The sequence below is a fragment of the Perna viridis genome, chromosome 4 (genome assembly GCF_037379345.1).
Source record: "Perna viridis isolate PV_CMFRI_1.1 ecotype Kerala chromosome 4, ASM3737934v1, whole genome shotgun sequence".
In the NCBI taxonomy this organism is placed as follows: domain Eukaryota; kingdom Metazoa; phylum Mollusca; class Bivalvia; order Mytilida; family Mytilidae; genus Perna; species Perna viridis.
Window position 1 is genome coordinate 23,719,797 of NC_142448.1, and position 255,173 is coordinate 23,974,969.

Consider the following 255,173-nt stretch of genomic DNA (forward strand, 5'->3'; position numbering starts at 1 on the left):
ACAGTCAGCTTCCAAGTTGCACAATATTGTTCAAATACATCTAAAGCAGTTTGTAATTCCTCAGGTGTATCCGCAAAAATTACAGTGTCATCTGCATATAGAAGTATAAACAATTTAATATAAAATCCTATATTTTCTAAACTTTTTGTATCTAGATATTGTAAACTTGAAATAGAGTTTTCGGTAAAAAAACTCTTCCAGATCGTTTAGATACAAGGCAAACAGAAAAGAAGAGAGTTTTTCCCCTTGACGGACCCCTATTTCACATGGGAAATATTCTGTTTTAAGTTCTCCCATTTTAACACATGATTTAATATTAGTGTACATGTTCAAAATAACATTAAACACTTTCCCACTAATATTATTTTTTAATAATTTTTGAAATAATCCAACTCTCCAAACTGTGTCAAAAGCTTTCCTGAAATCAATGAAAGCACAGTACAATTTTTTACCTGATGAAAGATATAGAGAAATGAGGGAGTGAAGAATAAATATATTGTCCTGTGCACTATAACCTTTCCTGAAACCACCTTGAGAGTCAGATATAAGTCGAAATTCATCAGACATCTTATTGAGTCTAGTGTTTATCACAGAGGTAAACACTTTACCCAAGTTGGATGTAAGACAAATTGCTCTATAATTATCTAAATCATCCCGATCACCTTTGTTTTTGTATATGGGTTTAATAATTCCAGACAACCAAGTATCAGGTATCAAGCCCGTATCTAAAACAATATTGAACAATTTTACATATATTGGCAACATATTGGCAATAGAACTTTTTATAAATTCATTGACAATTTCATCGTCACCTGACGCTTTACCATTTTTTAAAGATTTAATTGCCAACTTGATTTCATCTTCAGTAATAGGACAATCCAAAATGGCAATCACATCTTCATCAACATTAAAACTATCAGGATCAAACTCCGTATCATCGTCATTTTTATTTAACGATTTAAAGTATTCGTACAATTGCTCAATAGTGATTTTATTATGAGCATTTGTTCCTCCTTTTCTTACTCGATTCAAAATTTTCCAAAGTTTTTTTGAATCTTTCTTGGAGGTTAGACGTAAATCTTGTTCGAATCTGTGCTGATAATTTTTGTAACTCGTATTCATTTGCGATTTGTACTGTTTACTCGCATTTTTAAGAGCCTCCCGGTTTTCTCTATTCTTAATAAAACTATACCGATTCCGTGCCTTATGAAATTTTGCACGTGATTCGGCACACTTTTTATCGAACCAAACTTTATGATTTTCTTTTTCGGTACTACGGCGCTTTGGTTTGCCAAATGAAGACAATGCCGATTTTTTAAACAAAGCAGCAATTTGACGGACAACTTCGTTTAAACTATCAACGGACACTTCACCTTGACCCTGTGACCGAATTTCTTCCAATTTTGTTTGTAACTCAGTTAGACATGTGACGTCATTATTAATCGATTCAATAAACCGGTTCTCCTTATAACTCACCCATCTAGGGACATGCGTAGGTGAGTTATAAGGTGGAGGCGTGGGATTTATAGTAACTGTGCTCACTGAAGCATTGAGACAAAACGTAATACAATTATGTACGTCAGAAAATAACGGATCAAAGTCATTCACATTAAAAAAACTAAACAATTCAAAACAATGCGAAGACAATAATACATAGTCAATTAATGAAACATTTTTACAAGTTTTAATACCGACTTGGTAGTCATTTCCTGGTAATCTACCATTACCTATATACAAATTATTTCTTTTACAAAACTCAATCAATTTATACCCAAAATTATTTGGAGCTGACTGATCTGTAGAATACCTTTGTAAAGGAATATTATTTTGTACTAACACCTGATAATCATATACATAAGACAATAGGTCATCATCATCTACAATTTCATCTAATATTTCAAAGAGAGAGTCTTCTGGTATAACCACATCATTCAGAAGCTTAGTTTTAGCATTAAAATCACCAACAAGACAGACATTACAATCTGTTTTACTGTTTAACACCAACATTTCATTTTCTATATCTGTAAATGCTTCATTAGAAGCATACTTAGTATTTTCAGGAGGTATATAAATTCCACCCAATAATAAATTTTTGTCAGTACTCAAAATTTCTGATTGGATTTCCACCCACTGAATAAAATCACAATTTGTAATATGAAATTTTAAAAAATCTTTTAGCCCTTCTCGATAAACAATTACAATTCCACCTGATTTCTTTACAAATTTCGACCTATATTTTGAAAAACATAAATAACCATTTGGCAAATTGCCTTCAATATCATCATAACTATCAGTTTTTGTTTCTACAAAAATTAAAATGTCATTTGTCTTTATTAAATTACAAAATTCTGGACACAACAATTTGGACTTGAGCCCACAGACATTTAAACACGATACGTGTATGTTTTTTAACACATCACTACCAACGTTCACAGTTCGACTCCTGTTAGCGAGTTCCTAGCTGCCCCCAGCGGGAGGGGGGATGCAAAAGTCACCACGTTGGTTTCCGGGCTGACCAAAGAATTGCGGAGGTGGTTCCCTGGACACTTGAGTTGGAGGAGGTATAGTAGGTTGTCTACCAGTAGATGGACGTTGATTGTCCATAGGAAATGCCTGTTCATTAAGGGGGTTGTTGACTAATTGGTTCCCAACGTACAGTTTATCCAATACTAGTCGTACATTACGATTACCCTGCTGCTTAAGCTCAATCATTTTCGGGATAAGTTCTTTTCTCCTGTTGCTTATTTCAGTGGGGTATTGTTGGAAAACTGCAACGCCCCTTCTCCCTTTGAGTTTATCGATGGCAGCTGACCTTACCCGTTCATGGTCACTATACTTAGAAAACTTGGCAATAATGTTCCTGGGCTTTCTGTCAACCCTTTGTCTAAGCCTATGAACATTACAGAATTCAATATTTTGAGCATTGTCAATACCAAGTTCAGTATGTATAAAGTTTTTAACAACCTCTTCTGCATTTTCATTTTCAGGATCTCGAGACTCCTCAATGCCATTAAAAATGAGGTTATATTTCATTGAGTGAGCCTGCATTTCAAGAAGTTTTTCCTGTAGCATACCATTTTCAAACACAAGTTTATCTCTTTCAGTTTCTAAGCCAGACACCCTGTTTTCAACTAAATTATAATGGAATTCCTCATTAGTTAATCTATCTGATTGCTGTTTTAAATCATGCCTTATATCTTTTATTTCACAGTTCATTTTGGTAAAATGTGATTCCATAGCTGACACTCTGGCAATAAGTTCATCTAGCTTATCAAGTTTATTCAACCTTGTATTCATGAAGTTTATGGTTTCTAGAATTGTTTGTAGTGTGGAACTATCACATGTAGATATGGGTTGCTGATGAGTAGGTTGTGGAACTTGAAGAGAGTTATGTATAGGCAAATTTGGTACACTTGGGCCTGGCAGATGTTGAGTCATGTTGAACATGGGTGTAGTAGAAAAATTGCTTATAGGTGTGCTATGTTGCTGTTGTTGAATGGAGGGATGAAACATGGTTGGATTGGTACTTCTAACATCGTAAATAGACTCATTTGCATTCGCAATGACTTGAGATAGCTCGGGTGAACTAATGTTTACATTCGGTATGGGCGCCGCCATATTGCTATCGGGTGGGGTCTGAGTACTTTTTGATTTCCTTTTTCTCTTACGTGCCATAGAATAAATCCACAAAAATGTCTCATTTGATATTCATATTGATAACAAAAGCACATGATGTTATAAGATAATAGATATCTAACCAAAAAAGTCTGATATATAAAACATATTGACGGAGATCTAACTCGTCCGTCCACTCACTTCGCCTCCATTTCTCCGGTTTTCACACCCTTATTACAATAGATAATTATGTATAGTCTTTTTCTGAATATTATCTAATTGTATTATGTAGTATCTAAAGATAAATTGTTCCTGAAGTATATTTATTGCTATAAAATATGTAACTTATTATAAAATAAAATAGATCTTTTCCAATCCTTTGTACTGATGCCTGGTAACAGAGGGAGATATTCCATGTGGATAGTTTGAATGCATTTTGAACTGTGCTTTTTGATGATGCTTTTTCCATATTAATATTTTTTCTCCTTGGGTGATAATTGAAACAACAATAATTTTTTCTAGTATTTATTAATTGATTTATGATATATTTCAATATTTATGAAAATAACAAGATTCACAAAAATTAACATAGAATGATAATAATGCACTATTACAGTATAAAACAAACAGTAAAATGTTCATACACTTCTACCCAAGGTGAATAAGCTGAGATGCTGCATCAGCATAATTGATAACTGTGATTTCCCCGTTGCGTAGTCTTTGTTTGAGTAGTTGCAGTCTGTTACTTCATTGGCTGACTGGATCTGCTTGAGATGAGTAATGAATGTGTAGATGTTCGGATGTGCCTGCTGTATTTGTTTCTTAATCTTGGAATGCCATCTCTCTAAGTGGTTAGTTGTTCTGGATTCATCATGGTCAAAGTGGTTCCAGATTTGCTGATCAGACTCTACCCACTGCGTTGTTACATAGTCTGTAAATGGTATTGTGTTGATGTTAATATTGGCATTTTCCAAGTCAGTCAAAGCATTAAACCACACATCTTCTACATTCTGCAGAGGAACTAAGGGTAGCACTGCTGCTCTGCGTACCAGTGTCTTGATGACTTCATTTTCTTTGTACTGTGTTTGTAGTCCTGATTGCTGTGTCTTCCTCCAAATACACTGCGTGAAATGAAAAATCACCCTCGAATTGCAATGTTAGGAAAGACAGTCTTCGCTGCATTGATTGTCGCAGTCTCGAAGTCCAGAACAAAAGTTGAAGACTGAAGTTGAAGTTGCTGGTTTGTGCAGTTGGTATGTACAATACTAAAAAAACCTTCTGTAAACGTCTTCACTCTTGCCAGGGAGTAGACCATAAGCAAGAGGATACATCTGACCATTTACTTTGCCATGAATTGTGTAGAGTTGAGTAAATACAGAAGGGCAGGTGAAGAATGTACCATCTCCAAAGATGGTGTCGTTATTGGCTAATAGTTGAAGATTCTGTTGCGTTGCGAAGACCAATATGCGTTGTCCATTGTTGTCATCTGCAAGAAGGAACTGTTCACCAGCTGATGTTTGGGTCCATTGACCTTGTAAATCAATGTCGTTGGTTTATGTTGGCAACTTTGGTAGTAGACGGGAACGTTGTCTATAAAGTATGCTTCTAGAAGACTGGAATGTTGGTAGTTTTTCAACCATATTTTGTACTTCTTCATTCCATTCAGGTGTTCTCAATTTTGCTACCTCTTCATCATAGAGTTTTGGTACAGCTGTTGCTTCTTCTCTACATCTTTTTTTGATTGTGTTTAACACCTTTGCTGCCTCTAACTTATATGGCTCTGCTCTGTGGTTGTGTTGAATGTTGTAACCTACTGGTATGTTGTTTAAGGTTCTTATAGTAGCTGGGCATGTTCTGACAGCACACCGCCAGTAAACCCTTTCTTCACGACGATTCTTTACCTGGAAACGGTAATTGTTGTGAACAAGACTTTGTCCACCTCTACTGTTCTCTATGAATTCTATGTTTAGCTGTGCATTAGCCATTTTGACTTTGATTCAAGTTGACATTTTTACTTTCTATATATACCTCTTTTGAGATGTGTTCACATTGATTTCAACAAGCTGAAGTGGCATGTTGCTCATAAGCAAGCCCACTTAGAAAGAAATTGATTAGCCAGTGGTCAGTTATTAAAAGTTATTATATGACTGCTGGTTTAATTAGTTAAAATAATTAACTTCACTTATTATTTTTATTATTATTATTATTTTTTTAATTCCAATCAAAAATATGTATCTACATGTATATGACTAGATGGTGATAGTGGAGTACTAGAAAAAGACTAAAACTTTGTCAAAACACTAATTAATTATTTGTTGTTATAAGAATGTTGGACAACTGGGAATATAGTTTTTTTTCAAATGTGGGACAAATGGGAATAAACCGTATAATCAAACCAATTTATAAAAACAAGGGAAACCCCCTTGACCCAAATAATTTTAGAGCGATAACTCTAATTAGCTGTCTCGGGAAGCTTTTCACTTGTATTCTGAATACCAGATTGAATTTGTTCTCGAATGAATTGAACATACTTTCTGAAAAGCAAGCCGGTTTCAGAAGGGGTTACTCAACACTTGACAACATTTTCGCTCTACATTCACTGATAGAATTATATTTTTCGTTTGGAAAAAAGCTTTTTTTGCACATTTGTTGATTTTAGAAAAGCATTTGATACTGTTTGGAGGGATGGGTTATGGTTAAAACTGAAAATTTCTGAAATTAAGGGAAAGTGCTTTAGGGTGATATATGTATAATGATATAAAATCTTGTGTCGAGTATAGTGGGAGTCGGTCAGACTTTTCTCCCTGCCTTACCGGGGTGAGGCAGGGAGAAAATCTATCACCTTTCTTGTTTGCGATTTTTCTAAATGATCTGGAAGACTATTTTAGTCAGCTCAACGGATTACCACTTGAAATTGTACAAAGAAAATTAGAAGAGGAGATCCACATTTTTTTTTATAAAATATTTGTTATTCTGTATGCTGATGATACTATTATTTTATCAGAAACAAAGGAAAGCATGCAAAATTCTTTGAACATTTTTAATTCTTATTGTGAATCTTGGAAGCTCCAAGTCAATACAAATAAAACTAAAGTTATGATTTTTAGCAAGAGAAAAGTTAGACAAAATATGGAGTTCTATTTAAGTGGCGAAAAATTGGAAATTGTTGATACTTATACCTATCTTGGTGTGATATTTAAATATAATGGTTGTTTTATTGAGACAAAAAAAAAAAAAAAAACAACAAAAAAAAAAAAAAACTCGTAGAACAGGCTAATAAAGCCCTTTATAGTATTTATGGGTTAGTTCAAAATGAACGTATACCAATCGATTTACAGCTAAAATTATTTGATTGTATGATTGAACCGATTCTACTTTATGGTTCAGAAGTATGGGGTTATGAGGACTTGTATTTAATTGAATTTAAAGTTTTGCAAGAGGATTTTGAGAGTACGAAATACTACGCCAAATTTCATGGTTTACGGGGAATTGGGAAGATTTCCATTAGAATTGCGTGTTAAACTTAGGATAGTTTCTTTTTGGATAAAATTATTACAATGTGAAGGTAAACTGAGTAATATTTTATATAGACTGATGTTTTTTCTTCAAGAAAACGGTGTCTATAATTTTCGATGGATACAATTTATTAAACAAATATTTAATGATATTGGTATGAGTGAGGTATACACGAACCAATTTTCATATGTAAGCATTAAGCATGCTCAAATTACCCTACAGGATCAATTTATTCAAAAATGGTTCAGTGATATTCAACTAGCTTCCCGTGGCGAATTTTACTCTCTAGTCAAGAACTCCTTTGGTATTGAACAATACCTGCCGAAATTATCGGATTCATACAGAGTGTGGATTACAAAGATGGGGACATCTAATTTACATCTTCCGATCGAAACTGGTAGATGGTCTGGTATCTCCAGACATGAACGTATCTGTAAATTATGTAACCAAACCGTTGGTGATGAGTTCCATATTCTTTTCTGTTGCACGAATGATAAAATTGTCAAAATAAGGGGAAAATATTTACCAAAATACTACTACATAAATCCGAATACTAAGAAAATGGAAGGTCTCCTATCATTTTGTAATATCCCTGTGTTGAGATCGTTATCAGTATTTATTAGAAATGTTTCTACTTTATTGTAACTGAAATGATTATATGTTCATTGTACTATTGTATGTATGTTTTATGCTCGTTTCGTTGTTGTTTGTAAAACTATTATATACTATTGACCTCATATAACGCATATTTATGTATGTGTCTGAGTGTATTCATTAAATCTGAATCTGAAATCTACTGATGACGCCGTTCACCTACTGAATTATCAAACTCCATTTAGAAATGATCGTGGACATGGTAAAAGTGGGGGATGCGTCATTATCTATGTAAGGGATAACTTGAGTGCACTAAGAAGGCATGACTTAGAGGAGGATGGTCTGGAGGGTATTTGGTTGCAGTTAAAACTTAATGGTAAGAAGGTCCTGTTCTCCACTTTTTATATTCCTCCAAATAACAACATCGATATCTTGGGAAAATTAGAAACATCCTTAGAAAAGGCATGTGAGGACAATAGTATTGATTATACTCTGGTCACGGGTGATTTTAACGACAATCAATTAGATCCTCAGAAACAAAAGGTAAAATCTATGCTCACTAAATTCAGTTTATCTCAACTAATCGATGAACCGACGCACTTTACGGAAAGTTCTTAATCTTTGTTAGACTTGATTATTACTAACAATATTCATAGTCTAGTCTACTCCGGGGTTGGCCCACCGCTTATTGACCAAATTCGATACCATTGTCCTGTAATTGGATTTATAAATTGCCCCAAAATACACTCGAAGTCATTTAAGCGTAAGGTCTGGATGTATGACCAAGGAAATTTTGAAGATTTCAATAATATTCTACGTCGAGTAGACTGGGACACTTTTTTGAAACGGAAGATATTGATTTTATAACCAATAAAATTACGAAGAGTATTATAGAAGCAGCCGACGCTGCTATTCCTAACAGAATTATTACGGTTCGCAAGGGTAGTCCGCGTTGGCTTACTAGCGATATACGGAAAAAACATTCGTAAAAAAAACAGAATTCATAGAAAGGCGAAAAAATATAATCGCGACTCTGATTGGGCAAAATTTCGAAGGATTCGTAATATTGTGAATAGTATGGTGCGATCAGCAAAAGACAGCCATAATAATGAATTGATTAGTAAACTTGTCAATGGAAACCCGTCTAATACCAATTGGTGGCATACTGTTAACCAAATATCTGGGATTAAAGGGGTGGAATCTAGTTTTCCACCGCTGATAAAGGGGGATAATGTTATATTTGACGATTTCGACAAGGCAAATGAGTTTAATAATTATTTTGCATCTCAAGCCATGGTCGATGACTCTAATAAGAATCTTCCAGATTTTCCGTGCAACGCCGAGAGTAAGTTTGATAGCATTATACTCAATGAAAATGAAATTGAGGATGTGCTGTCAGTTTTTTACTCGTCGAAGACTTCAGGTCCAGACCTTATCAGTCCAAGATTACTGAAAGAAGGTGCCACTGTTTTAAAGTATCCATTATGTAAACTTTTTAATATATCCCTACGTATTGGCATCTATCCTTCTGGTTGGAAAAAAGCGAATGTTACTCCCGTTTACAAAAGTAAGGCTCCAAACGAGGTAGAAAACTATCGCCCTATATCCCTGCTTAGTGCTGTCTCTAAGTACATGGAGCGTTGTGTATATAAACATGTCCATAATTATTTGCTTATTAATAGTTTATTGACAAAACACCAGTCTGGATTTTCTAAGGGGACTCGGCAATTAATCAACTTATAGATATTTCAAATAACTTTGGGAAAGCTTTGGATAGTGGAAAAGAAATTAGGGTAGTATTCTGTGATGTCAGTAAGGCCTTCGATAGGGTTTGGCACAAGGGTCTTCTCTTTAAACTTATGCATCTGGGAATTTCGGGTAAACTACTGGATTGGTTCAAAAACTATCTTTCAGGGAGGGTTCAAAAGGTTGTTTTAAACGGTTTACACTCAGAGTGGCAACCAGTAGAAGCTGAGGTTCCTTAGGGATCTATACTTGGCCCTTGTTATTTCTTATTTTCATTAATGATATTATTACAGAAATTAATTCTGTCATTAAGCTTTTTGCGGATGATACTACCTTATATATGGTGGTTGACAACCCAAAAGAATCCGCTACTATTCTGAATGGGGATACTGAGAAAATAAACAAATGGGCATCTACATGGTTGGTTACATTTAACCCACATAAAACAGAATCACTTGTTGTATCTAGAAAACTGAATAAACCTGATCATCCTCCACTCGTTATGGCTAATCAACAGATAAAAAATGTTTCTAGTCACAAACACCTCGGTGTCATTTTCTCCAGTGATGGTCTATGGCACAGTCATATAGATTATGTCGTTGCTAAAGCCTATAAGAGATTGAATATTTTGAAAAAAATAAAGTTTTTGCTTAATCGGTTTACACTGGAAAACAATTATATCTCTTTTATACGCCCCATCCTAGAGTATGCGGATGTAATCTGGGGTACAAAAAATTTAGGTCTGATAGATAAAGTTGAAAATATCGAACTCGAAGCAGCTAGGATAGTTACATGAGGGACCAAATTGACCTCACACCAAAATCTGTACACCAAAACTCATTGGGAAAAACTGACGGACAGACGAAAAAATCACAGACTGCTGTTATTCCACAAGATGTTAAGTGGGAAAACACCGCAATATCTGACAGATCTAATACCAGATACTGTTGGAGTTCTACACAACCACAACACGCGTCAGACAAACAATATCCAGGAAGTGAGAACAAGAACAAATTTTTATTCAGATTATTTTCTTCCGTTTACAGTAAAAGACTGGAATACTTTGCCTTCCGAGTTACGAAATTCTGAATCTGTTGCCTCCTTTAAACGTCAATTGTAAAATCAAAATAGAAAGATCCCATCTTACTATTACTCTGGTTGTAGACTTGGTCAGATCCTACATGCACGTCTCAGAATGCATTGCAGTTCCTTAAATGAGCATCTTTTCCTTAAACATCTATCTGACTCACCAAGATGTATTTGTGGGCAAATAGAAACAGTTGAACATTACACCTTACACTGTCAAAGATATGCTAATATAAGACAAGATATGTTTAATGCCATGACAGATTGTAATATCAATGTTAGGATTGATACGAGCTTATTTATTTTTGGATCTATGCAGCTATCTGATGAACAAAACTCTATGGTTTTTAAGCTTTTCCAGAAATTCATTCTGAAAAGTATAAGGTTTAACACATAACTTAATTGTTATTGATACTCATACATTTATACATTTATTTACTTAAAAAAAAATTATTAAATTTTTTTTTTATTCCTCTTCTCTTGGAAATTTAATGATTATTCTAATATATACATTTCTTTTTGTAATTGTTTTCCTTCACTTTATTTTTCAACTGAATTCTTTATAAGCTCTTATACTGTGCTATATTTTATTCAATGTATTTGTCATTTGAGCATGCAAAAAAATGTCAATAATATCATGCTGGTTCTTATGGAGACAGATTTATAAAAGCATAACTATGCTTGTTTCTGGATCCTATATCTATTATATTTGTATGTATGTTATCACATTTATGATTATATGAAATAAAATAAGTTTAAACTAACCAAAACCATACAAACAAAGTAACAAAAGCAAATAAGCAACTCGGACTCTACCAAAAACTGGGAGCATGGACCAGGTGCACCGGCAAGACAAGCGTCCTCCGCATTTCCAGAAACACCCGCCGAATTGCTCATAAAAAGTCAAGTCCGGGATAGGCAAACGAGGAAAGGAAAACCATGACCCGTTGAATAAATCAGTTTTCATGGTGCAGATGGATGCACCACAACGATCCACGAGTTCATGATGACGACCATTAAACTTCTGCAGAGATGACTTCAATCCCGTAGCAACATAACCCTGTTCCAGAAGCCCATCTGTCAGAGTTCTAGCAAGACACAATAAGTCTGCGTAGCTTCGGCAAGATCTGGCATAACGTATGAGTTGTGATATGAACACTCCATACGCAGGTGCTGAAGGGATGTTGCCACAATTGAAAGGAAAGTTGACAATTTTGAATGAAAAGTCATCACGTTTGTCGTAAAGTCTGGTCAATAGTTTTCCTTTACCATCGATTTCTATGTGTAGGTCAAGATATGAGGCTGACTTCATATTGTCTGTAGTATCCTTTATCTCAAGTTCTTTGGGGTAGATGAGAAGTATCAAATCCCCAAAATTAGGATTGTGTAAAGATAATACGTCATCTATATAGCGGAAACTGAGATCAAAAGATCTAGCCAAACGATATTCTTTCTTTCGGATCAGATCACCTATAAAGTCAGCCTCATAAGAGTGAAGGAATATGTCAGCAAGTAAAGGAGCACAATATTTCCCATTGGAATGCCGACCGTTTGTTGAAAAACACGTCCACCACACTGGACAAATATGTTGTCGATTAAAAATTCCAGCATGTTGTAAACATCTTCCCCTGTATATTTGGAAGATGATTTGGAATTATTTGTAACAAAGTATTAGGAATCTCCACCAAGAACTATATATTTGTATCTAGGTGTACAACCTCCCCTGGAAAAAACAACGATGTATCATGTCTTTAAGTCGGGACTCCAACCGAGCATGGGGAACAGAAATATACAGTATTGAAAAACCACAGGTTTTAATGCTATTATATTCAGATAATAGTCTTGAACCGATTGTCTCCAAAAGATCTCTCGAATCCCCCAGGATCCACAATGAATCAATACCACCACGGGAGCAACAAGTGTTGTGGCAGGACTACAGATTCTCTCAGACATCTGTGACTATAGAAGTTGAAAGTTTTGAAAGAGGTTTGGTGGTACATTTTGCAGATCCAGCCATAAAACGTTGTTTGTATGGATTCTTGTGGAGTTTAGGAATCCAGTAAATAGACGGTAAATCACAATCATCGTCCTTGGTATAAAGACCAAAAGAGGATAGCACAGATGTATGGTTTTCCACAATCTCTTCTTTGGAGAGTGTGGTAGCAGCATAGGTCTTATAACAGCTATTATTTTCTACGTCTACCTCTGATAATAAATATTGGATGTAAAACGTTTTGCAGACAAAAACAATGTTGTTGTGGGCTTTGTCTGCTGGTACGACAACATACATGTCATGTATAGTAGACAATGTTTTTTCTACATCGGGGTCTTAGAAAACCGATGTAGCCTTGGCACTCATTGACCTACTTAAAACTTTCATTCGTTTCAAAATTAAAGACCTCACGGCCTTTAACCACTCTGACAGAGAATCAATGTCTTCTTGTTCTTGGACTTGGAAGCACATCCTTCCAAGTCAGGGTTTGAGGGAGCGAAGGTGGACTCAAAACCCTGACTTGGGAGGACAGGCAACATGTTTTACTTGCGCAGTAGGGAGATTGCCGTACAAAAGTGTTTTAATAAGAAAATATAGTACATTTATAAAAAAAAAAAAAAACAAAACAAAAAACAAGCCCGGCTAACTTAAGACCTATTTTTCATCAGTAGCATCTATTAGTCAGGAAATAAAATTTGGATAATGCTATTTGGATATTGGTGTACATTTTTTACCCTACAGATTAAAAAACCCATTCATGTATACTGATTTCTAACAAAAACTTGAGCAAGTTATTCTTAAGTGAGCTTTGCTCTATCTATTTTTTTTCTGTTTGTAAAACACCATTTTTGCCTTAGGGCAATCACTCTATAAGGAATTATTATTTCGACCCGATGGAGACTTTTGAAAGTTTATAATATGTTTTTTTTTAAGACAATGGTTAAAAATGCAAAAAAAAACGTCAATTTCGTCTTTCAAGGGTAACACCTCTAATAAGGAGTTTCTTACAACTTAGACCCAAAAGAGACATTTTTTTCTATAATGGTTTTCACGATACAAGAAAATAGTTGTCAACAAAAACAAAAAAAAACCCAAACCAAATAACCCCTCCCCACTCCCCCCCCAAAGAAACATGGTTTTAGGTGATCTACCTACATGCAAAATATCAAAATTCAACATCGGAGTTACAGCCCGGAGAGAGTTGATAACGGACGGACGGATAGAGTAATCACTGTAAGGCGGCCGCCACTTTTCGTTGTGGGCTGAAAATAAGGAAACAATAATTCACACTAAAATTACCACAAATGAAAGGAAAATTGACAATACGTAATGAGTTATCGCGTTTGTCGAATAGTTTGGTCATGAGTGTTTCCTCTATAATAGTAGGTAAGGTAACGATGCTCACTTCATAGTGTCCATAGTGTCTTTTATCTGAAGTCCTTTGTGTAGATTCCTGAAACTTGGATTGTTTAAAGAGAAAAAGTCATCTTTGTAGCGAAAGTTGAGATCGAAGCAAAGTTTTGGTCGTTCCCTACGCGGGAGTCGAACTTGTACCGCAATGACATCTATGGCAGCACTGCTTGCACATAGTTCAGCACCCTAGACCACTTGGCCATATAAAATACCTTCGCTGGCCGGGGCATTCCTCCTCGTTGGATAAATCTAGGATTGCAACTTAGTACACAATGTATGGTAGTACTGGACAGCTTATCTAGTTGTTATGTAAGATAGAATATTTTACATACGTCTCAGAATGTGACGACTGTTCGTTACACTGCTCCATCAGATCAAATTGATACATGGGTTAATAACATACGCATAGAGGGGTCTGAAAAATTCCCAACAATGTTGGAACTGTCCAATTTGCGAAGCAAATTTTCGGTCGTTCCCTCCGCGACAACAATGGCGACACCGCCTGCACGAAGCCCAGGGCCATAGATCACTCGACCAGCTAATAGGCTCTTTCGCTGGCCGGGTCACTTCTCCTCGTAGGATAAATCTAGGGCTGTAATTTCGTATACGATGTATGGTAGTACTGAACAGCTCATCACATAAACAATATATTTATACAAACATTGTCATGTCTATATCACAGGCCCTTGGGACCAGGATTTTATTTTTCACAAAAAATATAATTAAATCATTTTGTTTCCACATTTGAGTTAATATGTGTGTTCTGATACAGGTCCGCTGTTTATACTATGCCCGGTTGTTTGTCTATCTCCTTCTCTGGACGAAAAACTGGACATAATATAAATAGCAAGCGCACCTTATGAGAACACACATAATAACTCAAATATGGAAACACAATAATCAATTCTTTGTGAAAATAAATCCTGGTCCCAAGGGCCAGTTATCTATATTTCATAAAAAAAAAAAAAAAAACAAAAATGAAAACACATATTTCAATGTAATTTACAGCTGTACAAGTATTCATATTACTGAATATTATGCAGGGTGAGTCGGCATTCACACTAGCAGTTAATCCCGTTAAATACCAGCATCAATGATCATAAAACATCAATGTATAAAGGACAAATTTCCCAAAACTCTGTTTTCTTATATTTAGATGAAGCTTAAACCAAAGTCAATAAACTAGTCACAATTTCATGGCAAGTGCTGGAATAATTTTTGAGTAAAGCTCTAAAAACGGAAATTATTCCATTTTTGTAAAAATAGTCCTATAACTATAAAATGCCTAATCCGAAAAATATAAAAAATAATCTATCTAGCTTACATCAACAGAAGTAAACATTTCATAAAAGTTTCATGAAAAATTAAAGGAAGCATTTCCAAGTTTTTTATGCAGATGCATATGAATTCCTTTCACTTTTATGAATGATATCCCATAATTTGATAAAATGATAAGCGGGGCGAAGCTAGATACGCCCGTAGAGGCTGAACATTTGAATAGATTGGACAAATATGGGCACAAAATTCAAACTCAATACAGGTCTGCATTTTAATTGTGATTCGATGCTTGACACAGGAGTAGATACTGACAAGAATGGAGCTGGTCAAATAACTTAAATACTTGCAATAAGACCTATAAACATACCAAAGATAGATATACAGTAAGACAGACAATATGATTTCTATGTATCCCAATTTTTGAATGATATGTCTATAATAGATAATTAGCCCCGTGCAGGTCCGGGTGTCAAAAGAATAGGCCTGCAGCAGCGCTAAGCTTGTCGTAAAAGGCGACTAAATAGTGCTCAGAACCCTAGCCGGGGGCTAGGGCGCTCTGCCCACAGAGCAACTGGGATGTGTGCCCCAGGTGGTGAAATGGGGTACCCCTGGCGTGTTACATGCTGGGGTTGTCAGGCTGTGGTACGGAAAGCCTGACCGCAAACCATAGTGGTGCACCGTGTTGGGAAAGATGCCACGTTCCTCGCACGTTAAAGAATCCTACTGTGGTATTCTCCCGGAGTAGGAACCACAGGGCTCCGCCACAAAAAGCTAAATTGCCCGACCCTACCCACCTCTCCCTATTTCTAGTGGCAATCAAAATTTGTCGACCTCATTGCCCCTGTGTCCCATCCCTTTTTCATTTCATCATTATTTCATGTTCATTTTATCATTAATTTCATGTTCATCGTCTGAATATAGCTGAAATATTGCTGCTCGGACGTTAAACCCAAACAAACAAACTAACAAAATAATAGATAATTATCGAAGCCTAAATGTCATGGCATTTGGTGGAAGTGATTTGGAGTTATGAATGAAGTCCGATAACTGGAACATGTTTAATCCGAAATATTTTAATTTGATGAGAAACCTGCCATTTGATTGGTTTGTTGACAAAATCAACAATGTTTCAATTGTATAAACTAACTTGCTATTTAGGCAATGCCCACCTTTTACGGAACTACATTTTGTTTGTCAACATCCGAAACAACGTTTTCAGTCACACTGTAACGTTGGAACGTTTTTGTGACAATAAATTATTAACTAACTTTCTGTCCGCCGAGTTCATGTCAAATTCCTGCTTTAATAAATGTGTCTTCAATTTTGGAAAATAACAGAACATTTTCCAGTGATGAAACGACTGCGTCTTGCCGCTGATTTTTAAAATGGCGGCCAACTTGTTGACTAGAATTACTACACGGGGGGGAAAATTAAAGTTGCTGTTTACTCAGTGTAAATAAAAGTGATGGATATATCATTTTTTTTTTAATTTTTAATTAAAATTTAATGAATGTATTCAATTTCTGATTAGTTTATACGCTATAACATAATTTGGGTCCGTTTACGCTGAAAAAATAATCCGCTTTAAAATTAAATTTAAGTAAAAAGTTCAGTGTTCAGAGTGCTTCCATGGATTACTTTATATCCCATTGCCACATAAACACTTAATGATCGAGTCAATGTGCTAGCATGCTTCTTAAATCCCTTGTAGACAGGGGCAATTTACGAAAAATAGCCTTGAAAAGGGCTTTTTTTCACCCTTTGACCTCGTTAAATAACACTATAACAATAAAGTTGAAAATGATAGCACTTTCCGTATATCCGTTATATCCTTCATTTCGTGCATTATAAAGCTAGAACACCGTTGCTTCTATGAGATAATTCAGGGGTAGATCAAGGATTTTAGATAAGGGAGGTGCACATAAAATTTTTTTTGTGGTTAAATTTTTGAAATATTCTTCTGGAGTGGGTGCAACGTTGATATCTATTGTGGTAAAATTAGCGATAAATTAAAGTTTCAACCTAAAACCGCCTAAATCTACCCCTGACATCCCATGCTTTGCAAATTTTAGGAGGGAGGGGGGCGCAGGCCCGCCACGCCTCCGTAATTCGTCTTTGTGGATATAAACCACTAAAATCCCCAAAAAATCTTTCGTAACACAGTGTTAGCCAATTATTTGCACGATATGAGTATTATACTTGGTTTAATTTTCTTTTTCGTGCTAATTAACACATATACTCAATACTGATAGACCCGGTTTGCACTCATATATGTGTAATACATGACGGACTGAGGTGTTTCTTAGCGTCCTTTGCTATCGTTCGGGTGTAAAGCATCAACGTATTTACAGTCCCCGGGCATAGTCAAACTCCTGAATATGGGTCATTGTGTATTCCGGGAAATTAGTTGTCATGTGACCACGTTCATTCGTTAAATTCATTAAATGCCTATTGTAACATGAGTCTTCTTTTTTCCTTTGATCTTTTTATGGAATAACATAGAGACGACAAGCATGTACCAAAATGTATGCTCTAAATTGAAGCAACCAATTAATATTGCATGAAAGGTCACATGGGCCTATATAATGCAATGAGGAAACAGCCATGAAATAACCAAAACACTAAAACCAATATTGCATGGGTAAGCTCCGCCTCTTTGGGAAAAGATTACGCCTACAAAAAAGCACACATACAAATGTCAATTTTATTAGGTTTCATACAATAAAATACAAATCTTTAAATCTCTGCAGGTTTTCTTTGCCAGACAGAGAACAAAAAATATGTCTACTCATTAATTTAAAGATAGAACCGAAAAAATACACATTTCTTTACTTTTGAAACATATTAGCAAAAAAAACAACCCCCAAGTTGAACATAATGTATCGAAATGAAATCCCTTTTTGCCACAAATTTTCTTCGTCTTGTAGACTGAGGGGATCGGCTCTTTTCACTTTTGTTCCGAACCCTTTCGATAACAGTTCTTTCATCCGAGAATCAAGGACGCGTCTGAAAGTAACAAATCTCAAGTCTTTTTCATCCAGAAAATTCTTATCATTCACGTTCATATCCTTGCAATAGCGCAATAATCCACATATGCTATAGAGTGATTTTGGGGGATATTCCTCGCCTTTCTTGTTACGCACTTCAATCACGAAACGTTGTAGCCAGTGGTTCATTTCGGCAGCTTCAAGCATGTGTATGTCAGCAATATTATCGCCATGTTTAGATCTTGCGATTCTCCATTCATTAAAAACACCAATAGACCACTTTGTGTTCTTTTTGGTGTTTGCGTTCGTTTGAGACGATATCAGCTTTTCTATATCCTCATCTGAAACGGGTGCGATGAAACGCTCCGGTTCGACATTCTCATCTTTGAAGTCGGTTAGTAAGAAATCTCCAAGCCCAAACGTGCCCAAGTGGTAATAATCCACAGCTTGCGAAACACTCATGTCATAAAATGGTTCAATATTTTGATGAATTTGCGACAATCTAATATTCTCCTCTATTGTTGCCGACGCATCTGCTAATGATATATCTTCCTCGACATCTTGAAGAACCTGCAAAACAGTAAACAATCGTTTTAAAAAAATGAAATATCTATATTACCATAAATTAAGGGCCAATATAGGGCATATAAATGACATCACATCGGAGAAAAATTTTACCGATTTCCGATCAAAAGCACAGGTATTTTGGGCATGGACCCCCCCCCCCTTTTTGGGTCCCAAGGTAAAACAATAAAATCTTTTCACTTGCGGATCGTGTGGATAGTAGAAAAGGTATTGTAATCGACTGGTTATGGAGTTTTGAGACTTGTTATATGCCTACATATTGTAGAAAATTGTAAATATGGAAAAATAAATAGATTTTTTTACATTTGGGCCAAAAAAGGGGGTCCATGCCCCGAATAGTTGTGTTTAAAAGCCTTCAAAAAGACAATTAGCGTAAATCAGTCTAATTCAATTAAAAAATACACACCTGAGAGAGAACCAAACCATCGCTTTCTACATTTTCAATGTCAAGCCAATCTGGTAGAGAGAATGCGTCTGCCATACTGCCTACTGTGCGGGTTATTAGATTTTCCCGCCTAACGTTATTTTTTTCTGCACGGACTGTCATGGGCGTGTCATTCATGTTACAAATCATTTATAGCAACGCCTTCCTCGTTAGCCAAATAAACTTCTCACGCTGCGCGTTCGAAAGTTTATGTCTAACTCAGAATACTATGCTATAAATATAACATCAAGTGATTTCATGTCGATCGGTGACCCAGCGATTCAATTTGTAATATGTACGCTATATACAGCGTTGTATAGCATACAGCAGCATCTGTTGAATCTTTGACCCAGCAAAATACTTTTAGGGATAAAAACCAACACTTTTCAGTGCATGTAAGACAGATATTGATGCCAGTCAATTGATGAGAAATTTCGGAGGCCGAAAAAAAAAATAATGTTATGTTTCCGAGCACTATTCAAAATTTTGTAGGGTCGGTAGGTAGGGAGTTTTATTTTCATTTAATATTTTTGAAATGAAATAAGTCATAAAGATACAATGAAAACCAAATATGCAGACTAAACATGTAATAGACTTAGTCCACAGCCTAATCCCTTCTGGGATTCGGCGCATGAGTATTTTTTTGTTTAGACGGAGGTGGCAAAAACAAAAAAAATATCTCAAGTGCCGAATTCCAAAAAGGGATTATCCACGACCAAGAGCACGCTCATGGCATGTGTGTTGTCAATTTTCTTCTTTTTTTTTCTGAAAGACAATCGGCAGAATTTTTACTTTATTTTTTTATTCAAAATTTCAAATAAAAACTTACGAGAAGAAGGTCTGAAGGAAGGTCAGAAGGGTGACCAAAAACATGTTTAGCACTAAACGGATGGTCTATTTATTATTCCAGTAGTGCTAGAGATTGTCTAGCAAGCTTTTGTCTGACTTGGGTTGGGGTATGAAAGAACGGAATTCCAAACTCTTACTTCAATTGTCTATATTTATACAAATATAGATTCTAAAGAAAAGTGAATGACAGTGTTGTGAAGTTCTGAATGTACATACACATTATGTTAGTTATGAAACCAAATGATACTGGCAGTGCCTCTTGATATATTTTATACAGCTGTAAAACAAGTATAGTTTTTGTCCAAAGAAACATTTTTAGGCTACAAATGTATTTGACTATTTAGAGTTAAATATAAAATTGTTTGAACAAGATTAGTTGAAATATTGATTTTGAATTGTTAATTGTGAGTCAGTACCGATGGATTTAGCCTTAAAGTCCTTTTATACCGGTATTGTATTTTTTTTCATAAGAATTTCGAATGAATTTCGTTGAACACATGACATTAAGTGAGAAATTTTTCCATTATGCAGTTGTATTCTCCTTTGCTAGAGAACTGTTTAGACAAAGACCTTATAGATGCGAATCATACACTACTCATTTGGTCCCAAGGAAGAGTACTTGACATATATAGAAAGGTCTTAAAAATTCCCAACGATGTTAGAACAGTCAAATTTACGAATTTATTTTTTTTTGTTGTTTATAGCCTCTACCATTTTAAAATTAGGCCCATCCATGCAACTGACAGATACCACACTGTTGGTTTCTGTTAATCTAAAAAAAAAAGACTGACAGCCCAGAATTTTACCAAGCTAACCTACATAAAGTGAAAAGTCTAATCCTTATGAACATGACATAGAAAATTCAACACATTTATTGATATCAGTAGATATTTAGTGACACATGTTAATATATATATTTATAAACATGTGCATAATTCAATTATTGATTTCAGTTAATGGATTTTTCTGGACGATGAAAATAGTTCACCCAACTGGTGCACCTGGGCCATGCTCCCTAGTCCCGAGTTTCTCATTTACTTTTGTTATTTTGTATGTATTATTTTAGTTACTTTATGTTGTTTGTTGTGTGTGTCTGTTTTCCATGTCTGATCTTTGACCCTAGATTGCATTCCTATGATTTCCGCTGGAATCTTGGTTTTATTGGCAAAACGTATGTATGTTCAAATTTACTCTTTGGGCAACATCAGTCTACGCCCATACTTGCCCCTCCGGCAATACCAGTCTGTGTCCACACTTGTTATTAAAAAAAAACAGTGAGAAATATTCAAATACTGCTTGGAAAATGCAGGTATAAATATCCTAAAGGAATCCAAAGAAAAATTCAAAATCAGACCAAAAAATTAAAAAGTTTAATTTTTTGGATGTGGCCTCTTTAACCCTTTATATCTCGAAAACTGTAAAAGGTATCAGAAATGTAATTCAAAAATGCAAGCAGGGATTTTTTACAAGGAATCTAATAAAAAATCCAATCTGCACCAAATATAGGGTGTGATCCCACTCCCCCCATAGAATGCTAAATCAGGGGCGGATCCAGGAGGCAAGGGGGAATGTGCCCCCGGCAGTTGTCACAAAAACATATGGCTAATTCTGTGATAAAAGTCCGTGTTTTTGGCAATGAATAAGACTTAAAACTATTATCAAGAATTGGCTATGATGAAAATTTTGTCTATTGCATATTATTTATTGCACATGGAAAATTTATGCTATTTTTCAATAAACTATTTCTTTTTCATAGCCAATTCTTATAAATTAATTTTAAAACATATTTTTATCTGTAAACATGAGAAAAGTAGCTCTGAATTTAACTGAATAGGGGCGTGTCAATATTTTTTATCCATTGAGATACAACACAATTATTTTAACCAATCAGATTACAGTATTTGTCTCAAATTAATTTATTAAAACATGTTACATGTACATAGTGAGAACTGTTTAAAATTGGTTTAATTAAGGTAGATGATTTACGTCATATATGTACATGTTCATTTAATAGAGCTCAATTGTTCTCAATAAAGACTGAAAGAGTAATCAAGGGAACCAAGGTTATAGCGGTAATCAAAAGAATGTAATCCAGGGACAAAGACCAGACATGGAAAACAGACATACACAACAAAGAACATAAAGTAACTAAAATCATACATACAAAGTAACAAAAGTAAATGAGCAACTCGGACTCCACTAAAAACTGGGAGCATGGACCAGGTGCACCGGTAGGGTAAGATCGAAAATAAAGTGTTTTTGGGGGAACAGTATCAAAGAAAAGGTTCGTGATTTTAACTATTAGACAGAGTGACTCTTAATCTCGTTAATTGTCAGCTATTAATTTTGACACATTTAAACTGATTACGACGGCCGTTTATATAGTATAGACTGCACTTTGTTTTACCAGATACCTCCTTCAGGTAAAAAATGAATCAAATTTTGTGAATGAAATCAAATATCAAATTTACGAATATGAAATACTACGCCTGTGACCAATCTTTATCTTTATAGGTCTACTGCTTTCTCCCATGCACATTCACCTGCAAAGCGCAAGATCAGACCGATGAAGAAGAAATTCCTAGATACCGTTTCGATATTGGACTATTCATTGCCAAAAAATCTTACCAACACCGAAAACTTTGATCTGCTAACATATGTATACCAACCCGATACTTAATTTACATGCCTTCTTCCAAATTTGGCGGTCACAACAGGTCCTTTCAGTATAACTGGCTTAGTTGTTACCCTGGATTCTGTTATTCTCCAAAACTAGATGCTGCTTTCTGTATCTATTTTATGCTCTTCACCTGACCCCGAAAAGCTGGGAAAACTTGTAAAGTCACCTTTTACCAAATGGAAAAAGGCCACAGACAAACATGTTCTGCGTAAAATGCATGAAACTTAACAATAAATATTTGTTGTATTTGGGTTTGTAAGTCTTGTTCTAGTTCGATCCAGTTTCCCTTTCGGAATTTCCGATGTAGAATGTATTGAAATCCGAAGACGGATCCGTATTTTATTGTTTATATCCGGGAAATCGAAACTCTGCATCACAATTTAAAATCTTCTATTTTATGCTTTCCTTAACATTTTTGTCATTCAAAACTGGGTATCTGTCATTTTTATCAGTATTTTTACAGAAAAGAATACTTTTTAAACCCAATGACATGTCAATGACGAGTCTCCATGCATTTGAATGATAGACGAGGACCAATTCTCATGAAACCACGGAGTCACGTGACGAGACTTACATACCCTTATTCTCAGGTAGCAAATAACATCATATCAATTTTTCAAGGTATCATCACATTTGGTTCACAATAACTAAAATTATTGCATGGGAACAAAAATGTTAACAATGCCACCTATCATGGCAACGATATCAGCATCATAACATAATACGACCGTATTTTTGCCTTTATACGAAAAGGTATCGGGTGGTTTCGCCCTAGTTACATGTTCGCCCTGATTGGTGAGTGGTTTCGCCCTTATCAATTAACAGGTAAATGATTGATGTTTTAATAAATAAAAGGTATTGTTATTCATGATAAATAATTAGTACTCTATCATGATTATCTGATGTATTTGCCTGATTTATGTTGTATAATACATATTGATAAATATATTTAATAAATAAATAAATCAAAGCTTTTGTTTTGTCATTTGTATGCAATTAATTACCAAGTACCAGTCCAACTGAAGACAGCAAGTATATATATATAATGCTGCTACACATTAAAAAAACTAGGAAAGACTTCAGCAACAGTTTATAAAAAAAAAAAAAAAAAAAAAAAAAAAAAAAAAAAAAAAAAACCAAAAGAAAAAAAAAATAAAATAAAAAATAATAATAATAATAAAAACAAACAAAAAAAAAAAAACAAGCAGGACATGCTTACATTTCTAGTCTTGCATTATTTGGTAGATTTTAATTGGTTGTGCAGTTTTACATTTGACTTAGTTTATTTACACACACATTGCATAGGCTTACATGCTTTTTCACAAGAGACATAGAATAATGATAGTGAATAAATCCAATAAAAAAAATACTGACATGCATTTTTTTTTCAATTAATAGAGCATCTGAGACCGCTAAATCCTTAAATTCACTATTTTATTTTGTTATACAAAAATCAGGGCGAACCGGAATTACATGGGGTACATGTATACCATAAAAGTCCTGTCTGGAAAAATGCATGCATAAAACTACAAAAAATGATCATGCTCCCAGTTTTAAGTGGCGTCCGAGTTGCTCATTAACTTTTGTTACTTGGTATGTATTATTTGATTTATTATATTTGTCTGTTTATCATGGTTACATTCTTTGGATTTCCGCTAAAATCTTGGTTCCCTTGATTACTCTCTACTCTTAGGACAATAACTCCAATATGGAGTTATCATACAACTTTGATCAAACGGAGTCGGAGATCTTCAAGCTAAAGAAATTTACCAATATCTTATAGTTTTTTTACAAACTTTTAAACTGATCCCTGTGGCCTAAAAAACCAATGATGCACTTGTTCTATATTGGATCTACCACAGGAACTTTCAGATCAGGATTTTTTTTTGTTTAGAAGAAAAAATACAAAATAATGTGTTACATGTAACAGGAAATATTTTCTGATATATGGTGGTAGACTGGTATATAGGTATATCATATCACACTGACCTCAAATTTTAAAAGGGTTGTAGATCTACTTAAGAATTAAGTGAATGTAAGGAGGTTGATTCTTGAGTGTGCAGTGTACTATCTTGCCCTTGAAAATAAATAGGGGTCCAGATTTCTATGATTAATGATATACTAAGTTTTGAAAAAATCAACAAAATTTTGCAAGTTATGTTGTGCTAAAAATACTATTTCTGCCGAACCTGGAGAAAGTGAGAAACTGGTGCAAGGCATCATGTAAAAGCAAAATTTACCAAATATCTAACCATTCCCTTCAATAGAGGCTGAGAAATCTGTCTAAAAAAATTCCAACTGCGCATCACTTAAAAAAATACTAAAGTCATTCAGTAAATAGGAAGTAGATGAACAATGATCCTGAAAATGGGAAATATGATACAAGTCATTATGCAAAAGCAATATACCTTACAATACATAAGTGTTAACTCCAATAGAAGCTGACATATTTACTACAGAAAAATGTAACTGACAGAGGACTGACAAGGTTACTACAATCTAGCCTCACTGTAATGAGTGGGGTATAATGATTATACTTAAGTATTCAGGAGGACCTTAAGGAAGAATGGACAAGTGGAAGGTGTATCCCTATCTTACAATGCTCCTTAGAATTCATAAACTGCTGGGGCCTAAGCCACCAATTAACCTTAATACCACACCATTTCATGAAAAAGGTAAATTGGAAGGCCATAACCTCCAGAAAATATCCAAGTGAACCCAACTTTGAATTTCATTTGTAGATTGATTGTAGATCTAACGTAATTAAGTCATCACTGCAACCTGATCAACTGAGTGCTGTAGCTCCACAGGATTAAATTAATTTTGAATATTTTTTTCACATTTTATTGTAAAATAATGACTATATACAGATGGAGACGACTTATATAATAAGCACTATGCACTATCTCTTTTTGAAACCGTATTTCTTTCTTTCATAAAACAAGTCTGTCTTTGCACTCCCAAGGTTCACAATTTTAGGGCATCCATCTCTCTGAAAATTAAAACAGAAATATCACATGTAGCTTCTCATAGCTTGATATGACTGTAGAGGTCAACCACTAAACAGTTGGGACAAGTGAAAGTATTATAGTTCGTGGAGTAACAATTTTCGTGTTTTTTGTGGGTTTGGTTAACCATGAAATTTGGATCCCAACGAAAGCAAATTTCAAATTCGTTGGTTTGATAGAGTTACAAATCCATGAATTCAAGAACCCATGATCTGATATTTTTTCCCTAAACCACAAAAATTGGTACCCAGGAATAAAAGTACCTTCACAGTACAATGCAAGCTTGCTAAAGCTATGAATTTCGATTTAGATTAAATATCTGAAACAGAATAAGAATTTGACAAGAATTTAAGTGGCCCTAATTCTTCAACAGTTCAAGTCACAACCTTCAAAACCTTTTGGTTGTATAACACCTTGTTTTACAAAATTCAAATAGATCCATTCACCTTTACTTAAATTATTGTCCTGACATCAAGGAAATGCATGTTTACGGATTTTTTTGGGCCCCTAATATCTACGTGATTCAAGTAAGAGCCCATAAGAAATGGCAACAGCATGATACCATTATACAATCAAGTTTTTTCAGCCATAAAAAATATTTAACTTGCATGTAATATCAGAAGAAACTACAATATGCAGCACTAAAACATGCACAAATGTCTTTCTGTGATAAATATATACAAATATTTCACCTTGACATTGTACATATGTACGTCAAAATCTTATAGTGGACAACTGGTTATACATGTACTTAATGTCAGAGGTCAATACCATAAAACCTTAAAAGTCTCAGCTCAATGGCAATTAAAATAGGCAAATCTGCAAATGACTGCAAAACAATGAAAATATTTTTTTTCAGTGCCTGACAAAATAAGTTTTAATTAGAGAAAAGACTGAGGGTAGGTAGGATAATTAATAAAGAATGTATCTTTCATTCATGATTAATTTTTACTTACAAAAAAAGTATTGTATACTTGTTGAATGTGAGGTTTATCTCAAAATCCTTCATGTTTGCTGATTTTGACAACTGGCAAAAGGAGTATTCAATGCATAATACATGTACACTCCTCTGAAAAACCTGATTTTGTTAACAATGGACTGGGAACTAGACATTTACTCTTTCTGTAATAAAGTCACTTACACTGTTTCACTAATTTTACCAAAGAAGACTGGGGGTGAAACAAAAGATTTCAGGTTTAGGGAATGTAATTATTATCAACTGCTCAGCAGAGCTAGACTAAAACAAGAGGCCAGAATTGCTCACCTGGTTGAATTTTGTCTTTCAATGGCAATAAATTTAACAAGAAGTTGTCTAACAATTTCAACTCAAGAAAACTTTGGTGTGACTTACCATAAGGACCATTACATATGTGGCTTCACAGATCAAAATGAAAATTTGACCACAGATAGATCTCATCATGCTGAACAATTTTACACTATGTCGGAATTTGGCTAAACCTAATGGTTTTGGAGATATATGTGAAAAACTGCAGTCTGACCCCTGTGTTCTGTTACACAGCAAGATACCCCAAAGAACATTCATACCAAGTTTGGTTCCAATTGGTCAAGTAGTGTCAGAAGAGATTATTTTTGAAAGAAATTACATTAAAAATAGCAAAAAACTTTAAAAAAAATAAAGGGCAATAACTCCTACATGGTTTGATAGATTAACATGAAAATTTGACCACAGATAGATCTCATCACGCTAAACACTTTTACCCTGACAGAATTTGGCGAAACCTAACAATTTTGGAGATATATGTGAAAAACTACAGTCTGACCCCTATGTTGTATTTTTAGTAACGGTGGCCATGTTTTTTCAAGGATCAAAAATCTAAAAATAACTTTTTTGCAAGATACCCTAAGGAACATATGTGCAAAGTTTTATATAATTCAAGTCAATGGTTTCAGAGTAAAAGATTTTTGAAAAATTGTTTACGTATGATGACGACGGACACCAAGTGATGGCAATAGCTCACCTGGCCTTTTATAAAGTATACCTTGTTTCCAATATACAATGTATGGAGAATCCTGCAACTTTTATTTACATATGGTCAGTCAACATCCAGAGTTGATGGCCAATACATTGTTTGATTTATTTAACCCAAAGATGATTTGTAATAAATAGTCTTACTCCCCATTGTGAATAGCAAATACATGTTAAACAAAAAGGATTCTAATCAGCCTTAAATGAATAACAATAGGTCTGGTGTACCTTTCCTAATTGAATGTCCTAAGTTACTTATCAACCAGTCATACATTGTATGTGAATTGAAATGCGTTTAATGTATAAACACTTACATCTTTTTCCATAATTGTACACTCTTTGCAATAGTAAGCATCTGAAACACCTGGTCCACCACAGATGACACATCGACCTTGATATGACCCATAGTTACACTCATCACATATTCTTACAAGCGTACATGGTCGAACATACGAGTCACATATAACACACTTCCCATCACCTGTTAATGATAAAGTAGTCTAGTGGATATACATTTTTCAATAAACCAGTCAGTGTGTGTTTGTAACATTGCCAAAAATACAAAGAATATTCATTATCTGAACACAATAGAAGATAAATCTGGATAATGGAAAATAAGGACAAATAAAAAAATATATGTTTCCTATTATCCTATCATCGACCATATCTTATTTAGCTTAAAATCATGTATCCTAAATATTTTTTGTTCATTTTTCAATAGCACTGTTAAAGACAGATTATGCTTCTCCCATAGACTTAATGTAAAACAAGTACTATCTTTTAAAAAGAAAGCAAACGTTAATTCTCACCTTGTTAATACCAAATCTTATTATAATTTCATTTGATGAACTGTGTGATCACTATAATATCTTTCGTATTTCAATTATTTTATTGGTTCAACAAATAAACTATTTCCAATTTTTCAATACATAAAAGTCATTGAAAGTATTCTGGACACCAACGCCCCCAATGGAGCCTTAAATTTCACGATTGCTATAACAGTTGCCCAATGAAATGCAAGGTTTTAAGCTACATCGGTTAGTTTGCCATGGTTAAGCATCATGGATGTCAAAGTGAACTCAATACTGACAGTGTCGAAAAAAATAAAATTTTTAAAAATTCCAACCTATCTATATGTACAAATGTACCTAGTACCTACCCAAATGTATCTACCTTGATTTGTAATAGGAAACACACATATTATTTATATGGCCTAAGAATTCTAGAGTCCTTGGAATTATTTCTTACTAATTGTTAAGATAATGTACATATATATATTCTACTATTACTAAAATCTTAACTGATTCAGTACGCAGTATTTTAATTTAAAAAAAAATAATGTGTGATGAGTATATAAGCTATACTGAGTAGAGTTCTGCATTAATAACCAGAGTTCCACAATACTCTGATGTACATGTATAACCTTGAGTCAAAATAATAAAATCTTACAATAATACATTATCACAGAAAATTTATACTTACACTTTTCACACAATCTTCCAATAGCTGAAATAAATGAACAAAAGTTGATGAACATTAGTATGATAAATATTATATAGAAGAAGAAGAACTGTTTATTCACAAATAAAGGGCCCATAAAGGGCATGATTACAATACATTTTTTTTACATACAACAGTTTTGATTGAACATATATAATAACATATAATATCAACAGTTAATTTACAAACTAAATAATTGTCACATTTCTTGAGCTTTTACTTGCATTATGAGTAATACATCATAGTAATCAGCACATAGTGTTTAGTTATTATACTGGCACACCTCAGTTTCATTTACAAAATTGAATTATGATAATGGAGATTATAATTATGATCATCAAATTATTATATGAATAAAGAATGTAAATGTATATTCACTTATTTCTTCATTATTACTGATATTTCCAGCTGAAAGTTGGTAGACATTTACAAAATGGCATGATGATTTTTAAAATATTTGTTGAAAAAATTGATTTTATACAATTCTGTTTTCAAACTCAATCACTACTTTTTTCAAACAATATCACATATTTCAAAATTTTATCCAAAGTCTTAAGCTGAAGTTTCAACCTCCTTAATAATTTTAGAAAAAAGTAAAAATTTGGACAGGACAGTGAGAAAAAGTCAATAAATAGTTGGGTACGGTAACTTCCAGATACACATTTTAGACCTTTTGACTTCAGAAAACTGATCAAACAAGAAGTATCAGAAAAATCTACATCATTTTCTTGATTAGAAATGAATTGAAACAGACCTATCCACAATTTTCAGTTCTTAACTTATCGTACGAATGCATATTTTAGCAAAACATTCATTGGGTATGGGGAAAAGTTGGTACGGTACAGGTTACACATTTTTTACCCTACACATATTGTAGAGGTACAAACTCTTTTCAAGCTGAAAAATGTTCCTTTGAAATGGAGTATGCTGTCCAATTATGAAACAAGAAGGCCAAAATAATGCTTTGCGTTTCCTCCCGAAGCATCAATTGAAATCAATTTACCTCCAGGATTAGCACTTTTCATATGCATTTTGTAACAGTCAAGGAGTTAAATATATATAACTCCTTGGTAACGATGTATAAAAAATTAAACATCGATTATCATAAGCTGAAGTGAAGAATGTTCATTCCATATCCTGTCTTAAACGTTTGTTACGAAAATCCAATTAAATTACTTGCAGTTGCTTGTAACCAAATCTTTGATAAATTTTCCAGATTTTTACATTTTTTTTCTCGATCAGGCACCATTTTTGTTATAATAGTTATCGCAAGACATGTTATAATAGTTATCGCAAGACAGATAACTCTGGTCAAAATACCACTAAAAGACGGTACACTCCTGATCTTGGTGAAGTCTGAAAATGAGTGGGCTACTTCACTTCACTTTTGGTGTCGTTTGAGGGAGAAGTGAGCAACCTCAGGGCGACTATTTCACCCAGTAGCATGAGCCCTGTAATTTCTTCCATAGCATAAGTTCTCGAGTTTGTAAAAAAATGATTCTTACAAATAGACGATGGGAAGATAAGACTGGGGACATTGTGTTGGCAGGAAATTCATAGAACACATCAAAATAGAAACAAACAATAAGATTGAAAAAAAAATAGGGAAATTTCAACATTTGCTTGTGTTGACCTAGTCCAAACAACTATGCTGTCTTGGTAGGCTAGTTTGTATTTTGTCTGGTTGCCTCCCTTTGGTCTCACTAATTAGCACAAACAACATCAAGAATTGACAAGAAGCGTCAAGAGGTCTAGAATGAGTGACAAGAAGATAAAGCTGTGACAAGAAGCAGAGAAATTGTATAAAGAAGGATTTTTAAATTAAAGGTAAATAAAAATGAAAGTAAATATATTCCAATAAAGTGTCAAGAAATATGAATTTAAGATTTTGACAATTCTTGTCACTAATTAGTGAGACCACTTCCCTGAGCATAAACGTCAGATTGAAAAAACTTGCCTCAGTGAACATCAGGATTACATTACCTAAATACTAGTGTTGACCCAGCAACTGTGTGCAACACATGCACCAATGCCACCTTTAGGCTTTTTGGAACATATGTCCCTGCAGTATTTCGATTAGACATGTCCTTCTGTGCCCTAAGGGTTATTCAATCGAACCTTTTGTTTGTTGGGGTTTAACGTCCGAGCAGCAATATTTCAGCTATATTCAGACGATCAATCAAAGCAAGGTCTAAACTAGAGTATAAAGGAGTATGAACTATGTCCATGATATCGTTTAATTATCTTCAACTCATTTTTTTTTTTCAAATAAAATCGAATATATCACTATTTACTGCTCAGCAAATTTGGTATCACTCTAGTGTAGGTTAAATACTTAGTCAGTTAGTGCCATATACTATAGACTATAGTGGGGCTGCATATTGTCGAGCAAGCCCCTTTGATTATCTCAAGGAAGTATGTTCATTAACATTTGGTATCCGTATTAACTTACAGGTCTATGGTATTAGCAAAGTACAGTATTTTTACATACCGACGCCAGGCTGTTTCCTACAGAAAATTAAGTCTGGGTGATGCTTTGCCATTCTGTCTTGTTCTGAAAGTGCCTGTGTGCGTACAAAATCGCTTTCAGAATACCTAACGAAACGAATGTAAAAAAGACTTATAATCAATATCTTTATGATATTATTCTATTTCATATTTACCCTATTTTTCGCCAAAATTTGATTTCTGTTTTTGCATTTGAACAATATAAAACAATGCATAATAATCTGAATTTTAATAACCATATAGCCGTTCCGTAAAATGAAATCTGAAATATGAAATATTTCTTAGTCTCTTTCGCGTTTGATAGAAACTGCTTTTTTAAAGTGCCTTATTTTCGAATTTAAGATAAATATTGACATTGAATATGGATTCTGAGCAAATTCTACAAGACAACGTGGGAGAAGACATCGAAGAAAGTCAAGAGACAGTGACTTTTAAGTCATTGGTGGGACTTAATTCTCATATTTTATATCCCAGTTTACATAATTATCAAATCGAAAAAGAAATGATAAGTTCATTGACATTATATACCGAACTTGTCCGAAGACGAAGTGAAGCATGTATTACCATTGTTTGAGACGGCGTCGGGTCGTTTCGCCCCTTTTCCCCTTCGCTCTCTCGTTGTTTCGCCCTTTATCCCGTTCGTCCGGGTTGTTTCGCCCTTACTGCAGGGTCGTTTCGCCCTCATTGGATAAACGTGTTTAATTGGCTTGTGTTGTGACAGGTAAGAATACATGTTTATTCTGTGAATAAAAACTTGAATGTTTGTATAGTAGGGGTTGATCTAATTGTTAAATTGATAGATACTTGTACTGGTATTCCTTTTTCTTTCCGATAAAGCCCATCAGTTTCTGATTCTGAGGCAATGTCACAAGAGATATTTATTGAGAAATGAGAAAATTGGAAGATATTGATAACCAATTATGTCATTATATATCTTTTTCGGCAGGGCCTCGAGAATAAATGTGATATATGGTGATGACAGAAGAGATTAATATAAGTTCTGAACATTTATTTAAATAATTCATGAGTATAAGAGCACAATTACTAGCACATTGTTACAACAAACTGTTTACATAGTAAATGGCAGGGTTAAAAATACAACATGATCATGGGAATTATAAAAGCACTAATTATAATAGTCACTACATCGTTCAAAAACACTGGATCACAATATCATCAGTCGCAAAATCGGTATATATGTCCAATCTTCTTGAGGAACGTTGTTGTTGTCATCTGAGTGGAAGGGTCCTGGTACATGGTCCACAGTTCCTTGAGTTTGTCGTCCAGTCGGTTGTAGCGGCGATTGGTCTCCCTCGCAAGGTCATCGGAAGCAACACTGATGGCGATGAGTTCAGCCTCCCTTCTCAACAGCGGGATCAGTCTGTATATTCCACGGCCGGAACTGGATTTCTGGTTGAGTCTGGTGTGCCATCCTAAAATGAAAAAAAAAACATGTTAAAATTGCAAGGAAAATGTATTTCAAAACCTGAAATGAAAGAGATTGTTATACATTTCTAGTATATTTAGTTATGTATCCTATCGTGGATTCAAAATTAATTTCTTTTATTAAATTGATATTTCTTTTCATTTTAGTTTAATTATGTAGGTGTTTGATATTAAATATAAACTCAATAAAAATATAGATACCTTCCACGTCGTTATTCGTACGTACGGACAGCTGAAAGACGCTCCACGATTCCACTGGAATAACTGAGTTCCGAAACCACTGCCTGTCGATGTAGGTGACGAGGGCTCACAAATTATCTGTGTTGGCCTTGGAGTGTAGGTTGCTGAACGTCTCTCTGATCTGGGCTGATGGAAGAAATGGTAGGGACATCAGTTGGCGAAGGTACCGGTGAAGTGAGTCATTCTCTCGGTAGGCGGTGGACAGTCCCTCCTCCTGGATACGTCTCCAAATGGCCTGGGTAAAGTGGAAAACACAGCCCTTGATGTCGATGCCTGGGTAGACGAGTCGTAGGGCCTGCCATAGTCCTGTCTCGAAGTCGGCCACAAATCCCTCCACGCTGACGTTACCTAGTAGTTGCTGCAGGTGAAGGAGGACCTGGAAAGATAAAAAAAATATTTGTAAGATAAAGGTATTGTTGGATCCAGTATTTACATGAAAACAAACAAAGCTCATATTTAGATGTATTTATAATGCTTTAGATAAATGATCAATTATAAAAAGATTGAAAATTAAAAAAAATACTTACTGCATGATAATCATCCTTCGTCCGGCGGGTCATAAGGACAAATATCAAGGGGAACTGCTTGACATTGTCGTCAACTTTGATGAAGGTGTTGATGGTGAATAACTGGCTGAAGGGCCCTGGCGCTACTTTGAATGTCCCATCCATAAACCATCGCTTGGCCCGTCTGAGTAGTTGAAGTTGGAACGTCGTCGCAAATATCAAGTGGCGTTGTCCATTGGGTTGGAGATCTCCGATGAGGAAGTCGTTGCATTGAAGAAAGTCAGTGTTGAGTTCGAAGTCCACAGTAGTTGGTTCTACGGGTCGGGTTTTGGAGCGTAGACGGTTGGTGGAACGTTTCATCAGTGACTTCTTTGGTAGTAGGAACCTCTGGGATGGGTCGACGTCTAATATGGTGTCTTCCACAATCTGCATGGCTGGTTGGAACGGGTTGCTCTCGGCTGTTGTCTTCACATAAAAAGGTTTAAACTATTATTGCAAGAAGAAAAATTATACTTTGCAGAAAATATCTGCTTTCATGGGTAGTTTGATGTCTACTGGGTGGTTGTGGCTTTGGGGTCCAGCATTGAACGAATCCCCGACCTGCGTCACTGTAGCATGACATTGAATCTTCTTCGATCTCACACTACAGACCCAACGTGTCCAGGATTTGTTTTCTGCCTTCACACCAAAGGAGTATCCATCGCTGGTGACTAGTAGTTTGCTGCCCCGTTTGCTGCCCTTCTCCAGTAGTGTGTAGGTGATTGGTTGGTCTGGTATGTGGCTATCGGGTAGGGTATCCTCTGCAACGAATGTCTCCTCAAGTGGCTCTGAGTTGTTGAATGCATTCTGGTGTGGAACATCGAAGGATTCGTCAAATTGGTCCCCTCGAGTGGTTGGTAAGGATAAGAAGTCATTGAGTGTCATTGGTGGTGGTGGTGGTGGTAAATGTAGGTCCACATCCATCAGGTCGTAGGAGCTCAAGTTGCTGAAATTGAGTGGCGATGGTGGTAGTGGCAAGTCGTCAAAGTTAGTAGGCGTGAGTGGTGGCGCATCAAAGGTTTGAGTAGGTGGCGGAGTTAATGGTGGTACATCATAGGATTGAGTTGGTGGTACATCAAAGGATTGAGTTGGTAGTGGAACATCAAAGGATTGAGTTTGTGGTGGTACATCATCAAAGGATTGAGTTTGTGGTGGCACATCAGAGGATTGAGTTGGTGGTTGGGAGTCATCTGGCCAGTTGGACGTCTCACATGGTCTACATACAAAGTGGATGTTTGCACCTGACTTAACGGCATTGCGGTATTGCAGTTGTGTAATACCCGTGTTACATATACGATGTTGCCATTTCTGACAAACATCGCATGTAATGGCATGCTGTCGGCCGGTTACTGGTCGGGAACACTCTATGCAGAGTTCAGTAGGCATACTGGAGTTGTTTGGGAATGCCGGATGATCCCATGGAACTTGTATTTAAGCACCTCGGTGAACGATGCCCAAGCTATTCGATCTTAAGATCAAACGATTACCGCAATCAATGCAATTACATACGGGTTAAAACATTATATACTATTACAAATTAATTAAGTTTAATACTGAAGCGGTGAATTCAATTATACAAAGGTATAGTGTAGATCAATTTAGAACTAATTATGTTAAATGCTGTGAATACAATTAAATATGGGTCAATAAATTACCTACTATTAAACATTAATTGATTTAATTGCTGAAGCTGTGAATTAGCAAAAATTTAATTGAAAAGAAAAGATAATGCATTCTATATTGTTTTTGACAAGCTGTCTATGCAGTTACGCAATATTCCGAGAGAGAGAGAGAGAGAGAGAGAGAGAGAGAGAGAGAGAGAGATTTTTTTTTTTCTCTAAATAAATAAATAAATAAATAAACAAATAAATAAATAAATAAATAAATAAATCGAGAACGAAGGCTAAAATAGTAGTAAATAATATTTATAAGGAGAAATTCCTTATTAATAAGGAAAGGGCGAAACGACCCACCATAAAGGGCGAAACAACTCGCATAAAGGGCGAAACGACTCAGGGCGAAAGAACCCAGGGCAAAGGGGAAAAAGGGCGAAACGACCCGGAACCGTTTGAGACTGGCCTCTGCTAATTTTTTTCAACAAAAAATTTCCCTTTTTATATGACTCATAGCTTGTTTTATTTTAGATTTTATAAGCTTAAATGTTTTAAAAGATAGCAGAACCAATATCATAAAATCAATTACCATTTGTCAGAGTTCAAAATCATCTGTGACAGCATCCCTTTAGGTACCAGTATCGTATTGCATATCCCTGAGTGGGTGTACGTCAAAACATGGATGCTATAAAAATATAGTGCATTTTCTTTTTGCCTCTCTACAAACTAATATTTTGTCAAAAGATATGAACAATGACTTATAAAATAGAGCAAACATCACACTGTAAGATGAAGAACTTTTTTAAAAGAAAATCTAACATAATATCATAAAAATGTTCCACTGAAAAGGTTGGTTTGGTGAGTGCAAAACGAAAGTGAAAGTAGGGAAAATGGCTATTTATAGTTCGAGACTACTTTTCTGTCCGATCTTCGTGGACTCACCCTATTTTCTTTGCGGGAAATTATTTTTTCACATGTCCTTAGAAATGCTACATAAGTGAAAGTTTTATTGAATCAATTTACATATTTTTTAAAAAATCCTAAAAATATGCACTTCACTATAGAAGTCTATGGGAAAATTAATACGATACTGAGACCTAGTAAGCCAGTTTTTCAAGTAAAGTTGGATATTCAGCAAGTGGTCTTTACCAGCTGAAAAAGTAGTACCCCAATGCAGGTAACACTTTTAAGGTGAATTAGCCAACTTTTGAACCTGATTTTTTATGGTAGCTCTGGTTTTTTGCATTTATGGTTAATCTTTACCAAATTTGGAAATGCATTTTGTTTTCATGAATTTGTAGGATATCAGTTCAATAAAATTATTATCTTGACTATTTATGATGAGCATATCTATATTCAGGTAACCTAAAGCAAGTAATACTCCTGCATAAAGGATAGTTTTCAAGTTACAACACATTTTAAGTATGTGGTTAGGACTTGAAAATAGTCATTTTCCATACATTGCCTCTTATATATGAAAAAATGAATATTTTTTTAATTTTTTGTTTTTCTTTCAAATAAATAGCTAAAATGAGTTGCCATATAACTGTGTGGTTGATTTAAACACAGAAATGTCACAAAAGTCATCAGCCAATTTTTTAGTGGACTTTTTTTAGTGGTTCAAATGGACAGATTCTAATGCGGCAAGAAAAATAATTGTATTTTTTCATATAAAAACTGAATTTTTTCAAAACGTATCTAAAGCAGACAATTGTTATTATAATATTCATACTAGTAAACTATATTTCTTGCATCATAGCTATCTGTTTTAAAGAAAATGTCCTTTTCCTGTCATATTTAGGTCCATTTGTATCTGCCTGGGGTACAAAAATGGCTTAAAATCTGTATTTTCTGCATATGAAAAGCTATATTTTTTTAAAACTATGATATTGGTATAATTTTTTCTGGATTCATTATAATTGAAATGACCATATCTATAGTTTAAAACAGTTGGTTGTACCGGTCATTATACTTTACTTTAAACAAGAGGCTCCCTTGAGTTAGACAAAAAAGGAGGTTCGGATATCAATATTTCCATATATGGAACTCACAAGTGGGGATTAAATAATGATTTGGAACTCATAGTACAGCTCATGTATCTACCATGTCAGAATAAACCACAAAGTTGCTTAGTTTGATTAATGCAGCAGCTTTTTATCAAAAGTAATATTTTCTGGCTAACATTGAGATATTAGTCTTATGCCTGGAAGAGGGTACCTATATAAGAATTGTAATAGAAAACTCATGTTTGTAGCAGGGCAATGATATTCTGAATTTTCAGTATGAAAATGAATGCTCTAGCAGAAAAACAACAACTTTTAGGATTATATTGAAATGTTTATTACTAATAGGTACCAGTATCGTATTGCATATCCCTGAGTGGGTGTACGTCAAAACATGGATGCTATAAAAATATAGTGCATTTTCTTTTTGCCTCTCTACAAACTAATATTTTGTCAAAAGATATGAACAATGACTTATAAAATAGAGCAAACATCACACTGTAAGATGAAGAACTTTTTTAAAAGAAAATCTAACATAATGTCATAAAAATGTTCCACTGAAAAGGTTGGTTTGGTGAGTGCAAAACGAAAGTGAAAGTAGGGAAAATGGCTATTTATAGTTCGAGACTACTTTTCTGTCCGATCTTCGTGGACTCACCCTATTTTCTTTGCGGGAAATTATTTTTTCACATGTCCTTAGAAATGCTACATAAGTGAAAGTTTTATTGAATCAATTTACATATTTTTTAAAAAATCCTAAAAATATGCACTTCACTATAGAAGTCTATGGGAAAATTAATACGATACTGAGACCTTCAGCACCTGTGTATGGAGTGTTCATATCACAACTCATATGTTGTGCCAAAGCTTGTTGAAACTAAGCAGACTCTTTGTATCGCGCTAGAATTCTAACAAATAGGCTTCTGGAACAGGGTTATGTTGCTACTAAATTGAAGTCATCACTACTGATGTTTAATGGTTGTCATCACGAACTCGTTGATCATTACGGTGTATCCATCTGCACCATGAAACCTGATTTATTCAACGTGTCATAGTTTTCCTTTCATCTTTTGTCTACTCTTGACTTGACTTTTATGAGCAACTCGGCGGGTGTTTCTAGGAAAGCAGAGAATACTTACCCTACCGGTGCACCTTGGCCATGCTCCCAGTTTTTAGTGTAGTCCGAGATGCTCATTCATGCTTTCATTACTTTGTATGTATGATTTTAGTAACTTTATGTTCTTTGTTGTGTATGTCTGTTTTCAGTGTCTGGTCTTTGTCCCTGGATTACATTCTTTCGATTACCGCTATTAACTTGGTTCCCTTGATTATTCTTTCTCTTACTCATTTTGTAATTACTGCTTTTCTCATTGCTTGTAAACATCAAAGATAACATAATATCCTGGCAGCAATAATACTGTACTGTTGAAAGGGAGGTAACTGACAAATTGATAAACAAACGTGTATCTCTATAATTGTTTGCACACTTCAACACAATTTAGACCTGTTAAGTTGACTCTAATTAATTGTGCAGTAGGAATTAATCATTGTTAAATGATTTGCTGTTCATAAAATTGTGATAAATCCTATCGGGATCCATTTTCTACTTGTCAATCATCAACTGGTTGCTTTTGAATGATTATATTTATTGTCATAAAAAATTTTCCCTTACCTGTTTATACAGCAATAGGATATGCAAGTCTCGTTCTAGTTTCATTTTCTTTACCGGAATTTATGACGTAGAAAACCAAAGATCGATCTGCATTTTATTGTTTACTTCCAGGTACTCGAATTGCTGTACAACACTGCAAAATCTTCTACATGTATTTTATGTTTTTTCTTAATACCTTTATCATGTAGAAATAGATATTCGTCATTTTTTATCAGTATTTGTTACACAAATAGATGTTTTGCCCTCAACACTGAACTAAACGCTCTCTTAATGACAAATCTCCTTGCTTTTGAATGGTAGACTAGGACCCATTCTCGTGAAATCACGGGGTCAAATGACGAGATTTACATACCCTATTAACATCTTTTGTCAGATTTATGGCTCTTCTTATTAAAGAAATGATATTGAATCATGAAAAGGCACATGGGCATTTTGGGTCAAGTTAAAAGGGCAGAAGGGCATGGCACCCTTCTAAATTGACCATTGACTTGTCATTTTATCAACAACAACAAAAAAATTTTATTTGCCACAAAGTTTTTTTATACTATACATAGCTAAGGTAAAATGTACATGTATATGTTCTCCAGGATATTTTGGTCATATGACAAAATTTCAAAAGAATAATGCATTTCCGTAATACATTCATTTTATTCAAATTTCTAAATTTTCACTGATATGTAAAACATTGTTAATTAAACTTTAATGCTGTATTTTGGTTAATGGGGTTGTGCGTTATGCATCAGTATATAAGAATTGGCCATGAAATGAAAGATTTTCGTATGAGAATAGGAATCAAGAAATGTAAACAAACAAACCGAAAGTGAAATGTTACTGAAAGAAAGTTAAAAAAATCATCAAATACATCTTTAAATATTGAATTTAACACGATATTTTCTTCAAATCATGTTGGAACGTCTTAATAATATGTTTCAGAAATACATGTAGGTTATACATTCTTTCTTATAAAACACAGAACTCAAAATGAAGCAACTAAAAAGGAAAAGTATCAAAGCCCTTTTTTTGTCAAACCCTCCTTACTAAATGCTTTTGCAGCTGATAATGAGTATTTTTAAACTTATTTTGATAATTTTTAACAATTTTCTTCCTTAAAAGTTTGTTTTAAAATAAAAAGCTATGAAATTTGAGTTGTAAACAATCAAAACTGGAAATGTGCAATCTTTATTACTTTTGATTTTGTTTTATGGCAATTTTATCATGCTTTAAAATTATCCAATTGATGTAGCTATTGATCTTTACTATCAATATAAGTCAATATAAGTCAATATAAGTCAATATAAGTTTCTTTTCTTTACATTTTTGTAGGAAATACTTCATCATGTTTTCTACTGCAATTTATGTCTAAAATATTTTTTTTCACTACGTACAATACATAAATGTGCATTATACACACCAAATTATGGTAGTGATAATGGGTATTCAAAGCCTACTGCTTTTAAAATTGAACTCTGTTAAAATTTCTTTTAAATGAAGAGTTGTTACTACATAAAATTGTTTTTAGATCTAAAAGTAATATTAAAGTTCATGTTTACGCTTTTGCGAAGTGACTATGTTTTCATCTTGCGATTTTTTTAAGTGTGGAAAATGTGCATTTTCTTGATGTAAAACAATTATACATTTTGGTTTCCTAAGAAATATCAGAAATAGCTCTTTCAAGTACAGCTACTGAGGTTTGGCTGTACTTTAAAGATAATTTCATTGTTACCTGTTTAGTGACTGTTTCAGTCTCAACAGATATATACAAACAAATATATTGTATTTGTTGGATGAGAAGAATGAGTGGTTGTTTCAGAGTAGGAATAATGTGTCCTGATTGGTTGACATACCTATATGTAAATATTGTCTGTAGCTTTGGAACTATGCTCTCACTTAATATTTGGCTAAGATTTTTCAGCCAGAACAACTGTACAAACCACTCCATATGGCATCTATATGTGTTGTACTTGTTTTTGTCATGCATTACATGTTTCAGATTGAATTAAATGTCTGATGATTAAATGCATGTTGTACTATAAAACATTAAATTACTTTACCTAAGGAAATGTCTTTAGATGTTGCTACCATTATGTTAATCTTTGTCTACTTATTTGTACAGGGCCTTGTTGATGTATTGTGTGAAGCATGTGAACAGTTAAAATGGAAAGCTCCTACCAAAATCCAGAGAGAAGCTATACCTGTGTCCTTACAAGGTTAGTTCATTAAACAGTAGTCTGCAGAAATATTTGTTTTCTATTTTAAATTTACTGTAGCTTACTTATCTACTTTGTACATGTATTAGTTCCGACCCCGAAAATTGTTCTTGATTGTCTTGATAAATTTCCAATACTGTGAAAGTACTATTGTTCGTGGGGTACCAATTTCCATGGATTTCGTGTGAAAGGTAAACCACGAAATTTTGTTCCCAACTGAAAGGATTATTTACTTTGAATTGTATGACAGGATCATCAAAACCACAAATCAAGAACCATGAACTTCTTCTTTTCCCCTAAACCATGAAAATTGATACCCATGAATATAAGTACTTTCACAGTATTTTGGTTTTGAGTTAGGATCTTTTTATTGTTGTACAAGAATGTAGTGATTTTCTGTCTTTCTGTCTGATTTTCTATAACTTTAAGTCTTATAAACCTGCTAAGCAATTTTAATGAAACTTTGTTAGATTGTATCTTTGTATTGATCAAAGTGCAATGTTACAGTTTAGAGTTTAGCCCTTTATTCATATAATAAGGGGTTATCAGACTATAACTCAATTGTAGTTTTATCTATTTTTTGGCACTTTGGTGAATTGTTTCTTTTAATTGTTGAGAGCTCCCTTTTAATTTTTAAAAATTCTGATTTTTCATTTTTGAGTTATTGGACTTTATTCATAAAAAGTGGGGATACCATATTTGACCAATAACCTGAAAATGTTTCAAGCAATTTTCTTAAAACTTTGTTGAATTATTATTTTTACCAGTGTAAGCTTTAAATTGATTTTTATATATTTTCAATTTTACATTTTTGAGTTGATGGACTTACAAAAAATGCATAATAATATAGGGCAATTTCCCAATTTTTTTACTTTAACTCCAAAATACTTATACGAAAGGCCAAGAAATTGTTAAGTGTTTGTTTCTTTCAATTTAGACTTCTGATTTTTTTTTATCAAACCCTACAGATACAGAAACAAAATTCAGGGATCTGTAGAAAGCACTTTAATGTGTCTATCAATTTCTGTTTGTTTGTTATCTTGTTGAAGTCTTATTGCATTATTAACATATTGAAGTTACTTGACCAGTTCCATTCTGGGTATAATATTATCCTGTATCATACATTCAATGGCAAATTTCAGAGCTATACAACACTTAAATTGTTTGTCTGTATTTTCCCTGTATATTCAGGGTTGGACTTCTATAGGCATATCTAGCTGCACTCCATGAAAGTCAATACACTGTTATTTTCTATATAATCTTTTTTTTTTGTAAATATAAATTTAAATCTACATTTATGTTTATGTCCAGTATTTTAGGAGAGCATCCATGATTTGATTTTTATGTGGCCTGAACATTTTATCATTTGAATTTCAGTCTACATGATAAGCTTGCTTCTAACTTCTATTGTGTATCCTGTATCTTTTTTTTTTGCCACAATTTGTCGTTAAGTTTCATACATGATCCTAGCATTCACCTGCCACAAATCTAAATAACCACTCTGTAAGTTGAAAAAGAACATACTGCTCATGAAAATTTTAAGACATGTGCCTTTGAAATATGTAGCTGGGGTTTTGTTTATCATTTACATGTATCTTCATTAATAAATATTAAAGCCACTTATATATTATAATTTTACTTCCATAGAATATTGAATAATGTGCAAGGAAGTTCTTGTACATCTTTTGGTGAACAAATTATATTCAGTGATATGTTTGTATCATATTCAATTTCACCAAAGCGTTTCAAGATTTTCTCTGAAACTGAATGAAATCAGTCCAAATCATTTTGATGCTTACATGAGATTGATGTAAAATGATGAATACGAACGTTCCCATCATTTCTAAGAGTTGTGTCCCTTACCCTAGGTCTACCTTTTTAAATGTTATTGATGTAACAAAACCTTATTTAAGTGAAGAAAATTGGTACAAGTACAATTGAATGCATTAGAAAGGTTGTCAGCATATTTGCTATGAAGGTAAAGGAAAGAAATGATTTAACTAAAATAATGTACAGTATTCAGTTATTTAATGTTGTTAAATTTTCACATCGTTACTTTTTCCCAAAAAGACTAATTCATATATAATTTTATTTTCAGTTTCCTCATTTCAACTAGGGGATAAATTTTGGCAGTGTGTTCTTTAATTTGTCAATAAATTTTCTGAACACATTACATAAATATGGACTTGTATAATTGTTTGCATTGATTCATTATTAACAAATCTTTTTTAAGGTAAAGACATCATAGGTTTAGCAGAGACTGGTTCAGGGAAGACAGGATCATTTGCTCTACCAATTTTACAGACACTTTTAGATAACCCACAGAGACTGTATGCTTTGGTGCTTACTCCAACCAGGGAATTAGCTTTCCAGATTTCAGAACAGTTTGAAGCATTAGGGTCAACGATAGGAATTAAATGTGGTAAGTAGTGCATTGGTAGTCAGAAAAGAAACTAGTGTCTGAAGGTTCCTAGATTTTCAAGGAGACTTAGTTATGTCCCCTACTTTGGTGGGGAGACTTATTTATTTCCCCTGTCTGTCAGTTACACTTCTGCACAATGCCTTGGAAACTACTGTATCAAATTTCATGAGACCTTGTAGGTAGTTAGGACATAATATGTACCGGTAGTTGTGCATATTACCAGAAATATGAAATATGATCCACTGCATTTTTTAATCTCTTTGAACTTGGGAATGGAGGGGGTAGAAATATGTTTTTGAATTTAAATTGTTGTATTTGAAAGCCCTTTAACACTTACTAACTGTAATTTGAATTAATCATAAAAGTCCCAGTATTCCTTGAAATTTATCTTGTATTTCTATCTAAATTAGGAGAACTGATGTCCCCTGGAAAATTTTATCTCTCTAGTGTTGTTTACAGAATCACAATCCAAATTCAGAGCTTTATCCAGTTTGAATGTTGTTGTCTTTTCAAGACTCAACCTTTGTATGTAGAACAAGTTATGCCTTGGTTAACAACTTATTGTTTTTTGTTATTCTTGTTTACTTAAAAGCTTAAGCTAAAATGGTTCATGTGACATAATATGGTTTGATTGTACATGGGAAACTTCATCTCTCTCTTTCTTCACTTTTAGCTGTAGTAGTAGGTGGAATAGATATGATGACCCAAGCACTGATGCTGGCCAAGAAACCACATGTAATAATAGGTATGATTATTATGTATTTTTGCTTGACTTTTCCTGTCTGTTTATGTTGTATTACTGAATACAGTCTTGATTTGCTGATTGTTTGATCCATTAGTGTTGAAGCTCCATGTTTGATGTGTGTAGTAGGTAATAGTTGAAGTATGATGTTTCAGCTGGGACAAAAATTGAAATTAGTTTCAAATGCAATTAAGTGTGTATTTTAATATATTATTTAATGTCATGACAGTCTCTACTTGAAGCCACAAGCTCCATGTTTGATGTGTGTAGTAGGTAATAGTTGAAGTATGATGTTTCAGCTGGGACAAAAATTGAAATTAGTTTCAAATGCAATTAAGTGTGTATTTTAATATATTATTTAATGTCATGACAGTCTCTACTTGAAGCCACAAGCTCCATGTTTGATGTATGTAGTAGGTAATAGTTGAAGTATGATGTTTCAGCTGGGACAAAAATTGAAATTAGTTTCAAATGCAATTAAGTGTGTATTTTAATATATTATTTAATGTCATGACTGTCTCTACTTGAAGCCACAAGCTTAATGTTTGAGACTAGTAAAGCAAATTCAGAGTACCGGTAATTTTATTTGAATATACATCAATTTTTAATTTACTGTTACGGCTTCAAAAATTTTGGAGAAATTTTATTTGAATAAATACATGTGTAATAAAAAGCTCTAGACCAGTAGCAGAAACTTATTTAATTCACTTCACTCTCATAACAAATCTTTGTACAATTCAATTTTTTTTATACATTCAATTACTGTTCTAATTTTTCCTTTAACATTACAGCAACTCCTGGAAGACTTGTAGATCATCTAGAGAATACCAAAGGATTCAGTTTACGGACCCTTAAGTATTTGGTTTGTATCAATGTTCAATGTTTTGTTTGAATTCCATCATAAACATGGATTGCCATTCTAAATAGAAACCTCCATAAATGTTGTATTTTGAATCACTATATTTAATATTATCATCGGCAAAATTACAGAATGTTATAGATTTGAGTAAACAGATCTGGTTAGTGGATTCAACCATTACTACAGTACCAGAAGTTATCTGTGCAACTATAATTGTGATTATTCATATATCACAAATGAGTTTCAGATCAGCCATCGATCCATTAAACTGGTGATTTCTTCTTTTTTACATCACTTGACTGATGATCTGTTTTATATATTTATTAACCTTTAAAAAGGTCTAGGACCTTCCACTCTTGATGAGAAATTTTAATCCTGATTACAAGTGATAATTTCTCAAAATGTTTCAACCGCTACCTGATTCATGCAAAATTGGCACTTCATTTTAGATAATACAATGTATTTTTTTCTTTCTGGAGGTGATGGATGAAGCAGACAGAATTTTGAACATGGACTTTGAACAAGAGGTATTGTAAGATTTTGAGAGAAATTGTCTATTCCATATTTAAGATTTGTTCAATTTAGACAGGTTACAAATATATTGAAACTTTAGATCATGTCATATAAATACAGGTTTCCAGCTTATTCAGGGTTTATATGGTTTTATAGACCTTTGAGCTGAAATAGAAGAGAACATATTGTTTTTGTCAAAACTAAGTTTGTATACAAGGTAGTTACTGCATTTAGCTACCACCTTAAACATAGGTATTAGATACATAATGTATGCAGGTGCTATAGAAAGACTCTTAAACTCGTACTGTCTTCAATCCCTACCAAAGTCTACACTTGAGTCAACCCAATCCTTTATCTCCTCTTACTTTTTACACAGTAGTTTATGATATTATCCAGTATATTTTCAAAACCCCAGCACTTTGAAGTTTGATTTTTTTTTGTGTTTTGTAAACTTAGGGATGGAGATTTCAGAATAGTTCTCTTGTCATCTTCAAGTTTATTTAGTCTTTAAAACAAATTTTAAAGTATTTATGAAAGAAGGTTCATGTAATAATATATTTCTTGTATTTATAAAGGTTGATAAGATTCTTAAAGTGATACCTCGAGAGAGAAGGACATATTTATATTCAGCTACAATGACAAAAAAGGTAAATAATTTACAAAATTCAATCTGGATTGAAATAATTGAAACTTAATATAAAGAAGGCACTGAGAGAGTACTGTTGATTGTGGAGTAACAATTATCGTTGATTTTGTGGGTAAAGTAAACCACGAAGTTTGATTCCCAATGAAAATTATTATTTACTTTGAATTGTATGACTGAATCAACAAAATCATGAATTCAGGAATCTATGAACTTGTGTTTTCCCCCTAAACCACAAAAATGGATACCCACAAACATAACAACTTCCACAGTAAATGCTTAATTCTTCAGTCTGGCTTGAAATAAATTAAACCTAACACAACATATTGTCATTCATCAGCAACTGTATCATTATTTTCTGTTATTCTTGTAGCCTGATATTTTCTATCTCAGGCTACTGCTGTGAAATTAAAAAGATATCAACAATTTCAAATGATAATGTTATGTGGCCAATAAACAGAATAACGTTAGTTTTGAACATCTCCACAGCACATCATATCTCACTCTGTTTGTCTTGACTTTAAAACCACCATCATTCTGTAAATAATAATCATTCAGAAATTCTTGTGTTCATCTGTGGGAGGGATAATATCATATTAGCTTTTGTAGTTTCTATTCGATAACTGTATCCTGCTTTGTAATGTAATTTGTTTTATAAATTATAAGTATGGAGTATGTGGTAGTTCATGAATATTCATATTTTTTTTTTAGGTTGCTAAGCTACAGAGAGCATCACTACAAGATCCTGTCAAAGTTGAAGTGTCATCAAAATATCAAACAGTTGACAAATTACAGCAACATTATCTGTTTATACCACTTAAACACAAAGTTAGTAAATATTAGGCCAAATAAAAATAATTTCCTGATTCTCATGCCCTGAAACATATTTTTTTCCTAGCAATGCATATTATGAAAGGCAATCATGTCACTTTGTAATGGGTAAAAATGTCTTCTTTATCATGGGCATTACTTACTTAAACATGTCAATAATGTCAACTTTAAATGACAAACCAATCAAATCACTGAGAGTCCAAAAATACTTAACATGTCATTTCTATTTTTCTATTTTTTACATTGACACATATATATAAGCAATGCATGTACCAATACATTGCCAGAAAAATCAAATTTATTAGTATGATCTTTAGAAACAGCATTGCAAGAGCCTCCTGAGCTATTCTGACTATGAATTTAAAAAAAACAGGGTCTACAAAACATCATGGTTTGGACTTAGTTACACTTTATATAAATGGCTTTGTGGTTTTTAAGTGTAAACTGTTGCTAACCAGGTTATTTTGTGTAACCTGTTTAAAAATTGAGAACATTTCTTAAGTACCCTAAATTAGGGTCATAAAGCAGTTCGATTAAAATCAGCTGTTATGATTCGCTACACTGCCTGACTTTCCCTTAGGGAGGGTAAGGTAGTGTAGCCTATCATAACAGCTGATATTAATAAAATTGGTCATAATGGAGCTTAAAATTCATCTTCTTTGTATATTCATAAAAAGCTAAAAAGCTGTCTTTGGAATAACTTTTTTGTGTACCTGTCCACCCACATATTGCACAATGAGTTGAGAACACTGAGGTGATTTGTTTAATTTTTGAAATAGTTTTTATTTATATATAAAGAAACCTTCCTTTTGTAATTCTTTGTTTTCTGATTTTTCATCTCAAAGTTAGAGGAATTAATCATAAAGTAGCTGTTTCATAATCTGAAGTTTTGGATTTGTAAAATAAAATAAAAAGTATTTAATTTCCATACATATTCATCCTTTTTCATAGAGTTTTCTTTTGTCTATCTACCAATTAAGACAAAGATCATGTAGATGTACATTTGTATCTTTCTACTGATGTTGCTTTTCCTATAGTATATTTTTCATTCTTTGTTTTTTAGGATGTGTATTTGGTTTATATACTTAATGAACTGGCAGGCAATAGTTTCATGGTGTTTTGTAGTACCTGTGCCAACACACAGAGGGTAGCATTAATGTTAAGAAACCTTGGTTTGACTGCTATACCTTTACATGGACAAATGAGCCAGGTAAAAACAGCTTGATATACAATTCCTTACAGTCATGACATGTTTTCTTATTACATTAAAACAATATATTTATCTTGAATTTCTATTTGTACATGTATAATCTTTTTTTACATTTTCTACTCAAAAATGGCATAAACGATCTGTGACAGTATCAGTCACATGATTGTTTTTAAAGGCACTTTATTGGCGGTAAAACTGAAAAGTTCTTACTGTTTAATAGTAAGCGAAAACAAAGATGGAGTGTATATACTTTTCACCTTCCTGTCTGCTTGTCCATTGGTCTGTCCATCTGAACTATTTTCTAAGCAGCTTACAGCATTGTTAAGGAAATTTGTGAGATGTAATGTAACCACATGGAGATGTTCATACTGTCAGGAATTCATGAAGACAAACGGTAGAAATGGAGGCTGTTGAAGGCTTTTTTTTTTATCAAAGCTTGGTCTCATGTATTGTTTGCAACTCCTCCTCAATGACTTGTAGCATTGTTATGAAACTTAATGGGGTGTTAAATTACCATACTTGGATAAATATTGTACAATTGATGACTGTTGGAACAAAGGCATTTTTTCAGCAAAACTTGGTCTGACTTAATGACTTGCAGGATTGTTATGGAACTCAACTGAGTATTAGATTACAATATGGAGATGTACAAGTTGTCAGAAATTAGTCATATTGTCTTATTGTTTTGTCAACAAAAAATTAGTATTGATTGATGCTTGGAGTAGGGTGTTTAGAAATGACAGCAAATTGTGTGTCAAAAGTGCTTTGTCTATCTACCATAAAGATTATGTCCACATTGGTCCACATATGTATAACGTTCAACAGGCTGTTAGGGTATTAGTCCCATAAGTGCCAATGTCTAGTTATTACCATTAATCATGTTAATGAAATCACATTTTTCTCAAGAATCCTTCAAGTGATAGTTCTTTTATTATAGTATATGTACTAGTATGCAGTTGTCTTTTCTTTCTGCCAGGCGAAGAGACTTGGAGCTTTGAATAAATTCAAAAGTAAAAACCGGTCCATATTGATAGCTACAGATGTTGCCAGCAGGTATGTACATTATATTCTGTAATTAACTTATCACTGAATTTCTGGTGAATCTATTTTCTCATATGTGATATTACAAACATGGTTTCTAATCTTAATTTGAAATCTAGTTTTTCAAATCCTGAATTTACAATTATATTTCATATTATACCCCCCACTTGCAAAATGGGGGTTATATTAGTAATAGGGGTATCTGTCCTTCCTTTCTTCTGTTACATGAGGGGAACCCATCTCTTACTCTTTACTCCTACACCACATAATGGAATTGAATGAAATGTTTACAGAATCTTTGTTACATGTTCCCTATTTTAGATTTTAATCTGAATCAAATTGGGGACTTTCACATAGGAAATCATGGACTTTGTCATTTATGGTTATAAGGACAGGGAGGCATCTCTTATCCATTACTTCTTCACATCACATAATAGAATTTAATGAAACCTTCACAGAATCTTTACTACATATTCCCATTGTGCACCTCCTATTTTTAGATTGAACCAAATGAATATGGTGGTCAAATGTGCTTGTTATCAAATAAGGGAGTAAGGTTTATGAAGAAAATTGCTCACAGTAAATATATACTTCTAATTTTGCCAATTTCTTATTTTTGTTGGCTTAGTAAAATCATGTCTTTAGTTGCACATTAAAGTATTGAATGAAATCCACAAAGTTGGACCAGTTATTTGATTAATATATCTGTCTATTATAAAAACATGAGCAAAGGTAACATCCTCACCAGTACACCTTGCACAATTAGGTTTGTTTTTCAGTTCAACTAATCAGAGATTTTAGTTCAGTTTTGTTATAAATTTTCGACTTAGATCACTCTCTTCTATAGGTTAATTTTTACTTTTTTTGTATCCTAGAGGTTTAGATATTCCACATGTTGATGTTGTGATAAATATGGACATACCAACTCATTCTAAAGACTACATACACAGAGTTGGAAGAACAGCTAGAGCTGGCAGATCTGGGAAAGCTATAACATTTGTTTCTCAGTAAGTGTTCATAAAGTAATTAACAAGACTTGTACCGGTAATTAATTAGTTTGTACAGTTTTTATTTTTAGAAGAAGGGATTTAGGTCATGTGACTTAAATAGACTACAGTACAAAAAGAGAGTATGAAACTGATGCCATCTTTTGTTGTCCTAATTAGCCTCAAACACCTTCAAGATCTAATATCATTAAGAGAGATAGGTGGACAGAAAACTAATATATATAAAATATGACTTTTTATCTCATTTCTAACTCTTTGTAATATGCACTGAAAACCACTTATTTTGCTATTAAATGTAAGATACATTTAGGTGTATATTGGCACATTTATCAACCAAATATTATGTCAAGGATGTTTGTAACCAATATGTTCAAGACTGTTCCATTAACACATGTAAGGTATTGGGGAAAACATATTTTTACCAAGAGACTGGCCCATAGATGCAGTTTTAAGCTATTATATATTCATCTACTTAATCTGTTCTCATATAAAATGAAAGAGGTGCTCCCTACTGTACTCTTTATGTTTTAGTGGAACTGTACTTAAATACACATAGTTATGGTTCTCTGTCAAAACTGTCACATTTTAAGGAAACTAATTCACAAATAACAGCTACACTTCACACTTATAATGGACCATCTTTGCAGTATGTCAAAACAGTAGTTATTCTTGTAGACCTCTGTACTTTTGCCGATACTATCTTAGACACAATTAAATATATCTTGATTTTGTAGATATGATGTAGAACTTTATCAGAGAATAGAACATTTAATTGGGAAGAAATTACCATTATACAAAACAGAGGAACAGGAAGTTATGATGTTAATGGAGAGGGTTACAGAAGCACAGAGATATGCAAAACTGGTAAGTTATTATTCTGAAATACTGTCAAGTGAAAAGGAAAAAAAATACATTGTGATGTAACAAGTGAATGTGTTTACATTACACTACTACCCATTTCATCACTATTCTGCTATGGATAGCAATGAACATAAAAAGGACAACCACTGGAGTACAGATTCCTGGCTTGGGACAGGCTTATAAAGTATGTGGCGGAATTAAATGTGTTCCTGAGTGCTCAACTCTCTTCTTAACACAGGACAGTGGTGGGAAAATACAATAAAATAATCTATAAAATCTGTTGAATTTCAATTTAACTTTTGATATTGATATAGAATACATGTTTTAACAAATAAGACAAATGCCCAAGTAAAACAAGGTCTGTGTGCAAATATCAAGATAAAAGCAATGATATTCATGTTGCACATTAACAAAATTATGTTTCGTGGGATTCGACCAGAATCAATAACTCTTGGGGATAAGTTTAAAACATTCCACTGGTATGATAATTTAGTGTACCTTGTTCATACTCCAAGTTTTCAGAGAAGTCTGGGTTGCTTATTTACTTCTCAGTGGACTCTTGGTTGCTCATTTACTTTTCAGTGGAGTCTGGGTTGCACTTTTACTTTTCAGTGGAGTCTGAGTTGCTCATTTACTTTTACTTTTCAGTGGAGTCAGGGTTGCTCATTTACTTTTACTTTTCAGTGGAGTCAGGGTTGCTCATTTACTTTTCAGTGGAGTCTGGGTTGCTCATTTACTTTTCAGTGGAGTCTGGGTTGCTCATTTACTTTTCAGTGGACTCTGGGTTGCTCATTTACGTTTGTTTCTTAGTGTTCTTCTTTGTTGTGTGTCTGTTTTCCTTGTCAAGTCTTTATCATTAGAATAAATTCTTTTGGTAAACACATAGATCTTGGTTCCCTTGATTATTCTTTTAGTCAGCATGGAGTATTCTATTTCAGATGACTAGATATGATCCCTTCTACATTAAAGAAATGTGGAGAAAGTTTGAATTGAGGTGTTAGGCAATGTTAATTGTACAATGATTAATGCAACTGCATCACATCTTGATGAAACTATTAGTTACACAAGATATTCTCAATTAGAATTGATGTCTTACTGGAATGACTACCCACTGAACTTTACACCTTCTATCAGAAATAATGTAGCTCCTTTGACACTAGTCAAAGTGGCTAGGTCATAGGATTCTCTACGATTCTACATTACAATTATTCATCCACTATTCTGAGAGTGTGTTGAAATTACCACTTTTTTCTTTATTAAAGTTTACATGTACATTTCTGGAGAGACAAGATTTTTTTTTATCCTCTACCAGAATTAGATGTGTTTGATATTGAACTTTTCTTATCATGTATTTTATTGATAATTTTAGGAAATGAATGAAACAATGGGAAAAGGTAAAAAAAGAAACAAGAAAGAAGAAGATGCTGAAGACACAGAGGAATCTCTTGGAGTACAGAAAAAATTCAAGAAGAAAAGAAAACATTAAAAATGTGGTTTTGTTATATTTGTGATAAATATATTAAAGACTGGATACAAATAGTTTATGTATATTTTCAATTTAACATTATAATTAAGGTCTACTAAGATTTCTGCTGATGTGTCGTTTTTATGCCAATATTTTCATTTATAGCATTACATATAAGTGTTGATTTTAATGGATAAACACATTTAGATTTTAACAAATTGCATTTTAAATCCTATGTCCTGAAATCCAAACTGAATTTAATTTCCGAAAGTGAATGCAAAAAAAAAAAAGAAAATAAAAAAAATAACAACTAAAAAATGCAAACTTGAAAAAGCTTGAGTTAAACAAGTTTAACATTCAAAGCAAGTATTAAACATGTCAAATGGTGTTGGATATAAGAGAACTAGAAATTTTTTAAACATCAATTTTGTATCAGAAAGCAAAGAACATGTCACCGGCTGAACTGAGTCCATTTGTATGCTCACCTGACCCAAACACCATGTGAATGCCATCTATCTATCAATGTTGTTAACAAATATTCAAAACTCTTCTCTGACACCACTAGACCAATTAGAACCAAATTTGCTATGATGTTCCTTTAATAGGGTATTCCATCTAGAATTGATGCTGGGATTTTTTATCTGTCAATAACCATTGCTGCTGTTTTTTAAATTAAAAAAAGTAATTTGGGGGTCAGTTTTTCCCACACAACTCTGAACCCATGAGGTTAAACCAAATTTTGATGGGAGGGGTCTGGGGGAAAGGGGGTTTAAAGTGTTCAACATGATTAATCTATTTGTGGTCAAATATTCATGTAAATCCAAAGAGCCCAAATTGTGTCATTACCTTTTTTAGTGTTTTTTTTTGTTATTTTGAATATTATTGCTTTAAAAAATATTCTCTTCTGACAATTAGAACCAGATTCAATTTGAATGTTCCTGAAGGTAATTGTCTAGAACTGATCTGGCAGGCATATTCTGACCTGGGGTGAAGTGTTCAGCAAGGTGAAATCTTAACTTTTGTCAGATTTTTGTAATAAATCTGTTTATCCATGTTGGAATTAAAAGCCCTTTTTTTTTTAGATTCTTTTGGCTATTTTTGATGCCAATCTTCTCCTGTGAAACTACTGGATAGAATTGAACAGATTGTCCCTTATTTATTTTCTGTTTCTTAGTACATGTTATTTTGGTTCTTTTATGATCAGACAGATCTTTGCATCTTTTTCCCAGTCAAGTCTTTATCCTTGGATTGTATACTTTAGATTTTATCTCAAATTTAGGTTCCCTTGATTCCTAGAAAAAACATTGCTGATTTTATACAAAAATTGCATTTATTTTCCTTTTAAGTGTCAGTAATTTGTGGTATAAATTATATGAAATGCATTGCAATATCATTGCTAAAAGGGAGATAACTCACTTTTCCCTATCATTCTATCTGAACTTTGAACTAGCTAAGAAAAGTAAACTGTCAATTTGTTTTCAATGTACCATTAACTAAGTGCTGACAATTTCATGTGTTATTTACTCAGCATGATTCAGTATATTTCAATTTGCCATATTGTCACAGATTCAAGCACTAGTAACCTCTAAGCTGAATTTTACCCCCAAAAAAATCAAGAAAATTAGGTTTGACAGAAATGAATGAGTGGGGGTATTGCATGCAACATCTTGTTGAAATTCCCTGAAACTTAAATGATACAAAGAATATAAACCTTTTTATGTTATTAAAAAAATATCATATTAAAGTGCCTTAATATACATGTATATAACATAAAGTATTGTGCAATATAAAATACATGAACTCCCTTATAAAAGTGTTAAGGTGACAATGATGCCCACCATGCACTACAGTTGAAAGTATGGAAATACATCTTTTTCTTGAAAAATTTACACCAGAACCATTACTGCGAGAAATTTCTAAAAGATTACATTTTTTCTGTAGAAATATTTCCAAAAGCTCTCTCATGTGACATCTGAAAATTTAACCATCTATGTCTAAATATAGAGTATAGGTGGAGAGAATAGAATTAAAGTAAATGAGCAAAATTTTTCAGTGGCAAAAATTATTCTGTCTTTGTTTAATATATCTTTGGTCTATGACAATATAATAGACTGACAGGGAATATAAGCCCCTTTCTCATGTGAAGATCCAGAATAACATATATAAGTAAGAATATACAATATGGTATCAACATCAAGAAAAGAAATTTACATGTATATGATTATATTTGGTAATAAAAAGAGTCATACTGAATTAAATAAATTTATACATGTATTAGCAAATTATTCTTCTATCTAGGTAATTTAAATATGCTAAATAAAATAAAAAAATACAGAAGAAATCAAGTGAACATAACATGTGAATAAGTGTATTATTGCATCAATGCTGTTGCTGCTTTATATTTAGCTCATTGCTATGCATTAGATTAATCAGATCTATCTACTTATTTTCCCTCTTCATTTGAATGCGGCAAACAAAATTGGTTGTTCAGTTTCTATTCAGAAGTGGCATGCCACTCATGCCAACCACGGGGAGAGGCTGAATAATATGAATTTGATTCGTATACCCTAGCTTGATTCTGTGTTATGTAGGGTTGGTATGGATTATGGCCAGGGTCCAATTCCTCTTCAAATTTTAATGCCTTTGTTGGATGAGGTCTCCCATAAGCATACGTGTACATTGGATTGAAGTAGTCAACAGTGTCAAAATTTTCTAACTGCTTGAATCTTTGTTCATCGGCACCATCCTTTTCACTGAAGAAAGAGGGAAAAAAATGATGTATACACACCAGAAAAAAAATTGCACATTTTAGTAATTGTTCTGTTTATCAAGCAATAGATGTTTTAATTATATGATGACATTATCATAGTGTAAGTACAAAGTGTTGTATGCTACACAGTAATGATGTGGTAATATATCTGTTAGCCTATGATGTTTGAGAACCTCAAAATTTTTTAAACCATATTTACATTGCTATCATTTTTCACAGAATTGGTAGTTATGAATTGTAAACAGGAAAGGCTTACTGTTTATTCCCCTTCAAACTTAACCTTGGCCATACAGGAATCAACTTGTATTATTTACCACATATATTGGGCATCATGCTTTTGCACAAATTTATTTCATGTGTGCTATTTTTCAAGTAATCATTCCATGAAGATAGATAGAAGTTTCAGATAAAGTCTTTATGATTTGTACGCTTAAAAAACTGTAAGCCTCTGTAGAACCAAGGACAATATAATACTAGAAATGTAAGGCCCCTAGTAGAACAGACCTGTAAAGTGATAGCTGGTTACAGTAACCAAACATGTGTAGGGCTTATATGATGACTACATAGACAGTTTTATGTGTTTCAACCATTTCAACACTAAATGACTTATCCTGCTCATAACTCAACCCACACACCACTTTTTGAGAGGAAAGATAACAGATACTGCTGGCGAATAGAAGAGGTACAAGTAAAATAGTGATATAAAAAGTATTACGTACTACATTATATCAAATTCAACTGTAATTGGCACAAATGAAATAATTTATTTTTGGCGCAAATGAAATTCTAATTGGCACCAAGGCAATGGGTCACATATAGTAAGGACAAAAATCCCTAAATGAATGACATAACAGTCAATAGTGCACAATAATTAATTCTGAATATAAATGTTAATTCATCCTTTTATTTGTTGTTACAAAAGACCAAGTTACTTCCCTTGGTTTATTTTTGAACCATGATATCTGTTCCTACCTATTTAAACCTATCCTCGCTACCCCCTTACCTTTAACTTCTATAGGATTACTCAAATATAAAGCCTTACCTTGGGTAGCACTTCCTACACACAAGCACTATAATAAAAATTGCCAGTAACAATACTGCTGAACCACCAATAGCACCACCTATTATGGAACGAGTTGAAGATGCTGGAAAAATAATATAAATATACACATGTTGTAAAACTTGATAATACTTAAGTCTTCAAAATAATGCAGTCTTAGTTCAGATCAGGGTCAAAACTCTTCTTAACACAAATTCTAACCACTCTTACAGTACAGCTTTAAGTTTTATTTTGGAGGATTTTTGAAGACTATCTCATGAAATGCTGTAGCTATCAATAATTGAACTAGAAGCATCTAGGAGAACAAATGAATGCATATGACATTCTGGACAACACCAAGACCCCATGTGAAGAGATGCACCTTTCAGTTAATTAGCAATATTTGGGCCATTATTACCTGTTTCACCAATGGTTAAAGCAGATCTAGTAGCCACAGCCTATTTGTCAGTTATTTATAGGGGTCTACCTAGTCTAACTCAAAAAGTATTGAACCAATGTTATCTAAATTTGCACAATATTTATATACACATTGAAGATGTGTACCTCTTTTTATGGACGAATTAGACAAATATCTAAGTTCCAATCCATGTAAAATTCAGATACTGCCAACAGTAGAGGTGATTCAGGGTGAGAAACCCCATCCAACATATATGAAGTATGGCTACATTTTTAGCCCTGGTATTTAAGAAATTTACCTCTAGATTCACAACGAGATCCCTCATATCCATCATTACAACTGCAATATGCTGAAATCTTATCATCCTGGCAAGTACCACGATTATTACAGTAGCCTGGATTCTTTTCACATGCAGCTAGTGTAAAATAAAAAGAACTGTAATATCTAATAGCAATTTATTAAGGATTGTTTTTGATTTTTGACAAGTTTATGCGAAATAACCAACTTTTGGGCAGTTTATGCTTCATGAACTGCCAAGCAGTCTATGAATAAGCATAAACTGCCTTGAAGTTCCACTAGAATACTGGTTCCCTTGATACAATTATGCACTCTTTCATAACCATGATGACCTGAATGTTTTCAATCAAAACAACTGATTACCTGTCACCAGATTAAACAACTGGCAATGGCTATATATAGATGTTGGGGTTCTGATAATGTATATGATCAATATAGACAATTGTAACAAGCCCCTGTGCTTGAATAGGAAACTGGGTAAGATTACATTAATTCAATGCTATCTAACTGATCATTTCATATATTTTATGTAAACTTTCCATTCTCATACAAGCAAAAAATACACATAAACATGTGTATGACATTTTTAAAAAGAGGTACATTTTAGCGATCTTTGGGTCAGTTATGATACTGACCAGGGAACTAGATTAAACAACTAGCAATGAATATTCATAGTTATAGGGGCCCTGCTAATGTATATGACCTATATAGTCTTGTAACAAGCCATAGTGCCTGAATCGGAAACTGAGTAATATTCAATGCTATCTATCATTTCATGTAAACTTTCCGTAGCTATAACTATGATGCAGAGGTAAACACCTCACAGATCTGCAGCATAACATGGAGTATAAATATATGGTTATGCAAATCATTTGCGAATATAAAGTACTGAAATTATGAGTGCAAGAAGTTGCTAACAATATTAGCAACTTAAAAACAGAATATAGAATAACATATCATTAAATGGAAACAACTCGGAACATTTTAATGTATTAGAAACTTTATGATTTCACTGCATGCTTATTTAGACTTTCTAAAACTTTCTGACAACTTGCTGGACTGAAAGACTTGAAAGTTTTGCCAGATGGGGAAAAATGTTGGTCAGTTATAGGGACACAATTCCTCTGGAACTTCAATGAACTTCAGTATTTTTGTTTTTTTTCTGTTAATTGTATACTAACTGTACTACACCCTTTAAATGAGAAATCAGTGAGCAATGGCTCACTAGTGATACCCCACTTTCAATCACATTATAAGACATATAAATAAAGTCCTTGGTAAATAGAAAATTGTTGTTGAATTTTTTTTGAAAATGGATCCCCACCATATAGCATACAGACAGAAAGAAAGTGTTAAAATTTCAAGCCACTGTGATGAGAAGTTGCTGAGAAAAGTGCAATGAAAAATATCTATTTTCAAAAATATAAAGTAAAAAAATAAACAGTCCTTGGTATACAGAAAATGATTTAAATTTTCTCAAAAAATGGTTCCCACCATATGGCATACCTAAAGGAAGAATGTGTTAAAATATTGAGTCACTGTGATGAGTAGTTGCTGAGAAAAATGTGATAGAAAAAGTGTTGTGGACACATAGAAGCATGGTCAAGGGTAAACAGTATACCCACACTTTTGAAGCAGAGGTATAATAAAGTACTATAATCACAGGCATTGTTGTAGTTCTGGACACTTACAAACACAAGATAATTCAGATGTTGATTTAGTTGCCAATGTATACTTCTTCACACCAGTACATTGTTTACAGTTGTTCTGACCCTCAGAATCTTGGTAATAATTCAAAGGACAGTCAACACATTCTGTGCCAGTTGAACTTTTCTTTGTTCCTTTAGGACATGGCTCTGAAAACATGATGACAATTTTGAATGTTGCCTTCTAAGATACAAAGTATGTAAAAATTCTATTTGCAGTTTGATTTCTTTGAACACCTAAATATCAAAGAAAGCACCAATTCAGAGTTAATTGAGAAAAAAAGGTGTAATAAGACTAGATAACATGAGATGGAAACCATCACTAAGCACCCTGCCGTAGCCTTAATATAGTGAATTATGAGCATTTTGGAGGATCAAAATTATACTGAAAAAATATGCCAAATACCAAATGCTTACATAACATGTATAGCAATTAGTAGCCATAAGTCCAACACCGCCGCAAAACAAAAAAGTGCAAAAGTCCTAATAACTCCTGTAAAATTTGTTGAATAAAAATTATGGTGCAATATGATCAACTACAAATGGTGACTAACAATCCTACAAAATTTGAAAAAAATCTGTCAAGCAGTTTATGCAGAGTTGTATCCACAAGTCAAAGTGACTGGACAGAGGTATTTGCCTGGACCTAAATTTGTATTGCAAAACCATAAACTTGACCATAAAAGTGTAAGTTGAAGGTCAAAGGTCATCAACAACGGTACACAACAAATTGAGCTGATCTATCCTCATGCCAAATAACAAAAGCCTACACCATAAGACAACCAAGTCACAGCCTCAACATGAATTCATATTGCTAATTCATTAATTTGACCATGAAGTCAAAGTTCATCAACCAAGGCACATGACACATCATCTTGGGCTGATCTACCCTCATGACAAATATCTAAGTCTAAACCAGAAAACAGCAATGTTACAGCCAGGGCAGGAATCTGTATTGTAAAATTTAAGGTCAAAATTCATCAACTATGGTGTGTGACACATTGTCTTGAGCTAATCTAACCTCATGCCAAATATCACAAGTCTAAACCAGAAAACAACAAAGTTAAAACCTGGACATCATTTGTTCTGAACAGACAGAGTGATTACTACAGGGCATCCACCTTTATGTGAGGGCCCTATTAAGTGATTACTACAGGGCATCCACCTTTATGTGAGGGCCCTATTAAGTGATTACTATCATATCAGTTTTTTCTCCTAGGTAGAATTTTTAAAGTAATAAAATGCTTTGCAGGAAACAGCCTGCAATGACTGCAGCTGCTGAACCCTGCACATTAAGGGCAAGTATGGACACAACATTCAAGCTTAATTCAGTTCCCAGTTCAGATTATGATTAAATGTTTGCCACAGAATAAGATTCTGACACAGAATGCAACTATTCAAAGAACTTAAAAAAATCAATTTAAACTATTTCTTATTTAGACCTAATATCCATAATTCTAAAATTGAATGTTCCAAAGAATACCCGTAGTTTCATTTAAGTAATACATGTACCACACAGGACAAACTTTGATATTATGATCATATCAGTAAACACATTAGAGTGTTAATAATACATTAAATCAACAAATTTATTGAATTATACATTTCCTTTCTAAGTATTTTTCAGGTTTTGACATAAAGTATTTAACACTCTGAAGTCTTTCAATTTCATAATTTGGGCCAATGCCTCCCTCCTCCCCTGGGTCCATCCATGGGAATATACCTAGTTATAAAAAAAAAGTGAATAACAAATGCAAGTCCCCCAAAAACTTGAACAGTGAACCTTTTTCATTATATACAGAGGAAGATGTTTACAAAATGCTGGAAGTTTAAATCAACAACACATTTGTCCAGTGTGGTGGATGCATTTTTCAACAAATGGTCGGCATTCCAATGGGAACAAATTGTGCTCCTCTACTTGCTGACCTATTCCTTCCCTCTTATGAGGTGACTTTACAGCTGATCTGATCCAAAAGAAAGAATATCATTTAGCTAGATCCTTTAATCTCAGCTTCCGCTATATAGATGACATATTATCTTTAAACAATCCTAAATTTGGGGATTTGACATATCGCATCTACCACGAAGAACTTGAGATAAAGGATACTACAGACACTGTGAAGTCAGCCTCAAATCTTGACCTACACTCAATAATCAATGGTAAAAGAAAACTATTGACCAAACTTTACGACAAACATAATGACTTTTCATTCAGAATTGTCAATTCATACATTATGCCAGAGCTTGCCGTAACTACACACTTTTTGTATCACGCTATAACTCTGGTTAATGAGCAGCCCTAAAAATAGAGTGCAATCACAACAAAATTTTTTTTTTACGTATCTCATGGACATATATTACAATATAATTAACACAGACTATTGATACAGATTTTAACACATGGTTCAATTCCAACAAGTATAGAAACACCATTCAAGCTTAATTAATACAGCTCTGAATCATGTTTGACACAATATAAGAATTTGATAAAAAATGATGTGGTCCCTTTTCGGCCTCTAATTCCTGAATAGTACAAGTCATATACCAAAACATCATCCTTAAATTGTCTAATTGTATGGCACCTTGAATTACAAAGAGATTTGTACACATTTACTTAAGTTATTGTCCAAACATCATGGAAATACTGCTTTCTGGCCTTTACATTTGTATTTATCACAGTTCAATTCACAACCCCAAAAATCAATCGCAGGCTTCCTTTTGAGGAAAGGCATGGCACCCTGTGGTATATTTCCATAAAGAATGATGTACTTATACTCTACTGAACAGACACGAAGTGTCTACGATGACGCCAACAGCATGATACCATGAAATGACCAAAATTTGTTTGTTGTTGAATAATAAAAAGTGCCAAATTTGACTAAATAAATATCCTAAAGTTTTGAGGATATAATTAAATAACACTATAACAAAATAGTTGAAAATGATAGCACTTTCCGTATATCCGTTACACCCTTCATTTCGTGCATTATATAGCTAAGATAATGTAGCTTCGAGGATATAATTTGACTGTCTTTGTGGTTATAAACCACAAAAATCCCCCAAAATCTTTCATCACACAGTGTTAACCAATCAAATGCACGATACGAATGATGCTGAAAATCAGCTGACTGTTCCTTTACTTGGTGTAATTGCCGTTTTCGTGCTAAGAATATATACTCAATACTTTGCACTTACATATGGTATTTGTGATATATGGTTATGACCGACAAAGGGACTTCTTTACGTCCTTGGCTATTGTTGTTCATGAAAATCATTTCTGTACTTTTGTATGTGAAATGCTTTTATATCATTAGCAACTTTTTAAACATGGATAAAATGCATCCCCCTTCTATTAAATGAAAAGTTGGGACCCCGCAGTACCCCTGTCCATCTCAATTGGAAGAGTTTAAAACAATTCTGCTGAGGGGCTATTTAATTTTGAACTCTGTGTAAACATCCTTTAAAAAGTTCAGTTTTAATGTTAATATATATATATATATATATATATATATATATATATATATATATATATATATATTTATTAGTATTTTATCTTCTAATATTTTGTGCAATGTACGATTTAAAAACAGATACTAGATTTGTTTTAAAGAAAGAAAAATGTGATCTAAAACTTGAATCATAATTTAAAATAACTACTCAATTAAAAAATTGCTTTCATTTTACATTTAAACTTAACATACTTGAGTGACATATTTTCCACAAGAAAAAACTGCATTTATTATTTTGTGGTGATTTTTACCTAAATTCTCCCTTATTCACTAAATCATTCCATAGAAATTTTATTTTAGCCTTAACTTTTTGCCTTCAATAATTCATACCAGTTATTTCCTCGGTTATCTACTTCTTTTGCAAGTAGTTCCATGTTAATTGTAATTTTTCTTTTGTTAAGAGTGCTAGTTCTATGGTGATTGTACATTATCAACAGACAAAAAGTAGAAATATTGCAGGATCAAACAGAAAGTTCATATCAAAAGGGCAACAGATGAGGAATAACACATTGTATCATGAAGATGGTTTCAACTTACGAGATATTTACCCTGATATTGGCATTTGTTATACAGACTTCCCACTTAGACTATTCATTTTGACTAATGCCTAGATGTTATAAGTTCAGTAATTTTGTTAATTTGTCCCATCATTGAACATGTACATATCAAATAAAAAAATTTGAATTTTACCACAATTCAGTTTGTTAGCAACCATTCCTTCTCCACATTCTACAATCTGTTGTACAGTAGCATTTTCTGGTTTAAAACTCCCAGGCTGTAAAACAAACCAAAACTAACATCTTGGTTCATGTTAAAGTATGGACAAAATTATCTAATTCATAAAATACAATTAACAAGCTTAGGAAACCACTAATCATTATAATAAATATCAATGAAGTGAATAATTCAATTTCAAGGAGTTTGAAAGTTAGTATCATTTGCTTTTTTTACTTTGTATGTATGATTTTAGTTACTCTATGTTCTTTGTTGTGTGTGTCTGTTTTCCATGTCTAGTCTTTGTCCCTGGATTACATTCTTTTGATTACCGCTAAAACCTTGGTTCCCTTGATTACTCCTAGTATTCAGGAAGGTGATATAACGTTATTTTGGAGGTAATGATAGGTATTATTATTTTTACATTACTTCGTGCATATTTAAATAATGATACCAAATCTTCATATAAAGCATCATCATTATCCACAGAACACTTGCATTCAAAAGGTGAATAGAAACAAAAGACAGACTGTCATTGTGATTCCTATATACCCTTCAAAACTTTTTTGAATAAGGTTATAACAATAAAAGTTTAAGTGGTATATCTGGTACATTTTGTGTGCCTCCATTTTCCATTATCTTGAGAATATGGCATTAAAGAAACTTTAAACAAAAACTAAATTATTTAAACGTGACAAAGCTCACAACTGCATATTGATAAGGTATATACAAAATAAACTAGAGGCCCTAGAGGGCCTGAAATGCTTATCTCGAACCCTGGAATCCTGCTCACCTTAATATTTAATGACAAAATATAAACATAAAATGCTGCACAGAGTGCAGATTGACATCATGAAAATGAAATGCAGGATTCTGGACCTTTTTGGCTGCTCTTATCTAAAATGGTCATACCGCCAAAAACATATACCAGTCTGACGAATGTGGTATAGAATACTGTGAAATAATATCATAAACATTCCTTTGCTTTTACTGGAGTTATATAGTTAAATTCTATGAAATTCTAGTTTTTTTGCTCCTTTTTTCCCCTTAACTCTAAAACAGGGCCATGATCCCCAAAATCCTTTGGACCAACTTCCTTTTGCGAGTCTATGAAACTTTATAAAATTTCATAAAGATCAATAAACTAATATCACATTATTACACAAAACCAAGTGCATACATGAATGCACATTTTTTGCCCCTTTTTGGCTCCTAATAATGAAATGGTTTGCATGGCCATAACTTCTAAAGTCAATACCAATCATCCATTTGTGGTTTTCAACTTTGTTAATAGATTTTATAGAGATCAACCAACTAATATTTAAGTTATCACAAGAAAACCATGCGTCTAAGGACGACGACGACAACATAGCCATACAAATATATGATTACAAATTCTTTGCAGTTGAATAAAAAGGGGAATTTCCAAATTCCTGTTTTTCTTCCATTTCACTTGTAAAAGCCATTTTTTTTTAAAATGCCATACCTCAAACAAGCTTTTGTGTATTCAAATACATTCATATGGTAACAGCTAATAAAAGATTTCATTAAATCTACATGAAAATACTTCAAACATAAAGCTAAAATTAGTACAGTTTGCAAGAGGCTTAGTGCTAAGGGACGTAAAAAAATAGGGTCTGACATAAAAGATTGTCGTACTGCCCAGGGCAGGTAAAATTGAGGCATTGTTATCCTTCAGAATAATTCAACATTTGTTGACTGTTCATTCAGGAAACAGTAAATTTATGACCTCTCAATACCAACTATTACCCTTGGCATTGCCTCTGGTAATAATAGATACCTTGGGATAATATAGCTACTGTTCCCCTCATGACAATTCAACAAATGTATAACACTTTTTTAGTGAAATAAATTCCATGATACTGTGATGATACATGAATATGTTTTTTTTTTTTTGGCATAAGCATTTAGATCAAAGATGCAATTTGTGAACTTTTAACACGTAAATATTCATGAATGTTGTAACAAATTGAAATATAATACCAAAGGATTGTATTCATCCAGATTATTAGTGACATCCTCCTGTAGTACACTGGCTATAGGTCTGACATTATTGGTGTTTGAATTATTTACTGTAGTCCTGTCAATACATTAACAAACTAGTTAGAGAAGAACATCTTATCAATCAAAGTGCTGTCAGCACTGGAAGTTTTTGATTCTTGTGAAAATTGTAGCATAAACAAAATTTTAATGATTACATGATGTAAAATAAAATTTTGATGACACATTTGCTTTTTTTCATATTTAATATCAAGAACTTTTTCCCTAATATGTATAAACTGAATTTTAATTCATACTTCTGATCCAACTTCAGACACAAATACAAATTTTGTTCCATTTCACCTTTTTCCTAAATTTTAAAAATGTCCAAAAGTCAACTCACATTAGCATTAAGAAGCAATAGCAACAGATTATTCATTATACTCAAATAAAACCAATTTCAGCTTAAGAAAACAATTTCCTTGATGAACATCAGATTTCTAAAAATTTGACACTTTCATCAATTTGAATTTTCCTGCCAATTTAATCGGTAAAAACTTCCCTTTTATTGATCATAAAATATTGATGATAGGATCTGATAAGTATATTAAATGGAACATGCTTAACACATTTAATGTTTCTTGACACATTACTGCAAGAGCTAAAGATCCTAACTGAATATTATCACTAAATATTTTTCAAGGCCAAAATGGAGTCCATCAAATCTTCAGTTGATTTAAAGAATAGATCTTGATTTTATTTTGCTGAGATAATAGAATATTATTGAGCTGAACAACTGCAAGAAACAAATTTACTGGTTATAAAAGAGGTATTGAATGATATAAAAGGAATTACATTTGGACTATATTTTTGCATAGTGTTCAGAAATAGCTGGGAAGTTCCAGTGATAGGCTGGTGACAAGTATTTTTATAAATCAAAAACCCAAAAAGGAAAAAGAAGGAAGATGCACAATTCCAGCAATTGAAATATTTCTCAATCTGCTATCAATTCTTAAAATACCAGGCCAAAATTTACAAATGGATATTTCTTTACTTTCAAGGGTAGTAACTACTAATAAAAGTCCGATCTTACAACACTGCTACACAAACTTAAGTTCATGATCTGCTGCATGAATTTAATAATACTTAGTGAGATGATTTCAATTTTCCAATTGTTAATTTTTCTTTCCTAGATGGTGATCTTCCTGAAGCACCCTCCTGTTACTTACATTTCACAATTTATTATTATTGTTTGTAATTGTAATAAAGTGTCTAATTTTAACAATAAAAAAAGATGCCTTACAGAAAAGCTTATGCAGCAAGAGTATCGATATCACAAACTTCTAATAAAAATGCTTCCCAGAGCGCAGCTAAATATAACCGTAGAGGTCAAACTGAATATTTAGGGCAAGTATGGACACACCATTCAAACTTATTTTAGTTATGAAATTTGATTATGATAGATATTTGACACAGGTAAGAATTTGACCAGAATTAAAGCAGTCACTTTTTGGCTCTTTATACCTAAATGATTGAAGTCAAAACTGCCAAAATCAATCCCAACCTTCCTTTGGGTATATCACACATCGTGTTTCAATTTCAAGGTGACTTATTCCCTTTTACTGAAGTTATTACCCAGAAATCAGAAAAAAAAGAAGCTACCAGGAGCCTGTATCACTCACCTAGTTAAGTTATTTTGCCTTTAAAGGGCAATAACTCTCATAAGAAGGTGTATGACAATTTTGACGACACTTACCCTTCCAGTGCACCTGGTCCTTGCTCCCATTTTTCAGTGGAGTCTGAGCTTACTCATTTACTTTAGTTACTTTGTATGTATCACTTTAGTTACTTTATGTTCTTTGTTGTTTTTGTCTATTTTCCATGTCAGATCTTTGTCCCTGTATTACATTCTTTTGATTTCCACTAGAATCTTGGTTCCCTTGATTACTCTTGAACTCAATGAAGATTTTGGAAGGACTTATCATAAGGATCATTGCATTAATTGCATTAATTCAATTTCAAAGTGACCTATACACTAGAAGTCAAGTTATTGTCTGGACAATAGGAAAATGAATATTTCTGGCCCCTAATTTCTAAAATGTTTGAGTTATTACCCTCAAAGTAGTATAGAACATTATGGAACAAATCACAGACATCCCTATGCTTTTAATGGAGCTAAATAGTTAAATTCTATGAAATGCTTGTTTTTGGCCCCTATTTCTAAAACAGTTGGGGACATAACCCTAAAAATCAATACCAACCTTCATTTTGGGGTATGGAATCTTGTCAAAAAAATTTATGTCTATAGATGACAATGACAGCACCATACCAATAAATGACCGCAAATTTTTTGCAGTCATATCAACATATTTTGCAGATACAAAACTTTGATAAAACAAGACACCTGCGAGTAATGGCTCATTAGTGATACCCCCATTCAATCATGATATAAGGAAAAAAACCAAGTCCTTAATTGGTAAATGGGAAGTTGTCAAATTAAAAAAAATGAATTCCACCATATGGCACACCTATAAGAAGAATGTGTATATATTAAAGGTGCTGTGATGTGTACTTGCTGAGAAAAGTGACAAAAATTTCAACTTTCAAAAATAAACAAGTCCTTAGTAACAGGAAGTTGTTGATTTTTTTCTGAAAATGGATCCTACCATATGGCATATCTATCTCAAGCTGCTGTGATGAGTAGTTGCTGATAAAACTGTGACAGAAAATATTGTTACTGACACAAGACTAGACAAAGGGATGCCCATTTTAACACAGCTACCGAATAATGTTTGGTTGTCAAAATTCATTTGTAAGAAGATTGTTGTGTCTGAGAGACACATTTGGTGCCCCCCACATGTATTTTCTGACATATATATAAAAGTCAATTTATACTTACAAGCTTTAATTCTTTAGAATAGCAATAATTTTATGATCAAAGAAAGAAGTTGAAAATGTACTGATTTGATAGCATTGGTCTACAGGAACAAACACTAAATCTAATGTTGATCCACTCTGTAGGATCTTCCACTTACTGTTCATAACCTTCATGATCATTTAAAATTATTTACTACCTATATTAAATACTAAAGAGGAAGATATCCGAAATAGACATGTACCCTATGACAAAATGACTAAGTCCAACTATCCATGAAAATGTCAAATATTGATAGAAATGAAAAAACTGATAAATTGCACATCTTCAATCCATATACAATCTTTCTGCAAAATACCAACATCGTACCTTAAATACTGTAGGAGGAGTTAAGTGGAATAACTATATACCGTAAATGGGACGGATGGATGGAATTACGGAGGGACAGACTGACAGGGGTAAAACAATATGCCTCCCAACTGAACGTTGCAGAGGCATAAAAACAAGGACAAGAGTAAGACAGAATACCCCTCTCCTTTGGACTTGCAGGTTTCTTAATCAATAGGACATTGCATAAAGTTTCATTCTATCTATTTCAGTATTATTGTTCATGCCGTAACAATTTTCGTGGTTTTAATTGGTTCCGTTAACCAATACATTTGGTTCCCAAGGAAAAGAAAATTTCCCATTTGTTTTTGTGATAGAGTTATCAAATCAATGGAATTCAAAAATCCGCAATCTGACCATTAATTATCCTTCAAACCATGAAAATTGGTATCGAAGAATAAAAGTACTTTCACAGTAATTCAGTAACATTGCTATTGGTAATTGCTTATCTTTAAAGATTATGGTTGAAAATGTCAAGTAATGTAAGAACAATATGAACATATGTTAAATATGGAATCTGCAACGATAATGAGTTGATTATTGAATTTTTCACATCGAGTGAAATTATTTTTATAGTTTTGATCACGAGGCTTGCCGAGCTATACAAACTATAAAATTTATTTCACGAGATGTGAGAAATTCAAAATCAACAAGCTTTGAGTGTAGATTCTGTTTCTCTAATGCCCTAAAAACGTCAAAAAATACCAAATATGAAAAGCATGTGAAACGTTATGATTCCGATTCGTAGGAAACATCACACAAACGCAAACATTCCAAACAAAAGAAACCAGACAATTCAAAGGTTTTTTCACTTCAAATCTTCCCAAGTCCCTTCATAATTCTTATTTAAGGTAAGAAAACACCTCATTATCTCATTTAACTGAAATATAACTACAATGGCAATCGAGGCGATTCAAGATGGAGTCCAAGACAATCGATTTCTAAGCCAATCGAACTCTGAGAACAAAAAAGTCACTAGTGATGAAAACATTTTTTTCCACACCGGTCAAGCGGTATGAAAATTGAAGCAAAATTAGAGAAAATTGTATATAAACAATTAAATGCTTCCAAGGCCACAGCTTGATATGACCAAAGAGGTTGAACCCTTAGCTTGAGTTACATAGTTAAATTCTATGAAATGCTCTTTTTTGCCCTTTATTCCAAAACTATGGAAGCTATAACCCCAGAATTCATTACCAGCCTTCCCTTTGTTGTATGGAATCTTGTTATGAAATTTTATAGAGATCAATTATTGTGATTAATGTATAAGTTATCACAAAAAAAAAAAAAAAGTGTCTACGGAAAATGACAATGACAACAACAGCACCATACCATTATACCACCCAAAATTTTTTTGTGGTTGCACAAAAATCAGTATTAGCTATCTTAATTTGCAATGTTCTCCCAAGAGGAATAAAGCCTTACTTACGAGACATTAGGTATTGTAACCTCAAAGCTTAAATCTTGTTCAATAACTGCTCTACGGTTTCTTTTCACTGCTATGACTGAACAAGAATTAGACTTCAATTTTATGTCAATCTGCATACTAACTTTACATCCATCTTCACTACATATTCCTTGATATGTGACTGCCAGGACATTTAATCTAGCAATTATTTTTTCTTTCATATGAAGAATGAAATTATCTCTGTTTTGAGCAAGATTCGAACATTCGAACCTAGCAGTATATCTATAGGTTATTTTCAGTGAGCTTTTTATTGGTGGAGAAGATGTTGCTGTGAAAAATAAAAATTATAAAGTATATTAATAAATAAATAACGATAACACAAAAGCACATGATAAGCCTATTGTCTTATTTTTCATAAGTTCAATAAATTTTAAACAGAACACAAAGTTGCACATATTGTTGTGCTAGCATACCCCCACTTACACAAAACAAACTTGGCATATTATAACCAGTCATTTAGGTGTTTAATAGTTAAGAATTGGAAAATTGTAAAAGTGTTTCCAAGTCATCTTTAGTTCACATTTTATTGTTAAGAATCATGTTTTAATACTGATTATAGATTAATGATTAAGTCCAAATTACTCATCTATTGTTCTCCGTGAAGAAAGGTACAAATCTTGGGTATATTGACATTTGTTATTAAAGATTAGGTCAAAAATGAATCTGTTAATTAGTAAAGGATTAAGGATTACTAAAGGTGTAAACAGACACTTAGTTTTAACAAGAATGCCAAAAATATATTACAGAATATTATGTAATAATACTTTAGGATAATACAGGGTTAAAAAGGACTTACTTAAAAAGTGGATTGCAAGGACAGTCTTGGTTAGGACAGATATGCTTTAGATCACTTTTGGACTGTTGATAATTTAGTTTTACGTTTTGACAAAAGTGAGGTACCACACCAATTGTCTCGGTTATAATACCCCCACTTACACAACACGAGCTTGGCATACCCCCATTTACACAACACGAGCTTGGCATACCCCCATTTACACAACACGAGCTAGGCATACCCCCATTTACACAACACGAGCTAGGCATACCCCCATTTACACAACACGAGCTTGGCATACCCCCATTTACAAAACACGAGCTAGGCATACCCCCATTTACACAACACGAGCTTGGCATACCCCCATTTACACAACACGAGCTAGGCATACCCCCACTTACACAACACGAGCTAGGCATACCCCCACTTTCATTAATTTGAAATCAAGGAGCAACCAAAATCACTTACAACATGTGTTACTTCTATATGAAGCAACACACCAAATTAAACATCAATTCATCCACTGGGAGCCAAGTTATTATTACCATTAATTCTAATGGACGGAATGAAGGACAGACAAGTTGATTCCAATATACCATCCACTTGTTGAGTTGGAGTATAAAAATAAAAAAACAGTGCTAAACCTAAGTGAGCTTCCTAAAATCTCGACAAACAACCCATTAAAATATCATACAACTTCTCAAGGCTTTAAAGAATAACTGTATAAAAATATTAAATAGTGCTATAAATAAACATAATAGTAAGAGACTACATTAGTTTTTTTATATGTTTAAAACACATTCCAAAATGAAAGAATGATTTCATCAAGACAATTTTAGTATCTGTTCGTACTTGAATCAGGAGTAAATTATAAGGGGTCAGAGGGCACTTTCTTTTTTGCGTTGACCCACTATTTATGTACTACATTTTAATTCAATGATGGTGAACTTAATATCTTAACAAATTTCTAAAACTTATCCAAACAGCCCTTAAAACATTTAAACATTGGTGACAAAATCCTTTATACCTTTGTTTTCCACACAAACATTTGCACCTCCATCCAATGTTGTTGTTCCAGGTGGACATTGGACACATTTCTCTGTTGTTGGTCTGACAGTATGAAAGCCAACGCTACAAGGTTCACAAGCCTTAGTTACAAGGTTGTACTCTTCTCCAGGATCACATTTTCCTGCATATAGAAAGAAAAAATTTACTATGGAACACAAACACCTAATATTACTGAACGTTGAACTCAGTTATCGCTATGAGGACCTTGACATATTTTCTATTTTACAAGATGGGAAATAATTAAATGCAATCAATTTTCCATTGTTTGTGTGTAATTAAATACTGTAAAAATACTACTTTTCATGGTGGATGGAAAACGTGAAAAACAATACCTGTGAAATAGATTTTTAACTCTTAATAATGCTAATAATTTTTTAAATCACAAAAATTGATATCCGTTAATATATGTACACTTTACAGAATCTGCGAAAATTAGCAACCAAGAAAGTTGATACATTTACGTACTTGGTAACCCATTTTGCCCAATTTTAGGTCAGTATATTTTTTTTGTATTAAGCAAAAGAATGTTTAAGGACTCTTTGTCATCCAGTCAAATACTCAAGTGCAGCTCACATTTTTAAAAAGACTAGACAGTAAACTGTTCAAAACACCCATCTCAAAACTGTCCTATGACTTTTCAGAAATACATAATCTTTGATAGATAAAAAATGTTGAACTTACAATTGTTAAAAAATAAACCACTCATCACTAATACAATGAGATACCTTCCATAAGCTGTAATTCAGGGAACTCATCAGAATCAATGTTCAACAGGTTACGCATAGCAAGGTTTGAAGCAATAGTATCTTACAAGAATTGTTAATGTAAAATTAATTAGCTCTTGATATGGAATACTGCTAAAAAGACACTATCCTACTAAGACAGGCTAGTTTTTAAGTAAATGCTGCAGTGACTCATTCTACATTCTTTAAAAAGACAAAAACTCTTGAGTAATGAGAAGGTAAGGTTTGTTGAAAATATTGTTGTGTTATCTCTAGATTAACAAGAATAGCATACACTGAGATGTTTATGCTGAGGTGTATTGCTTCATTATATGTATTTATATTGATTAGTTCAATAAGTAAAACACCTACTTCTTATGTGTCTTTTAAAGAACAAAAACTGGAACTCAATGCCTTCATGAGATGCATGCTACAGAGGGAAGTTCTGTATAGTACCCAACTTAATATATTTAATCTATTTAGCAATTGTTCCCCCCCCCCCACAAAAAAAAAAAAAAAAAACAGCATCCTGGCCTATAACATATTTTTGAATATCAGATTACACAATCAGGGTACAGTGCGTAACATTACATGATGAAAAATGGCTTAATTCAGCATGCCACCAATTGAGGAAAAAAACGAATTAAATTTGTCCATAACAGGAGGTAAGCATCTTCACTATGTATAAAAATACTGTGCAAAGTTTGTAAAATATTGCTCAATACTTTTTGAATTACAGATTATGCAGAGTAAGCACCCCCTAAACATGACATCCTGACATACAGGCAGGTTGGCTACTATACTTGCTTTCACCATTGTAAATGCAGGTTAAAAAAATTGTACAAACCAAAATGAACAAGCATTCTTATAGTATGGCCCTGCAACAATGCAAAGTTCAATCATGTATAATTTGTAAACAAGAAAGTGTGGAAAACTGAGTCTGCAACTGTTTTAATTTAAAAAAGATAAAGAAAAAAAAGGGGGCATAATACATTAAAAAAAATCAACATACTGGAACAAAATTCAAACAACTCCTCATGGTAAAGCAATATATTAAATACCAAATGTATATCTGCAAGCATGGCAAAAAAGTGTAGTTCAAGGGCACAAACTCAGCAAAAAATCAATATACCAGTACAAAATTCAAACTTGATCTGTACTTTAACATGGTAAAGCAAATATACAAATTATCAAATATAAATCTATAAGCATGACAAATCAAAGTGCTGTAAGCACTGAAGGTTTAGGATTCCAATGAAAACTGTAGCATGAACAAACTTTCAAAGATTACATGATGTAAAATAAAACTGTAATAATACATTTGTGTTTCCAATATGATTTTAGGCTAAGGCTATGATGAGCAGAACTCAAGGTCATATTCAAAGACAAAACAGTGCCTCCACATTATATATGTGTAATATGTAGAAACTGAATGTTAATCTACACTACTGATTTCTGAAGGATAAACTGTAATAATAAAACAGTATCCAACACAGACATTTACACATGTTGTTCCATTTCATCTCTTCCTCAAATTTTTAAATCTATCCAAAAATTTGTTTTTACATTCAAAAACTACTTTAACTGAGTATTTATCCTAAACTGTAATTATTATCAAATAAAACAAATTTCATCTCAAGAAAATAACTTCCTTGATGTTCATAAGATTTTCCAAAACAAGACACTTTTTGTCAATTTGAATTTTCCCACCAATTTTACTTGGTAAAAACTTTCTGTTTATCAATCAATCATAAACTATTGATTATAGGATGAAGATTCTGACATAAGTATGTTAAATGGAATATGCTTAACACATTTAATGTTTCTTGACACATTACTGCAAGAACTAAATTCCCTAACTGAATTATATTACTCAATATTTTTCAAGGGCAAAAAGGAGTCAATCAAATCTTCAGTTGATTTAAAGAATAGATCTTGATTTTATTTTGCAGAAATAATAGAACATTATTGAGCTGATTAATTGCCAGAAACATATGCCCTGGTTATAAAAGAGGTATTGAATGATATAAAAGGAATTACATTTGGACTATATTTTTGTGAAAAGTTCAGAAATGTTAGAGAAGTTGGAGGCATGGACTGGTGACATAAGGTACTTTGATACTAAATGATCAAAACCCCTCAAAAAGTATGGGAAAACTTATCTGACTGCAATGGCAAAAGTTGCTAGTAGGAGACTAATAAATTACTCATTTTACAAATAACAAACCTTTCCTGAAAAATTATGTTCTAAGTTGTTTATATATTGTTAAATAAGGAGAACCAAATACCTACCAATACATTCTTCCACTTTCTTTGACCCAGTATTTTCTGTTGTTCTATTTGCACCACAATTATGACAAGATGTTGAAGAGTTCTCATGTTGGTATGTTCCTTTTACACACAGTGTACAACCACCTAAATCTCGTTTACTACCAGCTTGGCAATCAGCTAAAAATTATCAATTATATAGTACAAACTGTGAACTGACTTCAGTTCCTTAAGTCTCACATAACTCTATCTTTTATGATTTGATTGAACACACATTTTTAAATATTCTATATTTTATATGACTGAAATATTTTATTGTAATTATATTAACCATGTAAATATGCATGTGGTGAAACAAAAGCTACTAATCCAATTTTATTTTTGAGGACTCGGAAAATGTATTTTTTGAGTCACCACAAAAACACTTTTTGTATGTTTTGGTGGCAATTAGAACAGTTGTTTCAGTGAAATTTATCTTTCATTAGGATTTAGAGGTAGGAAGAAAGACAAGAACAAAGTAAAAGCAAGAACTTTAATTAGCTTTAATTACCTCATTAGTACTTACAAATGTTACAATCAGCTTCTGATGTTGAGTTAACATTAGCAGTGGTATTACCACCAGGACATCCAAGGCATTGTTCATTATTTCCAACTGCTTCTTTATAGTATCCCAAAGGACAACCTTCACATAGCTTGGTCCTTGTATTGAATTGAAAGCCCTTAGGACATATTTCTACAACATGATAAATGGTTTCCACACAGTGAGCAAACCAACAAAAAGAATACTCACAGCTTCAAATGGGGTTAAATGTTAAACACACAAGATTCTCCTTTGCAGGCATCAGAGAATAATTCTATTCAAGAAATAATTCTTGGATGCCAGGCTTTATGCTTATTTTACCATGGGTAGGCACTATATTTGTCATTATTTTTTATCGAGCATTAGCAAATCGCAAAATTTGGCACCCCTATATGCTCCACAGAATAACTGTGTATAACTTGTAATTTCTTGTCATCCATAATTATATAAATAATTTTAACTTCAAATTTTAGGTTTTGTAATTTCACTTCTTTATTAAAGTTTTCCAATTAAAAGAAGAACATTGCAAACTATCCAAATATAAGATGCTAGATGGGGTAGTTCTGAAAAAAAAAGGCCAACAATATCACTGCATACATGTAGTCAATGGACTGGGAGGGTCCAATGTGCATCCCCCACCCAACTCATCAACTTCATGGTGATTTTTAGGTACCTTTATACCTTCAATTACCAAATTGATTTGTCCCCAAAGAATATTCTCGGATTGTTTTTCAGTATAACCCTACATTTGTACCCCACTGGGTAAAAAAGCCAAGATTTTTGTGACTCAATTGTTTGAGCGTCTTAGCCTTCCTGGGATATCATGTGTGAACAAACTAAACAAATTTAGACATTATCCTGTAATGCCCAATGTCTCAGCTTTACAATGGTACCAAGAAAGGTGTGGTAACACTTAGGGTTTGGTGGTAAAATGGGAAAAATGTACCCCTACCCTGCCAAAAAATCGCTTAAATTGACATATTTTTCAGTGTCAAAACCCCTAGAGTATCAATGCTTCAGTAAAAAATGGCTTATTTTGGAATTTTCTGTTTAGTATTATCACAATTTATACTTCTGGGGTTCTTTTGATGATTTTTTTTTGCGATTTTCGTAGTCAGAACTTATAAAAAAATGTGAAAAATTTTCACATTTTCGGACAAGTCACATAAATTCCACATTGTAGAACTCATATTTTAGCCATTCATTATTAGAATAATGATGTTCCAAACATATCTGATCAATTAAGGCACTTAGATTTTCCTTTTAGAGTGACAATGACTATAGAATCGGGAAAAAAGGAATTTTCAGAATTTCCTAATTTTCTTCTACATCACCCAATATTGTTTTTTTTTTTCCAGATTACTGTAGTTCAAAGAAGCTTTTGTGTGATACAGTTTATTAATATAGTGTCTTAGCTTTATAATGAGGCCAAGTAATAAATATCTGAACTTTTCCAGGTCAAGTTAGATGAACAATTGCCACCCCTACACATGAAAAAAATGCCTCAATATGAACAAAATGTTAATCGTGTACAATAGACATGTTGGGTACTATTGTTTTAATTATCAGTTTTCAACATACCTGCTCATTTCAGGTGCAAATTTTCAGTTTCAATATAACAATAATGAGTTTTTCATAAAAAGAGAAATTTTCGGATTTTCATATTTTCTTGGTTTCAATTGATCAAATAATGTCAGAGGAGAAGATTTTTGAAAGAAATAACATTAAAAATAGCAAAAATCGTTGAAAAAGGGCAATAACTCCAACATGGCTTCACGGATTAAAACCAAAATTTGACCACAGATAGATCTCATCATGCTGAACACTTTTATACAGTCAGAATTTAGCTAAACGTAATGATTTAGGAGATATTTGTGAAAAACCACATCAGTTCTATGCAGGACACCCCAAGGAACATTCATACCAAGTTTGGTTCTAATTAATCAAGTAGTTTCAGAGGAGAAGAATTTTGTATAATTGTTAATGATTTAGGAGATATTTGTGAAAAACCACATCAGTTCTATGCAGGACACCCCAAGGAACATTCATACCAAGTTTGGTTCTAATTAATCAAGTAGTTTCAGAGGAGAAGAATTTTGTATAATTATCAATGATTTAGGAGATATTTGTGAAAAACCACATCAGTTCTATGCAGGACACCCAAAGGAACATTCATACCAAGTTTGGTTCTAATTAATCAAGTAGTTTCAGAGGAGAAGAATTTTGTATAATTGTTAACGACAACAATGACGGACGCCAAATGATAGCAATAGCTCACATGGCCTTTGGCCAGGTGAGCTAAAAATGGAAATAATGGATGACGTAGAAGAAATTCTGAAAATTCCCCTTTTTACGATTTTATAGTTTTTGTAACCCCCAAAAGAGAATCTAAAGGCCTGAATTGATCAGATATATTTGGAACATCATTATCTTAATTATAAATGCCTAAAATATGAGTTTTACCGTGTCATTATGCTGTGAAAAAGAATTCTGTTTGATACTGAGAGCAGTTTTCTAGGGGTAGGGGAAATATTTTCAACATTTTTTGAAAATTAGTTTTTCATGGTTTATTTCTGTAGAAAATTCAATTATCTATCAAGTGATACCAAATTTGGGACATTTTAGTTGAGCTATAACTTGTAGAGTCGAATTTATGTGACTTTTGACCGAAAAAATCGAAAATCCCATTTTTCGCATATTTTGATAAATTCTGACTATCAAATTCGTCAAAAATCATCAAAAGAACCCCAAAAGTATAAATTGTGATAATACCAAACAGAAAATACCAAATAAGCCATTTTTTACTGAAGCATATATTCTCTAGGAGTTTTGACATTGTAAAATATGTCAATTTAAGCGATTTTTCAGCAGGATAGGGGTACATTTTTTTCATTTTACCACAAAATCCTAAGTGTTACCACAACTTTCTTGGTACCACTGTAAAGCTGAGACATTGGGCTACATGATGATACATACATATGTCTGTTTTCTTTGTTCTGTAGATATAAGAAGTTCAAAGAATCAAAAAACTTAAAATGCTTCAGTTTATTTTTTGGTGACAAAAATATTCTTGAAAGGGAGGTATAAGGGTACCTGAAAATCCAATTTGGTTGATGATGGGGGAGGGGGTGCATGGGGGGTTATCTCAGCCCACGTACTAATGTATAAAAACTCCTGATTACTCTTTTTTGTTGTCTTTTGAATTTTATTTCATTTTAATGAGATGCATTTAACAGCATTTATTCACTAATGTCATCCTAATAATGGTATGGTGTAAGCCTACCAACCTAACTTGTTTGGATGGTTCAATTTGATCTCATAAATGTATTTGTTCTTTGGTCAATGCAACAGAACTAAATTATTTATAACCAAAATTTCACATCAGTTAGACATTTGGTACTGATCATTTTTAGGACAATAGTATTTGACCTAACAAGAGACTCTCGAAAAGCCTGAATCACTCACCTGACAAACCATGCCCTATTAACTAAGTAAGTAAAGGTATCATGCTTTGTTACCATGTTTAACAAAAATATTCTGTACAAGAGCATTTGTTGATGAATGCTGCAAGTCAACTGAGTACCTAAGGCACTGTAAAATGTTGGAATTGTCTTCAAAGTGTTTTTAAAACCTCTGGAAATAATTTGGACAGGGGTCTTCCTATGCATGGTTTATCCAGAAAGTATGAGAGGTATTAGCCCAGTATACATCTGCAGATAAAGTACATTAAATGAAGCTAAATCATGGCTATACAATTTTCATCAACACCATACCATTCAAACTCAGGAGATCATGTTTTCCATAAAAAGCAAATATCACTGAAATCAAAGCAAGTATAAAAATTAGCAGGAAAATGGCTGCCCAGACCAAAATATCAGTATCACAAATTAACTTCAATTACCATGTTTCATGTGAAAACCAAAAATCATTGGAATCCAAGCAACTGGTAAAAATGGTCACAAAATGGCTGCCTAAAAACATTACAATACTGCCAGTCAACTCAGAATATCATGTTTATCTTATGAGTAGCCTTCTTCTTCATTATTCTTCCATAGTTCAGGGAAAAATAGCAAAAAAAAAAGCATTTTGACCCCTATGTTCTAGAGTTTTAGTAATGCCAACCATGTTTTTTTAATTGATGAAAAATTTTAAATAATCCTTTTTTGCAGGATACTCTAAGGAACAATCTTAACAAGTTTCATTTGATTCTGAATAGTTTTTCAAAGAAGAAGGTTTTTGAAATAACATAAAAATAAGGAAAAATATGCCAAAAAAGGCAATAACTCGAACATGGGTCAACAGATTTACAACAAAATTTGACCAGATAGATCTCATTATGCTGAACACTGATGGACACGAAGTGATGGCAATAACTCAGCTGGCCAGGTGAGCTAAAAACTGGTTTACAACACTATTATAAGGAAGTTATATTTCATTCACATTAGTTATGTAATATTTTACTATAATATGGATATGAATATTCAATTTTCTATAATACTGTACCTGTATGGAATAAACTTCCCATTTTATGGGATGTGGGGCAATGGGGAATGGGGGATGGAGGATGGGGGAATAGCGCAATGGGGCATGGGGAATGGGGGATGGGGCAATGGGGAATTATGGGGCAATGGGTAATGTGGCATTGAGAATGGGGTAAATGAATAGGAGAATGGGGCAAGGGAATAATTTTGATTGGTCAATCAACAAATTGTTCTGCCTTTTTTCGCAAGCAACCTACATATCACAATTCTATGACAGCAATTAAAATAATTATTAAACAAGATTGTTTTAGAGTAATTTTTAATTATTACAGGTGTTGCAATTCATTATTTATTGACATTTTTTTTTAAATATTAACCGGAAGTACATTTGCTATTGATTGAAAATGTTCGCGCTCATACGATTTCTAAACGTAAATTATTTTTTTCAAAATTTATACTGAAATAATTTTGTGTCAGGGACACTCGTATGATTATAATATTAACAAATTAAACACATTAAGCAATAATAACAAGACCATTTAAAAAAAATAATAAAATGTTTATTCCCTTAGCTTTCATTAGCAGAAATATGTCGTTCATCGCAACCTCGAAAAGGATAAAAATATTGCCATTTTAAATGTTTTATACAAGAATTTTAGACCGTTATTGCAACTGTTTGCATCCTAACAATACACAGAAATGTGTCAGTTTTAAGTAATTGAACTGAAATCAATATGTCACAGCCAAACATATGATGCCTATTGTGACAATTTTAATGTTTTAAACCATAATATAAGACCATAAAGGTACTGCATAAAGGTAATTTCAAGTATTCACACTCATTCAATTTGAAAAAAATATCTCATTTTCAGGAATTTGGTCTGAAATATATGTATCACAGCCATCAATATAATAATGATATAGACAATTTTAACATTTTTTACAATAATTATAGACTAATAGGTATATTCAAATTGTTCCCAGACATACACTTTGCAAAATATGTCATTTTTGAAGATTTTTGACTGAAATATGAGTGTTGCAACCACCAAACAGATACAAACATTGGGCGTTTTAATATTTTTAAAAATAATTTTGGACCATTATTGAAATTAAAATCTGCAGAAATATGCCCTTTTTTGGGAAAGTTGACTGAAATTGATGTGTCAAAGCATCACACATGATACTTTCTTTTACCATTTTAACATTTTAAACAATAATATAAGACCAGTAAGGATATATTAAGTGTTCGCATTCATTCAATTTGCAAAAAATATCTCATTTTCAAGAATTTGGTCTGAAAAATATGTATTACAGCCATCAACATAATAATGATATAGACAATTTTAACATTTTTTACATTAATTTTAGACTAATAGGTATATTAAAAGTGTTCGCACACATACACTTTGCAAAAATATGTCATTTTGAAGATTTTTGACTGAAATATGAGTGTCGCAACCACCAACCGGATACTAATATTGCCATTTTTAATATTTTTAACAATAATTTTGGACCATTATTGAAATTAAAATTATTTACACCCTTACAATCTCCAGAAATATGTCATATTTGAGAAATTTGATTGAAATTAATGTGTCATAGAATCACACATGATACTTTTTTTGACAATTTTAACATTTTAAACAATAATATATAACCATTAAGGATATTTTAAATGTTCGCACTTTTTTAATTTGCAAAAAATGTCTCATTTTCAAGAATTTGGTCTGAAATATCTGTATCATAGCCATCAACAGAATAATAATATAGACAATTTTAACATTTTTTACAATGATTTTAGACCTAATAGGTATATTAAAAGTGTTATCACACATACACTTTGCAAAAATATGTCATTTTGAAGATTTTCGACTGCAATGTGGATACTAATATTGCTAGTTTTAATATTTTAAACAATAATTTTGGACCATTATTGAAATTAAAATTGTTAGCATCCATACAATCTGCAGAAATATGCCATTTTTGGGAAAGTTGACTGAAATTGATGTTTCAAAGCATCACACATGATACTTTCTTTAACCATTTTAACATTTTAAACAATAATATAAGACCAGTAAGGATATGTTAAATGTTCGCATTCATTCAATTTGCAAAAAATATCTCATTTTCAAGAATTTGGTCTGAAAAATATGTATTACAGCCATCAACATAATAATGATATAGACAATTTTAACATTTTTACATTAATTTTAGACCTAATAGGTATATCAAAAGTGTTTGCACACATACCCTTTGCCAAAATATGTCATTCTGAAGATTTTTGACTGAAATGCGAGTGTTGCAAACCACCAACAAGATACTAATATTGCCATTTTTATTATTTTTAACAATAATTTTGGACCATTATTATAATTAAATTCATTCCCACCCTTATAATCTGCAGAAATATGTCATTTTTGAGATATTTGATTAAAATAAATGTATCACAGCCCATATATAATGCTTATTTTAACATTTTAAACAATTAGTTACGACCATTAAGGTAATTTTAAGTGTTGGCACACATTTAATTTTGAAAATATCTCATGTTCAAGAATTTAGTTTGAAATATATGTATAACAACAATCAACAAAAGCCTTATCTGGACAATTTTAACATTTTTAAAAATAATTTTAGAAATCAAATTCATTCACAATTTATACATAAATCTATATTTTTAAGAATATTGTGCACGATTATTTCTCATGCAGCTCGGAGTGTTGATAATACATGTAAACAATGCAAATACAGGGTGATTTCTGTAATTCTCGAACTCGCAGGTGAGATTCTAAAATCAATATTGATTGTACAAAACTTTTTGCATCCTCATCCATTATATGTGTTTGATAAAACATTTACTATACTTTTTCTTTTTGGAATGGGAAACGAGTCGATGCAATGGGGGATGGAGCAATGGGGAATATGGCTATAAGGGAATAAGGTAATGGGGCAATGGGGAATGGGGTATAGGGCAAGGGGGAATAGGGATGGGGCAATGGGAAATGGGGTATAGGGCAAGGGGGAATAGGGATGGAGCAATGGGGAATGGGATATAGGGCAAGGGGGAATAGGACATGGGGCAATGGAGAATGGGGTATAGGGCAAGGGGGAATAGGGATGGAGCAATGGGGAATGTGAGAAGTTTATCCAATACAGGGACTGTACAAACCATGGCATTCTGATTGATTCTTTGTTTTCATATCTGATGTTGTGTATCCAGCTTCACATGACTCACAGTCAGTTTTACCATAATCTTGTTGGTAATATCCAATTGGACAATCTTCACATAAACTTTTACTAGTTCGCTTTTGTCCTGGGCTGCAGTACACTGAAATGAATCAAGATTTGTAGAATCATTGGTGAAAAAACGTTGATATGTATTTTTGAAAAATTTCACAAACCTAAAGCAAACAATAAAATCTAGCCTACTTATTCACAAAAATACTACGGCTTTGTCCTGACTTAGTAACAATGTATCAAGATGCAGTAATTCTATTAAATATATATATATATTAAATATATATATATATATATGCCAAGGCATACAACTAGTTAAGAACTAACTTGTACTTCATAGTTTAGTAAATATCAAGGAATTAAAATTTTGTACATTTTTATCACTTTTGTATACATGGGATAAGAGTAACAAGTGTGAGCTCTGTGGTGAAGGTGTTTCCATGTCATATGAAAAGCAGAAAATACTGTGAGCAAGGTTGCAAAGAGAATACGTCCCTTCAAATTGACTAATAGAATAAATGATTGAAAAGAGTGAATATTCAAAAGGTATTAACATGTAAAACCCTAGAATTAGATTCATCAACTCTTTTTTGCAGGTATCAACAATAATTACCTTCCTTCATACAACTCTGAGTATGATACAATTTTGTTTGCAGGGGCAACCAAATCAGTGAGCCAAAATGTTGAAATATACTTTATCCATGTATCAAATCTCACATTTTGAAATATCAATTCTTGATCAGCAAAGGGCTTGTTTTTAAAAAAATTTCTGAATTTCGCATTTTTTCCTAAGTCTGAAGATTTTTTTGTGAAAGTTTGATTTTCAGCAGTCTAACAGGTTTAAGTTGAGGAAACCCTGAATAGAAAACAATTTGCAAAATACAGTCTAGTACAGTATTGTAATCTTCTAAAATTTCTTCTAGATATTTCTTTTGGACTATGTACTTGTGAACCATTAAAGTCAGTAATAAAAATAGTTCCTGGACAAATGGATGGACAACTCAATATGAAATAAAGAGCTTCTAATAGTGCAGCATGATATGACCACAGCATGTAAAACTCTGTCCACTTGGGGCAACACAAGATTAGTTTTTGATACATAGGGACTTACAGTTCATTACAGAAACAACAACTTATTTGTACACAATAAGGCAAACAAAATTGTAATACAATTACAAATCTTCAAAGATGACCCAAAAAAAAAAGAAAGCTGATTATTTTGGGCCTGCCCCAGTTTTGTACCCCTTTAACTCCAAATCGGTTAAAGATAAGGCTACCCATTAAAACACTTTTAAAACAGAATTTTGAAAGGAACAGATTCACAACTTAACAAAACAAAATCTGTTCGATGATAAGTTTTGCCTAAATGTAGTGATTAACACCCATTTTCCCTCTTTTAGCCCTTTATTTCTAAAGGGGATGGGGGTAAAAACCTAAAAAAAATCATGGTGCCCTCCCTCATGTCCGTATATTTAAGAACAATGTGCTAAAATTTTTCAAAATTTTGACTCAACTTGTAGTATATAAACTAAAGTTAACAGATGCCAACAACAATGATGCAAGGGTGACACCTTTATAAGACCCTGAAAAATTTTGCAGTTGTACAGAAAGCTTTGTTTTTTTTCAGTACTCATGACTTTCTAGAGATCTTAATATCCAAAAATTTCAAGTTAAGCACTATCTGTTTAGATATTGTTTTTATGTCCCTAAAACTTACCATAAACCAATTATAGCAGAGATATAAACTAACCTAATGAACAATCATCTTTGCTTGTTGATCCAGTCCCAGGTGTAGTTTTGTCATCATCACATTCTGTACAAGAACCATTAAACTGAGAATTGTATGTCTTCACAGGACAAGGTTCACATCTGTTACTTGTGTAATTTTGGAATTTACCAGGATCACAGTTCACTAAAAAAGCAGAAAAATAAAAAGAAACTGCAATATTTCATGTTGGACTAAACTTTTGCATTGGACAGACTCAGTATACCATATCACATAAATTTCATAAAGATAGATTGTATAAAATAATTAAAAGACCAATACACTAAATAAGCTATTCTTAATAAAATGCTTTGCAGATTGCAGCTTGATTTGACCACTAAAGTAAAACCCTCCTGTACAAAGCTGGGACATGCTAGGATGCATTATTAAAAGAAAATCGGCATTTAAACTGTGAATAAATGTTTGACACACTATAAGCTTCTAACTAGAATGAAAATATTCAAAGAACTTAATAAGTTGCAATAAGACAAAAGAAATTTTTACTAAGTTGACAAAAAATGAAATGCTTATTTCTGACCCCTTATTTATCCTTTTTACTCTTTTACTCAAATTATTGTTTGGAAACCAAGAAAGTTCTTGTTTCTGGCCCCCTTTTCAGCCCATACTTCTTTAGATGTTCAACTCCAAAATCAATCCCAGCCTTCCTTTTGTGATATGACAGTGGACTTTCCTATTAACCTCTGGAACAGTTCATGTTGAAGATTCTCCCCTAATGTCACTGTTTCATGTGGAACGTTTTTATGTAAAACCAAAGTTTTGGTGTAAAAATTCAATTGTTTAGTATTTTTCACAGAAAATAAAGTAATTTTAACCAAAAACCTCCCACAAATCTAACATTTGTATGAGGGAGATTCTAAGTTATTTTATTGATTTTGTGGGAGTCTCTCCCTCCTAATGGGAGAGAGATGTGATACGAATTGATTAAGATCCATATGCTAAGGGTAATCAAGGAAACCAAGGTTATAGCGGTAATCAAAAGAATGTAATCCAGGGACAAAGACCAGACATGGAAAACAGACATTCACAACAAAGAACATAAAGTAACTAAAATCATACATACAAAGTAACAAAAGTAAATGAGCAACTCGGACTCCACTAAAAACTGGGAGCATGGACCAGGTGCACCGGTAGGGTAAGCGTCCTCTGCTTTTCTAGAAACACCCGCCGAGTTGCTCATAAAAAGTCAAAGTTACTGTCACCAAACCACAAAAATCATGATTCTTGTCCCTTTTTGACCCCTTAATTCCTCAATAGTTCAATTACAACTCATAACCTCCAAAATCCATCCCAGCTGTCCTTTTGAGGTATGGCACATCGTAGTAAAACTCGATTGAGATCCATAAATTAATACTCAAGTTATTCTAAGAAAACTAAATTGTATACTGATGCTAACACTGCCAGTACCGATATCAATTTTTTGTGATAAAATGGAAGTGATGATTTTTTCAATGGAAGACAAAAAGATGAATAACTGAAATTTCAAATTAGGTGTGTGAAACGTCAGAAATTTTGTATGTGAAAATTATGCCGGTATTAGATATATAAATTTTGTTCTAAAAATGCAAAACTTAGCTATATACAACTTCTGTTATACACATACAGCAGGGAAAATCCATTTAAAATGGAATTATAAAAAAGAAGAAAAAAGAACTCATATAAGAAATGGTCCAGATAGTAACAAGCAAAATGTTTACAATACATGAAAACTAATACAACTGTACCAACAAATAGTAGTACCTCCACAGTATTAATGAACACTTACAAGGATAACAATCATCTTTACTGCCAGAGCCTACACCAGCTGTTGTATAGCCTTGACCACACTTTTCACAGGATTCTGCATTTCCTCTCTTATCCTTATATTCCCCAATGTCACATGGTACACACTCCCCATTCATGTTGTACAGCCCATAGACACAGAATACTAAATAAAACAAATTAACTCAATGTGATATGTCTCCTGTCGATGATTCGCAGCAGAAAGTAGTTACTCTATTAAAAGTATTTATACTATGTGATCATAAAATATGAAAACACACTACACTTAGAGGAAGTCGGAAGAGGAGTTGTCTCCACTTATTACCCATAGCAAACTTAGAGGAAGTGAGAGGAGGAGTTGTCTCCACTTATTACCCATAGCAAACTTAGAGAAAGTGAGATGAGGAGTTGTTTCCACTTATTACCCATAGCAAACTTAGAGGAAGTGAGGGGAGGAGTTGTCTCCACTTATTACCCATAGCAAACTTAGAGGAAGTAAGAGGAGGAGTTGTCTCCACTTATTACCCAAAGCAAACTTAGAGGAAGTGAGAGGAGGAGTTGTCTCCACTTACTACCCATAGCAAACTTAGAGGAAGTGAGAGGAGGAGTTGTGTCCTAACAATCAAAGTCACAGGTAGTCCAGCACCTAAAGGCAAAAAATCAGGGCTAATGTAGGGCCAAAATTAGGAATTTTAAGACATAAAAGAAACTAACAATAAGAAATATTTTCAATCTTTCTTACATGTCTTTTGTAAGACACCTGATTATCTGGGATGAAAAAAATATTTACAGACAATTAAGATGAACTCTCATATTTACAAAACAAGCAGTCATTGAAACTCCTTAGACAACAGTGAAATAAAATGAAACTTTAGGAATTCACATAAAAAATAAGATTTTTTTTTATAAATTCCCTTTGAATTTCAAGTTTCTTAAGGAATTTTAGCCAAACTGTAAAAAAAAAGGATTTTTTTAAATTTTAGGGCTGCTGAACAGCCTGAAGTCATTTTTTTGACAGAATTTTTTACAGATAAAAGCTATATTTTATTTTTTACCACTGGATTAATTGCAGACATTAACATTAAGAGGTACAAAATGTTAACTTACTAAAACCTATACATTAACTTACATGGAGACACACAAATCAATAGAAATTGAAAAATTGAAGAGTGCTCACTCCAACATTAATAACACTTACACATTTTTTTGAAAATATGGTTGGGCCTTGGATCCAAATCAAAAACTTACATTCTGAGCAGGCAGTCCTAGCATCATTGGAAGTTGTATTTCCTGTACACTCCTCACACTCAGCCATTCCTTCTGATGGTTTGATGGAGTTGATTTCACAAGGTTGACAAGTATCTGTACCATATTCTCCAGCTTTGCAGTAAACTATAAAGACATTATGAGAGGATGAAATTAAATACTTTGTCTAACTTTATCATGTTCACAAATATGTCACTGTGACATTTTCCAGTAGCATAAATCACCCACAACATCAGAAAATATAGTCAATCAATGTGAATAGGATATTCTAACTGAATCTAATCCTGTCTCCATTGCCTGTATTCAGTAGAAAACAGACTCTTGGGGAAAAAATCTTCAGGTGATTGAAATGCAAACAGCCATATCTCCAGCTTTTTAAATACATCCCAGTTCCTGTCATTCCTGCGACCCATAAAACAACTTAATTACAAAAATAAAAATATGTAGCTTTTTTGGGGTGTATCACATTTTTCAGATTTTGCATGATTCTTACAAAGACTGTTACTTAATGTGTTTTCCATCTAAAAATATGATAATGTGAGAATGTGATATCCTTTACTTACTCTGACAAGCAGATTGTTGTGTTGAGGCAATAGTAGTGGTGTTTTGATTTGGAGCACAGTCCCTACAGGACACAGCATGTCTATTTGGCTGATACTGGGCAAAACCACAAGCTATACAGTCATTTCCATCAATATAATATCCAGGATCACAGTCTCCTTAAAGGTAAAATATGACAAAGGTCATTCCAAATTAATGAAGTTTTAATATCATTTCCGGCAATAACATTTTTAAAGGACATTAGCCACTATTTTCATATTTTGTTGAAAAGTGTTATAAAAGTGGTTGTATGTATGAATATTCATCAATATCAACTGTTTGTATGGGCTATTTGTTGTAACAATAAAGTCCCCCCCCTTTAATAAGTCAATAAGCCATGACCCATTATATGCAATATTTGTAATTGAAAATGAGGCTTGGTCAGTTATATCAGGAGGGTGGGTATGCATGTGTGGGAAATGTTCATTTTCATTGCATTTCAATGAACTCCATGCACCAACATGATATGGAAAATATTGTCTTTGTTTCCTTGATTCTGATGGTGCATTAGTCAAATTACATTATCAAAATAATGGGCTTTGTCATACCATGTTTCATCCACTGCCTGATTCTTATAGAGACTGACACTTATTATATTATAAGTCTCAACAAAATAGATTAACTCCAACCCAAAAGATGGAGTGCCCAAAGAATGAAAATAATGTTTTACATGACCCTATTTAACGCAATCCAATGATTAAAGAAACCTACTGATTGTACACTGGTCACTTGATTCACTTCCGGCAGATTCTGTAGTGTTTCCATCAGAACAGTTAATACATGGCATCAAAATCTGGTCAGGCTCAGTACTACGATAACTTCCCTGGGGACATGGGCGACAAGATTTTTGCTTTGCTGGGTCAACTTCCTCCCCAGCTGGACAATAAACTGAAAAAAAAATTATTAGGATAATTATATTTACCGGAACACCACATTAGGATTTTTAATTTTTTAATATAATGATTTTAAGTACATTGGGCAATTAGAATTATGATCACTTCTGTTCTCACTCCTACTGTCGGTGTTTTCTTCAGAAATAAAACTGCACTTACAGTAACTAAATTTTAAAATATTACTTTTAATGTTCTAATAGTAGCAATGCCAGCTTTGTTTTGAGTGATATATGTGAAAAACTACTGCCTGATCACTGTGTTCTATTTGTAGTAACCATGGCCATGTTCTATGACAAATTAAAATCCCCATCAGTTCTATGCAGGATACCCCAAGGATAATTCATACCAAGTTTGGTTCCAATAGGTCAAGTAATGTCAGATGAGAAGATTTTTTAAAAGAAATAACAATAACAAGTGGCTCCCAGAAGCCTGAATCTCTAACCTGGTTATTTTTGTCTTTCAAAGGCAATAACAAGGAGAGGTTTGTCAATTTAGACTAAGGAATACTTTCGTTGACTTATAAGGATCATATCATAAATTGAAAGTACATTATATCTATTATAGTTTTCGAGATGTTGGCTGAAAACTGCTAAAAACATAATTTCTTTGCCTTTTAAGGGCAATAACTCTAACAAGTAGTTGTCCAACAAATTTGATCCCTGCAAGCTTTCATAAGTGGTATCATAAAGATCGCTCAAGCAATTGAAAGTTTCATTCTATCTAACATAGTTTTAAAGATATTGGCTGAAAACTGTAAAGAAAAAAATCATTTTTTATTTTTCAAGGGCAATAACTCTTACAAGGAGCTGTCTGACAACTTTGATCCTTGAAAACTTTTGCAGGCCTTATAATATGATCATTTCAGCAATAAAAAGGATTTGACTAACCTAACGGTTTTGGAAATATATATATATGCAAAAAACTACTGTCTGACCCCTATGTTCTATTTATAGTAATGTCAACCATGTTTTTCGATGAATCAAAAATCCCCATCAGTTCAATGCAGGATGGCCCAAAGGACCTCCATACCAAGTTTGGTTTTAGTTGGTCAAGTAGTGTCAGAGGGGAAGATTTTTTAAAGAAATGACATTAAATATAGCAAAAAAATGTCGAAAAAGGAAAATTACTCCGACATGACTAAACAGCTTAACACCAAAATTTGACCACAAATAGATCTGATCTCCCTGAAAACTGTAACCTATGACAAAAATTGACTAAACCTAACAATTTTTTAGATATATGCAATGGCGGCCATGGTTTTCGACAAATCAAAAATCCTTTCATCAGTTCTATGCAGGATACCCCAAGGAACAATCATACCAAGTTTGGTTCTAATTGGTCAATTAGTGTCAGAGGTGAAGAGTCTTAAAAATGGATTGCCCAAGGCATTCACTTCAAACATTATTCCAAGATTGGGGAAATTATTTATTATTAGTTATACTGAACAAAACAAACTACATGATAAATGTAAACACCTTGGAGTTTTGATTATAACCTATAGGTGTTCCCTGACAACAATTAAATTCCTGCATACACATCTATATATCATTCCCAACCTTCCTATCTTTCTTCAAAATCCCTTGAGTAGTTTAGAAGTTACACTTGTTAGGTTGTAATATGTATAATGCTGAAGTAGAGTTGAGTCCTCCAACAACAACAAATGCCTAACCTTTCTATAAAATTTCATCAATACCCCTTCAGCAGTTTAGGAGTTGTATACAAGGATTGAACATGTAAAACCCTTAAGTTGGATTATCTCCATACAACTGCATTATACTTGTGCCAATAATTACTTCATTAAAAGTATATTACAGTTAAATAACCCTCATTTTCAATATAGTTTATTTTATTTCTTAATTTTTTTTATGAACGTCAATATATGCCTGTTCTGTTCGCCAGTTATATACAGGCTTATATTATTGTTTTTTTTTCCATAATGTTGCCTCCTGCTCATCATTATTTGGGGGGGGATTGAAGTAGGATTTTGAACAGGATAAGTCAATTTCAACATTTAAAAATACTCCATTTACATCCACTGAGTCTGACTCTCTGAGCAGAGCACTAAAATTTCTTTATTAGCATAAAATATAAAATGTGAAAATTATATCGTGTTTAAATTTCCACCAGCAAGCATTGAATATAAACTTCTGCAAGACAATTTTTTTTTTTGGAATGAAAATAATTCAGGAATGTACCAACTAGCATATTTCAGATGTGTTGTGAAGGATATAGCATTTCCTCAAATAAAACATGGTGGTTGGTGGAAAAATAGCATATAAAAAACAAGCAAAAGGTGGTTGCATGGAGGAGAAGTTCATATGATGCTGGGGTCTTATCTTGGAAGGACTACTGAACTTACAGGTGCAATTATCTTTATGAGTTTTCCCTTCACCATCTGTTGTGTAAGAGTCGGAACATTTATCACAGTCATCCTTTAGATCTTCTGATTGATATTCTCCAACAGGACAAGGCACACATACATTAGAACCATTACGGAAGTTTCCAGCAGTACAAATTCCTGTCAAATCAAGTACAAAGTGTCATTGTAAATGTTCCAATGTACAATATATTACTTATTAACAGTTTTAAACTAAACCCTGGCAAAAGATGACAGACATTTTAAAAAGCTTGCTTCCAGTCCAGAAATAATATGATGATTTTACACATACAAGTCAAAGTTTAAAAATATTGATCAACATTTTTGTATCCCATACTTTAGTTTTAAAGTAGCAGTCTTTATAAAAATGGGACAAGGAGGTGATTCATGCATGTCAAAAACCCATCGAACTCACTTTTGTTCCTGATTCAGAATCAGTTACAGACAACATAACCAGTCATAGTTTTTCATTTGGGTGTTGCACTTCTGAGATAAAATTCATATAGATTGTATATGAAATTAGCACTTTGCAAGAGTTATGGTTCTTGATTTTGTTCGTTTGGTTGATTTTACAGGGAGATAAATGTATGATTTTCTCAAAAGTACAGATCTGAATATGGAAAGAAAAACTGTTACATAAAAATATAGCATATGTAGATTGAAAAAAAGCATTGTTTGTTCAGTGGGTTTTTCTTGACCATGAAATACTTGAATATGGACAGTGTCTTAATTTTACATGGACAATGTTGCATTCTTGATGTAGCAATATTTTTCTTGACCAAAAATTTACCAAAAGAGGTATAAAATTTCTAAAAATATTTTACATCATGATTACAAAACTGAAAAAAGAAAACTTGAATGTAATTTTCTTCACAGTAAAATAAAATTTATACAAAACATAATACACTATATAGTATACAAACTTACTAATGTTACAGTCGTCTAAAGATTTTGTTCCTTCTCCCTCCGTGGTGTATATGTCACCACAGGAGACACACTTATCATCATTCTGAGTTCTATAATACCCACGTGAACAGCTTTTACACTTGCCATCTGGCTGTAATTCTTTACCAGCCTCACAGTCAGCTGAATATTGGCAAATGTAACACAATGTAATTTCTGACTAATAAACTGATCAGCCTACCAGAGATAAGAGATTTATTTTTAAATATTACCAACTCTATGTCCACAGATTTCCTTAAGTTTGATGCTTTAATAGGTATTTCTAATTTTTCCCAAAATTTTGGTACTATAAAACTAAGAGAATAATAAATGGTATCACAACAAAGTCATATTATTGTTGTTCTTACATGACACAAATAGTAAAATAATTCATTTTTTGTGGATGTCAAGTGAATTAAAACTATGCTAAAGCTACAAAAACTTTAAGCAAACAGAAACTTGATGGGAAATTGAGTTGAAAAAACTTACACACTAGCAGAAGCTGCATATTTAATTTCAAAGTATTCCAAAGAACAGCACCCAATTTTAAAGTGATAAAATAATGAATCTATTTTAAAAAGCAACAAAAACTTAGCTGAAAAGTTTACACAAAGTACAATCCACCAAATTGAAGCTGTGTACCAAATTCTAAATTGATGAACTGCCAAGATTTATGCAGCAAATCTGTTCATTAATCTCTTTGTGGGATACAGAGGTCCCACCCTGTTAAGTTGGTTGTAGTATGGATACTACATTTAAACTTGATATGTCAGCTGTTAATTTGGATTGTGATTAAATGTTTGACAAGATTCTGACGAGATTGAAAGTGGTAATAGAAATTCAAAACTTACAGTTAGACATAAGGAAGATGTTATTTTTATACATTTTTTTTGCTGTTATTCCTTACAGATAGGGTCCATAACCTTTTAAAACCACCAGAACTTTCCTTTTGTGATATGAAACCTAGTGAGTGAGAGGAAGTTCAAAAAGTGAATACTGCCCTGATACTTAATCAAGTCGACTTAAATCATATAAAAGCCATTAACTTGAAATCACTTCTTGCAGTGACCTGATATCAATTAACATCCTCCATGCACTCCTACATATAATGGCTTATCTTCTTTTAAATTTTATCTAAATCTGTTGAGCAGTGTAAGAGGAGTTAAACTTTCAAGATTTTAAGTAAGAAAATCTCATTCTGCGATATTAGACAATCCCTTCATGGTAATCAACATTTGATGCCTAACCTTCCTTAAAAAGTTGCATAGAAATCCCTAGATCAGTTCAGAAGAAGTTGCATTTAGGGGGGAAAGGGGAGGATTACCATGTTAAGCCTGAAACTGAATAATCTCTATTTGCAGGTATCAGTCAACAATAATCTTCCGTCGTGCACATCTACATATAAATGCTAATCTTCCCAAAAAGTTTCACAAAATCCTGTCAAGTAACCACTTTTTTAGGTGGAGTTGTACTTAAAAGATATGTTGAAAGACAGACTTTGTATTCAACGGTAATAATTATTGCCTGAAAATCAGGATAATGTTTGCTGTTGACCCTTTTTAGTCCCTTGTTCTTTTATGGATAACTCTTGAAATCAATCCAAGCATGACAAATGGATCCTTTTGATACAATTTTTTAGGGATCCCTACAAATAATAAATATAATTAGTTCATTTAATGTAAAATGTTTACATCTTTTCTCTTTTTGACTCTATCCCTAACTAGTAAGGATTATTACCAAATTAATCAATGAAAATATTTATTTAGTTGTATCAAACCTACATTTAAAATTTCATAAAGATACGTACCCTTTTACAAACACTTTTGTTTTGAAATCAGAAAAAATGTGTGTAAAATTTTCAGCTCATTATTTCCTATAATCAATCCCTGTCTGTCACTTGTGAATTGTGGTGTACATCAAATTAAACGATTACCTAAATATTTATATGCTTATCTTTAGTTATATGGTTAAATTGTAAGACATTCTTGTTTTTTACCCCAACTCCAAAACCACAACCCCAAAATCAATACCAACCTTCCTTTTGAAGTTTGGAGTCAGATTTATCAAGTAATAACTTAATTTGATTCATTATAAACCTTTTGATTGGTATATCTTTTCATGGGAAGATAGGTTATTTTTTATATTTCATTGACTAACTTGGTACTACGACTTGGTCTGCAGTTTGGCAATTCAAATAATAAATAAGGCTTTGATGAAGGAACAAATCTTCAAAGCATTTCCATAAAGAGCTGCAGAATATTATGTGACAAAAAATAAAGGAGGCATACACATGTACGGACAGCAGAAACATGCCCTAAGAACAGGACAGAACATACTACATTGCACCAAAAACTATCAAGGTATTATTCTAACCATAACAAATTGTGGAGGAGTTGCTTCCCTTGCCACTAGTTTTAAATCCAAGTGGGCAGCGGTGACAGAACTCTTGTCCACTCATGTCCTGGTAATTGTCTTTGGGACAATCAGTACACCTTTTAGTGTTTGTATCATAGAATTTACCAGGTTGGCAATCATCTGCAATGGAAATAATTGACAACTTACAACAGACATACAGCTGAACTCTGATAAATGGTCTCCCTAATCAATTTCTGTGAAATCCCAAGATGAAATAGTTACAAACCATTCATCAAAGTTTGAAGAAAATTAATCAAGAAATAGAGGGCTATCCAGACAACATGTTGCTTCAGAGTTGTGCAAAGTGTAATAAGCCATACTGAGTTGCATGGCGTCTTCAATTTAATTACAACATTGTATATAATTACTTGCATAAGTATCATTCACAATTAATTATTTTTTACACATAATACACTCACACAAACCTAAATTCATTTCAACATATACAAACTTGTAGAAAAAGTCCAAAATTGTTTATTGTGGTACGACAGACACAGGTAAAAACTCATGGTCCAGCAAAGGATACATAAATAAACTCTTGATTTAAGCATTGCAAAAAAATCCAGAGTTCCAGCTTTTAATTTCTAATCACATTGATGCAAATTATCAACCTCAAAATAGTTGTTTAAGAAAAATAAGATTCACATGGTCAATCATGAAAATAGACACAATCATGTAGATTTCATTCCTAGCACTGAACTATTGTTTTTTATAGTGACTACTTGCAGGAATAAAATTTTGAACATAATTTGATGACAATTTTGAAATAAAAACCAGCAAATAATGTTTTTAATTGATTTTAAAGTAATTACAACTTATCAAACAACCAGCCTGAGTTAAACGTTATATACTTGGTCTAATAAAGAACTACAAAAAACAAAAACAAAAAACAAAAAAAGATTTTTTTTAAATGTAATTAGAAAAAAAGTCCACTTATTCACAATATTTTTAGTTTACATAGTTTATATTCATAGAAGAAAAACTTCTTAATGTTCCCTTTACTTTTCCTTTGAATAATTACTTAACAATTATCTTCCATGTGGCATAATTTTTCTAAAATATATAAGAAAAGACAATTATCTTTTTGATCAATCAGAACTTACCAACACAATCAGCTGACAAATATGATCCGTAGGTCAGAGTTGTCTTTCCTTCTATGCACGGTTGACATGTTGTCTGACCTGACAAGACTTGGTAAGTTCCAACAGGACAAAACTCACATGTCATTGTGGTGTCATTTCTGTATGTTCCTTTGCCACACTGAACTACAAACAATTAAGAAATAGCAGTATATTCTCATAGTAGTACAGATGTACTTGAATCAGAAATAACCTACGCAATATTTAAAATAGAATTTTCAAACACAAATCCCAAGATTAAATCTAAATGGCATAACAGGGGAAGGGATTTTCAAAGCTTTGTAAGAACCTTAATTAACATGTGTGCTAAATCCTACAAATATACCAGTTTACAATAAATTGTTCATTGAATATTTATCTAATTTTTTCAAAGGGTTTCATCATGGTGTTATTACTAAAGAATTTACAAGAACTTGCCACAAGTAAAACTTCAAAGTCTCATTTTCTTATCATATTTCACTTTGAATTATTTCTATGATTACAAACTTACCACATGTATCTCCAAGAACAACATATCCAGATGGACAAGAAGGACTAACAGTCACCATGACAGTGTTGTCAAGTAAATCGGCTTGTCCAACACCTTTAATGTCCTGGAAAATCATTAGTCAGATAAGCTAACTTAACAGTTTGAGAAACTGAAAAAGTGCAAATCAAAATGGAAATTTAAAAAAAAGGAATCTCAAAATAAGGATTGCGTGAAGCATAGAGTGGATCCTTCAATGTGAGCATGAAGTTGCAGTATTGTCGTGATAAGGAAAATACCCTCACTTGTACAGAAATAAGATATTGGACAGCAATCACAATTACTTATAACTTATGCGCTATCTACAGAAAGCCACATACCAAAGAGAAGAGGCAATAAAGGATCTCATTAGCCTAAAATACAACTGAAAATAAAGTTGATATTTTTAGGCAATATTTGGGCCTAATTCCCCATCACCTTTGAAATCATACCATAAATTGGGAGCCGAGAAAATTACAACAAAATTTGGATGAAGGGAAAAGTTGATTTCAATATACTACCAACTTGTAAGATGGGATATAACAAGAATATCAAATGAAAATACACAAGCTTTAACATAATTTCTCATTCATGTAGGATTAACTAGTCTCTAAAAAATATAACTTCAACTCATCTAAAACTCTTTGGGTGTAAAAACAACTTAAAATGGCCACGACTTTATAGTAATACAATCAATTAAACCGAAACTTCATCTTGATCTGTATTTTATGAAACTTAATAACCACACTTAGTTTAAAAAAGATCATTGATTATCTTCCAATGTTATCATCTGGAAATTGTCAGGAAATGGACAGACAACTTTTGTGGGTTTATCCCATAATTGTAACCTTGCCACTTTGTGTGACAGGGTATAAAAAAGAAATCTGGAGCCAGGTCAAATTGTTTGACAAAGCAGGAACAAAATTTACTTGGTATAGAAGCCATTCCTTTCAATATTCCCACCAAGTTTGCCAAATCTACTGTGTGCAAACTTCTCCTAGGTGATTTTTTTAACACAAGGCAACCTTACAGACATTATATATCATTCATGAATCACATTCATGTTATAACATTCTTGTAAATCTTTTTAACAAAACTAACCAAATGTTTGTCAAGTAATAATTATTTTATTTTCATCCTTGCACAACTCCACTGTTTTCCTCCCTTCAAATTTTTGTTTACCAGAATGGTCTATTAATAACGATTTCCTTACTTAAGTACCCAACAGTATTTGGCAATTTTTTTTTCAAGTATAACTCACAATAAGGAATTCTAATACCCTAGTGATTTTGCCCTATGTAAACTAAGACTGTAGATTTTTTATTAAATGTTTCAAATGGATTCATGAAGAAATATATCGTAAACTAGACAGGAAAATGTTTGAGATTATTTTTTTATTTGCAAAACAAGATTCCTTCAATCAAATATTCAGACTGAAAAATCTTCTATACAGTAAGGTTTACAGTCAGTATATATATGAACCAAATGTGATTCATATCAACTCATCATTTGTAGAGAACAATGAGGTCAAATTCCTCCAAGATTGGGACCTCTGGTTTCAGAAGAGCTGACCTTGAAAACAAGCTAATCAGAACCTTGGATAGTCTCTGGTAGCCATTTTGATTGATCTAGCAAATCTTAAAGTGGAACATTTTGTACAGGCTATTTTATACACCATTCCTGCCAAGTCTTAGACTGACCCAAGAGGAGATCCAGGCCTTCTCCTGCTAAAAATCTTGATTAATTTGATACTGAAAATCACTCATGCACTAGTCAGCCCCTTTTAAGAATTTCATGATCCTCCACTGCAAGTAAAATTAAAATTACTCAAGTGGTTTTTATTACCTTAAACTATGCATGATGCTGAAAATGGATAATATATCAAGATATTTCTAAATACTTAGTAAATATAAAGTTCGGTCATTACAATCCAGCATGTTGATTATGGAGGTTAGTGTCTGATGTAACATCATGTGATTGACATGAAAAACTTCTCTATTAACTTTTCAATACAGTACTTACGTCAGTTGAAAGTAAGTACTCTTGAAGTATAATAATCAACATAGCTTCTCTCATTGTATAAGTTTTTCCTTCTTTTGTAGTGGTTGGTCTGTCAAAGAAATAATAAAAAGTAAAACACAGATTATCCCTATTTTAAAATTTACTAATTAAGCATTGCAAATAAAAAAGCTTTGTACTGCACAGCATGATATGACCACAGCCAGTTGAACTTGAGGCAAGTGACGACACAATTTTAGTTTCTGTCACTGAACATAGGGACTTACAGTTCATTGTAGATGGACACACAATATTGAATAGTATTTTGAAATCCAATTTAAGTATAAAGGTCTGCTTCAGCGTGCATTCATGGATCACTTTGTTTTATTACCTCATTATCTCAAAAACAGTATATAAATAATACGATAAATTTGGTAAGCATACGTCTTAAAGGTCTTGTATTTAGGCTGGGGTTTTCATATGGAATACAATAAAAAAAAACATTTCAAAATCACACCAAAAATGAAAAGTCTATTTTTGGGGTGTGGTCCCCTTTGGTCCCTTATAACTTGAAAACCATAAGTGATATTTGAAATATGAAAGAAAAATGCAGGAGGAGATTTTCAGGAGGAACCTAATAAAAACAAATTTCAAAATCTAACCAAACATATAAAGGTGTGGTCCCTTTGGCCCCTTATTATTTGAAAAACTGTAAAAGATTTGTGAAATGCAGGCAAAGATCTAATACAAAACAAAAAAAATAAAAATCAGACCAGAAATAAACAAGCTATCGTCAAGAAATCAGACAAAAATAATTGTGTCTGGTCCCTTATTCTTACTTGGCTCAACTCACCTCACAACCCCAAAAATAAATAAATTGGAATTACAAAAGAAACTTACCTGCAGATACTTTTATTTCAGGAAAAATATGATTTGGCAATAAAACACATTTAAGATACATTTTACATTTAAGCAAACTAATTGACCAACACAATACAAATTTTCTTCAGGCTTCCCCATCTCACCATAAGTGTATAATAAATAACGATAGAATTAACTATTTTCTACTACAACAAGGGAGTATTTAAAATGGATTAGATGATATTTTCTACAGGAACCACATTTTAAGTACCTTAGTCCTGAGATTGTCAGTTCTGCATTGACTTCAGGTGAGGATCCCTCATTTATACAGCTTGTGGTGACTTCACAGGTTCCACTCATGCATGATATATCACTCCATGAATTTTTGACATTTTCCAATGCTACTACAAGTTCATTATTAAGCTCATCCTTCAGAATAGTCATACAATTAATTATAAATGTATACTTCATTGTTACAGTCAGTGCTATGTTTTGAGTGGTTTTACCTGAAAACAGAAAGGAAGAAGTGTCATTATTATTCTGATTCAATCATAGGTGAACTACTTAATTTTATTTAAAAGAGGAAAGCCATCTATAATGCAAAATATGTATTTGACACCTTTGGTGCTTTCAATTAAGGGGCTCGTTCTACTTGAACCACAAAATGGTATTCCATTATTGGTTATCATATGACTTACCAGACTAACCAAAAGTAAAATTCCTGACCGTCAGTTCATACAGGTAAATGGAAACCAATCAGTGTACATACAGTCTTGTATTTGAAATATATATATATACATGTATTGTTTCTGTTCAATTTGCTACTGCTCATTTCTGAACAAGAAAATAAAGGTGACTATTCACAAGTTAATTCTCTATTTAAATTAATTTTAACATAAAAATGAAACTTTGGACGGGAATCGATATCCAATATGAATTTACATGTACATTTGCAAAACATGAAGGGGTCAATAAGAGTTCTTATGATTTCAGCATAAAAGCTTTAAATAACAAAATCATGATCAGATTGGTAATCGGTTTCAGATCTGTCAGTGATCATTCAACCATTGGTCATCGATCTGTCAAATAGTTGCACAGAGTGGTTCAGGGACTGTAAAACTACAGACCACAAATGTCACCTCCAATAAGTTAGGCTCCAATGATAATTTCACCAAGTTCAATTTGCTATGGAGCTCCACCTTAAGTTTAAACTGAGGAAAACTATACAATGTATATCACCTAAAAACTGCATGCTTAGATCAATAACTCTGAAAATATCATGTAGGCTTTACTACCTTGCAGTATGAGTCCTAAAAGACAATGAGCTTAAAAAAATAGAATGGGAATTCCCCTCATATTTGTGTATGACTATTTTTGTGTATGCTCTAAAAGCTCATTCGTTGAATTAGTGGTATGGAACTTAAATAGATTTTTTCTCATATGTTGCATCGTAACTTGAGAACAAATATCCCTGTATTGCTACTTGAACATCACATTTATAAGAAGTCTAACATCTTACAAAAATCGCAAAATTGCGAGAGTATAAGCTTCAACATAACTTAACATATGTGGTATACATGTAAGACTCCACTACTTTCTGCCATCAGGGCCCTGCCACTATATTTAACAAATCATGTCAGGGCTGTTACTTTGCTATCTTTTGGTGTAACCTTTTGATATTTGGCATGAAGGTATATCAGCTCAAGATCTAGATGATGTGTTGCAAACTATAATTGATGATCTTTGACCTTGAACTTTAACCTTAATGATTTTAAAGTACAAATTCATGCCCAAGCTGTAAATTTGTTTTCTTTTGGTGTAGGCATATTGATATTGGTCATGGGGTACATGTTTACAAGGCTAAGAACATATGTGGCATTCAATCAAAGTTAGGCTTGAGGATAACATTGGAGGGGTTGATGACCATAAGCAAGAATGAATTAGAAAAATAAAAAAAACATTTTCCTGGTTTCCGCCATTCCCATGCCAGAAATAAGCATTTTCTTCATTTTTGAATGAAATGACAACTTTCATTCTGGTCATAATCATATATGGTTTGTCAAACATCTAATCACAACAGAGATGTGCTTTCATTGTTTGTGTTTTTTTCTTTATTCATCTTAAGTGTTCACCAATTTACAGGAAATAAAATTATGCAGCCTAACTTAATGAAGATTTATTTTGGGGGTTAATTTTGAATAATCTTTGCTTATTTATACAGGAATATGGTATGATGAACAGCAGGGAGGCAGATATACAGTAAAATAAAGAATCAAATGGCAAAACCTGAATTTGTAAAAGCAGAAATCCATGAATCAATGGGCAATGCATATTCCTGTTTATAAACTATTCCTCAAGAAGCACTTACAACAGCTAACATTGAATAAAAAGATACCATACAATGCTGCTGCACTTGAGAACCATGATACATGATCAACCATCATGTTAGTTTCACAATGTGGACATTTTGAACATATATAGTGCATGTACATGCACAATGTTTTTTGCATGGAATAATAATTGACTTCTGAGGACTGAAAATTTTACTATAAATAGCAGTACGTGTATTCCATTTTTTTTTATTTTCACAAAATGATGAAGTCAGCATATGCAAACAAAACCCAACTTATCTAGACAACACAATAACTTTCTGAAGGCTCAACAGTTTAGTTACTTATCAACTGATATACTATATAAAGATTCTAAACTTCTCTATAATTTTTATGTTGTTAATATAACACAATCACAAAACTGACCTCCGCATGTGGGAAGAACAAACTGTTTCCATGGATGTTGATAGTTAAACACACCAAGACGTCCACAAGTGTATGTATTCCTATGGTCTATAGACAGGCTGTTTCCACTAGCACAACTTAAACCACAAACGCTCTGGTTGTTTTTGCATCTATCAATAGATGCATCTGTATCAGGAGTTGGGCACTCATCAAAATCTGGTAGTGAGACAAAAATCGTTGTATAATAATTGGGTAAAAAGTAGAAAATTATGAAGTGAAAATAAAGATTTTTGTTTACTATTAAAACATTATTCTACCACATTATCAAGTTTTGGTGTTGTATGAGTTGTTAGATAAAATCATGAAAGTTGTAACTTCATAATTGAATTCTACCCTGGAAATTATAACTTTGTAGGATAGAAAAGAATTAAGTGCCTCTGTAAGAATCAGGCAGAGGGTGAAACATGGTAAAAAAAACCAACTATTTTAAGAAGTAATTTTGACTATTTGCACCATCAGAATCAAGAAAAAAATATAAGATTTTTTCATATCCTTTTTGGTAAATGGAGTTATAATTTCACTGAAATGCACTTAAAATGAACATTTCAAGGGCAGTTACTCTGTCCAAAATCTCATTTTTCTAACATTCTATTGAAAAAATTCTGAACAAATCCAGTGGTGCATAGTTCAAATAGTGGTCTTTTCAAATTAAGAAATTATTCTTGAGTAAAATTATATCGTCAGACCTGTGAGGTTGTGACACGCATGTTTCAATTTTTGTCCTATTTTGCCCGATACTTCAGAAACTGACACTTAAATATGACTTCCTGTTTAATAAGTCATGTCAATAAGGTAAATGTGAAAAGAAACCAAACATTATAAATTTTTCCCAACTGTGAAAATACAAACAAGTTATCATATCAATTACATGTTAAAAGACCATCTTAACAGTTTATTCTTGAGTTGTTTGCTGAATTGACATGATGTATATATGTATTGAGAGAATCAAATAAAAGACCATCTTAACAGTTTATTCTTGAGTTGTTTGCTGAATTGACATGATGTATATATGTATTGAGAGAATCAAATAAAAGACCATCTTAACAGTTTATTCTTGAGTTGTTTGCTGAATTGACATGATGTATATATGTATTGAGAGAATCATATAAAAGACCATCTTAACAGTTTATTCTTGAGTTGTTTGCTGAATTGACATGATGTATATATGTATTGAGAGAATCATATAAAAGACCATCTTAACAGTTTATTCTTGAGTTGTTTGCTGAATTGACATGATGTATATATGTATTGAGAGAATCAAATAAAAGACCATCTTAACAGTTTATTCTTGAGTTGTTTGCTGAATTGACATGATGTATATATGTATTGAGAGAATCAAATAAAAGACCATCTTAACTGTTTATTCTTGAGTTGTTTGCTGAATTGACATGATGTATATATGTATTGAGAGAATCAAATAAAAGACCATCTTAACAGTTTATTCTTGAGTTGTTTGCTGAATTGACATGATGTATATATGTATTGAGAGAATCAAATAAAAGACCATCTTAACAGTTTATTCTTGAGTTGTTTGCTGAATTGACATGTACATGTATATATGTATTGAGAGAATCAAATAAAAGACCATCTTAACAGTTTATTCTTGAGTTGTTTGCTGAATTGACATGATGTATATATGTATTGAGAGAATCAAATAAAAGACCATCTTAACAGTTTATTCTTGAGTTGTTTGCTGAATTGACATGTACATGTATATATGTATTGAGAGAATCAAATAAAAGACCATCTTAACAGTTTATTCTTGAGTTGTTTGCTGAATTGACATGTACATGTATATATGTATTGAGAGAATCAAATAAAAGACCATCTTAACAGTTTATTCTTGAGTTGTTTGCTGAATTGACATGATGTATATATGTATTGAGAGAATCAAATAAAAGACCATCTTAACAGTTTATTCTTGAGTTGTTTGCTGAATTGACATGTACATGTATATATGTATTGAGAGAATCAAATAAAAGACCATCTTAACTGTTTATTCTTGAGTTGTTTGCTGAATTGACATGATGTATATATATATTGAGAGAATCAAATAAAAGACCATCTTAACAGTTTATTCTTGAGTTGTTTGCTGAATTGACATGTACATGTATATATGTATTGAGAGAATCAAATAAAAGACCATCTTAACAGTTTATTCTTGAGTTGTTTGCTGAATTGACATGATGTATATATGTATTGAGAGAATCAAATAAAAGACCATCTTAACAGTTTATTCTTGAGTTGTTTGCTGAATTGACATGTACATGTATATATGTATTGAGAGAATCAAATAAAAGACCATCTTAACAGTTTATTCTTGAGTTGTTTGCTGAATTGACATGATGTATATATGTATTGAGAGAATCAAATAAAAGACCATCTTAACTGTTTATTCTTGAGTTGTTTGCTGAATTGACATGATGTATATATGTATTGAGAGAATCAAATAAAAGACCATCTTAACAGTTTATTCTTGAGTTGTTTGCTGAATTGACATGTACATGTATATATGTATTGAGAGAATCAAATAAAAGACCATCTTAACAGTTTATTCTTGAGTTGTTTGCTGAATTGACATGTACATGTATATATGTTTTGAGAGAATCAAATAAAAGACCATCTTAACAGTTTATTCTTGAGTTGTTTGCTGAATTGACATGATGTATATATGTATTGAGAGAATCAAATAAAAGACCATCTTAACAGTTTATTCTTGAGTTGTTTGCTGAATTGACATGATGTATATATGTATTGAGAGAATCAAATAAAAGACCAACTTAACTGTTTATTCTTGAGTTGTTTGCTGAATTGACATGTACATGTATATATGTATTGAGAGAATCAAATAAAAGACCATCTTAACTGTTTATTCTTGAGTTGTTTGCTGAATTGACATGATGTATATATGTATTGAGAGAATCAAATAAAAGACCATCTTAACTGTTTATTCTTGAGTTGTTTGCTGAATTGACATGTACATGTATATATGTATTGAGAGAATCAAATAAAAGACCATCTTAACAGTTTATTCTTGAGTTGTTTGCTGAATTGACATGATGTATATATGTATTGAGAGAATCAAATAAAAGACCATCTTAACAGTTTATTCTTGAGTTGTTTGCTGAATTGACATGTACATGTATATATGTATTGAGAGAATCATATATAACAACCTTCTAAATGTTAACTGAAATGTGAAATTAAAATTCTCAAAATTTGACCAAAAAATATGATAAAAGATGACAAATATACAGAGAATTCTTTCAACAAATGTACAATTTCTCTACAATTTCATAAATCTTTTATGGATACCTGGCTTCTTCGAATGGTATGCCTGTATTTAATTCAAGAAAATGTCCATGGCTACTTCTTGTCCTAATGAATAAACAGTGAATGACCAACTGCTGTTGTTGTATTAGGTAAACGTTTCTTCTTTAAGTAAAGTATATACAGTGCAGTATATACATTGGAAGAGAATATTAAATTTACTTCTACAACTTTAGAAACCATCATATTTCATGGTTTTCCAAGTAATTATGACTGTTCATATCAAAAATAAATTTGATATTTTGTGGGAAAGGTCATGTAATGTTTTAATCCAGGAGGTGAAACATATGAAATATTCACAAGAAATAAAGATATAAATCATAAATTTATATGCCATCTCTGGAACATGGAGGAATTAGAAAGCGTAGAATAGTATAATGCAAAGCCTAGAATAGTATAATAGAAAGCCTAGAATAATGTAATAAAAAGCCTAGAATAGTATAATGGAAAGTCTAGAATAGTGTGATAGAAAGCCTAGAATAGTATAATGGAAAGTCTAGAATAGTGTGATAGAAAGTCTAGAATAGTATAATAGATGCCTAGAATCTATAATTTTATGTGCCCATATCAATTTTACATTAAGCAGATTGGTCTAGAACACAAAAGGGTCTTTTTCAGTGACATAATGAAGCATACTTACATTTGATATAGATTTTAAATCTACAGATGGCATAATTCATAGCATCATCATAACCAACAACCACTTCATTTGTCCTACCAAAAGTGTACACTTCATCTAAAAAGAAATAATCATATCCAGAACTGATTCAGTAATCATATCCAGATCTCAACAAACTTAAAATATTCCTTTTAGAGAAGTGTCAGTATTAGCAAGAAATACTGTGTGGATGAACAAAGGGATGGACAGTGAAGTGTCTACTAGACCTGCTTTCACCATTGGTGATACAGGTAGTGAAATGAAACAAGGGCCGTAACTATTGAAAGTTGTCAATACACTAACAAACAAAGCATTATCTTTATGTTTAAGATAATTCAGTTGAGTATGGATTTGGTTACCATCTGGAAGCTAAAATAGTGAAAGACAGATGGACATTCATGAGGATAAAAAGCCCTATAGGATAATTTTCTATTCACATACCATCATTTATAGAACTGTTAACTTTAGTGACATCAGAGAAAGTGGCTAAAGACTTCAAACCTGCTAACACAGTGAGTTTAGTTTTTTCCCCAGTTTCAAACTTGTCATCAGGACAATTTGTAACTTTAGGCTTTGTCCTATCTGAAACAGAATATGAGATAATATGCATTTTTATTTAAAGGCAATTCAAACAAACAAAAATGAAATTTGTCAAAAATTTCAAACTGTTCCTATGAAGAGGTGGCAAAATTAATATGGCAAAGATTAAAGTGTGTGCAATGCTCACTAACTTGATACACCAACTCCCCCATTTGATAACATGCGCCTCTTGAGCTGCAAATTGGTTTGGATAAAAATCTTAAATAGGACATGCTAAAAATGGGCAGACACCCCTATAATTATATACCCCTACTTGCAGGATACAAAAAAAATACTGTGAAAGTACTATAGTTTGTGGGATACCAATTTTCATTGGTTTTTGTGGGTAGGCAAAACCACAAAATTTGGTTCCAAATGAAATTGAGATTCCCATATGTGCATATGGAAAACCTCAAAGCCACCAATTCAAGAATCCACAAACTTGTGTTTCTTTCATAATCCATGAAAACTGGTATCCACAAATTAAAGTACTTTCACAGTAACAATTTTGTTCTTGCAAACAGGAAGATGATGTGGTACTGAGCTGAAAAGCTTACACACAGTACACACAGTACTACAATGAAGATGAAGATGCATAGCATATTCTATATAATTCTTATGAAGAGATGATGAATTTTTCGTGACAAATCTTAATAGACTAGCATACCCCATGTACCAAAAGCAGTAAAAGCTCATTCCGAAAACTCTTTACGGTAGGGACATAACAATATGAGATATCTAACACTTTCAAAATAAATTTCTAATTTTCAATTTAGGTTGATCAACTTCTTGTACTTAAAAAGTAGAAAATAATTCCAATCATCATTACTATTGAGGTGAACAATTCATCAACATTTATTGTAGGATGAAAATAAAGGTAGAACTATCATGTTTTATACCTGCTGGGCATAAAGAGAATCCTTTATCACAGACATCCTCATGGACCTGGCTAGGGTACTTTGGGAAAGTGGACCTGGTAAATGCCAAATTAGCCCATATCTGCACCAGTTCATTCTTTTTAGACGCAAGATGATCCAGATTCTGCATAGATTTAGATATATCCACATCACTAAATACAGTTCTATAAATCATCAGCTTAGAAATTCTTCCATTTGTTTCACTAGAACCAAATATGACTTGGAGCCTGTCAATAAAAAAAATAAAAAAATTTTTAAATCATAGGATTTAGAAGACTTGGGGTCGTTTAACCCTGAATACACCTTAAAGTGGTTCATGTTGCAGCGTAAACCGACCCAAATTTGCATATATTCAATAATCAAAATAATAATTTTTAATTAAAAAACTCCAGAAAACAAAACTAAAATAACAAGAAACTGTTTTTTAATATGAAATAAATATTGTCTTAAAATGGATCAATAATGTCAAAGTCATCAATCAATAGCCAATTTGTATTCTACATGCATGTGTTTTTAAAATATATAGGGATACTTTTAAATAGTTTCATATTTAGGGGAATGGCAAAAATACCAAGTTAGGTTTTACCAAATTAACAATGTTGCTCGATAATGCTGAACTGTTCAGAATTTCATAGAAATTATAAAAAAAATATCAGGATAACACCATTTTGGTTACAGATACTGTTCACAACATAAAGCATCAATAAAGGCCAAAATGTAACTAGAAATACTGTGAGCAAGCTCAAAAAAGAATATATACCAATTCAAATGGACTTTTGTTGATCTCCCAACATTAATCATATTCCTTCACGTACATCTAAATATGATACCCAACCTTCCTATAAAACTACAAACTGGGCTTATGAAGTTTTAACAAGTAAAATCCTTAATTTGGATTATCTTCCTAAGGAGTCCTTCAACAGTGATTATATCCCTTTTACACACATCAATATATGATACTCAACCTTTCCATAAAATCTTATCAAAATCCGTTGAGCAGTTTAGAAGGAGTTGTCAGTACTATGTTTAGATCAAGACTACCTATAATAATTAGTGATGACTTAAGTATTACCTGTAATTAACTAAAATGACACTGACTAATGATAGAGTTTCAGTTTTTCACACCTATTATTATCCCAGCTGACAAAATGGCTGACGAGTTTGAGTTAGTGATGGTTATTCTCTAAGATTTACTACCGAACGGACCGACTAGTCAGTTCGAGTGTTCGAGAAAACGAAGTTCGAGAAATCCATGGTTATTTTTACTGATTATATAGGAGAAAATTTTGGTACTTTGAATTGTGTTCAAGAAATCCCGGGTGTTCGAGCCATTCGAGTGCGAGCGAGTGAAGTTCGATTGTAGGTCATTACCTTTCAAGGGTAATAACTCTTACAAGGAGTCTTCTGATAACTTTTATCCCTGGAGACTTTTGGCTAAACCTTACAGTTTTGGAGAGGTAATATGTAACCTACAGATGACCATTTAAGAAAACTTAAACCTTTCTTAATCAAAGATCGAGATTTCAATGTATATCTATAAACCCTACTGAGTCTAATATTTACATTTGAGGAAGCTGCTCTGCAGACACTGTCATTTTGTGAAAAACAGAAATAGAATCAATAAAGACTTTAGTATTTCCATTTCTCTCCCAAGACAGTACAAAGAAATGCCATATTCCATCAGCTTTATCTTGCCCATACGCTATTTCTTCAACAGCAGTGAAGTTGACTATCATCTTATTGGTCAGTATTTTCACTATTGATGTCTGGAACAATGGCCATGGGTAACTGATTCCACTGTAAAATAATAACTATAATTTGATTTGTGTCAAGACTTACAAATGTATTACAAAAATCGGAAAACAATCTGTAATTGAATTACAAAACATGATTTAAAATGATTTACCTACAACCATGACACTCTTTTGTTTTCAATCTGCTAAATAAACACCATATCCAGAATTTATTGATGTATGAAAGCAGACCATTTACTTTCAAAACAAACAAAAGCAGTGCTCCAGGTCCCCCTCCTTGCAACTAAAGTAAAATTTCAATAATTATCCCCCAGAAACCAAGTACGTGTTACCTTAACCTTTGACCTACTGATATCAAAATTTATAGGTGTTTTTCTCACCTCATAAGCCTTCAACTGTCCAAGTTTTGGTAATTTCTTTGAAGGCATTCAGATGTAACACTCTGGAAACAAATTATTAGCTCCAAAATTTTATTTTAATAAGTCTGTGTGACCTTGATCTTTGACCTACAGACCTCAAAATCAATAGATGTCTTCCTCACCTCATAAGCGTTCAACTGTCCAAGTTTGGGAATTTCTATGAATGTATTCAAAAAACACTCCAGAAACAAATTTTTGACTCAAATATTCTATTTTATTAAGTCTGTGTGACCTTGACTTTTGATACACTGACCTCAATATCAATATATGTCGTCCTTATCTCATAAGCTCTGAACTGTTCCAAGAGTAATCAAGGGAACCAAGGTTATAGCGGTAATCAAAAGAATGTAATCCAGGGACAAAGACCAGACATGGAAAACAGACATACACAACAAAGAACATAAACTAACTAAAATCATACATACAAAGTAACAAAAGTAAATGAGCAACTCGGACTCCACTAAAAACTGGGAGCATGGACCAGGTGCACCGGTAGGGTAAGCGTCCTCTGCTTTTCTAGAAACACCCGCCAAGTTGGACATAAAAAGTCAAGTCCGGGTAGACAAGCTCTGGCATAATGTATGAGTTGTGATATGAATATTCCATACGCAGGAGCCGAAGGGATGTTGCCATCATTTTGGATATTGGTTTCCACAGACTCTTTAAACCAGTTTGTGTGAAAAGTCAAGATGAAGAAAAACGATCATTTCTTCCACTACCGTTTGTCAACAAAGGTATAGATACAATTAATTTGGCTAACATCCTCCATCACAAAAACGTTACCAACAAAATTCCCCCATATTTCAAAGACAAATCCATACCAATTATTTCATATTCCTATACTTCACCCATCGCATCCAAAATTTTCAATTATAAAAGGCTATTGCAGAACCTCGAGATTGAGGACTTCAAGGCTAAACCACCTGACTGTTCTTGCAAAACTTCTCCATTCAAATATAGTCCTTCTGGTCACGTCGTTACCGGAGATTTAACCATTATCGAAAACGAATCTCTGCGTAATATCCTTTCTAAAGGTCCCAAGTACCATGAACCACGCTTCATAAATTGGAATTATAACTTTAAAGTTCTTATGGATGCCGTCGAGGACTATGCAAGAAAATGGATAAAACGAGAACAAGAAGACATTGATTCTCTGTCAGAGTGGTTGAAGGCCGTGAGGTCTTTAATTTTGAAACATATGAAAGTTTTAAGTAGGTCAATGAGTGGCAAGGCTACATCAGTTTTCAAAGACCCTGATGTAGCAAAAACATACATCACTACTATACATGACAAATATGTTGTCGTACCAGCAGACAAAGCCCAAAACAACATTGTTTTTGTCTGCAAATCGTTTTATATCCAATGTTTAATATCAGAAGTAGACTTAGAAAATAATAGCAGTGATAAGACCTACACTGCTACCACTCTTTCCAAAGAAGAGATTGTGGAAAACCATAAATCTGTGCTATCCTCTTTTGGTCTCTCTACCAAGTACGATGATTGTGATTTACCGTCTATGTACTGGATTCCTAAACTTCACAAGAATCCATACAAACAACGTTTCATAGCTGGATCTGCAAAATGTACCACCAAACCTCTTTCAAAACTTTTAACTTCTATACTCACAACTGTCAAAGAGGGTCTACAGTCCTACCACAACACTTGTTACTCCTGTAGTGGTATTAATTCAATGTGGATCCTGAAAAATTCAAAAGATCTTTTGGAGACAATCAGTTCAAGACTATTATCTGAATATAATAGCATTAAAACCTATGATTTTTCAACACTGTATACTTCTATTCCCCATACTCAGTTAAAATCCCTACTTAAAAACATTATACATCGTTGTTTTTCCAAAAAAGATGGTACACCTAGATACAAATATATAGTTCTTGGTAGAGATTCCTCATACTTTGTAAGAAATAATTCCAAATCATCTTCCAAATATACAGAGGAAGATGTTTACAAAATGCTGGAATTTTTAATCGAAAACATATTTGTCCAGTGTGGTGGACATGTTTTTCAACAAACGGTCGGCATTCCAATGGGAACAAATTGTGCTCCTTTACTAGCTGACCTATTCCTTCACTCTTATGAGGCTGACTTTATAGCTGATCTGATCAGAAAGAAAGAATATTGTTTGGCTAGATGCTTCAATCTCTGTTTCCGCCATATAGATGACGTGTTATCTTTAAACAATCCTAATTTCGGGGATTTGATACATCGCATCTACCCAAAAGAACTTGAGATAAAAGATACTACAAACACTATGAAGTCAGCCTCATATCTTGACCTACACTTAGAAATCGATGGTAAAGGAAAACTATTGACCAAACTTTACGACAAACGTGATGACTTTTCATTCAGAATTGTCAACTTTCCTTTCATTTGTGACAACATCCCTTCGGCTCCTGCGTATGGAGTGTTCATATCACAACTCACACGTTATGCCTGAGCTTGCCGAAACTACGCAGACTTTTTGTATCACCCTAGAACTCTAACAAATAGGCTTCTGGAACAAGGTTATGTTGCTACAAGATTGAAGTCATCACTACAAAAGTTTTATGGTCGTCATCATGAACTCGTGGATCGTTATGGTGTATCCATCAGCAACATGAAAACTGATTTATTCAATGAGTCATAGTTTTCCTTCCCTCGTTTGTCTACCCCGGACTTGACTTTTTATGACCAACTTGGCGAGTGTTTCTAGAAAAGCAGAGGACGCTTACCCTACCGGTGCACCGGGTCCATGCTCCCAGTTTTTAGTGGAGTCCGAGTTGCTCATTTACTTTTGTTACTTTGTATGTATGATTTTAGTTAGTTTATGTTCTTTGTTGTGTATGTCTGTTTTCCATGTCTGGTCTTTGTCCCTGGATTACATTCTTTCGATTACCGCTATAACCTTGGTTCCCTTGATTACTCTGCCACAGTTTTGTGAAATTCTATCCAGGTGATCAAAAGTTACACTATGGAAACCAATTTTAGACGGATGGAAGGACAGACAGAAAGCCTAATTCCATACTCCCCTGCATTCGTGATAGACACAATAAAAGTTCCAAAAGGCCAAAATTTCAACTTTCAAAATAAAAGGTTAAAAAAAATAAAGAAAAAAAAAAAAAACTTTGCTAAAAAGGGAAGTGGCATGTTGGTTTTTATAATAACTGTCTAAGAATCAAGAAATTACCTTTTAACAGCCTTAGCTGATTTATACACTATCTTTCCTTAGAAACTTTCATACATTTTCATAAAACTTACACCGGTTCCAGAGTGAGGAGAGTTGATCCATAACCTATAACTCTAAACCAGAACATAACAGTCATATCAGAGTTATTAGGCATTACCAATGGTGTCCTTAAAAATCCTGGTGAATCTGCTATTTCACTATCCATGTACAGGTCAAAATTGTCATCCATATCTTCAAAAAGATATACAGAATAGATCAATAATTAAGTTTAAGAGGTTACACTCTATATAGTGCTAAGGGTACCTCCACTCTCATAAAATGAACTTACTCTCGTTAAATGATAGTAATGTTCCTGTAGATGATAAAATTCAAAACACATTGCCAATATATAGCCAAAACTGTTCTTAGGGCTCTTTCTAACTTGGAAGTGATGTGACTTCTCAGTCTTATAATTATCTGATGTCGACCAAAAGGACATCCATTAAATAATCGCATTAAAAGTAGTTCCACCACGAACGACATCTTTAATATTAAAATGCATCAAACTGATTATTTTGTATACATTCACTGCACCTTTTGGACGCTTTCCATAATTAAAAATAAGTTATATAAAAGTTTGAACTATATTTTATCAATGTCTCTGATGTCCATTTGTTGATTCCACATGACTGACTACATTTAAACCTAAAAATAGGTTGTCAAGACTACTCGTTAAGAAACAATAGAAAAATAAAACAAAACAAATAATGAAACGAAACCAAAAAAATGGAAACAAAATTTAAATGAATAGATACCTCATGACGTCAAAGGTTCAGTGCCAACCCCATTTTGATTTCTATTCATTGTCAGTTACATTACTTCAATTAGAAGATAAGATCAGAAATTAACAGCAAAAAACACAATAGACTCCATCACATTATATTGTTAGAAAAATACAATAGATCTTAGCAGATTACTTAAAAGCTTTGAATTAAAGAAGTAGTACCTTGGCATCCACTATCAGTAAGATATCCACCATTTCGACAATAACATATATGTCTGTGTTTCTCAGAAATACATTTAGCACTGGAATGACAAGGATTACTGGAACATGGATCAGTGTAGGTATCACATGTTGTACCAGAAAAGCCTGAAAACATATATTACAAAACGAATATACCAAGAAAAAATCATTGGGGTCACTAGGATTACTGGAGCATGGATCTGTGTAAGTACCACATGTACCAGAAAAGCCTGAAAACATATATTACAAAAGGATTATACCAAGAAATAATCATTGGTATGACATGGATTACTGAAGCAAGGATCAGTGTAGGTATCACATGGTGTACCAGAATATGCTGTAAACTATCATGACAAGAGGATTATACCAAGAAATAATCATTGGGATGACATGGATTACTGGAGCATGGATAAGTGTAAGTATCACACGTTGTACCAGAATAACCTGATAAAAAAATTAAACAAGAGGCTCCAAGGAGCCTGAATCGCTAACCTGTTTAATTATGCCTTTCAACGACAATAAATTTAACAAGGAGTTGTCCAACAATTTTAACTAAAGAAGACTTCGGTAGGACTTATCATAAAGATTTTTTCAGCAATGAAGGTTTCTTTCTATCTATCATAGATTTCAAGATATTGGCTAAAAAAAACAAAAACAAAAACAAAAAAAACCCGTAATTTTTCACCTTTCAAGGGCAATAACTCTTACAAGGAGTCGTCTGACAACTTTGATCCCTTCAAAACTTGTGTAGGCATTATAATAAGAACCATATAAGCAATTGAAAGAATTTGGGCAACGGTTTCGGAGATATATGGGAAAAATTACTGTCTGACCCCTATGTTTAATATTTAGTAACAGTAGCCATGTTTTTCAACAAATCAAAAATTCCTACATCAGGTCTATACAGGATATCTCAAGAAACATTCATATTAAGTTTAATTCCAGTTGGTCAAGTATTGTCAGAGGAGAAGACTTCTGAAAAATTGTTAACAAAGACAATGGACAACGACAACAACAGAGGCCAAGTGATGGCACTATGGCCAGGTGAGCTAAAAAGGAGTATACCATTAGATAAGTCTTGGGACACATCTACACAACTTGAGCTGCATATCAATTTTCAATTACACAGGCCAAATGAAGCCAAGTACCTTCAGTCTTTAAGAAGATTGTCCACTCAATATTATGCTTAGTGTCAAAGAAATTTATTAAATTTGCTAAGTAGAATTTTTTCAGTCTGTTCAAATGTGTACGCAGGGTTTGACACTAACTTCATTTGTTTGGTGGTAAATAGGACTACTCTGGAGAGTGCCTAACAAATAGTACATGTATATTGAATATTAGAATCCAGATAAGTTCAGAGCTGAATACAAGTGTATTATTGTGTCTAGGGGGTTATGCCCATGAAGTCAGAAAGCACTTGGCTGCTGGAAATCTACATTTGAAACGTATACAAATGTATCCTTAAAGTTCAATGCCTATCACGTAATACTTACTATCTGGACAGACACATTGGAAGCCTTTATCTTTAGTAGAACATTTCCCATCATTTTTACAGGTGTCAGCATCTCCACACTGATAATTAATCAAATGACAACTGGAACCATCATAATCTGAAATTAGAGCAATACATGTACTAATATTTTTAATATTATCATATTAAGCAAAAGATTTATATAATACCATAAGCTTAAAATTTTAAACTTTTCAAAAACAAATTTTTGGAAGAAACTAGAGGCTCTAGAGAGCCTTAATTGCTCACCTGACTGATTTTTGTGGCCATGTTTTTTCTTGTAAAAAACTCCTAACACTCATACATAAGGAAGAATCATATCAACTTATATTGAATCCTGTAATGTAGTTTATGAGCAGAACATATTTTAAAGTAATCATATTTCATCATGCTGAATACTGTTACTCCCATGTCAGATTTTGAATAAACCTAACAGTTAAGGAGTTATGCAAAAAAAAAGCTGTCTGACACCTATATTCTATTTTTACTAAAGCAGTCATGTTTTTTGACAGCTTAAAATTCTGGGCAGAATACCCTAATAAAACATTCATACCAAGTTTGTTTCTAATTTAGTAGTGTCAGAGCAGAAGATTTTTTGAAGTACAATAATAACATAAAAATTTGCAAAAATAACGTCAAAAAGGGCAACTATTTCAAGATGGTTTAACAGATTTAAACACAAATTTGACCATAGAAATATCTCATTATGCTGAACACATTTATCCCACAACAGAATGTAAACTAATGGTTTAGGAGATATATACAAAAAGCTGCTATCTGACCACTGTGACCTATTTTTATAACAGCAGACATGTTTTCAAATGAATCAAAAATCCCCACATCAGTTTTAGACTAAATAACCTTAGTAACATTCATACGAAGTTTGATTTTAATTGGTCCAGAAGTGTCAGAGGAGAAGAGCTATGAAAAAATGATAACAACAATGACAGACGCCAAGTGATGGCAATAGCTCACATGGCACATCAAGCCAGTGGAGCTAAAAATGTTCTCATATCAAAAACAAAAAACATGTTAACAAAACAAACCAACAAAAACTTCTTTATTTTTGTAAAATGCTTATCATTAAGATGACACATATTATCAAAATAATAAAGAAGAAAAGTAGTCCATAGTGCACATTCAAAACCACGTTAGAACACATGTTCTACAGTCAGGAAAATGAAGCACATTGTGAATTAATATACTGAATAAGAGGCTCTAAAATCAGTAATTAAAACCTTTGCCAAAATCTTTCCCTTTTGTGTATCTGCTAAAATTCTTACAATAAGTCAAAAACTGCAAAAATAGGTCATTTTTTTATCTCCAAGAACATGATTGTCCTTATATTTGATGAAATATACTTAACTACCATTCAATCTTTCAAAACAAATTAACTCATAATAGGACATTTCCCTGACCATAACTTTTTACTTAAGTAGGGCTGATCTGCTGATCAAAAGAATCATGTCATCAATTAAAAACTCTATCTTTTATTATTTCTTTGGATATTGTTTGATAACTGCAAAACACATCATTGTTTTATAAAGTTAATGAGATATCTTATAATAAAACTGCTCATAAGATATCTTATAAAGTTAATGAGATATTTTATACATTATATAGGATATCTCTTAAACTTTAAAAATATTATAAGATATCTTAAAAAATACAAGAGATATCTTGAACATGGAATAAATATAAATAAGGCATGCCATATGAAGGGACCACAACTCGATCTAATAAATACTGGTAGTTATATAACAACTGTGGCCATTAAACTTTTGTAGGCCTTATCATATGGGCTGTTTTTATCAACTGAAACAAAATAATTCTCATTCAGAGCACATCAACATTATATGACTCTTATTTTAAGCACTGGTAACTAATATAATAATGTAACTGACATTTCTGATCAATTCAGGTATTTAAGATTTTTCTTCTTGGGTTACAATTATTATAAAGTCATAACAAGATTACTACACTTAGCAAAATGTCCCCACCACTGCAAAAGATGAAGTGCCAAAGTCCCATAACTCCTGTACAATTTAATGAATCACAATGGTAGTGTAATATGATCAACTACATATGGTAACTAACAATCCAACAAATTTGAACAAAATGTGTTTTTGAGGAGTTGTGTCCACAAAATTCAAGTGTGATGGACGGATAGAAGCCAGTATTTCTATGTCAAAACAATAGTGCCCATCATGTCTATTTTACATTGTTGATATGCTTGAAATAGTTAAAGGAGACATGACACAAAAAGATATTTTCAATTTTTGGTTTATCTGATTTATTACACCTAATATATATCATAGAAACGCCCCTTGTATTCACTTACGTCGTTTAATTGAAGATAAGTTGATTCAAAATCAACGATGACCCAAGCCATACAAATTTTAATTAGCCATGTGGTCACATGACCATGCTATATCATTGGTTCTGATTCATAGATTGAGTGGTTGAAATGCGTGGGGCTTCTGCACTTTTTACATGATTTCTACAACTGAGAGTGAAAATGTGGAGAGTTTTGATTTGTAAGCAAATATATACCTACAGTTGTATCAATTTAAACTACTTCAAGAAGAAAATGATAAACAATGACAGAAATATTTAACTTTTACATGTATAAAGACTAGAGTCAACAGAGAGATGACACCACCTCTTTTTGAAGATTACATAGAAATATTTCATTATGTTCTGTCATGTTAAATTGAACTTTTTACATAAAGTAAATTAAATTAACATTCTAAGATTTAAACTGTTCTGATCTCGAACTTCAATGAAAATATAGATTTTACCCTTTTTACGGAACGTTACTCCTGACAAGTGTACCAGTACCCCGCAAGTACAGCTATAGGATAATATGAACATGTCTATTTTTATTGGTTTTTTGATAATTTTATTTGAGAACCCATAAAGGTTTCGTGCTGAAGCTTCTTCGTGCTCTCAATTTTTTTTTCCAACCGACCTTAAAAAAAAATATTGTTCGTCCCTGTAAAAGCTCCCTTAAACTCACCTAGGGTCACCTATTATAAATTGTATATTGTGTCAAACTCTCAACGTAAATTGTTTTATTTCAAAATTCGTAAGACAAAAGAAACGCAAATCTATTTTAATTATTGAACTCATACACCTGCTTTGACACCTGTGTCACAAGGCGCCAAACCATGTGAAGATAAAAGAAGCAGCCCACGCATTCTCTTGGCCATAATTAAGTATACAGGGCTTGGTAATTGATATAACCCAGCAACAAAGAAAGAACGATACATAGAGTGACACTATTTCAGTTGTACATTTCTGTTCAAGTCCTAAAAACAGTGTGCAAATTTTCGCTATGTGGGGATGTATGCTAATGAAAATGGAAAGCTGACAGAAAACTAGAAGAAGTTTGACCTTCTTACTTTCATTATGTATTATACAGAATTATCTATCTAATGACATTAACAGACTGTCTGTTCCTAACAATGCGTATGTATAAACCATGTAAAATCTTTTATTTAGTTATACTACAGTAAGAGTAACCAAGGGAACCAAGGTTATAGTGGTAATCAAAGAGTAATCAAGGGAACCAAGGTTATAGCGGTAACCAAGGGAACCAAGGTTATAGCGGTAATCAAGGGAACCAAAGTTATAGCGGTAATCAAGGGAACCAAGGTTATAGTGGTAATCAAGGGAACCAAGGTTATAGCGGTAATCAAAGAGTAATCAAGGGAACCAAGGTTATAGCGGTAATCAAGGGAACCAAGGTTATAACGGTAATCAAAGAGTAATCAAGGGAACCAAGGTTATAGCGGTAATCAAGGGAACCAACGTTATAGCGGTAATCAAAGAGTAATTAAGGGAACCAAGGTTATAGCGGTAATCAAAAGAATATAATCCAGGGACAAAGACTAGACATGGAAAACAGACATACACAACAAAGAACATAAAGTAACTAAAATCATACATACAAAATAACAAAAGTAAATGAGCAACTCGGACTCCACTAAAAACTGGGAGCATGGACCAGGTGCACCGGTAGGGTAAGCGTCCTCTGCTTTTCTAGAAACACCCGCCGAGTTGCTCATAAAAAGTCAAGTCCGGGGTAGACAAACCACGAAACAGGTAATTTAAGGAAACAACAAAGCTGAACAGAGACAAAAAGCATCATTATGGTTCTTCAAGCCAATAAAAAGAATAATAAAATATCACAAAATGTGGACTGCCGGCAATATGGTCCAGAAAACTGGTTTTTCGTGGTGCATATCACTACCCTTGGGCAGTCCACATTTGTGATATTGACCTTAAAATCATTAACCATTATGTAAGTATTTTGCCAACCCATACATCTAATTAAAACAATGCCAATTTGTAGACTTTTTTAATTTTTTTTATTTCTTTTTGAATATAGTCAGGGTTTTACAACATCCCCCTACATCACTGCCTGACTAGAGTGTAATGGGGTTTTGTAAACATGTATATAATCCTCACTAAATTATATTAATTTGAAAGACTGCACTTATCATCCTTATTCACTCTTACTCTCACACTCTCATGCTCAAAAGACAATCGTTCTATGATACATACATTTCAATTTACAATTTGAAATAAAAAATGACGAAATATACTATCTTGTATTTATAATTTTAATAAACCCATTTTTAGTTATCAAATATCTGAAATATTTCTAAAAGGGGCCCATATCTTCTAAAATTTATGCAAAACATTATTTTTCTTTGCCATAAAATGTTCAATTAAATAGTAATGTCGAATTCATTGCTTTAAACCAACAATGTTAGGCAGTTTTTCTTCCAATTTGCATTTGAATATGTACTGTTTTCCAATAAATAATAAACAGCTGCACTAAGAGCGCAAGATACGCCTGTCCTTAAGGCAAGATACGCCCGTCCTTAAGGCAAGATACGCCCGTCCTTAAGGCAAGATATGCCCGTCCTTAAGAATAGCTGATGGTATAAATTTTAGAAAACAAAAACCTGATTTCTGATTACCAAAAAATTAGTCAGTGTATATAGTGAGCAAAGTTTTTTCTTCAGTTATTCAAAAAGTATAAATGATCTTACAACTGTTTGACATGATGAAAGTATACAATAGCATTTAAAATTGATTCTTTGTTTTTAAACTAGATAAAACTATAATAAACTATAGAATTGAAAACTGGACAAATAATTCATTATGTAATAATATTATTATGAGGTAAGATCTACAGTTAATAGTACAATTCCTTCTACTTCTACTATAAGGAAGTCCATATTGCCTTGTGGTCAGAATAATAAGTTTCTAGGGAACCACTCTGATAATTGTCAGTATTCATAAAAATCAAATCTATTGAAGAATTGAAGTCGTTTGTTGGTCCCAATATAATACAGCTTTTCAAAACTGTAAGTAAGCAGCAATCTTATGTTGTGGTAATTACATCAGATTTGGCAACAATATAGATTTTTTTAAGTGAATAAAGTTTCGTAACTCTGGAATGACAAATAAATAATTCTTCAAAATCAAAAGGGAGCATTCTTCCGTGAATATTAATACTGTGCTAAAATTTCATTTGAATCCGTAAAAGTGAATTTGAGTGATGGATGGCCCGACGGACAATGGTATACCATTATACAACCATAATCTAACATGTCTATAAAACTGTATGCAAAGTTTCAAGAAAAGTATCAGTACAGCTGAGTTATTACATCAGATTTGACAATAATATAAATTTTTAAGTGAATAAAGTTCCGTAACTCTGGAACGACAAATAAAAAATTCTTCAAAACCGAAAGGGAGCTTTCTTCCATTAATATTAATATTGTGCTAAAATTTCATTTGAATCTGTAAAAACAAATTTGAGTTATCGCGCAACGTGTGGATAGACGGACAGCGATGATGGACGGCACGACAACAGTATACTATAATACGTCCCGTCTATATAGACGGGCATATAACAAAAGATTTAATTTGATATCTGCCTCAGGAACACCAAAAAAGAAAGTGCTTTTTTTCATAACAAAATTAGAATATTATTTTCTAAGAAAAATCTGAAAATCATATAAGACATAAAGAAGTGACTAAACAGTCAAAAAACAAATGTTCTATAGTTTATATACTCTGGTTACAAAAAGAACACAAATCTGAATCTTTTATATGAATCTTGTACAAAAACATATTTGCAGGTACAACTCGATATAAAAACTTGTATTGGAAATTGGCAAGATAAGCATTACTACAACACTTTTTATTCAGAACAAAATATTTTTTCCGATCTGGAATTTCAGTATATAATTCACTTTCCCATTTCCAAAATTTTTCATGGGGAAGATAGCATTGTAATTTCACTAAATGACAATAAATAAATCTAATACATTTGTTATTAACAAGCAGTTTAAAAAATGAATCCTCAACGGTGTGTATCACTGTGTTGTCTACATTTTTTTTAATAAATTGTCTTAAATTAGTAGGAATACTTGATATTAAGGAAAAATATTTCACAAAGTTTTGTGTATGTACCTTGCATGTCAGTTCTGTAAAGGTGAGGAATTTTCCCCCACTATATCAAATACATCACTAAGATATTTGACATTTAAGTCTTTCCACTTAATAAAGAAAGAAAAATCTTGTAAAGGCACAAAATTTAAAATATCTAAACTTAAGCACTCATTAATATCTGTAAGTTTCTGTATTGGTTTAGATAACGATAAGGCATAAAGCACATCTTTCCAAAACAGATTTTTAATATTTTTGATACTTCTAATAACTTCTCTTTTGTAAAGGAAAGGCCCTTAACTCCCAAAGTCTTTTAATTCAATATTAAGCAAACTTTGCCACTCTTTTTGTAAAAAGAGCCTTCTCACCCACCAAATTTTCAAATACATAATAAAAGAATGTAGATGGACCATCTTTTATCCCCCATCTGCTATGTCAGCTATGAGTGTTTTATGCTTTATCTTTTCTATTTTTCCATCACATATAAAACTGTAAAACATTCTATCTAACTCATTAATCGACGATTGATTTATATTAGGCAATGCTGTAAATAAATGTATAAGCTTTGGAAGTGCTAGATTTTTTTCACAGCGATTTTACCCCGAAGCGTCAGCTTTCTATGCTGCCAGCTTTTCAATAAACCTTTTAATTCTTTTATTTTCCCTTTAAAATTCAATAATACCATTGACCTTAAATCTATGCCAAGATACCTAAAATTTGAAAATGACCAATCAAGTTAATGTGAGGGAATAGATCAAATTTGGAAACTTTTTACTACCTATCAATAGCACTTTTGTCTTTGAAGTATTCCTTCTTAGCCCAGATATCAAATAAAAATCATTAAAACATTTCAGTGATTCTCTTAATGATGAATCTCTACCAGCTAGTAATAAAAATGTATCATCTGCATATTGGCTTCCTGTGGGTTTATTGTCAGCCACGTGTACTCCTTTTATACCAGATATTAATTTAAGCTTCATAGCTAACAGTTCGACTCCAATTATAAACAAGTAAGGTGAGAGAGGGTCACCTTGACGACAACCTCTTTCTAGTTCAAAGAAATTTGATAAGTGTCCATTATTTATCACACAACTTTTTGCCCCTTAATATAAAATATCAACCCAGTTGCAAAGAGATTCACCAAAATTAAAACTTTGTAGTGCTTTTGTAATGAAATCCCATTCAACTGAATCAAAATCAGTAAGTAACAATAGAATTTCCTTATTATTTTCTTCTAAATAATGCATCAGAATGTAAAGTAATCTGGTATTCTCTCCAATCAATCTATTTTCCATAAACCCTTTTTGAGAATCACTAATAATGGAAGAAAGAACCTGTTTAATTTGAAAGGAAATGACAGCTGATGCTATTTTCATATCAGTGTCCATCAGACTAATTGGTCTCCAATTTTTTATGAATCTTCTATCCTTCCATTCCTTAGGATGCAGGTAATAATACTTTGGTATTGAAAATTTGAAAAAGCTCCTGAATTGTAGTCATATCTAAATTAGAAGGGTCCAATATCTTTCCAACAAAATTTATAAAAATTCACTGAAAAGCAGTCAAAGCTAGGACTTTTTCCATTTTGCATACTGCTCCACACTTTACTACACTTATCAAATGTCAGATTACCTTCACATGATTTTTTTTGCTCTTCATTCAGCTGATTGACATGATTAAAAAAATCTAAGTTGTCTATGGGTTTGTGGGAAGACAAATAATTTTTTTGTAAAATTGTGTCAGCTCAGATAATATTTTCTTTTGATCTGACACACACATACCATCATCACTAATTATCTCAGTCATGATTTTATTGATAAATGCCTTTTTTCTAACTTCTAAAAATTCTGTGTATCTCTCTCCACTCTCATGCCAATTTGCATGAGAACGGAGAACAATGCCTTCAAAAAGATTTTGTCTTTGAATTTCTAACTTAAGCTTTTTCTGATTCAAAGACAATGATAAGTTTTCTGAAAAATTTTTGTTTACATCTTTTTCTAATTGCTCTATTTCTGTCTCTAATTTACTGAATTGTTTTTTATTTTCTTTTGATTTTTGAATACCATAACTGATGGTCTCACTTCTGATCTTCATTTTTAATACTTCAAAGAATAATTGATCACTACAGGATAACTCAACTTGTAATAGATCAGATTTGTCACCACCAGCATAGTACTCATCAATCAAGTCTCTGATGCATTGCTTGATAAGATGACAATAATCTATATCTCTCAGCAATTGAGCATTAAATTTCCAGTATCCCCTACCTCTTTTTGAAAAGGATGCTGTGAATGTAAAAATGATTGCAGAATGATCAATTCTGTATCCAGCCTCAATTTTTGCTGATTTTGCAAACAAAAAATATCCTCAGAAACAAGAAAATAATCTATTCTGCTCTGTTTTAAAGGACTAGACTGACACCATGTAAACTTTTTTTCATCAGGATAACATATTCTCCATGGGTCTAACAATCCTAAAAAAGCTTTTCATTTCCTCTATCTTGTCTCTAGCTTTTGGGTTCCTGTCATGCAGTACATCACAGGAACATCATACCTGTCCTGCACTACATTCCAGTCTCCACGGAATATACAGCTTGTATTGCTAAATTTAACAACATGAAGCAGAACTTCATTGAAAAAGTCAGGTCAATCTAAATTATAACCATACAAACATACAAAAGTAAATCTGTACTCAAAGATAGTTATATCTAATATGATATATCTACCATGTTGATCAATGATTGAATTATGGACGTCATATTGAAGACCTGGCTTGAACAAAATACATACACTGGCACTCTTACTATCACCATGACTGAAATGACACTTATGACCCCACTCATCTTCCCACTTTTTTTCTACCACCTCAGTGCTATGAGTTCCTTGTAAACAAAAAATGGATGCATTTTTTGTTTTTACCCAATTAAAAATATCTACTCTTTTCTTAATATTTGATTGTAGGCCTCTTACATTAATTGATAATATTTCTATACGATTACTCATTACTACAAATGAATCGTCTGAATATAGCTGAAATATTGCTGCTCGGACGTTAAACCCCAACAAACAAACAAACAAACTACAAATGAAATTTGATAACCTTTTACACAAGACAGTGAATTTAACAAATTGTATCAAACAAAATAAAGAGAAAACAGATTCTCTCATACACACACACTCAAGATAGGACATTTTGTTTGCAGAAATTTCTAAATAATCAGTTCAGATTGATGGCAAATATTTCAATAAGAGAATGAATTCATTTATTTTTGAAAATATTACATAAATATAAACTTGTAAGACTTGAGCAGCAGAGTACTCAAGTAATTGAAATTTAATCAACATGTTTTATGTAGTCAATACCATAGGAAAATAAGTAGCAAGAAATGTACTCAAGAAGATATCATAATAATTTAATACTACTTAGAAAGTTGCTACCTCTAGTAAAAAGGGAGATAAATCAAAAATCATAATACACTGTATTTGATCAATCCTGAAATTCAAAATTCAACTGATTATGTTATACATTCAAATTTTATGTGCATACCAATGGGCATGAACTTCATATCATATTATTTTACATGCAATGTACACCTAGAAAGGATGTTATTATCATAAATAAAATGCAAAATTAATGTATGTATCATTCATCCATACATTTGACTGTATGCCCATATACTGTAAGCTTGAAAAGATTGATAGATTAGAGGAGCTGTAACAACAGAGGCCTAGGGCATGTGCTACAGCTTATCAAGCCTAGCAGCAATCCAAAACAAGATGAAAATATCAGTAATTAACATTGCTCACATTTTCTGCAATTTTTTAAAAAATAAACCCTTCTGTTCAGTATGAACACATCAAACCATCACTTACATGTATGGATAATCAAAATGATGAATGAATGAATAAATACAAAAAGAAGAATGAATGTCTAAACAAACAAACAAAGTCAGTATAGAGTTGAAATAAATTAACTTATTTTGTTACACACATGTAATAACTCACTTGTTCCATGTCCTGACTGAATAAATGATAATATATGTAAATAAATATTTACGAAGGAAATAGAGAAACTAGTAAACAAATTATCCATACTATAAATTTAATTTCTTACAAATGTCATCACAGATACCAAATTTCATTCATTTTCCTGATGTCTTAATCTTTGCATTAACTGCACAATTTAAGTACCATGCACTGTCCGCATCTTTCTTATCTCTAAGTTATGAAATCAAATCCATATTGTGCTTTGTAACATCATCAACTAAATTGAAAGTCTTTTCCAGTGGGAGGTTCTTTTTTCCTTTCATTATATTGTACTTGACATCAGAGTTCCTGAGTTTCACAAGAATTGGTCTGTGTTGTTTGTTTTGACCAGGAATTCTGTGGATAGCTTGGATATCTTCAGATTTCAGAGTGATTTTGAGTTTCTTCTTGGCTATCTCATTAATAAACAAGTCTTTGGTGTTTTCTGTTGGACTTTCTGGAAAGTTCATCACTTTGATATTAAATTTCCTGCTATATTGCTGATTGTAGTTAGCCATCTGAAGTGTATCTGTTATTGCAGTTTTGTAACTAGCAACTTCCATTTTAAGTTCCCTAATAGTTTTATTTTGTTCAGCAATTGACTCTCTCAGCTTTTCATTTTCAGCGGTAAGTTCCTCAATAGCTTTGTTTTTGTTTCTTTGTCTTTTCTTTTAACTTTCCATCAATATCATTTTTGGCTTGATTGATCAATTTGGTGACAATAGAGGTAACAACTGTTTCTAAATTGTCTTTCTTCACAATTTTGCCTAAGGACTGTTCAAGGTCTGTTTTTTTTCACTACATCCTTCAGGCAATTCTTGATGGATTGTAAGTCCTCTTGAAAATTACTGAACTCTACTATCAGATCCGAACTACTGTCCATAGAAACACCTTCATGAGTTCCTTTAAGGTTTTTGTTAGCTGATTCTTTATCCTTTTTAGCTGCCAATAAGGTCTGAAAAGTTTTTTTTTCTGATTTCTTGTCAGATTTTTACAGTATTTTTAAAGTAAATATTCCTGTAGGCACTTGCAAAATAATAGTTTTGATTTTTACTCACTGTCCATCCAAATTTTATTACAAATTAATGCAGATTTTGTTATTCCAACTGACATTTCAATTCCACAAGCATCACATAAAAGAGAAAAATTTTATACCCATCCTCATATAAATTTTAATATCATTCCTGTTTTCAAACATTTCCAAACTGCCAAAAAATCTGAGAGCTGATACTTATGTGACCACTATGTCAACCATCTTGAATTGGACCTCTCCAGCCAATGTGTAGAATGTACAAATGTAGCATAAGGAATATGTACACAAATATCCCTAGATTGACAATATTATTTTAGCAGATCTTTCTATCTATGGAATGTATAACTTACCATCAGTACAGGAACATTCTGCAGTTCCTCCAACATTATTACAGTGAGCACCATTAGTGCATGGCTTAGTGACATTACAGACATCAGGGAAATCTTCACAAGTATCTCCTTTTGTTCCACCTTGACATCTGTAATGAAGAAACAGGCGTTTAATCTCAACAATTTTAGATTAACTTTGGAAGAGTAGTCAAGGGAACCAAGGTTATAGCGGTAATCAAAAGAATGTATTCCAGGGACAAAGACCAGACATGGAAAACAGACATACACAACAAAGAACATAAAGTAACTAAAGTCATACATACAAAGTAACAAAAGTAAATGAGCAACTCGGACTCCACTAAAAACTGGGAGCATGAACCAGGTGCATTGGTAGGGCAAGTGTCCTCTGCTTTTCTAGAAACACCCGCCGAGTTGCTCATAAAAAGTCAAGTCCGGGGTAGACAAACGAGAAAAAGGAAAACTATGACCCGTTGAATAAATCAGTTTTCATGGTGCTGATGGATACACCATAATGATCCATGAGCATGATGACGACCATAAAACTTCTATAGTGATGACTTCAATCTTGTAGCAACATAAGAATTTATTTGAAATGTTCCTGTTAACTTATCTACCAAGCAGTTTTTAGAAGTTGTGTTTACAAGACCTCATGGACAGACAGATGGTCGTTGAATAAATCAGTTTTCATGGTGCTGATGGATACACCATAATGATTCATGAGCATGATGACGACCATAAAACTTCTATAGTGATGACTTCAATCTTGTAGCAACATAAGAATTTATTTGAAATGTTCCTGTTAACTTATCTACCAAGCAGTTTTTAGAAGTTGTGTTTACAAGACCTCATGGACAGACAGATGCCTTACATTAACAATATTTTCCTCCAGGGGACAAAAATGATGATGAAAACATAACCTTAGAAAAAAGAAAAAATATTTTTGTGATTCTGGATGAAAAGCTGACCGCAGATTGAAACAGTCCCATGCTTGCACCATGTGTGTGCACAAGATTTTGTAATCTTCATTTTATTTTCAGTACCAAAAAGTGCAATACTTGAATTAAAAATGATGAAATAAGGGTAACAACAAAATTAACGAACACTAATCTGATTCATAATCAAGTCAAGTAAAAAAAAATCTGGCCAAATAGATATTACATCACAGAGCAGCTGGTAATTAGAGATAAAAGGAACCAAACTGTTGCAATTATCATGTATTTTTTTTGCCAAAAAATTGCTGAAAAAAGAAGCCAATGAGGAGCTTAATTTTTTAAAATAATTTACCTTATCATAATTATAAATATTAATTGTCATGTCTGCAATGGAAATAGAAGTGTTCCACACAAATAGATCCATTTTTATCAAAGGTTTAGCCCCAAGGGTCCTCAATAAGGGACCAGTACACCTTTACCAGGCTGTGGACCCCTGAGAACCTTACCTTTCACACTACATTCAGCGACATTTGTTTCTCTAACATTCAAGTCTGACCTGAGTGAAACTCGGCATTACACCTTCAATACGAGTGTTTACCACCCAGATTCCACCTAGCCAACACCGACTATTTGTATATTGCAATAGTCATAAAATTCAATGAGGCCCATAACAGGGAATTTATTGTAAGATACGATGTATATTGTGTTTCTGTTTCTTATGTAATTCGGAGTACTCCACTTAAGATAAAAAAAAATTAGTCATGTCATTAAAAATTTTGTATTATCTTTTTTTTTTATATTTTGTACATGTTTATCATTTGTTGATGTGTTGTTTTTTTTATTTACAGCTACGTCCAATGAGTGGGAGATATCATGTAGAAATATTACTTCATATTTTTATCAAGTAACAATGCAATCTTTTGATATTTTAATTTTGCACTTGTAAATTGATTATTACTATTGATAAATACAAATAAACACTTTAAAAGTATTGATTTTTTGTAATTTGATTCTGGTGACAAACTTGTAAAAACAGTCTGATGACACTTTTAGTTTCTGACAGTTTTATTAATTAAACGACTTTTCTAGAAATAAAGAAACTAATTACAGGTCCCACAATAATATGTACATGGAAATTGTAAAGTAGAAGCCTTTAATCGGGACTGGGAACATTGTCAGTAATAATTATATAAGTTACAAGACGTCCAAATGAGGATGAGACAGTGTCCTCAGACGGTCGTTTCCAACCACTAAAATGCTTCAAGTTAACTCTGAGAAATTTCTTATTTAAAGTATGTTTCATGTACAACCTACATATATCTTTATTTTAATAATAAGTTTTGTTAAATGGTTTCCAACTTTCATTGATGCCGACCGATGTTTACTCCTGTTTAAAAAAAATTCCTTTACGAACCTTGCACATTTATAGTTTCTATTTTTAGAAATTTAAATGAACACATGGTTTAGAATGTCTCCGGTGTGTGCCTAGTTATCACATGGATTGCAATTAATTATAATTACTTAATACAGGACAGTCATGAGGTATGTATCAATGATAAATGTCTTTTTTAAGATTTTCACGTTACATTTGTCAATCTTTAATACCACGTGCTAATCGTCTCAACCGCTGTTTTATTGTACCAACGCTTTGGATTAATGCTGAACAAATCAACTAGAATCAATTTAAGCAATTGGATTAAGAATTTTCACATGTCCCCCGGACTCCCTTGTTGTGATTTTCTAAGGTCCCAAATGCATTTTGGAGGTCAGTGACTTGGAAGCTAAGGTACCAACGTCCATATCAGTAACTTCACCTGTTTTTCACCCAGGTCGGTGGTTCTCCGTACACAATTAACAACTGGAATACATGATGTCCCAGCTGGGTGGGTGTTACACTCACATTTTAACGTAAAAAAATCTGACTGGCACCGTGTTTCAACGACTAACACAGATTTAAAACTCTGACATGAGTGTTAGAGAAACACAAGTCGCTGAGTGTAGTGTACTTCAAAAACTATAAAAAAAATCCTTATTTCAAATTCAATGGATACAGGTTTACAGTGGCTACAGAAGATATCTGGTATACTTAGGCTTCTTATTTATAAAAAAAAATTGTGTATATAAAATTCAGTCAATACAAACCTGCAGAAGAATCCATCAGTCATGTTATAACATAGTCCCTGATTAAGACATGGTGATGACCTACAGAAATCCTCAGGTAACTCGCACTGTTTTCCAGTCCATCCTTGTGGACATTCACAACTGAAGTCATTCTCTGAGTCTGTACATTTACCAGAATGACGACACGGAAAACTTCTACATTCATCTATATCATCCTGTTGGAAACAAAATAATCATGTCAAAGATGACCCTGACTAATACTAGCATCCAAAGAAAGGGCAGATGATAATAGATCATAGCTGTTACCATAACTTGATGGCAATTTATATTTTTTGTCTCATTTTCTGAAGATGATCAGTTAAATCCAGAATAGTGTGATTTTTAACACAGGTACTATGAACAGATTCACAATCCGTAGGACATAATTTGCATTCAATTTGAAACTACCAGGTACTGAGAATCTATCAAGGTTAACACCTAAATAGAATGTGTTTTCTATTGAACACAGTGATATACAAAATGTACAAGACAACAATACAGTGTCAGAATTAAGCATGAATCAAAATGTCAAGTGTTATTGCAAAATAGTCAAATATGGTTATGAAATATCTTATATTAAAACATTAATAAGTTATCTTATAAAGTACAAGAGACATCTTGAACATGGCATGAATATGTAGTGATTAACCAGATCTTCACATCTCTCTACATTACTTACATACAGTACAGTTCCTGCCAGTATAACCAGGTTTACAGATACATCTGTAGTCATTGACCAGATCTTGACATCTCTCTACATTACTTACTGTACAGTTCCTGCCAGTATAACCAGGTTTACAGATACATCTGTATTCGTTCATCAGATGTTCACATCTCTCTACATTACTTACTGTAAAGTTCCTGCCAGTATAGCCAGGTTTATGGATACATCTGTAGTCATTGACCAGATCTTCACATCTCTCTACATTACTTACTGTACAGTTCCTGCCAGTATAACCAGGTTTACAGATACATCTGTAGTCATTGACCAGATCTTCACATTTCTCTACATTACTGTCAGTACAAACACCTATACAATCATAGGTATTGTTCTCACAATTCTTTCCTGAAACATGAACAAATTGTTGGTATTTAATACTTTCTTTTTTCAATCTGTAAGCTGGGTAATATGAGGCATGTTTATCCTGTAAAATGATAAAATGTTTAAGCTTGAATGGCCTTATTGACAATGACTCAAGTAATAGCAGATTTGGGATGACTTTTCTGTGGGTCAAATTGTTCCTTTTGTTCAGATACAAAACTAACTTACAGTTCGTTTTACTCATTTGGAACTATTTGTTCATTCTGTCTGCACTCACTCAATAAATCCCAGAAAGTTCCACTGATTGTAACTTCCTGTATGACTAAACTGGTTCTCAGTGCTTCTTATGTTATATCTTAAATTTGTGTTTATTATCCCTATGAGGACTAAGTCCTCTATTACTATTTTTATTGATTTATCTATTTCTCTTCTAGTCACCATCTTAGGTGGATTTTGTTTCCATCAGTATAATGTTGCATAATATATCATGCTAAGCTTACCCCTAGTCAACCATTTTCGCTACATATATATAATGCATCACCTAAAAGTTATAGTACAGAAAATAGGAAGCAGATAAGTGATGAACCTGAAAAAGGGGTCACAGAACAAGTCAACATGCAAAAGCAATATACTTAATATAAGTATTCCCTACAATATAGGTTGAGGGAAAAGTACAATTGACAGTCGGGAGAACAAACTGAAAGACAGACAAGGTAATGAGTGGGTGTATAATTACATCTATCAGAAAATCAAATTAAGCTATCTAAGGTAGTTAATGCCTCCACCAATTACCTAGATTACATATATTAATAGTACTACCTACCACCATAACCTAGTGGACAGTCACATTCATAGTCATTCAATAGATCTGTACATTGTCCTCTATGTTGACAAGGTCTACTTTTACAATCATCAATGTTATGTTGACACAGAGACCCTTCAAATCCAGGAGCACAGTCACATTTCCCATCACCTCCACAAGTACCGTTAACACACTCAACTCCTTCACATGGAGGAATCATTTCACATGTGCCATCAGCTGCTAGTCTGTGTGGTTCCTCACATTTACATGTAAACTCAAACTCATCATAGTCACCATAACATATTCCTTCAGGACATGGGTTGGATGAGCAGAAATCTGGAACATCTTTACATCTGTCTCCATGGAAACCTTGTTTACATGAACACTCATAGTCATTTACTTTATCAACACAAGTTCCATTGTATAGACAGCCTTTGGGGTTTGCAGAACATTCATCTGAAAGAAACAGCAAAGTAAGTGGCACTTGTTGTTGAGCTAGGTATACTCCCACTTGTTAAGCACTTTCAAATGAGAGAGTCCCATGAAAGACACTGCCCATAATTTTGAAAATTCAATGCGTCCTCAAATTCTGATAATAGACATATTTTGTTCATGATAATTCCCCCTGCAGTTTAAATACAACCGAGGCATTGATCACTCCTTAGATCAATCTCTGGTGTTGCTGCTGTGCGTTGACGGTAAGCCTTGTCTCATCTGTTAAATTCTGTATACACTTTTTTCATTCCGATTCAGGTAAAGGATATTGATAAACAATTAGACAAAATCACTAGGTTTGTTTTATAATCAGTATTTTTAAGGGTTCATGACAAACAAGCAAAAAGAACTGTAAGCAGAAATTAACAGATGCAATACCTCTGAAGAATTAAGAGGAAAAGCATGTTAATTTTCTCAATATTTGAAGTTACTGCTAATGTTTCGTGTATGTTTAAGACCACTCTCATAGCAAAATAGAAGGACTCACTGTGAGCAACATCTTTACATGCAGGAAAATACAAAACAGAATGGTAATTATTTTATCATTATTAACATAATCTACAGTAAGGCTTTATAAAAAAATTATCAATTTCATTATCATCTTCTCAAAAAGACTTTCTATGACTGTTTTTCAATCTGATAGTGTATGATCAAATGAGTCGAAACCGTATGTCTTAAGTAATAAGAAATTAAAAATCTAACACCGCTGATAGTGCAAATCAGAGAAATCTCAGACACCCAAGAGTAAGATTTCAAGTTCTCTATCTAAGGTCTGCCAAGTCAGTGAACATCTGGAGGTGTTTATTGATTAAGCCATTAGTAAACCAATTCAGACATATTTCATCAACTTACAAATTTTTTGCTTATATTGGCAGCTCTGCATTTATTGTACCTTTCCCTATTTTATGTGTTAGAATATGTTAGAAAATTATTGAGGGGGTGGGGGTGGGGTATCACACACATTTATTGTGATAAATGTGCATTTGTATTTATGTAGAAATGTAAGTACACATACAAAGCATAAATCTGATTTGTAACCTCCTATACCACTTGGGATATTGACATAACTTTCTCCCGTGCAGCCATAATTACAGGTACATAAGTACTATACTCTGTCATAGAAGGAGTAATCAAGGGAACCAAGGTTATAGCAGTAATCAGAAGAATGTAATCCTGGGACAAAGATCAGACATGGAAAACAGACATACACAACAAAGAACATAAAGTAACTAAAATCATACATACAAAGTAACAAAAGGAAATGAGCAACTTGGACTCAACTAAAAACTGGGAGCATGGACCATGTGCACCTGTAGGGTAAGCATCCTCTGCTTTTCTAGAAACACCTGCCGAATTGCTCATAAAAAGTCAAGTCCGGGTTAGACAGAGAGGAAAGGAGAACTATAACACGTTGAACAAATCATTTTTCATGGTGCAGATGGATACACTGTAACAATCCACGAGTTCATGATGACGATCATAAAACTTCTGTAGTGCTGTTGTGATGACTTCAATCTTGTAGCAACATAACCCTGTTCGAGAAGCCTATTTGTTAGAATTCTAGCGAGATACAAAAAGTCTGTGTAATTTCTGCAAGCTCTGGCATAACGTACAAGTTGTGATATGAACACTCCATACACAGGTGCTGAAGGGATGTTGCCACAGAAAATCAGACTTACTAATATTGACATCACAATCCTTTCCTGTATAGTGATGATTACAGGTACATTGGTACCAAACCCTGTCACAAGAAATATAACTTACTAATATTGAAATCACAATCCTTTCCTGTGTAGCCTGGCTCACAAATACATTGATATCTTACACTACCATAGGATACACATGTACCATTGTCACATGGATCTGGGTTACAAAGATCTGTGTCTTTTTCACATCTGGAAGTAAAAGAAAATAATAAAAAGTAGAAAAATTGTGAACAATGCTCACTATATTGATACCCCTACTCCTCCATTTGATAACATGCACATTTCAACCTTCATATTGATTTGGATCTAAATCAAAAATAGGAGGTGCACAACCCGAACAACATCAACATGTAATTAAGATTCTGTTAAAGTTTCATTCAATTCCATTTAGTGGCGTAGGAGAAGTAACGGACAAGAGATGGGTTCCCCTGATCCAAATATTCACCGATGACAAAGTCCATTTTTTTTGCTATGTGCAACCCCAAATCGAGTGGGATCAAAGTCTAAAATAAGTGGTGCATAATAGGAACATGTAATAAAAAGTCTGTGAATGTTTCATCCAATTCCATTCTGTGGTGTAGAGGAGTATAAATAGATAAGAGATGGGTCCCCCCTGTGTGATGGAAGAAAGGAAGTATGGATGAAGGGATGAAAGGAAAGAAGGAAGGACAGACCCCCAAATTACTATACACCCCCACTGTGCAAGTGTGGATATAATCAAATGTTTCACTAGGAGCAGCCTACTATGACTGAAGTGGTCAAACTCTACTCATTTATGGTAGGTATGGAAACAATGTTCAAGCCAAAACAGCTCTGACTATGGAATCTAATTTAATGTTAGACACTGTAACTGAGAATGGAAGTGGACTAAGACAAAAAAAAATGAAATTGGACATTTAACCTACTTTCCAGATTAGTATGCTCAGTTTGTATAACCTAAAGATAAAATATCTTAAATATTATTTTTTAGTGCATTTTCAGATAACTTTTATTGGTCATATACTGGAAAATGTCTTAAAACCCATACAGCCATGTAAGATAATCTACTTGCATGTGCAATTGTATATTAATGGCTTTTTTCATAATGAAGTAGGAAGTAGAGAATTTATAAAACAGCCTGATTTGCATACCTGTTCATCAATAAATAACTCCTGTAAAAATGTATAACTTTGAACCTTAACAATATTGATGGCATCATCAATCATGACCACTTTTAACATATAACCTAAAAGCCAAATAAATTATCGCTTACAGTCCCTGAACCAATCTGCACAACTATTTGAAGGATCAACGACCAATGATTGAATGATTGCTGATGGATCAAAAACTAATGACCAGTGACTGATCTGATTGCAGTTATGTTAAGTAAAATGACAGATGATCAGTTCAAGTAAATTTCAAAATTTTGACAAAACAAAGCAAATAACATCCCGTATTACATTTAGTTTCAGCTTAAACAAAAATTTATTAATATGTTAATTTTGTTTTTCATCAAAGAAAGGAAATTTAATAAACATGTAAATCAATTAATGTCTGAATTTATATAAAAAATATAAACTTATCATAGGTCACATGATGTAAAAAGGACGTGATCACTTCTTTAAGAGATTGGTTTGACAAATCAATGACTGATCAGTAATCGATCACAATTATAGTTGCATAGATCTGTTCAGGTACTGTACAGTATTAACTCAGATCACCACATTTTTTTTGTTGCTAAAAATTTCCATGGATAATGAAAACTGCACTAATTAGCATTTTTTTTAAATGTGCTGATTTTCTTCTACATTTTCTAATAATATTCTTTATTTTTTGTGATTGATGTAAAATAAGAAATAGGTTTTTAGTTTTCCAAATGTTATGGTTTTTCAGATTATGAATTACGACAAAAGAAATATTATGATTATTTCGGTCTTCATTGTTTTGATGATTTACGTAGGTTTTTTCAAGGTAACTCCAAGATTTTACTTTAGAAGAAAACCATCATCAATTTAATAGTTTTTCAAGTTGTACAGAGATTTCTTTTATATCTGAAATTAATTCATTTTTATTCATGGAATACATGTACCAATACCTGACTAAATCAGAAAGTCAGAATAAGAATGTTAAATTTCAGTATCTTTCTACAACTGTCATTGAAGTAGAAGCCATATAAAGTGGTTAACATCCTAATGCTTTACAAGTGTTAAACGTATGATAGAGTGATGGTAAGTAGTGGTAGAGTGATCATGGTAACTAAGATTCTAGGAAAAATCAAAAGGATGTAATCCAGGGACAAAGACCAGACATAAAAAACAGACACAAAAAAGAACATAGAGTAACTAAAATAATACTTACAAAGTAACAACTGGGACTCCACTAAAAATTGGGAGCATGGACCAGATGCATTGGTAGGGTAAGCGTTTTTCTAGAAACACCCGCCGTGTTGTTCATAAATAGTCAAGTCTAGGGTAGACGAAAGAGGAAAGGAAAACTATAACATGTTGAACAAATCAGTTTTCAAGGCAATTTAATTAAATTCAAGTTTATACAATAATAAGCTATGCACGTGATTATTGATTTCTTAACATATTGTCATGCTGTAATCTGTGACGTAGAGGTAGATAATTGGTGGTTATTTTCAGTTCGCTTGGGTAGAAGTTCAATCATATTTGCAAGAGAGGTTAAATTTATATGTTTTGTAATTGAAACTATTGTGAATCGTGGCTTCAATCATACATTTTTGTTGGTTTTAGAAGGTTTAAATATATTTCTTTCATTTGGCCTGGCATAATTTCAAGAAACTATTTTCCCCCAATATATTTTTATGTAGGGGTACTTTCTGAAAGTTTCATTTTTGAAAAGTCTTGTTCAGGTATAATGTAGGTAGAACAAAAAGTAGATAATTGTATTTTGTATTAGTTGTTTAGTTTTTAGTAAATGTAGACAAGGGTATGTGTGACAACTGGATGCCTCAACCCCAGTTTTCACATAATTTTCTCGTTCATGTATATCAGATCTAACATAACTCACAACTGGATGCGTTCGACCACAGTTATGAGGGAGAATACAACTGGATGTTTCGACCCCAGTTTTTTCCTCATGTTTATTAAAGTTATACTGTGCAAATCCTAAGCCAGAAGCTTTGACCCTGGTTTTCCTTATATTACTAGGTATTTGGTTAATAAAAATAGGGTTTGCTTAAACATGTAAAAAATTAGGATTGTCAAGACTTAGTATGGGTAGCCCCCCCCCCCCCCCCCAAGAAGCCAAACTTTTAATATAAACAGGTTTTGATGTTATATTTTATATATGTACAAGTACATGCATGTTGTTTTTAAGAAGACTAATGTATTATAATTTTAGATAAGATTGTAATTTTGTTAACATAGAGACTTATAGTTAGTGTGTTTATTCTTGTTCTTTATTCTGTTTATGTGTTCATTAAAATTATCGCATATTGATAGTAGTTTCATTTGTAAGGTACTCAACAACGACACTACACCTCGACACAAGTCAGTCATAACAAGAGTTGTATAAAAGGCAATTTAATTTATTAAATTCAGTTTATACAATAATAAATGATTATTTTTAGTTCGCTTCGGTAGAAGTTCAAGTGTATTTGCAAGAGAGGTTAAATTTATATGTTTTGAAATTAAAACTATTGTGAATCGTCCCCCTATTTCAAATCATATACAGTTTTTCTGTACTCATAGTTTACATTGTGCCTTGATCTTTCATTCGCAAGAAACTTTTTATTAATTGTTGGAGAAGTGATTATTTGGATGCTTTCAAGTCCTGACTTTTAATTATACTTTTGATTTGGGAAATACATGTATGTGAATAAAAAACTCTTACAAAAATTGTACTATGTTTCAGTAGTAGTTTTATAAAACATTTTACAGAAATTGAGAACAAAATCATCAATTCTTTAAAAAAATTTAAAAGACCAACAAACCATGAATTCAGGTACAAATCAAAACTTCATTTTCCTCTATCCACGACAATTAATACCCACAGAAATAAATGAAATCACAGCAAGTTGTTGCACACACAAGCAAATCTGACAAGATGTCATATATAAATATATGAATGCAATAAGAAGGTGCTAGCAGTACAGGACCATCTAAGATTGGATAATTAACAAAAAAAATCATTCCTTGTAAAGTCATTCCTTCCATCATATATTTCAGTAATTAATTTCATGAAAAAGAAGCCAAATATAGTCAGCATTAGGTTTAATCATACAAAGTTCTGACAGGTATACTTTTCATGTGAGAAGCAAATTCTTCATAATTTAGAGCCAAAATTGCATCCAAAATATCTAGATTTAGCAAAAGATGCTGTCTGATTCTAGAAATAAATGTGGTCCATAACAGATTTCCTGTATCATATTTCATCTTACTTGTTTCCAGTGAATTCTCCAGTGAGAGGACAGAGACACCTAGCTTCATCACCCAACAGATCTTGACACATTCCATGTTCTGAACAGGTGTCATTCTTACAGGAGTTAACCAAGTCATCTTCACATCGATGATTGCCAAATACTACAGAAAAAAGTGTGGTAATAACAATGCAACAAAAAATGTCTTCTACTGCTGCTGAATAAATGAATCAAATGGTAAAAGAAGCTAATAAAAAACTTACTTTGAAGATAAATTTAAATTACTTTCTATCATAGAAAAAAAACTATATCCACCATTCTGGTCAATTTATAATTTTTTCAGTGCAAATGGACTATTCACTGGCCAATAACTGATAAAAGGCACAATTATCTTTGAACAAGTAGGAACTGCTCCCCCTGTCCCTTCCGAAGCACCCAGGTTTTATCTGTGTGCTTGTTATGTGTGTACTACTGGTATTTTTAGTCCATTTTGATGAGTGACTAGTTTTTATATCTTGTACTTTTGGTATTCAAGCCTTACTCTTATTTGAATTTTTTATATCTCTACTTCTTTCTTACATATTACAGACCATTTCTTTAATGCAATAGGAATCAAACAATATGGTAATTAAAAGGAACAAGGAAGGCCTTTTTCAATGAAAATATGCTGAAAAACATCTTTTTATTGCAGATTCTAAATTATTCAGTTCTTTCAATAACTGGAAGCAATGATCGTTACTCCAAAAAATTGCAGCAACTTAAATGGATCTATAATTTTTTAGATCAAGTATTATCAATCCTTATGACAATTCAAAAATAAAAGGTTTTCAAAAAGAAGACTCAAGTAAACTAGACTCTATAGAGAACCTGGCCAAAAAAATCTTTTTTGGCCTATCAAAGGCAACAATTCAAATAAAGAGATACTCATAATTCAACCTATCATACTTTTGTCATAAGAATCAGCTCATTAAATTGCAAGTAGTTTTTTTTACCTATTATGATTTTCAAGCCTTAAACCACAATTGAAAATTGTTTATCTATTTTAGTTTTTAACTCTACCCAATAAGCCAAAAATATAAAATTGGCATATTTGGTCTTTCAAGGACCAGACCTCAAACAATTAGTCATCATACAACTTAAAATGAAGTAAAATAGGTCTGTCACTTGAAAAAAAGTCATTTTTGGCAATTTTTTGCTAGCTGTGGGGTTCAACAGGAGCAAGACAGGAACCAAAGCACATTAATCCCACAGTTTGTACCCTGTGAAGACCAATGAAGACAAATAAAGTTTGTTACAGTCACAAGTGGGAAGGGTCACTCATGTGAAAAAAATGAAGATTTTTTTCCCAATTTTAGGCCTCAGTTTGGCCTACATCCTATACAGAGACATATATAGAAATTAGTGAATTAAACCCTATGGTAAAATAATATCAACAATGGAAATATCTTATGCTGTATAACAAACACACTCTCTACAGTAGATACCCCAACGATGCAAAGTGATGACAATAGCTCTAGTGGACCTTTGGGCCAGATGGTCTTATTACAAAGAGGACAACAATGTAAAGTGATGACAGTAGCTCTAGTGGACCTTTGGGCCAGATGGTCTTATTACAAAGAGGACAACGATGTAAAGTGATGACAGTAGCTCTAGCGGACCTTTGGGCCAGATGGTCTTATTACAAAGAGGACAACAATGCAAAGTGATGACAGTAGCTCTAGTGGACCTTTGGGCCAGATGGTCTTATTACAAAGAGGACAACGATATAAAGTGATGACAGTAGCTCTAGTGGACCTTTGGGCCAGATGGTCTTATTAGATACAAATGTACTATGTGGCAGAGTCAAGTTTTGTACAAATTTTTATTAATTGTCATGTTAATTATAGTTTAGTATTTCATTAATTTTATTCTTAATTAAATTTATGAAATTATGTTTTCAGCTGATTGAATCTACCTGATTACAGTTAATTTATAGTATTCATGTTTTCAGCTGATAGTATTCTCCTGATAGCAGTTAGTCTTAATTTAGTAATTCTTATCTTGTAATAATTATTTTCAGAGTAGTAATTCATAACAGTACTTTTGGTTATTTATTTCTATTGGTCAGTTTTGGTGATAGGAATTGTGGGACAGTCATGTGTCATATTTTAGGCGGGAATCCTTTGTCTTTGTATTGGTCACTTGACTTTATATGTTTTGACTGATGGAAGCCATTATTTTGTTTGTCTAACTTGAACTCATATTTTGGACTTCTTATTATGGATAGTTTCCTATTCTTTTGAAGGTTAGTCTTATTACTTCAATCCTTTATTAACATATCTATGAAACCTTATTTTAACTGGTTTGAGTTGTGAGATTGAGAGTTATGAATGACATAAGTGTGAATGGCTGATTGATTGTATGAAAAATGTGTGTAAGTGTGTGTGACTTGATATAAACTTTTAAACTTATATATTAAACTGCATAAAGTAACTAATACAGATAAATCAATTAAATCTGGTATATAAATTATTTGATTGTTGTAAATAATTTATAAATAATGGTTAAAATGATAATTTTGACATAAAAACCATTAACTAGGATTTTATCATATTGAATGAGTGTTTGATTATGATTTTAATACTTAAATAAGCATATAAACTCAATATGTAAATAACTGGATAAATAGACAAGGGGGATAATATTTTTGTCCATTTTTGATTAGATTTTCAGTAGCTTAATATTTATATCTTCAGGTGGATACAGTGTACGTTATTATTACTGTGTACTATGTAGCAGATTATCTTGGGTTGTAAACCTAACCTTTGCAAAACCTGCAAGGTATGTTTTGTTGTACTTATGTGTGCTTTTGCTTTGCTTATGTATTGTTTATTAACATAGTGTAATGTTGCTTTAACATTTGCTTTTGCTGAACTAATATGTTATTTTATATTTTTACTACAAAACATTTAAAACAAGATCGAATACAGCAAATACATTATTTACTGTGATGTGCAGATGCATTCTTTAAGATGTGCATTTAACTATGTAAAACAAGTATAGATTACAATCAGAATGCATGATACTCATTTTGAACAGATCCGATATTACCGTATACATTTTTAATATATTCATATTTGGTAATTATGGGAATATTGTACTTTTCCTGTATCATATATAATTACTAGATTTATAAGGTATTTTATAGTAATTGTTGAATAGATAGTTAGAATATCTTTATTGTTATTTCAGGGTTTTATAGCCATAATTTCTTTGAATGAATAAAGAACCAATTAGAACCTGAGATAGTGTTTATTGTTTTCTAAAGACCATAAAATACAGCATTGTCACAATGGCGCCCAACGTGAATTCATCAGAAGTATTGGTTTAGTGTACTGTGTAGCGACAACTTTGTTTACATTGCGCAATCACCTGTTTAACCTGTGTGTACACCTGTGATACGTCAGACTACTACTTTACTACGTCACGATGTCTAGCTAGCTATAAACATTCAACATGTGATCACGACGACCTGAATATTGACTTCCAGAAATTCGTTTTTGTCAACAAACAGAAGCAGACAGATTTGTTCATCGATTATGGTCAGTAATTGAATGTTATTTGTTTGTGTATGTTTATGTTTTGTAAATGGCATTTGTCTTGTGTGTTTACAAAGTAACTGTCATATTTATTTCATAAATATTTGTGTTTAAAATACCGAAAACGAACTTTGTCATTTTCACACAGAAACATGCAGTTTTTGGTCATAGTTTAACACTGTTGTAAATTTACGTTTAGAAACTGCATACGAATTATTTTGATAACTTATCTGACTGTGTATTATCGAACATAGTGATTATTTTTGAGACAATTTTACATGGGTATTATGAATTTGTACTTAGACATATTCACTTGTGTGTTTGCATAGGGTCACAGCCCTACCCCCCCCCCCCAACACACAGACACACCCATTACCATAAAATACAGCATTGTCACAACTAGCTTAACAATAAAATATAAATGTCTCAATACATTGCTATATTCAAGTTAGAACAATGTTTCACAGATCCATGTTAAAAACTCAATTCATTAATCAACCACTTGAATACATTTTTACCATTACTAAATTTAATATATTTCTATCATTTATCACAGACTATCAGTTCCTCCTCGCTGTCCATTCAATTTTCTTGACGATAAAAAGAATATAGAAATAAAAAAAAGGTTTTTTTCTACAGATGCTATCAAAATAATAATGTAATTTGTAAAAAAAAAAATCATTACTTACACCCTGATACAGTTTGTGTTACAGATTTTATTAACTTAGGTCATTGTGTTATTACCCTTCATTTACTGCATTGTTTTATAGAATATGTGAAATCAGTCTTAGCCTGCACTGTTGTTTGTTGATTGGAAACAAAACAGTTTTTTTTAAGTCTCTCAACAGCAACTTGAAAACCATTAGAGATAGAAAAAATGTCCTTATAAGAGTTATAGCCCTAGAAAGCAAATCCAGTCAAATATCAAACACTCCAACTCAAAGGGACTACCCAAATGCTTTTGAGTTGTCAAGAGTTCAGAGATTTCTGGAAATAAGTTCATAATGGGCAATTCAGGTCCTCTAAGGTCTCTATTTGTGGTAGATAAATAAATCAGTCCTAAAAACCATAAAAAGTCTACTTTACTTACACTTCGTATCACTGCATTGTTTCAAAGAGTATATTGATGATGTCTTAGCTGTTGTTGTGGTGGGCTTATTGAAGACAAAACAGTATCCTTCAGTGTAGTGGACAGACATACAGTTGAGACTGTTAAGACAAAACTGTTCACATGCCTCTAAATTTGGTTGTGATCGTGTCTGTTTATCATCTCTTTCCCAATCAGCATCCTTTCCAACTCTGTTAGCCTCACTTACCATTTTGCAAGAAGTATCTAAAATAATGAACTTTTAAAAGTGAATTTTTAAAAGTTCTACAATAAATACTGATTGTTTCCCTTTGAAGGCCTAGAGACATTTCGGTGTCATTTATATTGTATAATTACGTTTCCATTCTCTTTTGAGTTCTGACCAAGAGAATATTATATTATCTATAATAATTAGTCGATATAACCATAACTATGTACTTTAACGCTATTCAAATTTTATAGCTGCTGTAAGAATGTTGATCATTTATCTTTTTTTAAGAAATGTGGACAGACTGACAGACGGGGTGATATCTATATGCTCCCAAACTCTATTTGTATCTCTGATCATTATTGTGTCTGCAAAAGCTATGACAATCAGACATCAACAAAACTTGGTTAATTTCTTTTTACCATATGATCATTATAGATTAAAGTACATTTATAACTGCTACAAGTAGAGGCATGATTTTAAGGGCAGCAACTATTGTGGGAGGAGGTAAGTAGTATTTTTCTTTCACTTAATGTATTTAAAGTATAATTAAGACGAAACTGAGAATTAGAGAACTAGAGAAAACAAGACATTGCCCCTAATGGGACTAATATCCCTGCAACCTGTGGAGTATGTACATTTGGGGACCAGTGTCGATGCACGATTCATATAGGACACAAATTTTTGAGGGACAAGCTAAGCATTTTTGACACACAATTTTGCTATCATTTGTAAAACACCCAACTCCAAAACCAAAATCTGAACTACCTTTTTTTCTTGACAAAAACATAACTGAATATGACTGCAAATTTACTTTACTGTAAAATTAAATTCCTGGCAATATGCACACCTCTATATGGTAATCTAGCACTTCATGGAGTATCATATTACAATCCTGCAAGTCACTGAGCAGAAGTTACAAAAAACGCATTTGACCAAAACTTTCTAAAAAAATGTTTTAATTCAACAGCTGTCGTTTCTACATTTTTTAAATGGCTTGGACAAATGGACAGACAGATGGATGGACACAGTGAAACTTATATACCCCTAAAACCGCAAATGTCATTCAGAAGAAAAAAAAACAGGAGGTGCACAATGGCACCATATGCATGTTGCATCAGTTTCATTGAATTATACTGTGGCAATTCTTAAAGCTATACAAAGGAACTAATCCCATTACAACAGAACATTAAGGTTTACCTACCTACTGGACAAGAACAGTTATATGTATTGTATCCTGTCTTTGCACAGATTCCACCATTCCAACAAGGGGAGGAAAAACAGGGATTCAGTTCTTCATCACAAACCTCTCCAAAATAACCTATGAAAAGTGATTGCAAATTAGTAAAATAATTTTGCTGGGCATAGCTTGATATGATTGCAGATGTTGATTCCTGGGAAGAATGGACACAACAATTGACTGAGAACACCTTAGAATTTAGATAGCAATTAAATGTTTGATATAAAATATAATGGCATAAATTCAGACTCAGAAGGAAAGCATTAAACCTTAAAATCTGCAATGTGACACCAGTAACATACTATCATACAACCGCAAATTTATCGTGATCACATACTAAAGTGAATCACTCATCTGAAAAAAAAATCTGATGGCCATACTATTTGAAACAAGGTATTATTTGAATTTGGAATTAATTTGGATTTTAGAAAAAAAGTGAAAAATAATTTATAAAACTTACCCTGATAAGGAGGTTAGTAAGTTTGTTTGACTTTTGTTATCCTACTAACCCTACCCCTTACCCATGCCGGCATGACTAATCCCCTTAGTAAGGGTTAGTTTTACAAAATTTATTTTTGGTCATTTTCTTAATTCCAAAATCAAACATCATTTCATATATTCCATTCTCCATTATGTTTCAGTCCTCCTACAACAAGTTCTCCATTGAAGATTTTAGTAAAGCTATGTAAGGCTCAATACGCCAAAGAAGGAGAGTTGTTTTCATTCTCTTTCCCACAGAGGTTAATAAATATAAAACTTTATTAATATAACTTATCTGGTTTGAGTGCTATGTTTTACAAACAGATATATTGTGGGCTGATTCCTATAACTGACAAAACTATGGCATTGGCAAAATTTGAAGTTATTCTGCTTAGTGGTTTCATAGTACCTTAGCAAGTTTACTGCAACAGTAATGATGACAACACATGCCAAGTAATTACAATAGCTAACACGAAATTAAACATATTTGTTGTGTTAAACAGGTATTGGGCAGTAACCAAAACTGATAACTTATTGAGCAGAAGCTGTAAACCAAAGCAGAGTCTAGAACAATATGAAAGGGGGCATATTTTCTGTATTGTACACATTACCTTCATGTTTAAAAAATGTCCTGAAAACATTTGTGAGCATTATTTAAAGATGAGATCTTTCCATTATGACTTTCTCTTGGACATGAGCATACAAAGTTAGTAACTATTGTAATTACAAAATGAAACTTCTGAGTGGAAGGAAGAATGATGTGTCATTAATCTGGGCTTGTTACATTTACCTGGTTCACATTTGCAAACTGTTCCATGTCCATCATAGATACACTGACCATGTCCATTACAAGAAGTATTATTACAATAATCCAATGTACCTTAAAATATATATATAATCCTAATACATACAGTAAAAACTTCAATACCTTCAACAACCTGGCATCCCCTTTTTTATCAGAGAATTTGTCTTTTTCAAGTGTAAAATGGACAAAAAAATGGCAAATAATGTCAGCACTCCCCCTTTTTTCTGAGGAACCTCAACTGGCACCCCTCCTTTTCATACTGTCTGGATCCAGCCTTGTCATTTACCAACAAAATAATCATGCAAACTGTTAAGGATATTTTTTCATGTTAAAGTCCCATTTGATATATAAATACAACTAAAGTTTGTTTTGTTTGCAAAAATATATGTCTCCCCCCAAGGTAATTTATGAAAATTTTGGGCAAATTTCTAAGTTCAAAGGGACATAACACTTACAAAAATTAGGGGATAAAAATTTCCTAGTACATTGTAATATGCACAACTAAATATGATGTTATTGCTACATATTAAGTTTCGTATAATTCGGTTTCAGAGGAGTTGTGCTGACTAACTTAGTGACATACACACGGAAAAACGATCAAGCCAAAGTGGGAGGAGACATAACTAAATAATCTTTGTCCTTTGGCCTCTTTTTGACCATTAATTCCTAAATGATTCAAGCCAGAACCCAAAAAATCAATCCAAGCCATCATCTCATGACCAGAAAGATTGACCAATTAAAGAGACCTTGTTTTAATTTGTACTTGACCTATTCACTGAACTAGGTATTTAATGTGGTACTTTAAAGAGGCAACAGCCTGAGGTAGGCATGTTATCCCAATGTGACACTTTATCTCCTGATTGTCGAGTGTTTGGCAGAGAAGCAGTGACTACCGATTCTAGTCTTTAATATGGCTAGGCTTGAGATTGAACTGAAGTCCACTAAATTGATTTCAAGATTTATAATTAAGACTACGAAGTTGTTATTTTTGCCTTTAAATTGCAATAAAAATGTGTTGCCCTACCACTGCTATCTGATGGAGACTTCTGATGAGCTCTTCAAGTAGAATAAGGAGGGTCATTGTTAACCTATATCTCCTGCAGTTTTTCTTATATACCTTAAAAAATGGTTTTAGCCTATGTTCAATAAATAGACATGGCAGAAATGTTTGTTGCAAGATCAGCATAATTGACACAATTTAAAGAAATAAAAGAAACCCTTACAATAATGATGACCGAATAAGATCATAATCCATAGAGTGGTATCAGATGGGTTATTTATTTAAAAAAGCTAACAACAACAAGAAGACAATAGATGAAAAATGATGACATCTGCTCACATGGTACTCCACTCCAGCTCAAACAGCTGCATATTTACAAATCAATCTAAACTATAATTGTTTCAAAATTCATCATATTATGTTGGATAATTATAAAGGAGTTATACGCTTACAAGCTCTCAATCATTTGGATTACAATTAATATTATACTTCGTATTAAATTCTAGAATTTTGATTGGATAAAAGGATAAGTGGTATACCAGTATACCACCCTTCCTTCGAGTATACCACCCGCTCCAACCGGAAATGTATCTTGTACTTACCGTTGCGCAGTCCAGTATTACTGTACATTTTCTAATTTCCACCAAAAACAAAACCACCAGACGACATTTTTTAAAAATGGTTTTGCAGAGGAAAAAAAAAACACTTCACAATGAGAAATATTACGTCAATGGATCTTTCGATATTTGTTTATCAATAGAAGGGTAGTATACTGGTTAAAAAGATATTCAGTATAATATTAACACATACTGCCTGCAGTTGAGGGTGGTATACTGGATCACCACACTCAGGAAAGAATATCTTCCTTCGTGTGGTAATCCAGTATGCCACCCTCCATTGCAGGCAGTATGTGTATACTACCATTCAAATCATAAGTGGCTTCTGATATAACTTAGGAATATTCAAGTATGAATCTTACCCAAATCAATACAGTCACTTAGATTTTTTGATCCAGTGGTCTGTGTTATTTGATCAGCTCGACATTCTTTACACATGTCCTGTCCTATCACATCCTGGTAAAAATGAACTGGACACAGCTTACATGGGACATATCCTGTCACTGAGTATTGTCCTGTCTCACATGGCACTGTAAAACACAACACCAACAATACTTTTCTTTCTTAGAATGAAAACTTACATGATTTGTCTTGTATATGGTCTTAAATTTTACCAACAAGACTATTGCTTCCAGTAATAGGCAAGTTATTCAGTTACTTAGAACTTTATCTCAGTCTGAGTTTTTGCTAGAAAAATCCATTGTTCTTTATTATTTAAAAAAAAAAAACCTTGAAAAACAATGATCAAAGCTCACTGGAGATTACCTCTCACTCCCCTACTCTTGTCAGAATATGCTGTCAAAACATGGACAAAGTCATCAAAGTATAATTTTTTAATGAAAGGGACTAAAAGTTGAAAAACACTTTTTAGAACTTTCTATATGAATAACATGATTATTTAAAAGAACAATTTAATATTTTTTAAAATCTTTTACGGTAAATAGTTTTGAATATTTGTTCTACATATTATCGGTCATAAGGCCTTTACCATCCCCCTTTAATGTGATGAAAAAAAAAATACACTTAAACAACAAACACACTATACAATTCATTAAAGAATATATCCAATTCTCCTCATGGAATACCTCAACATACAAAATAAAATATCCACTTACAGAATGCTTGCAGCTTAAGTTATTGAAAGCAAGCTCAAAACATATCAAAGAATGGCAATAACATCAAGAAGGAAGTACAGACGGGAAAACATACACTCTCACACAGTTTGCAAGCTGGTGGTTTAATAATGATCCAAATTTTATGTTACACTTATGTATCTGAAAATAAGATTTTAAGAACATTTTGTACTTTAATGAAACCTTGTGCAGGACATAAAATGCCCCAAATAAATGAGGCTCTAAAGAGTTGGAATCATTCACCTTAAAAATAAAACATATTCTTGCAATATGGAATAATATTACTGCTATCAAAGAGATATGAATCTCCTCTCAGTGATGGAGGTTGTTATTCAAAAGTTGATAGTGACATTGTTATTAATTTCATATATTATGGACAATTTATAATATCCATACAACCATTTTTAAAACACCATCAAAAAGGACAAATTCCTATGGTATAGTGTATTGTTTCCATATATAGAACTGTGACAAAGTGATGTTTCAATAACCTAAAATTTCAAAGTCAAATCAATAGACAATGACAGTGGGGGATATTGAAATGTAAAGTAGTGATGCAAATGCAAGTGCATACCAAATACATTTGACCAATTACAAGTGATTCATGTTAAACTGATCTTATCAGAAAATGCAACCTCAAAATCTGACCAATAAATTTCAAAGTCAATAGTTTGTGACTGCAGGGGCATATGCATAAAACAGATACAAAACTGTGATATTGTGATGCTAATCCAACTGCATACCAAATATGACCGACGGAACATAAGTGGTTCATATTTAACTGACCTGATCAGAAAATACTTGAAATTAGAAATTTCAAAGTCAACAAACCATGACTGCAGTGACATAAACATTGAATGTAAGCAAAATTCTGATACTAATGCAACTGCATACCAAATATGATTGACCAAGCATATGTGGTTTTTATCAAATTGACCTGATCAGAAAACTAAACATTAAATTTTTATATGGATTCCAACACTGAAGCTGGAAAATTAATATTTTAGTCTTGCCTTCCAAATATGGATATTCTCCACAGGCAAGACATAATTTTTCATTTACACTAGCAAATTTTAACATCACTGGACATTCATCAAGATATTTGTATTATATATGTCATGTGTAGATTAGCACACACACTAATTATTGTGTGTAGTCAACTTAAATTGGAATATACTGATGTGCCTTGAACTCGTGTTTAATGCCTTCATATTGTTGGATAAAACTTAATCATAAGGATCATTTAATAAACTTGTAAAAATGTCATTTTTTGCTTTTAAAGGAAAACAACTTAAATAAGGAGCCTTTAAACAACTTCAAGCTTCCAGAAGAAAAAGAGCTGCGTTTATTTTTTTCTGTCTCTTGAGTGTTTTGAGATAAACCTTGAATAAGAAGACGTGGTAGATGTCAATCAACACATATAATAATGCTGACAAACAAATTAAGTTAAAATCCACTGGAGTGCTTTTAAAGATGTTGACAGGTACATAGTGATGACATAAGCTCACCTGGACCTTTGGAAGAAATGGGGCAAAAACTCATGTCAATTAATTCAACCTTGATATCATTGTAAAATAGAAACAAAGATGTATATTTTTTTAGTTGTGAAAATGTATTAGTTACCCAGCAACGTCCCTTATAGTTGAGCATCTAGTCAATTTCATTATATATGAGTATCAGAAAATTCTGAAAATCCATTTAGGAAAAACTTCCCCAACATGGTAGGGACTATAGCACAAAACTGTACTTACATTTACATCCAGATTTATCAGAAACACTATCAAAACCAAGAGTTTGACCATCATCAGGACATGACTCACAATGAGTTGAATTGACCCAATAAGTATTCTCAGGACATGGTCTGCAGTTGGGAAGACCATCATCAGATATAAAACCAGCAGGGCATAAAGCTGAAATCAATATTTAAATATATCAAACTGGCAATATCTTATAACAGTACTTTGTTTTTCTCTTGTTGACCAAAATATATCATGTTACTGTACAAAATGAACTTTGTTGTACACTACCAGAAAGTTTCCTTTTTTTATTGTGCACAGCAATCTATTTTATGTTTGAAATTGTGCTAAAAAAAAACTTATTAAAAACAAGTTACCCAGTATATTTAAGGCATTTCAATATAGAAAGAAATGGTTTGTCAATTTTTAAAGTCTATAAGAATGATTTTCGTAGCATAAAAATTAAAATATAATTGAATTACCAGTGTTCTAGTCATAGCTAACTTTTAATCTTTCAAACCAGTTCACATCTTCATGTACAAAACACTTACAAACAAAATGTATTAAGTATATAAGCAGTGATTGTAAATTTGATATTTACATTCTTTAATTATTTTTTATTGGATTGGTTGATTCCTATCAAGCACAGCAAATTATTTTGTATAACTTGGTGATGGCATATATGTCTACAATTCCCAGTTCAAATTATCCCTTAACAAATGTTTTGAATAAGAATCAATTATGAATATTTGTAGTTGAATTAAAATTAAATTATAAGAATTGATTCTAATTTTTACACAGGTCAATGGTACATAAAATTAACTGGTTTTTGTTGCAAAGCAAGTTATTTTGTATAAAATAAGAATATTCTTTCAGTACCTAAACAGCTTGTTTTATCCTCTGAAGGTACATGAGTCCGATTGTGACATGTTTTACAAGATGGTTGTCCATTGAGGTCTTGGAACTTGCCCTCTGGACAGTCCACACATACAGGTACATCTCCTCCAGATGAAAATGTACCCGGTTGACATTTTACTGAAATCAATCAAGTATTTATTGTGTTAATGTGATAATATAAGACCATAAATTTATATTTTATTTATGATTTGGCCACCAGAACTACAAGCAGATACATTTCCACTGTATGAAACTGCATCTGGAGGACATTTTACTCAAATTGGAAAAATTACAAATTAAGCACAGAATTATAATAATTTCACAAATATCTATGAAATATTCTTGCACTTATTAAACAAATGGCTCCACCCAAATGGTCAACCAATGGTATCCAGTAAACTGGAAGCAAATATGTAATTCAAGATGACATACCCCCATCTCAGACAGGGTACAATTTACATGAAAATTTTCTCTTTTTTTAGCTCACAAAAATCTGCCCAGCTATTTTCGAGGAGTTGCTTCCACAAATGTGACCAAATAGACAAACACATAAACAATAAAAGTTTGTTACTGCTTTTTTTTTAATGATTTATGTTAACAGACCCATTAAATAAGACAATGGCATTAATTGTTTTAGTTTAGTCATGACTGTATGCATGAGTATTTGACTAAATTCATTGTGTACATACTGCATTTTTCTTCAATGTCCGTCACTTTCTGAATTCCAGCAGCACAAATGTTTCCTTTGCGTATCATTTTGTTATCAGGGCTATCTTTTCTATCTACCATTGTTGAACCACTTTCACAAGTAACACTGTCATTGAAATTCAGGAAGGTAAGTTTTGTAACAAAAAGTTCGAGATTACTTCCACAAGTATCCTTATTTTTTTCAGGCACAGCTGTATCCAAAAATTTCACAGTAAAGACAGTCAACATCTACAAATGATAAAATAAAAAACTCAAATGTTGTTAATGTAAAAGTCTTCAGAGATTTATATATTCAAGAATTCAGAGCATAACAGTAACTAAGAAATAAAAGAGTTGTACTTTGAATTCTAAGGTTTGCCCAGGTTTGATCATCATGTTATGTGTGTTATCTACAATACAAAATATTTTCAATGTACATTTGTAAGCCCATACTTGAAAATAGATTTATGCAATATTAAAATTAAATTAGAAAAAAAAATAAAATACCTATTCTACCTAAATAAACTTACCTCAAAACTATTTGTATTAGACTGTACATCACTGATTTCTATTTTACCAACTTCCAAATGATTACAGACACTGAGTATTTCTGATGTCAGTGTTGCTTTTAAGTCATTTAACAACAAGTGTTCCAGTCCTTTGACACAATTAAAAGCAAACTGCCTTCCTGAACTAGAAGCTACTGTGGTATATACCAACATGAACTCTATCAAGTATGCTGGTTCATCATAGGCTACAAAAATGGTATCAAAATGAGACAATAAGGAAGAAAAGAATCTACAATGTCTAAACAGAACCCCTGTTATACTGACTAGTTAGTTCAGTTTAGACAGTTGTTTAGTTTGAACCAAGTTCAAAATGCATAGAAATTGAAAAAGTGGACTTCAGGAGACAATTATGCTGATAATTATGCAGCTTTTGTCTACAAAAGTCCTTCAAAGAATTTCATCAGAAACTAGAGGCTCTGAAGAGCCTGAATCGCTCACCTTGCTTGATAAAGTTCTACAAGTACATTGTTTTTATAAAAGGGGCCATGTTTTTCATGGATGAAAATGCTCGTACCAATGGAAGAATCATATCAACTATCATTGACTTCTGCCCAGTAGTTTGTTTCACAAGAGAAGAGTTTTTTTAAGTAATAACAAAAGCATTAACAACAACAAAAAACACTCAATATGGATTTTTGAATTTCACACAAAGATCTCTACATGCTGAACACTTTTACCTCTGTAAGAATTTGATTTCCTTACGGTTTAGGAAATGTATGCTAATAATTGCTTTCTTGTTCATTTTTCAGTAACAGTGGCCATGTTTTTCAAGGATAAAAAATCCAAAGTTATTCTGTGCAGGATCATTCATACCAACTTTCATTGAATTCTGTTCAGTAGTTTCTGAGAAAATGCTTTTTATTAGTAATAAAATTATAAATATCTAAAATATATCCAAAAAGGGCAATAACTCTAACATGGGTGGACTGATTTTCATGAAAATTTGACCCGAAATAGATCTCATTATGCTGAACACTTTTTTAATTTTACAGAATTTAACTTAACCTAATGGTTTTGGAGATGTATGAGAAAAACTGCTGTCTTAAACTCCTTTGTTCCATTTGAAGTAAAGAATTTCATGTTTGTATATAAATAAAAAGATCCCCTCATCAGTTCTAGGGAAAATACCCTAAGGAACATTCATACCAAGTTTGGTTCTAACGTGTCCAGTAGTGTCAGAGAAAAAGAGCTTATAAAAAAAAACCAGTTAACTATGATATGACGACAGATGCCAATTGATGGATACAGCTCACATGGCCCAAGATATTGCATGCTTAGTCATACTTAAAATACCCCACTCAACCACTCCAGTCAAAGCCAGGAAAGGGAGATGTGGTACAAGTCATCACACAAATGCAATACATTAAACATCTAGGCATTCCTTATTATAGAAGCTGAAAAATCTGTTATAAATATTTATATGTATCATCTGAAAAATTACTAAATTAAATGCACCAGGGGGCACAAGCCAAGTTGTATCCCCATTTTAGTGAAAGAAATATTTTTACTGTGACTTTTTTTTCAATCTGACACGAACCTTTAAAGACCTGATTAAAAAAAAAAACCTTTGAGATGTTAGTTGAACTGCAAGGTTTTACAGTAACTGAAGGGTCCATGCAACACAAATTGTAATGGGGCATGGATCACTGATTAGTTTACGATCAGTCATCGATCCGTCAAACTGATCCATTAAACAGGTAATCACATCCCATGACCACAGAGAGGTCAATATGTTTTACAAATTGCGCTGTTTTGTTTGTCAGTTTTACACATATTAAGATAATGCAGTAGGTTTAAACACCAATTTATACTTTCATTTTACATTCCTTTTATTTTTAACAGACCATCCATCATTTTACATAACAAAACTGTAATCAGATTCGTCACTGTTCATCAATTATCAATCCGTCAGCGATCAATCAGTCAGCAATCATTGATAAGTCAAATCATTGCACGGATCTGTTCATAGGCTGTAGTATGAAAAATATTCTTTAAAAATTTACAGTAAGCCCTTAGCAATTATCTACTGTCATGCACTTTTTTACATACTATAATAGTTAACAATTAAACAAAGTTTCATTGAAATGAATTGAACAGTTGAGAGGGGTTCAATTTATGAGAAATGTGAACAGAAAGATGGACTAGTATCATCAGACAGGCATAACTTTTGGTTTGAGTCAGAGGTAAACTTTTAGAATTATCTAAACAAGAGGCTCCTAGGAGCCTAAATCGCCCACCAAAGGCAATAAATTTAACAAGAAGTTGTCAGACAATTTGACACAAGAAGTCTTTGGTAGGGCTTATCATAAGGATCATTTAACAACTGAAAGTTTCTTTAAATCTATCATACTTTTCAAGATATTGACTGAAAACTGTTAAAACTGTTAAAGAAGTAATTTTTCCCCATTTCAAGGGCAATAACTCTTACAAGGAGTCATCTGACAACTGTTATCCCTGAAAACTTTTGTAGTCCTAATAATAAGGATCATTTCAGCTATTGAAAGAATATGCCAAAACCTAACGGTTTTGGAGATATATGCGAAAAACTACTGTCTGACCCCTACGTTCTATCTTTAGTAATGGCTGTCATATTTTTTGACAGATCAAAAATCCCCAAATCAGTTCTATGTAGGATACACCAAGGAACATTCAAACCAAGTTTGGTTTCAATTGATCAAATAATGTCAGAGGAGAAGATTTTTGAAAGAAATAACATTAAAAATAGCACAAATCGTTAAAAAACGGCAATATCTCCAACATGACTAAACATTTTAAAACCAAATTTTGACCAGAGATAAATCTCATCATGCTGAATAGTTTTACCCAGTCAGAATTTAGCTAAACCTAACCATTTTGGAGATATATGCAAAAATCTGCTGTCTGACCCCTATGTTTTATTTTTAGTAATGGCAGCCATGTTTTTCTAGGAATCATAAATCCCCACATCAGTTCTATGCAGGATACCCCAAGAAACATTCATAGTAATGTCAGAGGAGAAGAATAACATTAAAAATAGCAAAAATCATTGAAAAAGGACAACAACTCCAACATGGCTTAACATTTTAAAACCAAAATTTGACCAGAGATAGATCTCATCATGCTGAGCACTTCTTTACTATCAAAATTTAGCTAAACGTAACGGCTTTGGAGATATATGTGAAAAACCACTGTCTGACCCTTATGTTCTATTTTTAGTAATGGCGGCTATGTTTTTCGACAAATCAAAAATCTCCACATCTGTTCTATACAGGATACCCCAAGGAAAATTTATACCAAGTTTGGTTCTAATCAATCAGGTGTTTTCAAAGGAGAAGAGTTTTGTATAATTGTTAACGATGACAACTGACGGAAGATGATGACGGACGCCAAGTGATGGCTATAGCTCCCATGGCCTTTGGCCAGGTGAGATAAAAACCTCATTTTTAAAAAAAGAAAATGAGTTTTTATGACCTTAAATGAATTTCTCCTTAATAGATATAACCTGGTATGTAACAAAATCTAAAAATTTGGTTTGGGTCTGATGTAAACTATTTTAGTTATCATCCAGAAACCTCAATTTTAAGGAAAGAAGAAGTTTTTTGACTACAGTGACTGTGACCTTAGAGATGAAAATTCCTTCAAATCAATAAATATCTCACTTACCTGGTATGTAATAAAATCTAAAAGTTTGGTTTGAATCCCAGTTATTATATGGAAACCAATGTTAACACACTCTCGCCCGTCTGCCCACTATCACTAAACCAATTGCCAATTTCAACTTTGTTGAAACTCAGCTAAAAATTACTAAGTCGATTGGTAAACAGGATGTAGATGAACAACGAACCCGAAAAGGGAACACATGGTACAAGTCATCATGCAAAAGCAATATACCAAACATATAAACATTCCCTCCATGCAATAGAAGCTGGGAAATCCTTTATGAAATGTTAAACAGACTGACTAATGTACTGATAGACTGATGTACAGACAGACTGATGTACAGACTGACTAATGAACGGATAGACTGATGTACAGACAGACTGATGTACAGACTGACTAATGTACAGATAGACTGATGTACAGACAGACTGATGTACAGACAGACTAATGTACACACAGATTGATGTACAGACAGACTTATGTACAGATAGACTGATGTACAGACAGACAGATGTACAGATAGACTGATGTACAGACAAGGTGATTGCAATGTAGCCCCCACTTTAATGGGGGTATGAAAAAGAGAGAAGTAAATAAGGGATATATTCAACTGAAGTCTCATTTTGTAAATTTTAAGTTATACTTTATACCTATACATGCATATTGAGGAGGCAGAGCTGGTGTCCAGATATTTTCTCCTTCACAGTTATATGTTCTGGAAGAGTTTCCATCAAACAAGATATAACCAGTATCACAGGTCAATGTACAGCTTACATTTCCACTAGTACAGGATTCGTTGGCATGCTGAACATTAGGAAAGGACTCCTTAAAACATGCAGCAGCTAAAGGGAAAAAAGTTATTGTGTTAATAAGAATTTAGTTATAGATTTAACAGTCTGTATTAGTCTTATGTTGTTTGCAGTTTTAGGCCTTGTTTTTTTAATGTTTTCAAATGAATGTCTATAACAGATCAGCAATTAATTTTGGGCAAAATTATAAACATGTAAAATTGGACATTTAATTCTGGTGTTTGGCTAGAAAATGGCTTTGTGACCTAACAATATACCATCAATGTTTCATTAATCTCTCCTTTCAGGGGTAAAAATTAACAAATACAAGCTGGTAGCCTGGGCCATACTTTAGTTTGATATTTTCTGTATGTTAATTCAACTAAATTTTACCCAAAGGTTTGGTAGCCCAGCTAATTTTGTAAAATTAATTACAAACATGCTATAAATTTATGATGTACCCCTATTCAATCTTCTGAATACTATTGCAAGGGAGTATTTGTAATATTAGTGTTTGATGTAAACTGTCACATATATTGTTATCAAAGCTTTTTCAGAGTTGAAAAATCCTGCAATTCGATTATCTCCCTTCAGTGTCTGTAGTTTTATTCCTTTATGCATATCAACATATGGTGCCAAATATTCCTATACAATGTCATCAAAATCCCTGGAACAGTTTTGGAGGATTCAATTATGAGATTTCATAAAAAATGCAGAAAACTTATATTGGATTATCTTCCTTGTATCACCTGACAGTAATTATTCCTTTGTGCATATCTTCATATAGGCCCAATATTCCTATTTAGTTTCATCAAAATATCCTGATTGGTAATGGAAGGGTTGCACTAAGTAAGTTTAAACATGAAAAACCCCAAGATACGACTATCTTCCTTGAATTCATCAGACAGTATTATATTCCTTCATGCCCATGTATACCAGAACATAAGGTGTCCAACCGCACTATAAGATTTCATCAAAACTTTTGAGTGGAATACAAAAAATAAGACTAACAAGGTTTCAACATCTAAAACATATTAAACTAGAGGCTCTAGAGAGCCTGAATTGCTCACTTGGTTTGATTAATTACATTCCATTTCTTGTAAAAGTGTCTATGTTTTTTTTTCATGGATACAAATCCCAACAGTCATTTTGTGAAGGATATCCTAAGGAACAATCATACTAACTCTCATTGAATTCTGTACAGTAGTTTCTGAGTAGAAGATATTTTAAAATAAAAAACATATAAAATAGCAACAATCAAAGAACAGCATTCCAATGTCCCCCACGTAAAAAAAAAGCCAAAAGGTTTATATTCATTGAAATCTTCTAAGCCCAAGGGCCATAACTTCTGTAATCAAAGAACAGCATTATAATGTCCCCCACGTAAAAAAAGTGTGGAAAGTTTTATATTCACTGTAATTTTCTAAGCCCAAGGGCCATAACTTTTATAATAAAAGAACAGCATTCCAATGTCCACTGCTTAAAACAAGAGGCTCCCAGGAGCCTGAATGGCTCACCTGGTTAAATTTTTGCCTTTTAAGGGCAATAACTCTAGCAAGGAGTTGTCAGACAATTTTGACTCCATTTGATTCATTGGACACATTTGTAAGCCTTATAATAAGGATCATTTCAGCAATTGAAAGCCATTGGCTAAACCTAACAGATCTGGAGATGTATGCAAAAATCTCCTGTCTGACCCCATTGTTCTATTTTCAGAAATGGCAGCCATGTTTTTTCAGCGATCAAAAATATGTCATTTCATTAAGGATACCCTATAAAACAAAAATACCAACTTTCATTGAATTCTGTAGAGCAGTTTCTGAGGAGAAGATATTTCAAAGTAATAACATCATAAACAGAAAAAAAAATGTCCAAAAAAAGGGCAATAACTCCAACATGGGTCAACAAATTTTCACCAAAATTTGACCACAGATAGATCTCTTCATGCTGAATAATTTTACCCCATGTCAGATTTTGGTTAAACCTAACCATTTTGGTGATATATGCAAAAAATCTGCTGTCTGACCCCAATGTTCAATTTTTAGTAACAGCAGCCATGCTTTATAACAGATCAAAAATCCAAACTGTCATTTTGTTAAGGATGCCCTTTAAAACAAAACTACCAACTTTCTGTAAAGCAGTTTCTGAGGAGAAGATTTTATAATAATTATGTTAAATATATATTTCTAAAGTGTAAATAAAATAATATTTTATTTGTACATATTAATCATTACGTTCCTTCGAACACGTTCTCATTGCAATTAAAAAACATCGGAGTGAATCCGAATTCACCACATCCAGTTGTCATCACCCGGAAACGCACCTGGAAATACAGGTAAGCAATTTAGTTTTAATTTTTGCGTTCAAGAGGATGGACTCATCGTAAATTTATCATAGCTTTGGAAATTTTACGTTTCAAAGTGTTATAGTTCAAATTTCTTTTCTTGTACTAACATTTACGAGCAGTATGGACGTTAAATCGGATTGTCACAACTCACCTTCAGAAAGTCAGCCATTTTCCAACATGCCAACAGCTAGGGTTGTGAGTGATAATTCTTCTTGTTCTTGGACAGAAAAGGTCCCAAGTAAGAAAAAGCGTTCTTTGAAACCATCGAAAACAGAAACTATTCAGGCTGAGGTAGACAAAAAACTTAGTAACATGGAAAATAGTCTCAATGATAAGTTTGATAGACTTTTTCAGCTATTTTCCCAAAGTAGTAACTGTCAGAATATTGAGAGCTCAGCTCTGCCTAGATCTGATGGTCAAGAAGTAGATAATGACCCAGTAGGGGTGCGTAGACCACAGCAACAAATTATAGGGTTAAATCCTAATTTAGATGAATATTTAGGTTCCCCTAGAATATCTTGTAATAGAAACATTGACACCTGGTCAGAATTGTCTATTACGGTTAATGTAAGGAAACATTAGGAGTTAGACATAAGGTCTGAATATGACAAAAGTGAACCAAATAGAAGTGTTTCTGGAAAAAGTCCAGTTAAAGAGACACTGATAGCATACATGTAAATGACAATACCAATAATGTTTCAAACAGTAGGGTTGAAAGGTTTCTGAAACATTTCATGTGCTAAAACACAGAATACAGATTTGCAGAGTGAGCATGAGTTGACTAATGAACAGTCTGAAAGTACTCAGACAAGGAGTAATTTTTCGTCGCAGATCTTTAAGGAAGACATTGTGAAACAAAAGAGTAGGGTAGGGTTAATATTAGACCAAGCACAAGTAGATATTCCTGAAAATTCTTGGCCTAGCAAGAACCCTGATCGCATTACATCTTACAGGGAGGAATACAAGAACATTTTCCCTATACATGATAGTGCAGTAGAGTTTTTGAAGGTTCCTACTATAGATGATATTCTTGAAAGAGTAATCAAGGGAACCAAGGTTATAGCAGTAATCAAAAGAATGTAATCCAGGGACATAGACCAGACATGGAAAACAGACATACACAACAAAGAACATAAAGTAACTAAAATCATACATACAAAGTAACAAAAGTAAATGAGCAACTCGGACTCCACTAAAAACTGGGAGCATGGACCAGGTGCACCGGTAGGGTAAGTGTCCTCTGCTTTTCTAGAAACACCCGCTGTTTAACCTATGCTTAAACAAACTCACAGTCAGAAGGCTGTTAAATCTTGGGACAGTCACCATCAGTTGTATACCCAACCACTATGTCAAATTGAAAAGTTGGAATATCAAGCACAGCTTTCATCTCATATGAACATTGTTTCTATTCTTTACATGCAACAGGCATTTGTTAAATGCATTGGATAAGGACATTGACAAAGAAACTGTAGGTCAAACTGTTAAGGACCTATTTGCAATATCAACAAAAACTCCTGACCATTTTGTCATTTAATTCGCCGTAAGGCAGTAAGTCAGGATAGTGGTTTAGCTTTAATTAAAGATATTAGTAATAAATGTAAATACCTTCCTTTAACAGATGATGGGCTTTTTGGCCAAGCTTTAGAAATACATCTAGAGAAAAGGAAAGAACGCAAAGATCAACTTAGTGATCTTTTACCAGAGTTCTCTTCAAGTAAGAGAAAGTATGATGGTGGTGAAGTCATCAACTACAGGTGCTAAGTTTCCTGATTCTACAGATCCCAAACCTAAGGAGCCAACAAATGGGTTTTCAGGAGGTTATTCAGGTTCTAATCAGAAGTCTTCCCGTGAGAAAGGGGAATTGAAGTCAGTGGTGTATAAGACTAACCAGGCTAACCAGAAGAAAGATGGCAAGTCTGGAAAGAGTTCTTGGGGTTCTTTTTGGATTCCCAAAAAGAATGACAGTTCACTCAGAGGCAAGTACAATATGTCTGTGTCCACAAATACCTGTTGGGGTTCACCTATCAAAATTTGTTTAAAATTGGCAGAAATTTCCACAAATCGGTTGATAATTTCGATTATTCATGAGAGTTACAAATTGGAATTTCAAGAGAATCCTCTTTGGACGGGAATAAAGACTACTTTGGTTTCTCAAAAAAATCAGAGTCTTATTATGCAAGAAATAGATAATCTTTTGGCAAAAGATGTCATAGAAAAAGTAAATTTTCCACAGGCTGTAAATGGTTTTTACAGAACATTATTTCTTGTTCCGAAGGAGAACGGGAAAATGAGAATAGTGACAAACCTCAAACCTCTAAAAAGGTATTTGAAAAAGATACATTTCAAAATGGACACTGGACAAAGTATTGAGCCTAGTAAAGCCAAACGATTGGGCAATATCTCTTGATCTGTCAGACGCATATCTACATGTACCAATTTATTACAATCATAGGCAATATATGCCCTTTCAAGTTCAAAAACAAAGTTATCAATGGAAAGCAATGTGCTTTGGTCCAACATTTGCTCCATGAATATTTACAAAAATAGTATCTGTAGTGGCAGCTTACTTAAGAAAACAGAACATCAGACTAGTAGTATATTTAGACGATGTAATGATAGTCTGTCAGTTGATAGAAGATCGAGAGAAATGTGTCAATCTTCTGGTTTCATTAGGGTTCATAATAAACAAGGAGAAGTCCAGTATGATTCCAACTCAGATAATGACTTATTTGGGCGGAGTTTTTCATTTAGACAAGGGAATTGTACATCCAACATTGGAAAGGGTACAAAAAATTCAAGCCTTGATTCAGAAGATGTTTTCAGGTCAGACAGTGGCTTTGGATTATCTAAAAATTCTGGGTATGATGGCTTCTTGTGTGGAGTTAGTACCAAATGCTCGTCTACACATGAGACCCATTCAGTTATATCTATTGCATTTTTGGAGACCATCTTCCAGAGATATGTCACAAGTAGTTTCATTTACTCAACATCTCAAGTATCATCTTTTATGTTGGAAAAGTTCAGTCAACATGCTGGAAGGCTGATTTTTAGTATTTCCCAAAGTCGATGTTATAGTCACGACAGATGTTTGGGGGCTATATTGGGACCAAATTTTTCAAGGGGAATGGAATGTAGATCAGAAAAGTTGGCATATAAATTGTTTAGAGATGAAAGCCATATTTCTGACAATAAAACATTTCCTGGCAGTACCATTGTCAGGTAATTTTGATAGCTCCTCAGTGGTCAAGGAGAATTTGGTATCCAGAGATATTGGAGTTGTTGATAGCTCCTCCCCTCAAACTTCCATTACAGAAAAATCTGTTGAGTCAACTCAGATTTATCATCCAGATCCACAGATGTTAAATCTGAATGCTTGGCTTCTTTCAACAGAAACTTCAAAGCAGAAGGTTTTTCAGAAGCAGTTAGAGAGTTGCTCACTGCTTCATGGAGGCAGGGAACTCAGAAGAATTATTCCACCAAGTTTGTCAAATACAATAGCTGGTGTAGTTGTTCAATATTCAGCATCTTTAAGTGAAGTAGATGATTTTTTGGTTTATTTATATGAACTAGGTTTACAGTATAGAACCATATCTGGTTATAGATCTATGTTGTCAGCAATTTTGCCTCCAATTCAGAATTGTCCAGTGGGAAAAAATCCACACATTTCAAGATTGATTAAGGGAATTTTTCATTCTAGGCCACCTCAAGTAAAATTACTCCTTGAATGGGATTTAGAAATTGTTTTACAAGCTTTAGAAAGTTCAAAGTTTGAACCTCTTGATAAAGTTTCATTAAAATTGGTTACTTTAAAAACAGTATTTCTGTTGGCAATAACAACTTTTAGAAGATGTAGTGATTTGCAGAGTCTCAGAATCGATCAGGAGTCTATGACAGTACAAGAGAAGGGTGTTACTTTCATCAGACATGGTTTATCTAAACAGGATAGACAAAGCCATTTTGGGATGAAAATACATGTTCCTCATTTCGAGGAAAGGCCACTTTTGGATCCTAAGAGATGTTTGAAAATCTATTTAGATATGACTAAAGATTTTCGACATAGGTTGGAAGCGCCAGACAGTTTTAGGTTATTTCTGGCTATTAAAGAACCACATAAACCAGTATCAACAGTTACTATTTCAAGTTGGATTGTTCAGGCAATCAAATGGCATATGCAGATGAAAATATGAAAGTTAAAGCTCATTCTACAAGAGCGATTGCTCCAACTTGGGCATTGTACAAGGGTGCATCTATCAAAACTATTTTAGAAGCAGCAGATTGGGCTTCTGAATCAACTTTTGCCAAATTTCATTTGAGGGAGTTAGATTCACAAAAAGTATTACAGTAATGTTTTTATGTTCATGTATGTGTTTTTAACGACCAGTTGTATGTATATAGTTTCTGTATATACTGTTCTGATGTTTTTTGACATTTGATGTTATTGGTATAAGGATTTTATTTGTACAGAGTATATGTACACCACCTACAAGGAAAAATACTTTGGAATCAGTTGGAAACTGTGTGTATTCTATTGTAAAAATAAAATATTATTTTATTTACACTTCAGAAATATATTTAACATAATTATTATAAAAATGGAAATTTTTGAATTTCAAGAAGAGATTTTATAATAATTGTAGTGTTAAATAAATTTCTGAATGGCCCACCACCGCCCAAATAATAATTTTATGAGTGTTATGATTTGAACGCTCATTTAGAACTAAATTGCTTACCTGTATTTCCAGGTGCGTTTCCAGGTGACGATGGAACCGGATGTGGTAAATTCGGATTCACTCAGATGATTTTTAATTGCGATGAGAACATGTGTTCGAACAAACGTAATAATCAATATTCTATTGTAAAAATAAAATATAATTTTATTTACACTTCGGAAATATATTTACCACTATAATTATTATAAAATCTGTTCTTGAAATTCAAAAATTTCCATTTTTTAAAATAATAACATTAAAAACAGCAAAAAATGTACAAAAAGGGCAATAACTCCAACATGGGTCCACAGATTTTCACCAAATTTTGACCACAAATAGATCTCATCATGCTGAACACTCTGTCAGAATTCTGCTAACCTACAGGTTTTGGGGATAAATGCTAAAAGCTACTGTCTGACCCCTATGTTCTATTTTTAGTAATGGCCGCCATGTTTTTCAACAGATCAAAAATCCTCACATCAGTTCTATACACAATACCCCAAGAAACATTCATACCAAGTTTGGTTCCAATTGGTCAAGTGGTGTCAAAGGGGAAGGTTTTTAAAAGAAATAACATTCAAAATAGCAAAAAAAAATTTCAAAAAGGGGCAATAACTCCAATATGGCTTAACATATCAAAATGAAAATTTGACCACAGATAGAACTCATCATGCTGAATACTTTAATCCCTGTCAGAATTTGGCTAAACCTAACAGCCATGCTTTTCGATGGATCAAAAATCCCCACATCAGTTCTATGCAGGATACCCTAAGCAACATTCATAAGTTTGGTTCCAATTGGTCAAGTGGTGTCAGAGGAGAGGAGTTTTGAAAAATTGTTAATGACAACAACAATGACAGACAACAATGATGGACGACGATGGGTGCCAAGTGATGGCAATAGCTACATGGCCTTCGGCCAGGTGAGCTAAAAAGTGTGGAAAGCTTTAAATTCACTGAAATTTTCTAAGTCCACGGGCCGTAACGTCTGTAAAATCATTCAACCATAACCGAAGTCGAACTTGATCTGTAACTTCTCATAGTAAGACTACATTCAAAAATTAAAAATCAATTGGTAGAAGCATTACAAAAAAGTGCAAAAACTGTCAATTCACTGAAATTTTCCAAGTCCAAGGGGCCATAACCAAAGTTGATCTTAATTTGTAACTTCTCATACTAAGGCCACATACAAAAGATAAAATCAATTGGTAAAAGCATTACAAAAAACAAGAGGCTCCCAGGAGCCTGAATCGCTCACATGGTTAAATTTTTGCTTTAAAATTCAAGGGCAATAATTCTAACAAGGAGTTGTCCAACAATTCTGACTTCATGAAGAATTTGGTATAACTTATCATAAGAATCATTTCATCAACTGAAAGTTTCATTCTATCTAATATAGTTTTCAAGATATTGGCTGAAAACTGCCAAAAAAACATAATGTTTTACATTTCAAGGGCAATAACTCTACATGGTGTCATCTGACAACTTTGATCGCTGGAGGCTTTTGTAGGACTTATAATAAGATCTGATTAAGCAATTGAAAGTCTGATTTTATCAATCATAGTTTTCAAGATATTAGCTGAAAACTGTAAAAAAAAAAAAAAAAAAAAAAACCTGTCATTTTTTTCCTCTCAAGGGCAATAACTCTTACGTGGAGTTCTCTGACAACTTTGATTGCTTGGAGACTTTTGTGCGCCTTATAATAGAGATAACTCCAGCAATAACGCCAACTGAAAGATATTAGCTAAACCTTCAGGTTTTGGAGATATATGCACAAAACTACTGTCTATTTTTAGTATCGATGGCCATGTTCTTAACCAATCAAAAATCCAAACATTTTGTGCAAGATACCCTAAAAAGAAGAATAGCAACTTTCATTGAATTCTGAGGAGGAGATTTTTGAAAGTAATATTATCAAAAACAGCAAAAAAACATACAAAAAGGGCAATAACTCGAACCACTTCTGGGTCAAATGGCCACCAACCTATGTAATACCAATATCACACTGAACCTGTCAGTTAGCAGAAAAGGTTACTAGAGGCTCAAGAGGGCCTGAATCGCTCACCTGGTTAACCATTTGCTTATTTGAAAAACTTGAGGAATGAGACAGACTAAGTTAAAATCAACTAAATTGTCAAATGCAAGAAATGCTTTTCATAGCATTTTCATGACCTGAAGAAGAATTTTGCTAAAGGCAACAATTTTTGAATTGTTTTCAAAAACCTGTCTTATAACCCCTAAGTTCCATTTTTAGTATAGGCAGCCATATCTATTCACGAATTAAAAATCACAAGTCATTTTGAGCACAATTCTATTATGCTAATTTTCATTCAATGATCTTCAATGGTTTTAGAGAAGATTTTCAAAGTTGTACATGTGAAAAAAAAAAAACAGCAAAAAAAAACTGTTTCAGGGGTCGTAACTTCTACATTAGTCAATGAATGGTTTTGAAAATTTCGGCATAGGTCCTTCTAATGATGCTTAACAATTTTTCTCATGCCAGAAATTTGCTAAAGGCAACGGTTTTTGAGTTATTTGCAAAAAACTGCCATCTGACCCCTATGTTCTATTTTTAGTAATGGCGGCCATGTTATTTCATGAATAAACAATCCCAACTGTCAATTTGTGTGGGATACCCTAAGGAACATATATGTCAACTTTCATTGAATTCTGTGCAATGAATTTTGAGAAGATTTTCAAAGTTGCACATGCGAAAAATACAAAAAAACTGTTTCAGGGGCCGTAACTCCTACATCAATTGACCAATCGTTTTGAAAATTTTGGAAAAGGTTCGTCTCATGATGCTGGACAATATTATTCATGCCAGAAATTTGCTTAAGGCAACGGTTTTTGAGTTATTTGCAAAAAACTGCCATCTGACCCCTATGTTCTATTTTTAGTAATGGCGGCCATGTTTTTTCATGAATCAACAATCCCAACAGTCATTTTGTGTCGGACACCCTAAGAAACATAAATGCCGACTTTCATTGAATTCTGTGCAATGGATTTTGAGAAGATTATCAAAGTAGCACATGCAAAAAATGCAAAAAAAAACTGTTTCAGGGGTCGTAACTCCTACATCAGTTGACCAATCATTTTGAAAATTTTGGCAAAGGTGCATCTCATGATGCTGAACAATATTATATGGGCAAAAAATTTGCTAAAGGCAACGGTTTTTGAGTTATTTGCAAAAATAAAGTAAAGTCATATCAAAATTGATCAACAATAACCATAAAATCATCGCACGAAATTCAAGTGAATATAGACGACGACATGGTCGCCGACGACGATAACATCGCTGTCAGCAACATTTTTTGGTGACACTAGTACTATGATTATAAACACACACACACACATATATATATAGGCAAATTCCGGATTTGGACATGCTGCATTTTCAATTTCCTAAAAAGCCTGTCAACAGCATAATGGAAAAATTTCCCACTTACAGTCATGCACTCAACGAAAAACATTTGAAATTCTTATGAAACAAACATCCAATACCGGTATATAAAGGACTTTAAGGCTAAATCCTTTGGTACTGACTCACAATAAACACTTCAAAAATCAATATTTTAACAAAATCTTGTATCAAATGATTTTATCTAATTTTAAATAGTCACATACATTTGTAGCCTGAAAAATGTTTCCTTGGACAAAAACTGTTTACTTCTTTTGCAGCTGTATAAAATATATCAAGAGGCACTGCCAGTATCATTTGGTTTCAGAACCAACATGTGTAATTGTACATTCATCACTTCATAACACTGTCATTAACTTTTCTTTAGAATCTCTATTTGTATATATATAGACAATTGATGTAAGAGGTTGGAATTCCGTTCTTTCATACCCCAAGCCAAGTCAGACAAAAGCTTGCCAGACAATCTCTAGCACTACTAGTGTAAGAAATAGACCATCCATTTAGGCCTAAAAAATGTTTCCGGTCACCTTACTGACCTTCCTTCAGACCCCCTACTTTTTACTCGAAATTTGAAGAAAAAAAATAACGTAAAAATTCTGCTGATTACTGCTATAACCTTGGTTCCCTTGATTATTCTTTCAGAAAAAAAAGAAGAAAATTGAAAACACACATGCCATGATCTTGATCCTGGATAATCCCTTTTTAAAAAGTAAATCTGTAAACACATCTATAGTTTTTTTAATAGAAAAGCCATTAAAATCCAACCTAATTACAGTTTATTAAACCGAACCATTGGCATGACACAGGTTTTACATTTTTCTACTATAGTTCATCATATCATTATACTAAATCTGGCTTACAAAGTGTAATGATTGAGGTGCAATTTGGTAAGGCATCATCTTTCCATCATTCAAATGAGGTATGCAGCTGGCATGTTGGCAATTACTAGTAGTACTGTGTTTATTGTTAATTAATTCATGATTGATTGTTTGTTAGTTTATATTGGACATAGACCTCTTTTGAAGTGGTTTTATTGTGTATTTTGTTGTCTATATTATACTGTCCAAAACTGAGGGTTCCATAAATTGTTTGGAGAATTCAGTAGGCATTCTCATAAAAATTCTAAAATTCTGTCCATCATTTATGGTTTTTAAGATATATGTATAAAAAAACAAGAGGCTCCCAGGAGCCTGAATCGCTCACCTTGTTGAAATCTATCAAAGGCAATAAATTTAACAAGAAATTGTCCAACAATTTTGACTCAAGAAGTCTTTGGTAGAACTTATCATCAGGATCATTTCAACAATTGAAAGTTTCTTTAATCTATTATGGTTCTCAAGACATTGACTGAAAACTGTAAAAAAAAAAAAAAGATCATTTTTCCCCTTTCAAGGCCAATAACTCTTACAAGGAATCATCTGACAACTCTGATCCCTGAAGACATTTGTAGTCCTAATAATAAGGATCATTTCAGCTATTGAAAGAATTTGGCTAAACAAATGGTTTTGGAGATATATATGAAAAACTACTGTCTGACAGTGGCCATATTCTTTCAAGGGTTCAAAAATCCCCAAATCAGTTCTATGCAGGACACATCAATGAACATCCATACCAAGTTTGTTTCCAATTGATCAAATAATGTCAAAGAAGAAGATTTTTTTAAAGACATAACATTAAAAACAGCAAAAATTGTTGAAAAAGGGCATTAACTCTAACATGATTTAACAGATTCAAAACAAAATTTGACCAATGATAGATCTCATCATGCTGAACACTTTTCCCCAGACAGAATTTATCTAAACCTAGTGGTTTTGGAGATATATGTGAAAAACCACTGTTGGACCCCTATGCTCTATTTTTAGTATTAACTGCCATGTTTTTTGACATGATACCCTTAGGAACATTTGTACCAAGTTTGGTCTCAATTGGTCAAGTAGTGTCAGAGGAAAAGTTTTTGAAAGAAATAACATGAAAAATAGCAAAAAAAAAAGTCCAAAAAGGGCAATAACTCCAACATCACTGAACCGATTAAAACTAATATTTGACCACAGATAGATCTCATCATGCTAAACACTTTTAATCCACAACAGAAGTTAGCTTAGCCAAACGGTTATGAAGATTTACAGGAAAAACTACTGTCTGACCCCCTATGTTCTATTTTTAATAATGGCGGCCGTGTTTTTTGACAGATAAAAAATCCCAACAATAGTTCTATGCAGGATACCCCAAGAAACATTAAATACCAAGTTTGGTTTCAATTGGTCAATTAGTGTCAGAGGAGAAGATTTTTGGAAGAAATAACATTAAAAAAAGAAAAATTTGTTGAAAAAGGGCAATACTGCCAAGATGGCTTTATGAATTACAACCAAAACCTGACCAATGATAGACCTCATCATGCTGAACACTTTTACCCTTTGTTAGAATATAAGTAAACCTAACGGTTTTGGAGATATATGCAAAAAACCACTGTCTGACCCTATGTTCTATCTTTAGTAACATGTTTTTTAACAAATTAAAAATCCCTGCATACCACAAGATACATTCATACTAAATTTGGTTCTAATTGGTCATGTAGTTTCAGAGGAGAAGAGTTTTGTATAATTGTTAACGACAATGAGGACGATGGACGATGACAACAGATGACGACAACGACAATGTCGGACGCCAAGTGATGGCAATAGCTCACATGGCCTTTGGCCAGGCGAGCTGAAAAGCCTACAAACATATAAACCTCATAACTATACAAATATGGAAGGAATGTGTAGTATGATTGAAAAAAGAGATGTGTCCAAAAAGTCATTTATTGAGTAATCATGCAAATAGTTATAACTTTAAATTAAAAGAGTAAGCCCCATAACTTTCTTTAAAAATAGTGGTATATAATTAGCACATTTATACAATACCTAGCTATAATGCATCCCATTAAACAAGGAAAGAAGCAAAGAAGCACTTTTAAAGGAAATGTGCCCACAGTAGTTACGCTAATAAAAGGCTTTGTCAAGCACATGATGATACAACTGTAGTGGTCAAATCTTAAAATAGTTGGGGCAAGGGCAGACACAATATAAGTTTTTGACATGCTTATGCATAGGGTTTTATAATACATTATGGACACAACAAATGGTTTTGACACAAAATTTTAAATTGAATTAAAATTTTTCAAAGTCAGACAAAAAAAAAACGCTCTTATTCTCTGACAAACCATGCCAAATTAACTAAGTAAGAAAAGGTTTCATTCTCTGTTACCATGTTTGACAAAACAATGCTGAAAAAGAGAATGTTTTGATGATAGCTGCAAGTCTAACTGAGTACCTAAGGCACTGTATAATGTTTTCGAAGAGTTTTAACATCTCTGAAAAAAAAATTAGGCAGGGGTTCCCCTATGCCCTATTTTTCCACTGGGTCTAAGAGGAATTAGCCCAGTATACATTTGCTGAAAAAGAACATTAAATGAAATTAAACCATGGCTATACAACATTTCCATAATTGCCATGTTTACTATTAGAACCATTTATCATAAAAATCAAGGCAAGTACAAAAATTACAAGGAAAAACTTTCATCTTCACCATTCCACTCAAAACCCCAAATTTGCTTCAGAAATGAAAACTCATTGGAATCCAAGCTACTGGTGAAAATGGTCGCAAAACGGCAGCCATTTTGAAAATGGTCACCTAAAAAAATTCAATACTTCCAGCCAATTCAGAATATCATATTTATCTGATGAGTAGCTTTCATCTTCATTATTCTTCTATACTTGAGAAAAAAACAGCAAAAAAAGCATTTTGACCCCTCTGTTCTGTCATGTTTTTGAGCAATGAAAAGTTTTAAATGATCAGTTTGTGAGGGAAGCCCTTAAAAAAATATGCTAACTTTTATTAAATTTTGTTGCAATTGGTTTCAGACAACTCAAAAACTGTAAAAGATATCTGAAATCCGAATGAAAAATGCAGGCAAGAATTTTATGTGGAATCAAATGATAAAATTTTAAAATTGGACCAAAAAAGACATGAGGTTCTCAGGAGCCAGCTGCTTAACACTCACCTGAGTAAATTTTTGCCTTTCAAGAGCAATAAATTAGAGTTGCATGAGAATTTTGACTCAAAGAATACTTTGGTAGGACTTATCGTAAGGATCATTCATCAATTGAAGTTCCTGTCTATCTTTACACTTTCAAGATTGCTAAAAAACATGAGTTTTTGTCTTTCAAGGGCAATAACTCTTCCAAGGAGTTGTGGTCTCACTAACCACTTCCGGGTCAATTGGCCAACCCCTGTATGTTACGTTCTAAAAATAAATGTAAGTCTATTTATCATAAGTGTTTTATTTAATTGTATTAAAAGATATTGTTATCAAAACAAAGCTTAGATAATCTATTTTTAGAATGTATGCATTATTTTTAACTAGTGTATATGAATATTGCTGATATGACTTAGTAAGTCGACCCCATGCTGCCATTCTGTAGTGAATGTAAACACGTTTTTTTTGTACCATTTATGTACCAGTAAGAATATCCTCTTTTTTAAAGCTTCATATTGGTATGCCCCATTAAGATCATATTTATTCTGGGAATTTACAGTGAAACCTGGTACATGTCAATTTTAACATGTAAAGTAATGGCAAGTCAGAAGTGGTTAATGAGACCTGTCCAACAACTTTGATCCTTGCAGGCATTGTAGTCCTTATCATAAAGATCATTTTAGCAACTGAAAGTTCTTTCTATCTATCATAGTTTTCAAGATATTGGCTGAAACCAGTAAAAAAAAACAAAAAAAAAAAACAATTTTTATCATTCAAGGGCAATAACTCTAACAAGAAGTTGTCTGACAACTTTCATCCAATGCAGACTTTTGTAGACCTAATAATAAGGATCATTTTACAATAGATCTTTTTCATATAATCCTAACTTTGACTTCATTTTTTTTTTATTTTGAGCAAAGTAAAGTAAGCTTCCAACCTCACAGACTGATTAATTGTCCAATTGGAGCAATGGACAGCAGTAGACTTCAAATTCAAATATTTGGCTTATTGTAGCAGTGATAAATACCTAGTTACTTTTGAATAATTAATTTCAAACCTGAAGTGTAAATAGTTTAATTTCAAAGAAAAATGTTTACTGTCTTTACTTTCCCCAATAAGACTGCCAACCAGGTTGACAGGCGCTGGTGAGTTACATCCCTCTGAAAACCTTGCTAAAATGGCTTACGTTATGTTAATATGAAAAATGACTTTTGAAAAAATTTCTCTAAATGTAATGTTTTTTGAAAATGTATAAGAAAAACTTCTGACTGACCCCTTTGTACTATTTTTGATAACAGCGGCTATGTTTTTTTTACAGATCAAAACTCCCCATAAGAGATCTATACAGAATACCCTGAGGAATATTTGTACCAAATTTAGTTCTAATTGGTCAGGAAGTTTCAGAGAAGAAGATTTTTGACAAAGTTATCATTAAAAATAGTGAAAACGTGTCAAATAAGGGCATTAACTTGAATCAACAGATTAACATGAAAATTTGACCACAGATAGATCTCATCATCCTGAACACTTTTACTTATTTCAGGATTTGGCTAAACCTTACAGTTTTTGAGGTATATGAGAAACACTTCTGACTGACCCCCATGTTCTATTTATAGGAACATTGCCCATATTTTTGACAGTTCAAAATTCCCCACACCAATACTATGCACATTACCCTTAAGTACATTCATACCAAGTTTGGTTCTTACTTGTCCATTAGTTTCAGAGAAGAGTCTTGAAAAATTGTAAACAACAACAGATACAATAAGGACTTGTTTATTAATGAGAAGAAACTCAAAATCACAGTGAAACCTGAAGATATCCAAGCTATCCATAGAATTCCTGGTCAAAACAAACAACACAGACCAATTCTTGTGAAACTCAGGAACTCTGATGTCAAGTACAATGCAATGAAAGGAAAAAAGAACCTCCCACTGGAAAAGACATTCAATTTAGTTGATGATGTTACAAAGCACAATATGGATTTGATTTCATAACTTAGAGATGAGAAAAATGCGGACAGTGCATGGTACTTTAATTGTGCAGTTAATGCAAAGATTAAGTCATCAGGAAAACGAATGAAATTTGATATTTCTGATGACATTTGTAAGAAATTAAATTCATAGAAGGATAATTTGTTGACTAGATTCCTTATTTCCTTTTCCTAGTATAAAGAAGTGAATTACCCGTAAATATTTATTGATGTATATTATTATCTATTCAGTCATCACATGGAACAAGTGGGTTGATACATGAATAACAGAATTAATTAATTTACTTCAACTCTATACTTACTTTATTCGTTTGTTTATACATTCATTCTTCTGTTTGTATTATTCATTCATTCATCATTTTAATTATCCATACATTTAAGCAATGGTTCATTTTTTTCTAAGCTTTGCAGAAATTGAGAGCAATTTTAATTACTGATATTTTTCACCTCGTTTTGGATTGCTGCTAGGCTTGATAAGCTGTAGCACATGCCCTAGGCCTCTGTTGTTACAGCTCCTCAAATCTATCAATCTTTCAATCTTACAGCATATGGGCATACACTCAAATGTATGAACGAATGATTCATTAATTTTGCATTTTATTAGAAAATTCTACAAACAAAATGTCCTATCTTGAGTGTGTGTGTGTGTGTGAGAGAATCTGTCTTTTCTTCCTTTTGTGTGATACAATCTGTTAAATTCACTGTCTCGTGTAAAAAGTTAACAAATTTCATATGCAGTAATGAGTAGTTGTGTAGAAATATTATCAATGAATGTAAGAGGCCTAATATTAAGAAAAGAGTAGACATTTTTAATTGGGTAAAAACAAGAAAATGCATCCATTATTCGTTTAAAAGAAACCAATAGCACTGAGGTGGTAGAAAAGAAGTGGGAAGTTGAGTGGGGTCATAAGTGTTATTTCAGTCAAGGTGATAGTAAGAGTGCCAGTATATGTATTTTGTTCAAGCCAAGTCTTCAATATGATGTCCATAATTCAAACATTGATCAACATGGTAGATATATCATATAAGATATAACTATCTTTGAGCACAGATTTACTTTTGTATGTTTGTATGGTTTAAAGTTAGATAAACCTGACTTTTTCAGTGAAAAGCTAGAGACAGAGGAAATAAAAAGCTCTTTAGGATTGCTACTCCCATGGAGGCCATGTTATCCTGACGAAAAAAGGTTTACATGGCGTCAGTCTAGTCCTTTAAAACAGAGCAGAATAGATTATTTTCTTGTTTCTCTGGATATTTTTTGTTTGCTATATTCAGCAAAAGTTGAGGCTGGGTACAGAACTGATCATTCTGCAATCACTTTTTCATTCACAGCATCCTTTTCAAGAAGAGGTAAGGGATACTTCAAATTTATTGCTCAATTGCTGAGATATAGATTATTGTCATCTTAGCAAGCAGTGCATCAGAGACTTGATTGATGAGTACCATACTGGTGGTGACAAGTCTGATCTATTACAAGTTGAGTAATCCTGGAGTGATCAATTATTCTTTAATGTATTAACAAGAGGCTCCCAGGACCCTGAATTGGTCACCTGGTTAAATTTTTGCTTTTCGAGGGCAATAACTCTAACAAGGAGTTGTCCAACAATTTTGACTCCATGAAGACTTTGGTAGGACTTACCATAAGATCATTTCATCAACTGAAAGCTTCATTTTATCTATTATAATTTTTAAGATATTGACTGAAATCTGCTAAAAATGTAATTTTTTGCCTTTCAAGGGCAATAACTCTTACATGGAGTCATCTGACAACTTTGATCCCTAAAGACTTGTAGTCCTTATAATAAGAATCATTTCATCAATTGAAAATTTTATTCTATTCTAGTTTTCAAGATATTGACTGAAAACTGCTAAAAACGTAATTTTTTGCCTTTCAAGGGCAATAACTCTTACATGGAGTCGTCTGACAACTTTGATCCCTCGAGACTTTTGTAGGCCTTATAATAAGGATCATTTCAGCAAATGAAAGATATTGGCTAAACCTCACAGTTGTGGAGATATATGCAAAAAACTACTGTCTGACCCCTACATTCTATTTTTAGTAATAGTCGCCATGTTTTTAACAGATCAAAAATACAAACAGTCATTTTATTTAGGATACCCTAAAAAACTAAAATACCAACTTTCATTGAATTTTGTATTGCAGTTTCTGAGAAGATTTTTTAGAAAGTAATAACATCAAAAACAGCTAAAAACGTTCAAAAAGAGCAATAACTCTTACGTGGGTCAACAGATTTTCACCAAATTTTGGCCACAGTTAGATCTCATCATGCTGAATACTTTTACCTCCACAAAATTTGGTTAAACCTAATGATTTTTGAGAAATATGCAGAAATCTGCTGCCTGACCCTTATGTTCTATTTTTAGTAATGGCCATGTTCAAAATTCAAACAGTCATTTTGTGCAGGATACTCTAATGAACAATTACTTTAAGTTTCATCCAAATCCATTCCGTAGTTTCAGAGATGTTTGCAGAAATTGTTAACGAAGATGACGGATGCTAAGTGATGGCAATAGCTTAGAAGTGAGACCATCAGTTATAGTATTTCAAAAATCAAAAGAAAATAAAAAAACAATTCAGTAAATTAGAGACAGAAATAGAGCAATTAGAAACGTTGCAATTTTTACTCATTGTCCAAATTTTATCATAAATTAATGCAGATTTTGTTATTCCAACTGATAATACAATTCCACAAGTATAACATAAAAGAGAAAAATTTTCTACACATCCTCATATAAATTTTAACATCATTCCTGTTTTCAACTACTTCCAAATAGCCAAAAACCTGAGAGCTGATACTCATGTGACCACTACATTTATGTCAGCTATCTTGTTGGAGTTCTTTTCAGAAAAATACTACTTCCAACTGAAAAAGTATAAGGTATGTCAAATCCAAATATTGTGTAATGCTCAAACCTGACAAATATAAGGAAATAGCCTGAGTAGCCTGAAAGCAAGCTTGGAAAGACTCACCAGATGTTTCAAGATGGAATCGACATTTGTCTTGACCTCCCCATTTATCTGTAGCTGTCACTTCAACTATCTGAGGATTTCCAATATCAGTATGGTCTAGACTGATCAGTTCTGATGGGTTATATTGAAGAACTATGTCTTCCCGGTCATTTGTCACAGTAACAGAATCAGTAACATTGTAAGTTATGCCATCAGCAGTGTCTATTAACTTTGTGTTATAAGGGTATGATGAGGGGCACTTCAATATCTGTTTGGCATAATCTGAAAAAATGATGGAATAGCAGCAATATGTTGTGGTAAAAAAACCTTTTTAAAATATACGGCATAAAAGAAGAACCTAGAGAAAATTCTTCTACATAAGAATAAAACTGACATGTTTTATTACACATTTGCTTAAAAGGGACAAAATGAAAATTTGAACATAAAAAAAACTTATAAATGTCTTCTTTGTTAAAATAAACTTTCATCTGTGAAAATTCTGCTTACAGAAATTCTTTATGAAAAACTAGCAGAGATAGAAACCAATTATAGATGAGAGGATGGCCAAAAAGCTTAAACCTTTAGGTCAACATTTCACCAAAGCAGAGACTTAAAGGTGAGCATTTACTTTACTAAGCCCTCCTCCCAAAAAAGTTGTCCCCTTGACCATTTTTTGAGAAATCATTCCCACCTAAGACATACTGTATACCAGTAATCATTTATTTTCAGGGTGAAAAAATTTTGTGGTTTTGTCTTTGAAACTGATTTCCTGGAGACAAATCATCATGGATTCTCAATTTTTTTTCATGATTCAAGCTCTCTGATTTGCTGTGCTCACCCGTAAAAACTGTACAGTCCCCACTGCATCTCAGCAAGGTATTGAGAACCTTTTGAATTAAGTTTTGTTTGCTGATACCACTTTTTGGATAGCCATTTATTAATTAAAATATTAACGATGTTTGCACCTTTCATCTCATATATTTGATACACCCCTAAATGTGTCATACCCGTTCCCGTACAAACTTTCTTCTTATGCCAATACTCTTTTGACGATTTCTTCAATATTATTAGGAATTTTATACTGAAACTTGGTCTTAAAGTTCTGAAATTGAATCAACTGAAGTTAAAACTTGTTGAAAACATTTACAACATTTTCAAATTCAGTCGATTTTATGTTCTCAAATTTCCCGAAATGTGTAACCGGAAGTTATCTTACCAAACTAATAATTGACCAACTTTTACTTTCCAGTCCTAAGTTAATGTTTTTCTGAAAACAATCAAAAGTTTTAACTTCACTTTAAGACTTTGAAAGATTTGATATTGATTTAAAAAAGAAATGTCAGGGTTTGAATTCCATACAGTGAATAATGTAGCACCAAAGAATGGATGAGATCTTATTAAGAATGACAAAGAAAGTCTTATAGATGGAATCTGATGCTATTTTAATTTATCGCCTTAATAAATTTAATAATATTATGGTGTTCTAATGTAAAATATATAATGAAATTGTACAAATAACAAAAATGCCGGGAATTTTGTGTTACACATTTCGGTACTTTTGAAAACTGAAAATTGAATACAAATAAAATTTTTGGAATTTTTGTTTAAATCATTGATTTTATCCTAGCCATCATATCATTTTGTAAATGTGTACAATATAACAGCTGGAAAAATCACATAATAATGAAGAAACTGGCAAAAGAATATTTGGGTATGGGCAAAAGTTGGTACTGGTATGGGTTACACATTTCAGGATGTACCCAATTATTCACGCTTCCGTTTGTTTCCCGTCATGTGTAATCTGGTTCCCTGGTCAATATCATAAGCCACCCCAGGATCACAAAAATATAGACTCAGGTTACCACCGATGAATGTACACAATATATGAGTAAATTGCCGCTTATGAAATAAAATTAAAAGAAAAAGAAATTATCTAAATTAACTAAATTATGCATTTGTATTGTAAGATAATATAAGTAATTAGATAAAAATATTTAAACATATTTCTCTTAATTCTGAATATTAGAACGTATAAAGTAAATAAAATAATGTAATATTCACTCAGCCAATCAAAAGACAGAAGACGTCACTGGTGACCCGGGGTTATTTTTAAGAGAAACTTGTAGAACGGATCTATTACCTGGCTTTCCAGGTTACGGTCATGTGCTAATCAAGGGTTTCACTTAAACAATGACATCAGCACAGCTAATGAAAACAATATTTTGAATATGCCAAGCTCATTTATTAAGAGTTTTAACATCCATCTGTAAACAGTTAATCAACTGGATTAAAGGATAAGTGATTATTGTTTTCATCTTTGTAAATTATCTTCTGCTAATTAAATGACAAAGGGCTCAAGGAAAGCTAGGCGTATTACTAGCTCACAGTTGCGAAGCAAATTTTTGGTTGTTCCCTCCGCAGGACTCGAACTCGTACCACTGTGACATCTATGGCCACACCGCCTGCACTAAGTCCAGCGCCCAGACCACTCAGGCAGCTAGGCTATATTAAAATATAGCTTTCGCTGGATGAGTCATTCCTCCTCGTAGGATTAATTTAGAGCTGTAACTTACTACATGATGTATGGTAATACAGGACAGTTCATCTAGGTGTTTTTATGTAGGATAGAGGATCAAATTAATGATGCACGTCACAACAAATCAATATTATACAACGTCTCAGAATGTGACGACTCTATTCACTACACTGCTCCATCGGATCAAATTGATACAGGGAAGATAACCTAAATTTATAGAAGGGTCTGAAAAATTCCCAACAATGTTAGAACTATCAAATTTGTGATCAAATTTTTGGCTGTTCCCTTAGCGGGACTCAAACTCATACCACTGTGACATCTATAGCAACACCCCCTCCAGCACCCTAGACCCGGCCAGCGAAAGCTATATTTTAATATAGCCTAGCTGGCCAAGTGGTGTAACATCATTGGGAATTTTTAGTTTTTACTTCAGTAGGCAACTATTTCTTCCCACTAAACCTAATTGTGGGAGATCTCCTGCAATCCATCATAAAATTGCAGGAGATTTTGCATGACGACATTATGGACATACTTTGTGATGTTATAAATTAAATAATTCAGAGAATTTCAAATATTTGATCAATACCATAAATACACGATACAGGTATATACAAATGAATCAACAATATGAATTGTACATGTACTGATTCTTAGCATAGATTTTGCCCTGTTCCTATGTTTACCACTGGCATATCAAGGAATGTGGTTTTGACTAACTTGCTTCCTTCTTCAAGAATGACAACAAGAGTAGCAAAGAACTTTTTGCCACCCCTATCACTGCTTTCATCACAAAAAAATACTGAATGGATTTTGTTAACAGTTTTCTATAACTGAAGTCTCAAGACTTGGTACAATAGCCTATTTCTACTTTATGATTTGGGTGCATTTAGTCCTTTTGCCTGAAAATTTCTCTGCAATTTTACTGTCATGGAATGTTTATTTTTCACCAAGTCAGTAAAATGATCAGCCACAAAGAATGGTGAGTTGTTTTTGGCCACAAAGTTTGATCATTTCTGGACATAAGTAGCCATTCAAAATTGTAAATCATACTATTTGTGAATATGAACAAAGATAATTTTAGAGAGACTCGTACATCAATCAGCTGTTCCAAGCATTCTGACTATAAAGCACATTCAAGACCCATGCGGCTGTTGACATTAACAAATATGGCAGACAATAAATGACAAAAAAATGATAAATTCAATTACAGGGGATTTTTTACAGGAGGAATTCTTGAAACTGGGAGGTTGACGCAACCTGCATGGGAGACTTTTTTTGTGGGTCAAAAGATCAAATTATAGGAGATTCCTGCAAAAAACGGGCAGGTTAACACCTATGACCAAAGATTTTATGGCTACTAATACTATACAAAAAAATTTAAAGAAAGCAGCCAAATATTGGAGTCCATATTCATAAAATAACAAGATGAATGCACAGGTAAAAAAAATTAAACCCAAGCAACTTTGTGCGAGGGTTATAAAGTCATGGCTTAGTATCTTTAAAGATGACTGATCAGTATGCTGAATTTTTTCTTTTTTCACAAAGGAATATGTACTATAAAAAATGCACAACAAAAAATGTTGTGTAAAAATTCTCAGTATTTAAACACACCTTTGATTTTGATCTGGATAGTACAGTTGGCAATGTTTCCACTATAATCCTCAGCTTGATACACTATACTGATATCATCATTAGTATTTTTGCCTGGCCCTCTGTCTGGTGACAAATTACTAATGCTTTTTACACTCCCAGAATTATCTGTGGCTGTTGGTACTGTATAGGTGTATGATTCTGACTTGTCAATATAGATAGGATCTGTTGAACAGTTAGTAAACTTTGGGGGAGTTGTATCTGTAAAAAACAAGTTACTGGTACAGGTATTATTAATAAATTGAATAAATTCTGATTGTACCATTAAATAAAAAGCATTAATGAGCACATCATTATACAACCACAGCCCTTTGAACCCTGTATGTTAAGAAGCAATTTGGACACACTATACATATTGCAAATTTGTCAACTTACTTCTTAAAGTCCCTATGTAAGGGAATAAGAAGCTTCTCCTCGTGCTGCATGATACGACTGCATTTAATTGAACTTTGTTCACTTAGGGCAAGTCTTGATTTTGACAAACTTGACTTACAGGTCATCATGAACACAACCACTAGTTTGGATGCAATATTGCACAGTATTTCAAAATTCAGTCAAAATAAAAAGTTCCGCTTTTAGGGAGCTTTCAATCCCATTATCTAAAAAACAGTTAAAGATAGAGTAATGAAGAGAATAATGAGAGAATAAGCATGACTCTTTAACTCCTTGTAAAGAAAAACAATTTATCAAAACAATTCATTTAAATCAGATGAAAAAGTTTCAGAGCTGGAGTAAAGCCTGTGTTCCAAAAAAAATGTTTTTGGACCCTTTGACCCCTTATTACTCAAAAATGGTGAAAAATATTCCCATACTGATTGAAAAATGCAGTTATGGATGGCCAGATGGAATCTAATGAAAAATCATTTTCAAAATTGGACCAAAAATTTTAAAAAGACTATTTTTGGGGATGTGGCCTCTTTGACCCTTAAAAACTCAAAAATCATAAGAGATGTCTCAAATCTGATTGAAAAACTGCAGTCAGAGATTTTTCTAGGGAATCCATTGAAAACAAAGCAAAAAGTTTGTTTTTTAGAGTGTTGCCCCACCTATGTCATGTATTGACTGAAACTTCTACACTCAAAAATGGTGAAAAATATTCCCATCCTGATTGAAAAATGCAGGTATGGATGGCCAGATGGAATCCAATGAAAACTCAAAGACTGGTAAGTGATTCTCTACTTCTGACTGCAAATTACAGACAGGGATTTTCATGAAGAATTCAATGAAAGAATGAATGTTCAAAATCCAACCAGGCGAGAGCATCACAAAACTTAAAACTCCAATCAAAGTATTTAAAATTGATGATTTCACAAGCAGTAACAAAGTTTCTCAGACTTCCTCCTTAATACACAATGAATGCAGCTAACTTAAAATTTATCTTCAAGAATCATATCAAACCTTCACACTCAGGCAAAACTGTTGTGTTCCATTTGACATCCCCATGATCAACAATACACTTAAATGGTTCAGGGGGACTAGGGTAATACCCTGAGTTGTTACATCTAAAGAACAATAGCTCTCCCACTTCATAACTTTTTACATCCTGAAAAGCACCACCAGGTGTCCCAGGGTCACTACATCTTCCACCTGGAAAAAAAAGAATATCTACTTAAAGCATGTATCTTCAGAACTTCTGATTAAATCTATAATTAAGATGGCTCCATCATTCAAGATGCCTGAATTTAATTTTCCTTAATTTTAAATTGGGAAATTGCCTAAAAAATTAATTCTGATTTCCTCTAGCTTGTGTAGTATGTAGTATCTATATAATAAAAAAAATGCATGATTGAAACCATTCTCAAATGACTTTATTGTTATAATTTGTTAAGCATACATCAATTTTTAAGATTAAGTAAAAAATATATCCTACAACTTTCTAGTATAATTTGAATTCTTTCCCACTAATGAATCCAATTTCTGCCTAAAACAATTCTCAAAAACTGAACATTTTTTTTCTTTTTAACCACAGTAATAGATTTTACAGTCACAAACTTGAAATATTTTGAAAAGAAAAATATATTGTGATCACCTGGTTATTAACAGATACATTCCTTGAGACGTTTACCACGTTACACTCACCATATGCACGATAAAGGAACGCTTCTATCTTGCATTTAAATGAACACTCCTATCATGCATTTAAATACACAATAAGTGAACGCTCCCAGTCTGCGTTTAAATGCATGACAAACGAATACTCCTAGTGTGCCCCTAAACGCACGATAGACGAACGATGAAAAATAATAATTATAACAAATAAAGACGAAAGAAAAATTAGAAAATGAAATTAATGAAAATATAAAGATAAATAATAATAACAAAAAATATGAACTTAAAAGTAAAATCAAGGAAATAATCAAAGTACACAAATAAATTGATGCTTCCATCGCGTGTTTAAACAACGGCAAAACGATGTGTAAACACACGATACACGATGCACAAACACTAAAATGGGAAACATGAACGTTTCAAAGAGTGTATACGGAAAATTGTCAGACCTTCTTTTTTCTTAACTTGAAAATTTGGTCATTAAAAATCAATGGATTGGAATTGAAATTAAAAAAAGGTTATTTAATTTGCATTTTAATATTAAGGAGCTACCCAAATTGACCAAAAGAAAAAAAAAGAACTTGAAATATAGCCATATTTGTGATATTTGGTTATTTTCTTAAAAAGGAACTATCTTCCATTTTTGAATCTGAATCGCTCACCTGGTTAATTTTATTAAAGGGCAATAACTCTAGTAAGGAGCATACCGACAATTTTGACTCAAAAAAACACTCTGGTAGGATTTATCATAAGGATAATTTCATCAACAGAATGTTTCATTCTATCTATTATAGTTTTCCAGATATTGGCTGAAAACTGCATTAATTTTTCTGCCTTTGAAGGGCAATATCTCTCTAATAAGGAGTGATTAAGTTTGATTTCGGCAAACTTTCCTACGTCATATCATAAGGATCATTTCAGCAACTGAAAATTACATTGGTCTATCATAGTTTTCAAGACATTGGCTGAAAACTGTAAAAAAAAACAACATCATTTTTCATCTCTCAAGGGCAGTAACACTTACAAGGAGTTGACTGACAATTTTGATCTCTAAAAACTTTTGAATTATAATAATTTCAGAAATTTGGCTAAACCTAACGGTTTTGGAGATATATGCTAAAAAAAACTACTGTCTGACCCCTATGTTCTTTTTTTTTGTTATGGTGACCATGTTTTTCGACAGATCAAAAATCCCCAGATGAGTTCTGTACAGGATACCCCAAGAAACATTTATACAAAGTTTGGTTCCAATTGGTCAAGTAGTGTCAAAGGAGATTTTTGAAAGATATAACATTAAAAAATAGCAAAAAAACGTCAAAAAAAGGCAATAACTCCAACATGGCTAAATAGATTAACACGAAAATTTGACCACTGATAGATCTCATCATGCTGAACACTTTTAACTTGTCAGAATGTGGCTAAACCAAAGGATTTTGGAGATATATGAAAAAAAACTGTCTGACCCCTATTTTCGATTATAGTAACGGCGGCCATGTTTTTTTAACGAATCAAAAATCCCCACTATTGTTCTATGCAGAATACCCCCAAAACATTCATACCAAATTTGGTTCCAATTGGTCAAGTAGTGTAAGAGAAGGAGATTTTTAACAGAAATAACATTGAAAATAGCCAAAATGTCAAAAAAGGGCAATAACTCCAATATAGCTAAATAGATTAATACGAAAATTTAACCACAGATAAATCTCATTATCTTAAATACTTACTCTTTCAGAATTTGGCTAGACCTAAAAGTTTTGGAGAAGTATGCAAAAAACTTTTGTCTGACCACTATGTTATATTTTTAGTAACAACAGCCATGTTTTTTAAACGGATCAAAAATCCCTATATCAGTTCTATGCAAGATATCCTGAGAGACATTCATACCAAGTTTAGTTTCAGTTTGTCATGTAGTGTCAAGTAGCATCAAACAACATGTAAACTCTGTTAACACAAAGAAAAAGGTAGTGGCAACATTTTGACAAAGCAAACAGAATTCAAATGGACTTAAATGTTAAACCTTTAATTAGGATATTTTCCCTTTTGTGTCAACCAACAGTTTCAATATTCCTTCATGCACATCTTCATATGATACCATCCAAATTCCTTGAGTGGTTTTGGAGGAGGTTTTAACATGTAAATCCCTTAGAATGACAGTAATTATGTTCCTTCATGCACATCAACATATGATGCCCAACCTTCCTACCAAATAACTTTAAAATCCCTTAAGTAGTCATAGTTGTGCTAACAAGGTATTAACATGTAAAAATGCTGTTTTTGGATTATCTCTCTTTGGAGACATCCAACAGCTATTATAATTCTACATGCAGATCTACATATGAAACCAAACCTTCCTACAAAATATCATTAAAATCCCTTGACAATTTCTGTGCATTTTTTGCTACTTGTGGGGTTCAACAGGAGCAAAACAGGAGCCAAAGCACATTCATCCCACAGCTTGAACACCTTGAAGGCCACAGAAGCAAAATAAGGTTCGTGACAGTCATGAGTATCCTGAAGGGTCACTCGTGTGAAAAAAAAATGAAGATTTTTGCCAATTTTTGGCCTCAGTTTGGCTTAAAACCAGAAGCAGTCAATACAAAAGGTTGACATAGAAATGGTGGTGCATGACATCATTCTTATTTAGATTCCAGACAAAATAAAGCACTGTAGATCAATTCTGATCTGGCGAGGGGTAGAGGAAACTCATGACCTTGTTTTTTCAGCTCTCCAGTCATAATTATTTTTTTTTAATCTATATCAGATAGTCTAATTTTAAAGCACAGTCATGCAGCTTGCAGATGAAAACAAATTGAGTTTTCCTAAAATAAGATTAATACTGCCAGAACCAATAAAACAGAAACAGGACCAATTCTGCACTGGTCCGGGTACAACACGACATGGGTTAACAAAAGATTTTTTCAATTAGTAAATAAGTTTAAAATAACCTACTAATTCTAGTAATTACTGGCACAATCAGGAATTACATGTATTTACTAAACACACTAGGAATTATGCATAGTAACTAAAATGTTTAGTACTCTTAATAACTGATTACGTTAATTTACAGTTCAATATACTTTGTTTCTCACAAACCAAAATAACAGTGGTACAGAAAATAAATAATAATTAACAAAAGATGTAAATCATACAAGAAATATGAATACATGATACACATATCTGGCATTCAGATTCATTTTTATACTATATAAAATAAAGTTTACCCAAAAAGTTTGATTTTCTTGGAACTCAACTTATGACTTGGTTGTGGTATGCGTATTTGATAATTTTTTTGGAAGATCTCAAGTTAAGAACAGATTTTTGTGATGTAACCTTTGACCAACGGTCTTGAAACGGTAAAAAATGTTGGTCATTGACAGACAAATTTTGGAAATGACCAAAGACCATTTTCCAATATCAGACATAAAAAATTGTCAACCCTTATAAATTACAGTCTGCGTGGTTTTATTAGAGTATAAACATGCTGACTACCTGTCTCCTAATTGTTTATTGGAAACAATTGAGAGGTGTACATCAATTCTAGCTGATGCACAGCTACCTGGGACTGTGATTTACCTGTAACTGATTAGTTAATTACATAATTGAATTAAAAGTACACATGCAGCCCCATTGCGTATACGAATTAATATAAGTGACTCAGAGAATTTTCATACATTTATTAGTTGATTAATTAAGAAAAAAGATTGATCAATCCATCATTTTCCCACCGATCTTTCATAGGTAACGAAAGCACATGGAACTGAAACTATGAATCAGACTTAGTTTGTAATTAATAGTTCAACAATTGAAAATCATTTTAACACAGAAGTCATCAGACCATTCAATATGCAAAATGTGTTTGCAACTTTCTTTTTATAAATAATCAACATTTTTGTTTTTCATCACTCAGAGTTTTCGGCTGTTTGCCTATGTGACGAAAAAGTCCAGAAATATGATGTTTTGTACGTCCAAGTCAAGTCAAGTCAAGTAAACTTTATTTAAATTCGATCTATCAGACAAGAAACATAAGCTCTATAGAGCTTTTAAAATTGACATAAATAAAACACAAGACATATATGTGTGGTGGAAACAGAACTCATTCACTCGTTCTGATGTTTTGTGAAACAAAGAGTATGTGATGAAATAAAACAATTTCCAACATTAATCTTAAAATAACTACATAGAAAAATTTACTTTATCAGAATGTTAAAGATTGACACAAACGTCTGCTGAAGTTAAATGAAATGTCCGGCATGGGCTGTCAAAATTTCCTGATCCTTGCTTTTGACCATATTGCAGGAAAATGGAACTTAACTAGACGTTGCCCCATAACAGGACTAATATTCCACTTAGCTTGTTGAACTCTGTACATTTGACAACCATATCAACACAAGTTTTATGCAGGAAAAAATTTATGAGGGGGGTGGGGGTAAACTAAGCACTTTTGAGACAAAATTGTGTAGCCTTTTCAATAGCACCCAACTCCAAACCACAATCAGTACTTTATTTTTTATTATTTATTTTTTATTTTGGTTGACAACTCAATTATAGAATATGACTGCAAATTTATTTTGAACATAAATTCCTGACAAAATGCACATCCCAATAGAATAATCTAAGACTCCATTCGTTCTCATCAATCACAATCCTGCAAAATGTTGCAAAAAAGCACAGACAAAGTTTTCTGAAAAATGCTACTACAATTTTTGCGAAAACATTTCCTGACAATATACACATAAAAATATGGTAATCTAATGCCTCTATAATTTCATAAAAATCATGCAAGCTATTAAGGAGGAGTTGCAGACAATGCATGATATGGAGTTTTACTGAAAAACACCTATGGTCAGCAGCCCTCATTTCTGCAATTTTTGCACATCTCCATGTGGTTATATAACATCCCACAAAATTTCATGACAATGCTGCAAGCTGCTAAGAAAATAGTTTAGATGGACAGACAAGGTGAAACCTATATATCCGATCCAAACTTTGTTTGTGGGGGTATACAAATTCAGCATCATCTGTTCTAATTAAGAAAAGATTGATATATTTTTTCAGGCTATGAAGAAACAATCTCAATAATGTAGTACACATCAAATAACCTGCTTCACATGTTATTAAGTGTGTACCACAGGTTATCAGAAAAAGTATTGCATATACCAAAACTGAACTTGGGATGTCTAAGGTACAACACTAATGAAAGTAATGTAGTTTTAGCAAAACCTCCAAATACCTAAACATGTCAGATTTCCAAGATTCCATCGTCCATTTTCTTCACATGTGACTGTATTGGTACCATCAAGTGACTTTCCTTTAAGGGTAAATCCATCTTCACAGTCAAATGTAAAGGTTGATTGAATGCCATTCCCATGTCTCCCTTTGTAACTACTGCCTGGCACTTTCTCTGGATCACCACAATCAATTTCTGTCAAATAAGATTTCTCAAGGTAAAAAACTCCTAAAGCAATAAGTTGCTAAAAGCCATTAGTTTTAACTTCTTAAAATAAGAATTAATTTGTACAACTTACTCTTAGTTTAAAAGACTGAACATTTTTTTCCCCAAAGACAAGTAACTAGAGGCTCTAAAGAGCCTGACCACTCACCTGACTTAGTGAGCCATACTCAATTTTTTTTGTGAAAGCTGCATTCAAGGATTTTTTAAGGTAATAAATAACATCAAAAATAGCAAAAAAAAACTTTCCAAAAAGGACAATAACTGCCAACATGGGTAAACAGATTTTCATACAAATTTAACCACAGATAGATTTAGTCATGCAGAATACTATTATCCAATGTCACAATTTGGCTTAATCTAACAGTTTAATTGTATATGAGAAAAACTGCTGTCTGACCCATATGTTCTATTTTAAGTAATGGCCACCATGTTTGTAAAAGGATAAAAAATCTCCACATCAGTTTTAGGCAGAATATCCTAAGGACCATTAATACTAAGTTTGATTTTTATTGTTCAAGTAGTGTCAGAGGAGAAGATTTTTGAAAGTAATAACATTAAAAACAGCAAAAAAAAACATCCAAAGAAGATAATAACTCCGACACGCGTAACATAAACAATTGACAATAAATAGATTTCATCACGATAAATGATTTACTCCATCAAATTTTGACTAAACCTATCAATTTTGGTGATATGTGCTAATTGCTGTCTAACCCCTATGTTCTTTTTTCAGTAACGGGGCTATATCTGTCAATGAATCAAAAATCCCCACAACAGTTCTAAGCAGAATACCATAAGGAACATCAATACCGAGTTTGGTTCTAAGTTTTCAAGTAATTTCAGAGATGACAATGACAAAGATGACAGTGAGAAACTTTCGGGAAAGGTGAGCTAAAAATTGTGCACTCTATATATGCATATTTTTTTTAGAAAAGTTAAGTCCCTATTTCAAAACAGGAGCATCAACTTTACTGGTTTCTGATGTTAACAATACATCAATTGTATAATATATTTACTAAGTTTGCTCCTTGACAGACTGTGGTGAAAATCAATTCGGTACTACTATGTAAATATTAACCAAAGTTTAAATGAAATCTGTTTTAAAATTATAAAATTGAGGTATAAGTAGAATATATTTTTTAAATCCTTGTTAAATACAGAATGGGTAGGTCACTGAAGTCTATGGTAAAACGAAATTACAACTTCAAGAAACATCAAGTTCTTTTAAATTGAAAATATATAGAAAAGGAGTACAATGGTAATTGCAATACCAAATTATCACACCAAAAAATAAATTTAAGACTGAAGTCTTCAAAGTTGTTAATCGTCAAATATTCTCTGTTACTGATTTTGGCATATTTTCAAAATTCGAAATGGCATGAATGCAATATGCTTGAAAATCAGGTGACTTCCACTAAAACCTTGGTTCCCTTCATATGATTGCATACTCTTTCATAACCGTGATGACTGGAATGCTTTCAAATACCCAGAACCAGATTAAACTGGCAATGGTTAGATATCTTGGTCCTGATAATATATATAAATTCAATGCTAACCAATCATTTCATCTTTTGATGTAAACCTCCCATTCTCATACAAGCAAAAAAAAACATACATAGACATGCGTGCAATATTTTTTAAAAGATCTACGTTGTAGCTGTCTTTGGGTCACTTATGATATTGACCTAGGGAACCAGATTTAACACTGGCAATGAATATTCATAGATATCAGGGCTGTGCTAATGTATATGACCTATAGAGTCTTGTAACGAGCCCCTGTGCCTGAATCAGAAACTGGGTAATGTTCAATGCTAACCGATTATTTCATGTAAACTTCCCGTTCTCACACAAGCAAGAGACACACATAGAACACACATGAATGATATCTAAAAGGTACATTTTTATCTAATAAGAAGCTAGAACTATAACTCTATGGCGGTAAACACAGCAAGGATATGCAGCATTACATGGGGTATAAATATATAATTATGCAAATCATTTGCGAATAAAATTACGAGTGCAAGAAGTCACCAACAATACTAGCGACTTAATGAGTACCTCCTACAACCATCTCAGATATTAGCAAATAGAAATATCCATTAAGATCATACATCAAAACTGAATCATCCTCTAATAGTTATTCCCTGGAAATGCATGAAGCAATCGAGGAGGAGTTAAGAATACTAATTTGGGGACATACAATTAATCTAGTTCATATCATGCAAAAGGTAACCCAAATTTAATGTAGATCATATAAGCAAGTGCACAATGGTATATCACTTCTTAATCACTCCCTAAAAGATCAAAAATATTCCATGAAAGAACAGACCGATGGACATCCTGATCTCAATATACTGTGCAGGGGCTCAACATCTGGATTCTACAATGGACTCTGTTGTTATTCATTTTTTTTCATATTAAGTGCTAGTTGAAAGATTTTTAAATAAATTAAACATTGCTAATACCTGGACATTCTGCAGCATCTCCCATCATTTCATACTGGCCTGTCATAACATTATAGGAACAGTATAGTGTTCTGTTGATCATTTGTGATCCGTACTGACACTCTATATTGACTTCAGTACCATAATCTACCCTTGGAACAGTCTTGGGGTAAACTTCTACAGCTTGATCTATTTCATTTGCTAATGGTTTTAGACATTTTGCCACTGAAAATAACAATTAAGATTGAAAGTATGTCATCACTATGCATTCATTTTGTATAGACTTAAATTAAAGCACTTTGTACTAGCTATAGATTAACACGAAAACCACAGACTTATTCAATAAAATCAATTATTAGCATTTTTCTCTGACTTGATTGACTCTTGACTGAAAATACCTTTGGTCCAGGTAAACTAAAAACCATCAGTATTACAGGCAAGTATTGTTCACAAGGAATTCATGTGAATTGAGCTTCATATGAAATTCATATGAACTACAAATGATATTAATGTGATTATCATGTGAAATTTTCTTAACATGATCTTCATGTGAAATGTTCACATGAAGTTATGCAAACTGTGCCAAAAATTGTATTTGCTCAATTCAGGTGAAAATCACATGAAATTAGTGTGAAAAATTAGTGTGAAAAACAGGTAAAGTTATTAAACCTTTGTAGAAATGCTTCCACTGAAAACATGATTGCAAAAAGGTCACTTCTACAAACTTCAACATTAGGCAACATTTATCTCCAAATAAGTGTGCTGTAAAGAAATGTTAGAAATGTAGTACTTGAATTGTATACAACTCAATTCTAATTTCTAACTCAAATGATAAGAATCTTGTCCAGTGCTTTCAACAAGTTTAAAAAATGCTCAGACTTTAAATCATAACTAGAAATGTTTGTCTACATCTCACCATCTTACCAGAACAGACAATGGGGATTGCTGGAATACTGTCCACTAACTTACCTGAGCAGACTGGGGGATTACTGGAATATTGTCCATTAACTTACCAGTTCAAACTGGGGGGTTACTGGAATACTGTCCATTAACTTACCAGAGCAGACTGGGGGATTACTGGAATACTGTCCATGAACTTACCAGAGCAGACTGAGGGATTACTGGAATATTGTCCATTAACTTACCAGAGCAGACTGGGGGATTACTGGAATACTGTCCATTCCATTCACATTTCAAGGTAGTCGAATCACTTGTAATAAATCCATGATTACACTCATAATCTACTTTATCTTCATACAGTATATGTTCTTTCTTGGTCAGAACTTTACCATTTGGTATATCTGATGGCAATGGACACTGTTTTCCTATGGAAGTAAAAAGCAAGATATGTTCCTGTGTCTGCATTATGTGTAATGTTAGGTGTCTTTCCATGGAATTTAAAAAAAAAATTGTAGTAAGAGATGCAATTCGACACAACATTAATTTTCTGCATAGGTTACCAGGTTTTACTGGAGATATATGACTTTACTTTCCAGGAATTTGTACACCAAAAATATATAGAAATTACTAATAATCTTGTAATTATATACCATGTACTGTGATGTTATTCTACAGAACACAAAATCTTTAGAACATATTATATTTCCTTAGTATAAATAAAATATTTTTAGCCAAATAATTTTGTGGTCACCAGATTTGTTTTTTGACTATAGCCGAAGAAAAGAGAAGAATTCATTTTCAAAATTAAAAAAAAAAAATGCAACATCACCATGTTTTATTGGTGATGTACATCAATTCACTCAGCTCTGAATTTGGATGTCATCATCAAACATTACTTTTTCCATGAAAAGAGAGGTATTTACATATTTTCATTAATTTCGGTTTCAGGCAATGAAAGAAAATCTCTGATTAAAGCTAGCACTGTGACATAGTTTTCAATATGGTAGGTTCTTTTATTTCAGATTTTTTTCTTGATCTAAAAGCACAACTTACAAGGTTCCTATTTTACAATAAAACCCTTCTTAACATCTTAAGGTCAAGGTTCAGTTAGGGTACTGTGAATAATTTCCTAAATGGTTTGGACATTAAATCTGGCACCAGTATTTAAATTTTTACCATAAGTCCTCAGACTATTAATTGAATGTTTTCCATCAGGCTTGGATTTAACTCTTACCGGTAATTGTCCCACAAATCAACAGAAATATGAGGTTTTGGCATGATTACTTGAATTCAAACAGATAGAATGATGGACTAGGTCCATATGATTTTGTTTAGCAAAGATAGACATGTATTTGATTGGTTGAAGTACATGCAGTTAGCTGCAAGGTACGATCAGTGGACTATATGGACTAGTTCAATTTTTTTTTAATGAAACCAATGGGATCAAAACTTATACTAGGATTATACTTAAAATAGCAGTCCAAATAATTGTCTAAACTATGCTACTTGCAAGTCTTTAAAAATATTCAAAATAAAAAGATGCAATAGGTAAGACAATATTTTAAAACACAGCAGATGTGATTTTCCAAGGCTGATGACATCTGCCCTCTTTTAAAAGTTTCTTGTGTTTCCAAGAAAAAAATTTTGCTGAACTGATGTTCCATGTTTGATGGCATCCTGTTAAATGTACATTGCTGACAATTGGGAAAGGAGAGCATATGGTCATCTTGTGATCTTTTAAAATGAACAAAAATTTTACAAAGTAGATCACAAGAGGTGGTTACAGTATTTTACAAAACTTTAGTTCAGACACTGGAAGGGGGGTCAATTTTGGACAATAAGTCTTGCTTGTTTTGCTTTCCAAATCGAGGAGGATAAGCATGTCATCGCTTCAGCTTTGGTATTCATCCTAGGTTTAAAGATTGCACTGTATTCTTAAGTTTTGAAATGCAAATATCCAGTGCTGTCATAAACGATTTTGTGCAAATGTGCCACTTTGGACAATATAGATCCATACAACTCTATGGACACTAATAAATTTCCAGTATAATCATTGTACATGTATAAAATGCACATGCAGTAAAAGTTGGTTGAATTGCCATTTTTGTTATTTTTCTAAAGCTCAGGTTAACCACATATTCTTATATTATGTTTTAGATATAACACCACAATAAAATCATTTCTTCTTCTGACAATGCTTACAAGTTATCAGTAAAATGTGCTCTTTACTTATTCATGCCCAGGTCAATGCTCACAGTGAGATCAATAAAGATATTTTATTCCATAATTGCCTTTATTCAAAGTTAAGCCCCAGTCTGATTATACATAAAATTTCAACTAATAAAAAAAAACAATCTTCACCCAAAGTTATACAATGGTTTTCAGCACAACATAGTAAATTGCTTCAAATTATAAATTTCTACCCTCAACAACATTGGGCCCAAGGAGAATCAGGACTTTATCTGATTGAGAAATGACAACTGCCTGCACTGCACAGAAAAGTCATCAACTCGTGAAATCATAATTTCAGTCGAAAAGTTAAACGATTCTCTAGCCAGTGATATTATCTTGAAAAATATAAATACCAAAACAAAAACAGATAGATAATAACACACCATCAAATTTAATTAGAATATGATTGATTGATTGATTGTTGGGGTTTTACACCTGAGCAGCAATATTTCAGCTATATTCAGGCAATGAACATGAAATGGATGATAAAATGAAAATGAAATGATGATGGATGGGACACAAGGATAATGGGGACAACAAAGTTTGATTGCCACTGTAAATAGGGAGAGATGGGTAGGGTCAGCAATTTAGCCTCCTGTGTTGGAGTCCTATGGTTCCTACTCCGGGAGAATACTACAGAAGGGTTCTTTAACATGCGAGGAACGTGGCATCTTTCCCAACACTTTGCACCACTATGGTTTTCCGTATTATGGCCTGACAACCCCAGCATGTAACATGCCAGGATTTCCCTATTCCGCCACCTGGGGCATACAACCCAGTTGTTCTGTGGACAGGGTTCCGTGCACTATTAAGTTGCCTTTTACTACAAGCTTAGTGCTGCTGCAGGCCTATTCTTTTGACACCCGGACCCACACTGGGCTAATTAGAATATGAACAAAATGCAATGAAAGCTATATACTGGTTCTCTTTTTTAGAATGTTACACTTTGACCAACAGCTAAGAAACTAATGACAGGACAGCAGAGCCTTGCCGTCAATGACAAATTTTGTGTCGTTTTTCTATATGTTCAACCATAGTTACCACTATGTGGCATTCACTTACTAAATCTTTACCTTAAGTACTATTTAATATAGAACTAAAAAATTGTGTGGTACATAAAATAATTTTTTTTTTATTACTAGTATTGTGTGTTTGAGAATTTATTTTTAACCTATCTTTTCAGAAATTTGAAATTTTAATTTTCATTCATTTGCACTTTACCTTCAGGAATATCCTAACTTATAATGCACTGTAAGTAGGGGAAATAACTTGTGAAAGATAAAAAAACAGTCTTTGAAAAACACACATTCATTAATGTGGAAATTAGCTTAGTTTGACTTGTTCTATCAATTGCTGTCCTCTTTAAACTAATAATCATTTTGTTCTTTTAAAATACTTTGAAGCACTATAAAGCACACTTTTTCAAAGGGAGATAATTTACAGATATTTTCAAAGAAAGCACTACAAATTAAATTGGTTATAAAAGTTTAACTAAGGTATATCATATCAGTGTTTGCTATTATTTCAATCCTTAAAAGCAATATAAGTATAATTTGGAAACCATCATGGGCCATACATCCTTATATATTTGTCTGATTTCTATATGGAACTGCATTTAAGTACCAATCCATATAAAATTCAGACACTGCCCATGGTAAAGTGATTCAAGGTGTAAAAAAACCCATGGATCAGTGGATGCATTTTTGTTCTACAAATGCTATAGTTTTATGTGACAATGGTCATTTCTGTATTTAGATCTGTACTTTTGAGAAAACTACACTTAAACTACCCATTAAAATCAACCAAATCAAACCAAATCAAGACCGATAACTCTTGCAAAGTACTAATTTCATGTACAATCTATAGAGATTTTATCTCAATAGCGCAACCCCCAAATGAACAACTAAGACTAGTTATGTGATCTATAACAGTTTCTGAACAAGAAATAAAACAGAGTTTGGTGGGTTTTTGACATGCATGAATTACCTCCTGTCTTATTTTTATAAAGACTGATACTTAAATATGTTGTAGCCATTTGCTTCAGGCAACACTGGGTAGCTGTGAAGCCTTTTACCTATCTCATAGCAAACATTTTCAAAGAAATATAACATAAAAAAATCAGAACAGGATTTGTAGAAAGTTTCCTACATGTATTCATCACAAACTGAATTGATTTTCTTTCCCATGACATCTAATGAAATAATATCATATTACAGGAATTTTTTACATAGGCTTTTACTTGGCAGCTTGAAGAAAGAAAGGGCAAGTCAAATGTTCCATGTGTATAAAGTGCACATGTATGTTATATGTAACAGCAATAGTAATACTAGTAATAATGTAAAAAAATCTGTACACCAAATATCCTTGACCTAGCATGAAGGGTTCATGCTCAAATGATCTTAACAGATAACTTAACTGTCACCATCCCCAAAGCTGTGGTGGGAAAAACAAATCTTTAGTCTTGCCTTCTACGACTTTCGTTGCAGGCGAGACAAAAATGGTCCTGCTTTTAATAATCTATTATTTATTCTCATGCCACCAATTTCTATCTTTCTTTTTTACAATTTGCATTTAAGAGAGGAATAAGATGCTGAATTTTGGAGTGAAGATAAATTTGAGATGAAAATATTCTCCCACCTTAATTCATTTTGGAAAAGTTGTAAGTATACAGACAATTAAGTTTGCCACTACTTACTGACACATGTATGGTTGATACGGTAAACATCTCCTTGTAAAAGTCCTGTTTCACCATCAGCCAGAGAGATATTGTTAAATCCATCTTCTGTATACAATATGTATCCTAGGGGGCAGTGGCAGGTGTAACCAGGTTCTGCATTGGTACACAGTTCACATGGTTTAGGGTCAAGTTTGCATTCATCAATATCTAAAAAATTGTTGGTATTTTATTTTATTAGATACAAAGATTATACAAATTAGTATTGCACTCAACATGAAATGATCAAGATCTTTTTTCCCATAATATTAAATATAAAAACTTCATTATTACACAAATTTAAAAAGAATATGAGGATATATTCATAACAGATGCAATAAATACTCAGTTTAAAAAATTTGAATCAGTGTTAATACATCAGAATTTTTCACCAAATAAAATTACTGAAACTGCAGACATCATGCTAAGACTCCCTTTGTTGTGCTAAGCATACCCCCATTTTACAGGAATTTGATATTGAACTGCATCGCAAATAGCTAACAATATATGTCCCATCTATATAAAACCACACACTAAATTTGAAATTGATCTATCCATTGGGAGCTAAGATTTTTGTGATTTTTTTTGTCATTCCATATCATGAAAACTGGAAAAGTCCCAAAAAACAGAAAGTGGATATTGGAAAGCATTCAAAATTGTTTACAACATATGCCCAATCTATATAAGCCATGCACCAAATCAATCCATTTATTGGTAGCAGAGCATTGAGATAAAAATTAACAGAGCTTCTTTTAAGGTAAAAATAAAAAAAATACCTATTTCAACAAATCAAAACTTTTTAAAAAAGCAATAAATAAAAGATTTTGCAGTGTCTCTTTGATCTAGAAGTTAACAATAAAATGTGGATAGGTCTCTAGATTCCAAAATGTTATACATATGAAATTCCAGGAAATGTGAAACAGGAGCAAGATTTATAACACCTATTGAGTGGGGTATAAATAATACAAAGTTATCATTATGCTACAAAGTTTATTATTCAAACATTGGGTCAGTAAACAGGAAGTAGAAGTGAGACAGACATGAAATCACATCCCACTATTTGAGACCCAGTCCTGAAGTTGCATTCAAACCAAATATCCAGTCTCTGAGAGAAAAATTTTAAAAAAATATTGTTCCCATGCACCCACCCAACCTGCATGCACCATTCCATAAACTTATTCGCAGGAGTTCAACTCAGCCAATAAATACATTTGAATAAAAAGGACATGAACAATTTCTTTTCTCAAGGAAGGTTGATACACATAGCTTTATATCCCCAGAGTCCATGCACTGATTAAATTTCAAATTCTTTATAATGAAAAAATAGCAATACAGATGGGAAAATTTGTAGACAAAACAAGTCAAAAAAACCTAAAGGACAACAAACAAGTAACACAAAACAGGTCTTTCAGACTATACAGAGAAACCAACAACACAAACTGCACTATAAATGTCAAAGGTATGAACTGGGGTGTTGTAAAAGGATGAATAGTTCCCACCTCTTGCAGGACACGGCTCTTGTTGATAAAAAGGAAGAATTTTCATCAAAGGATATGTTTCCACTAAGTACATGTATCTGTAACAAAGGCAAGAAATGAAGTATACCATATTTAAGTCTCTCCAGCATGATGTGAAAGGAGAAAAATACATCAAACCAATTAATAATCTTTAGTCTTGATCAATTCAAAAGAAAAAAATATACCCTTGCTAAATGGCTAATAGCCATATGACTGAGCATAAAAAAACTGTTGGAAAAGTATTATACTTCTCTCATGGAATATTCAGTATTGATATTCCTACATTTAAATCAAGGTGTGACTGGACCTGTGGGTAAGTGTTACTTGAATTATGGGATAAGAGCAAATCTACAAGCTATGCCAACAAACCTGTACAGTGAGGTTGTTCTGGCAATTTCTCAAATCCATCTTTACAGGTACAAATAAAGCTTCCCCTTCTGTTTATACATATTTCTGTTTTTAGGCAATTGTCAAGCGAATTCTCACATTCATCTATGTCTATAATACAAAAAAGAATTAGCATATTAAAGAGTCCAGAGATTTCACACTTCTACTAATAACGTAGAGGGCATTGTTGCATAAAGCACACATAAGACTTGCATACAAGTATTAGACCCATTGGATTGTTTAAGATTTACATGTATGTAAGTCTTACAAGTGCTTTGTGAAACAATGCTCAGACATTTATTTACTCTGATGAAGCAGATCTGACATGCAAAGAGAAGTGAAAATAAAAGTCACAAGGAAACAAAACTAGAGGCTTTAATGAGCCTGAATCACTCACCTGGAGAATTAAAATTACGTGGTTACATCACTTGATTATTTAAACAAAAAGTGAGAGTTCTCTATACTTACATCATTCCTGACATCCACCTAACCACCCAAGCCATGTAAAGGCAGAGCTTAAAAAGACTGTTTGCCATCTTGTTGAATCAAGTGAAACCATAATTTTATCATGTGCATAAATTGTCCATCTCATTGTTTCTGCTATATCCAGTCACCACTGAAACCCTATACCATTGATGTAAGTAAGCAGCCACCCCCAGAGCCACCTGAGCCACACAAAAAGTGGATTGCTAGTAGAGGGGCATTGTAGTTTTAAACTTATCAAGTTTCAAAACAATAGCAACTTTGACTTTAGAAGAGTTGCATGCATGATCTTTAAAAAATGGCCAATCAGAAGCTTACATAGCCTCTGCTGGCCATCTGTTTAATCAAAAAGTAAAAAAAAAATTTGTCACATGTTAAAGTTGTCCCTGTCATTATTTTTGCCAAATTTATTCACCAATGGCTATATAAGAAACATCAGTCAAAATGTGTTTCCCCATAGGATTTCAATGGTAACTTTGAGTAGGCCCAGCCACCCCCTGAGCCACACAAAATCTGGAATGCTGGTAGAGAACATTAAAGTCAAGTTTCAAAACATTGACACACCTGAGGTTTCACATTTGATTATAGAAAATTGGCCAATCAGAAACTTACATAGTCTCTATCAGCTATCTTGTTTGATCAAATGGGACCAAAATTAACCTTTCGTAGAAGCTCTTTCATATATCATTTCTGCCAGTTTGGTTTAAATTTGTCAAGGGGTTTTCATGCAGTGGAACATAATGTGAAATTTTTACAAAAGAGGGACAAGAGACAACGGACATGTGATGCAAAGTGATGGCATAAGCTTACTAGGACTTTTGGTCTAATACCCTGTCAGAAATTTGATAAACCTAATGGTTTTGGAGATGTATGTATAAAACTTATGTCTGACCCCTATGTTCCATTATTAATAATGACTCCGTGTTATTAATCAGATAAAAAGTTACCACATAAGATCAATGCAGAATACCCTAAGAACATTCATACCAAGTTTGGTTATTATTACATGGTTAAGTTACTATGTGTCAGAGAACAAGAGTTTTGAAAAATTATTACTGATGACTATGGATGACTGACGACAACAATGGACACCAAGTGATGGCAACAAACTAGAAAAAAAAGTTAAAAAACAATGAATGCAAGGGGACCTTTCTATGTTATACATGTTATATGATTTGAAGCTAATGTATGTATGATCTAAAGAACAGCAGTATAACAAGATAAAACTGTTATAAGACACATGCATAGACAAGATGCCTTCAAGGAGCAATATAACATTAATACATTCAGAGCTTAACTGAAAAAAATCACTCAATTTAACTTATGATGTCTTACTGACAAAATCTAACATTTCTGTTGAGTAAAAAAACACAACAAAAAATCCACATGTTTTACAATGTTTTGCTGAAATAACATCCCAATAAATCAGGACTCACCCATGCATGGAATAATGCTAATCAATCCATCTGAACCACAAGTCACAACCATTGATGTTTTAGTTGTACCATTGATCCCATAACCTGATTCACATGTTAAAGCTACTGTCTCCTCAAACCTTAGGTCATTAGTATTGTCGAAACTGCCATCATGAATTCTTGGTAAAGGACACCAAATCTCTGATAAAAAGTTATTTCTATGTTTTACACAAACCTCCATATTTGTTTATGCAGTATTTTCATTTAAAAATTTGTAATTTACTTTATTTACGCAAGTAAAAATATGTATAATGCCAAAGTTGTGTTTTTCTGTATTTTGTGTCCATGGCCTGAGGGGGGCATTAACCCAGTATAAATTTGCTAAAAAGGACATAAAATGAAGTTAAATCATGGCTATACACCATTTTCATCATCACCATTCACCTCAAGAGACCATGTTTAATAGATAAATCAAATAATGTTAAAATCAAAGCAAGTTTAAAAATTAAAGGAAACATCCATCCAGAACAAACTTTTGTTATCACCATTTAACTAAGAACACAATTTTCTTTAAAGAAAAAAAAAATGGAATTTGAACAACTAGTGAAAATGGTTGCAAAATGGCAACCTAATAAAAAATAATTACTGCCAGTCAACTTCTATAGTTAATGAAAAAATAGCAAAAAAAGCATTTTGACTCTACAATATGTTCAATTTTTAGTAATGACTACCATGCTTTTTGGCTGATGAAAACATTTGAATGATCAGTTTGTTCAGGATACCCTAAAAAACAAAAAGGCCAAATTTCATTAAATTTTGCTGTAATGTTCTACAGAAGATTTTCAAAGTCGTACACATGAAAGACAACAAAAAAATCTGTTTCAGGGGCAATAACTCCAACATTGGGCAACAAATCATTTTGAAAATTTCACCACAAGTCCGTCTTAGATGGTAAACAATTTGACATGTCTTTAAGAATTTTGCTAAATTCAACATTTTTTGAGTAATTTGCAAAAAAACTACTTTGACCTTTATGGTCTCAACATCACATTGATATTCCCATAGACCTCTACAGTGAAGTGCATATTTTTAGGATTTTAAAAAAAGATATGTAAATTGATTCAATAAAACTTTCACTTATGTAGCATTTCTAAGGACATACAAAAAATTAATTTCCTACAAAAAAAGTAGAGTGAGTCCACGAAGATTGGACAGAAAAGTAGTCTTGAATTACAAGTAGCCATTTTCTCTACTTTCACTTTTGTTTTGCACTCATCAAACTAACCTTTTCAGTGGAACATTTTTATGTGATGTTAAATTTTCTTAACAAAAAGTTTGTCATCTTATAGTGTGATGTTTGCTCTATTTTATAAGTCATTGTTCATATCTTTTACCATTAGTTTGTAAAGAGGCAAAACGAAAACACACTGTATTTTCATACCTTCCACATTTTGTTGTACACCCGCTCAGGGATATGCAATGCATAATTGGTACCTTATGTTTTATTTTTAGTTTAATTAAGATTCCTTTATACATCTATACATGTTTGAACAACTTTTATCTATAATAAAGTGTTCTGTTTGGTGCCACTTGATATGACAGATGTAGTTGACCCCTGAATTCCTGGGACAATTATAGACACCATATTTAAGCTTACTACATATGTGATTAAATACTGTCACAAATCATGATTCTAATATCCATAAATCTGTACTTATGACATCGGCAATGGATATCCAAAAACTCAACTGTGGACATTAGTAGTATTAGCCTTCAACTCGAATGGGAAGGCTATCTTTAAAACTTGTTATAAATGTACTATTGCATGCTAAACTTCTAATAGACCTACTTTCACAAATAGGCATTTCATGAGACCATTTTCCACCTGTCTTGCAGTAGATTGTCAAATTTCCCACCAATTCAAACCCGTCATTACATGTAAATTGTACAACAGAGGCAAACTCTGTACCATCACCCTCTAAGGTATCATTCCTACCATTATCAAGACTTCTGAGTGTAGGGCATCTCTCAGCTGTAAATATATGAATTTGTTTGGGTTAAAAGAAAACTATCAAATTAATGTGTTCGAGTTATCGGGAGTTTGAGATATTGAAGTTCATAAATTTCCAGATTTTTGTAGTCACCGGTTACCTTGACTTTATCGTTAGAAAATGCTTTCTAGTACTTCCTACAAAGTCTTGTTGGTCCTCAGATATTTTTCACTTGTTTTCAGAAAGTCATGTTGATTTATGGACATTACAATTGCCATGTTTGCTTTCTAAAAACTTTCAGAGTTCAATTTCCTTGCAGTCAATAATTTGTTTTCATCTATTTTTTTTTATGCTTTTATTATGCAAACCTAGGAACATTCTCGTACTTCAATCAGTACAATGTTAGATTATTTAAAATAACCAATAAGTGATGACTAAAAAATATCACCTGTAATTACTTGTACCGGGTAACTAAAATGACACTTTGAATAATGATAGGGTTTCAGTTTTTCACACCTTTTACGGCCCAAGCTGACAAAATGGCTGATGAGTTTGAATCAGTGAGGGTTATCTCAAAGACTTATTACCAAACAGACCGACTAGTCAGTTTGAATGTTTGAGAAATCCAAGGATATTTATATTGATTATATAGAAGCAAAGTTTGGTACTTAAAATTGTGTTAAAGAAAACCAGGGTGTTCAAGCCATCTGAGTTCAAGAGAGTGATGGTTGACTGTAATACAAGAGTAGTGCTCCAGAATCCCCACTTCACAACAAAAGTAAAATTTCCTGGAATGTTATTGTGGAAATAGTAATCAAACTAGATTCAGATGATGTTGAGACTATAACCTTAAACTTTAATGACGGATTTCTCTTTTATTATGACCCATGCAAGAAGTGACAATATATATTTCATATTTTACTGGCTTACTATTCCATCTTATCAGTTAGCATGTACTACATCAAATGAACTGAAAAGCTATTGGGTCTGCTGGATAACTGCATCAAAATGGTGGGATTGCATAAGTTGTATAAAATTTTACCCATCTGGTATGACCAGGAATATCCAAAAGACTATTTAAACAAAAATGTGTGACCTTGACCTTTGACCTACAGATCCAAAATAAAATAGGTATCTTCCATACCCCACAAGCCTTCAACTAAGTAAGTTCGACGAAAATGTATGAAGACGTTCAAAATATATGCCAATGAAACCAATTTTTGCTCCCAAAATTCTATTTTACTAAGTTGGAGTGACCTTGACCTAGACCTTCTGACCGAAAATCAATTGGTGTCTGTCTTACCTCATAAGCCTGGAACTGTTCTAAGTTTGGTGAAATTCTTTTCAGATGTTCAAAAGTTGAGCTATGGAAACAAATTTCGGAAGAACAGAAGGATTGATGCAAAGCTGAATTCTATACTCCCCCACTTTTATGAAAGGCTGGGGACAAAAAAAAAAGCAAAACAGACTAAAGAAAGTGTGAGCAATGCTCATTAACTTGATACCCAACTCCCCCATTTGATAACATGCACATTTCAGCCTCCATATTTATTTGGATCAAAATCACAAATGGGAGGTGCACAGTGGGAACATGTAATAATAATTTGGTTTAAGTTTCATTCAATTCCATTCAGTGGTGTAGGGAGTAACAAATAAGGGATGGATCCCACTCCCATGTCCCCATATTAACAAATGAAACAAAAAGCATGTTTTGCTTTGTGAAACCCTCTACTTGATTCGGATCAAAATCTCAAATAGGAGGTGCACAACTGGAACATATATCAAAGATTCTGCAAAAATCATTAAATTCCATTCAATAGTGTAGAAGAAGTAATGGATAACAGATGGGTCCCCCACCCCTGTGTAATGGAAGGAAGGAAGGACAGAAGGACACACTCCTATCACTATATACCCCTCGCTTTGCAAGTGGAGGATATATATGTAAAAATCTGGAAATTCCTTTACTGGATAAGGAACTGTTTTCATGTCATTCGTCACAGAATTGTCAGTAAACATACTAACCAGGACCAGGAACACTATGAGCAAGCTTACCAAGATTATGCCCTCCCTCTGAGTGGCCTTGTACAATTTTGAAGCCTTTGGTTCAATAATCTCCACTTGCAGCAACTCGACATTAGTTATTTTCAATTAAACATCTGCATTTATATATCAGTTAAACATCTGGATTTGATACCTTACCTAACTATAAAATAACATAAAAGTCCACTTAACTGTTTAGAGTTGTGCTAATAATTACTGTTTTGGCACGTAAAACCCTTTAATTGGAATATCTCTCTTTGTAAACATCTGAGAATAATTATCTTCCATCATGCACATTTATACATGATGCTTAACTTTTGCCTAAAATTTCATCAAATTAGTAGCAAAATAATAAAGCAACATAAAAGTAAACTAAATGTGAAAACAAAACAATACATACAGAGGCCAGAACAATGTATGTGTGTATGAAAAAATCAATAAACAGAAAACTGACAAACTTGGTAATGAATTTATACTAAAAATGAGGAATGTGCTCCTAAAATGAGTTACACATAGAACTTTCTTATGCTTGTTACCTTGACATGTTGGGGCAGTGCTCCATTTTCCACTGTCCAAACACTCAATAACATTGTTTCCAACCATTGAGAATCCATCATTGCACTCATAGGTAACATTAGCACCATACAGAACACCAGAGGAGGCAGAAATAAAGCCATTTTTAATGTTTGGTGGAATTGAACAGTAGGAGACTTGAAAATAAAACAAAATAAAATAGAAGTGATAAACAAATATATATAGTGAGTATTATACAAATAACATAACAGAAACTCAGCATATTTCTGGTTTTAAATGTTGACTTGTTGGTATGGAATTTCAAAAAAGATTTTACATTACTAATGTTTCTTTTTTTAAAACTTGAACTTGAGCAAAGTTTATATTTCATACTCTGGAAATCAATCATAGCATAATTTTGAAATAATGCTGGTAAGACTAATAGGATAATTAATTGGAAAGAGTGAATAACCGATTGATTATCCTATTTATAATATATAGATTTTCTTCATAATTGATCGATATTTTCAATATGAATTTTAAATTCTGTGATTGGCGGATTAATATCAAAATTGTGACGTTTTTGGTGGAAGAAAGCGCGAGAGTCAAATTACTGAATTTATTTCACAGTGTCAATTATCGAAATTTATTACACTGAGAACATTCGATAAAACACTGCTATCTATATAATAAAAAAAATCATTTGGAATAAATGTTGGGGTAACAAGAGCCACTGTATTAATCATACTCATGCAGTCTGGGATCCTGGATACATTCCATTTTCCTCCTTTCTCACACCTGATGGTAACTGCTGACATCTGATTGTATTCTTCCTGTTTGAAGGAGTACCCAGTATCACAGGTTAGGGTGACCTCTGACCTAAAGCTGGTCTTGTACATCTCATTAGAGTTCATAATTGCATTAGAGGATATATCAAGAACAGGACAATCTGAAACAAGATTACAACATTTAGACATGTTTCCCTATTATTAATCATGATGAAAGCCCAATCACAATTTATGGAATCATCATTATTGCTATTTTGTTTAAAATCTCTTTGACCTAGCTATATGATAATTTTCAATCTCATGCAGGTCGAGTGAGAATGAAAATTATTGTATACATTGTAGCTACATAAGATAAATGATGCCACACAGCACTCTGCTCAAATATAGTTTTGAAAGGAAACTTTGCAGCGCTTATAAAACTTACATATTAAGGTTAGGAAAACTGAAAATAAAAGAAAACAAATACCTTACACTTTAACAAAACAGCCATAAAACGATTATTAATATTATTGTATGATATGATATGATCAAGTACTAAGTACTGTTACATGTGGTGTTAAAATACCCTAAAAATTCAAGCTTTGTCCAGAAACCAAAAAAATGTTTTAGGCACTTTTTTTTACCTCTAACTCAGTCATGCATAATATTCAAATCATAAGCCAAAAATTTTAATTCCAGCTTTTTGGTGGTATACATGGTATGTTGTGTTACAATTTCAATGAGACCCATCAATTTTACTCAATTTTTTTTTCTGGAAATCAAGAAATTACTTGTTTGTGGCACTTTTTCAGCCCTAATATCTACATGGCACATGTCCCATTGACCAAACCCTGAAAACCAAACCAAGCCTTTACTTGTGGTAATGCACACTGAGAAACAAAGAGATACCAACACTTATTTTTACACTGAGTGTCTGCTGAAAGCTTGATTCCATTGTATAACCGGGAATTTTTTTTTGTAATTATATAAAAATAAATTTATCACATGTGTAGTACATGTACATCATCAACAGAAATAAATTATCTCCTGACATAAACAGATGTGCTCTGAAAATTGTCAGACCAAAAGAATGAACTCTTTGAGATGCATTAATTAAGTCTAAAAGGTACTTGCACAAGTACCTATTGAAAAACTGGAATTTCTGCCATAAGCACCAGGTCTTCTGCCAAAAGATTTTTCCTCTTCATGTTTTTTTTTAAATGTTGCTTCAGAAAGAAAGTTGGTTCAGTAAGGGCAAAATTGGCCTAAAAAAGGAGGCCACATGAATAAAATTTTATGTTGTTTCTCCTGCTCTTTAATGTGTTTTATAGTTGATTTGATTTGACACAAAAACCATCTGAAAAATTGCAGAAATGTTAAAAGTTAAAGGTTTTTGTAAATTAGTTACATAGATGCATACTGTTATTTCTGGAATAATATAAAAAATCTTGTCAAAACATCTTATATTGAGTGTTTGCGACCATTTTACTACACTACTACTACCTAGAAATCAGCTTTAATCAAATTTTCAAAAATGCCTAAATCATGAAGCCAAAAGGGGTTCTTACCAAACTTTCTCCTTAACCTACAACTTAAAGTAATTTAACTTATAATCTATGCAATGGTGATAAAATACATTTAACTATAAAAAAGAACAGCAGCACCTAGTCATTTAGATTGATTTTAAGTCCTATAATTAATCAGAAAAAAAAGTTTCCTTCCATAAAATTCCATTCAAATGCTTCACTTACCTACAGAAAATTCAGCTTCAAAACCTTTATCAGTAAGGACAAAGTTAGTCTGAAACTCCACAATAATTATACCAGATGTAGAGTGGAACACCATTTCAGTAAGGTCATCAGAACCAGTAAACCCATTACCTGTGTGTGATGGGGATAAGGGGGCTGATGTACTATTAGTTTCATTATAAACCTGTTGAAAAATGAACATATTGCATTAAACACAAATTAAATGATGTCTCTAGACACAAAATCATCCTACATATAAGAAACATGAAGTACAAAAGAAACAAGAGGCTCTCGAGAGGTTGAATCGCTCATCTGGTTCAATAACTTTAAAATGTAGAATATAGGCAAAACCTAAAAATGGTCAAACACCTTTGACCAAATTTGCACAGATGATATTGTCATGATACTAAACATTTTTAATCATCATTCTATTTATGTTAACTGAATTACATGCTAAAAGTGCAGAAATCATTAAAGAATGCAATCAACAGATTTCTCCCAAATTTGCACCAATCTTTACATACTACATTGTATTACATGTATATATATATTTTTTTTTCAAATTTATATTAATCATTAATCTGCTATAGTCTTGTCAATGAAAGACAATAACAGGGAAAATGGTCAAAAAACGAAACTTACAAGGCCCATGTATGAGTTCAAAAATGATCAAAATAGTTTTCTGAAATTTGCACCAAAAATAGATATTGAAATACTGAACATTTTATCAATTTACAATTATCATCAATCTGCTTTTGTTTTCTAAATAAGAGGCAAAAACTGATAACCAGAGGCTCTCAAAGAGCCTGAATTGCTCACCTGGTAAAATATGCAATATCAACTAAGTAAGTAAATGTTTTGTTACCAAGTTTTACAAAAACCTAATGAAAAAGAACATCTACTGATGAATGCTGTAAATTCAACGGAGTACCTAAGACACAAAATGTTGGAAATGACTTCAAAGTGTTTTAAATCTATTGGAAAAAAATAAGGCAGGTTTCCCTCTATGCCCTGTTATTACACCGGGTCAGAGCAGGCATTATCGCAGTATACATTGCTGAAAAAGAAAATAAAATAAAGTGTGGAAAACTTAAAATTCACTGAAATTTCATGGGCAGTAACTTCTGTAAAAATCAATCAACCATAACCAAAGTTAAACTTAATCTGTAACTCTTCATAATAAGGCTCCAAATCAAAAATATACTTATTTGGTAGGAGCATTACAAACAAAAAGTGTCGAAAACCCAGACAGACTGATGGACACATGGATGGACGGCACGACGGACGCCCAGCTTTCCATGTCCCTTTGCGATGTGTTGTGGGGACAAAAATTTGTTGGAAAATGGCCACCCAGACCAAACTGTTGTCAGTACCATTCAACAAAGAATAAAACGTTTCTTAATGAAACCAAAATTCATTGGAATCTGAGCAACTGGTGAAAATGGTCACAAAATAGCAGCCATTTTGAAAATGGCCACCTAAAAAATTTATATACTGCAAGTCAACTCAAAATATCATCTTTATATTATTAGTAGCTTTCATCTTCATTATTCTTCTATAGTTGAGTAAAACATAGCAAAATAAGCAATTTGACCTTATATTAAATTGTTAGTAATGACCGCCTTGTTTTTTGATTGATGAAAATTTTTAATGATCAGTCTTATTAAAAAACAATTACACCCATTTTCATAAAATTTTTTCGCATGGTTTCAGAGAAGAAGATTTTCAAAGATGTACACACAAAAAACGACAAAAGAATCTGTTACAGGGGCCATTACTCCTACATTACGCAACAAATCATTTTGAAAATTTGGGCATAGGTCTGTCTCCTGATGGTGAAAACTATATCCTGAAATAAGAATTTTCCTGAACTCAATGGTTTTTAAGTTATTTGTAAGAAACTGTATTTTGACCCCTATGTTCTGTTTCAGTTGCTGTGGCCATGTTTCTCCACAGATCAAAAATTCAAACTTTCATTTTGTGCAGGACACCTTAAGAAACAATCATACCAACTTTCACTGAATTCTGTACAGTAGTTTCTGAAAAGTAGATTTTTAAAAGTAATAATATTGAAAACAACAAAAAATGTCCAAAAAGGGCAATAACTCCAATATGGGTGAACAGATTTTCACCAAAAGTGAACCACAGATTGATCTCGTCATGCTGAACACTTTTATCCTAAATTAGAATCAGTTAAACCTCACAGTTTTGGAGATATATGCAAAATAACTGCTGTCTGACTCCTATGTTCTATTCTTAGTAACAGCAGCCATGTATATTTACTGATCAAAAATCCAGTCAATTTGTGCAGGATACCCTAAGGAACAATCATGGCAAGTTTCATACAAATCCATTAAGTAGTTTCAGAGGAGAAAAATATTTGAAAAATTGTTCACAATGACAACAAAGATAGACACCAAGTGATAGCAATGGTCACCTGGTTATAAAAATGTCAAAAATGACACTTTCAAGGGCCATAACACTAAGAAGAGTCAAAATCTGAAATTTGCACCATTAGTAGATCATGACTTAACATTTTTTTTATCAATTTACATCAATCATCAATATTTTTTAGTTTTCTAAACTATAAGGCAAAAACTGCCAAAAAAGGGTACAATAAGCAAAAAAAAAGGCAATAACTCAAAAATTAGTAAATGTATTATCTTGAAATCTTCAGGGAAGGTAGATCTCTTCAAGCCAATGAGCCTCAAAAGTCCCAGATTTCTATCTGTTATGGTTTTTGAGATATAAAAAAAGTATATGGTAATACCATTATGTTCTATTTTTAGTAACAACAGATATGTTTTTTTTTTGGCCAGACACCATAACAGATATAATTTTGGGAGTAGACATGCTAAGAATGAATGTCACCAATTTATATAAAATTCTGTTCAGCAGTTTCTGAGAGGAAGATTTTTAAAGAAAAGTTAACACCAGACTACATGTACAGACAACAATAACAACAACAGATGAAAAGTGATGATAAAAGCTCACATGTCCCTTTAGGACAGGTGAGCTAAAAAAAGAAAAAAAGTGCCATTTACAAACAGCTTGCCTTTTTTTAGCAATCAATTAAATGAAGTCAATATCATAAGTTGTATATTATCCTGATAATTTTGGAAAATGACAGACCTGTACTATGCTTGTTGTTTCCATTAGTTTCCATTTGCTCCCTTAGTAATATAAGTAATATTTATATCTTCATTTGATTAGATGTGTAATTTTCTTTTAATTCTGCACTTTACTCATTGTAAATCATGTGGCTATTTTATCATTACATGTAAATAATAACTGTAAATGTATCACTAACTGGCAGAGAGCAGTTTCCAACCATATTTCACTTTTTATTGTGTAGCAAATGGTGGAACTATTAAATTCACTTTTAAACACGTTTTTAATACAGAAATATAATATATGCAACCTTCAAATAATCAGATGCTGACTGGATATGAAAAGAATTAAATCTGAGAGAAATAGGCCTGGTTTCATTTTCAGGTGTTGTAATGGTCCATTGGCAGTCCACTTTATCAGGGTAACTACCAGACTGGAAACCTGGGGACTGGATCATACCTTCATTTAACTGGTGGTTCACTTTGCAACCTGCCAGATATATTGGTAGGATAAACTAGTATTGTTGAACTCAAGGGCTTTTTATCCAAACAATAAATAAAACTGTCATAAAGAAATATATCTGGAACAATGTGATAAAAACATCAATGGTAGTTTTGCAGGCAGATTTTTTACAGTTGGGCAGATCAATCAGTTAAAAAATTAAAAACAGATCCATTCATCTACTGCAACTGAAAGAATAGTATGATCATCTCTTCTAAATACAAATAGCAACCTAAATAAAAAAATATCCCCACTTCATAATAAGCACTCAAGTTGGATTATCTCCATTATGAGTCCACCAAAAATAATGACACTCCTTCATGCACATCTCTATGCAATGTCCAACGTTTCTTTAAAATGCCATCGAAGTCCCTTGGGAAAGTTAAGAGAAGTTGTATAAGTGATTTACAAGGTTAAACTGTTACATGTATAAACTTACATTTCAATTACCACCCTTTGGAGCCCAACAATAATAATCATATTCTTTCATATGCATATACCATACATAAGAGATGCCCAATCTTCCTGAAATCCCTTGAGCAGTTTAGGAGGAGTTGCCAATTCATACAGAGAAAAATACAAATTCTGCAGGAGTGCAACAAAGTTGGGTGAATATTGTTATTTATCTAAGACTTCAAGAAATGTTACAATGAAAAATGCAAACAGTTCCTCCCGACTTTTTTTTCTTTTTTAAAGATATTGGCCATAAATTTAGACTTAACTCTCTGCATAAGGACTATAACTATTTGTCATTTTACTATAATACACAACAGAAATATCAAGTAAATGTAACTACTATTACCTGAGGCAAAGCCAAGGGAAATACTTTGTACCAAGGGGTCATATATATACCAAATGAACAGTTGACAAATGTTTCAATATTTGGAAATGTTATACTGGGGTACTCATAATAAAAATCTCTTTAAGAGAATGTATTGTGTGGCCATGGTGGATGATTGTCCACACATTATTGGATGTAACCTTTCAACAATAAACACCAATGTCACCAGAACCTAAATTAGTCAATGGGAATCAGGATAGAAAAAACTGTGAAATATGAGTAAATTATTGCCACCCTCTCCATCAGATATACCTGATAACTAATAATAAAACAAATAAGGCATATTCCAGTGTAATTAATTAAAATAATACACTAGATTTACTATATAAAATAAATATTAAAATTTAATCAAAGATATCATCAATAAGATTAAATTGATCTTTATTCACTTATTTGCATACATACCTTCCCAGTATTTGATGTAAAGGCCTTTATTGAAAGCAGCTATCCCACCTCCTTCACTTCTAAGCATCAGTCTTACAGAACTTGATTTTGATATAAAAATATTTGACTTTAATCTACGAACACCATTTAAAGTTGGTTCCAAAGTTTTCTCTTTGCCATCCCACAGATACAACAAACCTGACGTTCCTATTTTAAGATCAACAAACTAAAAAAAAAGAAGAAATTAGCATACATATAAAAATAAACATTAATGATTTATTGTAAAATTGATGAAACATGTAGTTGGCATTTTTTTTCTTTTGATCTTTAGGGTGTACCTTAAGTGACCAAGGATCAGTCAACTGTGTACATAGTGTAGAATCTGGAGACACTTGCTGTCAAACATCCAAAAAGTTAAAATAAATAAAGGCTCATTGTAAGGGAGAAATGAAAAAATTATAAAAATAGAAAGTATAAAAGATGACCATTTTTTAAATCACATCAAACAGTCAAGTTTTGGCAATAGTATTCTTTCAAGTTTGAAAAAAAACTGCTACCTGATTTCTGATGAAATTAGCTTTCCAGAATTGTATATGTTTGCAATGTACATGTATATATTTATAAGTACAACATAAAACAGCATACATAAAATTGTATATCCTAATTGATAAATACTGGATGTAATATGCAAGTAAAAGAGACTTTGCCGTTTGACGTCCAATAAAAATTTTGAAGTGGCTTAGTATTATTTTAATTTCTCAAATTTAGTCCTTAATACTATACACATTCAATGAACTACTTAAAGACACCGCTGACATCCAAATTAAACAGAAATATTAAATTAGTCTGACCCTTTGATCCTTAAAAGGCAAATTTCTGTCAGGATAAACAAATGTAAATTATCCCAACAATATCATAAATGGCAGAATTACACCTATGTAGTTGGTCTATAATGCAATATATTATCACATGTTGAATGGGTCACTCAAAACACTGCTTTTATGTATTTTACATGTTGAGAAATAAACCTTGGTAGCAGGTTAAGTGTGGCCAAGCATTATATATAGAACTGGTTTGTTCAGTAAATGAGGCACTGTTCTGCTTAGTCTAAGTTACAGAATCTTTTATAACCGACAATTTATTGTCTACTACTATGAATGGGGTATTTCAAAATGTGGACGAAACCATGCTCTAAACAGCTTTCCCACAATAACATACCATACAATAAATACAATACACAACAATAAATAAATGTTGATATCAAAGTATGGCTAGCAGTAATATCCACTAACACAACAAATAGAAAAGTTATAAATGAAAACTTGCCAGCCTGAAAGAACTGGTTACATAACTGAGCGTAGCCTAACCCAAAACTTTATAATATGCTTTTTTATGGGGTGTTGGAAGTCCTTAAGTTACTTAGAAACAGGACAGGGTGAAATTTCTGATGGTACTCAGAAACAAGATAAACAAGCTAGACCAATCGTCTGGTTCTGGGTCACACTGCAGCCTTTGATTTAAAAAAAAAAGAAAATGTGACGAAAAAAGTGTTTTGGACAGATATACAGAACTACGTAACATAATTCCCATAAAGATTTGGGAATTTAAATCTCCTGACACTATGCACAACATGCATATGGTGTTCTTGCTACATACAAAGTTTAATGAAATTCTGTTGGGTAATTTCAGGAAGGTTGTGACGACAAGCAGATACATGATGATTTATGGTAAATTTCTAAGTTCAAAGAGCCATAACTCCCATATAAACTAGAGAATAAGAAATTATTGATTTCACGCACAACTGCATGTGATGTTCTTGCTACATACCAAGTTTCAAGAACTTCCTTTGAGTAGTTACATGACGTACCATGACAAACTGAAGTGTTGTGGACGGACAAACGGACAGAGTGACCTGACTCCTAGACCCACTTCTGCATTTAGCAACACAGGTAAATATAGCGAGCTTCCTACTATTAAGTCAAACATTTTCTCTACAACAAAAACATTACTAGCCTTTAAAAATTATTCATAATAACTAGTATCCTACCATGCATAAAAAGACTATCAGACTGTGGCATATCATAATACAAATAAATTTAAGGCATATAAAAAACCTGGTTGAAAAATACGAATTGACCAACCTCCAGTGTGACAACATTCTTTGTATCAGCTGTTATCAACCATTCTAACACTTTTTCATGAGGCAAATATCCATCATCATAAAAAGGTGATTTTAGTTCCTTCGTTGAACTTTCAGCAATTAACTCCATTACACCATTGAAAACTTCAGTTACATCTTGAAAAATAAAAAATTTGCTTTGTTAAATAAATATTACTGATGAAGTTAAATTTTTTAAAATAGCTAAAATTTGGAAAAGTTATACAGTAAAGAATTCAAAATAATTTATGCAAATGCCATATATTTGTAATTATCCAATACATCTGTTCTAATCTTCCATAAAGTAATATCATATTTTTCCTGAAAAACTAAACAACAAGCAAGTCATTTTACAGTATTTCATAAATATACAGCATTTCTGTCTTACAATTAAGCCACTATTTAATAATAGGCATTAAGACTAAGTTTCAAATATAAGTTTCTAATTTACAGTGCATCTCATAAGGTCTCAGTATCGTATTAATTTTCCCATAGACTTCTATAGTGAAGTGCATATTTTTAGGATTTTTTAAAAAATATGTAAATTGATTCAATAAAACTTTCACTTATGTAGCATTTCTAAGGACATGTGAAAAAATAATTTCCCGCAAAGAAAATAGGGTGAGTCCACGAAGATTGGACAGAAAAGTAGTCTTGAACTATAAATAGCCATTTTCCCTACTTTCACTTTCGTTTTGCACTCACCAAACCAACCTTTTCAGTGGAACATTTTTATGATATTATGTTAGATTTTCTTTTAAAAAAGTTCTTCATCTTACAGTGTGATGTTTGCTCTATTTTTTAAGTCATTGTTCATGTCTTTTGACAAAACATTAGTTTGTAGAGAGGCAAAAAGAAAATGCACTATATTTTTATGGCATCCATGTTTTGACGTACACCCGCTCAGGGATATGCAATACGATACTGGTACCTATTACTAATAAACATTTCAATATAATCCTAAAAGTTGTTGTTTTTCTGCTAGAGTATTCATTTCCATACTGAAAATTCAGAATATCATTGCCCTGCTACAAACATGAGTTTTCTATTAAAATTCTTATATAGGTACCCTATTCCAGGCATAAGACTAATATCTCAATGTTAGCCAGAAAATATTACTTTTGATAAAAAGCTGCTGTATTAATCAAACTAAGCAACTTTGTGGTTTATTCTGACATGGTAGATACATGAGCTGTACTATGAGTTCTAAATCATTATTTAATCCCCACTTGTGAGTTCCATATATGGAAATATTAATATCCGAACCTCCTTTTTTGTCTTTAACTCAAGGGAGCCTCTTGTTTAAAGTAAAGTATAATGACCGGTACAACCAACTGTTTTAAACTATAGATATGGTCATTTCAATTATAATAAATCCAGAAAAAATTATACCAATATCATAGTTTTAAAAAAATATAGCTTTTCATATGCAGAAAATACAGATTTTAAGCCATTTTGGTACCCAAGGCAGATACAAATGGACCTCAATGTGACAGGAAAAGGACTTTTTCTTTAAAACAGATAGCTATGATGCAAGAAATATAGTTTACTGGTATAAATATTATAATAACAATTGTCTGCTTTAGATACTTTTTGAAAAAATTCAGTTTTTATATGAAAAAACACCATTATTTTTCTTGCCGCATTAGAATCTGTCCATTTGAACCACTGAAAAAAGTCCACTAAAAAATTGGCTGATGACTTTTGTGACATTTCTGTGTTTAAATCAACCACACAGTTATATGGCAACTCATTTTAGCTATTTATTTGAAAGAAAAACAAAAAATAAAAAAAATATTCATTTTTTCATATATAAGAGGCAATGTATGGAAAATGACTATTTTCAAGTCCTAACCACACACTTAAAATGTGTTGTAACTTGAAAACTATCCTTTATGCAGGAGTATTACTTGCTTTAGGTTACCTGAATATAGATATGCTCATCATAAATAGTCAAGATAATAATTTTATTGAACTGATATCCTACAAATTCATGAAAACAAAATGCATTTCCAAATTTGGTAAAAATTAACTATAAATGCAAAAAACCAGAGCTACCATAAAAAATCAGGTTCAAAAGTTGGCTAATTCATCTTAAAAGTGTTACCTGTATTGGGGTACTACTTTTTCAGCTGGTAAAGACCACTTGCTGAATATCCAACTTTACTTGAAAAACTGGCTTACTAGGTCTCAGTATCGTATTAATTTTCCCATAGACTTCTATAGTGAAGTGCATATTTTTAGGATTTTTTAAAAAATATGTAAATTGATTCAATAAAACTTTCACTTATGTAGCATTTCTAAGGACATGTGAAAAAATAATTTCCCGCAAAGAAAATAGGGTGAGTCCACGAAGATTGGACAGAAAAGTAGTCTTGAACTATAAATAGCCATTTTCCCTACTTTCACTTTCGTTTTGCACTCACCAAACCAACCTTTTCAGTGGAACATTTTTATGATATTATGTTAGATTTTCTTTTAAAAAAGTTCTTCATCTTACAGTGTGATGTTTGCTCTATTTTTTAAGTCATTGTTCATGTCTTTTGACAAAACATTAGTTTGTAGAGAGGCAAAAAGAAAATGCACTATATTTTTTATGGCATCCATGTTTTGACGTACACCCGCTCAGGGATATGCAATACGATACTGGTACCATAACAAATTTTATATTTGCATGGAAACCACTATCCTGATACCCAATCAATGGTTAACCAAACATTCTAATTGGATTGTTGTTAAGACATTACCAATTATACTAGGTGAAATGTCACTGGCAGTTGAAGTTAATCTAAAATTTGACTTAACTGGTTGTCCAGTCTATTGTAAATCCTGAGGATTCAACGCTGTTGTCAGTGATAAATCTCAAGGTAAATATATTGTCAGAAGAGAAATAGGTAGGACGTGAGTTAACAGAACTTCCTGTCAGTTCTCCAAGGTAGATATCACCATCCATTCCTCCAGTTCTAAAGTGTAAAATGTCTGTACTATTCTTCATTTCATTACTTTTTACCTAGAAGACATAAAAATTGAACCTACACAATTCAGGGCTCATTAATTTCTCTTTCCTATTGCAGGAAGCAAATGAATTTTAACTGATTAAGTTTTGGCAGGTTAAATTATATAGTTAATGCAGTATATAAAAATGTTAAATTCTTTAAAAATTAAATAAGGCAATAATTTCATCTACGTACACTTTATGATGTCTTAACCTTCTCATAAACTTTTATCATTATCTGTTGAGCAGTTACGTGTGAGTTCTACCAATACAAAAAAATGTGAACAAACAGAAAAACAGGGTGATTTCTACATTTTCTTTAGAGTTCTTAAGTAGGGAGTATAATAATAATTTATCATAGTCCAATTAATCTTTGTTTTACAATTCTAAATGAGGTGTCTAATGAGTAAAATAGGAGGTGTTGAAGAAAATGAAATGTTAACTTCTTCATACATGTATAAAGGTATCATACTGCATAAAGTTAATGAGTAATATAGGAGTTACAACATTGGACAGCATGCTGAAAAGTGGCTTAGTCCATAGCCATGTATTTATTGGAAATATTCTCAAAATAAAAGTTTAAAATTCCTATAGTTTGAACATATGGTGACCTAACACTGCATAAACAAAGGCATCTTGCAAGTGATAGAGGAAGCATTTCAGGAATCATCATTTTGGACAGACAGACAGCCTGAGATCTATAAATGTATATACCCCAATCTTAATTTGCAAATAAAATCATTTAACAATTCACCATACCATTATTTTGATAGTTTGTCCCACTCCTGCCACAATAATCCAATAGCATGAATTGGAAGTGTTGAAAACAATATCACCACTTGATATAGAACCAGATATGGTATTTTGGGCATCAATAACTTCAGAGCACACTATTGTACTGTTTTCTGAAACCAAAAAGTTATAACATTCATTGGTCCATTTCTATGACATAGCTTTTTTTAATACAATGTATTGAACTGAACAATGAAATTTGACAGAAAGAATGTCAGTTACATGCACTCAACACATATGTCTACTTCCTTTTGAGAAATATATTCTGTACAAATAACAAATCTGGAACAGAAAACGTGCAATGATTCATTGATTGTAGTTATAGGCAAGTATTTCATGCATTTCAGGACAAGAATCATTGACCAGTCCAACATAGCCTGCGTTGTTCTAGACTGTCATAGTAAGCTGTATTTTTATGAGCAACAAACAGCAGGAAAGAATGTCACTAAATGAAACAAGCCTGATTAAATTGGTATGTATGAAGTGTATTTTAATGGAAATTTGGGCAATACGTTCAACTAAGCACCTCTTCAAAATATCAATACATTTTTGAAACAATATTTTTCCTGCTATGCATACCACAGCTGCTTTCATCAGATAAATCACCACAGTCATTATGACCATCACAAAGGAATTCTGTCTTGATCCCTTTACTATTTCTACATCGAAAGTAACCTGAAAAACATAATAGTCATTATAACATACACTACAACTGTTTACATTCCACCTTAAGATGCTGACTATCAGTCCAAAATAATCTTAAAACTTCAAACATTAATATGGAATATGGTGTGATCTATTCAGAATTATAATACATAAGCCAACTTAAGCTTTAAAATTAAACAAAAAAAAGCCTTTTGGGAATTGGCTTGCTTTGAAAAAAAAAAAACATACTGTTTCATTTGTTTGTTTTGAACCTTATAAACCAAATTTGTAACAAATTTACACAAGAAAGTTTTTTTCTAAAACAATCCAACTAAAACAGCATTAAGTTGAACTTTCTCTCAACTGTCTTACCTTCCAAAACAGCATGTGACTTGCATATGAATGGCAGTTTACTCAAGCAATTTCCAAATGAAAAATATCCATTCTTTGTTGCATAAATACATATTCCTTGTGCTTTATCAGGTTGACCATTTTCCCAGTAAACTTCATTTAATGATACTTCTTTTGATTCGTAAGTCCATCTAGAAGTTTCATTGTTTATGTGCAAACCTACAAAATAATGCATACATAAATATATATCTCCTTGTGTTCTAACATTCCACCCATGCCTTAAAAACAGCCACAATATCATTCATGAGAACTGGGTTTCTGCACAAAAAAATTCCACACTATCCAAAGTCTTTCCAAAACCACTTAAGATTGCTTTCAGACAGCCAGACAGTTTGTGTGGTCTGCTTGCAAGGGCTGAAATATATACGCCCAACTTGACTCCAGGCTAGAGTCACTCCTGTGGTGACAAAAGGTGTAAATGCTGCAAACGAATGCATCTCATGTCATTATTCACCAGCACGGTCACAGGGAAATGCTACGAAATATTTTGTAACATGCAGTGCAAGAGCACTAGCATGATATATTTGCTTCACTGTCCCATTAGTGGCCTCCATGTTGGTGAATCCAAACAGCCTTTTCACAAGTGCTTAAAGGGAAACAGGAGCAACCTAACAAAAAAGCCTTTACTCCCCACGAGTCAACAGTCCAGACTACCAAACCACTACCTCAATGATTTCAAAATGCAATTTTTAATTGTGAAACAAAACACTATCTGGAGTGATCTGCACAGAGTGAAGCGGGAAATTTTTGGATAAAAGAACTTCGTGTTTTACATCCACACAGATAATAAAAAACATTAAGGTCTTCCTGTTTTGTATATAGTTTCTTTCCATCACGGTGTTTGTAAATATTTTTAATTTTATATTTTACACAATGTTCAAGATCAGCATAAAACGGGTGTCTCTATAACACAATGCTCAAGATCTTTTTTATCTATCGTTAAAATTTCAATATGTCACAGGTGTTTACTTGATTAGGTATGGAGTTGTGTTCACAGACCACTTACTTTCCTGCACACTTTTGCTCATTGTATATTTTATTATAGCATATTAACTTCATTATCGGTATGGTTGTGGAATCCTTTAGACTTACATAGTTTGTTGTTTGTGCTGCATTGCCATGACTCGACAATCAAATATCCATGAAGTTTGCTGGTTGGCAGATTCCTTTAGACTTTATATATATATTTATATATACATATATAACCAACAAATGACATGTATATGCAAGTATCATGGTAATTACACTTCAGACATAATTAATGGGGAGTAGGGTATCCCTTACACATGGGCTGGGTTTTTATATTTGATTATTGAAAAGTGCAAATATATATAGGCCAACCTGTGTGTAAATGAGTACAATACTGTACCCTCATTTTAAATTGTTTCTACTCTAATGTTACAAAAAAAAATAACTGTTTGCATCTGAACTGCGAAGGTGTAGAAACGTGTGTATCAGGTAATACATGGTTTGACGTTTATGGGAGGTTATATTAGAACAGACATTGTACTATGATCAGTCACAGGAGGCTACTGAAGATAGGGATGTGTCTAGTTTATATGCTGATATAGTCTAGATAGAACTACCCCTACAACCCACAAAAATTTAAAACATATAAAATCCAATGGATGCATCATGTCCTGGCAAATCCTTTTAATACAATCACATATGCATAGTGTCCACACAATGTGACATTATGTACAAGAAGAAGAATGATTATGAACAGTGTGAGATATTGATGTAATATTTCAATTATATGATTTTATTTAGCGAACTGAAAAATAATCTATTGCAAAAAAATTGAGAGTTCTATCAAAGTCACATGATAGATGATACCTGACTTTGTTCATTTTTAAAAAAAAAATTACAGTTGATTTCTAGGATGTAGTATGGTTACAAACACTGAATACAAGCCACTTTTGACCAGATTTATGACATTATTCCAGAAATAACATTATGTATTTATGTAACTTTTACAAAAACCTTGAACTTCTAATATTTCTGCAATTTTTTAAGATGGTTTTTGTGTGGAAGAGAAGTGGCAAAACATTTGTTCACTCGAAATATTTTTGCACGAGTTGTAACTGACAATCATACACAAAATATATGAAGCATGAGGAATGCTGCCAAAGTTAAACTGCAGAAATTATGGGTGTTTCCCAGATTTTTCCACTTTCAGCTAAAGTTGAAAGGCATATATGACTGTATATGTTCAAATGATTATCCTATACCAATCAAATCAACTATAAAGCACATTACAGAGTTGGAAATATCATTGAATCTTCTTCAGGTAGCCCTTGATTTGAGGCCAAATATTTCCATTACTGAACCAACTCCCTTGGACTAAAATTGATACTGAAATACTGAATATTATACATCAATTTACATTAACCAACAATCTGCATTTTTTTCTAAATGATACTAGGCAAAAATGATAAAACCTCAAAAATGACACTTTCAAGGGCTATAACTCAAAAAAGTGTCAAAGATTTTTCTGAAATTTGCTCCAAAAATTGATACTGAAATACCATACATTTTTTCAATTTAAATTAATCATCAATCTCCTATTGTTTTCTAAACAATAGGTGAAAATTGTCAAAAAACAGGTTAATTCAGCAAAACAGGGCAATAACATCAAAATCCATTAATCACCGTTATTTAATAACTTTCAAGATTAAAAGTGAATGAATTTCATATCAATTTTACGTTAAGGTGCAATACCTCAAAAGGAAGACGGGGATTGATTTTTGGGATTGTGACTTAAGCCAAGTAAAGGAAAATGCTTGTTTCATGCAGGCCCTTATTTCCTTAAAAATTCAAGTCAAATCCAGTATTTCCTATATAAGGTGATAGTGCACCTTGTTTTACAGTTTCTAAGAGATTCATTCACAAATGACAAGTCATTGTCTGGACATCAGCCAAATACATGTTCATTGCCCACATTTGGCCCTTAATATCCTGAAAAGTTTTTCCTTACCCCCAAAATCAATCTAACCATTGTGGTATAGAATATTGTGGAACAATATCATAGACATTCAAATGCTTTCCCTGGAGTTATACAACTACATTTGTTGAAAATTTGATTAAATACTTGTTTTTTGGCCCCTTTTCAAAAATGGTTGGTGCTAAAACCCCTAAAATCAAATACCTATCTTCCTTTTTTATTTTGGAACCTTGATATAAAATTTTATAAAGTCAAAAACCTAATAGTTCTAAGATTCTGTTGAAAAATTTCTGAGCAAATCCAATGATACAGTGATCAAATAATGGTAATTATCGTATAGAGAAAGCATCCAATAGTGAAATTATATTGTCAAATCTGTGGGTTTATGATTGATTGATTGTTGGGATTTAACGCCCAAGCAGCAATATTTCAGCTATATTCAGGTGATGAACATGAAATGAATGATAAAATGAACATGAAAAGATGATATGAAAAAGGGATGGGACACAAGGGCAACAGGGTCGATAAAATTTAGATTGCCACTAGAAAAACGAAGGGATGGGTAGGGTTGGGCAATTTAGCCTCCTGTGGTGTAGCGCAAAGGTTCCTACTCCTATCAAATACCACAGCAGGGTTCTTCAACGTGCGAGGAATGTGGCATCTTTCCCAACACGGTGCACCACTATGGTTTGCGGTCAGGTTTTCCGTATAATAGCCTGACAACCCCAGCATGTAACACACCAGGGGTACCCCATTCCACTAGCTGGGGCACACATCCCAGTTGCTCTGTGAGCAGAGTGCCTAGCCCCCCTGCTAGGTTTCTGAGCACTATTTAGTCGCCTTTTACGACAAGCTTAGCGCTAGCTGCAGGCCTATTCTATTGAAACCCGGACCTGCAGGGGGCATGACATGCATGTTTCTGATTTTTCCCCTTTTGCCCTATTCTTACAAACACTTGCACTTAAGTATCACCTTTAGAATTCTCTTTTCAGAACACTTTGAGATCTTATTAAAGGAGAAACCATTTTATTTTTATGGGGATATAGCTAAGGTCAAATAATCTATCCCCTTTTTATTTTTAGAAAATTTAGGTCTTGCCTTTTTTCTTCAGCAAATTTTCAGAAAAAAATATAAGGGTAACAATAGATGATATGCTACTTTTTTTTATTTTTACATATGGCCTATCCTTGTATTTTATTTCTTAAAAAAATAAATCTTGCCTCTATTTATTTCAAATTAGATCCTAATCTCTTTTAAACGATCTTTTGAATAACGATTTTTCCATCTTGGCACGTGAACATGGCAGTTCACTAATTCCTTCGATTATCCAATCATGAATTTAAGTGTGAAAATACATAAAAAAACACGGATACATGCATTTTTAAAATGCAGGCATTAAGATTTACGATTATTGGTTCGATCGGGAATTGTCGGATTCAAGTTCCTGACAAGATTACTGGCTCACCTTTCTCTTTATGTCCATAGACCATAGACCTGTATATTAAATAATAAACACGGTCATGAAATGACGTCAAGTTTTAATTACCAGCAACTCAAGACTAAAATTCGATAGCATGTACAGATAATTTCTTCGTGCAACACCAATCATTCCGGCAAAACTCCTGCGGGATATGCTAAATTCGGGAGAGACATCCTGCAAATGGCTTCAAGATACCTTAATAGTTACTATCGAAATATAATGAGAATAGGAGTTCGGTGAATGTGTCAAAGAAATACAACACAAAGCCTTGAATATCAGCGTCATTAACCATTAACCATGCGGCGCCCCCTATAAATGTGATTTTTTTATATTGCGTGAAATCTTGATTTTTTTACAAATTTCCTTGACTCGCTTCGCTGGGCATTTAATTCGGTGAACGCTCCCGACCTAACCTGAAATCTTGGACCCCCTCCTGTAAACTACTTATGTCGAAGGGAGGGGACCAAGCAAAACAAAAATTTGCATAAGACGTAAGAGTTAAGTCTGTGTTTCTGAAGGAACAGTCCAGTGGGGTGAGTAGGACGTTTCAATATAGACCTTACTATAGTTTATGAACTGAAGTTATATTTTACGCTTAATTTTGGCGATCTCTGGCGCATGGGTTACCGCCAAATAGCGCAGAAATTAGATTGTCGCACAAATATTCAGTGAAATCACTGGAAACGAGTCTTACACTGTATAAACCAGTCGGCACCACTACTGTGACTGAGTTGGAATGCTAGGCAAAAAGATGGATACAATGAATTATATATGGTGCTCAAGAATTTTGGTATCAAAGATAGTTTTTGTGTTGCGGAGGACGCACGGATTATTTCCGTATTTTTTTAATGATGTATGTGGACGACACAAGAAGTAAGTGGCACATATCAAATTTGTTAATCCAATAGAAATCACACTCATGCTTAAATGTTTATATAATAGCACATAAACAATAAAAAGATTGAAGAAAATGACACTTAAACAATAAAAAAGTTGGGGAAGATACATTGTATGTAGCCCTTTCCGTGTATGGCTTAATGTATCCATTGACACCTTTCAATTGCCCGAGTTACTGCAACCTTTTTTTCCCTCTGACTATGCAACCCTCCTCTTCGATTTGAGGTTACCCTCTCTCCATCATAAAGGTAGACACTGAATAACATATCATTGTATTCCAAAGAGAGGTTATTCAATTGAAGGGGGTATAAAAGCGGGCCATGCGCTTCATATTTTTATCCCCCCTCCGTCTTGTCTGCACATCTCATCAGAAACGACTAAATGGATTGAAACCAAACTTGGTACAAAAATAAACAAAAATAGACCATCATATGTAGATTATTGATATTCAAGGCTTTGTGTTGTTGTTTCTTTGACACATTCACCAAATCCATATTCTCGTTATATTTCGATAGTAATTATTCTCTTTCCTCGAGAAGTATATTTAACACATCTCTACTTTTAAAGTTTGGAAGTTAACAGCCTCTCCTCTGCCATTAAGTGGTCTACATGTAATCGAAGAATGGTTTCTCACCTGACCAATAGTTCGTCCATGACTTTGGAGCTAAGTGATCTACATCATGATAGTCGTCTATATCATCAGCCCAGAATAATTCGTACCCGTGTCTGAAAGATACAATATTAGCCCAAAATAATTCATACTCATGCCTGTTCATCTTGCGCTCAGTTGAAACTTTAAACGACGTATTATCTTGAGAGAATTGTAAATTATCTTAATTGATAAGACGTCATAATATATTGAAGAAGTAGCGTATAACTGACGTGACTATAATATACTTCTTAGGGGAACAACATGATACTTGAGGGAACAATATAAGTTTCTTTTGTGAACGACATAGTCTCTTGAGGAAATGATAAAAAGTTCATATAACTATCTTGTGCGAACGACTTATTTTCTTGTAGAAACGACACATTATGTTGAAAGAACGACATAAGAATTTATTTATAAGGGCCGCATTCTTCCGCCGTGGTATATATGTTAACGGAATATCATATTTAAAAACTAATGGTATATGTGACATATAATTAATAAAATCCTTAGTACCTTTTACATGTAACCATTGCACTATACCAATCCATTTCTACGTCTATTGACATAATGCAAAATCCCCCGGTAAAATATTGCCCTGAAATGAATGAAATACAAGGTATTAAATATATAAATACATGATTTAACCTTTGCTATAACGTGACTTAAATGTGTGCCGGCACAGATTTACAATATATTGTAAAAAAAAATGGCATTTGAGTAATTAGTTGTATCCTACATGTAGCAGGCTATTTGATTTGTGTTTGAACAGAAACTTCTAACACCAAATCGTTTATTGTTTCGTCTGTAGTTTGTTTTTCTTATGTAATCTGTTGATTATTTTGTGTTTGAACCTTTTTTATAGAGGCGGATAACAGTGGCGCATGAACTTCCTTCAGAATTACAAAAGTGAAACACGTAAAGCTGTTTGAGCACAAACAAATGGGTGCAATAGTCAACCATTACTTTATACAAACATGCGAGACTAAACGGTCATGGTTCTCAACTTATATATTACATGCCGGTTAGTCAGTATATTACCTTGTGGACAGGAAAACTTAATATTTCCTAGTTTTCCATTTTGGGAGTGAGAGTCACACTGGTTGACAATTAAATCCTGAAATGGAACAAGGATGCATGATATACCATAATTATATTGGTATACACACAATGGATACTGTACTTATTCTATGATACTAAACGCGTAAGACTTTTTAAGAGCTATAAACAAATCGAAAAAAGGCACCCGAAATAGATTAACATCTGCTTCTTATGAGAAGTTGTTTTACTTACATGATGACAAAATTAATGTAAATGTTTTGTTTTAATGGTTTTTAAATGACAACCTAGTTAGAATAAAATTTGTAGAAGGAATAGACTGAACATCTAACGCTAGTCCCCCAGCAGTTTTACGTTTTGTCAATTGGTGTGAGTGTTATCATCTTACAAATGTGCAACAAGTTTGCGTTGCAATATCCCGATACTAACACCAATATGCCCTAGGTTGACAACGCTTACCAAACTTGTTACACCTATGACCAACATCGATTTGTAAGGTTTAATATATAAGCGATCCTAATTCATTTTCTGAAACACACAAACAGCATACCGAAATTTGCAATGTCTATTTATATGATTGATTCTAATAGAACGTCCAACCATTGTTAAGGAAGTTCAAATGACTTTTACCGGGAGAAAAGATCACGTATCTGTTTTTGGACATTAATAAATTGAATGTATGTTAGACAATAGGAAACTACAGTAAATCAGCAAAGAAGATAAAACGGCAAAAACAAATACTTCAAAATTTTAAATTGCAAAAAATTGTGTACAGATTTCTATGGAACGCCTAAACTGTCTGATGAGATACATGTTTATTTATGTGTTGTCAGTTTTATATTATTTGTTGTGGCTTTATAATTACATGTAGTCATTTTGTATTTACGTTATGTATGAACATCATTACATTATGTCGTTTTGTCTTTACGTTCTGCCATTTGGTCTTTACGTTCAGTCATTTTGTCTTTACGTTCTGTCGTTTTACGATTACGCTATGTCAATATATATTTATGTTATGTGGATTTATCTTTACGAGCAGTGTTTTTTTTATTACGTGAGGTCGTTTGGTCTTTACGTTATGTCGATCTCTAAATTATACTTTATGTGCATCTTTCTTTTCATTACGTACAGTGATTTCTTCTTTACGTGATGTGGTTTCTTCTTTACATGATGTGGACAAAAATGTCATGATGACGTGTCATCCCGGAATTTTCGATCGTGTAAACTTCAAATCAAACCGTAAAGGGCTAATTATACGTCACAACGCCGACTAAAATAGTGCTGGACGACATTAATTTGGGTAGTCTATCCATTTACTTCATAATACAAAATGAAAGAGTAATTCATTGACAAAAAATGCAAAGAAAATGCAATTGGTCATTAGCTACTTCTAATGCTTTGAACAAGCCAAAGTTTTAGTGGTGGAAAGTGAAAAAAAATAAAGATAAATCTAATATATACTCACGATTTCACTTTATTCTTTCTTTTTTTTTTTCATCAGTTAAACGGCAAATTACTATGATCAAGCGCTCCTGTTTTACACGGGATTTGAAAGGGAGTACATAGAATTACAAAATATCAACATGCAGCAATATTCCAACAGGCAAAACTACAAAGGAAAGTGATTCAAGGTCAACACACTCAAACATCATAGCCAACCATACTCGGATCAAAAAATAATCACAAAAACAGAAGTGGTGCCAGGTGTTCCTGAATGGTATACAAATAGTACGTTGGCTGAGATAACAACTGCGCACCCCCCAAGGGGGATTTTTGGAATTTCATATTTCGTACTTGAGAAAAAAAATGCCAATTACAGGTGAAATGGAAGATAATATGGAATTCCTAAAATTCCCATTTTTTATGAAAACCTCATTATTGTCACATTGAAACTGAAAAATACGCGCCGGAAATGAGCGGGTATGTTGAATACATCGATATTAAAACACTTGTTCCCAACTTTTTTTTACATCGATTATATGCTAAAAATTAACATTTTAGTTCATGTTGAGGTACTTTTTTCATGGGTAGGAGTGGCAATTTTTCACCTAATTCGATTTCAAAAAAGTTCAAATATTTATTATTCGGGCTCATTAGATAGCTAAGACACTATATACAAACCAAAACGTAATTGTATTCGACTATACAAAAGCTTGTTTGGAGTACGGAATTCTGAAAAAAAAAATATTGCCAATTATAGGTGAAATAGAAGAAAATATGTAATTCCGAAAATTCCCTTTTTTATGAAAAACTCATTATTGTTACATTGAAGCTGAAAAACATGCGCCTGAAATGAGAAGATATGCTATTTCGGATACACCGATAACTAGAACAATAGTACTCAGCATGCCTATTGTACACCGTTTATATATCAAAAATTAATATTTCAGTTCAGGCTAGGTGAGGTATTTTGTTCATGGGTAGGGGTGGTCATTTTCCACATAACTTGACATGGAAAAGTTCAAATATTTATCACTTGGGCTCATTTGGAAGCTGAAACTGTATTAATGTACCGTATCACACAAAAGCTTGTTTAAACTTGTTTAAAAGTATGGTATTATGAAAGAGAATGACAATTGCGGGTCAAATTCTGAAATTCTGAAAATTCCCATTTTTTCGATTTTATAATAATTGTCATACCGAAAGCAAAATCTCAGCGCCTGAATTGATCAGATATGTTGAGTACATCATCATCTTAATTATGAATGCCTAAATTATGAGTTGTACGGTGTCAGTATGCTGTGAATGAGAATTCTGTTTGATGCTGAGACCAGTTTTCTAAGGGTAGGGGTAATATTTTTAACATTTTATGAAAATTCTTTCTTAAAAATTAGTTTTTCGTAGTTTATTGGTGTATAAATTAAATTATCAATCGAATGAAACCAAATTTGAGACGTTTTAGTTAAGCAATAACTTGTAGAGTTGTAAAGCTGAGACACTGGGATATGTGTTGATTCATACATGTAATAGTCTGCAATGTTGTTTTATATGAATATTTTATGTATTGTGTAATAAAATATTTGACTTGTATGAATGTGTATTATGTTTTACTATTTGACTTGGACCGATTGACAGACGAGCTTTCGGAAACTGGTGATTGTATTGCAATCTAGTCGTAATCTTCTATATTCTTTTTCATGCTTGATTAGTACGCACTTCTTTTCTCGTCATCTGTTGTTGGAAATTGTCGCGGGTTAATTCCTTTTTCATTTGAACACTCTTACCTAAGTATCTGAACGGACATGTTGGTTTTTATGTTCATCCGAATCTAGCAACCTATATTCTTATCAACTCAACTTATATACGCATCTGATTTCAACTTAACTATTACTAAGGTTAGTTTCTTTAACATTCCTAGATTAATTGTGCATGTTAATGGTCTTGAAAGTAACATTTTTACCTCGTATGAAAGTCCGGTATGAATGATTGATTGATTGTGTAACTTTCATAATAATTTACCTAAACACACAAATCTGTAATGTTATTTTACTATGCTTAAATAATAGCGATTAATGATTGATTCATTTAACAGTTCGAGTGGACCGCTCGAAAGTAAAAGTGTAAGTCTTTAAATCGATCACACACTGTGGTCATGAAGTAATTGTTTTAAATTATAAATACAATAAGTGATTTTTGATATTTCAGGTACAATACAGTAGTACTGGAGACTTACTATTCCTGTGACCATTTACAAATGTGCCTCTTGCACGATATGCGAGGGCATTAACATTTATTGGCAATAAAGCATAGAACCCTAGAGATTAGAGTTTACTTCTATCAACCCCCTAGAAATAGAGATTGTGACATACATATGTAAATTAACTTCGTTGTGTAGAAAAAAAGACGATGTTCGAAGGATAAAAAATGGTATAAAAATAATTTTTGCCTCAACCAGGTATAAAAAGTAGCCAAAAATACAAAAATGCTTGAATTTTTTTTTGCGACAAAATGCTTCGTAAATGGGAGGTATGAGGGAAGCTGAAAATCATATTTTGGTTGATGAGTGGGGAGGGGGAGTGCGCGGTTGTTATCTCAGCCAACGTACTATTTGTATACCATTCAGGAACACCTGGCACCACTTCTGTTTTTGTGATTATTTTTTGATCCGAGTATGGGTGGATATGATGTTTGAGTGTGTTGATCTTGACTCACTTTCCTTTGTAGTTTTGCCTGTTGGAATATTGCTGCATGTTGATACTTTGTAATTCTATGTACTCCCTTTCAAATCCCGTGTAAAACAGGAGCGCTTGATCACAGTAATTTGCCGTTTAACTGGTGAAAAAAAATTGAAAAAAATAAAGTGAAATCGTGAGTATATATTAGATTTATCTTTATTTTTTTCACTTTTCACCACTAAAACTTCAAACTGATTTCGTCCAGCACGTTTTAATCGGCGTTGTGACGTCTATTTAGCGTTTTACTCTTTGATTTGAAGTTTACATGATCGAAAAGTTCCAGGGTGACACGTCATCATGACATTTTTGTCCACATCACGTAAAGAAGAAATCACTGCACGTAAAGAAAAGAAAGATGCAATGGAATTTTTAATATTAAAAATGATTTTTTAATATTAAAAAAGTGTTCTGTGATATAAGAAATGTAATTTGTAATATTAGAAAATTAATTTGTAATATTAAAAAAATCATTTTTTAATATTAGAAAATACTCATTTTTGTCCACTTTGGCTTGCCATAAACCTAATTTGTAATACTAGAAAATGAATTTGTAATATTGAAAAATATTTTTTTAATATTAGAAAAATACTCATTTTTGTCCACGTTGGCTTGCCATAGATTGTGTTTTACTTTTTATATGAACCGACTTTACTTTTGAACTTAGAACTTTGTTGTGTAACGCAGCAGTTCGTCAATCGGCTATGATCGGCAGTTGCGATATGCTCTATTGACTTCGTAACCGTGATGACCCGAATGTTTCTCAATTAAAACAACTCGGAGACTGGCGTTTTTTTCAGCTATGTATCATAGAAAGTTCAATGCTGACCGTTCATTTCATCTTTTAATGTAAACTTTCTGCTCTCGTACAAGTAAAAACACACGTAGAACACATGTATACGTATGGTATTTATGAGCCTGAGGTACATTTTGATCTCGGCACCGATCAGCAGCACAAGGTGGTGTAGTAATATACACCGGGGTAATTATACAAGTCATATGCTAATGTACGGTACTGAAATTACGATTTTATTATTATCTTATCTTGGTGTGATATTAAGTCAAAGACTGAAGTCTTGAAATTCGCTAAGCGTGAAATATTCTATGCCACTTATTTTGGCTTGAATTCAACATCCGAAACGGAACGAATGCAATATGCTCTTCATCTTCATCTTCATGGAATCAGGTGCTACATCCAAGGACATTTTTGCACCGCCCATGAGTCAAGTGTATTTTAGTCTAAACGTTGGGATCGAATAAGTTCTGAAAAAGTGCAGGTTGCGTCTTTAGAGGTGGAGGTCGTTTCTAGTACTAGTACTAGTTCAGACTGTTCCAATCACGGATTGTGTTCGGAATAAAGCTGTTTTAGAACATCAGTACGAGAATATGGTGTGTAAAACTGTTGATCATGTCTGTTACGATTGGTTCTGGTGTTATGTCTAATGTCATTGGTTGGTATGTTTGCTACTCCATTAAGACCTTTATGAAACAATATAATTCGGTTTTCTTTTCTTCGATATTTTAATGATTACCATTTTATTTCTTTCATGATCTTAGACATTGACCCTTCGTCATAGTTGTAATTATTCAAAACAAAGCGTGCAGATCTTTTTTGCACCTTTTCTAGTTCTTCTAAGTATTTACAGTCAGGGTCCCAAACAGTTTCTGCATATTCAAGTATCGGTCTAACACAACTCAAGTAAGCAGTTTCTTTTACTTCTTACCCTACCGACGCTTACCCTACCGGTGCACCTGGTCCATGCTCCCAGTTTTTAGTGGAGTCCGAGTTGCTCATTTACTTCTGTTACTTTGTATGTATGATTTTAGTTACTTTATGTTCTTTGTTGTGAATGTCTGTTTACCATGTCTGGTCTTTGTCCCTGGATTACATTCTTTTGATTACCGCTATAACCTTGGTTCCCTTGATTACTCTTATTACAGAAATTTAGGTTTCTCTTAAGCATTGCTAATACTCGGTTGGCTTTGCTTGTGACTTCAGATACATGTTTGTCCCATCGAAGGTCTGATGATATGTTAACTTCGAGGTATTTTATTGTATCTAGGAATTCTAATGTTGACCCTTCCAATTTATATTCATAATCCACATGATGTTTTTTTCTTGCGTGTCAGTTTCACCATGTTACACTTTATCGACTGGAATCGCATGCCCCATTTCCTAGCCCATGCTCCTAGTTCATCTATATCTTCTTGTAGTTTAATGTAGTCATTGATGTTGTTAACTGTACGGTAAAATCGGGTGACTCCCGCTAGAATTTTGATTTCCTTGATGTGGTTACTCTTTCGTAACCGTGATGACCCGAATGTTTCTCAATCAAAACAACTGGTTACCAAGAAGTGCGGGTAATGTTTTAGTTTCACTAGTTTCTCTCAAATCTGGGTGTTAAAAGAATAGGCTTGCAGCAGCGCTAAGATTGTCGTAAAAGGCGACTAAATAGTGCCCCATGTGGTTGAATGGGGTACCCCTGGCGGGTTACACTCTGGGGTTGTCAGGCTATAATACGGAAAACCTGACCGCAAACCATAGTGGTGCACCGTGTTGGGAAAGATGCCACGTTCGCACGTTAAAGAACCCTACTGTGGTATTCTCCCGGAGTAGGAACCATAGGGCTCCGCCACAGGAGGCTTAATTGCCCGACCCTACCCACCTCTCCCTATTTCCAGTGGCAATCAAAATTTGTCGACCCCAATGTCCTTGTGTCCCATCCCTTTTTCATTTCATCATCATTTCATGTTCATTTTATCACCAATTTCATGTTCATCGTCAGAATATAGCTGAAATATTGCTGCTCGGACGTTAAACCCCAACAAACAAACAAACAAACTCAAATGTTTAGCATTCTCTTGGTGGCTTATGATATTAACAAGGGAACCATATTAAGAACCAGATTAAACATCTGACAATGACTGTTATAAACATTACCATGGCCCCGATCACTCTACACGTTGTCCTACTCTTTAATAGTTTGCGAGTGGGGAAACGTTCTCGGACCCACGTGGGGTATGAGAGTAGGCTAGAGCTTCAGCCGCAAAAAAGACACACTCTGAGTTGTTCGGTCAGGTTTCCCGATGGTTGGGCTCCGCTACCTCCAACTACTAACAGACATCTACTAACAGAATCACCGTAAGGGGCGGTCGTGCGAGATCCGCAAGGAAAGTAAAGACCGTAAAAATAGTGATTTTCAGCACAAAATCGAGATGTTTTGCCTAATAAAGTCCGCATAGTTTGGACAAGCTCTGCTTAGCTTATAAGTTGTGACATAAAAACTCCATTGCAGGTGCTGAAGAGATATTGCGACAACTGACATGAAAGTTGACAATACGAAATATGTCATCGCGTTTGTCAAATATTTGTCGTGAGTTTTCCTTTTCTGCCGCCCTCAAATAGTAGGTTTTCATAGTGTTTGTGGTGTGCCTTTATCTCAGGTTCGAAACTAGGATTGTTAATAGACGGCATGTCATGTACATAGCGGAAACTGAGATCATATGGTCTGGCTAAATGATGTTTCTTCTTTTCGATAAAATCAGCTGTAAATTCACCATCATAAGAGTGAAAAAATAGAACAGCGAAAAGCGGAGCACAGTTCGCCCCTTGGAATGCCAACCGTCTGTTGTAGAACACACACTAGAAAATATGTGGTCGATAAAAATTTACAACATATTTTATGTGACTATTTTATTGCCGCAAAGGGCAGATAGAAAATTTCGTTAAGCCGTACACGTATTTCATGGAGTCACCTCTAATCAGCAGCACTAAAACTAAAAACAAAGGAGATCAAAAAGTGTATAGGTGGTCCGCGACAGTGGTAAAAGAATTCTAAAACAGGAGTATTATTGAAATTCTGTGCAATTAATGATTGAATTTGATTTAAAGTAGTTAAGCTTGTTTACTTATTTTGTATTCTGTTCGCTTTTTACCGAATGATATTAGGTAACAACTCTTTTGTACCAAGTAAAATCATGGTGGTGGTTTTGATATAAAGTTTCTACCTGCTTCAAATTTTAAATAGATTTCATCAGATTAAATTGACTTTTGATCCCTAGACGGTTTAAATTTGCATTCGTTTCTTCGTGTGTCATCCAACAATATCAACATAACATTTTAAAAAAACAAGAACTGTTAAATAACACTATAACAATAAAGTTGAACAAAATATAGAAATAAAGAAACTATCACCCGTACGAATGCAAGATAGGGAAATCTCGGATACCCTTGAGAGGTAAAAAAAATGGATAAATTGTACATGTGGTGTCAGTGAAATATAGTGTTTCCATGTTTTTCGAGTTGATATGACTAGAACTGTAATTTTGTTATTATATGCACGCACGTTCATATTAATATTAATAATCAAAGGGAAACTTTAACACAAGAACTACATATTTTACAAATCAGTGTTAATAAAATTAAATACAAATTAAGTCAACTACTGTCCAATTTTAAAATTGAATAAACCTATAAATATGTTCAACATTACCAAATGAATGTCAATTTTACCATTATTTGGTGTGGTTGAACATAGTTTTTGTTTTATATATTACCTACATAATATGTTTTATACATAGTGAATAGATACATATTTACATTAGTTTCTCTTTGAAAGTATATAGCTATATTCGTTGAATTGGGTCATGGTATGGTCAGCGAAATAAATTGATAAAAAAAAAACACCAAAACAAAACGAAAATGTCGGGTAATCTCAATCCTATTTAAAGAAGGAAAGATTTATAACTTTGAAACCCACTCAGCGGTTTGTAAAGTATTCATAATGTTAACCATTTAAAGTTTAGACTTTGACCAAACATTAAACATTCATGGGATTAAAAAATAAATGAAACCAAGAAAAAATACTTTTTACTAAACGTACTAAACAACAAAGTCATTTAAAAAAGAGGACGTTTTGAATGTTGTTACATATTAAATATTGTATATGCATATCATATTCAAGACAAACCTGTCTCTTTTGTAACTTTTACCGTGACTTTTCTACAACCATGAGCCCCGTGCAGGTCCGGGTGTTAAAAGAATAGGCCTGCAGCAGTGCTAAGCTTGTCGTATAAGGCGACTAAATAGTGCTCAGAAACCTAGCCGGGGGCTAGGCGCTCTGCCCACAGAGCAACTGAGATGTGTGCCCCAGGTGGTGGAATGGGGTACCCCTGGCGTGTTGCATGCTGGGGTTGTCAGGCTATAATACGGAAAACCTGACCGCAAACCATAGTGGTGCACAGTGTTGGGAAAGATGCCACGTTCCTCGCGCGTTAAACAACCCTGCTGTGGTATTCGATAGGAGTAGGAACCTTTGCGCTCCGCCACAGGAGGCTAAATTGCCCGATCTTACCCATCCCCCCTTTTTCAGTGCCAATCAAAATTTGTCGACCCTATTATCGTTGTGACCCATTCTTTTTTTTTTCATTTCATGTTCATTTTATCATCCATTTCATGTTCATTGTCTGAATATAGCTGAAATATTGCTGCTCGGACGTTAAACCCCAACAAACATCTACAACCATGACACTTTTGTTACCAATCTGTTGAACAATACAAAGGATTGACAAAGCTATTAGGGCATTTAAACTGACCAGTTGCTATTGTAAGAGTTTATTAATAGGTAGCCACTCACCCATGAAAATTTACCTGGTCAGGTGTAAGGCAGCCAATACTCGCAATGTTTCATATCATATGGAATTTTCTCAGCTTGTGAATATTACTTACAATGTGTTTTGAGGGAATTTAGTGCGTTTTTTACATAATTGGTATTTTTTGTTATTTTGTTATTGCATTTAGCAATTGATAGAAACATGTTCATTGTATTTTTTGTACTTGGTAACAGGAAAAGTACTAATGTGGAAAACTATTGGTTGTGAATATTGTTTATATTTTTCTAAGAAAAAAAAAACCAACAGCTGCCCAAGTGGATAGCAAATATGAAATGGCAAATTGAATTAAAATAGTAACATTTTCATGGAATGAACAATAACTTGAAGTTACAATGTTATGCTACTATTTATTTGAATTGTCCCATCTCAAAGCTAAATCCACTGAATACTGGTTTTTAAATATATGCATTGAAATATACTCCTTCAAAGTACCTACTTTAACTTCAACAATAGTTCGGATTCTTATAAATTTCTTGCACATTTTTTTTCATATTATTTAAAATATGCATGTACAATATATATATATATATATATATATATATATATATATATATATATATATATATATATATATATATATATTCAATGCACTTCAGCCACAAGTAGAATTCCAAATAAAATCATTTTTCACATAAAACATTCAAATCAGAGCTGTAAATCATAGCACTTAATCTAGAACGACAATTACAAGGAGGAAAATAAAACTAAGAAATATTCTTCATATAATTCCAGTTACATGTATATCATTGCACGTAATCCCAAGCTGTACTTCCAATAAAAAAAATAGCAATTAACCCAAATCTTTAATTCAAAAATAACCATTGCACTAGATCCCAAACTACATTTTATGGTGATGAAAATCATTGCATTTTAAAAATGCACTAAATCCTATTACATTTGAATGAAAATCATTGCACTTTAATAATCCACAAAAGTTTCAAGGAAAACCATTTAAATCCAAAGCCATAAATTCAATGAACCACACTTAATTAAAAGAAGTTTCAATGTAAATAACACTTATTCCACAGCTTAAATTTCATTGAAAATCATTGCACTTATAATCCCAAATCATAATTTCCATCAAACTCAATGCACTAAATCCCAAACTATAACACATATAAAAATTATTATTAATATGATACGTAAATCCCAAACTATGAAAACCAGTGCAGTTAATCAAGAACATCATAATTCCAATGGAAATCCTTCACAATCAATAAAGTACTTAATTCACTTTTAAGTCTACTCATACTCAAAATTGAATAAAATAAACTCATAGCACTATTTCAAAAATTGTATTCATGTGAACCTCAAACTGTTTGCATTTTGTATAATACTTGTTCCTTAACTACAGTATGAATCACATACTTTCCATTAAAAGGGCACCTTAGTAGGCCAATTCCAGTTTTATGAAGGAGGGAATAAATATTAATTGAGGTCTCATTTTTATAATAATATATAAGACTTCTGTGTAATGTAGTTACTTTAGTATAATATTCTTAATCATGGTTTGCAACTTTGCCAACAAAATACAAAACAAAATATAATTTATTAAATTTGAACTCCCCTCACCAATGAAAAATAGAATAGCCCAGGTAGCAGCTTCCGATTAAATAACCAGGAGCTAGCTATGAAAAGATTCATAGGTGAGTATTCATCAACTCTTTCAAAAGCAACTGGTCAGTTTAAATGTCCCAATATCTTTGTCAATCCTTTGTATTGTTCAACAGATTGGTAACAAGAGAGTGTCATGGTTGTAGGAAAGTCACTGTAAAACTGATAATTCTTAAACAAGTGTAGTAAAAGCCTTAACACGACGTGATAGTAATTGATGCATCTTTCGAGTTGTAAATTTGTCCGGTTTAAATTTACTTAAATTTAATTAATCCGACTAATGTGCGTCTTTTGGACTATTTCTTTTTCCTGGCCAAAATGGCGAAAGAAACAGCAGCCAAAAAAAACAAACAAACAAACAAAAATCAAACAACAACAACAACAACAAAAGAAAACAGAAAACAACAAGACAAAACAAACAAACAAACAATGAAAAAAGGAAACACAAAAAGAAAACAAAACAAAAAACAACAACGGAATACTACAAACTCAAAATAACAAGAACGGATAAGTTGGGATATGTAGCAATATACTGAATAAAGACCAAACGCCTTTTAAAATACTTATGAAGCACTCCAGCTAAGAATAATAAAAAAAATGTTATTCACGGTTAGAAAGCATATGTATTTTTTATTTTTGATATTTGTTAAAAATGTAATAGCAAACAGAAATTAACATATGGCTTTTTATAGAGACCGTGTTCTTAGAAGATATAAAATATATAGAATGTAATGTAGAATTCAAAATTAAGGAAAATAACTCCGTAAATGACAGAAACTGTTGAGTATTCAATGTGGATTATATCCTAACAACAGACAGATTGGAATGCATGATTACGCATTTCATTATATAGATATATAAAGCAACTTAACAAAAATAAAAAAAAATATGTAGTTTTGGGTTATATCACATAGTACTGAATTTGCATGATTCTTACAAAGACTTATACGTAATAGCAAAGAGTTAAGCTATCATACAGTTTTCAAGTCATTAAAGATAGCATTTCAAAACGATTCCATTCCATTCACTTGTATTTTGAATCTAGGTATTTACATGGCACGGGTGTGTAGTTCATGCTTACGTTGCAGTTGTGCAATGTGTGTTTTGTCATTTTTACAGCAATGCTAGTTTCTTAGCTTTGCTATTGTAGTAAAATCGATCTTGAGCTTGACACATTTTTATATCAAAATAAAAATCAAAATTAATTTATTTAGTTCCTTCAAATTTGCGCTAAATGCGCTATTAATATCAAAATTAAAGTTGATTATAGACGTGTCACGTGTTTTTAGAATTAAGTGTTATGATTGATGTGCCAACTGTTTAGGTATCCTCTCGCCATCAGTTCGATTCAGGTTTGGATCTGACAATTCAGTAAATGTTGGTATTCCCGAGTTTATTATTTGAAAAAAAAAATGAACTTAAATTTGAGTTCTACTGTGTGTTTTTGTGTAATTTGTCGTCTTAACTTGCTACAGGACGAAGAGGGTTGAGTTTCATCACACTAGTTAAATCCTGCCGCGCATTTGACGCTTGTCCCAAGTCGAAAACCTCTAGCTTTTGTGAAATTTTGAACTTATTTTTTTTTCATTTATTGTCAAAAAATATGCCTGATCAATGCCTTGCTCAATTCTTTTGATTACCGCTATAACCTTGGTTCCCTTGATTACTCTTAAACCAGAGTGGTGGGATATATAGGTAGCATTGACCGATAGTTATATTGCATTCTTCTTTTAAGTTGTTTTTCATATTGGGAAAATTGTAAAAATAATAATTCAAAGTTTAATTTGGCAAATGGAATCTGTTTTCGTACTTGATCCTTTTGGCTGTAGAAGTCGAAATACTCTTCGAATAATCTGATAACGTCAAATAGCCTTGCAATGAAGAAAAAGCTTGTAAGAAGTTGTTCTTACACCGGGATATCAAAGATAAAATAGTAATGACTTTGAAACATATACAAAGTCATTTATGTAGGCTATTGCAGAGTCATAAAATCAGATGATGATCAGATGATAACTGAGATCACATTCTAGAATATCAATTTCAAAATCATGTAGTCGTTTGAAAAATATCCGCATAAAAACTTGTTGAGGCGATTTGCTACAGCCCAAATAGTACTTAAATAACCAATCTCTCAAATATTTTACGTTCCTAAGTCAAATCTCAAGTTTGAAGTTCGTTTAAAATTGGCAACAAACTGTAATGTGTGTGCGATTTCATGCTGAACTTGACATGGTATTAAAGCACATGGTAGGAAGATGATTTTAACCAGACTAATGGGATATATAGGTAGCATTGACCGATAGTTATAGTTCATTCTAGTTGTTTTTCATATTGGGAAAATTGCAATAATAATGATGATAAACACATTAAAGTTTGTATCCAATTAACGAACTTCAAACTTGAGATATGACTTAGGAAAGTAAAATGTTCGAGGATTGGATATTTTAAATACTATTTTGGCTCTAGCAAATCACCTCTACAAGTTTTTATGCGGATATTTCTGCCCTGCTTAAAATAGAGATGGCTTAGTAGTCAATATTCAATGAAAAGTGTTTAAAAGTTACATTGATAGACTATTTGACACTTCCCATAAAACGTAGTTTAAAAGCATTATTGCATAATTTATGGCAGTGTATGATATTTCATTTACTGGTAGATTGTGGGCATTGTTCGGTACCGTTCAATTTTAAGGTCTTGTAAAAAAAACCGAAAATGCTACAAATAAATCTCACCTGGCAAAGCAAAAAGCTCCAAAATATCTGAAGTTTAACTTCCATATTGACTAAAGGAACATAGGAAAGATTCGGTTACTACATACTCCAAGGCTTGGCGCACTACTTACAGAATCTCTATATCCCAGGTAGACGGTGAACCTCGGAAACACGATACAGCCTATAATGGATTCTGAATAACTGAACCAGGAAGTCCAGTTTTGTTATATGCTATGAGTGGAATTTTAATCTAGGCAAAAGTCGTAAAACACATTGTTTTTCATAAATATGTTTAGGTTGCTCACTTAATCGGTAAAATGTTGAAAATTCAATTTAAGTACCAGTTCACATTAAATTAAGACACTTTTTTTAAACAAAAAACAAAACAAAAAAACAAGCAAACAATGTTTTGTTTTTCAGTTTACATATGCTATACATTCACATAACGATAATCATTTCTGCACTCAGATCTGCACTTTGCAGAAAATCACGTATTCATCTCCCACTAAAATCGACCAAATGAAACCAAATCAAGAACGATAACTCTTGCAAAGAGCCAACTTCATGTTTAATCTATATGATTGTTATCTCAAGTATCAAAACAACCAACTGAACAACTAAGACTGGTTATGTGATCAGTAAGTGTTTCTGAACAAGAAATAAAACTGAATTCGATGGGTTTTTGACATGCATGAATCACCTTCTGTTTGTTTTTAGGAAGACTTCCACTTAATAACTCGAAAATTCAAGATAATAACTTGAAAAATTCAAGATAATATTACTAACTTGAAAATTCAAGTTACTATCTTGAAAATTCAAGTTACTATCTTGAATTTTCAAGGTAAAGCTATAACCTTGAATTTTCAAGTCAATATTTGCATCTTCGAGTTGTTGCCATGAATTTTCAAATTACTATCTTGAATTGTCAAGTTGTTATCTTGAATTTTTCAACTTTTTTTCTTGAATTTTCAACTTTGTGTTTTCTAAAAAATAAAAAAAGAGTGGCCGATATAGTATTCCGTACATTCACCGTTGTAGAAGATTTTCATTAAGATCTAAATATCAAAACATTTTATTCATTGTCTGCAGTCATCAAATTTTTGAAAAGTATCATATTTTATATCAAAGATGAATTTTATTTTTAGGATGATTATGCATGATTGCATCAGCTTACAATGGAAGACGTAAAATATATTCGAGATTTTAAGGCTAAAAACCACTAATTCCACTTTCCATAGGCTTCTATGCTAATTTCACAATATTCAATGGCTTCTCTGGACTTTACCTTAACTTTAACCTGCAGAGGACTATATATCAGCATGATTCTACATATGTCAGCTCACAATCCTCAGAATGGCATGTGGGGTTAGCAGACTTGCAGTGCAGTACTGGTCACCGGAAGTGAAGGGTCTATAAATAGCATGGGAAATCCCAGTGTTTTCACAAGATAGGGGTATATTTAAAAATCATTATGGAGATTAGGCTTCACATCACAAGAAGCAAAATGCACCTATAAAATGTACAGAAATGTTTTTCCTTTCAGAAACTGTTTAAATTTTTTAAATAAGATGAGAACTTTTTTCACAGCACTATGAGGAACAGGGGTAATTTCTGCGTAGGACTATTTTTGCGTACGTTCCAAATGCTCATTGGTTGAATTGGTGGTCTGTAACCTTAACACTTATTTATTGCTTTTGTGCCAAAGTATGCACACAAACTAAAAACAAAACAATAAAACAACTTTTAGTTACTTCTTACCCATGGCCCTGTTCAGCAAAGATGTCTCAAGAGAAAGACCTGTCTTATGTTGGTCCAAGGTATTATTTATAATCTTAATAACATTGAAGTCATCACTACAGAAGTTTTATGGTCGTCATCATGAACTTGTGGATCGTTACGGTGTGTCCATCTGCACCATAAAAACTGATTTGTTCAACGTGTCAGTTTTCCTGTCCTCTTTTGTCTACCTTGGGCTTGACTTTTTATGAGCAACTTCGCGGGTGTTTCTAGAAAAGCAGAGGACGCTTACCCTGCCGGTGTACCTGACCCATGCTCCCAGTTTTTTATTTGAGTCAGAGTTGCATTTACTTTTGAAACTTTGTATGTATTATTTTAATTATTATTTGTTCTTTGTCGTGTCTGTCTGTTTTCCATGTCTGGTCTTTGTACCTGGATTATATTCTTCTGATTTCTGCTAGATTCTTGGTTCCCCTGATTATTCCCTAACAATCTAAGACACCTGCAGTGCTTCCTTGCGATATTAAATGATAACCAGGATAAAGTATCCTAGGCTTAATTGCAGAAGATTTCGGAGCAGCAATGGTCCTTTAGATGCAGTGTGTAGTCCCTTTCCGTGTCTGGACCTTTTACACTCGGTAATTTTGCTCTGAATGATGCGATGAATAGCCGGGGAGTCAGTGGAAGGCAAACCATTTATGAGAAGGAACAATGACATACAAAATCCGGGCATATTTTACATGTGAGCCTTGGTTGACAACCAGTGGAAGGAAACATTTAGGTAAAATTATTTTGGTATTCACCGGTTTCTATTCGATAGGCATATTATCTTGACATTTTTTTAAGTATGGTTGCTTACTCGCCCATGAAGCTGATTGTCTTCGCGTACAGTGTATAACACTGCTACACCTGACTCTGTTATTATTCTCCCAGATTTTACCCATCTGCACTGGCTTATTATTAATGCATGAAGATTGTATCTTCTCATTTCTGATGTTACTGTACTATCTTATTTGTTTCGTACATAGTGCACATTCTTATGCACTCCTGGTAATTGATATAGTGATTCTACCTTTTTCATTTTGGTAGTTTTCTTTTGGCTTTCACTACCAACAGGCATGCTGTTAAGGTGATGACCTATATGTTCAAGTCAATATCGATCATATGTTGCTGTTAAGGCAGCAATTTGGTTTTTACAGAACGGAGTTGTCTATCCCCAATCCTGGTGGTACAGGGACTTTTTGGTCGATGGAAATTCTGAATGAAGGTTGTAAGTTAATCATTTGTTAGATTAAAAAAATATATATGTTACAGACTATTTCATAGTTAACCACAATGTTCAACTGAAAAGTTTCGTCTTAATCTGTTATTATGTGTGCCCATTTTTAGTTGATGGTTACAAAGAAATGGTGTTATAGTCTCTAATATATAAATTTCAAATTGAGTTTAATACGAGCATGCATCACTACCTTCAAAATCTTTAAAATATTCTTTAAAAGAAGACTCAACACATTTTTGTACAAATTACATGATACCTGAGACACCATACATCTTGAAATAGCTTATAATTTGTTGAATTATTTTTAAAACTGTGCATTTATTGCATATGAAGTTATGTTTTCTTAGGTGATAAATAAAAAAATAGTTAGAAAACCTTTTGAAATTAATGCTGCTATATTTGTATTGAGCTTGTGAGCATATATGAAAATCTTTACAAATTTCCCAGAGTATTTTGATGTATATGTATATGTATATACTTTTTCATAAGTAAGTTTGAAATTCTAAAAAAAAAAGAAGCTGAAGTTTCTTTAAATGTAGATTGAAGTGAGCAATTATATATATGATTACTCTTAAAATTTTAAAAAGATATACATGATTGACAAAGATATATTTTCACCAACTGGATGCCTGGATTTATCTTCACATACCTCCAGATTTATTGAAATAAGGAAATTATTGTTCATTCTATTTGAGTGTGTTAAGCTAGTGCTACGAATCTTCAGATTGTTAAAGAAACCGGAAGAATAAAATTCAGTTCAATTAGTCGTACGTGTACCTTATTAGTTCATTATTTTTTAAAGTTATTATCTTCGTTAATGTCTTTTTTCGAATAGAATAAAAGTGAATACATTTTGTCTTTGCTTAAGAAAAGGTGTTTGTTTTTTTTTCTAATGCAGCATAGAGCAGAGAGATGTCCATACATTAAAATGTATAAAACGCGCTTTGGAAAACTGTTGAAGGTAAATGTCTAGAAGGTGAGTATAAAGGTTTAATAATTTGTTTTAAAATGTTGTAAAAATCCGAACAGTAATGACCTTGAAACTCTATTTGAAGGGGTTAGTTAACCAGTTGTTAAATAGCACTCCAGATAAGAATCATGCAAAATATTTTCCATGGGTAAAAAGTCTACATATTTTTATTTTTTAACATTCAGTTTTTCATATACCCGTGCTCTTAGGAGATAAAAAGTGTATAGAATGCACTGTAGATTTCAAAATTAAGGGAGATAACTCTGTAAATGACGCTCAAATACAATAGAATCTACTGTTTTTTCAATGTTGATTATCTCCTAAGAGCAGGCAGATTTGAATGAACAATTACACATTTCATAGTATAGACCCATAAAGCAACTTAATTACAAAAATAAAAATATGTAGCCTTTTTAGGATGTACATGTATCCCATTTTTCAGATTTTGCATGATTCTTACAAAGACAGCTACTTAAGTTATAAGTAGTAAAACTCAGTGCGTGAAATTGGGAGCGTTTTTGCAAATCGTCTAAGCACGCGAACTAAACAGTAGAAATAACATATTTAGAAATCGGATCCAAAATAAACACTGAATCATTAAGGAAGCCAATGATTATATTTCATTTTGTATTTACAACCTTTGAAAACAAATGAATCAACACCGAAAAGCATAAAATGTCAATTATACAAGAATGTGAAATCACTTTACCATACAAAATGGCAGATAAGATGGCTTGTTGATGGGTAGATCCGTAATAGAGGCATGGATTTCCTCTTTGTACATGTAATGACATACCTAGCATTTCAGGTTGAAAGGTCAAGGGACCGCTATCACTTTGACACATTTATCTGATTTTTTTTATGTACAAAAATGTGCTTATTGCATGATTTCATTCTCTACAGAACAATTTTTTTTTGTACATTTTAGTTTCCTCAGAATTCCTGTGTAAGAATCAGGCAGAATGGGAAAAATCGAAACATGCATGTCAAAACTCAACCGATCTGACAATATAATTTTACGTGAAGATGATTACAAAGTGTCATTGTTCGTCTACCCTGGACTTGACTTTTTATGAGCAATTCGACGGGTGTTTCTAGATAAGAAGTAGGCGCTACCCTACCGGTGCACCTGGTCAATGCTCCCAGTTTTTAGTAGTCCAAGTTGCTCGTTTACTTTTATTACTTTGTATGTACTATTTTGGTTATTTTATGTTCTTTGTTTTGTGTGTGTCTATTTTCCATGTCTGGTATTTGTCCATGGATTACATACTTTTGATATCCGCTAGAAATTTAGTTCCCTAGATTACTCTTCTACACCATCGGTTCGATACCTCAGCTGGCGGATTCTGTCCCCGAGGGTGTCATCAGCCGAATAATATAATTTATGGTGTAAATAAGAGGAATGAATAAAAAAATCCGGACCAAACAACAGACCGGGCACATCGTTGTCTTGTAAGACGCTGGTGTTCCCAGATGGGAATCTTAGCACGCTCGCATCTGGTATGGATAGTGCCCCGATAATTCCAACAAAGTGTATCCAATCGTACGTTCAGTCTGTTGATCATCTATTCTAGTACAAAAATTCTGACTATTTCAAACTAGTCAAACCATGTACTATCACATTAAATGATGCATTTGATTACAACTATGACGAATCGCATAGTACTGTATCAAAATTTGGATTTAAAAATCGCAAAACATGCAACATTCTAATAACCGACTCTTTCTTCACTAGAACCCTCACGAACAAAACCTTTTACAAAAGAATTTATCGACGAACTTAATCTACGTATTAAAATGTAACGTATGCGGTCTTATATATGTCGGTGAATCACAAGCGAATGTGCAATCATCGTAAAGGATAAATACCTACAAATCATGCAATTCTCTCTATGAAAGTTCTCATTCTAAAAAAAAAATATACCATCCAACGAACAGTCCTATCCTAAGTAAAAGCTACCACAAGGAAAGAGAGGAATACTGGATATGCAGACTAGGTACTGCAATACCTTACGGATGCAATGACAACATCAAAAGTATATGAAACCTTTCAAGCCAATATAACAATAAGATAAATGTGGTGAATTTATTTGACAAAATCTAAGATAAAGAGTCATGATCGTCGCTATTATGTATCATCTAAAATGCATGATGTCTCCGTAGATGGTCTTCTTCCTTTCTTACAAAAACCTCTTGGACTCCATCACATTCAAACTAACTCTATTCTATAACTCTCACTCTACTACATCCCCTTTACAAAACAAGTGTCTTGACAGTCCTGTTTCTGAACCTACCTCATCAATATACAGACTTGTGGTCATCATTTTGGATATTGGTTTCCACAGACTCTTTAAACCAGTTGGTGTTAAAGGTCAAGGTCACTACCATTTGTCATCAAAGGTATAGATGCAATTAATTTGATTAATATCCTCCATCACAAAAACAAACAAAATTCCCCAATATTTCAAAGAAAAATGAATACCGATTATTTCATATTCCTATACTTCACCCATTGCACCTAAAATTTTCAATTATAAAAGGCTATTGCAGGACTCGAGATTGAGGACTTCAAGGCTAAACCACCTGACTGTTCTTTTTGTATTTTGTATTTCTCTTTAGTATAGTCAGGGTTTTACAAAGACTCATATATCACCACCTGACTAAGAGAGTCTTCACAAGAGATCAAATTTAATACAAAAAAGACTATACAAAATATTATATATACTCACCATCACATTCACACACCTCACTTTCATCTTTCATTCAATTCAAGAACTTTATAAATAATCAACTGCACTGTACACATTTAAATTCAACTAAATGAATTAACTATTACAAGATGTTCATTTGGCTTGTTCATATATAAATATAACTGGAAAAGATAATGGTAAAAAAATAATAACAGGGGCCCACAATTGTTTCACTTTATCTTCCTTGAAATTTTTCTGGCCTTTATATAATTCAATATCATATAAGCTTCTAATTTTATGCAATAAACCTAATAAGTTTGGAAGTCTCTCCTCAAGTTTGCTTTTAAATATATAGTTCTTTGTAACAGTCGATAGAAGATTCAATAAAAGTCCTTTGGGATGACCCAAATGGAAAACATTGTTTTTCAAAACCAAGCCTGTAAAAATCTTTGCAGACAGTGATAAACATTTTGCAAAAAAGTAAAGGTGATTGCACAATCAAAAAATAAATGTTCAACTGTTTCCTTTTCATTGTTACAAAAAGAACATGCATCACTTTTTTAATGTGAATTTTGTACAAAAATGCATTTGTATGAATAACACTGTGTAAAAATTTATATTGAATATTATTCAGATAAACATTTCTACAACACTTCCTATTGAGTACAAATAGTTTGTTCCATTCTGGGATTTCAACATTAAGTTCATTTTCCCACTTATAAAACTTTTCATTTGGGAGATAACATTGCTATTTAATAAGTAGTGTATAAACAAATTTTACATTCTTGCAATGAACAACTTCATCTAAAAAAATCATCACATGGGATAAAGTTTTCTAGATCGATATTTTTAACTTTTCTAATACATTTTTAACACGGTATATAGCTAATAAAAGAAAAAAAATATTTAAGTTCTGGCTATTTGTCTTTTCTTTGATATCTTGGAAAGAAAGAAAATTGTTTCTTGATGCATTTATTATGTTGCAAATTATTTAATGTTAGTATTCTCCCACCTCATGTAGTAAGGTATATCTTCTACTGATACATACATATAGTGAGGTATTTCTTCTACTGATACATACATGTAGTAAGGTATATCCTCTACTGATACATACATGTAATAAGGTATATCTTCTACTGATACATACATGTAATAAGGTATATTTTCTACTGATACATAGCTCAAATTATCAATTGATAAACATTATTTAATATCATCAGGTTTAAGAATTGGTTTGGAAAAACTTCACAAATCACATCCCTCCAAAAAGGGTTTTTGATATGATCTTTAACTTCAAGAAGTTTTTCTTTATTAAGAGAAAAAACTCGTTAATCACCAATATGTTTAACTGATAAATTCAATAAATGCTGCCAATCTCCATTTTCATGAAGGAAAATCCTTCTCACCCACCCCACTTTTAGATAAGTCATAAAAGATGGCAGATGAACCATTCGCAAATCTCCATATGGTATGTCTGCTATAAGTGTTTTGCGCTTAATTTTTTTCTGTTTTTCCATCCCAAATAAAACAATAAAACAGTTTATCTAAATCATTTATAAAATTATGATTAATACAGGTAGAGTAGTTAATAAATGAATTATTTTAGGCAAGGCCAAACTTTTAACCACAGCAATCTTTCCTTGAAGAGTAAGCTTCCTTTGTGCCAGCTTTTTATTAGTCTAGAAATTCCCAGCACTTTTTATTAAAATTTGAATTGGCCATAGAGGTCTGATCAAATGAAAAGTCAATACCTAAATATCTAAATTTTGAAATTGACCAATCAAGCTGCTCATCAAATATCATTCGAGTATTTCTTACTTCCAACCCACAGTACCTTGGTTTTACTACTATTCATTTTCAAACGAGAGTCTCCACGAAAGTATCTAAAACATGACAGTGTTTCTCCAAGAGATGATTCTTTCCCAATAAAAAACATATCGTCTGCACATTGACTTACAATAGGCTCACCCCTTTTAAAGCCAACCCCTTTAAAATGAGGGTTATTTTAAAGCTTGATAGCAAGTAATTCTACTCCTAATACAAAAAAATAGGGAGACAAAGGATCACCTTGGCGACAGCCTCTACCTAAAATGAAAAACGAAGATAAGTGTCCATTGTTTATCACACAGCTCTTAGATTCTGTAAAGCAAATTAAAGAAACTCCCAATCAATGGAATCAAACGCCTTCTCATAGTCAACAAGTAATAATAAGCCTTTCTCATTATTTTCCTCCAGACAATGCATCAAGTCATAGAGAAGTCGAGCGTTTTCACTAATAAACGATTAAGCATAAAACCTTTCTGAGAGTCACTAATAATAGAAGAAAGAACTCTTTTGAGCCTAAATGCAATAGCAGATGATGCAATCTTATTGTCTGTATTCATTAAACTAATTGGCCTCCAGCTTTTAATGTATCGCCTATCTTTTTCTTCTTTTGGAATACAGGTGATAATGCTTGAAAATTAGAAAAACATCCTGAAGAGTACCCATAAGATAAAGATCTAAATAAGAAGGCTCCTAATTTTTTTCCCAAAAAATTCATAAAAATCTACAGTAAAACCATCCGAGCCAGGGCTCTTTCCATTTTGCATCTGTTTCAAAGCTTCAGCACATTCCTTGAAAGTGAGTTCTCCTTCACATGAAGATTTTTCTTCATCATTTAATCTACTATCATGTTAAAAAACTATTATCATTTGAAGCACTGTCAGTGTTTGATCAATACAGACTTTCATAGAACCTCTTGTGTTGAATTAATATGCTGGATTGGTCTGATGTATGATTACCATCGTCATCTATTACCTCTCAGCCATGGTTTTATGAATGTATGATTCTTTTCCAATTTACAGAAATATTCACTACACTTCTCACCATTCTCATGCCAGTTAGCTCGAGAGCGGAAAATAAGGCCATTAATCAAGTGTTGTCTTTTGCTTTTATTTAAGGACAATATCAAATCATCTTCTGGACTATGACAAATGACATTTTCTAATGATTCTATGTCAGCCTCTAACTTACTGAAAGTTTCTTTGTCTTGTTTTGACATCTAAATACCATAGTTAATGGTTTCACTCCTGATTCTTATCTTAAGTAATTAAAAAAAATAGCTGATCATTAATAGATAATTCAACATCAAGGTAATCATTCATGTCCCCATCAATACAATATTCAAATATGGTATTCTTTATTATGGTTTTCACCATCTCAATATATTCGATATCTTCCAGTAGTAAAGCATTAAACCTCCAGTATCCCATACCGCGTTTGGATAGAGATGCCATAAATTTAAATGTAATTGCCGAATGATCTGATCTATCCGGGAAAAATTTTCATTGATTTCATCAATGAAAAAATGTCCTCAAAGACAAGGAAATAATCAATTCTGATTTGTTTTAGAGGAGTTGGCTGACGCCATGTAATTTTTTTCTCGTCAGGATAACATATACGCCATGGGTCCAACAGTCCAAGTAAATTTTTGACGTCCATTTTCTCATGAGCTTATAGGGTTTCTGTCATGCAGTACATTGAAGGTATCTTGATACCTTTCTGGTACCAAATTCCAATCACCACAAAACACAAAGGTTGAATTTTTCAACCTGCATACAATCTGCAAAATCTTATCAAAAAATATGGCTCATCAGAATTATGACCATATACACAAACAAATGTTACACGCTGGTCATAAAGTGTGATATCTAATATAACATATCTCCCATTAGAGTCTGTAATAGAATCATGAATAGTATATTGTAATTTTGGTGAAATCATGACATATACTCCAGCACGTGTACTATTGCCATGACTAAAGAAACATTGATGACCCCAATCATCTTGCCATCTTTTTTCCACTTGTGTGGTACTGTGGGTTTCTTGAAAACAAACAATGGATGTTTTTTTTTTTAATTTAGCCCAATTAAACACATCTAATCTTTTTTTTTGTGTTTGATGCAAGACCCCTAACATTTAAAGATAAAATACATACATCATTATCCATCATGTAATATGATTTGTAAACTTTATAGGCTAGAAACCACTAATTCCACTTTCCATAGGCTTCTATGCTATTTTCACTATATTCAATGGCTTCTCTGGACTTTACCTTAACTTTAACCTGCAGAGGACTATATATCAGCATGATTCTACACATGTCAGCTCACAATCCTAAGAATGGCATGTTGGGTTAGCAGACTTGCAGTGCAGTACTGGTCACTGGAAGTGATGGATCTATAAATAGCATGGGAAATCCCAGTGTTTTCACAAGATAGGGGTATATTTAAAAATCATTATGGAGATTAGGCTTCACATTACAAGAAGCAAAATGCACCTATATAATATACAGAAATAGTTTTCCTTTCAGAAACTGTTTAAATTTTTAAAATAAAATGAGAACTTTTTTCACAGCACTATGAGGAACAGGGGGTAATTTCTGCGTAGGACTATTTTTGCGTACGTTCCAAATGCTCATTGGTTGAATTGGTGGTCTGTAACCTATATATACCGGACAAGTCTAAATAAAATGTATTCAAGTAAAAGTACAGTAAATGAAAAATAAAAATAACATACATACATACATACATAACTTACACTCACATTTTGCAAGATGGGACACGATCATATAAATTGAAATTACACAGAAAATTTTCAAATCATTTTATATTGAATATTTTTTTCGGCGAGAAAATGTCAAGGGTAAAGGGGGGTAATTCAAGATAAATTAAATAAAGTTCTGAGGGGGGACATCAAAGAACCTTAAAGTGCTTGATAAAGTATTCATATTTTGAATCAATCCAATAATCAATAGATTACTCGTTTTCTTTTTTTTTTTTTTGGTTTTTTGTTTTTTTTTTATTATAAAAACGTTTATTCCTAAATTAACTAACAGTATCTCTTTTGATTTGATTGCAATAAATATAACTAAAAATATAAAATAAGACCAAAATGTTATTTTCGTCAATGTGAAAGAATATGTGCCTTTAACGTTTCACAAATATAGAGAAAATATATTCATTATACTAAATAACATTTTGAAAAATCCTTAGTAGACAGAAGATAATGATTCAAAACTCATAGTACTTAAGGGGAGGTAACTCAAATACTTAAGGACAAAAATACGTGGAAGTTGGTGGGGACTAATTAAATTACAAAAAATAAGGATACATATAATGGATCGACCAAATTCACACACACACACACACACACACACACACACAATAAATAAAAACAAAAAAACAGAAATATACTTTTTGATAATTAGAAATCGTATATGTTATCAAGTATATATATTACAAAAGCATATCATGGCAATAACTGATGACTTTCAGGACAGATTCATGAAGAGTGCTAATCGCTTGGCGATATCATCAAAAATGTCAAATTTTATCCTTTAACCAGCATCCGTTATCCCATAAACATGAAGTTTGCTGATCAAGTCCATTTTGTGTTTCGTCACATCATCTACTAACTTGAATGTGCATTCAGGGGAAAGGTTCTTCTTTTCCTTCATTACTCTGTATTTGACCTCAGAGTTAATTAGTTTTACAAGCACAGGACGATGTTCCCTGTTCTTACCTGGAATCCTATGAATGCCTTGGATTTCCTCGGGTTTAACAGTCACCTTAAGTTTCTCTTTTGTGATCTTATTGATGTCTATTATTGCAAAAACATTTCTAAAGGTCCCAAGTACCGTGAAACATGCTCCACAAATTGAAATTATAACTTTAAAGTTCTTATGGATTCCGTGGTGGACTACGCAAGAAAATGGATAAAACGATAATAAGAAGTCATTGATTCCCAGTCAGAGTGGGTTAAGCTGTGAGGTATTTAATTTTGAAACATATGAAAGTTTTAAGTAGGTCATTGAGTCAATACTTCATCAGTTGTCAATGACCCCGATTTAACAAAAACATTGTCTACTATACATGACAAATATGTTGTCGTACCAGCAGACAAAACACAAAATAACATCAAATGTTTATTATCAGAAATAGATGTAGAAAATGATAGCAGGAATGAGACATATACAGATCTGCTACCACAATCTCCGAAAAGATATAGTGGAAAACCATAAATCTGTTCTATCCTCTTTCTACCAAAGACGTTGATTATGGTTTATGTACTGGATTCCTATACTTCACAAGAATCCATACAAACAGCACAGCAGGATATGCAAAATATACCACAAACCTCTTTCAAAACTTTTAACTTCTATACTCACAGCTGCCAAAGAGGGTCTCCAGTCCTACCATGACACTTGTTACTCCCGTAATTCCATAGGGATCCTGTAAATTTCGGAAGATCTTCAGGAAACCCTTAATTCAAGATTATTATCAGAATACAGCAGCATTAAAGTATAAGATTTTTCAACTCTTTATACTTCTACTCATTATGTACTCAATTAAAGTCCTGACTCAAAAACATCATACATCGCTGTTACTAAAAAAAGTTATACCTAGATACAAATATACAGTTCTCGGTAGAAATACCTCACATTTAAAAAAAAAAAAAGATTTAAAATCGTCTTCCAAATATACCGGGGATTCTAATAAATCGCATCTATACCTTAAAGAACTTGAGATCAAGTATATTGCAGACATATTGAAGTCAGCCTCATATTTTAACCTACGTTAAGAGATTGATGGTCACGGAATACTATGGACCGAACTATACGACAAACGCGATGACGTTTCATTCGGTATTGTCAACTCTCCTTTCATCTGTGGCAACATCCGTTCAGCACCTGCGTATTTCACATCACAACTCATACATTATGCCAGAATTTGCCGTGACTAAGCAGACTTTTTATACCGCTAGACTTACAATTAGGCTTTTGGTTGCTTCCAGACTGAGGTCTTCACAACAATCGTTTTACAGCGGCGTAACAGGAAATTAAAGATATGTAAGCAGGAGGTCTGGGGGCGTGCCCCCCCCCCCAGAAGCTGAGCATAATTTCCAAATTCAAATAACATTTTTTTTATTCAGGTAACAGCTTTGACCATCCATTTTAAAACTTTTTGAATGTTAAGAGGAAGGTGTATAAGTTTAAGGAATCACAGCCAGCTTTGATTTTTCCCTTTTTTTCTCGTTTTCCTTACTTTTTGTTTTCTTATTTTTGTTTTGTTTTCTGATTTTTTGTTTTGTTTTTTGTTTCTCAACCCCCTTTAATTGAACCGACATAACGAAAGCATAAAGAAACCTGTTCGACGGTAGAAACATCAATAATTTTATCTGAA

The 255,173-nt window shown here is 32.9% G+C and overlaps 4 protein-coding genes and 1 long non-coding RNA gene across 10 annotated transcripts; 2 read left to right on the forward strand and 3 right to left on the reverse strand.

Moving 5' to 3' along the window:
• Positions 1–18,055: 18,055 nt before the first annotated feature.
• LOC148619407 (uncharacterized) lies at positions 18,056–19,656 on the reverse strand. Its single transcript, XM_088579271.1, has 2 exons — positions 19,220–19,656; positions 18,056–18,798 (listed from the first exon to the last, which is right to left on the reverse strand). The coding sequence occupies exons 1-2, from the start codon at positions 19,385–19,387 to the stop codon at positions 18,070–18,072; spliced, it is 897 nt and encodes a 298-aa protein (XP_088435397.1). The 5' UTR covers positions 19,388–19,656; the 3' UTR covers positions 18,056–18,069.
• Positions 19,657–25,587: 5,931 nt separating this feature from the next.
• Positions 25,588–31,856, reverse strand: LOC148619408 (PHD finger-like domain-containing protein 5A). Its single transcript, XM_088579281.1, has 4 exons — positions 31,753–31,856; positions 29,244–29,267; positions 28,076–28,242; positions 25,588–25,758 (listed from the first exon to the last, which is right to left on the reverse strand). Exons 1-4 carry the CDS (start codon positions 31,802–31,804, stop codon positions 25,669–25,671), a joined length of 333 nt encoding a protein of 110 aa, XP_088435407.1. The 5' UTR covers positions 31,805–31,856; the 3' UTR covers positions 25,588–25,668.
• A 213-nt stretch (positions 31,857–32,069) lies between these two features.
• On the forward strand, positions 32,070–53,164 carry LOC148619409 (putative ATP-dependent RNA helicase DDX47). The gene is made up of 13 exons (XM_088579278.1): positions 32,070–32,211; positions 41,402–41,495; positions 43,729–43,917; positions 44,591–44,662; positions 45,451–45,521; positions 45,998–46,045; positions 46,607–46,678; positions 47,386–47,502; positions 48,569–48,715; positions 49,692–49,768; positions 50,632–50,763; positions 51,498–51,627; positions 52,994–53,164. Exons 1-13 carry the CDS (start codon positions 32,131–32,133, stop codon positions 53,108–53,110), a joined length of 1,347 nt encoding a protein of 448 aa, XP_088435404.1. The 5' UTR covers positions 32,070–32,130; the 3' UTR covers positions 53,111–53,164.
• A 1,233-nt stretch (positions 53,165–54,397) lies between these two features.
• Positions 54,398–241,447, reverse strand: LOC148619410 (uncharacterized). 2 transcript variants are annotated; one of them, XM_088579276.1, is made up of 70 exons: positions 241,293–241,447; positions 227,084–227,159; positions 226,559–226,640; positions 226,028–226,119; positions 220,034–220,231; positions 219,596–219,691; positions 218,984–219,129; positions 218,035–218,239; positions 215,213–215,367; positions 213,093–213,297; positions 211,656–211,834; positions 208,238–208,418; positions 206,468–206,668; positions 205,743–205,916; positions 203,025–203,207; positions 201,197–201,376; positions 199,260–199,388; positions 197,356–197,544; positions 192,674–192,853; positions 191,550–191,753; positions 188,863–189,054; positions 182,982–183,170; positions 181,545–181,784; positions 177,419–177,679; positions 157,802–157,993; positions 153,474–153,697; positions 152,946–153,192; positions 152,239–152,394; positions 151,375–151,533; positions 148,853–149,020; positions 146,859–146,948; positions 145,553–145,669; positions 144,144–144,386; positions 139,497–139,638; positions 135,171–135,301; positions 132,933–133,367; positions 132,003–132,133; positions 131,050–131,243; positions 127,976–128,103; positions 116,080–116,196; positions 114,569–114,712; positions 113,655–113,814; positions 109,790–110,023; positions 108,209–108,453; positions 107,172–107,312; positions 106,713–106,808; positions 102,704–102,898; positions 100,219–100,453; positions 99,111–99,198; positions 97,074–97,176; positions 96,548–96,709; positions 95,403–95,564; positions 93,015–93,173; positions 92,070–92,228; positions 89,529–89,705; positions 88,781–88,936; positions 88,200–88,343; positions 86,956–87,117; positions 85,158–85,319; positions 83,340–83,498; positions 75,672–75,839; positions 75,131–75,286; positions 72,076–72,237; positions 70,235–70,541; positions 65,547–65,643; positions 63,519–63,603; positions 59,305–59,469; positions 57,615–57,731; positions 56,902–57,004; positions 54,398–55,842 (listed from the first exon to the last, which is right to left on the reverse strand). In XM_088579276.1, the coding sequence occupies exons 1-70, from the start codon at positions 241,335–241,337 to the stop codon at positions 55,584–55,586; spliced, it is 11,718 nt and encodes a 3,905-aa protein (XP_088435402.1). In that variant the 5' UTR covers positions 241,338–241,447; the 3' UTR covers positions 54,398–55,583. The 2 variants fall into 2 exon arrangements, with proteins under 2 accessions (XP_088435402.1, XP_088435403.1); XM_088579277.1 differs by lacking the exons at positions 88,200–88,343; positions 88,781–88,936; positions 89,529–89,705.
• On the forward strand, positions 130,356–153,447 carry LOC148619411 (uncharacterized). Of its 5 annotated transcripts, XR_015921592.1 has the most exons (7): positions 141,650–141,759; positions 142,211–142,295; positions 142,707–143,056; positions 144,787–144,855; positions 150,906–151,106; positions 152,266–152,352; positions 153,150–153,447. It is a non-coding gene; the product is annotated as an uncharacterized LOC148619411 (long non-coding RNA). The 5 variants fall into 5 exon arrangements; XR_015921590.1 differs by having other exon boundaries at positions 141,647–141,759; positions 150,906–152,352; XR_015921591.1 differs by having other exon boundaries at positions 141,651–141,759; positions 152,266–153,447.
• Positions 241,448–255,173: the final 13,726 nt, after the last annotated feature.

Bases quoted from the DNA above. Each gene is read 5' to 3' on its own strand.
- LOC148619410 (XM_088579276.1), bottom strand. From the start codon at position 241,337: ATGGAAGTTAAACTTCAGATATTTTGGAGCTTTTTGCTTTGCCAG. The intron at 88,937-89,528 runs GTAGGTTTCTTT...TTTACCTTTAAG, and splicing joins AAGTGACCAGTGTACAATCA to GAGACTGTGATCCTGGATAT. The intron at 70,542-72,075 runs GTATAAAGGATT...TATTTTTCACAG, and splicing joins TGTTTGTGTGGAAAACAAAG to CAACATCTTCTCCACCAATA.
- LOC148619407 (XM_088579271.1), bottom strand. From the start codon at position 19,387: ATGATTTGTAACATGAATGACACGCCCATGACAGTCCGTGCAGAAAAA. The intron at 18,799-19,219 runs GTGTGTATTTTT...ACTGTTTTGCAG, and splicing joins ATGGTTTGGTTCTCTCTCAG to GTTCTTCAAGATGTCGAGGA.
- LOC148619408 (XM_088579281.1), bottom strand. From the start codon at position 31,804: ATGGCAAAGCATCACCCAGACTTAATTTTCTGTAGGAAACAGCCTGGC. The intron at 29,268-31,752 runs GTATGTAAAAAT...CATTTATTTCAG, and splicing joins TAGGAAACAGCCTGGCGTCG to CTATTGGAAGATTGTGTGAA. The intron at 25,759-28,075 runs GTAAGTGTTTAT...TTTAATTTTCAG, and splicing joins GTACAATTATGGAAAAAGAT to AGAGATGGATGCCCTAAAAT.
- LOC148619409 (XM_088579278.1), top strand. From the start codon at position 32,131: ATGGATTCTGAGCAAATTCTACAAGACAACGTGGGAGAAGACATCGAA. The intron at 50,764-51,497 runs GTAAGTGTTCAT...TTGATTTTGTAG, and splicing joins GCTATAACATTTGTTTCTCA to ATATGATGTAGAACTTTATC. The intron at 51,628-52,993 runs GTAAGTTATTAT...TGATAATTTTAG, and splicing joins CACAGAGATATGCAAAACTG to GAAATGAATGAAACAATGGG.